A 205,000-nucleotide genomic window follows, 5' to 3' on the forward strand; every position below is an offset into this window, starting at 1 on the left:
CTGCCCTTACACTGGGTTGTTCTTTTTTTTTTTTTTTTTTTTTTTAGTTGTTGATAGACCTTTATTTTATTTATTTATACGTGGTGTTGAGAATCAAACCCAGTGCCTCACACATGCCAGGCCAATGCGCTACCACTGAGCCACAGCCTTAGCCCTGGGTTGTTCTTAAAAAAAAAAATGTTTTCATAACTATTTCAATATAATTGGTCATTTTGTAATCCGATGTATTTTGTTAATTTAAAACCTTTCCCTGGGGCTGAGGTTGTGGCTCAGTGGTAGAGCCATTGCCTAGCATATGTGCATATGTGAGGTACTGGGTTTGATTCTCAGCACCACATATAAGCAAATAAATAAAGGTCTATTGACAACCAAAAAAATAATAAAATAAAATCTTTTCCTAAGCAAAGGTTCATGTGCCATGGGAGTCTCTAGCACAAACAAGTTTAATCCTCCTGCTTGAGGGCTATTAAAGTTCTCTGAGAACCCAAAGAGAGCAGTGGCCATCAGCATTTAGTCCTGATTGGACTAAATCAATTGGTAATCTCCAATCTTCCAGCAACTGGCCTGGGGGAAAAGAACAACCTTTCTCTGGCTGAGTACAGTTTGGAACCACCACAGCTCGATTGGACTATGGCAAGTGCCTCTGAACCCTCCAGCCTGGGGTGAGTTTATTGCACCAGTGATCCAAGGGTCTCAGAGGAGTTACAGCCCTATTACCCTCGAACTGGCCTCTCTACTTAGGAAAGGGAGAGCAGACCACAGGGTCGGGCCCAGGAGGACAAATGGAACCCACACAGGGAACTTCAGGATAATTCCCTCTGGCCTTTACTGGGACAGACCTAGGTTCCCCCACTCCCAGTATCCAACCTCTGTCCCCTTAGAAGCTAATATCACTAGCTAGGTTTCTGGCTAGAGAAAAGACTACACAGGACACTCCCCAGGACCTCTCCCAGCCAGGTGAGATCGTGGGACTATGTTCTGGCCAAAGAAATTGGCGCAAAAGGGGCTTGGCTGTAACTCAGTGGTAGAGGCTTGGATAGCACATGTGAGGAACTAGGCATTGTGTCCACCCACTACTAAAGAAAAAGAAATTGGAAAGTTCACATACTCTTGAGTTAATGAAAAACTGGAACTAGGTCTTTTGTTGCATATAGGAAACTTGAGAATGGCCTTTGGTGATGGTTACAATGGATTTCATTAACTCAAGAGTATGTGAACTTTCCAATTTCTAGTTCCAGTTTTAAAAAAATACTACAACCCCAGTCGCCAACTATGCTTTATTCTTCGGCCACAGTGGACACACACGAGCTGATCACAAGCCACGGTTAAAGACAGAACAAGTAAATGTCCATTAATTCCCCACCCACAAGAGTTACAGATATATTGGACCACACATAAAAGAAAAAAAGAAACCCTCAACCCACAAAGAGAAAAAACACGGAAAGCACGAATTACCGCACGTCTAATTTTAGGACACACGACAGTAGCCCTGCATAAAGCAAGGCCTCAAAAAATTGGTTTAAGACTCAGAGTTGTTCCTCTCCACGGAAATCTTTAGTAAAAGGCGAAAGATTTATACGATCTGAAGAGAAACCAGAGTATGACTACTCCCCTCTGCAAACAGTGCTCGGGTAACTGTTATGCCTAGTTTCCTAAGGGTGATTATTTAATCAAAGGCGCTAGTATCATCATCTTTTTCTCCGACAAATGATGAAACATAAATATACCTTTTGAGAAAATCTGTTCATGGCAAAAGGAAAATCTAACGAATTTAAAATAGAGAAAAATTACTCGGTGCGCAATGCATTATGGGTATGGAAATGATCCTCCGGCTGTGGTTTCCGGAAATCCCTTAAACGTTTGGGGCGTTTTTTGCGCCGGGACACCACTAGGGAGCAGGCAAAGGGAGTCCCGCGGACCGTCTGTGGACTGCAACCTCGAGCAACCGGGAAAGCCTGACTGTGTTTGTGGGTTTTGTGTTTTTGTTTTTTTGCGGTGGGGGAGAGTGGACTGGGGCTGAACCCAGGGGCGCTCGACCACTGAGCCAACTTTTTATTCTTTATTTTGAGACAGGGTCTCGTTAAGTTGCTTAGGCCTCGCAATGTTATGGAGGCTTTGGCTTTGTTTTATAACTGGCACTCTGCGCTCTAAATAAATAATTTCTTTTTAGCTTAAAAAAAAAAAATTGAGCCCGGTAGTGGCACACGCCTGTAATCCCAGCGACTGGGGAGACTGAGGCAGGAGGATCCCGAGTTGGAGGCCAGCCTTAGCAACTTAGGGAGACCCTCTCCAGGCAGAGAGAGGGACAGCATGCCTCTCCTGCCCCCAGTTCTGTTGGGGTCCCAAGGAAGTTTCCAGAGAGTCTCGCCCAGGTCCACCTCTTGATTTTTTAACTCACTGCAGAACAACAGCAGATTTTCAAGTCCCCACTGCTGTGACCAGGCTGGGTTGCTATGGCCCATGCTGACCAGTTTTTTTTTTTTTTTTTTTTAAGTATTTATTTATTTATTTTAGTTTTTCGGCGGACACAACATCTTTGTTTGTATGTGGTGCTGAGGATCGAACCGGGGCTGCACGCATGCAAGGCGAGTGTGCTACCAATTGAGCCACATCCCAGCCCCCATGCTGACCAGTTCTAATTGGAACCCTTCCTTACTGATTTTATGGTTGGGGGAATTATCCTTGTCTCTCTGAGTTCTGGGATCCGGTCTGTGTAAGCGTCACAGAAGTCCCCTGCTGCAGGATAACTTGTATGGTTCATTTCTCCTGCGAATAGCAGTTTGCTGTGGAATGTAACCTACCTGGTGACCTGAGCCAGGCAGGGCTGCAGGTAAATCACCCCATTTTGTATTTTATTTAGAGACCAGGTCTCGCTGAGTTGCTTAGCACCTCACTTTTGCTGAGGCTGGCTTTGAACTCGCAATCCTCCTGCCTCAGCCTCCTGAACCACTGGGATTACAGGCGTGTGCCACCACCCCCAGTGGTAAATTGCTTTATAAAAGTGAAAGTGTTGGGCCGGGGGTTGTGGTTCAGTGGTAGAGCGCTCACCTTGCACGTGTGAGGCACTGGGTTCAATTCTCAGCACCACATAAAAATAAATAAAATAAAGGTATCGTATCCATCTACAAAAAAAAAAAAGTGAAAGGGTTGGGGGGTCCTGCAGAGGTGGCCCCAGTTTATAGACTTATTGGCTGACCCCATGCTGCCACCACTGGCAACTGTCTGTCCCCTATCAACCGGATCAGTTGAAAGCAGTGGTTCTCTGCAGGTGGTCCATGGACCTTCAGAGTCACCTGGGCACCTGTTGGGAGCCCAGCAGGTGGGGCCCACCATCTCTGGGTTCACTGACCTCCAGGTGACGGGGACGCTGACAATCACGGCTGCTACCCACTGGCTGCAGGGTGTTGGCAGGAAGCTTGGGAGAGAAATTAGGAAGCTGAGCAGTTAAGCCCCACGCCCGGCCTGGCAAGGAGGGAGGGAGGCCTGGGGAAGTGCCCGGGGTGGCATAAAGCAGGGTGACTCTCAGGTCCTTTGGGAGTCACAGCAGGGCAGTCACCTGGACCAGTGACATCTCCTTGGAAGGTGGGGCTGCAGGGAGCTAAAGAGGGCGGTAGAGGATGGGGCTGTCTGCCACCTGGTGGGTGGCAGATTTCGGCCACTCTTTCTCCTGGTGTGTTGGCCGTTGGGCGGGAGGAGGTGGTGCAGAGGCCAGGGAGAAGGTCCAGGAGGGAGAAGATGGGCTGGTGGCAGCAGAGGTGGTGGTCGCTGGTGTCAGAGTGAGGACCTTAACTCCAGGGTGACAGAGGGAAGGGGACAGGTCCTTCCACTCTGTGGTCATCACCTCTGGAGCCCCCGTCTTCCCGACCAGCTCCTGCCCTGAGAACCCGGCTGGCCCTGGGCACACACCTTGCACTCCTGATGTGGCTCCCGGTGGCTCCATTTCTCACCCCAAGACGCTGCTTTCAAACCCTTTCCCCTCCCCTGCACTCCCAGCTCACCAGCCCTGACTCCAGGGGATTTCACGGGGACAGCAGACTCTCCCACCCCAAGTCCACAAGCCCCCCAAGGAGACATAGGAAGAGGTGGAGCCTTGGGTGGGCTTGAGCAGGTGAGTTTGTCCCCTTCCTCCTGCCTGCAGGTGAGAACACAGAGAAGCACCATGGAATGGGCCTCGCCAGACGCTGAGTCCACACTGCCTTACCCTGGGCCTCCAGCCTCCAGAGCCGTGGGCAGTCAGTGTCTGGCGTCTACAAATTATCCAGTCTAGGGAATTTTGTTATAGCATCAGGAAAGGACTGAGACCCTCCCAGTTGTCTCCTCCCGCCTGGCTGGACAAGTAGACTAATTTCCCAAACTGAGTGGGGGTCAGGGGACTTTCCTTATAGACTATAAAAATCAGCTTCAACACAGGAAGCAATTTTTACTTTGCATTTCTGTTTTGGAAAAAAATAGTTGACAGAGTTGGGTGCAGTGGCCTATACCTGCAGTCTCAGCTGCTTGGGAGATTGAGGCAGGAGGATGGCAAGTTGGAGGCTAGTCTCAGCAACTTAATGAGGCCCCAAGCAACTTACTGAGGCCCTGCCTCAAAATAAACTATAACGCTGGTGGTGTATGCCTGTGATCCCAGAGGCTCGGGAGGCTGAGACAGGAGGAGCAGGAGTTTGAAGCCAGCCTCAGCAAAGGCGAAATGCTAAGCAACTCAGTGAGGCCCTGTCTCTAATAAAAAAGTACAAAATTGGGCTGGGGATGTGGTTCAGTGGTTGAGTGCCCCTGAGTTCAATTCCCGGTACCAAAATAAATAAATAAAATATAAATAGGACTGGGGATATAGCTCAGTGCTAAGCTCCGCTGGGTTCAATCCCCAGTATCAAAAAACAAAACAAAACAAAAAAATAATGTATATATAAATAAATAAATAAAAAGAAATGCAGGCCACTCCATTCCCCCTGGGATGGCTACCACAAACCAAACCCCAAAATCTCCAGCGTTGGGAGGGTGTGGAGAAGTGGGAAGGGGAAAGGGCGTAGCTGCTGCAGAAAACCAATGGGTAGCTCTCAGGAAGTGAGCTCAATGGGTCACTGGGGTCACTAGGCCCCCCATGCCTAAGGGTATATCTGAAAATGGGACACAGGGACACACAGACGCTGGAATGTGAAGTCCATAGCAGCATCACTCATGCCAAAGGGCACAGACTCCCGTGCCCACTGCCTGCTGGACCAAAGCGATGGGGTCTGTCCCTGCAAAGGATCACATTCTGCCTTAAAGAGGAGGGACATTCTGGCTCTGGCTCTAGTACTTCATGGTGGACTTGGAGGACCGTGCCCAGGGACAGTCCAGTCCACTTACACCGGCTGTCCAGGACATGCACATTCATAGACAGTCAGTGGGAGGTCATCGGGGCCGGGTGAGGAGGGCTTACCGGCTGATGGGCAGCCGTTTCTGACGGGGAGAACGGGACTTTGGGAAGAGGCAGTGGCCTTGGTTGTACAACACAGTGCAGTTATTTTTCTTCTTGCAGCTCTGGGGATCAAACCCAGGGTCTCCTGTGCCAGGCAAGCACTGTGCCACTGAGCTCAGCCCTAGTCCCGTGAATTGTACAATTAATTACAGATTGTTAAAGGGCGGTGGGTACAGCTCAGTGGTACAGCAGTTGCCTGGCCTGTGCCTGGCCCAGGGTTCCATCCCCAGCACCCCATTGCCCAGCCCGGTTGTTGGTGACTAATTTGAAGGCAGGGGCGGGAGGGAGGGAGGGGACCGAGCCCTCCAGGATACAGGGGGTGGGAGGCGGGAGTTCTGGAGCCCTGCTGAGGGTCAGTCTCCTAAAAGCGGGGTGCTGAGAGGAGGGCAGAGCGTGTCCATCAACAGGGGTGATCCTGATGACAACGGGGCGGACTGTGGGACAATATTATGCGACAGAAGGGAAGACTGCTCACCCAGCCAGGGACTGAAGGAAAGAAAGGTTGGGCGCCCTGCGCCTGTCTGAGCCCTTGAACCTGCACAGGGCTTCCCTGGGAGCCAGCCGAGGCCAGCCCGGCACCCAGGGCGCGCCCCGTTTCAGCACCGCGGACAGGGCCGGCCTCGTGTCCAGGGCTCTGCGGGTCCCGGGACCATACCCAGCCTCGGCTCCCTTGGTAGCCTGCCTGGGTCGGGTGCGCCCGCTTCCTGCCCCGTTGCCCTCCCTGCCCGGCAGGGCGCATGAGGATCCCCGGGGGCGTCCTTCCTTGTCCCTGCGGGACCCTCGGCTGCCAGCAAGGCCCGTGCCTGTGACCCCGCGAGGGGGGAAGGGTTCCAGAAAGGCCGGCTCCGCCCGACGGCGCGGTCCAGGCAGAGCCGAGCCCAGGCCCGGTGCCTGGTGGGGACCAGCGGCCAAGAGGGGCCCCCGCTGTCCGGGGCTGGAGAGGAAAAGTCACCTCCCCGCGCTGCTGGGCTCATCCCGAGGGGGAGGCGCGAGGAGGGAAAGGCTGAGGCGAGAGGAGGGCGCAGGGCACCTCCTGGGAAGTCGGGCCAGAGCAGGGGAGGACTGTATCCCTCAGCCCAGAGTGCACTGTCCTTCCAGGAGCTGTCCCCTGTCCCAAGTGCAGCCTGGATCACCTTCCACGCACCTCAAAGCTTCTGTTGCCCCACAGCGTTCTGAGCCAGAATCTGGACCAGGGAGGCCAGACCCCGAGGTGGGCCTTCCCACGCACATGATGATAATCACAGTTATAATTATATCGAATAAATACATAATAATGTTTATTACTAGTCGTATTGGGGCTTGAACCCAGAGGTGCTTTATCACTGAGCCACATCCCAGCCCTTTTTTATTTTTTATTTGGGACAGGGTCTCACTTAGTTGCTTAGGGCCTCACTAAATTGCTGAAGCTGGTCTCGAACTTGTGATCCTCCGGCCTCAACCTCCTAGCTGCTGGGATGGCAGGTGTGCGCCACCTCGCCCAGCGGATGCAGATGATTAGATGCAGCTCCTAAATCACGTCAGAATTCAAATCTTGGGCCCTATGAGGCTGTTCTGGGGGTTGCAGGAGGGATGCCCAGAGCGGGTGGGCGGGGTGCTCCTACCAGCACTCCTTCTGAGTTCCTCCTAGCGCTCCCCCTTCACCAGCCCTGCCCAGGCTGAGGCGACCTGGTGTCCTGGAGAGTGCAGCTTAGTCCTCCAGGGCAGATGACCTATTGCCTGTCTGCAGGCTGGTTCCCACCGCTAACCCAGTTACCCTCCATCATCCATGTGGATAAGTGGGTGAAACAAGAAGCCTCAGGGGTTGGAGTCCTTTCCCCTTGGCTTGGGAGTGTAGAGGGGGCTCTGCAATAGACCTGCTTTCTGTACCGCTCAGAACGTGCCTCAGCAGGGGCAAAAGCCAGGCCCCATGAGATTATAGTAGCCACCCCCAGGTGGCGCTGTCCGGCCTTGGGTAGTCGTGGGACACACGGTGGGATTCCGTGGAACCTCCACTTCCGTCCAAGCCGTGGATCCAGAAACCACCAGGGACACAGCAGGACAGAACAAGTGTAGCTCACTTCTGTGGCAGAGAGGGAGAGAGTACCCGCTGGGAGAGGAAGCTGCGAGAGGGGGCTGGGTGTGGTGGGGAAGCAGGCCAATGCAGCCCTTGGGCATCTCGAGAGATTTTACATACAGGGAGGGAAACCAAACCAAGGCTAGGGCTATAATTGGTTAAAAAAAGAAAATAGCCATCACTTATTAGCCCAGAGAGGTGGTGTCTGGGGTTCTGTGGCTTGGACTGTGGGGGTGTTTTGTCTGTATTCAGGCATGACTTTGGAGAGGTCCTGTTTTTGTCTTCATCCATCACAGTCCCAGAGTGGCCTTGTGCGATGTTGATGCTCTGTGTAACTGTTCCTTAGCTCCAGGGCTCAGCTGTGAGTGCCAGCCAGCTCTTAGTGGAACTGGTCCTTCCGGACCACAGGACCAGATCGGACAGCCCCCAGACGTCCTGGGCTGCAGCTACAATGATTTTCTTTTCTTTTTTCTTTCCCCTCCCTCCCTCCCTCCCTCCCTCCCTTCCATTTTTCCTCTCTTTTCCTTTCTCCCTCTCTCTCACTTTCTTTCACAGTGCTGGGGAAGAAACCCAGGGCCTGGAGCGTGTTAGGCAAGTGCTGTACCACTGGGCTGTGTGTACCCCCAGCCTCAGTCACAGTTATTTTTTATATGATTTTTTTTTATACAATCAACCCACATTGGCAAAGGTTCTGTCCCTACAAAACCCAGTGAGGGTCTCTGAGAGAGCCATGTTGGACTCATAACAGAAGAGAGGGGCATTCGGGTAGATCATTGATGGCACATAGAATAACGTCTTTTCCAGAAAAATATCTTTTTTTCTTTTTTAAAGAGAGAGAGAGAGAGAGAGAGAGAATTTTAATATTTATTTTTTAGTTCTCGGCGGACACAACATCTTTGTACGTGATGCTGAGGATCGAACCCCGGCCGCATGCATGCCAGGCGAGCATTATTATTTTAATAAATATTAAAATTCTTTCTCTCTCTCTTTATTTTTTTATTTTATTTTTTAAAATATATTCAGGATCTTTTTTTTTTAAAGAGAGAGTGAGAGAGGGAGAGAGAGAGAGAGAGAGAATTTTTTTTAATATTTTATTTTTTAGTTTTTGGCAGACACAACATCTTTGTTTGTATGTGGTGCTGAGGATCGAACCCGGGCCGCATGCATGCCAGGCGAGCGCGCTACCGCTTGAGCCACATCCCCAGCCCCCCTCTCTCTCTCTTTAGAAAAAAAAAAATCTCAAAGGCTCTTGGGTTGCGGTGGTCCTGGATCATCCTGCACCACTGCCACTCCACCTTACCTGCTGACATGTCCACGGGAGCTTGCTATCTCCCCTCCTGCCAGCAAGCGTTGTCAACAGTGCACAGGTGATTCTTTCTGATTTACACATAGAGACTAACTTCTTCACCGATGGGGTCAAAATTTTCTCCCAGGGTGGGCTCACCTGGGCCCTGGACAGTAGCCGGGGGACCCTTCAGAGAGCCCTGTGATCTTGACAGAAAGGGTCCAAGAAAGACCTGGGTCATTTTAGCTGATTGGACAAAGGAGTTAATGAACATTGCTGAAGTGAAGTGTGTTCTCGGCAGTGACCCTTCTGAAGATCTGTCAAATTCACACTTATGTTTGTCTCAAAAAGCATTTATTTATTTATTCACCTATTTATTATTTTCGGTCCTGGGGATCGAACTCAGGGGCTTTTATCACTGAGCTACACCTCCAGTCCTTTCATTTTAAAATAGGATCTTGCTAAGGTGCTTAGGCCCTCACTAAGTTGCTGAGGCTGGGCTTGAACTTGCAATCCTCCTGGCTTCAGTCTCCCGAGCTGCTGGGATTGCAGGCATGTGCCACCATGCCCAGCTCATATTTAATACTTTTTATAGCAAAAATATGTTTGCTGGGGCTGGGGTTGTGGCTTAGTGGTAGAGCACTTGCCTAGTGTGTGCAATGCCCTGGGTTCGATCCTCAGCACCACATAAAAATAAATAAACAAAACAGGGGTATTGTGTCCAACTACAACTAAAAAATAAGTATTAAAAAACAATGTTTGCTGCAAAAAACATGTGGCCTAGATGCCAGTCAGTGGTGACACTGGCTGTCCCTCTGCCTGTACCAACTAAAGAGCCGTGAGGCATGGATCAGCGCTGTTCCAGTGCTCACACCAGAGGTGGGGAGACTGGGGCTCAGAGGGGGCTAAGGAACTTCTTCAAGGCTGGGAGAGTGGCACACCTATAATCCCAGTGACTGGGGAGGCTGAGGCAGGAGAATCACAAGTTCAAAGTCAGCCTCAGAAACTTATCGAGGCCTTAGGTAACTTCGTGAAACACTGTCTCAAAATGAAAAAGAGCTGGGAATGTGGCTCACTGATAAAGTGCCCCTGGTTCAATCCTGGTATCAAAAAAAGGAACTTGTTCAGGATCACAGTGCTGATCTGTGAGCACCAGGTGCTGTAGTTTGTATCTTCCCTGAAGTCTCGTGTGTCGGAGGCTTGGCCCTGACCCCTGTGCTACTGGAGGTGGTGGAACTTTTAGGTGGAGCGAGGGGGGGGAAGTTAGGCCATTGGGGGTGTGCTCTTGAAGGAGGAATTGAGACCCAGCTCCTCCTTTCTCTCTCTCTCTCTTCCTGGCTGCCACGAGGAGAGCAGCTCTGCTCTGCACACACTCCTGCCATGCTGTGCTGCCTCTCCACAGACCTGAGTAATGCCAATAGCCCACCGTGGACTGAAGCCGTGGGCCCAAATAGACCTTTTCTCCTTTTAAGTTGGTTACCTCAGGCATTCTGTCACAGTGACGGAAAGGTGGACAAACACCCACCAGGACAGGCCCTCTGGCTCTAGAGATGGCTTCCACAATCAGCCTGGGATGCCACTTTGTCTTAAGCAGCAGGAGGTGATCCACAGGACTGGATCCTGGGGACCAGGGACATTGATGCTTTTCTCTGGGTCTGAACCTCTCTCCTTGCTCCCTCAAGGTCACAGGGAGAACTCGTGTGTCGTGGCCTGGGCCACATAGGACCACATAGGACACACGTGATAGGTGTTAGCGATGGGGACTGCCCTGGGCCCCCCTTTTCCTCCCCAGGGCTGAGCTGCCTGCTTTTCCCAGGTTCCTGAGTCCGTGTCTTCTCACTCCCACGTTAATGGGAGCTGCGTTGGGGAGCCAGCCAGCCCTGGGAGAGCAAAGATGGGGGAGATTGGAAGTCACAGTGGCCCTGGCTCACAAATAGGGTTGTTAGGAAAATTGGGGGCTCACCAGAAATAGGGATGACACGGCCCCAGCTGGCCCTCTGGTCTTCTCTGGACTCGTGTCCAGCTTATGGCAGTCAGCCAGCCTTCCTCCTGGCCTGGCCCTCAGTGGAGCCTCCATCCAGGCCTCCCTGCATGCAGCCACCTGGCCACCCACCCACCACCCCTACACGGTCAGGCTCCTGCTTTGAGCCTTCCAGCTGACGCTCTCCGAGGTTCCAGTGGGAAGAAGGGTCAGACGGGTTCACAGGGTCAAGGGTAAGCGCTAACCTGAGAGGCTCCCCTCCCTGCCCTTGGTCTGTAGGAGGCTGTTACAGATCTGCAGCAGGTGGCGCTAAAGGCCCTCTCCTCACCAGGGTGACCCGCCCACTACCTCCTTGCTGCTGGCCAGAACTGGAAAGATAGGTCAGCCCTAGCCTGAGGCCACCTGAGTCCTTCCCCACCCAGCCCCAGGTTAGTAGGCAAGGCAGAGGAGCGCTCCCAAGAAATCCTGCCCCGACAGCCGCACTAACAGCTCGTTTAGGGACACCACTGCCGGTTCTAGTGACTCACAGTGGGGATGAGGGGAAATTCCAGGTTACTTCAAGAACAGTCACTTCTTTTAGAAAAAGCTGGACAAGATAAGCACCACAACGTTAATGTGAGGTCAGTGACTTTCTTTTTGTGGTGCTGGGGATTGAACCCAGGGTCTCATGCTCAAGAGGCAAGCGCTCTACCCACTGAGCTATAGCCCCAGCCCCTTGGTGACCTTTTTAAAGAATAGCAAAACCCAGTCTTGGGGTCCCTGGGAAAGGCCAGGTGTGGCTCCCCTGGCAAAGCTGTGCCTGGGGCACCTGGTTCTGAAATGGGCAGCAGAATATCATAGGCTACCGACAGGTGGACCCAAGTCCAAGGTACAGTGAGTGACCAAGTCAGACGAGTGGGCAGGAGCAGAACCAGGAGTCTGGGTGCTTCCAAAGCGTGTCTGTGGCCTGGGAAAGAAGACACCAAGTCTGGGCTGGAGGCACAGCTCAGGAGCAGAGCACAGGCCTCGTGCGCAGCAAGGCCTTGGGACAGGTGGGCAGAGCCGGTGGGGGGGGCTGTCTTTGGTCCCACGTAGCTTCTCTGGGCCTCCTTTAGGGGACCAGGTGGTCAACAGGTTGACAGCAAACTGATGGAAGGACCCCAGTGGGAGGCCTTAGGTTCCCTTCCCCTATGGGGGTCTCAGTTCTCAGGGTCCCCAGAGGTGGACAAGCCACAGTGCTATGAGGGCACTTTGGAGATTATGAGTTAGGGCAGGGGAGATGCAGGGGCGTGTGGGTGGGCAGGGTGGCCTCGTGGGGTGGGGCAGGTCTCAGATGGAGACTCCCGGGGTTGACACTGGAATCTGTCCGTCACCAACGCCTGGCTGACCCTTCTTTGCTGCATTCCGAGAGTGCCCTGTTGAGGGCCAGAGCCGTCTTTGGAGCTGCACAAATCTCTGTGTCACATGCCCCATCAGCACCTCCGCAACGTCCTCTCCGCCTCAGCTTTCCTCAGGGTCTAGAGCAGGGAGCTGGAGTCCAGGTGACAGGGGTGGGTCAACCCTTCTGAGATCTGTGGCTCCCAGTCCTGACTGTCCCACCCCCTCCCTCGTCCCCCAGCCTTGACACAGCAGCGTGGAACCAGAGACCCCAGTTGCTGCTGGACACTAGCAAAGCACTTCTCTGGTCTGGGCCTTAGGTTTCCTTGTCCATCAGATGGGTACAGCTGACCTGCCCAGTCTGCCTCCAGGGCTGGGGTGACTGTGGGACCACACAGTGTGCCTTGTAAACAAGGGAAACAGCACGTCAGCCACTGCTGCCTCTCCGTGCCTCTCCCCAGCTCGATGCAGTCGGCAGACATGTTTTGTTTGAAAAACTCAGCAGTAAAATATTTTTAATTAAAAAAATTTTTACTGACATTAAAAATATCAGATTCTTCCATAGGATTTTAAAGAATTTACTTCCTTGTCTGACTGTACAGAAATATTCCCACAAGGTAGCCCTCAGGCTCTTCACGCTGCTTCAGTCCCCAGAGCACCCTCCATGTCCTGTCATGTCTCCAGCCAGGCTGAGGGTCAGGCGCTGTGTGTCACCTATTGCACCACTCACCTGGCCCCCGTCTGAGTCTGCAGCCTTTGCATTATTTAAATTGGAGGCACTGGGTGGCGGTCACTCCCTCTGGTCATTTTCAGGCTGGGCAGCCCCTGCCTTCCTAGGCTCTCTCTGGCCCTGTGCATGGACAGAGCACATGGGACAGACAGGGCTGTTGGGGACAGGGCTGCTGGCTGTGCCTTCCCAGGACGTGATGCCCCTCCTTGGCTGTTTCCTGAAAGCACCTTCTTTGCCAGGTGTGGCCTGCAACATGACCTTCTCGCAGAGCCGTCACCTCTGAGCCGGGCTCCAGTTCCTCCCTGGAATCCCACCTGGGGCTTGGACCTTCGGAGCAGTGTTTTCATCATCACTAGTTTGCTGTGTGACCTCAGGCAACCTAGACAGAACCTCTGGTCTGCTTGGTAGAAGAACTGAGTGGAGGGCCGAGACAAAGGCAAAGGGAGAGGCCATCGCAGGGATCAAAGAGCATTCAGGGAGGAGAACCACATGCACCACGAGGCAAGAGCTGGGAGCCGCATTTCCTGAGTTCAAATTCCTGTTCCACCTTTTGGCACTTGGGGACAATTATAGTACCCACCTCACAAGGTAGTTGAGGGAGTCAAATGAAACCATCCACGAGAAGCACCTGGCACCCACAGCAAGTCCCCAGAAAACACTTAGCAATTGTCATTGTTGGGACAAGAGGGTGCAGAACCCAGAAGGGAAAGGAGGCTCCCCTGGGCCGAGCTACCTGCTCACCCTGGGCCCCACAGGTGGGGCTGGGTGAGTTGGCACCTTGGTTCTCAGGGGGTGGAACCTGGATGGGGTCATATGAATCCATGATGTCCCTGAGGAAGGCAGATGGACAAGGAAGAGTGGTGAGCACTGACCGCACCCTGCCCAGCGTCGCTGCCAGCGTGGGGGCTGTGAGCTGCGCTGGCCAGAGGTGGGTCCTCTGGGTCCAGCGTCACAAACACACCACGGAGACCCATACAAGGCCTTGGGCTTGAGCGGACCAACTTGGATCACGGGGACGCAGGGGGTTCACCTTCTCCAAGGAGGGGGCAGGAACACAGGGGAAAACAGGGAGCTATTTCGAGAGGTGTCGAAGGCCGGAACTCTAAAATTAGAGCCTTGGTTCCTAAAAAGACATTGGCGCCAACCAAGGCCTTGGAGAGGGGCTCTTCAGCACGGAATGTGACCCCAGGAAGCACTCCCGCGGGCCTGGGCAATGAGGTCAGCCTGCGAGGCCAATGGCACGGCCCAATGGCTGGTGGTCCCGGGCACCTCTCCCCTGGCACCTCTCCCCTGGCCAGCCCCGCCCGCACACCCTGGAGCTGCTTCAGCCGCTTCCCGGCTGCGCCAGGCCAGCGGGAGGGCAGAGCCGCCCGTTCCTGCCGTGGCTTTCCTTTTTTGACCGTCCTTTTTGCTTTCTGCTCTACTCTGGGGGTGCTGGTGGTAGGGGGATGCCCCGGTAGCCATCTAGCGGCCTGGTGCTCAGCCCGTGAGCCCTGAGGGCCTGGGTTCCCAGCCCAGCCGGCCTCGGGTCAGGAAGCTCAAAACTTCCTCCCCCCCTTGGTCTCCACCCTCAGGGACACGGCCGCGGGGGCAGCAGGAGAAGTCCCATGAAGCCAGCCTCTGGATGGGGCCCCGCTGCACAGAGACGACTCCTCTCCGACTCTCCAGGGCCTGGCCTGCCATCCAGGCATGTCCTTGACCTTTCCTTTTATCCTAAGGTTTTTTCCAAGGCAGGAAGGGTAGCAAATGGGACCTGCTGGCCTATTTCTGTTCAGTTTAGTGGCTGCCCCTGGCCCCTGGTGAAACCTGACTCCCACAGTCAAGGAGGGCCCACAGAGCTCAGCCCTGCTCACCCCTCACCCCAGGCCCAGGCCCACGGTCATGGCTCCTGTCCACCAACACACCGAGTCCCTTTCACAGGGCCTCCCACAGCTCTCCCTCTCCTTCCTCTTAGATGCCACCTCTTCAGAAAAGCCCTCCCAGGCCCTCTGGAGAGGCTCATTCTCTTTCCGTTTCCGCAGGACCCTTCTCTCCTTTGGTGATACATCAGCTCCACACAGAGCGCTGGGGGCTCCCCACTGTGACTCCAGGACTCGGGGCTCAGTAGCTGCTTGAAAACACAAATTGAGACAGAGCCCAAGAGGGCAGTGCCTCCGTCACACTTGGACAGAGGGGCCCAGAGTGCAGGGAAGTGGCTGGGCCCCATTGGAGATGCGCCCCCCGGGCAAAGGAAACGTACAACATATCCGCCAAGGAGGCAGCCAGATGATACGGTGGGGGCTCAGCTGAACCAGGGCCTGGGGACAGTCTGCATGCTCACCACACGGGTGACTGGTGGCTCGCTGGCTGCCTGTCCCTGGCAGCCTGGTTCCATGAGACTCAGGCAGAAGTGGACAAGCAGGTGGGCGTGGAGTCAAGGCTGGGAAGCACCCAGAGCATCGGGGCAGAAGTGGGGGGGCACCGAGGAAGACAACAGGCACATCTCCCCCCAGCCTGGCCCCTCGTTCTCCCTGAGTCCCCAGACAGTCTCCCCAGGAGCTTCCCGGATGTGAACAGAGTTGGCGCAGAGCCTGCCCGAGGTGCCACTCACCCCAGGCCCCTGAGCTGTTAGGTCTGTTAAGTCTTAGGGTGTTCAGGTGAGTGCATGAGGTTCCACTTGGCTCAGCTCTCTTTCTCCCAGCTCCTCCTTCGACATACTTGTCTAGGGCCACCCTGGTTGACACCCTCCACTTGGCTTAATGTATCCCATGTCATTCTTTTTTTTTTTTGGGGGGGGGGACCAGGGATTAAACTCAGGGACACTCAGCCACTGAGCCCCATCCCCAGCCCTATATTGTATTTGATTTAGAGACAGGGTCTCACTGGGCTGCTTAGCACCTCGCTTTGCTGAGGCTGGCTTTGAACTCACGTTCCTCCTGCCTCAGCCTCCCCAGCTGCTGGGATTACAGGGGTGAGCCACCAGGCCTGGCTCCCTTGTCATTCTTGAAAGCATCTGGGTTTGGATTTTATGCACAAGCCTGTTATTAGGATTCAACATGTTCATGTGGAATTGTCTCTAAGCTGATTCAGGAATTGAATAGCTTAATAATTTACGCAAAAAAAAAAAAAAGGAAAAAAGTAGAAATATGCCAGCAAAGCTGGAGTGGAACCAAGGCATGGATGGGAGGGAGAGTCACCTTTAAAGGTGGACTTTTTAAAAAGTTGATTTTATTTTTTGTTGCTGTGAACATATTTTTTAAAAAAGTTCTCTGAGGCCCACGGCCCACCCCAGGCCCCCAGTCTGAACTTCCAGGTTTCCATGCCATGCTTGGGGGCTTTGCATTATTTTTCTACCACTGACTTCTGAGTTTGGGTGGGTCCCGGTGAGACCTGGCCTTTGTAATTAATGAAATAGCAAAATAGCAACAACTACAGTTGGTCTTTCTCTGTTTCTTGACTCGCACATTTCTGGAGGACAGGGAGGGGCATTTGGGGTATTTGCAGAGTGCATGGTGGGTGTTGGCTGGGCCCCTATCACCCAGGGAGTGGGGCAGGGCAGGACGGGTCAGTCTCAGAAGCAGGAGGCCTCTGCACCTCCATGGTCACTGTCTTGAGCCAACTTCCGCTTCTCTCCCGGCTTTTCTATCCCCCGGGGGATACCTGTCACCCCCAGGAACCCTGAAGCTGAAGCCCCAGAGACCAGCCCGCAGTGGTGCAGGCGGGAGTTGATCTTGGCTTATCATTCAGACCCCCAGAGCCGGATTCCATTCCTGGGAACTCACCTACCAGCTCCCCTGGCCACGGGGCCCCAAGGCGTTCTCCATCAGAACAGGAAACTCCCAGCCACACGAGCTCAGGGCGCTGGCGCCCACAGATTACCTGTGTCATCCGGTTGCAGTCTGAGGTGCTGAAGGAAGGTCCCCATCTGTGAGTGGCAACCTTGGCAGGGAGCCAAAGCCTTACTGAACACCGGGGCTTCTGCTGCAGGAACAGGGGAGGAAGCTGGTGGGAGCCTGGACTCCAGGAGGGTCAGGTTCTGCGGAGCCCCCCTGGTGGCCGTGCAACCCTACCGTTGCCTCGGGTTGTCATGACAAAGTCCCACAGATTAGGTGATTTAAACACCAGGAATTCCTTGTCTCCCAGTTCTAGTGGCTGAAGTCAGAGACCAAGGCCTGGGACCTGTCCCCTCCCCCTCAGCTGCTGGTCTTTGTGTTCCTGGACTCCTGGGTCTCTAATCTCAGCCTTCACCCCCACATGGGGGTCCCCTGTGTGGTATGTCCTCTATGTCCTCTTTTATAATGACATGCCAGCTATACTGGATTAGGGTGCAATCTAATGAGTTCATTTATGTACTTTTACTTTTTTGCAGTGCCGGGAATCGAACCCAGGTCCTGCAACCGCTATGTAAGCTCTCTACCACTGAGCTACATCCCCAGCCCTTTTTATTTTTTATTTTGAGAAAGAGTCTTGCTAAGTTGCCCAGGCTGGCCTCAAACTTGCCGTCCTCCTGCCTCAGCCTCCAGAGTAGTTGTAATGACAGGCATGTGCCCATGCCCAGCGGTCTCATTCTACCTTGATTACCTCTGAAAAGACCCTTTCTTCAAATAAGATCACCTTCTGTGGTACTGGGGCTTTGGGGTTCAACATAGCTTTTCTAGGGGACATAATTTAACCCATAAAGAGGACTTCAGGTAAGTTGGGCAAATGCTCTGAGCCTCACTTCACTTACCTGTAAAATGGGGTTAGTAATCATTCCTCCTCCTCACCCAGAGCTGCCACCTGCAGGAGCATCACCTGCAGGAACCGTAGCACCCAGCTCATTGTTGGCACCCTGGAAACAACGGCTGTAACTCCCATGTTGTTCCTAGAATGAACTTGGCCTAAGGCATGGAGTACCTGCATGGACACCTGAAGAGCGGGGAAGTGCCAGCACTGGGGCCATGCGGGCTCGTCTGGTCTTCTGGGAGGCATTTGACAGGCGACCCTGGTCCTTGTCCAGGCTCCAGCAGGCCTTGGACTGGCCTTAGCCCCTCTGGGCCAGGCCCTTGGAGGCCCCCTTCCAGGCTTGCTCCCGTGTTCGGCTCGGGGCTTCTCAACTCCGGCACTAACGACGCCTGGGCTGGGTTGTGTTTTGCAGTGGGTGCTCCTGAGCGTGATGGGGTGTTGAGCTGCCCCTGGGCCTCTACCCCTGGGATGTAGGTAGCCCCCCTCCCTGGTGGCGACAGGGGATAACACATTGGACATCGCCAAATGTGTCTGGAGGGACAAAACCACTCTCTGGGGTTGCAGGGTGCCTTGGGAAGGTTCCCCAGGATGCTGAGCGTTCCCGACAATCACGGTTGAATTCTATCTGCTCCCTGCTGGCTTCTCTCTGGCCATCCACACACCGATCCCTCAGAGAACAGAAGAAACCATCTGGAAATGAGGGCCCTGGACGGCATTTGAGGCAGGAGAACATCACCATGGTGGACTTGCCCCGTGGACTTGCCCCGCGTGCGGCCAACTCTCCGCCCCTCTCCTGCTTCTGCAAGCCTGGCTCCCTAGGGTCACCTCAAGGTGGCCTGGGCTTGGCTGTAAACAGGCGGCAGGAAGCTCCGAGTGTGTGGGGCGGAGGCCCCGGGCTCCTGGCTTGCGGCAGCTGCAGACCCGGCGCTGACAGCCCCAACTTATCAGGGCTGGAGGCCCGGGCTCCAGATCGGCAGCTTGTGGGGTTTATCAGCTGCTAGAGTGACAGAGCTTGCAGCAATCCTGTTGCCACTGGGGGTGCTGACAGCCAGGAGCTGGGTGGCAGAAGCAGCTTCCCATGGCCTCCAGAGCCCAGGCACAAGGCGAGGCAGGAGGGGTTTAAAGGAAGTCACCCTGTGGGGGCGAGAGAGAAAGAGAGGAGCAGAGGGCTTGCTCTCTCTCCACCCAGGGACACCATCACTGAGCCACCCCCCCAGCCCTTTTTACTTTTTGAGACAGGGTCTTGCTGAGTTGCTTAGGACTTCACTCAATTTGCTGAGGCTGGCCCTGAACTTGCAACCTCCTGTCTCAGCCTCCCAAGCCGCAGCGGTTACAGGCATGAGCCACCACGTCCTGCTTATAACAGTCAGATGTATTTCTTCCTTCCTCTATCTGTCCCCTACCCTCTGCCTTTCTTTCTTTCCTTCTGTCTCTGCAGCACTAGAGATTGGACGCAGGCTGGCACGTGCCGACCAGCGCTCTACCACTGAGCTACATCCCCAGCCTCGAATCACCTTAAAAGGGGTGAGGATTTTTCCCACTGCCTGACCTGTCTGGGTAACCATCCTCCTTGTCCCTTGTGGCTAACACATTTTCAAACATTTTGTGGCTTAAAAACAATACAAAATTATCTTATAGTTCCAGACTAGATGTGTGGGTCGGCACCACTGGACACAATCAGACAGGAAGGGCCTTGCTCCCTCCCGGGGCTCCAGGGGAGTGTCCTTTCTGTCTCTTCCAGCGTCTGGGGCTGCAGGTGGCCTTGGCTGGTGGCTGCGTCACGTCCATTCCTGCCTCGGTTGCTTCCCACTGCCCTTTGGCTGCTCTGTGTAGGGCTAGCTCCTCTGCCTCCTCTTGTGGGAACGCTTTTGCATGAGGGGTTCCCCTGGATGATCCAGGACAATCGCCCCATCTTGAATCCTTCATGAAGGATCTTGGTGAAGCATCTTAATTCTGCCACCTTATCTGGCAAACACCTTTTGTTCCTCAGGTACGGTGACATTCACAGGCTGCAGGGATTCGGGTGGGGCATCTTCTGGGGCCTTTAATCCGCCCACTCTGCACCCCATCTCGGCGCCCTGGCCTTCCAAGGCTCCTCAGCCTGCCCTTTGCCCTGGCTCCTTCTCCCTCCTTGGGACTCAATTAAAATGTCACCTCTGTGGAAAGAGCTTCTGGCCCATTCCAACGCGAGGTGGCCTTTCCTGTTCCCGCCTGGGCCTGGCCGGCAGCAGTTGCACAACACCCCGCGTTGGTGAAAGAGGATTAGAAGTCCCGGCTGAACGCCGATGGCCGGGGGGGACGGAGGGGACGCTGGGATTCCCACACCTGGAACATTCCCTGAGCCCTTCCCTGCCTTTGTTCTCTGCATCTGGACAGAGGTAGCCCCGGGCCCTGAGATTCGGACAAGGACTGTCCAGGCTGGACAGAGCCTGTGGTGTGTCTGCGCTGGCCTCTAGGCCTTTCCCCCACCAAAGCCTGGGCAGGGGTGTGGGCGGCTGCACTTATGTCCACTGCAGGCCAGGGACAGGAGAGACCACCGAAGGGCCCTGCCTGGCAGCAGCCGCCAGCAGAAGGCCACCTTCCGACACATTCGGGAACCCCTTGGGGACAGAGTGGTGGGTGAGAGCAGAGACTGGCATTGGCCTGACTGGCCACCACCACCTCCTGGGGGGTGTTGGGGGGCACCCAGTGTCATTAAATAATAGCCTCTGTCAGGGCACTGATGGGCCCAGGCTCTGCTCCCGAGGTCACAGGAAGCAGGACGGCCAACCCCGTGTGCTCCCTGCAGGCACCTTGGGGTGTTTTCCGGGCCTGGGGGGGGCTCTGGGTGTCCGTGTGACACAGGAAGGGAGGAGTGTTCCTGGGCCTCAGGGTTCCTTTTATGAATGAATCTTAAAGTCCCCTTCATGGTTGTTTGTTTGCTTTTGAGACCAAGAATAGCTGAGGTGCTGGGTGACAGGGGTCACCCCAGGGGACATAAAACTGAAAACTTGCCCAGGCAGAAACTGACAGAGCCTGGGCGCTGGCCCTCGGGACTGGTGAAGTCGGCCAGGGGACCATGTGGCTGGGTGGGGACAGTGAGCATGAGCCTCACCCCAGGGTCAGAAGAGCCAAAGAGACTGATGGGGTCCCAAGAGCAGCCGCCATCTGTCACTGCTGGTGAATGACAGAATTTTAAATTATCCTTCAAAAGCCTGGAATTCTGTCCAAAGCCATTTTATATCAAGCAAAAAAAAAAAAAAATCCTACCACAGGGGCTTCAGAATCACCAACGGGGGGCGACCAAGCTGTGGGTCAGCTTTATTCTCATAAGTGGTCCCACCCAGGGACATTCTGCCACTCGCTTAATTTAATTCTTTTTTTTTTTTTTAACGTACTGAGGATTGAACCTGGGGTGCTTAGCCACTGGGCCACATCCCCAGCCCTTTTATAAAAAAAATATTTATTTTTCAGTTGTAGTTGGACACAATACCTTTTCACCTATTTACTTTTATGTGGTGCTGAGGATCAAATCCAGGGCCTCGCACGTGCTAGGCGAGTGCTCTACCACTGAACCACAACTCCAGCTCCTCCCTAAACCTTTTTATTTTTTATGTTGAGTTAAGATCTTGCTAAATTGCTTAGGGCCTCACTGTTTCTGAGGCTGACCTCAAACTTGTGATCCTCCTGCCTCAGCCTCCTGAGTTGCTGGGATTATAGGCGTTCGATTCCTCGCCTGACCTGCCACTCTTTTCTCACCCTACAATTCCTCTGGGAGCCCAGGTACCTGTCCCACCCTCAGCAATGAGGGGTAAGGTCTCTCTCTCTCTCTCCTGACCTCACTGAGGGGAAGAGGAGGAGGTGAATGATGAGCATTTCAGCCTCAGAGCAATTACTCCATGAGATGAGAACCCTGCGTCTTAGGATCAAAGAGTTGGACATGGACAGACTGACGTTCAGCCATTATGAAGTGCCTCTGGGTCTCTAGGTCCACGCATGGAGGGTCTTGTAGTCCTTGTTTCCTGTTGTGGTCCCTTGTTTAGACGGTGCTTGACATATTGCAAGCGCCCAATAAATGGTTGTTGAATGGATGAAGGAGTGCAACAGAGAGTAGTGGTACCTACCTGCGTTAGTCATCCATGCTGTGTAACAAGTTAGCCCAACACTCGGTGGCTTAAAACTATAGCAGTCAATTTTCTTTGAGAGAGAGAGAGAGAGAGAGAGAGAGAATTTTTTTAATATTTATTTTTCAGTTCTCGGCGGACACAACATCTTTGTTTGTATGTGGTGCTGAGGATCGAACCCGGGCCGCATGCATGCCAGGCGAGCGCGCTACCGCTTGAGCCACATCCCCAGCCCTATAGCAGTCAATTTTATACCTGCCTGTGGTTTCTATGGGTTAGGACTTGGGGAAGAGCTCATGTGGTTCTGACTCAGGGTCCTTCAGGGCGTTGCAGCCAGATGCTGGCCAGGGTCGGGCCAGCAGGAGCTGCCCAGGCATTTCTCTTGCTTCCTGTGGTCTCAGGACACCTCCCAGTGCACTAGTTTGGTCTCCTGAAGGATCCAGCCTCGGGCTCCTGCGCAGGTGTTCTGGTGAGGAAGGCAGGAGTTGCTTCCACTTGTACTTCTGGCCTGACACGCCACCGAGTGTCATCCTGCCTGTCCCAAGCCCATTTAGATTCAGAAGGGGAAAATATGGAGGGGGGGGGGTGGAGAGAGAGAGAGAGAGAGAGAGAGAGAGAGAGAATATGGAACACAAGCAGCACTTTTTGATGGAAGGAGTTTCAAAATCTCACAGTCAAGGTCCCAAGAGCTTGGGAAGGAAGCACCTATGGCTGACTTGGGATTCACTCTGCCACAGCGAGCAAGATGTGGTCTCCAGGCCCCTGTCACTGCACGATGTCACGGTCCCTGCAGCGTACACCTGAGGGGCGCAGTGAGGCCCAGACCAAGGAGCCCCACCAACACAAGAGGCCTGTGCTCTTCCCCAATAGCGGAGCTTCACAAACTGAGGGACTGGAAACAACAGAGATCCACCCTCTTAACCTGTGGCGGTTGGAAGTCTGAGGGCGCAGTGTGGGCGTCTTAGGGGAGCGTCCCCACCTCTTCTAGCTTCTGGGGCTGCTGGGGATTGAATCCAGGGGCTTATTACTACAGAGCTGCCTCCCCAGCCCTTTTCAATTTTTATTTTGAGACGGGGTCTTACTAAGTTTCCCAGGCTGGCCTCAAACTTGTGATCCTCCTGCCTCAGCCTCCCGAGTTGCTGGGATTACAGGTGTGCACCAACAATAGGATCTCATTTTAACAAATGACATCTGCAAAGATCCTATTTCCCAACAAAGCCACATCCTAAGGTTCTGGGTGCACATGAATTTGAGGGGCGTTATTGAATTAGTGCCGTGTCCCTGTCCGATTTTCTCGACATGCCCTGCCTGTTCTCCCAGTCCCTTGCGTTGCTCTGTGTGATCCTTTAAGTGGGGGCAGGAGGTGACTTCAGGTCACCAACCCTGGGTAGGAAGACACAGGCAGCCTCGGAGCCTGTGGTGCCGGCCACCTTCCCTGGGGAGAAAGTCCTGGGCAGAAAGCCAGCCAGAGGTGCTGGGGCCCCTCCCCAACCCCCAGCGTGGGGCAGTCACAGGGCTCCTTCTGGCTCGGGCCCTGTTCCTGTGTCGTCCCCCCCCCCCCAGCACAGTGTGTCCTCCCTCCAACAGCTCTATTAATAACCCTCCTTACGTTCCAGACTGCCATTCATGCTCTGTCCCCACGTGCGCGCTCCACCCCAGGCCATCTGTGAGACCCCCCTCACCCCGCTGGCTCCCTCCCTCTCTCCATTCTCAAAGTGACTGCAGGACACACCCACGTGCCTCTTCACGGTCACCCCACGAGGGAAGGGCCACAGCGCCTACATCAGGGTCTAAAGGAACAGTGCCTGGCTGGGGGTGCCCGCGGGTTCTCCTGGGACAGTGGCAGCGGCGGCCCCCATGGGTCCAAAGGATCCCTGATTCTACTCCTCTGACCCTGGTGACAAAGACCCCACGGACCCCAGTCCTCAGCACTGAGACCCATGAGCACCTTAAGGCTTTGCAGTGAGTAAGCCTCGTTCCTGGGCCTTTGTCCTGGGTAAACTATTTAACAGGGTCCTTTTCAGTGAGGTACAGTTTTGTCCCCCAGGGGACATTTAGCAGTGTCTGGAGGCAGATTTAGTCGTCACAGTTTAGGTGAAGGAGTCGCTGTATAATGGGTAGAGGCCAGGGAGGCTGTGAGCCCTCCGGCAGCACCCAGGAGAGCCCCACCTCTACACCAGCACAGGATGACCTGGAGCCGTGTCCGGGGAGCCGGGACTGAGGAGGCCACCTCCTCACCTGGAGACATGTAAAGGTACTTATAGTAGCACTACTTAATTAAGAAAAAAATCTAGACACTATTTAAGCCCCAGTTTAAAAATAGCTGATTATACTAAGAATATTAAACTCAGTGGACTGTTAAGCAGCCACTTAGAAGAATGAAAGTGGCGGTTCTTTCGTAGCAGGAAGTACGTTAAAGTTGCACTTGACCATCTGTGGGTTGAAACACGGTTTCCAATGACCCACCAATTCCACCCCTAGAGAAAGAGGAGAACCTGTGTCACATGCAGACTCGGGTGTGAATGTTCCCCGCCACTTGATTCATTTTAGCCTAAAGATGGGAACCACCCAAAGGCTCTTCAGGGGTGAGTGGAGATAAAGCGTGGTGGGTCCACATAGAGAAGCTTATGCCACCAGCAGGACGAGGTGTGTCCCGGAGGGCCAGCCCAGCACCGCAGCTGAGCCGCCAGGCCAGGGGGGACAGGGAGGGAGAGAGGCACGTGTGAGTCACCCCTGGCCCTCTCCAGCATGTCCTGGGACCCTTGTGGGAGATAGTGGCTAAGAATGTGTGACAGGCCAAAGGGCGGCCTTAAAATAAGTCCCCAGTAGGCCATGTGACATCCTGGCTCTGTCCTGTCCCATTTTTGAGTCTGGAGGGCCCAGGTCAGCTATCCCACCCTGGACATACCAGAACTGCCCGAGAACCGGAGCAGGGGCAATGACAAGGACAACGAGCACCCAAGTTCAAGGCTGGTGCTGAGGTGACGGAGCAGGTCGGGGAGGTCCTCCCGGAAAGCAGACAGCCCTCCCTGTGGTCATTCAAGGAAATCTAACAAGAGGGGCTGTGGACAAGGTGTGGCGTGGAGTGTCTACGGCATCCCTCTGCTCCCCAATTCATCATGGCAGCTGGAGGTGGCCTCGGGAGGCTGAGGCAGAGCCCTCAGGAGTGGAGTGACCGTCCACCCATGAGCGGATGAGTGTGTCATTACAGAGTGGCTGCGGGATCCAGCAGGCTCTCTCCAGCTCGCTTGCTCGTCTTGCTCTCTGCCCTGTGGTGACACAGCAAGACCTTTGTCACGTGTTGGTGTCATGCTCTGATGCTCCCCAGCCTCCAGAATGTGAGCTCAAGAAACCCCGTATTGGTTACAAAGTCAGCCTGTGGCGGTCAGTCACTAAGTCAGCCTGTGGCGGTCAGTCACAAAGTCAGCCTGTGGCAGTCCATCACAAGGTCAGCCTGTGGCGGTCCGTCACTAGGTCAGCCTGTGGCAGTCTGTCCCAGCAGCGGAAGGCAGGGCAGGCAAGCACGAGGGCGGGCATGGGGAGAACCCAGCAGACCCTGTACCCAGGGAGGGCAGCGGCAGCCCTATCGCCACCCCTGAGTCGGAGGCAGGCAGGGCTGGGGAAGAGTAAAGGCCAGTCGGGGGAAGGCAGGGCTGGCAGAACAATCCCCTCCCTTACTTCTCTTCCTCCCTCTGAAAATTTGCAGCCTCTGCCATCAGTGAATCTAACATGGAGCCAGAGGGCACATCAGTGGGTCCTCAGAAGCCATACAAGTCAGCCTCACGGGTGCTGAGGGTGGGGAAGGGTGGAGGTTCAAGGTTTTCAGTCCAAGCTGGGCGCAGTGGTGCACGCCCACAATCCCAGGGACTCAGGAGGCTGAGGCAGGAGGATCATGAGTTCAAATCCAGCCTCGGCGAGACCCTGTGTCTAAACAAAATACAAAACAGAGCTGAAGATGGGGCTCAGGGGGTGAGCACCCCAGGGCTCCATCCCGGGCTCGGAAGCTCAGTGGAAAGGCTGAGGAGGTGGCGGGGCAGTGCGCTAGCCTGGCACGTGCGAGGCTGGGGGCTCGATCCTGGGCGCTGAAAAGGAATTAAAAACAGAAAAGCTCAGTGAGGAGGGAGAGGAGAAGGGAGCTCAGGTCATAGACAAGGAGGAGAGGAAACCACCCTCGGAAGAGAAAGCCCGTCCGAGTGGCCGACATGGAACGCAGGTGTGGGATGTGGCGGGTCAGCGGAGCCTCGGGAAGGGGCTTGAAGCGAGTGGGTCGCGGGGACTGTCTCATTAGGCACTGCGCCTGGGAGGGAATCTGGGGAACCCCCGGACACGTGGGATCCCCTCTGTCCGTGGACTTGCTGGGGCGGGGCGGGGGCTGCTTTAACCAGTGGACGATGAGGAGGAGGCTCCCCTAGGAGGACTGGCAGCTTCCCTTTCGGACCCTCGCTAGGGGACGATCCACCACCACTGACAGCTCACGCTGGCCGCCGGTAGAGGCTGCGTGGACACCTAGGCCCTTCATCAACCAGGCCAGGCCTGTTCGGCTGCCCCAACCCAGATATTAGGCAGTGAATGAGGACGTCTCCAAGTGACTCCCGTCAGCCACCAGCTGATGACACCCCTAAGGGGGACCCAGGGGGCCAGGCAGCTGAGGCCAATGATCTCTAAGATTATGAGATATAATGAAATATAATGTAATGGTCGTCACTTGAAGTCACTAGGTTTCAGGTGGCTTGTTATATAGCAGATCACCAAAATGATAGAATGCCTGTTGGTGGCCCTGGGAGAGGTGGCCAGAAGGGGAGGAGGTGAGGGGACCTTAGGGGTTGAAATTGTGTCTCCCTGAAATTCACACGCTGAAGTCCTCATCCCAGGACCTCAGAGAGGGATGGCATTTGGAGACAGGGTCTCTCAAGACGACAGTAAGTTAAGTGAGGTCACTGACCCAATAGGACTGATGTCCTTCTCGGGAGACTGGGGCCCAGACAGAGGGACCACCTCTGGGGACACGGGGAGAAGAGGCCATGGAGAGAGGCTTCGGGGTGAAACCCGCCCTGCTGGCCCCTCAGCTCCAACCTCCAGCCTGCAGGACCCAGAGAGGTAAATCTGTTGGTGGGACACCAGTCTGAGGCGCTGGGCCGGGCGGTCCTCAAAAATTAATCCCAAGTTACGGATCCAGTTTCTGCAGGAAAGTTTAAAGAGAAACCAGATGGACCTCCTCCCACCCCCTGCAACCTTATCCAAGTAAACAAGGTACTGTCACAACAGGAAGGGCTGTTTGGGACCAAGAGTCAGACCCCCAGAATGCTCCAGAACAGGTGAAATCAAGTCTGTTTCAATTGCGTGACATTTTTTCAAAAGTCCTAGAGTCCGAAACTCAAATCCTAAAGGAAAAAATGCACAGGATAGGAAGAGGCGCAGGGAGAGCTGCTGAGATGGAAGAAAGAAAGGGACAGAGGCTGAGCCGAACAGACGAGAGCTGTGTTCTAAAAGCATGTGAAAGAAAGAGAGGAGGAGGCAAGAGTGAGGGGATTCAACCTTCAGAACGACGCTGTGGGGACTGGGGCTTCTGCCCTCAGCACCACATAAAAATAAATAGAATAAATAAAGACACTGTGTCCATCTCAAAAAAAATCCTATGGAAAACTATGCTGTGACAAGCACATATAAATCTTTATAAACATATCTAATTATTTTCTGGATGTACAATTCTATAGATGGAATTTTGGGGGTGAGGGGTATGTTTATTATGCTTGGTTAAGTTTAAAAAATATTATCCTCTGTAAAGCAAAGATAGATCTTGATTTAAATACAATTTATGCCGGGTGTGGTCGTGCACATCTGCAATCCCAGTGACTCAGGGGGCTGAGCAAAAGGATCACAAGTTCAAATCCAGCCTCAGAAACTTAGCAAAAAAATTAAAAAAAAGAAAGTTCTGGGGATGTGGCCCAGTGGTTTAGCAACCCTGGGTTCAATCCCCAGGACCAAAATAATAATAATAATAATAATAATAATAATAATAATTATTATTATTATTATTATTATTATTATAACTTATGCTTCTTTAAATGAGAATAAAAATTCTCTTCTTTCCCAATGATCAATAAGCATAAATAAGCTAATGTATGAAAATGCTACTTGAGAGGTTATCATGGAACTTTTTCTATCGTTTTGATTTTCACTTAGTTCTGGGAGAGACTTCTTAGGAAAGTGAACAAGGCCTGGTCCCTGGACATGTCAGTCTCAGTGACTGAAGCTGCAGATGGCCCAACTCAAAGCTAGAACTGTCTCATTAGATACCATTGCATAACAGTGGAAATATATATACTATGCTTTCTTATGTCACTAGTGTGAATATTTAGTTTTGAAGACCTTGACATGCAAAAAGAATAACAATGTAACATGATTGATATTGTAAAATATCCAAGAAAACCTTTCCAAAATAAAAGAAAATGTATTCTCAGAAAACTGTGAGGTTGACCATGAATTATCAACTCCAAGACATGCTGATAAAATTATTGGGAAAAAACTATTCCAATTTATTACCCAATTTGTTTATTATCTAATGTATATGTGTATTGAATTGTATACTGTACCTTGTGAGAATATGCAATTATTATGTGTCAGTAAAAATTATCATGGTATCCAGGATAAATAGTAAATCAAATTATTTATAAGATCAGTGAAATGAGTCTCGGATCAGACATCTCAAGAGCAACATACAAAGCAAGACCACAGTGGAGCAATATTTCCAAAAGATTCAAGAAATAAAGTGTGAGTCAAGAAATTTATGTCAACTTAATTGTTCTTCCAGTATGGAGGGTGTGGAAGAACAGGCTTGAGCAGAGTAAATACTGTGTACAGCCGCCTTTTTTTTTTGGTACTGGGGATTGAACTCAGGGGCATTTAACCTCAGAGCCACATCCCCAGCCCTTTTTTTTCCCTCTATATATACATTTATTTGCAACTGAAAATTAAAACAGCACATCAAAATTTCCTTTTACTGCAACTCAAATTTTTGAAAACCAGAAAATCTAATTATCTACTCTGATCATTACACTCTAATCAAACTATCCAATATTCTCTTTACATCTCTTCCAGTTCCTGAGTTTTATTTCAGATTTCAGTCTTTTAAAATCCACAGGAAGATTTGAGACCTATTGGTACTTCTTTGAGTCAAACAGAAAAGTAAAACTAAAGTATATTGAAATCACTTATGCACATTTTAACTGCTCAGATTCCTTATAAAATACTGGTATTAAGGCATGAAAGGATCCTGAACACCAAAAAAAAAAAAAAAAAGACGCCAAAGAATAATCATAGAACTCATACATAAGCTATTCAAAATCATTGGTATGCAGTCTAAGCATAGAAAAGTGTGCCTAAAATTACCGTCATGAAGAGCAAGTACAATTTACACCTATATTGACTCTGGGTCATAATCATACCCTATTCTAGCATTCTCAGAAGGATCCCATCCATGATATACGCAAAAACTGCAGGTACATTTGAATGGTACACTTTGTGATTTACCCTGAACTTCCTTAAGATTGTTGTCTGTTTCCTGTTCTTCTGGAAGAACTTAGGAGATATCTCTATCTTGCCACACGGTATTTCCATGCAGATAACAAAGTCCGGACTCCTTGCCACCTGTTGGGAAAGCCTTTTCTGACCTCCTGTAAGGCCCTCTCACTCCTGTCCAGTGGTTGGGGTGGACCTTCTGGCAGAGGAGACAGGCATTTAGTACAAGGATTCAGAGTCAAGTCATGAAGTTGCTTTACTAGCATTTCTGAATTGACCGGATGAGAGTCCACTGAATTTTCTTCATTTTCAGACATCGGAAAAGACTCCTGAGTCGAGGTTGGGTTAAATTTTTGCAATGGGTCCATTGGGAGGTAAGCAGAACCCTCAAAAAAGTTGCTCCCACTGTTGCTTGGGAGGAAAAAAAACCCTGTAGCCCTGAGACAAACTTCAACAGCTGGAGAGACAAGTGGAGCCAATCTCTACATCCCCAGCCCTTTTTTGTATTTTATCTTGAGAAAGTCTTGCTAAGTTGCTTAGGGCTTTGCTAAATTGCTGAGGCTGGCTTTGAACTTGTGATCCTCCTGCCTCAGCCTCCAGAGCCTCTGGGATTACAGGTGTGTGTCACCACACCTGGCCTACAGGTGCCTATTTTGAGAAATCTAGTAGGTGTGTTGGTCAGCTTTCTGTTACTATAACAAAATCCCAGGGAGCGTAATCTTTACTTTAGTTTACTGGAGTTTCCAGCCCTAGTCAGTTGGCCCCATTGCTTTTGGGCCTATAGCAAGGCAGGGAGCTCCTGGTGGAGCAAGCTGCTTACCTCATGGTGACTGGGAAGCAAAAGAGAGACAGAGAAAAAGATGGGCTTCTCGTAATTCCCTTACAGGGCACACCCCAGTGACCTACCATCTCCTGCTAGGCCTCACCTCTTAAGGTCCTCACCACATTCCAGCCGCCGACATGAGACTTTGGGGAACATTCTGAATTCAACCTGGACCAGTAGGTGAGCTTAAGCAAGCAGGATTGGGAAAACATAGGGAAAAATTCAATAGTCAACACTTTATATATTTTTTTCTTTTTTCTTGGTACTGGGGATTGAACCCAGGGGCACTTTGTCCTTGAGCTATATCCTCAGTCCTGTTTATTTTTTATTTTGGGACAGGGCCTTGTTATGTTTTCGAGGCTGGCCTGGAATTTGCCATCCTTCTGCCTCAGACTCCCCAGTAGCTGGGATTACAAGTCTGCACCCACGGCTGCTCCTGGTAATAAGAGTTCTTGTCTATTCTGGAGCCTTACAAAAGACAAAGCTTGCACATGTTTTCAAATGTGGGATGCCTTTTCATTTTTTTAAAATACATATATACTTTTAGTTGTCGGTGGACCTTTATTTCATTTATTTATACATGGTGCTGAGAAACGAACCCCATGCCTCAAACAGGCTCGACAAGTGCTCTGCCACTGAGCTGCAACCCCAGCCCTGTTTTCATTTTTTTAAATGTACCTTTATTTTATTTATTCATTTATATGTGGTGCTGAGAATCAAACCCAGTGTCTCACACATGGTAGGCAAGTGGTAAACACTGAGCCACAATCCCAGCTCCCTCTTTTCATTTTTTGATGGTGTCCTTTGATGCAAAAAAAATTTTTTAAATTTTGCTGCAGTCTGATTTATCTGTTTTTTTTTTTTTACCCCTGAAATTGCTTGTTTTAGGTGCCATATCTTGCCTAATCCAAGAGAGAAAAATAAAGGTGGCAAAATATTTTAAAACGTTTATCTGGGTAAGGAACATATGGGAGTCCTCTGGATTATCCTTGCAAGGTTTCTACAAATCGAAAAGTGTTTCAAAATAAACCATGACTGGCATCTGGAAAGCCTTCGGCCCGGGAAGCGTGCCTGTCACGTCAGGTAATGTGTGCTTTGCGTGGCCTGGGCTGTGTAGATGACACAGCTGCCCTGGGTGGTGGGGCCGGCTTTCCTCCATGTCACAGTTGGACCACTTGAGACACAGCCTTCATGGGTGATCCTGGACAGAGACCCTCGTCTCTCCTGGCCTGTTTTCCCAGCTGTAACAGAGAGGGACCAAGGGGTGCATTTTCCAGGGTGAGGCCAAGAAGCCCTGGGGAGAAGGGGGGGAACAGAACTCAGGGGCCAGTGGCCATCCTCCAGAGCAGCTGCCTTAGCCTTTGTTATGTTACAGATTCTGCTGCTAAAACAAACAAAGCAAAACCAGTGTGAACTAGCCTCTAAGAGCTCTTCCATCTGTCCCCAAAACCCTGGTTCTTAGGACCCGAGCTGGCCAGGTGGATGCTTAGGAGGGGTGAGCTTAGACTCCATCCCGATCTTCATACAGAGCTCACCACCTCCTTCCTCCTCCTGGAAGGAGTGGAACTGGGTCCTCAGCAAGAAGGTGACTTCATGGGACAGTACAACACCTTCCAGGAGCTGAGCACCTGCAGGACATGGGCACCACCCTGACCCGAGGCCAGAGCAGAAGGGGTGGCCACGGGCACAGAGGAGACGAAGTCGCTTGGTGGTCACACCTCGGGAAGCCACCGAGGACCAGGCCAGCCACAGCACGCTGCTCTTTCCTGTCGGAGTGGAGAGGCGAGTCCAGTGAGAAAGAGCTCCAGAGACCGCACAGGCCTCGTGCCCCAAGAACAGGATGAAGTTCCAAGTCACTCGTCCAAGAATTCACTGCCAGAAACTTGGCCCAAAGAGATAAGCAAGAGGGATGTTAGGAAGAACAGCCAGGACTTCTGAGCATTTTGTACCTGCCAGGTGCTGTCCCAGCTGCTGTGTGGGTTAGTTTCTTTGTCTCCAAAAGATCCCATTGTTCCCATTTTTGATATGGGGAACAGTGGCACAGAGAGGTTGCATGACTCGTCCGAGGTGGCACAGCTGGTAGCTGGTAGCCATGAGGGAGGTTTGGAGCTGGAAACCTCACCCCTTGGTCCCAGCTTGGGCTGGGTGGCAGATGGAGGCCCTGCAGGGGGCAACTTCCATAGAGCAGAGGCTTGTGACCGAGGCAGGGCTGGGGCCTGAAGGTGGGCCAGAGCCTGTGGGTGGGGGGACTGGGGAGGGGTGGGAAACGGATGCAGGGAGCTCAGGCTGCTGAGGGGGGCGGCTGGCCTGGCTACAGATGCAGCTGTTCCTTAACCAGCCTCCCATGCTGGGCGACACTCCACCTGCGTGACCCTGCTGAGGTCTTCAGACACGCAGGGTCAGCACCCACAACGGCAGGCAGTGGCCTGGCCTGGTGCGACCAAGGCAGGTGGCAGGTAATGGGGGAGGCACCAACGAAAGCTGGAAAACGGCTCCCCAGGCTGGTCCTGCCTCCAATGTCCACGGGGAAAGGATGTACGAGGGGCATTGAGCACAGGCTGTGCCCACTGTCACCTCCTGCTCGATCTAGCTCACAAGACAGGACGTCCAGGTAAGTATGGATTTCAGACAGGCAAGACTGATTTTTAATATAAGTGAGCTCCAGCTCTCCCCCCTGGGAACTGCGGTGCCCTGGGCAGAGCCTGTGGCCCGACCCCAGTGGGGCTGGGTAATGCTCTCTCCGACCTAGGTGGGAGAGGCCTTCAACAGGGCAGCCGCAGCCTGAAAATAGGCCCTGTGAGCTAAGGACCTGGGGAGTCACGGGGTCAGCTCCTCCAGCTGAAACTGGCCTGGGCAGCGAGCACCCTTCAGGACTCCCCTACCTGACTCTTTCACCTGGAGCCCAAGCTAGCCACACCGGACATGCCAGTCAAGCCAATGCTGGACTCGAGGCCCGTGGAGGTGAAGTTTGATGTGCTGGGGTCTCATCCGACCTGGGGCACTGGCGCAGACCCCACCTCTCTCCCAGACTAGCAGGGCCAGGGAAGAAATGTCTCAGACTAGTGACTGGGAGCTGAGATATGTCTTGCCCTCTCCTCCTGCAGGAAGGGGACGAGGTTCCTGGACAATGAGGGTCTTGGGAGGAATCTGCCTCCAAAGGTGGTGTGATAGTAGGAGCAAATGTGACTCCATTTTGTTTCATGACTTCATCCTGTAAAACAACCATGCCAAGTAGAAGAGTCATGACTGGAGCAAGATGTTCTTTTCCTTTTGCTATAGAAACCTTTAAGAACACAGAACTACCTAATGGGGTATTGTTTTTGTAACTAGGGTAACGGAGCTCTGTTTCTGTAACTGGGGTGACTGGGCTAACTGTGATTGGTTAGGCTTCCCTCCGCTTGACTGCACTGTCCCGCTTCTGTCACCTGGCTTGCTTGCATTGGTTAGACCCCCTTGAACATCCCTTTTTCGGTTTTCAGGCTTATAAGGAGTGCCCTTGCAATTGTTCAGGGCTGATCAGGGGAACAGCTTTATGTTCTGGTCAGCCACCACCGGTGTGCTTCAATAAAGGCTTGATTCGATGATACGTGAGTGGTCTAGAAGTCAGTTTATGAAACCCTGGGACAAAGCTTTAACTATAACAGTGGAAGGACCCCTTTCTCCTGGTGGGTGGGGCCTCGGGTGCTGTCCTTTGCCCTGCCTCTTAAGGAGCCCTCTTCAGCCTGATGGGCGGATGTCTGTGTGTCCAATACCACTTGAAGGCAGGCTCTCTAGTTCCTGCAGCTGTCCCCACCATGCCAGGACAGAGCCCAGGTGTGTGTGTCACTCTGCCCCCTGATTCCTCCCATCTGCTGATTCATGCCCACTATTTAGATTAGGAGGGAAACCCCAAACTCAAAAAACAAAGACAAAACAAAACCCAACAAAAATAAAGTCTGGAAAACTAAACAGGCTTCCGATTTCCTCTGAAAGTGCAGGTCCTGCCTCGATTTCCCACCTTTTGTCTGACCACAGGGGATTGACTCACATGGCGAGAGGAGATAATTCATCAGACGATGATCAGAACATTTGTCTGCAAAGCTCTGAGCCTGGAGCTTTACCAAGGGTGTGGTGTCTTGCTCTCAAGAAGGCTATCTAAGAACGAAGGCAGGCAGTTTCTTTTGGTGACTATGTCAGTTAAGAATTTGGAGATGGGGGCTGGGGATGTGGCTCAAGCGGTAGCACGCTCACCTGACATGCGCAAGGCACTGGGTTCGATCCTCAGCACCACTTAAAAACAAAATAAAGAAAACTAAAAAAATATTTATTTAAAAAAAGAATTTGGAGATGGAAGTGACAAAAATCTAATCTGAGCTGGTTTAGGCAAACAGGAAAAGGCAGATTTGTTGGCTCACATACTGAAAAGTCCAAGGTGGATTGAGTTCAGGCACTGCTGGATCCAGGGCCTCCAGAATGTCACCAGAACGTTAGCTACAGGGACAATATTGGTAGAGAGAGACAGGACCCTCAGATGCCCCGACTCTGCTGGTGAGGCTGAGCACGGCAGAGGGAGGGGTGGTGGCAGTTAATAGCTGCTTTCCCCATGTTGCCACGCTCGGCTCTTCCCTTACAGCCACCAGTCTAGAGAATCCTTCAAGGGCAGGGAAGGACTCTACACCAGCTGGTTTCCAAACCACCCCCAACACTCTCTCTTTGTCTCTGACACTGTCTGTCTCGGTCTCTCTCTCTCTCTCTCTCTCTCTCTCTCTCACACACACACACACACACACACCCCTCTGCATTCTGCCACACCTCTGAAGGATCTGGAAGCCCCTCTGCGGGTGGTTTCTGGCCTTGGGGAAGGCCTGAGGGTCCTGGAAGACAGACGTACCTCTGTGGGGTGGGAGCTGGCAAGCAGATGTGACCATGAACTAGGGACACTGTCTTACACAGTTCGGGTTTTGTGCCTGAGGGAAGTCCCAGCCTAACTCCTTCCTTTTACCAGGGGAGACAGAGACCCAGGCAGAGCTGCACCTTGCAGAGAGCCATGTTCAGTGGCCAGAAATGTGCCCACCTCTGCCCTGCCTGCTCAGTGGTCCTCTCGTTTTCCCTTGCCTGTCCCCAGGTGCCCAGGGCTCTCATGCCACCGGCTATGGCTACTCATGACTGGGCTGGAGATTGGGAAGCTACAGAAAATCCTTGCAGAGGGGACCACGCTCCCCGGCCATCGGGCCTCTCCTTCCCTGCACCCCCCTCCTCCTGTCCAAAGCCTTGGAGGCAGAGGACCCATGAACCAGCCCTTGGCTTTTGCTTTCGCTTTCGCTGACTGCTGGGCCCAGAGCTCTCCCACCCTCGCTCTCACGGCCACTCCTGGTCCCTCAAAGCCTCCGTCCAGCCTTTCCAGGAAGCTCCCTCCTCCACCTCCACCCTGCGGTGCTTGCAGAGCACCCAGGACTGCACCACCCGCTGTCCCTCACCTCACCCCTGTGGCTCACCTCACCCCTGTCCCTCACCTCACCCCGTGCCTGCCTTTCCCCTGCACCAGGAGCTCCTCAGAGGTGGGACTGTCTGGTCCTAGGTGCCTGCAGGAACAAAGCCTCATTGTCTCCACAGCATTGTGAGCAGGTGTGAGAGGACAGAGGGACAGCGACCTGGCAAGACCACACAGAGAGCAAGAGGATGATGAGGTGGGAGGAACCTAGGAAATCGGCTCCAGAGTCAGGCTCTGGACTCCTGTGCCCCAGGTTCGCTATGAAAGTTTGTTGGGTGGATTAAGGGTCTTCTTTCTGTCTCTGTGGCCAGCACCTTGCACGTAGGGTTTGGCCCTGGTGAGAACCAATTTTGCCACCGCAGATTTTCCTGGGGCTTCCCTGGGGCCAGCGCCATGCTCAGGGTCACACATCCCGCATTACTCTCATGGCTGCTGAAACAGATGCCACTGGTGTGCTGGCTTAGGTGACTTTGTTTTCTTTTTGGAGATCGGAGTCTGAAATCTGCTTCACTGGGCCAAATCAAGGTGGGCAAACAGTAGGGCTCAACTCTGCCCCTTGGCTGGGGCCCCTCCTCCATCCCCTCGCCTCTCCGCCTCTCTCTCTCTGACCCTCCTCCTCCTGCCTCTGTCTTCTGAGCGCCCTTGTGGCCGTCTTGAGTCCTCCTGGATAATCCGTGAGAATTCACCTCCAGGTCCTTAACCTAGCCACACCTGTGGAGGCCTTTTCACCATGTAAAATAGCATTTTCTCAGGATCTGGGATAAGGACACTCTGAGGGGATATCATTCCACCTACCACGGGCACCATCTAACAAAGTCCCTGTGCAGAAGGCTGCGACAGAGACCGCAGGATTAGCCATTGAAGGAACGAACAAGGCTCCTTGTGGAGAAAATGCTTGTTTATTGAGGAACAGCTCTGCTTATTTATAGAGCCGGGGGTGGTTTGACAGTTATGACAGTTTAAGGGTTTAATGGTTTGACAGTTAGCACGGGGTGCTTTCTGATTGGTGGGTAAGGGTCATGTGAGTCAGCAGGGCTAGTCTGATTGGTGGGTAAGGATCATGTGAGCCAGCAGGGCTAGTCTGATTGGTGGGTAAGGATCATGTGAGCCAGCAGGGCTTACCATTGGATGGCTCTTCTCTGGGGGGATGGGGAAGTTAGTCTTTGGAGCTGGGGCGACTCCCAACAGCCATGTTGAAGAGATGTGGAGAGTGCATGGTGTACAGTAGGCGCTCAATGTGTGTTCATGATCCGGTGTGCGAGCCGGTTGGTGTCCCGTTGTTCTTCCTGGAGAGAAGCCTGGAGGATGCACTCAGTCCTGTCATCCCTGTCCCCTCCTCTGTGAGCAGAGACGCTCTGGACTTTTGTTTGGTACTCAACTTCTCTGTCTCCTTGGCAAGCTCACAGTCCCCTTCGGTGCAAGGACCAACTCTCTGGGTGTATTTCTGATCCTTGCTCCCCACAGCACAGGTCCCCAAGTCTTCATAGATGACAATAGATCTATCTAAATTTTCTTTGAGCAAAAACATCTTGCAAGCATCCCAGCAGCAAGTAAGAGTTTCAGGTCTGGAATCAGACGGCCTGGTGTGCAGATTGTGTGACCTTTGGAAAGCAGTTTAATTCAGCTGAGCTCAGTTTTCTCATCTGAAAAATCAGGACTAATAAGAACACTTTTCTCACTCAGTACCTGAAAAGATGCTGTTTTGGTTTGTTTTGGTTTGGGTTTTGGTACCAGGGATTGGACCCAAGGGCACTTTACCACTGAACCACATCCCCAGCCCTTTTTGTTTTTTACTTTGAGACAGGGTCTTGCTGAGGCTGGCCTTGAACTTGCAATCCTCCTGTCTCAGCCTCCTAAGTCGTTGGAATTACAGGCATGCACCACCACACTCAGAAAGAAGTGATTATGCTGGAATTTGCTAAGTGGTCCCAGGGTTGTTTTGCTGTTGTTGTTTTGGGTACTGGAGATTTAACCCAGAAGGACTTTACCACTGAGTTATATCCCTAGTCCCCTTTTTTATTTTCAGACTTGGTCTTACTAAGCTGCTGAGGGTCTTGTTAAGTTGCAGAGGCTGGCCTTGAACTTGTGATCCTCCCGTCTCAGCCTCCTTCATTGCTGGGATTACAGGCATGCACCACCATGCCTAGCAGTTCCCATTTTCTTGCTGTCCCTTCCCCCGTCTCTGCCAGATCCTGTCTCCTATTCTAGACACCCCTCCCCCTACCCGCTGCCTATTAACACAGATTCTCTGGAAGGAACACACCTTGGATGTCCTACCACATAGATAGCCATCTTTCCACTGGCCTTTTCCCATCACGAATTGTCTAGGTGGGGCAGAGGTGACGTTTGCACCTGGAGGAGATGTCATAGAAGGCATTCCTGCATGACTTCATCTCTGGGCTGTGCTCTCAAAATTCCAACCGAATCAGCTCTACCCTTTAAGGGGTGGAAGAAGGGCCGGCATTCCAGAAGTTCCTTGTCATACTCAGGCTTTTAATCAGTTGACATTGGAGAGTTCGCATCCCAGTGCTGAAAGGCTCCCGGGGTTGGGGTGTGAGTCGGGAGAGGGGTCAGAGCTGTCCTGCACCCTGCCCCCCCACAGGTCTGTCTGGTCTGGGAATCTGGCTGGAGAGCCAATCTTGAGAGTCTGCACAGAGTTCCCTTGGGGTGGTCAGCACCACGGACAGCGGCCCCGGGGACGGCCGGGTGTGAGGAGCCCCGGCGGGTGCTGGGTTTCGGCTGCAGGCGAGGGAACTGCGGGAGGAAGACGCTGCTGGTGGCGGTGGGCGTCGGCTGGGTCTCTTCTCTGAGTCACCGTGCGCCCCACGCTGGCGCGGGCCTTGGAACGCTGGGGTTCTCCCTGATGCTTCCAGCAGTGGCTGGGTGGGGAGGGAAGGGGAAAGAGCCATGTTCAAGGCCCCAGATTTTTGCGAAGGAAGAAGCTGTCCCCCGCATGCTCCCGCCCTGGCCCGGCCCATTTCTATACAAGGCCTGCTTCCCCACCTCCACCCCCAGTGAGTATTCCTCACAGGCGCAGAGCATTCCCAGGTCCTGAGCTCAGAGGGCCGGAATGTGGCTGATAAATCAGAGATAACCCCCACACAGGGGGGAAGGGCTGGCCGGACACTCAACGCCAGGATAAAAGGCCACGGTTGCTGGAGGGGCCAGGAGAGCCTCAGTGGGCCTGGAGGAGGTGGCCGTGAACTTGGTCGGAAGCAGCAGCAGCCCCAGCCCACCACCCAAGCGACATGGACCCCCAGATGGTGCTGTCCCGGGGAAGTCTGCTTGTGCTTTTCCTGAGCCTGTTTCTGCCAGGAGGTCGCCCCCACCCGCTGGGCAGCCCTGGCCAGGCTTCGGAGGAGCTCGCCGGGATACAGGTGAGGCTGAGGCTGGAGGCTGGGCTGTCGGAAGGGCTCGGCAGCAGCACTTAATGGGCTCCCACCTGTCATCCCAAGGGTCTGCCCTTCATTGGGGAATGAGTGACAGGTGAGGTGCATGGTCCTGAGCTCAGGCTCCCCACCTACAGGAGCTGCTGGGTCACCTGCAGGACGAGGGGTCAGAGCCACCAGCAAAGCAGACGGCCCTGGAGCCGCTCCAGCAGGACCAAGGCCCCACAGCAGCCTCGGAGACTTCGAAGGCTGCCCCCAAGGGTGTCCCTGGGCCCAGAGACAATGTCCTCCAGGCTCTGCGGGGACTTCGCATGGCCAAGATAATGCGAGACTCGGGTTGCTTCGGACGGAAGTTGGACCGGATCGGCTCCTACAGCCGCCTGGGCTGCAATGGTGAGCCCCCACCTCACCACCCCGCTGGCCAGCTGCACTCTCACCCACATCCCTGTGCAGGCCACCTTTAGCGGCACTGTGGGTTTGTTGTCTAGGACACCCGGACATCTCCTCTGACAGTCTCCAGGGCCAAGGGGTGCCTTTCTGGAAATGTGAAATGGGGACATCATTCATTAGGTGCTCAATGAATCCCCACCCTCCTCCTGGACACTCCCTGCCTCTGATCCAACGGGAGCGGACTCTCCAGAGGGTGGAGTTTGTTCACTGCCCAGCAGCCCCTCCTGGGAGCAGGCAGGGTCCTAAGCCAGGAGCCCCCGGGCTTCTCGGAATTGCATGGAGCCTTGAAGGCAGAGGACAGGATCGCCAGGGTCACCCCACTTTCCAGAGGAGGAAACTGAGACCCAGAGAGGAGGATTGTTCCAAAGCCTCAAACATCAAGATCAGTGGAGGGACCGGAGGGTGGGGGTGGCGCACAGCGGGGGAAGCTCAGCTCCTGCCTCCATTTCCCCTCAAGGTCATGGTCACCCTGTCTTCTCCCCACAGTGCTGAGGCGGCATTAGGAGGAAGTCCTGCTGCGGACATCAGCTTCCGATTCCACAGGGGGCTCGTTCCCCAGCCCCACGGCTCCCTTTGAAGTGACTGCTATTTATTCTACTTATTTATTTATTTATTTATTTAGCTGTTTTCTATAAGATGTTTCTTACCTCTGAGCACAAATTTCCTCAGTGAAATAAAGTCAACATTGTACCTCTTTTGAAATAGATTTGTCTCCATGTGTCCACAGCAATCCCTTGTTTGGGGAAAAAAAAATCACAACACCCTGCGTTTTCTGCAGGTCCCAGAGGGGTCCTAATGGTGGGTTGGAGGCGCAGCCTGAGGGCTGGTCCAGTGGGCGGTGGGGCTTGCTTTCCCTCCAGGGTTGTTAATGCTCTGAAATGTCTGTGCACACGTCATCCATGCAAGACACTTTGCAGAAGCTGCTTTTCAGAGTGGATACTCCCTTCCTGGGAGCCGGGTGACCGCAGGGCGTGAGTCACTGCCTTTGTCTCCCTGCTTCTGTGCCTGGAATTCCACCAACCAGTAAAGCTGTCTCCCTGATGATGGCTCCTTCCAGAAGCTCTAACCAAAGTGTCAGGGACTGGTGGCAGAGTGTGTGTGTGTGGGGGGGGCAGGCTGCTCACTTGCACCCAGTGGGGTGAGGCTCCATCCTGCCCCAGACCTCAGCTTCCTGATGTCACCCAGGAAAGGAGCCTTCAAAAACCCTAACCAGTTGGGCACCACAGAGCCCGCCTGTCATCCCGGAGACTCAGGAGGCGGGGATCTCAAGTTTGAGGCCAGCCTTGGCAACAAAGCCACACTGTCTCAAAAGAAAACATAAAAAGGGGCTGGGGATGTGGCTCTGTGGTAAAGCACCCTTGGGTTCAATCCCCAGTACAAACAAATAAACAAGACCCCAAGTCACAAGTCAACAAGGTTCTGGACCAGAAGCCGAGCTCTTTAGGTGCCCTTCCCCTGGGGCTGCCATCTCACTTCCTCTGACCCCAGAGAGAGACAAGGAGACAGCCTGCAGAATCCCGTTGTGTGTCTTTCACAGGGTCCCCTCCCACACCCTGCATTGCCAGGATCCCAGGCCCCACGGCTAAACCCTGTCCTCCTCCTCCATAGCGTCATTTACGGTCTGAGCTCAGCTGCGGGATGAGGCCCATTTGCTGGGTGAGAAAACTGAGACTCAGAAAAAAACAAAGCACTCTACCTGAGAGCCTGCAGCCACCAAGGGCTGGTGCTGGGGGGCGGCCAGCTCCGTGCGCTCCGACGCCCTCACTCCGGGCCCTGCCTGAGCTCCCACAGGTCCTTCCCACGTGCTCATCCAGGTTTCTTTGAGTGAGAGGGAACCAGGAGGCTGGCTCTTCATGTTATTTCTCATTTTAACCCAGAGTGCACCAGAGCTTATGGGTGTCTGATGAGGTCAATTAACATTTTTGTGTTTTAAACTGGGGATTGAACCCCGGGGTGCTTTGCCAATCAGCCACATCCCCAGCCCTTTCTACTTTTTTTTTTTTTTTTTTGACACAGGATCTTGCTAAGTTGCTTAGGGCCTTACTAAGTTGCTGAGGCTGGCCTCAAGCTTGCGATCCTCCTGCTTCAGCCTCCAGAGTCACTGGGATTGCAGGTGTGCGTCACCACACCTGGATTTATTAAGATTTTTTTTTTTAATGAAGTTTTAGGAGCAGCTTATTTTCCAAGAGACTGTTGAGTCGTCTTTGTTTATACTTCTGACCCAGGAGGGCAATGAGTGGTTAGAACATGTATGAAGGTCTTATCAGTGGAGCAGGCAGAGTCCTATCAGCTGTGACTGTCCTTACAACTCCACAAAGAACTCCTACCACCCCTTGTTCTACAGACAGGCAACCAGGCCACAGAGAAGTCGTGTACCCTGCTTAGGACTCTGCAGTTAGTAAGTGGCTCTGCCAGGACTCAACCTGGCTCCTAACCACTGTCCTGCCCAGCCTTTCCCGAGCCAGTGGATTGGGCTTACTGGTGGGAGGGAGTTTCCTCCTACTGGCATTGCTACTTCAGCACTTGGGGACAGGGCCTGCTGGCAGCCTGTCCCTCTGCTCAGTGATGAAGACACACCCCTCCCAGAACACTCACTCCCCAAACAGCCGGAGCTTCAGAATCTTCAAGGGGAGACCAGCTCATCCATAAGGAGGGCTCGGTTGGTGGAACCCGCACACATACTAGATCCTGTTACTGGGTCTTTTCCCCAAGTAAAGGTCCATGTCATCCGGGAGGGCCCTGAAGAAGGGTTAATCACTCGGGGGCGTCTTAGCTTAGGTCTCCTGAACTTGAGACAAGGATTCAAACACAAATGGCTTATTTTGGAGGCAATCCCTGGAAATGCCAGCAGGAGAGCAGAGAAGTGGCACAGGAAAGTGGAACTTCAATAACCACATGAGCTGCCCCTCCCTTCGGACAGCACTGAGCCTGGGGAAGACGAGAGTCACCTGTGAGCTACGGGAGCTGGGCCTTCAAATGCCAAGTCTAGCCCGAGGTTTATGGAGGCCGCTCTGGCTAGGTCAGCTCCCCAGCATTTCCTGTCTGCTTCAGGGAAGCCGGGTGTGCCCCGTGCCAGAGACGGCCCTCAGGCAGAAGAGAGCAGGACTGCTGTTGGAAGCCGGGCCGGTGGCACAGAAGTGGCCAGGTCAGGCCATGTCAGGGGCAGGAGAGCAGAAGCCAGTGTCCAGGGCAGACAGAGACAGAGCGTGTTTTTAGGTCACCCAGCTGTGTGGGGTGACTCCTGACCCCGTGGGGGAAACGGGTCACTTAGTGGAATAGGACTGATTCTTCCAGATAGGCAGTGGGTGACAAGTCCCAGAGAGGACAGAATACAGTCACAGCAGGAGCCAGACAACGGCTCCTGATATCCTGAGCCTCCCAGCGGTCTCAATCACAGTGGAAGCAGACACAGGTCATGGAGATCAGAAGTGGCCCTTTCCCTGTGATGGTCAGAGAGGGGAGAGCCACCAAGTGCACAGCTACAGCCGCAGGGCAGGGGAAGGTGGGAGCTGCTCATGGCACCCGAGAGGTGTCTCGTTGGGGAATTCACCCGCAGGGCAGAGAGGCAGCAGTGTGCACGAAATGGCTTGAGAATGTGAGCACTGTGTCACCCCTGGGCTTCCACCCTGGGATTTGTCCCTCTGAAAATGGGACACTAGCACCCACCTCCTAGGGGTTGAAATGAGATGGTCACATATGGCCGTCAACACAGGGCCTAGCACAACCTGAGTGACCAATAAGGGTGACCATCACGATCACCCCACTGTTCCAGAGCGGCTCCTCTGAGCTCCAACACTGCTCTGAGAGGTGGGTGGGGGTGGCTTTTGTATTTTTTTCTACTTCACAGATGAAAAAAAAAATAAGGCCCCAAAGATGTAGGGGACTGGTTTGTTGGAGGCCAAGATACAGGCCTCTCAACCCTTCAAATTCACCTCCCTCTGCCATGCACGCCCTGTTGAGCGGGTCCAGTGTGGTGTTCAGCAACTGGAGGCCACTCTCTTAAGGTGGGCGCCTCACTGCCAGTCCTTTCTCCTGTGGGGCTCAGGGAATTGAGCCTCTGTGGCATGGTCACTGGCCTGGCCTCCGAGAGGAACGGCTTGAAGGGGAACGGCATAGGCCACTTGCCAACTCGCCCTGGCTGCTCTCCTGGAGTGGTGAAGGCGATCCCCCACTCACTGTCTTGCAGGGTCACAGTGAGAAAAAGTGCCGGCCAAGCCACGCTGGTTGGTGGGAAACCAAGACCATGAGACCCTTTTTTATGTAATTGGGACTTTTCATTTTCATGCTCATGTTCCTGACAGGAGTCATGAGCATGTTAAATGCCAAACAAATGAAATTTCAGATGGTTGAAAAATAATAGGTAGCTCATGCCTTGGAGGCTGTTCTGCTACCCCTCAGCATATCAAGGACAAAATAGAGGCTGTTCTTCTATCTCATCACATTGAGGACAAATCTGATAATGGACAACAATCATCCTCTGAAAGGTCACGAGAATTTTAGGCACCACATCGATTATATCAACTAGAACCCAAGCCCGTATTTCCGGCCTCTTAGAAAACCTAATCATTATGCTTATTTTACAAAGTTCACCCCATGTGGTCTCATTTTTGATTAAGGAAAGTTATATTATACACTTAGGAAAGTTAAAACATATAAAGATATATTCTTCTCTTTTTATAAACCCTTTTTTACTTTACATAGGGATATATGATGAGCATAGTTAATATTGGTGGAAAGTGGACTGATGTTTAGAACTTATTTTCTATTGAGAAAGATTATAAAGATTTGAGAACTAGTGCACCTTGACTGAGAAACAAAGAAACTCTTTTTTTTTTTTTTTTTTACAAAGAAACTCTTTGAGAAAGCAGCTCAACCAGTTTTATGAGAATAAATTTAGAAATTAATTAAAATAGCTTTATAAGACACAGTTTTAGAATAATGTTAGAAATATTATTTTATTTAGATTCTTAAGTTTAGAAATTCTTAAGTTTTTAGTTGTATGAGTTTCTGATGTTTTAAGAATGATTTATAGGGGCTGGGGATGTGGCTCAAGCGGTAGTGCGCTCGTCTGGCATGCGTGCGACCCGGGTTCGATCCTCAGCACCACATACCAACAAAGATGTTGTGTCCGCCGAGAACTAAAAAATAAATATTAAAAATTCTCTCTCTCTCTCTCTCTCCTCTCTCACTCTCTCTTTAAAAAAAAAAAGAATGATTTATAAACTTTAGGATGTTTTAAATATAAGATTTAAGGGGACTTTTTTAGATGGGAATTTTAGATTAGAAATAAAGTACAAGTGTACTTTAAACTTAAAGGTTAATGATTGGTTAGGAGACTTAGAGTCTGGTTAAGTAGTTTGGCATTAGTTAATAAGAAAATAGCATATCTTGGGGAAAATAGTAAATCTTGGGAAAATCTGAAAAATGTAAATTAGTGACGTATTTTATTAATGATTCTGAACTTTTATTTTTCATTTTTATTTTTTAAAATATTTTATTTTTTAGTTGTAGTTGGACACAATACTTTTATTTTATTTATTTTTATGTGGTGGTGAGGATCGAACCCAGGGTCTCACACGTGCTAGGCAAGTGCTCTACCACTGAGCCACATCCCAGCCCCCCATTCTGTACTTTTAATAATTAAATAACTAAAGGACATATACTGGAAAAATGTAAATTAATGTTACATTTTCTGTACCCCCAATCATGGTTAAGGGAATGTCATGTCTTGGCAAAGTTTTAAATTGTATAATCAATGATGTATTCTGAATTTCTAATGATGAGAAAAATTGCAATAAAAGATGACCCAGAGAAAGCTGCATTAGAGCCTCTCTCTGGAGATTGCTCCAACGGAACAATCCTGTCTCATCTTTTCGCCACTCACCCTTCAGGACTCCCTGGACCCCGCTAGGGCAGGACCCGGCACTGGAGAGGATGGGGCCGCCGCAAGCTCCCAGCAGTCCACAAGCAGCAAGGTGGGGAGATGAAGAGGCGCCTCCTCCAGGCCTGTCCCCTGCACACCTAGGGCGGGGGCGCCCGGGGGATGTGAAGGAGGAGCAGCTCTGGAGAGGACGAGCGCGTCCCCCCACTCCTCTGCCAGTGGAATTCTTGGAACCTTCATCGCATTTGTTCCCAGCTGACCTAATACTCTAAAAAACGACTCCCTTTCACCTGACCGCTGAGAAGGACGCCCAGGGGTGAGGGCACCGGTCTGCAGCCAGAGGTCCGCCCCCAGCCATGAATCAGGTGTGAAGGCAGCCGAGCACCCGCCTGCACTTCCTGGGCCCGAGCCCCTGGCCGCCTGCCATCCCCTCCTCTCCCACCCTTATTTGGAGCCCCTGACACTGAGCCACCAGCACACAGGGGCAGTTGGGCCCCGGCCAGCGGCCACCCTCTGCTTCCCGCGTGGGTCCCCGTTGCTGAGGAGAAAGAATCCCGGGGCGCGGCGGGGAGATAACCAAGGACTCTTTTTTGCTCTTCTCACACCTTTGAAGTGGGGGCCTCTTGAGGCAAATCAGCAAGAATGTGGCTCGTGCAGCGGAGGATCTGGGGGGCTGCAGGAGCGGCTCGAGGTGCAGGGGCCGTGACAGCGCTGCTGGCTGATAACTTTAAAAGGGCATCTTCGGCGGGCTCCTCACTCTGCCGCTTTATCGCTGCAAGTGACAGAATGGGGAGGTTCTGGCCCTGCTGCATGCTCAGACGGCAGGGGCTATAAAAACGGGAGGCACTGGGCAGCGGAGACAGTGACGGATGCAGGCCAAGGAAGGGCAGCCAGAGAGGAGGGAGAAGAGCCAGCAAGCACCCCACCGCCCCTCGACCGCCGCCAGCATGGGCTCCTTCTCTGCCGTCGCCGTGAGCCTCCTCCTCTTCCTGCTGTTCCAGCTTCCAGGCCAAGCCGGAGCCAAGCCCGTGTACAGCGCCGTGTCCAGCGCAGACCTGGCGGATTTCAAGGTAGGGCCAGGAAGGAGGTACAGCCTGGCACCAGGGGGCTTTCCAGTGCTGGGCTGGTTCTTTTCCATTCTCTCCAAGTCAACGAGACCCCTCCCTTCCCCCTGTATTTTCCTTTTGTGAAGAATTTGCTAGACCGTTTGGAGGAGAAGATGCCTTTAGAAAATGAGGTTCCCTCACGAGTCCGAGTCGAGCAGAATGAAGAAGCAGGGCCAGATGTCCCTGACGAGGCTTCCTGGACTGGGGAGGTCAGCCCAGACCAGGGAGATGGGGCTGGCCCCGGGCCGGACCCCTGGGACTCTGCTGATCGCTCTGCCCTCTTGAGAAACAAGCCGACGGCCCCTCGGAGCCTGCCGAGATCCAGCTGTTTCGGGGGAAGGATGGACAGGATTGGAGCCCACAGTGGCCTGGGCTGTAACAGCTTCCGGGTAAGAGGATCTGGAGTTGGGAACAGGATGGGAAGAAGATGGGGTCGCATTGCCATAGCAGTACTAGCAGGGGACTCCTACAGGAAGGGGACCAGTGTAGAAGATAACTCCTTCTGAGTTTCTACCCCGACTTGGGGGGTGCCCCACAAGTCTCAGAACAATGTCATCACACTCAGCTGTAGCCTGCTGGAAAAATGCTTTAAAAAAAAAGTTACTACCACAGCATTGAACAATTAAAATACAGGGTCAAGTCCCCTTTGCTCTGCTAATTAGCAATTCGTGTTCTTTCCAGAACTGCAAGATCCTGCGGGAGCTAGGTGACATTGACAAGGATTGCTCCTCTGAGCTCAAAGGAACTCAGAGATCACTAAGCTGGAGGGAGCACGGGGGCGGGGGAGTAGCTTCCCGAAGGTCCAGTAAAAGGTTTGACACTGTCCTATGATGCTGACCCTCCAGTAGAGCCAGATCGCCAAGCCGAATGTCTTTCTCTTTGTAGTATGGAAGATAACAGCCTGGCCGGGCAGACTGCAGGAGACCCTTGACCGGGGTCTCACCAAGTTTGGTCTCATCGCATTGCCACTGAGTCGGGATGAGCACACTGTTGGAGCTTCAACTTCCTGTCAACATTTCTCACATCTGATGCTAAATGTAGATCAAGTGGCTTAGCTGTGGCTCCTCTGCCGCTCCCACCCCACGCCTCACTGTCAACCCCACCTACTACTGAAAGCCTTGCAAAACCAATAAACTTCAGCACCACGGACAGAAGCTGAGCCCCGGGTGTAGTTTTTTTTTCTTCCAGTTTCCAAGGGAGAACAATGGAGCCCAGTAGACTGTTGTCTGAGATGAGAATGCTGTTTCTTTCTTCCTCTTTCACCCCCCACCTTTATTTTTGGTGGGAGGTGGGGACCTCAAATTGCAGCCTCCAACCTGCTCCGCCTCCTCAACAGCCTCAGCCCCAGAACCCAGAAAGGCCCTGAGACTGAAAGGGCACTTCCTTTACTCTTCTCCAGACTTGCTCACATTCAGGGCATTGTTGATTGAAAATAGAACTCACAAACCTCTCTATTTCATCTCCTGGTTACAGCTACCGCAGCCGCACTCAACAGACAACACTTGCATCCTTACTGCTTACGGGTTACCAGTATTTGTTTTGTTTAGGGCACATTTAGAAAATGAGGCTATTAGCTACGTTTCATCTGATTCATTTAAGAGAGTTCACTGCGGCAGCCAAGCCAATCACACTTCTAGCTTGGTTCAGAGCTGGCTGTGCACTGGGTTCAACGGCTGAGCAAAGTGAAGAAAGGTTTGCTGTGCCGAGGGGCCGCGAGGGGCCACCAGGGCCCATGAGGGGTCACCAGGGGCGAGAGTTCCCGTGCCTTTTGTGAACTACCTACCAGAGAATAGTCTTTTCTCTTCAGGCCCAAGGTGCCTGGACTTGTGGATGGCACCAGGTGCAAGCTGCTGGGGAGGAGGCAGTGTTTTTGTGTCTACATCTGGAAAGGGTCTTATCCTAAGCAGGAAACTCCACCTTAACCAGGGCGCGGTATTCCACCAGCCCTCCTCTGCAGGTTCTGGTACTCCAGCAAGCCCCTTACCCACACACCCGCCCCATGGGGCCTTATTTCTGCTGCTCCCTCCAGCCAAGGCCTGCTACCTGGGCCCCCCAAAGACATGTTCCTCACCCCGAGGCTCGTTGAGATGCCACTTCTTCCCTGACACCATGTGCCCAGTAGCCCCAAGTCTTTTTACAGAAAACCTTTTGTGCCTATTACGCCGGGGTTTGGCGTGTGACGGTGAGTGCCAGGAGGGGGAACACTCTGCAGTCCTCGCATCTTGGACTCTCATGACTGCTGGCCACGTTGTCTTGGTCTTGTACAAACTGGGAAGAGGAAACCAAGTAAATGTGCCCCTGCCAGAAGGAAGGGGAGGCCCAGAGTGAACAGTGGTAAGAGGTGGGGGTGAGGGAAGAGCTCAAATCATGTCCCAGATGCTCCTTATTTGGCCTTCAAATACAGGAGGGCAGAGAACCAAGCAGCACAGAGTGACTCAGGAGGACAAGCATAGAGCGGCACAGTATCGCTCCATGCCTGGCTCTGAGGCCGGGCACCAGGAGTCGGGTTGCTAGGAGGGAAAGGGAGGGAGTCGGGCACCCTCCAGAGGTGTCGCCTGGCGAGGGAGCGCTGGCTGACTGGAACTGACCCAAAATGGCAAACACACAAGCAGAAAGTCCTTGAACTTGGAGAAGGCAGGGGTGAGGGGTGGGTGCAGGAGCCAGACTGGGCTGTCATTGGTGGCAGGGCGACTTGGGGCAGGACGTGGAGACAGTTCTTGCAAAACAAAAAGCAAGTGAACCAAGAGTAGTGACAGATGGCACTGCCAGATGCCGCCCGGGGTGGTGACATCCACAGATGCTGAGCTGGCTTGGTTCTTCTGGGCAGAGTTCTGAGGAATCCTTCTGCGGCAAGTCCCTAAACACAACACTGGCAGGAAAAGATGAGCACCTGGGGTGGACTGGCATTCCTGTGAGTGAAGGACCAGAGGTGACCTGGTGACGTATGCAGGACCTAGGTGCTTACTGAGGCAGTGGGTGGCCTGATCCAGCTGAGCCCACCGTGTGGGTGAAGAGGCGGCCGGGCAGCCACAGGAGCTGAGGCTGAGACACCTCCCAGCACCCAAACACTGGCCTTTTAGAAAGAGAGGGAAACAAGCTAAAAGCCAGCACCCTCGAAAGAAAGAGAGCGGGAGTCAGGCTACCGGAGACAGGCAGACATTTTACTCTGACATGTTACAGTTACCATGAGAACTTCCAAGTTCCAAAAATTCAAATAAAAATAGAATTTTACAAATTAAAAAAAATACGATTTATATACACAGTGGAATTAGCTCACGTTACCTTGTAAACAAACAGTGCAAACAGAAAGGAGGCGGCTGCGGAGGAGGGACGCCCAAGGTCAGCAGGGCTGAGGGCGGCACTGCATGTCAATACTGAGGGCCAAGTGGCCTTTCCTGAAGCCTCCTTGTTACCAGGGGCCCAGTCAGCACACAATCCTGCATCAGAACTGTCACGTGGTTGTCTGGGCCAAGCAAGATTCCATTCCCACCAGGGCAAACAAGGTCATGCGTGAGCAGAGATCCCCCAAAGGGCCAAATTCCGCCAGGGCTGGACACCTGTCACCCACTGCCTCGGCTAGAGGTGGAGCAAAGAAGAGCCCCTCTGGTGACCTGACTCCCCCCTGCAGATGCCTTATCCAGGTGCCAGCTCCGGGCGAGGCGGCTGCAGGGCTGTTAACAAGTGAGACTCTGCGGGCACTGGTTTCTACTGCACAGAAATCCAAGGAGCAAGGCTTATGATTTCTGGTCACAAGTGGAGAAGTTGTCATCTTTGGGCTTTTCTGAGAGGGGCAGGTGCAGACAGGAGGAGTCCAGGAATCCACACACCTTTAGGGGGCCTGGGCTGGGGGCCTCCTCGGTGGCCAGTGACTGGCTCAGGGCGAGGGAGGCGTCTGCACTGTACTATCTATTTCTGGGTTAAACTGATCAACAGAACAACTGGATGTGCTCAAGGGATGAAGTCCAACAGTGGCATCCAGACAGCCTCAGTGAGGCAGGTGGCTGGCGGCCCAGCCCTTGAGGCCTAGGGTCCCCACACTGGGTGGGGCGAGGGGTGAGGGTCCTCTGACAGATGGTGACTTGGTTCTCCTGCCTTGGGCAACTGGCTTACTAAAACCAGTTCTCAGTAAAAGGAAAAAACAGGGTCAAGCTCTGAGCAGCACAGTACAAAGCTGCAACCAGATGAACGCACCCCCTGAAAAGGGCTCTGAGCTCCTGAACTAGTCACTGGGAGTGTTACCTCAATGCACAAGCCTGCATCCAGAGATGCTGCAAACGGAGAAGTCAACATCATTTCGGTCAAAAGGATAAACAAATGGGCGACTGGAGGGCCACAGGCCTTGGTCAGTTGGAAAAAGGCCCTGAAGGCCACCTGCACACATAGAATGATTCTCTAGAATGGGCGGGGCATGAGGCCGGCCAAGCCGGGAGTGACACCATGCCCAGGCTGCAAGAAGCCAGGCCCAGGGCACGGATGCGATGGGGCAATTTCATGGTTTAAAAAACACTAAATGCAAATGAACGCCATCTTGAGTCCCAAAGAACGGCTGCGAGAGGGACACCTGATGGGACCAAGATGCCAAAAGACATGTAGAAGTTGGAGGAAGATGGGTGCCATCCAGATCTTCACTCTGGGTCCTGGAAGAGCAGGCAGGGTGCTTCCTCTGGTCACCACTAAAGCCTTCAGGCACCTGCAGGCAGGAAGCACCTCCCCCGCCCCACCCCTGCAGCGCAGCAGGCCCTGCTGAGCCCGTCCCTAAGCCCCTCAGGAGGATGGGGAGGTTGGCAGCAGGGGAGTGAGATGACCGTGAAGGGGAGACACCTCCTCCTGCAAGCAGCCTCTGCTTCCTCCTACAGGAGCCTCTGAGGGACTGCCCACTCAGGTGGACTTCTTGCCAGCTCCAGGAACAACCTACTCCCCGGGGCTCCAGGAAGAGGGTTAGTCCGGGGGGCTCTGGTTTTGATTAACTTTGAGGGTGAGTCAAGACTGAGATGGGGCCCTCTCATCAGAGAGACGGAGATAAAAACTTAGAAAATCCAATAAATGGTGGAGATGAAAGGATAGGAGACTGTTAGGGGACAAATGTGGCCTGGAAGACCTGGAGCAATCTGCAAATGGAGAGACAGGGTGGGGTCAATCTGACCCTGTGACTGGACTCCTCATCTCCAGCTGCAGTGCTCCCAGAGGGCAGGTTCTAAGGAGAGAGCAGAGCACCTGCGCATTCCCGAGGAGCACACAGGTTCCCTTAGATGAACCAGAAGACATCAAGTGAACAGTCCCAAGGGAGGAGGATCGAGTGAAGAGTCCCAACAAAGTGGCCCCTGAACACGGGGAATCTTCCGGGTGCCCGATTCCTAAACTTAGAAATGAACCTGATTTTGCAAATGGCATCCCCCGGGTACGCCTCAACCCACGCTCCTCCCAGAGGACTAAGGCAGCAGCTGGGCTGTCCAGGAAAGCAATGTGGGGCAAGAAACTGCTCCACGCATCCCCTGGGGATCCAACCTGACTTCCCCCTCCAGTCCTGATCTCTTGGGGCCGAGGCAGGCCTGTGCCAACACGGGCAGGAACACAGGGAGCAGAAAGAGGAAGGTACTTGCTGAGGAAGTCGGGAAAGTCCACACTCTGATGGTTCAATGTCATCCCCAGGACCTCTGACCAGCAAAGTGTTCCGTGAGACCCGGTTCTGAGCAGGTGGGTGGTCGGGAACCCCGTGCCCTAGAACAGCCCCAGCCGGCTGCAGCAGCCGGAGTGCGAGTGGGGGGCTGGCGGTGGCAGCGAGGCAGGCTGTCAGAGGGTTTGGTAGTGCTGCCGCAGGCGGGCCTGCAGGAACTCGGACGTCAGGTTGTGCCGCGTGATGATGCCAACAATCTAGGACAAGGGGAAAAGACCCAGGTCACCTGCAGAAGAAAACCCACGGCAAGGACAGCTGGCCCAGTGTGTCTGTCACCAGATGTGGAAGGAGACAGAATCGGGGCCTGATCAGTGAAGGGCCAGGCATGAGAGGAACGGAACAGCCATTTCACAGGCTTCCTACGTAAGAGAACTACAGCAGGTAACTAGGGCTCACAGACTCAGGGGGCAAAAGTAGCTCTATTTAAAAAGGGTCTCAGTTGGGCAGCCGATACCTGAATCAGCCTGTCTTCATTTCCTGTATTTGTTTCTTTTGGGGCTGGGGTTTAAACCCAGGGCCTCTGCCATCTTTACAATCAAGCGACAGCCCCAGCCCTGGCATGTCCTAAACAGGGCCTGTGCTGTAGCGCTGTCCCTTCCCGCCATGCCTGCCTGCTTCACTGGTGTGTGCAAGAGCCAGGGACCCAGAGGCTCCTGAGCCCAAGGCCCCTGCTACATCCACCTGTAACCACCACCTTGCAGAGCCACCGACAAGAGCCATTTGTTCACAATTCCTTAGAGTGGTTCCCGATGTCACTGATGGTGGGTGCCCCAAAGTCACACTGCAAACTGTATTTGAACTGGTTAATGGAGTTAGCAGTTACCTTTCAAGAAACACAGTTCATCCTCTGTAAATAAACTCACATAAGAATGTGCCTCCGGACTGCTCAGAGGACGCTTCCTCTAGCATCATTCTCCAGAGGGCAGCTGGCCACATGTACTGAAAGCCTCCAAAAGGGAGGTCTGCTGTAGGGTGCCTTAACTGAATATCCAGCAGAGAGGACGTGGAATGGGACAGCCATGCTACAGTGCCATCAAGACACCATGGAAGGGCTGGGGATGTGGCTCAAGCAGTAGCACGCTCGCCTGGTATGCGTGCGGCCCGGGTTCGATCCTCAGCACCACATACAAACAAAAGATGTTGTGCCCGCCGAAAACTAAAAAATAAATATTAAAAAATTCTCTCTCTCTTTAGAAAAAAAAAAAAAAGACACCATGGAAGCTGTACTCGCAGTGACCCAGGAGGCCTAGGTGGGAGAATCACAAGTTCAAGGCCAGCCTGGATAATTTAGTGAGACCCTGTCTCAAGCAAAATAAAGAAGGCTGGGGATGTGGCCCAGTGATAGAGTGCTTGCCTAGCATGTGTGGGGCCCTGGGTTTGATCCTCAGTTTTGCCAAACAAAGTAACACCATACACAGGTGGATACTAGGTGAAAAATCAGGCTACTGTACAGAATGAACAGCAATTCTCTTTCACCAAAACTTAACATATGGTCAATCTCTGGTCTTGCAAAAAGACTGAAGGGCGGGATGTTGCCATGGTGATGCTGCAGCAGGGATGAGGGCTTGGTTTTGTTTGATCACCTGTTTTTCTTATTCTTCTAAAAGGAAATAACAATAATTGTGTAACAATAATAATAATAAAAGAACTTCTAAAAAGAAATAATGGAAAAACTGGAAAGCCTCTCATTTAATGCTACACAGGGCCATCCCGGGTGGGGACTTGAGGAGCACAAATGGGGTCAGGATTGAAGAGAAACTGGAATGAAGAGGCACCCCCTCTCAGGGGTCTGGCCAGCAGAGACAGGCTACAGCATGTTGGCGCCACCTGCTGGCCACACGGGGCCGAGGCTCATCTGCACTAGAGGGAGGGGAAAGGGTTCCCAGGCCACAGCCTTCCGCCAGCCCTCCCCTCTGCCAGCCTTTCCCTCCACTGGAGCCTGAGGCAGGAGGCTGTGGCAAGTTCAAGGCCAGCCTGGACAACCTAGGGAGCCCATGTCTCAAAAATAAAATAAAGAGGGCTGGAAATGTGGCTGAGCAGTAGAGCACTTGCCTAGCACATGTGAGGCTCTAGGTTCAATCCTCAGTTAAAAAAAAAAAAAAAAAAAAAAAGTACCACAGACAGGGGAACGTTTTATCTTCCTATGGATTGAACAAAAACCTATGGCTTTCCTTTTGGGTTCTTTGGGGTCCCCGGGAGAGCTGCTGAGGTTTGAGAAACCTCCCTGTGATTGGCCACCAGCCTTCAGGGCCACAGAGGCAGGGCCCCCGGGTCCCCTCACCAGGACTCACCTCTCCCACGGCATTCACCACTGGTAAGTGGCGCAGCCCCATTGTCCTGAACAGGTTGAAGACTTGGGAGACGTGGGTGTTGGGGGACACGGTGAAGGGCGAAGGGTTCATGTATGGAGTGACATCCTGCAGAAGAGAACGCAAAAGTCACCCACAGCCTGGACAAAGAGTCACCCTACACAGGGCAGGCCCAGAGGGACAGTCCCCTCACCACGATCATCCGGGGGTTCAGCAGTGTCAGGTCCAGGTCATGGATGTCGGGGTACCGCGGGTAGTCCTCGGCCATCTCGGCATAGGAGAGGCGTGGCTGGCTGGCACTCTGCAATTCCAACCAGGACAGTATCCTTGCACCAGAGTTGGCAGGTAACATTACAGCCCCTCCCCCTTCACATCCACATGGACAGCCAGGCCCCCTGCCCAGGGGAGGAGTGCAGAGCCCAGGCAGCAGCGGGCACTCTGGAGGGACACAGTCTGATCCAGAGTCAGTTCTCGCTGGCCCTGACTGAGTCACCCTGGGCAAGGCCCCTAACCTCTCTGGATATCCTTTTCTTTAGCTACAAGATACAAATGGGTTATTTTGAAGTTTAATTGAAAAAGGTGCTAATAAGTAGCAGTTGTGGATTAAACTATGGCCCCTCAAAAGATGTGGGCAAGTTCTAAGCCCTAGGTCTATGAAGTAACCTTACTGTAAACAGGGTCTCTGCAGATGTAATCAAGTTAAGGTGAGGTCATTTTGGCCAGGCATGGTTGTGCACACCTGCAATCCCAGCGACTCAGAAGGCTGAGGCAGGAGATTCTAAGTTCAAATCCAGCCTCTGCAATTTAGCGAGACCCTGTCTCAAAATAAACAATAAAAAGACCTGGGGACATGGCTCAGTGGTTAAGCACCCCTGGTTCAATCACTGGTACAAAAAAAAAAAAAAAATAGACGTCATTCTGTCATTTTGGATTAGGGTGAGCCCTAAATCCAAAAGGTGTCCTCACAAACTGGGAGAGGACAGACAAAGGATGCCATGTGACTACAGAGGTAGGACCAGAGCAATATGTCCACAGCCAAGCCACACCAAGGATGGCTGGCAGCCATCAGGAGCTGGGAAGGGCAAGGACAGGTCCTCTCCTGGACTTCAGAGACAGCACGGGCTGACTAGACCTGGATTTTGTACTTCTGGCCTCGTCCTCTGAAAGAATAAACCTGCTGTTTTCAGGAACTGGGTTTATGGCAGTTTGACACCACAGCCACAAGATAGTGACACAGGCCATCTGTTCCCTCCAGGCCTTCCCTTAATTCTCAGTCACTGCACAGGGGCCACAAGCCTTGGTCACTGCTCTCCCCAGCTGTGATCCTGCTCCCCTGAACCCTCTCTGAGCAACTGCACCTTGCACAGCTGTCCCCACAGAGCGGTCGGCTGCCCTCTGGGCACCACTGATCCCTCTGGGCACCTCTGATCCTGCACTTTCTCCAGCTGGGCCAGACCAGGCCCCGCGGGACGCAGTGTGTGCCGCCCTGCCATCTTCCTTACCAGGCTGGTCCTCAACTCCACCAGGGCCCTTGCTGCTCTGCCCCACAGGAAAGAGAGCCACAGTCTGGCCCCTCGTGGCCAAAGCCCACCCAGGAGAGTCACCCTGGAAACCAGGTCTCTCGGCGACTTTCTCGGTCTTTTCCACAAAGAAAGTGTGCGATGGGGTGGCCTCAGGTGGCACAGGGGCCACATCAAACAATATAGCTCCCCCCCAAAAAATGAAAAGAAAACAGCAGATGAGCAGTGAGAATGGTGTTTCTTCTGATGATACACGTAAGAGAGTGCCCTCCCGCTGGGCGTGTGGCGCACACCTGCAATCCCAGCAACTCAGGAACCTGAGGCAGGAGGATCACAATTTCGAGGCCAGCCTTAGCAACTTCGTGAGGCCCTCAGAAACTAAAGGAAACCCCATCTCAAAATAAAAAGGGCTGGGGACATGGCCAGTGGTAGAGCACCCTGGGTTCAGCATTAGCAGCCTCCGCGCTGACAGGAAGGCGCTGGATGAGCATTTGGCCGGAGGGCAGTGGAGGGCGGTGGGCAGTGGAGGATGGAAGGCAGCAGAGGGTGGGTGTCTTGACCCAGGAGGCAGCTGCGGGGGCCTGGGCTCAGCTGCTCAGGGGGTGAAGGCGCAACTCAGCCTTGCTCTCCCCAGCTGAGGCCCGTGCTCCTCCCGGCCGGCCTCCAAATCCCGGGGCTAAGCCGACACCTACCGACTGACTCTCAGAGTAACACACTCCTCGGACAAGCAAGGTGACGAGCTGGGAGCGCAGGATGAGGCCGTGGAAGGTGAGTGGGCGGAAGCGCTCCTCCATGGTCCAGTCTTCGCTCGGGGACTGGTCAGGGTATAGGTTGGGGTAGGGGGTGTATCTGTTACACAAAAACCAGACGCTGCCTAGCACACCCTCAGCAAGGCCGCTCCTCCCGAGCGCTGCGGCGGGCACGGCGGGCCTCACCTCCGCTCCAGCATCTGCTGCAGGAGGTCCTCCTTCTCGCTGGGCTCCTCGGAGGCCACGTGCTCGTCACACATGTTGCGCAGCTCACTGGACGGGTAAGACTTCATGGACTGGCTGCGCTTGCGCTGCTCGCCGGCCCGGGTGAGGATGCTGGATTTCTGTGGATGGGGAGCAGGGACAATGACAGGCTCACACAGGGAGGCCACCACATAGCAGCACTCAGAGGCCAAGCACCTGGGAACAACGAGGGTCAAGACATATCCTGACGTGGGACCGAAGGGGCCTCGCAAGACCACAGGGGACTCGCTGACTTGTGGGCTTGATTCTCGGGCCAGAGTCCCAGGACTGGGCCGTGGACCCCGCAGCTGGTTTTCGGTTTTCCTTTGTGGTGCTGGGCACCGCACCTGGGCACTGGGCTAGGCGTGCTGGCGAGTGCTCTACCACTGAGCCACACCCCAGTCCCTGACCCGTGATTTCTGCTGCCCCGACATTCCTACCCTTTGAGTCAGGAAGAACACCTCAGTTTTCCAGAGGGGACCAACCCCCTCCCACGTCCTGTCTTGGTGGGACTGTTAATATCTGTGCTACCCTCCTGAAATCACCAAAGCCAAGGAGGGGCACACAGATCAAGTGAAGCAGTGGGACTTGCCCTCATCTTGGAGTCTGGGTCAGGAAGAACCCACAGGGAGAGCAGCAGCACCCATTCCTCCTGGGGCCGCGAAGGGCATCGTGAGGCTCAGTGCTTCTGTCCCCAGAGCACACGGCTGTTCAGCCCTCCCGTCAGTCCTGATGCTTCCATGAGATTCCCTTCTCTGCTTTAGGCAGGTCAAAGTCCCTTCTGGCTGGGCACGGTGGCACAAGCCTGTAATCTCAGTGATTCAAGAGGCTGAGGCAGGTGGACCACAAGTTCAAGGCTAGTCTCAGCAACCTAGCAAGACCCTAAGTAACTCAGTGAGACCCTGTCTCAATGTAAAAAATAAAAAAGGGCTGGGGATGTGGCTCTGTGGTAAAGTGCCCCTGAGCTTAATCCCCAGCACCAAAAAAAAAAGGAAGAATGGACACACACCTGTGGTCTGGTGGGTGCACCCGTGCGGCCCAGCCTCCTCTCTGCCGCAGAGTAAAGACCGTCAGGTTGTCCCTCAAGTCCATCCCAGCTGGGAGGTGGCAGCACCATAGTGTGGACACCAAGCACCCTTCTCCTCTTGGCCCTTTCCCTTACCTTGAACTTGATGTTGTTGCTGATGAGCTGGTTGCCCTTCATGAACTCCTTCTCGTTGCCCCTGTTCTCTGTGACCACAGGGAAGGCGTGGTGGACCGTGGTACGCAGGATGCTAACCAGAGACTGGATGCGGGTGTGCGGGTAGACGTAGGTCAGGTTGGGCTCCATGATGTCACTGGCTCGCAACCTGGGGGGGAGGAGCAGTCCAGCCTGATGAGAGCCCATGGTCCCCTGGAGCACGCAGTGACGGGCTGCACTGTTCTCCATGGCTGCCTGGGTCACTCGGAGCCCCTCTCCTGAGCCATCCCCAGCAGCTCCTTGAACCCAACCCATTCTGCCCGTTACACACATCCCCATGCCTGGAATGAACTCTGGCTTTGTCATATGGGTGAGCCTTTGTTCAACCCTTGCTTCAATTTTTAATGTCCCCTTAACACAAACCTGCTAGCTCACCCCGGGACTGGCCATCCCTGCCTGGCACTCCACGGCATATTCCACATGTTGCCAGTGAGTTGCTAACTGCTAGTACTGGAACTTGAAAAGCCATCTTTGGGCCAGGCACAATGACTCATGCCTACGATCCCAGCTACTCGGGAGGCTCAGTGGTAGAACACCCCTGGTCTCCCTAGATTCAATCCTCGGGATGGGGTGAGGGAGGAGCTACCCTTGATAGCCTTTAGATCAGGGATGGTCTAAAGGTCAGATCAGCCCACAGCTCAAATCCAGTCTTGCTCACTCATTTACATGGTATCTGCAGCGTTTCCTGCTGTAACAGAAGAGCTGGGGGTTGTGACAGAGATGCATAAAGCTGAAAGCATCTACTACATGGCCTGTTACAGAAATGGCCTGCAGACCCCTGCATTAGCCCATCAGGTCCTTGCCTGTTATTCAGACAGGAGGCCCAAAGTATCTGTGGGTCAACAGGTGGGCTCTGGACTGACTATGCCCAAGACAATGTCTGCTGACCATACATTCTGCTGGGTGCACGCAGAGCCCTGCTGGAGCGAGCTCTACCTTCATGTGAACGTCCAACCACACGGCATACTCCATCCAGAGACCCCACTTCAAATGTAACCAGGTGCTGCAGGAGTCAAACGAGCAGGAACGGCCCTGCCTCCACGACTCCACTGTTCCTGGCCCCTGCCCTGTCCCCTGGGCTCTGCCGCCCCAAGCTGTTCAACATTCCCAAACATGCTGGGAGAACAAATGTGCTCATTCTTCCAACCCAAGAAACCTGTTACTACTTCCCACCCGCAGACCAGCCTTCCCTAGGCCCGGGAGGTGGAAGTTCTGCTGCGAGGCTGGGAGAGGAACCATGGCCTTACTTGTCCATCTCCACCTCTGTCTCCCACTCCAGAAGTGGCACACCTCGCAGGCCCACGTGGATGTCATAAATGCCCTTATTGAAAAAGTCTCCTGTCCATTTAGCCACCTGAAACACAAAGTAGAGACCTAAATATGGGCCCTTCAGGGTGAACTTGGCCCTGACCTGAAAGGGGCCTGGAAGGGACGTGCTCACCATCAGAGTGATCATAATGGGAAGTCCGTAAGTGATCTCGTTGGTGGACTCTATCAGGATGACCGTGAGACTGATGGTCATCCGGACGACCCCACCCAAGAAAGCCGAGGCACCAATCAGGGCAAAGGTCCCTGAATATATGTGGCCCAATCCGATGTAGCTGGTGAAGAAGGAAACCGAGAACATGGCTTAGAATGCCGCCAGTGTGGGAGGGCGGTGTGGGGCCAGCCTCCACACCCTGCACGAGGACCTCCGTGCACGCGCACACTCACACCGTACCTTTTCAAGACATTGGCGACTAAACGTCCAAAAGCAGCTCCACACAGCAGAGAAGGCACAAACAGGCCACTTGGCACAGAAATGCCGTAAGTCCAACACGCAAGCAGGAAGTAGAGGATGAAGAACAAGCCCAGGGTGATGGGGCTGAAAGTCCCTGTGATGCAGGAACCATCTGAGTCCCGCAGCCAGGCGCCTGCTGAGGCCCAGCGACAGCCCCGGCTTCTGCCAACCCCTCAGCCCCCACCCCAAGCACGTGCCAGCGCTGGAGGCAGAACTCTTACCTGGTTGCCATTTTTTACAAAGGAAAAGCCCTGTCCTTGCTCCGAATGAAGGGCAAGGCTGCATCGCAGGGAAGGGGCAGCGGACACTCACCGTCCTGGTGGAAAAGCTGGAGGATGGCAGACTCTTGGGGATTGAAGAAGAGGGTAGCCATGTCATTGTAGGTATCATTGGGACAAAAAAATGTCTTGATACTTGAATTCACATCTTCTGATGTGACCTACAAAGAAGGAACCCAAGAGTCACCACCAGGGCACCACAGGGCACCCCTAATAGGTCAGTCTGGGAACAGCTTTGTCTCCAGGTGAAACAGCAGCAAAACCTGACAGACATCCAAAAGCCACTGACTGCCATGTTGAATCCTCTGGGTTCTGCAAGGGTCAGGATGAGGGCCTTCATCCAACCATGCTCCAAACCAGCAACCATGGCTCACCGTGGGCTCAGCCCTGCTTCCTCCCTGGAGCTGATCTTGTGACAGCACTAGAAGCCAGGCTAAGAGCCTCAAGGACTGTGGGAAGATGAGGCTGGTGAGAAGCAAGTGGCTGGGAGCTGACGGGTCAGGGGAGTCACCCGACCAAAAGTCCCAACTTGGGTTCTGAATGAAAAAAGCCTTTGTGCTGGATTTTCTGCAAAAGAAACCCAGCTTGACACCAGGGTGGACAGCAGAAACCGTGCTCCTGGCTGCCTCTCCCCCGACCCCTCCTGGAGAACAGAACCCAATGGGAAAAGGGTTGTTTCTCTGCATTCAAGCCTCTTGTGCTCATCTTCATTCTGTGTGGGAAGATGAAATTCTGGCACCACCTGATTTACTGGGGGGGGGGGGATCTGTAGAACAATGTTTTGGTTTTTTAACTGATGACTACAGGGGATGTGCCTCACCCCATCGCTGTCCACCTGACAGGGCCCTGTCACAAGGATTGACAAGAATACAGGTTCTCCTGGATTCAGTTCTATCAATGAGGCTACCCAGAGGCCCTTGTGCAGAAGTCAACACAATGCTAGAGACAGTCTGTACCATCCCACCAGGTGCAAGCACCGCTGGAGGCAGGCTGCAGGAGGAAGAGCACAGCGCCTCCTACTGGCAGATCCTGGCATAGGAGAAATGCCTGCAGAGCCCACCATGGCAGCAGAGCACAGCACACAGTGGACAAGCCGACAGCTTACAAGTGACACATGCAGGGCTTCCCAAGTTGTGTCTGGAGGAACATGGGTCCTGAAGGCTTTCCGGAGAAAGTTCTGTGATCAACTGCACTGAGAAGCACCACAGCACTTCTTAGAAACCAGCGCGCCTGCTAAGCAGGGCAGACTCCAAACCAGACGCCTCTGAGTAACTCTGCCACTCCAGTGACCTTAGGAAGGTATTTCATTTTGTGAAACTTCACCTTCCTCATCCATAGCAAGGGAATGTTAACTACTCTCATGTTACGTGTTACTAGCCAAAGTCAAAACCTCATATGGCCTCAGTTTTCCCGTCTGTGAAATGGGGAGGATATTATCAGCATGGTAGTGGTGAGGACGTGATCAGGCTTAGAAAATGGTGTAGAACATCTGGCACACAGTTACAGTGCTGAGCTTCCACAACACTTGTTAGAATGCCACAGGCCCTAAGAAGTCCTGTATGTCCTATGATGTCCCATCATCTTACACATACGACCTATGAAAACCTGTAGATTTTAATAAGACACCTATACAATTGCTCAATTTAAGTTTTTATAGGTGCCCTATATATAGGATGATGGGACATAATGGCTTAAAGAAACTTATTTAATTCTGGTTAGCCCATTTGATTACTATGCTCTCTTATTTTTGAATCATATATCAATGTTACAGAACCACATTTTGGAAACCACTGTCGGGAAATGAGGCAGCCCTGGGGTTAACTAGTGACAGGAGCCAGCCAGTGTCTCCATAAGGTCCAGCGTTTTACACTCTGCAGGTCACATGCAGTCTCTGTGGCACCTTCTTCTTTTCTTACCCTTAACCTGGGGCTGCACAGACAAGCAGTTCCAAGGGTCAGTTGTGGCCCAGGGGCCTTGGTTTGTTGGCCTTCATGGACTGTTCCAGGGGAAACTCCCAGGCACCCCCATCTGAAACCAGGGACCTGAGGGGCTCTGAGAGATCTCTGAGTGGCTGCTTGGGAGCAACGAGAAGGTGGAGTGAAGAGCAGGCTCACCAGGGTCCAGCACAGAGGCCAGACACGTGGCTGCTCCCAGACCCACTAGAGTGGACCAAAAGCAGGGGAAGAGTACAGGCCCCGCCCAACTCCTCAGGGAAGGGTTCTGGAAAACACCATCCCTCAAGGAGGGAAAAGGGAAACACAGGAAGGGACATGCCAGTGAGTGAACCCAACCCAGCAGGACCCGAGGAGCTAGAAGAGCTGGGATCGCACAAGCCTCCAGAGGCTTGAGAGGCTCCAGAGGCTGAGGCAGGAGGACTGCAAGTTCAAAGCCAGCCTCTGCAAAAGTGAAGTGCTAAGCAACTCAGTGAGACCCTGTCTCTAAATAAAACACAAAATAGGGCTGGGGATGGAGCTCAGTGATTGAGTGCCCCTGAGTTCAATCCCTAGTACCACCCCCTCAAAAAGAGTTAGGATCATGGTTCACTCTGACAGACACCCCTCTGTCCCTATGCCAGAAGGACTCATAACCATGAGAGTGAGGTAGTGGGGAGGAGGCCCTGGATGGGGTCCCTGCAGGCATGGAGAGGAGCAGTGTGTGGGGGGCTCTGGAGGCTGCACAGCCAGCCTCCTGCCCTTGTGTCCTAGAGAGCAGCTCCCTCTGTGGCCTCCAGGGTCACTGGCGCAGGTGAGGACAGAGGCGTCTGGCGCACAACCTCTCTCAGGTAAGACGACATTCCCATGTCTCCCAGAGACCTGCCACAGGTATCGAGCGGCCAGCCTCCACACCGTGAGCTCTGAACAGGCATGTTTCTCCGTTCTCCTCTGTGTACACAGGACCAAGGCAGCAGGAGCACTGGTTACCTGGAGCTGGAATGAGCCGTTACCCACTTGACTCGAAGAGGACATCTGTCGGCATTCTCCTAACACCATCGAGGCCACAAACACCACCACGGTGGTCACCAGGGACACCAAGAGGCTCTCCAAGACCCTAGGAGGCAGAGCACTGCTGTCACAATACAGTAAACAGCCTGGCCTGCAGAGCCCACCCTACACCCGCCCACCCTCCCCGCTGTCTCCAGAGGAAATGCACAGCAGCCCTGGACCATCCACACATGCATGCGAGCGCACACACGCGCATGTCAAGTTTATTCCAGACACGCGAGCAAATTGTACACAAAAAGTGGGTGTTCGAGACAGTGGGTTGTCGACCATCCCCTCTCTTTGAAGAACTAAACAGTTTTCCATGCTAAGTCCTGAGGCAAGAGCATCTCGTGACAACCAGCCCCTCAGCAGGGCCACACTGACCCTGCTGACTTGTGTCCTGTGTGCTAGTGATGGGTCAGGAGAGGGTGGAGTCAGTGAGCACCCTGGAAATAACTAAGCCCAGACACAGCCGTCTGGCCTGAGGAGAGGGTAGGTTCACGACCTTGTTCACATTCTCGGTCTTAGCTGAGGAACCAAAGCTGCTGCGGGAGCAGGGTGTGGGCATGTGACGTTCCCCTAGGACAGTGCCCGGCCCACAAGAGCTCAGGGAGCCGTGACGGGGTGGCAACTGCAGATACCTGACCAGCTTGGGTTTTGGGTGCACATTTCGCATGCGGTACTTGGCAAGCCTCTTGTTCAGGCAGTTGAACGTGGCCCCCAGAAGGCCCCCGATGACCCCCATCACGACGAAGAAACCCAGGTCCATAGCTGTCCAGAGATGACATTTTTTATCAGAGTCAGAGCACTGAGAGAAGGGGAGAGGGAGGGAGAGAGAAAGCAGAGCAGCCATGAGAACAGGAGGGGAGAGGAGGAGACAGAGCAGAGCCAGCCGCCGGCCTCCTAACAGCAGAGCCAGCTGAAGCATATGCGCGGCGGGCACAAGTGTGCCCAGAGGCTCAGGGGCGAGGTGGCCCTGCTAAAGCCGTCCTTCTCTCTGGTCCTTTACTTAAGAGCATGTTTCATGGGTCCAGTAAGAAACCCTGGGAGCAAGGACAAGACCTACCTTAAACTCGCCAAAGTTCAGCAATCCAGGAAGCTGGAAGGAACCCCAACTTCCAAACTGAATCCCAGAACGAAAGAAGTTGAGGGTGAAGGTGGCAGACATGGAACAGAAGAGCTAGGGAACAGGGACAAAAACCAGGAACTCAATGGCGCCAGGTCCTGCTTTCTCCCCGATGGTTCCTCCTGAAACCCAGGGTGCTAACAGGGACCTCAAAACCTGGGCTGCACCCAGGGAGCTGCAAACCACTGTCCACTTCAAGGCGGAACAATCAAAATTGGGTTCTAAGACCTTGTCACTCGGCCAGCCTATTGTGGGAGACCATGTGTTTAGAGCCTCCTGGGAGCAGGTCCTGGGCCAACAGGGAAGGTAGACACGGGGGACGAACACTCTACCTGCAGCAGGAGATGGGCTCAAGTGATGCCCGAGACCTCCAGCTTCATGTAACCACCATTTCCCCTGCAGGGTCAGGGGCTCGTGAGGAGGGTTAGCAGCATCTGATGTGGGCTGTTCGGGGGTGGGAAGTACTGACAAGGGAGGTGCAAGAGCCCAGTTTGGAGGTCATGGCTGCTGCAACAGACGACGCTCAGCCCATCCAAAGCCGGTACTGAGGCCCAGCGTGATGGGGCGTGCTTGGGCCTGGGTGGGGATTTCAGGGACAGCCTCCTCACCACTTTCCATGTGAGCCCCTGGTTCCAGAAGGACGAGCCCTCCTCCAGGCTGAACAAGGTGCCCCCAATCGGGGCCCCGAAAGCTGCAGCGACCCCAGCAGCCGCCCCTGCTGACACAAAGTCTCGCTTGTCTCTGAGGAGAGAAGAGAGAGAGATGTTTTATTCAAGAAAGAGCCCACAGGCCCAAAGCACTCTTCCTGCCCATCTGTGAACGCTTCCTCTCATTTCCCTCATGTCCACCTTCCTTGGCCACCACCAGCCAGGACTGTGGGAAGGGCAGGTCTCTGGCTGCAGTTCACCTGTGAGACGAGCACTCCCTGCGTCAGACTTCCCTCAGGGCAGCGCCCCTCCACCTGGGAACAGGAGCTGCCGACATCTGTGTGTTCCACAAACTCGAGTCGCAGCCCAGTTCAGGGAGCAAAGGCTGCCAGCGCTGAGCCACCTTCCCCCCAAAGCTTCATTCCAGAAAACCACAGCACCACAGAATAGCCCAGCCTCGCGGGCCACGTGTGCGGAGCAGGTGGACGACTGGATGTACCATGAGGAGAAGGTGGTCTGTGTGCGGAGCACGGGCTCCTGATTCCAAGGCCCTCCGAGGTGTGCAGGTGGGTGGCACGATCCACAGCAGGACAGTCTCCCCAGAAGGACAGCTTACAACTCAGGAAGGCAGCAGAAGCTTAATTTCACCTCTTCTTTCCTGTGTTGCCTATGCGGGCCTTGAAATCCTGGGCTCAAGCAATCCTCCTGCCTCAACCCCCTGACAAACTGGGACTACAGGCATGTGCCATCATGCCTGGTCAGTAACTCACTGGGAATATGTGACATCTTGAATACATGCCCGCCTGTGCCCTTCCTTGGTTGGGTTTTCAATCGTGAACCATCTTCATTGGCTGAGATGCCTCTAGGCCGGGTGGCATGGCAGACCAAACCCACAATACTAGTTCAGTCCTTTTGTTTCTTATTTTCAGAAAAAAATGCAAAGCCCCCTGGTCTATTCTGACAGTTGGGTTTCACGTGCAGCCTGCCTGGCACAAGTAACCGAGCCAGGCTACAGCAGGCGTTGAGTTGGGTCTGACGGGCAGGTCATTAACATGAACTCCCACGTAGGCCTCCATGTGCCAAGCCCAAGTTCCACCCCTGCCCCCAACAATTTTGTTCTTTCATAAAAAGGATTCTGAGGCTGGAGCTGGAGCTCACCTAGCATGCACAGTGCCCTGGCTCAACCCCAGGGTGGTGAACAACAAAACAAAACAAATGAATTCCTGCCATCTCCATACCTGTCGCTTCGGAAATAGGGGAAGTTAAACTGGATCTTCCGTAAGGAGATGCTCTGAAACTAAAACAAGAGAAGGTGAGTCAGAGAGGGACCCACGGGCACCGTCGCTGCAGGGATCCAGGAGGCCCTTGGCCTGAGCACACCTGGGCAGGTGTGTTCCAAGAAGGAAGTGTCCAAAGAAGGAAGTTACCTCACTTGGGAGCAGCTTAGTTTTCCTGCCTCAAAGTTTCTAGGCCCTTCAGAAAGCCCCCTGTGCGGAGTCAGAAAGTCAAAAAGCTGAGCTAAAAGACTGGGAGGAACCGAAAGTGCCCTGAGAAGAAGTGAGTCCTGCACAGGACGCCAGCAAGGGAAGGCCGAGGGCCCATCCCTAGTCGCTCCACAATCCTCACACCAGCGCCCGCGCCCCCTGGCCTCCTCCTCAGCTCATTTCTAGGGACCCGGCTCTCGAGGCAGGAGCGAGAGAGATGAAAAGATGAGCCTGAGAGAGAATCTTCCCTCTTTTGCCTCAAAGATTCACCCACAGGGCCCTGAGCTCTCAGAGCAGGGAGGGCGAGGTCCCGAGGCGCAGCCCCCAGGAATCGAGACTTCTCAGCCGCAGCCCAGGAATGTGGAGCTGCCCTTGAGAATGGCGAGTCTGAGTCCTGAGCTGGCCCCTCGGCCTAAGCCCGTGTTTCCTCTAAGGGCGGGAATAACAAGGAAATACGCAGTGGCTGGAGGCACAGGGGGGCTGGTGCACAGGGGTCCAGCACATGCCACACGTCGCTGGCAGCCACCCCTGTGCTGCACTAGTGGACTCCTCAGAGCTGGGCCCGAGGCCACCACGGCCGACACGCCCAGCCCCTCTTGCGGGGACACAGAGGCAAGCTGCCGGGCTGCCCTCAAGTAGGCGCTTGGCACTGGCCCGGAGGGGCCAGGTGGCTTGCAGTTGCCTCTCCTAGTTTCCCTCCAGGTCCCGGCTCTCTCCTAGGAGGCGGCAGGGCACCGTCCAAACTCTGAGGTCTAAGTCACATGCTCTGCTGGGAGACGGGACACCTCGTTTTTCTTAACCCCAAATGGCACCAGGTTCCAGGTCACATTAGGGTGATTCCAATGGCTTTTTCCAAAGCCAACCAGAGGCACGGCGCTGAGCCTATCCAGGAAGCCCACCGACCCTTACCTGAGGGAGGCCAGCTCCCACCACGGCCCCGCTGTGGATCATAGGGCCTTCCTTCCCCACAAAGAGCCCTGGGAACAGTGACAAAGAAGATCATTAGTCAGCACAGAGGAGACCTCTGCTACATAACCCTTTCTCTCTCTTACTAGAAAGGGGAAATGAGCATTCCCACGGGGATCACACCCAGGGCCTTGCACATACTAGGCCAGCACCACCAGAGCCACTCCCTGGGCCCAAGCTCCGTTCAAAGTCTTGCTCTTTACATTCCAAATATGGGTTCAGCAAACCGTGGCCTGTGGGCCCAGACCTACTCTCTGCCTCCCTGCACAATTTGAAAGCTGAGAATGGCTTTTATATTCTTTTTTTTTTTAAATATTTGTTTTAGTTGTGGGTGGACACAATAACCTTTATTTTATTTTTCTATGGTGCTGAGGATGGAACCCAGCATGCCGGCAAGCACTCTGTCACTGAGCCCCAGCCCCAGCCCCTTTATATTCTTAAATGGAGACATTCTCATCAGTTACACAAGTACTTACACTATATCCTCAATTTTGCCTCACAGCTCACAAAACCTATCTGTACATTTACACAAAAAGCTTGCTGATTTTTATAAAAACAACTCCACATACAACTAGATGGTCATTCTTTTTCAAAACAGAATGGTGCATCTGTCAGATAAGGCTGAAAGGTCGCAGACCTAACAGTGTCCACACTTAACCATCCACAGAAAGCGCAGACATCTTGATTAGGAACAGGCCCTTCAGTCCAAACCAAATGAATTTACGAGTCTAGTCATCTTTGCCAATTACACTTGAAGAGGAAAGCAGAAATGCCCTCCTCACCTCCAGCCACACTGAACAGCACTCCAAAGACTTTACAGAGCAGAGTTCGGAGCCGGACGATTCCTGGCACCTTCACGCCATTCAAGTAGCATTTGATCTCAGGTATCCCAGAACCCGCTGCCACTGGCTGGTGGGGGACAAGAGGCACACCCATAATTTTTTTTTTTTTAAAGAGAGAGTGAGAGAGAGAGAGAGAGAGAGAGAGAGAGAGAATTTTTTTTAATATTTATTTTTTTTTTAGTTTTCGGCAGGCACAACATCTTTGTATGTGGTGCTGAGGATCGAACCCGGGCCGCACGCATGCCAGGCGAGCGCACTACCGCTTGAGCCACATCCCCAGCCCACACACCCATAAATTTAAAATCCACTGCTTCTTCAGCTAACCAGTAGCAACAGGCTTCTCAACCATCAGTGCTCACCTCGCCTAGATTCCCAACTCCGTAGGTCTTAAGGAGAACAGGAGCATTTGCTTTTTTTTTTTTTTTTTTTTTTTTGTTACCGGGGATTAAACCCAGGGATTCTTAACCACTAAGCCACATCCCCAGCCCTTTTTATTTTTTATTTTGAGACGGGGTCTTACTATGTTGCTCAGAGCCTTGCTAAGTTGCCGATGCTGGCTTTGAACTTGAGATCCTCCTGCCTAAGCCTCCCCAGTCACTGGGATCACAGGCACCCAAATGAGCATCTGCATTTATGACAAGTTCCCTTAAGTCCCGTGAGTCTGCAGCACCTGGGAGTCTTTCAACAACCAAAGCAGAGCCCACTTCCAGAGGTTCTGATGTATGCATTTTTAAAAAGCTCTCCCATTGATGCCAATGTGCCGCCAAGGTTGGAACTGTCATCTTATCTAGATTTTTCCTCTTTTCTCACCAGAGACTTAAGCCCTAACTTCCTGCATAAGTGACCAAGAGGACCCTTGTGCAGGGACCTACCAGCTATGCTGTGCAGTGTCCCGATGTGCTGGGAACGGAGATGAAGCAAACAGGCTCAGAACTGAACACCTCGAGGACAAAGGGGCCATTCCCAAAGCAGCTCACCTCGATGAGGACAAGGAGGCTCGCCAAGAAGACGAAGGTCAGGTTAAAGCCCAGGAGCTCCAGGAGGGACAGGGCGAGGTAGCCCTTCTGGCTGTACTCCTCCACCGCTGCAGGGGCCAGTCAAGGAGCACGCATTCTGGCACACACCTTCCTGTCCTCCAGGGGTGACATTTGGGAACACCACCTGGGTCATTGTGTTAACTTCTGCATGAGGTGACATCCTGTGAACACACTGCTGTCTTCCATGCTCACACCTGGTGACCCCCTTCCTATTGTCGCACAGCAGCAGACCACCCTGGACATGTCCAGGTGCTGGTCTAGGAGAGGAACTTCTGAGGCAGGAGACTGGGCACCTTCCTGTCTATTCCTTGGGCTCACCAGCCATCTAGGTTTCCTCCTCTGACAACGGTCGCTCCTCATTCCCCGCCCAGTTTCTACTGCACCTTGGGGTTTTTCTTAGTAAGCTGCTGGTGGTCTGTCTAGTCTAGAGACTATCTGCCCCTTCGATGCCTAGAAAATGTCTTCCAGGCTTGGACTTTCTTACTGTATTTATAGGGTTTCATTGCTGTTTCTGGGTTTTAGGTCTGTCTTTTTATCAAACCCAGGGCCTCACACGTGCTAGGTGAGTGCTCTACCGCTGAGCCACAGCCCCCGCCCAGGAATTTTACTCTGATAGGAAAAGATCAGTAAACTTGACCCTAACAGCCTGTGCCTTCTAGAGTTTTAAGAAATTATTCCCTCTTGACATCATCTTGTCTCTTACACAGTTTTGTTTTGCTTATTTACATCTTCAATCCATCTGGAATTGAGCTTTATTTACGGTATGAGGAGGAATCTAATTTTATACTTTTCCATAGGGACAGCTAAAGTCCTAGCATCTTTTATTAAATAATCCCTCACTCTCTCACTGATTGCTAAATTAACCGTCATTCATCAGATTTCTCAATGAATGGGCCAGTTCCTGCTCCTCTATTATTTTCCCCATTGGTCTAACTGGGTATTACTGCGTCAATATGACACTGTTTCAATTACTACATCTTAAATTTTCTAAGTCTTGACATCTAGTAGGGCAAACCCACCAGTCTGTTGTTCAAAACCATCTCAATTACTTTTGGCCCTTTATTCTTCTATTCAACTTTAGAAAGAGAGTTTTTGAGTTCCATAATAGATTCTGTTGGAATTTTTTAAAGTATTTTTTTAGTTGTTGATGAACACAATATATATTCACTGATTTTTTATGTGGTGCTGAGGATCAAACCCAGTGCCTCACACATGCTAGGCAAGCACTCTACCACTGGAATTTTGATGGAAACACTGAATTTACAAACTGGGGAGAACAGCCATATTTGTGACACTGGTGTTTAACTAATCACAAATATGTAGTATATCTACTGAAGTCTTTTTCCCCTTTGGTCCCTTGATGACACTTAAAACCTTAGAGCTGAATGGCTGGTAAGGGCCCTTCAAATGTTGTGTTTACTGTCTGGCCCATTTCTAGGTAAGGAGGCAGCTGGGGGACCACTGAAGTCTGGAAGAATCAGGAACCACGTAAAGGATACACGTCTGAACCACTCCGAACTTGAGCTGGGTGAAGAGTCGGACAAAAAAGTCCACAAGGAGACCCACCTGCAGAGAGCAGTGACACGGTCAGACTCTTCCTGGGGTAGCGCCTTCCCTCACTGCATGGATGTGGCTGATCAAGTCAGCACCAGCAAGGTACAACTGCACTTGGTCAGTCACTCTGGCTCTGAGGACAGCTCTGCCCCAGCCTGGCCCCACTGCCCCAGCAGAGAATAGAGAAGGGGTGCAGCTAAGTGGAGAGAAGCAGAGCAAAACAAAGTGGAGAAAGGACACAGAAAAAGATGGGAGAGCCAGGAAGACACCCCAAGGTTAATGAGTAGTAACACTGAGCTGTGTGGGGACCCCTCAGCTCTTTCCAAAGGCAGTTTCAAAAGAGGAATGGCCAAAATGTCTGGGGCTGCTTGGCTGGGTAGGCAGGAGGCTGAGAATGCTACTTTAAAAGAAAACATTTTCTTGGGCATATAAAGTTTCTGCAAGTTTGTTATCAGCATTTTCTCTTTCTTTGGCCATTCTTTTGACTGAGAACTATCCTACAGCCCCTGGTTACCTGAGTAGAGGAAACAACCTCAGCTCCATTATTCTACTCGCATTGCTTAAAGGAGACTCAGAAAGCCTGATGGTGTGGAGACAGGATCAAAGGCTCCGCGCCTGCAACTCTGGCCTTCCCTAAAGTCAATGCCTGGAAGCTTATGAATACTGGAGTAGGAAGCGGTGACAGATCAAAGGAGAAGAGCCAGAGCCACAACTGCTGGGTGCTACTTTATAAAGTCTGCCTTCCCAGCATCTAAGAGTGTGAGGAGAAGCTGCCAGTAGTGACAACTGAAAGTTCAAAGGAGTTTGTATTAAAGGAGCAGAAAGAAGAGTAACTCTATGGCTAATGACTGAGCTTATTACTGGGAGATCTAGACCCAGAAATGCATACAGCAAAACAGACACTTGGACCTCAATAAGACCAATCAACCCGCGTTTCCCCCATGATGGTGTCCAGCAGAATGTTAGCAAAGAGGGTTCTGAATACCATTAGTCTTACCTAGATGTTCCCTGCGAATTTACTACAGTAAAAATCTGATGAGTGTCATGAAAATAGAAACTGTGGTAGTCCTTGGAGCTGTATTCTATTCAATACAGGTTTACGCTTCACAGGTCTATCATGGAGAGTTAGGCACGAGACTTGTGGCCAATTCTAGAGAAAGGAGATAAACAGGCTGCTGCTCAGGCCCAGGCACACCCCTGCTCACACTGCACTCATGAAAAACCAAGATCTGACGTGTGTCTTTTTGGCTGGCTGCTGACATTTCTGACTTCTCTTTTCCAGATTTGCCAACGTTAAGTCAGCAGTTCCGGTCCCAGACCTTTGGCGGGTCTGCAGTCTTTGGCAAGGCTTCCCACTGTCCTTGTCTGGTCTGCCTGTGAACATGCGGAGCCCAGGAACCAAGTTCACTGAGGAGTACCTCCACCCACAACTGCCAGCTCTACTCTCCAGACCAGATCATCCATGTGCGGGGAGAAGCGCAGGGCAGCATGACCTCAGCACCCACAGCGTGGTGCTGGCTCCACCTGCTAGGTCACCTACTACCCACCACAGGTATGCCGTCCAGCTTATCAAGTAGACTAGAGGCTAGGCCCTGTAATCATATCATAAAAGGGATGTTTTGGCCAAACCTTTGAGTGCTTAAAGAGCCCTGAGTTGTGTAAGTTTCACTTTCATTTCACAATGCAATAGCAAGCGAAGCAGGAAAACCTGGGCAACATTATTATTTAAAAAAAAAAAAAAAAAAAAAGCAGGCTTGGTTATCATGACAACCGCTACAGTAACAAATGAAAGAAGTCAGTAGCCAGGCCAGGCCTTTCCTGTGACCCGCCCACCCCTCTGCCCATCACCTGCCCCCGGCCTGCTGCTTACCAGACCAGTGCAGACTCCAATGGCGAACACCATCATCCACTTCACTGCTTCGTACCTTCGGCCTTTCTGTTTACGTGGAAAAAGAATGATTCCCTGTTACAGGATCACACTGCCAGCGGGAAAGGAACACACCTTGACCAACCAGTTCCGGACTCAACTCCAGGGATACAGCGAGCATGTGAGGGGAGGCCTGGCATCTCAGCTGCTTCATGATGCAAGACTGACGGCCCCTAGGGGCTGGGCCAGGTGCCCTGGCTGTGAGTACGCTAGCTGGCACCAGGAAGGTTAGAGAATCAAATGCCAATATCTCATGAAAAAGTCAAAAGACTAGGGGTAAAGACGTTTCCTGGAGCATTTGGAAGAAAAAGCAAATTGTCCAAAGACCCACTTGGTCCCAAGAGACCAAGAACCATGGGACTCACCTTATTATCCATCGTCTCCAAAACCTCCAAGTAAGGGTCATTGATGCAACGGTCATAGTCCAAACTCTGGAAGAAGGACATGCGAACAAGAAAGTCACATCCAAGTAGGAAGAATTACCAAGACCTAAAGAGGGATAAAACTTCAGGTTCCCATTATGTGACCCAAGGGTGGGCAGGAGGGCTGTCCTGTGGCAACACAGGACCTCAGACCCCAGACTTGTGCTCAACCTGTGCTTTCAGGAGCTCTGCAGGTGCAGGAGGATTGGGCAGCGCTGCTCCAGGTTAACGCTTCACGCTCTGGAGGAATCCGGAGGCACGTTCTTCTTCTTTTTTTTTAACTTTTTTTTTTTTTTTAGTTTTCGTGAACAACAGTACATTTATTTTACTTACTTATTTTTATGTGGTGCTGAGGATCGAACCCAGTGCCTCACACATGTGAGGCAAGCGCTCTGCCACTGAGCCACAATCCCAGCCCTGGAGTCACGTACTTCTAATCTTTCAGTTTCTATGAAATAAGGACCTCAGCACTCACCAGCCTTGCCCCATTGTCTCCATGTGATGTGAACAAAAGCTTCAATTAACCAGAATCAAGTTACTCCAAAAAGTCAATCCTTTTTAATCATATTTTACAAGTAGTTTCTATGAAAATGAGGTTGGTCATAAGACAAATTGACAGGGAGACTATTTTTAGAAGGAAATTCCAGTTCATGTTCAGAAGAGGCACAGATTCAGGCCAGCTACAGCTTCTACATCCAAGGCAGTGTTCCTGAAGCCACGCTCTACAGACACGATCTGCAGGTGAGCCTCGAACATTCCAAGAAACAATTCAGAAGAAATTATTTTGTTTTTATGTCTTATAAAAGTGGCAGCAGTTTGTCAACAAAGAAAAATAGTCTGCCATGTGCTCTCTCCTGCCCATTACCTGTTCCTGCAGCCACATCAGCAAATGAACAAGCTGGATACTGGCCTAGTGGCCACAGTACCAGGCAATACTCTTTTTTTTTTTTTTTTTTAGATGGATGCAATATCTTTGTTATTCATTTTTATGTGGTGCTGATGATCAAACCCAGTGCCTCACATGTGCAAGGCAAGCGCTCTGCCACTGAGCCACAACCCCAGCCCTTAATTCTTTATTTTTATTTTTTTAGTTGCTGATAGACTTTTATTTTATTTATTTATATGTGATGCTGAGAATCAGTGCCTCACACGTTCTAGGCAAGGGCACTACTGCTGAGCCCCAGCCACAGCCCCCAGGCAATACTCTTGAGTCAGCCAAACGCAGGTATGATGTGTGATGATTTATTCCATGTATATGACTATCTGGAGTAAGTCCAAATTCCTTTTTTATAAGAGCTCTGGAGTAGCAACAGGTGACTGGTTAATTAATTATCATACATCTAAATGAAGAAAACTATATAACAATTAAATACTTATAGTAACTCCATAAGACAGATATGGGAAATATCCAAAACTTATTAAGCAAATAAAGCAAGCAGCAATAAAAAATAAAAATAAAGCAAGAGGTAGAAGAAAATGTATAATATAATCCCATTTTGATAGACAAAATTAGGATTTATATGTCAGCATAAATAATGCAAAACATCTTGGAAAACATCTGTAAGATGACATTTTAAATATTCACATTTCGGTATCATTTGGAATTCTCACATCTCATATGGTGTTCTTTTATATTTAAAAAAAAAAACACAACTTTTTCTTCTTCTTTCTACAAATCAACCATGTGACATCACATTTTAGGAACAAACAGAAAACTTATAATGGGAACATCCTTCCGTGACACCGTCAAGTAAATATGTGGTCTTCGTTCTGTTACTAGCATCCAGGACCTAAAACCCCTGGCATCTCCGAGTGCAAAGTGTCTTTTGCATGTTGATGAAAGGGTGGCTGCGGCCCTAGGTGGCTTTAGGACGAGGCCGAGCACTGGAAAGGGTGAGCTGTGATTAAAAGGTAGGAACTGCGACCCCCCCCCACCAGTCTCCAGGGAGCTGAGGGACTGGAGGTTATGCTGGTCACCAGCGGCCACTGATGTGGTCAGTCCGCCTGCGTGATGCAGCCTCCACTGGGCCCAGGGAGCTTCCTGACTGCTGCGGCTCACCCAGAGCACAGGAGCCCCACCGCCCTTCCCCCCCGGCCTTACGCTGCACATCTTCTCCATCTGCTGTTCATCTGGACCCTTTGTTATATCCTTTATTAATAAGCTGGTGAGTAGCAAATAAACAGTGTTTCCCTGACTTTTGTGAGCAGTTCTGGCAAATTAATCAAACTCAAGGAAGGAGTGGCGAGACTTACTACTTAACACCAGCATCTGGAGGAGGTAGTCTTTGGGCGCCTCCAGCCTGTGTCTGGTGCCATCTCTATCCAGGGAGACAGAGCCAGAACAGACTTAGAGGACACCCTGGAGCAGGTGTCTGCTGGACAATTTTTACTCGCTTGGTGTGCGGGGAAACAACCCACACGCATATGGTGTCAGAAATGTGTGCTGAAGTCTGGTACTTACATCCCAGCCAGGCAGGAGTCTGAGACACGACAATCACAAATTCAAGGCCAGCCTGGGCAACTTAGCAAGGCCCTGTCTCAAATAAAATGAAAAGCGCTGGGGTAATGCCCAGTGATGGAGCACTTGCCTAGCATGCCTCAACAGCTGGCTTCAATCCTCAGCACAATAAACAAACAAACAAATGTATGTGTTGAGTTGGGTCTGAGTAAAGGGAAGAGCACTATGTTTTTTAAAATCTCATCTTTATACCCAAATTTAGAATTGATTGGTCAATTAATTATTTGCTTAATAGGTTTATCTAAGAATGTGTTGGGGCCACTTTGGACTTTGACCGACCGGAGAGCGTTTGTGGAGTGGAATGAGCAGCAGTGCTGAAAAGCACCTCCTCTGAACTCTCCCTTAGCTACCTAAAGGCTAGATTCTCTGGGTGACTGTCAAACGCTGTCAGTTCCTTCTGGATATCTCACCAGTGGGGGAGACTGCTGAAGTCTCACTCACACGACAGGAAGAAGACCAGAGTGGACACCGCACAGAGCCCAGACAAACTCTGTCCCAGGCTACTGCCTCATCTTTGGGCTCATACACCTCCCCTAAAAACCACTGGCTTTTTCTCTGAAACATCTACACCCCCTCTCCTCTCCCGGACTCACAGGGTAACTGACACTCACTCTCCTGCGATGCCCGGACACTTAATACATCTGCACACCTGGTCTCCCACTCATTGTCTACCACCAGTATATTTCTCAGACTCGGGATATCAAACCTCCAGCAGGAAAAGAGCAGGGTCTTCCGCTGCTACACTAAGACTCCATGAGCATTTACAAGGGCTTTCTTTGTTCAGAATAGGCCACCCTTTTACGACAGAAAGTGGATTAGTGATTGGAGAGTTGGAAGCAAGGAGAATAGGCCCCAACCAATAAATGGATCCAGGGTTTCTTTCTGGAGTGATGAAAACACTCTAAAATAGACTGTGGGGATAGCTGCCCAACTCCGAAAATACTGAGAAAAAACAATGGAATTACATATTTTAAATGGATGTATTGTACATAGTGTATTATAGCCCAATGCCGAAAAGAGCATTTAGAAGCAACTGTAGCCCAGAACACCAGTATCTTTTCTCTTTTAAAAATAAATTAGTTGCGTGTGACACTGTAAATATGTATCAGTGGAATATATGATCTAGTAAAACCAGATCTTCCTTCTCCTTTGCTACAAGTAACATCCTTTTATTTCTGCTATATGTGTTGTTCATTGGTTTGAGAAACTAACAACTTTTATTAATAAAATTTTTGTAGGTATCCTGTAGGGCTACTGCTGATGGCTATGAGCAAAACAATACCCAACCACAGGAACAAGTGGGGCTGAGATGCAGCCCAAATCCAATCGGGAAGGGCTACTTTCGTCTCACACAAAAGCACCTTCAGCAGGCCTGAGCGAGGGCCATGGCCATGTCTGAGAGGAGGAGGCAGTGACATCCAAACCTGCTCTGAAAAGAGCCTTTTTCTAACTCAGAAGAGCAAGACAGACTCAATGACCTGCATGAAAACAGAAAATAGCACCATTCATGACAGGAAATTATTATCAAACCACCCATGAGAATGGATGTCAAGGGCTGGGGATGTGGCTCAAGAGGTAGCGCGCTCGCCTGGCGTGCGTGCGGCCCGGGTGCGATCCTCAGCACCACATACAAACAAAGATGTTGTGTCCGCCAAATACTAAAAAATAAATATCAAAATTCTCTCTCTCTCTCTCTCACTCTCTCTTTAAAAAAAAAAAAAAAGAATGGATGTCAAAATGGGATTTTTTTTTTAAAGAGGGGGGGGAGAGAGAGAGAGAGAGAGAGAGAGAGAGAGAATTTTTAATATTTATTTTTTAGTTCTCGGCGGACACAACATCTTTGTTGGTATGTAGTGCTGAGGATCGAACCCAGGCCGCACACATGCCAGGCGAGCGCTACCGCTTGGGCCACATCCCCAGCCCCAAAATGGGATTCTTAACATCTTATAAGACACCCAATTTACAAACAAAAGAGTCAAGTACACATTACAAGCTCCCCCAAAGCAGAAGGGAAAAGAGTACACTCTAGAAAGACCTTGAACACAAGGTTTCTAGTTGACCCTGAAGTAAAATCTGAGCACTTTCCTGATTAAGTGTCTAAGTGAATTTGCTCTTACACAAAGCAAATGCTCTCAGGAAGCTCATGTACAGAGACAGCTAACTGGGAAACACTAATAATCCACACAAAAGAACATCTACCCATGGCATTCGCATGCTGGCACCTCCACTCAGGGCGAGCGCATCACAAACACAAGTGCAGTCTAGTGGAAAGAGAGATAGAGCCTCAGAAAAGGCAGGGTGGGTGGAGGAGGTTGGCCCGGCTCCCAGATGTGGGAGAAGGCAGTAAGACGTCTTCGATGTTTGAGGGGCTCAGCAAGAGGGCAAGGTGACAGCACAACATGGAGCGTCTTCTGGTGATTTCTCAAAAATCTCAACTACATACAAGGAACTAAATACTTAAGAAGTATGAGGAAATACACCAGTGGATACAGTGCTTTTGGATTCATTAAAAATTGTCCTATCAGAGTTGAGTATTAAACTGTACCATGGTGGCACAACAGGCAAAATCTAGAGGGCAGAAAATTCCAGAGTCCTAATGATATTGTAAAACAAATTTCAAGGGGGAAAAAATGTAAAGGAAGAAAGCATAAATGAAAAGAGACTTAAGAGGGCTGGGGATATAGCTCAGAGGTAGAGGGCTTGCCTAGGATGCACAAGGCCCTGGCCTTGATCTCCTGCATGTGTGCCCCTTTCCCAGAAGGACATCATACGTGTGCCCCTTTCCCAGAAGGACATCATTTCTTACCCACTCACTCCCTAGGACAGAAGGTCAAAGAGCATCTCACACAAAAAAAGAAAAAAAAAAAAGAAGAAAGAAAGGGACTTAAAAGATTTCAAACAAATGTAATTTGAGAACCTTATTTGGAACCTGTTTCAAACAGAAAAATACATATAACTATCATATGAAAACTGGGAAATTCATATACTGGATATTTGATACCATCTTTTAGATGGAATAATTGCATTATGCTTTTTTAAAAAAGTCCTTATCCTCTGGAGATACACAAATTATTTTCAGGTGATGTGATATGATGTATAGAATTTCCTTCAAAATAATATGGGAAGGGAGAAGTGGAGAAAACAGAGATCAAACAAGGTTAAGCTTGAGCTGATGGCTGTTGAAGCTGTGTGCGAGGACAGGGTCTTCGATACACAGTCCTGGCCATTTTTGTGCATGTTTGAAATTCTCTATAATAAATGTTTACAAAATTCTGTGCCATACTACAAATCCTAATGTTTACACTCTATAGCAAATGTGCAGTATTTAAAGTAGTCAAGTATGTTATTGTCCTCACATATGGGATCTTTAGTCTACATGACATTTTAAAAAGTGCTGAAAACACACATGATTAATTTCATTTCTCAGAAGTGATCCCTAGGGAGCAGCTAAGGATGGGCAAGAAAAGACAGACGTTCCCCACCATGCAGTTCATTATAGAGAAGGTGGGAAAACCAAAGATGGATTAAATAAATCACGGCAATAAAAAATTGTTTCCCTATTTAAAAAGATATTATAGAAAAGCAGCAGTACAAAAACTGTTATCAAGTTGGGCTGGGGAGAACAGGCTAAGATAGCATATTATTAGAATTAGGATTTTATCTTCTTTTTGTAAATTGTTTAAGGATTTTCTACACAATCATAGTTTGCTTTTGTCATTTCAAAATTCATATGAAAACTCATCATGAACTGATTAAATGATAAAAAGTCAATTTCACTCTAGCTGCATGACCTTACAAAAAATACATACTCATAAGAATCCCATACATGAAACTGGAAACTATAATCAAGAACATTTCAGAGAGAAACTGCTTGGGCAAGAAACTATCATTTGAAAACTAAGTTCTCTCAGAAGAGAAGCAAGGATTCCTTAACAGGGTATGAACACAAGCCTGTTATGAGTGTACATTGCAAGAAGCTTTGGCTATGGGTCTCTGTAGGTTGTAAAGGCAGTTTAAAGGCAAATGCATACTCTGGGTAAAGGTACTATAGGTCCACAAAAGCACAGACACAAGATATTGGGGGTTAAGGTGAAAAAAGGCATTGTTAAATAGCCCCTTTCCCAGAAGGACATCATTTCTTACCCACTCACTCCCTAAGACAGAAGGTCAAAAAGCATCTCAGGTTAGAATCATCACTTTGGTCTGAAGTAAGCAGCCCACTCACTACTTTAGTTACCCAACACAGAATCTAAGAATCTCACCTCATAGTCTTTCCTTGGAAGGATCTCATCCTCCTCTTCCTGTGTCTCTCCAAGGATGGTCTAGAAAAACAGATCCACATTAGGGAGACCTTTTTAGTGGTTAAGAGTGGAAGGAAGCAAGCTGGGCACCATGGCGCACCTGTAATCCCAGAGGTTTGGGAGGCTGAGATAGGAGGATCGGGAGTTCAACACCAGCCTCAGTAACAGCGAGGAGCTAAGCAACTCAGCGAGACCCTGTCTCTAAATAAAATACAAAAAAAGGGCTGGGGATGTGGCTCAGTGGGGGAGTGCCCCTGAGTTCAATCTCTGGTACAAAAAAAAAAAAAAAAAAAAAAAAAGAGAGGAGGAGGAGGAGGAGGAGGAGGCAGAAATATTTACTGAAATCTGATCGGTTGCTAGTTCTAAATCAGCTGGAGCCACCATTAAAGTGGAACAAGAACTCAAAAAAACCTTTTAGGATGAGGAGTCATGTGGGTGGAGATCTAGTCATCCAGCTGAGTTCTTCATTTCTATTGATACATTCTCCAAATAACCACTGGCATTTTTAGGACACCTCAAAGATGTCCACTGCCAGTTTAGAGGTGGGGGCGGAGGATTCAGGGTCCATCTGACAATGCGCTGAACCTGAAATCAGAAGGACCTCTCCAAGTAGCCAGGATACTACAATTGGAAAAATGTTAAAAGTAATCTGTCAACTCTGGGGACACAACAACTCAAGTTTCACCTGGTTGTTTTGCAGGGGGAATCTGGATCTACAGTGACCCAGAAAGGGTGAGATAGAATAAAAAAGGGCTGGAGAAACTAAACCGGCTGTATGATGCGCACAAAGTCCTGTGGAAGGGGCTCATTCTGAACAGGCCTGTTTCATTAAAAAATACTTTCAGATGACAATAAAAGAAAATACACATGAGATAATTGGAGTTGGCCTGGATTCTCCTTCAGATTCCAAAGAGGGGTTATGAGAAAAGCTCTGCACGTTAAGCAGGGCAGATGCTTCCCGAGCCCAGGCTGCGGTCCCTAGGCCCCACCCGCTGCCACCTGCGGGCCCATTTCGGCTCGGCCCCACCCCCGGCAACGCCTCTCGCCATCCCTTAGCAACCGCCCCCTCCCCAGCCCGGCCCCGTCCGCTTCTTACCAGCTCCTCGGGAGTGCGGGTCTCACGCTCTCCGCAGCAGCAGCACCACCTGCAGCAGCAGCACAGGGACCCCCTGCACCCCGCCATCTTCCTCCTTCGCTGCCACTCCGGACCACTCTGCCAATCCCCCTCCCACCCAGGATCCACGCCTCACGTGACTGGCCCCGGGAGGGTCACGTGGCCTCCTCGAGCTTGGGGACGGAGACTGGGAGTGGCTGCAGACGGGTGGGGCGAGAGCCCGCGTCACATGACGGTAAAGGGACAGCTTCCAGCAAGACCTCTAGGCGCGGCCATCTTGGAGGCGGAGCTTCCGGTCGCCGGCGCCCGCGGTTCCGCCCTCGCGTCCCTCCTCCTTGGCAACCGACGCCCGCGCCCCGCCCCCTCCACGAGCAGCGCCGCGGCTGCCAAGCTGCTGCGGACCGACATTCCAAGACACCAGAGACCGGCGGGTGAGTGACGGCGCGGCCGGGCTCGCCCGGGAGGGGAGGCCCCGGAGCCCGAGACACCCCCGGGACCTGCGTGGAGGCAAGGAGCGCTGGAGGCCGCCCGTCCCTTCCGCGCGCCCTCTCCGCGGGACTCGTGGGATCCCCGGTGGCTCCCAGCGCAGCGACCCCAGCTCTGAGGCGAAGACTTGCTTTCAGGGGGGACCCTGGGATGGAGGGACCCGGACCAGGAGAGATCCAGGTTCCTGGGACCGGCCTGGCCCCGCACCCTCGCCAGTGACCCGGTGACTCTATTCCCGTCACTCAGGCCACTCGGCACCTAGGCGGCTTCCAGTCCTGCGAACACCTGCAGAAGCGAGGGACTAGCGCCGCAGTCTGGGGCCCACTGCGTCCTGCTGCGCAGGGACGTCCACCGCCACCCTCTGGAGTAGTGGATTTCATATCCTGCTGCTGGGCACATTCTGAATGCTCAGTAAGTGGCAGAGGGGTGTTTTAAGAATGGAGTGAGGACCTGGTCCGTTGGTGTGGCTTGTGACTACTGTGCGCCAGTCCCTGGGGATGCCATAGGCAAGATACCTGGTCCTGATCTCAGGGAGCTAAGAGTGTGTCAGTGATACCGCAGGTTATTGGTGACGAGTCCTGCTCCCCCACATGTTGAAGTTTGAACATCAGAGAAGAAGGCCGAGGCAAGCACAGAAGCAGGGTTTACTTAAAAAGGGGTAACATAGGCTTCTCCCGGGAGGGAGAAGGGGGCCAAAGCTGGTAGCCGAAGAAGTGAAGTGTTCTGCCCTTTTTATATGTCCTAGGATTCCTTTGTTCTCCTGCCTTTTCCCCCCTTATCTTGACTGTGACTAGGCCCAGGAACTGTTTGTGGGATGGCCAAAAGGTGGGAAATAGGAGGGATGAAGGGGGAAGGGCAGGATGGAGTAGACAACAGCCTTGTAGCTCCCTGTAGGGAGGGGAAATTCTTGGGACAGGTTACTTGGCAACTGGTTGGAGCAGGGGCAGGTTCTTGATAAGATCCCTCAGGGGACAGTCTCCAACTTCCCAGACTCAAAATTGGCCTCCTAGATCTACCTGACTCGATTTACCTATCTACACTGACTGCCTGTCTAATTCTGGCTTCAATCAGCTTTTTCACTGTTGTGACTGAAAGACCTGACAAGAACAATTAGGGGAATTTTGGCCTCACAGTTTCAGAGGTCTCAGTCCAAAGTCAGCTGGCTTCATTCCTCCGGGCTCCAGGTGAGGCAGAACAATGTAGTGGAACAGAACAGAACAGAAGGGTGTGGTGACGAAAAGCCACCCAGGACGTGATCAGGAAGCAGAGACTCCACTCAATGTATATAAAATACATACCACAAATGCAGGCCCCCAGTGGCCCACCTCTTCCCGCCACACCCCTACCTGCCTTCCTAACCCCCCAGTTATCCCTATCAGGGGCTTAATGCACTAATTGGGTTAAGGTTCTCATGACCCAATTGTTTCACCTCTAAGCCTACTTGCTTGTCTCACACATGAGCTCTTGGGGGATACCTAGTACCCAAGCATAACAAGGATGAAGGACGGAGACAAACCTGTTACCTAGGTGCTACAGTGGGAGTTGGCTGAAGGAGAGCATCCCATGACATGTGCCTGGCATATACCAGGAATGCAGTTAGTGTAAAGAGCAGATCATTTGCAAATACTCCAGCTTCCTCCCTCCTCTCCAGGTTGGGTTCCAGCAGCAGTAGATAAGGCCCTCGTGACTGCCAGCCAGCTCCTCTGCCATCCCCCCTTCCTCACTCCCCACTGAGAATCTGGAGATTCAGGTCGGAATCAGAATGAGCATGTCATCAGAATGAGCATGTTGGTGGGGGGACGGGACAACGTTCCCTAGTGTGACCTGTGTGTCTGTGTGTCCCATACTCATGTGTCTCAGGAGAGGAGCAGTGATTTCACCAGGTTCTCCAGTCCAGATCCAAAATGGTTGAGTACACCGGCTTAGGGGTGGGCATTCCTGAAACCTGATCATTCGTGTCGCTCCATGTCACAACATACCAGTGTCACCATTGGGTGTTTATCGATTGCTATGCAAGAGTAATGTTTTGTTTCATTTTAAAATATTTGTCTCATTTCCCCCATTCACCTGCCATATGGCACGGTGCCCTGTTGGCCTGCCTGTGGTTGCCCTGGCCGTGGCTTTGAATGTGGTGGCTCTGCAGTCACCGATTGCTTGGACTTCAGTAGTGTGCAGGCAGGCATACAGCCTTTGTTCTGAGTTGGAAATAAATTCGTGTCCTTATTGAACCTGGGTCAGGCTCCTTTTAGAATAAAGCCGATGTCAGGTTCTAACCCACAACATAGTTTTGAAGTAGCATGAACTCAGGGGAAATCCAGCTGCCTCAGCCCCGGCTCCTTCCTTCTTGCCCACAAACTGAAACTGTAACAGGAGATGTTCCAGGCAGGGCCAGCCCAGCCAGCCAGCCAAGCTGTTCCTTCTTTGGAGGGGGATCCTGTGACCCTGAAGGTCTGGGGCCTCAACGCCGCCACCCCCAGCCTTCTCCAGCCTGTGCACTCTCCTTCCAAGGTCCCCCTCCTCCATCCGCCTTCTCACTGGCGCCTCAACTCTCCCTGGAGCCTGGAAACCTTGCCCCCGCCCCTTGAAGGCCCCAGCTTAGCGCAGGGCTCTTCCTTTGTCACAGCTCCGCCCAGTTGGGCATACCCACTAAGGGAAGGTTCCTCTGTTCCTGTCCCTCCTCACTCTGGGTCTAAGCTGACAGAAATGAAACATTGAAAAGCCAGAGTCCTCCCAGCTCGGCTCCGCTGCCGCTCGCTAGAAATGTGGGCATCAGAGGCTGGCAGCATGAGGTGGTCTGTGCCACCCTCCATCAGGTAGCTGTCACCAAGGGTTTCAGTGTGGGGTGGGGGTTGTCATGCCGGGAGCCAGGCAGCAGCAGAGAGCAGAGCTCTGAGTGGGGCCGCGCAGACAGTGGCTGTGGAGCCTGGAGCCACGGGGCAGGGGCAGCGGCAGCCTTACCTGCTTTCCCTCCTCCCTCGCTTGAACCTGCACTCAGGTGCCTGGATGTGCCTGGCGCTGGGCTGCCCGCCTTCTGAGGCCCCCTGTCCCACCCTGTGCAGCAGGAGACGGGCCATGGAGACCCGAGGACTTGGCGGCCCCACCCCCCACTCAGAGGGCAGCAGCAGTGGCGGCGAGAGCTCCAGAGATGGTTCGAGGTGCTCCACCCCCAGCCTGGATCCCGAGCGGCTTGAGAGACTCCGGGAGAAGATGAGGCGGAGGATGGAATCTGGTGACAAGTGGTTCTCCCTGGAATTCTTCCCTCCTCGAACAGCCGAGGGAGCTGCCAACCTCATCGCCAGGTGAGCTGCTGGGAGGCTGGGCTGAGGGGAGCTGTCAGCCCCGCTGTCTGGGCTGCACTTTAACCCGGCAGGAAAAGGCAGCCAGAGGGGGCAGAAGAGAGCAGCGGCCAGAGAGGCTGTTTGATCTGTGATTTCTCAGTTGTCTGAATGTCCCTCCCCAGCCTCAGATAATTTTAGACACACTCCCCAATGGGTTAAAAAAGTTGATTCTCTCAGACTACATGTTTTGGCAGATCTTGGGGCTGGATCATGAGTGCTTTAGGAAGTCACAAAGCAGCAATTTAGAGAATGTTTTCAACAAATTGGAAATTGGGATTATGCTTCTCAAGCTAGCAATGCCAATTTAATTAATTATGCTAGCACTTTATGAATTCAGTTCCTTTTGTAAATGTGTGGCTTTTACTGTTTGCACTTCACATGTGTCGTTCCAAGGTTATGAGGTTTAGAGATACAAAGATGTTTAATTACACTGTCGTAGGTTGTGACACGGGTGCCCGTGCAGGCTTCTAGTCTGCTTTGGGCACTCGGCCTTGCTCTCCAGGACTGCTGGCTGCTGTCCTGTGGCCAGAGAGGCAGCACAAAAGCATCTTGTGCCTGCTGACCCTCTTTTTCCTGTTCCTAGAATGAGGCTTTGCCTGCCACTGAGAGCCTCCTTACTCCTGACCATCCAAATGCCTAGAGTCCCCGAGATGCCTAGGGTGGCTGCATGGCATACAGCACTGGCGCTTGCTGAGGGCTTGCTGTGCGCTCCAGGCTCCCACTGAGAGCTATGGAGCTGTTTGCCATGTTTCTTAGGGGGCTGTTATGAGTAGGTAATGTCACCTGCAACATCTAATAAGTGAGGAAACTGAGGCTCAGAGAGATCATGTCATTTGCCCAGGATCATATGGCTATAAGTGACTAAGAGGGAGGTGAATGCAGGCTGCTCTGACTCCCAACTTGCATGCTGTGCCTCCTCAGCTCCCAGGCCCCATGGGGAGGTGGTAAAGGGTGTGCTTCCCCAGGAACACCTTTTTAGAAAGAAATCCCCTACAGGTTTGACCAGATGGCAGCAGGTGGTCCCCTCTTCATTGATGTGACCTGGCACCCAGCAGGGGACCCTGGATCAGACAAGGAGACCTCCTCCATGATGATTGCCAGTACCGCTGTGAACTACTGTGGCCTGGAAACCATTCTGCACATGACCTGCTGCCGGCAGCGCCGGGAGGAGATCACGGGCCATCTGCACAAAGCCAAGCAGCTGGGCCTGAAGAACATCTTGGCGCTGAGGGGAGGTGTGGAGCCAGCACTCCCCTCCTCTCTGGGTTCTTGCTTTCCCAAAGGCCTCACCTGTCCCTGGAGCAATCCTTTATTTTCCCTGGGGCCCATCCTGAGCATCTCAGGGCTCCTCCTTGCCCACAGCCTCTGGGCATTGTGGGCAGTGAGTTTACATGGGCACTGCACAGACATGGCTGCCTCTTGCATCTCCCAGCTGGTTATAGGAATCCAGGCGGGAGAGCCGCTGGTGCCTGATAACCCCCTGTGTCCTGCTGCACAGTTCTGTCAATCGCTGGCTGCACCTGGTCCAGTCACAGAATACAGTCCTGGCATTTGGCCAGGAGCACCTACTGTCATCAGGTCACCCAAAAACAGGAGGAGGGACCCTGATGGTTGGGAGGAATCTTGTGGCCTCATGCTCCCCATCACAGGACCACTTCTCACTTGAGATAGACAGGAAACAGAGCTTCAAGAGAGCAGGAGGCACAGGAGAGGATGCTCATGCACACTGGGCAGCGGGGCCAGGCAAGGGACCACTGTCCTCTGTGCTCAGTGGAGAGCGGCATGTAAGACTCACAGGAAGTCGGCACTTGGCAGACATTGACAGCTGGCTGCTTTCCTCCACCACGCGCCAGGAGCTAGGCTAGGAAGAGGAGACCCAGAGCTAGGCACTGTGCAGCCTCTGCCTTTGAGAGCTCACAGCCCTGGGTATCAGGGTAGTTAGAGGGAGTAAAAGGCTCTTTGGAAGTCAGGCAAGAGCTGCTGACCATGACCTCTACCAACCCTGCAGACCCCATAGGTGACCAGTGGGAAACTGAGGAGGGGGGCTTCAGCTATGCTGCAGACCTCGTGAAGCACATCCGAAGTGAGTTTGGGGACTACTTTGACATCTGTGTGGCAGGTGAGTGGCATGAGCATCCAGGTGGGTGGGGAAAGAGAGGGAGGCTAGAGAGCCCAGGTTCAGGACGGCGCTGGTTGAAGGACATGCAGAGGTGAATTTCATGCTGTACTTAGCTTATCCTGTTACCTGCTGCCCTCCCAGGCCTGCCACTACCCCTGAGCTTTTGTCCCTCTACTTTGCATGCTCCCAGCCTGCTCCCCAGCCCTCTACTCTACAGTGAAAGAGATTTATTATGAAGACTCCAGGGGGACAAGGACTCCTAGAACCCAAGTTGAAGTGGCGCCAGAATTCACAAGGCACTGGAACCGGGTCAGGAACCAGCTCTCCGGGGGAAGCTGCAGGGTCCCCATCTCTGCTTCCTCCCGTAGATCTGGGGGTTATGCATAAGACCTGATCTGAATGTATGAGGTGTCATTTCCAACCAGTGTCCCAGACTGATTCGCAGGTCTCAGGGTCGATTCCAAAATCCCAGGAGAGGGAGTGGGATTGGTTCAACACTAGCTCTGTTGTCTACGGCCAGGAGGACAAATACCATGGCCTCCCCTCCACCCCTACTTGCTGGAATTGGGCCTTCAGCTTCTCAAACAGGGATCAGGTATGGTGAGGCCATTTTGGCCAGGGACACAAGAGGTCCCTGGATTGATTTGGGATGTCTCAAATTTTTTTTGTAAAATAATGCTTTTTTTGTGGGGGAGGGGTGTACTGAGGATTGAACACAGGGGTGCTCTACCACTGAGCTCCATCCCCAGCCCTTTTTATTTTTGGAGACAGGATCTTCCCAAGTTTCTGAGGGTGGCCTCGGACTTTTAATCCTCCTGTCTCAACCTTCCAAATTGCTAGGTTTACAGGCATGAGCCACCACACCTGGCTAAATCAAACCATACTTATATTAACCTAAGCACGGCTGTGCTATGGAGTAACATCTCAAATAATCTGAATTTTTTAAAAATAAGCTATGTGGCTTTAAGAAAATTATTTGTTGCAGGTGACTTGGGCTTTTCTCTGGTCGCCCACATGAGTCCCTAGGGGGTCCCTAGGCAGGCATGACTGGGAAGCCCTGATAAGGAGTTGAGAAGAGGCATCTCCAGCTATTCCTGGTGTCACCGCTCCCCAGCTCTAATGCTGACAGTGACTGGGCCCGCGCTTGCGCACTGTCGCTCTGTCGTGGGTGCTGGCTGATCACGGTGGAACTGCAAAGCTGCAAGTGTACAGCCGCCGAGTGGTTTTGTGCTTTGCTGATCATCAAGCGGGTGACAGGAAGATCACTGGGTCAAACAGCCCCAAGCTGCTCACAGTAGAGAGAGAATGTGGTAAAGTGAGCAAAATCCCAGTGCCCCCAAGTGCTGGGTTTGGTTGGTGATACACTGCTTTATAGCCATGTGGTTTTTCCTACTGGAAAAGTAGCTTTGCTATTGAAAGTATCCCCTTGCCCCTTTACTCCTTAAGACAACAATTTTTATTTGGCTTTTTCCTTTGGTTTTGTGTTTTTCAGTCCTGAGGGTTGAACAGGCATGCTCTGCCCCTGAGCCACATCCCCAGCCCTTCCTATTTTTTATTTTGAGGCAGGGCCTTACTAGGTTGTAGGGGCTGGCTTCAAACTTGTGATCCTCCTGCCTCAGCCTTCCAAGTAGCCGGGATTACAGATGTGCACCACCGTGCCCGTGTTTTATGTCCATTTTTGATGACTCTGGGTTGCTTCAGAAACAGGACTGCTTATCACAGCAGAGCAGTGTGGCTTCCCAACAGCCCAGGTCCCCGATCTGCTCCCGGCTTGGCTCAGAGTCCTGCCTTCTGGTTGTAGGCTGCTAGCCATGTGGGGAAGTCATGTGGGGAAGGGGTCAGTTCGCAGAACTAATAGGGATCCCAGAAGGCATCTGGTCCCACCTCACAGGCAATTCAGAACCCCACCTTTTGCACACTCAGCATGTGGCCTTCCTGCTGTCCCAATGTGTTCAGACTCAGGAGCTAGTTGCAGGGCTGACAGGGGTACTGGTTCTGCCATCAGAAGCAAACAGGATGATACAGAGCTCCACTCAGGTGAATCCTTTTCCCCACAATGGACTTTAGACATGTGAAAGTCACTACTGTGTTCTCTGTTCACTTCCTAAAGTGAAACTGCTCTACTTTTTAAAAATTCTTCATGTAATGTTAGGTTTTCGTTGCTGTGACCAAAATACCTGACAATAACAGTTTGGAGAAGGAACAGTTTACTTGGGCTCATGGTTTTAGACGTTGCTCTGGCTCAAGGTCATGGCAGAACATTATTTAGAGACAGGGTCTCACTGAGTTGCTTAGCGCCTCTCTTTTTGCTGAGGCTGGCATTGAACTTTCAATCCTCCTGCCTCAGCCTCCCAAGCTGCTGGGATTTTAGGCGTATGCCACCCTGCCTGGCAAAAACAATGTTTTTTACAAAAGTCAAGCCCAGAACCCCAGAAGCTGCTCAGCCAGTGCTGAATGTGATACCCATGGCCACAGTGCAGGCTGATTTGCTTGGCTGGTTGAGGCATCCGGAGCAATCCACCCCACGCCTTGGACACAGTGACTGCAGGCTGCCTCCCATGAGAGTCATCTCCAGGGTCGGGGGCACATCAGTCGTGACCCAGCTGCCCACGTCACCTGTCCACACTGTGCTGTTGGAAGGTGCCAGTGCAGAACCAGGCCAGGGACTCTGCTCCCAGGGGCTCTGGTGTCTCCACCATGCACCTTGAGCAGGTACAGGCCAGTCCCTTCCTACACTCGTCCCCTTTGGCAGGTTACCCCAAAGGCCACCCAGACGCAGAGAGCTTTGAGGATGACCTGAAGCACTTGAAGGAGAAGGTCTCGGCAGGCGCCGACTTCATCATCACCCAGCTCTTCTTCAAGGCCGACACCTTCTTCCACTTTGTCAAGGCCTGCGCTGCAACAGGCATCACCTGCCCCATCCTCCCCGGGATCTTCCCCATTCAGGTGAGGGTCCAGGGAGCTGTCATACTCTCCTGGCACCCACCGTCCCAGCACAGGCCAGGGCTCTGGGGAGGGCGCTGGCTTCATGCTGTAATTTCTCCTTGCTGCTCCTGGGCTTCCCATCAGACACCTGCCTGCCTTGCCCAGAGGTGTCTGGCTTCCTGGTTTTGGTTGCCTCTGACCCCACGCCCCCTGCAACAGTGCCTGTCAAGGGTCCTGCTGTGTTGTGACCTACTGACAAAAGGGATTATAAGTCATAAATTTTGCTAAAGTCTGTGTTCCCCAGAGTCGGCTGTCATCAGATCCATTGGATAAGCTTTTCCCACAGCCTGGTCCTAGGCCCGCTCAGGAGTTCTGATGTCACAAACCTGGTGTGGGCCTGGGAATCTGCCCTTTACTTCTTGGGAGTGGCTGGGTTTGATGGCCACTGTGTTATCACATCTTGGGCTCAAGGGCTGGCCAGGCTGGTGGCAGGAATGCTGTGGGCAGCTGCTGAACTCTGCAGAGAGTGGAGGAAGCAGGACAGACCCGGGCACACCCTGCCATCCCTCAGCATGACGCTGCAGTTGTGGGAGGCCTGGTGGGGGCTAGGAAAGGGGAGAGGGGTGTCGGAGGGGTGGGCTGGGAACTGACCCCACAGCCCCGTGTCTTGGACAGGGCTACTCCTCCCTCCGGCAGCTCATGAAGCTGTCCAAGCTGGAGGTGCCGCAGGAGATCAAGGATGTGATCGAGCCCATCAAAGACAACGATGCTGCCATCCGCAACTATGGTATCGAGCTGGCCGTGAGCCTGTGCCGGGAGCTTCTGGCCAGTGGCCTGGTGCCTGGCCTCCACTTCTACACTCTCAACCGCGAGGTGGCCACCACAGAGGTGCTAAAGCGCCTGGGCCTGTGGACTGAGGACCCCAGGTGAGGGTGGAGGCTTGGGGAGACCCAGGGAGAATCAGAGCGGTATCGGGGCAGTGCGGCCCGTGGTGGCACAGAAGCCTTCCTGCACCACGGCTGCCCTGGCTCTCACTCTCCTCAGAGAGCACCCTGTGTAGCTCAAGGTTCATTTTCTTATATTTTTGTGGTACTGGGGACTGAACCAGGGGTGCTCTACCGCTGAGTTAGACCCCTAGCCCTTTTTATTTTTGTTTTGAGACAGGGTCTCACTAAGTTGCCCAGGCTGGCCTGGAACTTGTGATCCTCCTGAGTCAGCCTCCCGAGTAGCTGGGATTACAGGTGTGTACCACCATGCCTGGCCTCACTTTTAGTTTCTAATACAGTAAATGTGGATAGATAGAAAAGAGCCACATAACCACAGGCTCTTCAAATCTTCAAGAATTTTTGAGTACAGGGTGATAACACCACAACAATTTGGTAACTCTGACCCATTGGTTGCAGAAATCCAACTACATTCCTCAAAGGGGTTATTTGACTCTCCATGCCTGGTACAAATGGTTTTTTTGATTTGAGACCAGGTCTCACTATTGCTGTTGCCCAGACTGGCCTCAGAACTCCTGGGCTCAAATGAGCCTCCTGCCTCAGCCTCTGAGTGCTGGGACGCCTGGAGCTGCCCTGGCTGGAGGTCTAGAGCCAGGTCTGAGAAGCCAGGTTCAGTGCTGCGCCACCTCCTCCTCCTCCTTACGCCAGTTCCTTGTCCTGTCCGTCTCTGTCCTCACCAGGCGTCCCCTGCCCTGGGCTATCAGCGCCCACCCCAAGCGCCGGGAAGAAGATGTGCGTCCCATCTTTTGGGCTTCCAGACCAAAGAGCTACATCTACCGCACCCAGGACTGGGATGAGTTTCCCAATGGCCGCTGGTGAGCCCCTGCAGACGCTCCTGCGGGAGATCCTGTGCCCGGGAGGAGCCGGGCAGGACTCACAGGAGTGTCCTCCTGGGCACGCGGTGGCACCTTCCCTGCCAGGAGCCCGGGGCAGGGGGGTGCCCTGACCTTGGGGCACCTCCCTGCCAGGGGCAACTCCTCCTCGCCAGCCTTCGGGGAGCTGAGGGACTACTACCTCTTCTACCTGAAAAGCAAGTCCCCCCGAGAGGAGCTGCTGAAGATGTGGGGGGAGGAGCTGTGCAGCGAGGAGAGCGTCTTCGAGGTCTTCGCACACTACCTCTCCGGGGAGCCAAACCGGCATGGCCACAAGGTGAGCAGAGGTGGGGGGGGGGGGCCCTGTCCCCAGCCGTAGGCCAGATCATGGACTTGGACTGCTCCGACCTATGCCAGCCCCTGTCCACATGGTGGACACGGAGCCTCAGCAGGGGGAGGAGGGCGAGTTGGGAAGGGGCTGCCAGCCCAGCTCACCCTCCCTGCCAGGTGACCTGCCTGCCCTGGAACGATGAGCCCCTGGCCGCTGAGACCAGCCTGATGAGGGAGGAGCTGCTGCGCGTGAACCAGCGGGGCGTCCTCACCATCAACTCCCAGCCCAACATCAATGGGAAGCCGTCCTCTGACCCCGTCGTGGGCTGGGGCCCCAGCGGGGGCTATGTCTTCCAAAAGGTACGGTGGAGATGCCCAGGCTGCCCCACTCTGCCAGCACCCCCAGGTTCTCGGGAGGTTGGGCACAGCTCTGGTCTTTCTCTCCTGGGCCTTTCGTTTTGAAAGACAGTGGACAGAGTGGCCAGGTGCTGACACTTCCAATCAGCCAGCCCTGGGCAGCCGGACCCCTGGCCTCTCAGCCTTTACTTCTGTCTTCTGTAATGGGATGTATTTCATGTTTTGAGTCAGAACTCGATAAGCATGGAAAGGCTCCGCCCCTGGAAGGAACATGGGAGTGGCCACTCACAGGGAGCTGCTGCCCCGAGGCTGGGTGGGCAGCTGCTGGAGTTAAACTGCATTCTGAGCTGCAGCCCGTGGGCCCTGGCCCTGGGCACCAGCTCTGCTGTTCGCTGTCAGTGTAGGCAGCCAACTTCCCCAACACTAGCTCCTTGGGGTGAAGTGCCCACCTGACAGTGTTACGAACTTTTTAGCTCAGTGACTGGGAAGGGCGGGATGGATCAGGCCTCTGCCACCCCTTAGCTTGGTAGTGGGTAAACCTCTGATCATCTCCAGATATGCTTCTCCCCAGTGGCTGGAAAGGTGGCAGATGACCCTGGATCTGCCCCAACTAAAGCCTCATGTGCTAGTCCCCTCCACCTCTGGCTTTACCAGCTCCGCATTTCACACTCAGTTACAGGGCCACCTCCAGCCCTGATGCCCTCAGAGTCTTGTGCACATGTTGTGGGGCCCCTCTCCAGATGGGCAGGGCAGGCTGGAGACACGGAGCATGCCTAGCAGCACCGGCCATGGGTGCCTGGCGAGAAGGGGTTTGCATGATGGGCGCCCACCTCCCACAGGCCTACCTGGAGTTCTTCACTTCCCGTGAGACCATGGAGGCCCTTCTGCAGGTGCTGAAGAAGTACGAGCTCCGGGTCCACTACCATATCGTGGACGTGAAGGTAGGCCTGCCCACCTGCCCACCTGGAGCAGTGCGCATCACTAGCGTGGCCAGGCACCCTGCGCAGGGCAAGACACGGGCAGACCTTGGCACAGGGCACCCATCCTGGGAGGGAGACGGACACATGGTGATGACAACTCAGTGCAAGGGAGAGAGTGAAGCTCTGTAGGAGGCTGAGGGCAGAGGAGGACGTCAGAGCTAGGAGGCCAGGCGAGGACTTGGCCAACAGGGAGTAAGTGTCCAGGGAAAGTGCAGAGGATGTCAGAGGTCAAGCTGCACCATCTTGGGAGACGCTGGGCACAGAGCAAGGAGGTGCAGCAGAGTCAAGTAATCCCAGGGGTACTGATGGTCCTGCCTGGAATCTGGGGTCCCCTAAAGGCAGGTGGGGGTCTTCCTCCAGTGGTGGAGTGGCTTGGCTGAGCTCCCCGTACCACTTCAGGCAGGTCACGGTGGACAGCTGTGTGGCTAACGGGCAGGAGGCCAGAGCCAGGGGTGCTCACCAAGGCCTCTGTGGTGGTCCCAGGTGGGAAACAGACCACGTGTCATTCAGAGGCGGCAGACAGCGCAAGTGGTCAGGCAGCTGGGCACAGAGGCTGCCTGGAGCAGCGAGGAGAGGAAACTGCCCAGAACAACTCTGGGTTTTGGGTTGGCAGGGACAGCAGTGCCACTCAGCTGCGGGCAGGAGGAGCAGGTGGAGGCACAGTGGGGTGCTAAGCCCAGAGCAGTCCCAGGAGCTCGAAAGCCTCGGGCAATAAAGGGCTGCAGATGCCCAGACCTGCCTCCCTGACTCAGTGCCCCTTTAGGGTGAGAATGTCACCAATGCCCCTGAACTTCGGCCCAACGCGGTCACATGGGGCATCTTCCCTGGGCGGGAGATCATCCAGCCTACGGTGGTGGATCCTGTCAGCTTCATGTTCTGGAAGGTAAAGGAGTGAGGGGTGGGGGCGGGCCTGCCTTGACCTTCTTGAGGACCCTGGGCAGGTGGTATGCCCTATCCCAACTGAGGGGCTAAAGGCCACACCCCCAGGGCCAGCAGACTTGGCCTTCAAGGCCACATGCTCACACGTTTACTTCTGAGCCAGGCGGGAAGGATGTTGGGAGGGGCCTTGTTCTGCTCCTAGACATGTTCAGAAGGGCAGAAGCCCTTGGAGTGCTGCGCAGGGGTCCCTGACCGGAGGGCAGCCCTGTTGACCTTGCCTGTGTGTGCGTGTACGTGTGTGCGCGCGCGCGCGTGCACCCACACATGCATGTGTAGGATGAGGCCTTCGCCCTGTGGATCGAGAGGTGGGGCAAGCTATATGACGAGGAGTCCCCGTCCCGCATGATCATCCAGTACATCCACGACAACTACTTCCTGGTCAACCTGGTGGACAATGAGTTCCCGCTGGACAACTGCCTGTGGCAGGTGGTAGAAGACACATTCGAGCTGCTCAACAGGCCTGCGCAGAGTGAGAGGGAGTCAGAAGGTCTATGACCTTGCGTCCTGACAGCCATGGCTTGGCCACTGGTATCCAGCCATCCCCCCCCCCGCATCCTGGCTCTCCCCAAAACCTGGGCCTCTTCACCCCCCTGATGATGGCGACTAGGCTGATGTGAGGCTTCCAGGCTCTGGCTGGACCTGAGGCAGTGGCACAGGGGAGCCTGGTGCTCCCTGGTCTAGCCAGGGTTGGGGTCAGTCTCTCTGGTGAGAGCACTGCCACCCTATAGGGGAGCACGGTGGTGCACACCACCTCCCTGAGGAAGCGGGAGACTGGTGGTTGCATCTGAGCCCTCACACCAGGGAGCCTATGGATCCGGCTGGGACTCCAGTGAACTTGTACTTGGGCCTGTGTAAGATGGGCAGAGAGACCACGGGTGACAGGCACTGTGGCATTGAGGACACTTGGCTAAGTGAAGGGGCTGCACCCTTGCACCTCTAGATGCTGGCAGCAGCCCCACCTGTGATAATAGGGGAAGACCTCGCACATGGCAGGCCACGCCAGGCCCTGGACAGCCTTGGCCGACCCCTGACGACCAGGCACTGCTGCTCTTGACCTCCTACTGTTTGAAACCCTCGTCTGTGTTCTGAGGGCTTGAGAAACAGTGCCCTTGAAGGGTTCGCGTCTGTCCTAACCCTTGTGCTTTCTGGGCCCGTTGCCTTCTCTCCTGTCCCACTGTCAGAGGCAAAGATGAGACGCCTGAGCAGGCCCCGGTCTCCCTGGCTTATTTTTAGGCAAGTGTTTCTCCTGACAGCTGCCCGCCCTCTGCTCACCCTGGCCCAGAAGCCACTCTGGCACTCCTGCCCAGCAGCCAGCCCTGGGGCCACGTTCCCTGGGGCAGTGACTGGCAGGCGCAGATGGGCTGCCCCCCCATCCTGGGCTTCCAGGCTCAGCAGGGGGATCCCTGCACCCAGTGGTGGTGTCTGCAGAGCAGCTGAGGGCAGAGGAGGGGCTTCCCCTTCCTGCTCAGCCCAGCTGACGGGAATGAGGGGGGACAGCCTTTTAGAAAGACTGAGCAAGAGAAGCATCGGAGACCACGGAGGCCTTTATTGTACTTCAGAGCTCCCTGAGCTGTCGACATTGGGGGGGGGCACTGCCCCTCCCTGGGAAGGCCGGGCTCTCCTCTGCTTTTTATTCTGTGGGAATGCCTCGCAGCAGGTTGGACCCCTGTTCTGGTCCAAGCCCGCCACACCAGGGACGGGGCAGCTTCCAGCATGCTCTCAAGGCCCTGGTGCCTGGCCTGTCAGGGGACTCAGGCTGCTGGTGGCGTCCCTCCTTTGGCGTCTGGCCACCAAGCACTGATGCCACTTCTCAAAGGCCTGGAATCAGAGTAGAGGAAGGACTATTTGTCTCAGACTCCCTCTGGGGCCTGTGCTATGCCTGCCAAAGTGACACCTGTACTGGCTCTTTCTGTCCCCATCCATGTCCCCTGCATCTGCCTCAGGCAGCCAGCCCATCCTGCCCCAGGCCAAATGCACAGGCTCAGAATAGACTGGACAATGACCTGGAAGCCCTCAGACAGCAGCAAGTGAGGAGGCGGGTGCCCCAGACCCAGACCCAACCGACTGATAGGAGCGGCCAGAGTGCCACAGGCCAAGCCTCACTGTTCCCAAGTGAGTGACCTCAACACAGCTGAGCTTGTGGCCACTAGTCCAATCTCGGGCTCTAGCCTCTAGGCTGTATGTTCTACACTCAGCCCCACCCCTCTTCCCTGCAAATGAAGGGGCCCCCGGGCGTGGCAAGCAGGGAAGACCCTCAGCCCAGCCATGACCAGAGCTGGTACTGGTTTGGGGAGGGCTGGCTGGGTGAAGTGTGGTGGCCCTGGCTGGTACCTGGGAGAGGACCCAGCCACCTTCTTGCTGCTGTAGCCTCACAGCTACCTGCAGCTGCAGGACCCGCCGCCGCCATATCCTCCAGGCCTGTCCCAGGTGCCACTGCCTGAGCTGTGGGGAGAGGTAACTGGGAAGCCCCGCCCTTCTGCCCCCCCCCCCCCCCCCCCGCCAATTCCCACACCCCAGTGAAAGGCATGTGCCAAGGGCTGTCATCTTAGGCCTGTTAGTAACTGCAGCTTCTTTGTCCCAAGTCCCATGCTTTCAAACTCTGAGGGTCCAGAGCCCAGCCCTGGGGGGCATTGCTTCTAGGCTTAGCTGAGGGCGGAGTGGGCAGAAAGGTGTGCCCCGGGGCCCAGGAGGAGCCTACAGTGTGAGGTGGGGCCGGGGGAGCAGGGACAACCACTCACCAGGGCCTGAGACAGCTGCTGCCCCCTTCGAGCATCTGCCCAGCTCCTCCAAATCACTCCCAGGCGCCTGGCATTCTGGGAAGCCTGGAACCTGTGAAGCCGAGCCTTGAGGCGCCAGCACCGCAGGTACTTCCTCCTTATGACCAGGAGCATCAGCACCTCTCCATAACCAGGGAGGAGCGCAGAGCCATGGGCCTGGGGCTGCTCTTCCGGGATCCTACAGGAATGAGCACTGGCCAGAGTGCCCAGCTGAGCTGGGGTGCAGGCTGGCCCCTTCTCCCACGTGCACAGCTGTTCATACCCCGGCCTCCTGGGAGGGGCCTTCCCTTGACTTTGGAGGGCTCTGAGCCCCCCACCTCTCAGTCCCGAAGGCAGCCAGCTAGAGGCCCAGCTGCTTTGTCCGGGCCACGGCAACCAGAACCGAGAGGTGGGGCAGAGGGGATGCTCTCTGTCACCTGGAAAAGGAAGTTGGGCAGAGAAGACACTGGCTCAGACTGGTAGGTGCTCCCTCTGTGCCACCTGCAAGTGGAGAGTACTGCAGAGGGCCAGGGGGCGCTGAGTGAGCACGGCCCTCCTACCCCATGTCTCCAGGCTCAGGGAAAGAACAGGGGTGAGGCAGGACAAGGGGACTGTTTTCTCAAACTGGCTGAGACATTTGGGAAGAGGAAGAGAGTGGGAAAACACAAGAGGGATTGGCCAAGGAGGTCATTTCCAGGTCCCTGAGGACTGGTGACCACCCAGGGGCAGGATCTCCTTACTCTGAGCCCAGGTGGTTTCTTTCTGTGTCCTCTCTGCACTGTGGCCATGCTCCCATGTTGGCCGGGGCAGCACAGGCCCTGTGGCCCATGTCCAGCAGCTGCGGGTCTACAGGAGCAGCCAGAGAAGAAAACCTGAATCCAGGGGGCTTTGAGTTCTTGGGGCAGCTGACCAGGTGGGAGTCCCTGCCCTCAGCATCAGGGCCAGGGCCTCTCGCATGTTTACAAATAGATCACTCACCTCACATTCTCCCATAAGCCCCGAGGCCCCTGGAGGAGATAAGTTTCCCAAGAGCAGAGTGGCTGTCAGCACAGGTCGCTGCCTCTCCCTCCGCCCAGCCTCCCACTTGGCCAAAGACATCCTAGCAGAGGGTGGGCCAGTAATAGCTACCTCTTGGTGAGTCCCCATGCCAGGCCCAGCCCCGAGGGTGCCAAGGGGAGCCACTTGTCTGCAGTGGTCCAGCCAGCAGCCCCAGGTGGTACAGCAGACAGACCAGGGGCTCCACAGGACTGCACCACACGAGGTGGCTCACCGCTGTGTGTGTCATGGGGCAAGGGCTGCACCAGTGTGTGCTCCCATGGGGGAGGGGGAGGGGAGGGACTGGGATGGAGCGCCTGGTGCTGAGTCTGCCAGCATTGACTTTGTTCTTCGTTTTTCTTTTTTTTTTTCTTTTTGCTATCAGGGATTGAACCCAGGGGTGCTTAATCACTGAGCCACATTCCAACCCTTTATATTCTTTATCTGAGACAGGTTCTCACTAAGTTATTTAGGGCCTCTCTTAGTTGCTGACGCTGGCCTTGTGTTCCTCCTGCCTCAGCCTCCTGAAATAATGGGATCACAGGCGTGCGCCACTGCACCTAGCTTCTACTTTGTTCTCTAAGCCCAAGTTTCTCCGTCAGTGATGGGAGGTCTTACCTTGCTGACAGGAAAGCAGTGAAGGTATAAATACTCTGAATAAAAATTTGTGCTGTAACACATCCAGAAATACCCTGAGACGCCAGATCTGCTATTGCTGTAGTCTCATGTGTGCAAACTACCAAAGTCAGTCATTTAAAAATACATTTACGTTACATTTAAAAATATATATTTTTGTAGTTATAGGTGGACAGAATGCCTTTATTTTTATGCAGTACTGAGAATCGAACCCAGTGCCTCACACATGCTAGGCAAGCGCTCTGCCACTGAGCCACAACCCCAGTCCCCTCAATTACATTTTAAAAAGCAAAAAACGGGGTTGGGGTTGGGGTTGTGGCCCAGTGGTAGAGCTCTCGCCTAGCACATGCGAGGCCCTGGGTTCAATCCTGAGCACCACATAAAAATAAGTTACTGTGTCCAACTACAACTAAAAAATATTTTAAAAAAGCAAAAAACACTTTAACGTTTTTCTTAGAATCTCTAAAATTGGTCATGTTCTTCCTGGAATTTTGACTCCTGGTGATGGTCAGAGATCTTCAGAAACACCAGTTGACCTACCAGTATATCTGGGCTGTGTCCCTCAAGGACATGTCCCCAGACTGCTATGCAGTGTCACATCTTGTGTTTTGTAGTGGCCCCTGCCCTCCTGCTAGGCCATCAGCCTCTTATCACCATTTGCCGTGTCAGAACTAATGGCTTCTGGTCTGGAGAAAATTTGACAGTTCCCTTCGGGTGGTAAAAATTAGGACAGAACTTTTTTTTACTGTGTTTTCCAGTTTTTCTGTAATGGGCATATTTATTTTTTCCAATAAAAAAAAAAACTTCACAAAAATTACTACTGTCCCCATGTACCTTCTTGATCCTAAGCTGCACATGATACATAATTTAAGTGTCCGCCTCCCTGACAGACGGAGATCCCAGCAGGTTCGACTCTATAACCAGGTCTGCACTGAGCAGATCCAGAGGTGCTCAGTGAATGTCTGCAGAGTTGCCTGCCACCCTGAGCCTGGAGGGCACCTAGGAATCAGGTAGGAGAGCTGTCCATCAGGGTGTTGGGCCTTTAGAGGAGCATCTAGCCAGCTGTCACCATGGACTGGTGATTCTAAAATCAATGGTCAGAGGGTCACTTCTACACCTCCCACCCTGCCTGCACCCCACCCGACCTGCTTCCAAGGGGCTGGAGTGTCCATCAGCACGAGGCACCCTCTGCTGGCCAGCCTGGGCCAGTGCTCAAGGTCCATCCTCTGGGCCTGGGTCCATGGTTTCAGCCGCACTCTGAGCAGCGCCATCTGCCACTGGGCCCAGTGGGTCCAAAGGAGCCGCCTGAGCCCAGCCTGCTGAAGCTGGGTGATGGCAGCTTGCTGGACGTGGCCCTGGGCCGCTAACTGAGCCCAGGCCTTTAGGACCCTGGAGGAGAAAGACGGGGGGCTATACCAGAGGCCGCGGGGCCAGGATTCTAAGGCAGGTGGGGCAGGAGCCCTCTCCAGTGTCCTCCGGGAAGGGCCTCCAGGGAAGGCCCCCGGCCCTGTCCTCCCCCACGCCTTTTGTGACGAATTGGGTTAAAATGAGTGTGGAGAGGGCCCTGGACAGGGACTAGCTTCCTGTTTATGTGGCAGAGAGGATGGTCCTGTCAGCTTTCCTCTGCTGCATCTGGCCCATGCTGAGCGCCTGCACTCTGGCCAGGCTGCAGGAACTGTCAGGCACTTCCCCAAGGAAGGTCCCCTGCTAGAGTGGCAGATCTGTGCTTTTGCCCCTGGGCTTGGCCCTGTGGTGGCCAAGATGGCCTCCCCCCATCATTCTCCTCACCCCATTCCTGCCCAATATGCCTTGCTGCTGGGAAAAACAAGCCCCCGGCCTGAGCCGGAGCTTGCTGGGGGCTGCCCTTGGGCTGCACCACTCCCAGGCACTCGTCCGGCACTCAGCTTCCAGGCCGTGTGGACCTGTGTACCCACGGGGTCCTGCCCTGAGCCGCCTGGCCTGGGGCCTGGGCCTGTGCTCTCACTTCTATCTGCTGCTGGGCCTCACAGCACCATCCAAGGTCACTTGCCATGCCACCAAGGCCTGCTGGGCCTGGGCCCTCTGCTGCCTGTGCCCAGCCTTGCTCCACATGGCCTCTCCAGCAACGGTGCAGGCCTAGGCAACGTGCTGCTCCTGTGCCCAGGCGGCCACTCCGGGCCTCCTGCCAGTGGCAAATGAGGCCCCACTGCCCTTCTTCTCTGGCTAGACTCTGAGCCCAGGCCACCCCTGCCTCTCACAGGCTCACCCCAGTGCCAGGCCTGGAGGTAACTGCAGAGCAGGAGTGGAGAGGGGCCCAGCTGGCTCAGAGTCAAAAGTCACATTTACTTAAAATGACACCTGCTCGTCACCCACAATGTCATATAGGTTCACATGACTTGGCGTACATAGCCCTGTGCCTTAAAAACGTCTTGGCTAACAAACAGCAGAGAAAGCACTGCTTTCCTTCAGGGACCTTGACGCACATGGACCCCATCTTTGAATCTTGGCCTTGGGGGGCAGATGCCACCCTGGGAGGGGGCTGACCCAGCAGTGTGGGTTCATGGCCACTGCCAGCTTGCCCTCGCCTGCCCCGGCAGCTGGCAAGAGGAAGGGGAAAGATGATCCCCCACTCCAAGTGTCCAAGAGCCAGCCCAGGCTGCTCAGAGGTGAGAGCAGAGACAGCAGTCGCTGAGTGGCCAGCCCACTGGGACCCTGGAGACCACTGCAAATCAGGGCCGAACAGGGGAGGAGACATTGTCCTTGCGGCTTAATTTCAGGGTATCGAGTCCCCCAAAACGTTTCTTTTTACGATTTTTGTGAGGTCTTTTGTTCCATGCCCAGCACCGAAAAGAAAAAAATCATGGTCTCCCTCTCTGGCAATCGTGGGTTTGATCAGGGCTGCGGCTGCCCACCCTGCCCCCCCTTATGGTGGACGTCCGAGGCATTCATCTTCCATCCAATGGCACCTCTGAAACCTCAGCACCGACCTGGCCCAGTGGACTGCTGGGTGTGTCGGGCCGTGGGGAGCGCAGGGGCTTGCCACCCCCCCCCAAACACAAAACAAGAGGTTGGTGGTAGCAGCCTCGTGTCCGGGGTGCCCTCTTCATTCTCCAGCCTGGGCCACCCGAGCATCCCAGCCCCCGGCTCGATCCCTGCTTCCCCTGGGGTAGGATGAGCAGCGTCCCTGCCCCAGGCCCACCCACCTCTGCTTGTGCCTCCTTCGAGCTGCTGCCTGCCACCAGCCCTGGAACATGGCCCTCCGCAGGCCCCGGAGGTGGCCCTGCACCCACCTCTGGTACTTCTCACGCAGGACCTGCTGCCCTGGGACAGAGAGAGGCTGCAGTGCCCCTGAGCTCATCCGGCCCCTCCCTGGCCCAGCCCTCTGCCCTCCACCCACAAGGGAGCCGAGGCGGCCGCCCGGACTGACTGGGTTAGAGCGCTTCTGCGGCAGCTGACCATCCTCTGGTCACTAGGCCAACCTGACTCAGGGTGCCGTGGGGTGGTTCTGGTCTTAATTCCAGTACTGGGAATGGAACCCGGGGCGGCACCTCACTAAGCACACACTCGGCCACTGAGCTGCGCCCCCAGCCCCTGCCTTTCCAAAAAAGTTTTTGACAATGTTCAGGCATTGTTAGAATTCAGATTTTAAATCCAGATTTCTAGTTTTTCTTTAAGACCAAGGAGGTCCTGCGTCAACATCGGTCAGCATTCCGGATGGGCAGGAATTGGGCTGGAGAAGCAGCTGTCTCCAGAGAGACAGATCAGGCGCTTCTCTGCCCATCAGCCTATTCATATAAGTCAGCCCCAAGATCCCTCCTGCTGTCCATGTCCTGTGCAATGCCCCCTCCCACACCTGAAGTGCAGCCTGGACCAACTGACCTGCTTCCAACCAATAGCATTCAGCAGAGGTGCAGGGGTGCTGACCAGGTCATAAACGACCAGCTTCTGGCGGGCACCCTCCCTGCCTCTTAGATCACTCACCTGCAGGGTGGGGGCAGCTGCCACTCATGCAGGGACCCTGCTGAGAGGCCCACCTTCAGATGACACTACATCCCCACCTTCAGATGGCACTGCAGCCTCAGTGCCTGGCCAAGCCACCCTGGACCCAGCACATGGACTCTGAGATACTAAGTGTCTGTGGCTCATGACTGGTCAACAGGGCGGGGTGCAGCGGGGTACAGCCCTTGCCTGGCACGCCTGAGGCCCTGTGCTCCATCCCTGCCACTAAACACTTACTAAAAACTAGTTCTGGGGTCATTTGTTACACAGCGGGGATCATGGAGGCTCTAGCAGCCCTGATGATGGCTGGGCTCAGACAGGGCAGAGGAAACAGCCCCTCCCTCCAAGGAGCCAGTCTGTCTTGGGACCACGCCCTTCCTTCCCTGGCCACACCCCCGTCCCACCCCCTGCCCTGGCATGTGCAGACCAACCCCCTGCCTCCACTGCTGAGCCACCCACCCACCCCGTTGGGGACCTGCCACCTGGGAGCTCCCACCAGTGACTCTGGGAGGCCAGGCTGGGGTGACAGGAGGAAGATGAAGGTGATCACAGTGGAACCGGGTAGGAACTGGGCTGTGGGCCAAGCTGTGTGGGGGGTCCCTAGGTCCCCACGATCACCCCATGAGCTGGGTGCTGCATCATACCCCTTTTACAGATGAGTAAGCTGAGGCTCAGGGGCCAAGTGGCTCCGTCAAGGTCCCTCCAGACAGGGGAGGGAAGGCAGGGCCCCAGCCATGACTAGAGTCCCAACGCCCATCCTGCTCCGCCACCCGGTCTGTCCTGGGTGTGCCCTGCCGCAGGTGTGGAACCCTGGGCCTCAGTGATGACGCAGGCCCACGCCCGACTCACTCTGCCAGCAGGAGTGCCAGCAGCGCAGCGCCTCCCGAGCCAGTCCCCGGCCCCGCTCCTGGTTCCGATGCTCGGCCTCCTGCCACTGCGCCAGCCGCTGCCGCCACAGCCCCAGCGCAGTCCTGCAGCTCCGCTCCCAGGCCCGGTGGGCAGCCAACTCCCTCCGGAAACCTTGGGCTGTGGTCCAGTGGCTCCAGCTGAGGAGGACACTGGGAAGGTGCATGTCCACCCAGGGGCAGTCACTGTTACTGCCACCCTGGGCCAGGAGTCCCCTCTCTCCTCCCTTCAGCAGCAGGGAGGGCTTGGGTGACCCTCCCTGCTTCCATCAAGGGGTGGGTGAGCTGCTGGGGACTGGAGGGGGTCATGTGGCAGATGATAGCGATAGGAAGGGCCCCCCCCCTCAGTACCAAGTCCCAAGCTCAGGCAGAATCAAACACAGCTGTGGCCCGAGCGCCCTCCTGTGCCCGGATGGACGCGCCCACTGGAGTGGGCACTACCACCGCCCCATCTTACGGAGCGTTTCAGCCACTCGCCCAGGTCACGCAGCCCGTGAAGTGCAAGTCTGGGCTATGCCCTGGGTAGACCACTTCTGGGCACTGTGCTACGAATGGATGGATGAATGCGCCTCAGCTGTGACTTCTGAGAGACACGAGGACCCTGCAGAGTGCCCACCCTCTCGGGAGGCAGGGCAGGAGGACGGGCATGGGAGGACCTGAATCAGGGGCCAAGCTGACGGGACATGAGAGAGGCCCCAAGGGAAGGCTGCCATGAGGCCCAGGACTGCGGGGAGAAGGGCCAGGGAACAGCCAGTCTCCCGCGTGGTGGGCAGCACAGCCCTGATGGGGGGAGGGGCCCTACCGCCTCTGCAGGCTGTGCTGGCACCACCTCGCTGCGCCCCGGGACTGCTGGGCCCGTGCCCACCAGAGCAGAAGGCTTTGCCTCTGCCGTCGCCGCCCAGCTGCCCACAGGAAGCTCACCCGGAGAGGCTCCAGGAGGACAGGGGTCCTGGGAGCCTGGGGAGGGACCCAGGCACTGAGTCCTGGGTGCCCCTCCCCCCACTCCTCCCCTTGCCCATCCCCACCCTGCCCTCACCTGCTCCAGGGAACCTGGGGGTCACTGCAGCCCAGCCAGGCCTCTGCTCTCAGGCCACTGCCCCATGGCCCCAGGGCCGAAGTGGTCTGGCTGCCGCCTGACAGGGTGCCTTGAGCCCATGCCCTCAAGCGCCACCAGCTCAGGATGTGCCACAGGGTCCTCTCCCGCAGGCCCTGAAAGAAGGAGCTGCAAAGAGGTGGCAGGGTCAGGGTCTCTGGCCAGAGCAGGGTGACATCCCGGCTGCAGAGAGGCCGGCAGGAAGGGGACTCACCATGGGCAGACACGGGGCTAGAGCCCTGCCCCAGCCTCCAACCTGGCCGCACGCTAGGGTCATTAGGGGCTTCAAGAAACAGCAGTGCCCAGTGGGGTCCCACCCCTACATCCACCTAATGGCCAGGGTTTCCAGACCTTTCCACATCTCCCCTGGCACTCTGCTTGCATCACCGACTCCCAGGGGAGGGTGGGGATCGTGGCACTGGTCAGGGGTGAGCTAGGCCCCAGGCCCAGTGACCCGACTCCAGAGCCCGCACACGGCCACAGGATGTCTGCCCGCGCCTGGCCACAGAAACAGGAAAACCAAGGCCGGGGGTCATTTCCCAGCTGCAAGAACAGCAAGCCTGGGACGAACTGCAGGCAGCAGGGCAGCACCGGATGTTCTGAGAGTCATGAGGACTGAGTCCCAGGGAGGCACTGAGACAGACTCAGGGAGGCAGGTGCAGGCCAGGAGGAGAGCACGGCCCAGCATGCCCTGCCTGGTTCCATCCCCAGCACCACACACACCAAAAGTGGATTTTTGAATTGGGGCACTATAATTATACATTTAGGCTTATTTTGACAAAATCATTTGATTTCAATCTCTATCTCCCTTTTCCCCCCCTCCTCCCCCTGCCCCCTTCTCCACTCGGCTAGACTCCCTTTCTATCTTCTGTATACACACAAAGATGGAATTCCCTGTGGTACTTTTTATATGAATATAACATGATTTTGTCAAATTCATTCCATTTATCTCCTCCCTCCCTCCCTCCCCCACTCCAGTTCCTCTCCTCTGATCTTTTCTGGAGCTTTATGAAACCTGATCCCCCCCTTCCCTTTGTTTTGCTCTAGTTTTTGCAGGAGAGAAAACATTCCACCTTGATTTTCAATCTGATTTGTTTCACTAGCATGATTTTTCCCATTTCCATTTCATCCCTAGCACAAAAAAAATTAAATTAAAAAAAGACTGAGGGTCCAAATGGGCCAAGTGTATGGGGGGATCATTGATACCAGGTGTGGCTTTCAAGAACAGATTTTTTTGTTGTTGTTATTTATTTTTTAGTTCTCGACGGACACAATATCTTTGTTGGTATGTGGTGCTGAGGATCGAACCCGGGCCGCACGCATGCCAGGCGAGCGCGCTACCGCTGAGCCACATCTCCAGCCCAGATTTTTTTTTTTTTTTTTGAGATGGGGTCTCTAAAGTTGCCCAGTTCATGATTCTCTTGCCTCAACTTCCTGAATAGTTGGGATCATGGGCAGGTGCCACTGTGCCCAGTTAAACTGGGCATATAGCCCAGGGCCTTGCATAGACCAGGAGAGAGCTCCAGCTGAGCTGCACCCCCATGCCAGGGAGGGAATTCTTGATCCTGCAGTTCTGGGTTTATCTTCTCTGACATCCCTGCGGGCAGCACGGTCCTCCTGATCACCTTCCCCTCACTCTCAAATGTCAGTCTGGGACCTGAACCCTGGCCCCTGCTGTCCTGGGAAGGCATCTCCACCATCCTGGCAGCTCCCTGCTCAGGGCCACCTGGCCACCTCCCAGGGCCTAGGACCCCCTGTGCCCACCCCTTGATGGGGCCACAGGGAGGAGCCATGTGGCTTGTGGGACACTGCGCTCCTATGCCCACCCTGTGCCCAGGCCAACCTTAGGCCCCGCTCCTGGGCACCTACGTAGCCTGCTGGTGCTGACAGAGCCGTGTCCTCCACAGCCGCAGTGCCTGGGTCAGGGTCAGTCTCCGGCAGGCCTCCTGGAGGGAGCCCTGGCCTGGCCCCTGGGGTGGCCCCTGGGCCTGGGCCACTATCTGAAGGCCTCGGGCTGTGGTGGCTCCAGGGCTTGAGCTACCTGAGAGGCAGGGAGCTGGGTGAGTCCCTCCCGCTCTGCCTCAAGGCCCAGGGCCTCTCCCTCAGGGTCATGGCCCTCCCACTGCCTCCCCGTCCTCCCCTCCAGGGCACCTCCAAGGCCAGGAGCTTCCTGACACCAGGCACCAGTCCCTTCCAGGCAGGACGTGGGACAGCCTGGCACTAAGTGAGTTGTGGGAGGAAGTGGGAGAAAGTCCCTCTCACACCAGCTCAGCTCATGTAGGGGACCAGGAATGTGGCCCACCCGGGGGACACCCCCACCCAGAGCACCCCCAGGCCAGCAGGTTGCGCCCCCAGAAGCCCCCACTTGTATCACCTCCCGTCGTAAGAGTTCCCACATCCCACTGGGGCCCACAGAGAGGGAGATGGCGTGACAGAGTGGCCAGGGGACCCTGGCTCTTGTCTGTCACTCGCTCACCCGCCTTCTTCAGGCAGAGGGACAGCCGGGTCACCTTGGTGCCCTCTGAGGCTCGGAGTTGCTTCATCTGCACCCACCGTCCCAGGCACACTCTCAGGGTCTCCAGCCTGGGGTCAGCCGGGTGGTTCTGGACCTGGGCTCCTCTTGGTGCCAGCTGTTGCCAGGCCCCCGAGCACCTACAAGAGCCAGGACAGTGGTCAGCCCCTGCCCCACGGAGACATGCCCCTGAGTGTGGGGGGTGGAGGGCCAGCACCTTGGCCCTTCCGAGCTTCTGCTTTCTCATCTATGAAACAGGACTTGAGTTATCCCAAAAGAAAAGGGGGGCAGTAGAACACCGTGTCCCTGAATGCCCCTTTCTCTTCCCCAAACACCCAGCCACACTGAGGGAACGGACAGGGCAGGTGGGAAGTCCAGACCCAGGGACCAGGCCATCTTGAAGGATGCTGGCTTCTCTGAGGCACCTGGGAGCCAGGCGAGTTGGGTCATCTGCAGAAGCCGCTTCCTTGCTCGTGCACAGGGACAGCTCCCTGGGTGCTGGTCAGGCCAGCCAACAAGCCCGCTCAGGGTGACCACGTCACTGCCTCTGTGGCCTGAGGTACAAACACCTCCTGGGACAGACGTGGAACTGAAAGGTGTCATTCACTCAGCCACCGCTGGACAGGAGGTGGCCCAGGGAGAGGAGGCGCTGCTCAGGCAAACAAGGTGGGGCTGGAGGTGCCGTCCCTCGGCCTGTCACCAGCCTGTCACTATGGACGGGGCAGCCGCACACCTCCTGTGAGCTCTCCCAGGAACTCGCGGTTCCCGCTATCTCCAGCCCTTTCTTTGGCTCTCTGGCCACCTGCCCACTGTCCCTGACAACTGCTGTGAGGACCGGAGCCTGCCCTGCTCAGCCACAGCACTGTCACCTCTGGGAGCCCAAGTGGCTGCTTCCGCCTGCGCCAGTCAGTTCTCCAGTCTCTCCCTCCAGTGGCCACCACCTTGCCCTTAGGGTAAAATGTCAATTTCTTCCTGTGGCCGACCTGCCCCACAGGCCTTTCCAACCTCTTCTCCACACCCCGGGTCCCACCCGCCAAGGCCCGGGAGACGCTGTTCTTGAGCCTCCTGAGCCTCCTGAGCCTCCGCGCCTGGGAGGCTCTGCGCACTCACTTCTCTTTGCCTGGCCAAGGCCCTGCTCTCTCTTTTCTACCTTCACAGCCCTGCTGGACCCCGGTTTAGGTCACTTCCTGTGTTAAAAGTTCTCAGGGAAGTCCCCACGGGGGAATCACACAGATTCAAACGACTGCAACAGCGCAGCCGTTCCCCAGATCAGAGGCACACAACGTGTGTCGACTTCAAACTGAGCATCGGGAGCCCAGCACCCACCAGGGTTTGTTAGTGATGGGTCATTGCTCCTGTTTTTACGTGGGGGATGGTATTGTGAGATGCCCCACAGGCTGGGGGCGGTGGTGGCACCTGCAGTCCCAGCTATTCAGGAGGCTGAGGCAGGAGGATTGCTTGAGCCCAGGAGTTCAAGACCAGCCTGGGCAACAGAGCAGATGTTCCCCACCAAAAAGAAACGCACAGCTCTGTGATCCGCCTCCTCAACCTGGTGGTGTTCACATTCACCTTCGACGGCTCAGTCCCCATCTTCCCCAGCAGCAGGGGTCCTGCTGGGGTGTGGGTGCAGTGGGGCCAGGAGCGCCCTGGCTGGGCTGGCCCGTCTCAGGCCTGCTGGTCAGTGGCGGCTGTTTTCATTTTGGATGCGCTTCCTGTCTCAGTGTCAGGAGTTGACTTAGAGGCAAGTGTCCCCACTCCCACCCTCCTCCACGTCCCCTACCTGGGCAGCCAAGCTCTCTGCGGCTGGGAGGTCACTGAGGCACCTGCAGCACTTGGGTGCCAGGCCTGTGGGGGGCTGGCCATCCTCCGAGTCCTCTGTGGGGCTCCAGGTGCCTCCTCCAGGACCGCCCGCTCCTGCCTGGTCCTGTCCTCCAGGTGGTACTGCAGGAGGGAGACTGGGAAGAGGAGGAAGAGAGTGATCGAGGGAGGATCTGGCCAGGAGGGGCCGCTGACATCTAGACTGCAGCTGTCCGGGCCTTCCCAGCTCTGGGGCCATGAGTAAGTGAGGAACAGTCCCTCGTTCAGGCCTCCAGCCTTGGCCTCCATCAGCATCAGAAACACAAAAAGCAGTTTGTGCCTCACCTGCTGTGTGCCCTCAGACTCATTACTTCACGTCTCTGGGCCTCAGTTCTCCAAGAATAAAATGGGCCCAATGAATTCCCCAAGGGAGCTCACAGTGAGGACCAAATGAGATCGTCAGAGAAGTTGCCAAAACAAATACTCTGTCAACTCATTCACCCAGGACCCACGGCCTGCAGGCCTGCCCGGGCACTCTGTCCCCAACACCCCTTTTCCAGCGGCCCCCACCTCACCTGCCAGTTGCTGCAAGGCCTGCAGGACCTGGACTCGCCCGTCTCCGTCATCTGCTCTCTGCCCAGGCTGCAGTGGACGAGGCCGGGCTCCCTCCTCCTGCCTCTGTCTCCCTGGACTGAGAAACAGACGACCCAGTGGAGGGAGCGCACGGGTCCCCACTGTCCCCTCCAGCTGGCGGCAGGGGCTGGGAGCTGGGGGAGCCGAGCACCCCACCCCAGACAACGCATTTATTCCTGATTACAGAAGCTGTCTGGGAGCGGCGGGTTCTGCTTTTGCTTTCTTCTTCTTCTTTTTTAATTTTTTTTAGTTGTTGATGGACTTTTAGTTTATTTATTTATATGCGGTGCCGAGAATCGAACCCAGGGCCTCCCTCGTGCTCGGCAAGCGCCCCACCACTGAGCCTGGCCCAGCCCTTGCTTTATTCTTTCTTTATGGAGAACTTCCCCCTGCGCTGGGCTGGGAGCCAGGGCCTGCCCCAGACCCAGCCTGGGTTCTTTTTAGATCAAGCATGCTTGCTGTCACCATCGGAAACGGCACCAGTAAAGGGACAGAAAGGAGGAAACAGGGAGAAAGAGGGGAGATGTTTCTAAAGTCCTCATGAACAGCACCCGGGGGTCGCCCGACCTTGCACCCCGCGGTCCTGCTTCCCAGGCTGCAGGGCCAGAGTGATGCTCCAAGACAGCTTGTGCCCAGGTCTCTGTCCACACCTGCTCCTCCGTCCTCCTCTTGTTGGGAGGAGGAACAGAGGACAGCAAGGCAGGGGGCAGGGTGGGGGTGCCAGCCGCCTGGGCCACACGGACCAACCTGGGGGTTCCAGCCGACCTGCACCTCTGGGCAGGGTCCACCACTGCCACTCTTCCCAAGGAAGGGCCGTGACAAGGGGGTCTGGACACAGACTGGACATGGGGGTGACCTTGCTCCTGCCGCAGAGCCAGGCATCTCCACTGGATCAAGAGAGAAGGGACAGGGGGCGTCGGTCATGGCCTTGAACGAACCTCCCCAGGAGACACCAGGACCTCGTCACCTCCCCCTGCCCAACTTGGAGACCCCTGACCTCTCGGAAGCTCCGGGCTAGCAGGGCCTTGGTGTGTCGCCCCCAGGCCGCCTCCAGCTGTGCCTCCCGGAGCCACAGGGCCCATTGCAAGGCCTGAAGGCCCTTTCGTAGCAGGCGCCTGCGGCTCAGAGCCACTGCCGCGGTCACTGCCCACCGCCTCCAGGCCAAGCGTCTCCAGGCTCTGAAACATCTGGACAGCCGCTGCCAGCTGAGGACAGACCAGGCTGATTGGGGAAGGACCTGGCCCTCCCACCCCAGGGGCAGCGGCATCTGGGCCCTTCCTGTGGGGCCTTTCCAGCAGTCGCAAGGGGCTGGCCCTGGCCACGCAGGACAACCTCCCCCTCGCTGACAGTTGGACCAGAAGTCCCAGCAAGAGAGCTCCGGGGACCAGGGACCAATGACACCCTTTGGCTTCCTGGAAGACATTTCCTCTCCTGTGGCTCTGCCATCGCCCGGCCTGCCTCTCCCACCCACCACAGCCATGGCCTCACCGGGCTGCCTGGGGCTCCAGGGTCACACCGTTAAGGGCCTCGCTCTGGGGGAAGCAAGAGGACACAACACCGTGCTCAGGCCGGGGAGCAGGAGGCCCTGCCTGCTGGGAGCCCCACCCTGGCCCAGCCTCCACCTGCCGGCCGCTCCTCCTCACAGAGGTGGCATCTGAGGGACAGGAAGCCGTCCTCTTGGCCTCCCTGTCTGCCTGCTCCCGCAGGGGCTGCTCTCCTCCTTCCTGCTCGAGGAGGGCGTCCCCAGTGGCGCTGGAGGAGGCTGAAGAAGTGAGTCTGGCCTCCGAGCTGCCCTTCCCTCCAGCGAGACTGGGGATCCCCATGGCCTCCCAGCCACGTGGAGGCTCTGGGGGACACTTGTCTCCTCGTCCTGGGGGCTGGGCGGGAAGGACCTCCTGCTCAGAGTCAAAGAAGTTCCCTGTGAACGTCCCCAGAGCGGTGGTGAACGACTCCGGCTGGCTGAGCGCTCCAGGGTCTGTGGGGGCCTGGACCCCCCAAGTCTCTAGGAGGCCGCGGGGGCGTCTCTTCTCATCCCGGGAAGCGTGAACAGGCTGGCTGGGCTGGGGGCAAGCAGGGAATGCCTGGCCACGGTGGGTGCTGGGGCCCCACGGTGCATGGCCAGGGGGCTTCCAGGACACCCTGCACCTGAGGCCAGCGGCCTCTTGCTCCAAGCGCTTCACGGAGGCCAACAGCAGGCAGGTGGCGATGTGGGGCGGGGCCCAAGCCTGGCTCTGGGCAGGGACAGCTAAGTCCTCCAGGGTGAGGGGCTCCCCCACCAGCCTGCCAGTCCGGCTCTCCAGGTCACGCCAGGCTCTGGGACCTGGCCGTGGGCATCCATCCAGTGGACCGAAGCCTGTGGCCGGCCTGAAGTTGGGGCAGGGGGCCAGTGTGGCCCCAGGGACCTGCCTCATGCAGAGGGGCAGGTGAGCCCGCGGCCTGTGGCTTTCCCGGAGGGAGCTGCTGCCTGTCCCCCCCACACGCAAGTTCTTCTGCTGAACAGGGGACTCTCGCACCTTCCCCTGGGGCCTCCCAGCCAGTGACCACAAGTTGCTTTGTTGCTGGAAACCTGAAGTGTCCAGCCAGCAAGTAGTGTCCTTCAGGGGCAGGCCCAGGCGGGGATGAGGACTGGCCAGGTTGCTCTGTACTCGGCAGGGATCCTGGGGCAGAACCGTTCCTGGAGAGGGTGTGGTAGGCGGCCCTTCCCTTGTGACCTGGCATATGGGCACCGACTGGCCATTTCCATGGCTCAGGTCACTTTCCAGGCCCCTCAGAAATCTTCGTTGCTCTGCAGAGAGGAGAGACAGTCATGGGAGAACTCAGGTGGTCAGTGGTCAGGTGGGCCAGGCCTCAGCTGGGACGGGGCAGGGTCCCAGCTCTGTCTCCTGGGTGGACAGTGGGATCTTAGAGCCAAGAAGTGACGTGGTCTGACATGAAACCTGACGGCATGGAGCATGGACAGGGGAGGGGACAGAAGGACAGACACACAATGAGGAGGCTGTTGAGAGGTAACAACGGCGGGGACGGAGGTGGGTACCGGGAAGACTCAGATACACTGGGAGGGTAGCTTAGAAGAGGGGGCAAAGGGAAGAAAATAATGGAGGGTCCCCCCCTCAATGTTGGGCTCAAGTGGAGACAATGGGTGCCCCAGGCAGGGGTCACAGGCAGGGACCACAGGCAGGGGTCACAGGCAGGGGCCACAGGCAGGGGCCACAGGCAGGGGCCACAGGCTGGGGTCACAGGCTGGGGTCACAGGCAGGGGTCACAGGCAGGGGTCACAGGCTGGGGGAAGGCAGCTGGAGGCCAACTCGGGGGGATGTGCAGTGGGGTTCGGAGCCCTTCCTCAGTCCCCAAGGCCCCTCTTCAGTGTGCAGAGTGTCCCCACTGACTCACAGCCCCTGAGCCAGAGCAGGGAGGGCCCCTGCCCACCAACCCTGGCATCTCAGCCAGGGGCACCAGCCGGGCCCACTCCTGGTCCTGCCTGCGATGCCTCCCAGGCCCCAGGCTGGGGAGACTTTGTCAGAGGCCCAGCCGACCCTGGGAAACCCACCCTCAGGCCTGCCCGGGGAAGGGGCTGAGTCTGTCCCTAGAGGGGACCCTGCCCAGGCCCACTGAAGTCTCTTGCCTGGCCTCCAGGGGGTTTCAGGCCCTGGGGGCACATTCTCCTTATAGCTGGTGACAAGTCTTGGCTCCATGGACTGTGGGGACAGCGGTGTCCTCAGTTCACACCACAATGGATGGTCTGGCCTGTTCAATCAGATGGGCTGCGTGGGGGCTCCACGGTGGGCTCCGCGGTGGAGCACATGCCTGGCACGCACGAGGCCCTGGGTTCCCCAGCACCCCAACAAGCACAGACAAATCCCATGGGCTCTGCAGGGACAGGACAAGGTAGTGTGGCCGTGAGTGCCCTGTTCCCCACCTCCACCCGCAGCAGCTCCCCCAGCCTGGCCATGGCCACTCACTGCTTGAGCCCCAGGTCTCCTCTCCTGCCCTTCAGTCCCCGCCTCTCCCCACAGTTGCCTCTGGCCCAGCGCTCCTCACACTGACCACATATCCCCTAGGGACTCTCATTCCAGGCAGCCCCCTCAGCTTCCTGGTGCCTCCTCCAAACCACTCCCCTCCCTCCTCTGAAACACCCTGGCTCCGAGCTGAGTGGCCAGGGAAGGACGTCAGGTCTCACCCTGAGGCTTCAGAGTTCAGCTCTTGCTTGGTTCACCTTCCCAGCACACGCCTGTCTGAATTCTTGGTGAGTCATCATCCACCCAGAGTCCCTGACCTTCTCCTCTCCCAACATCCTGTCCTTCACCTGATCTCAGCCACCTGCCCCCAGGTCCCCCGTCCTTTCCCCGTCTTTCCAGCTCACTCCCTCCAGCGTCCCAAGCCCAACAGTCCTTCCTGTCACAAGAACCAACCCTCTGACCCAACCGCCCTGGCCCTCAGACATTCCCTCATCCCTTTGACGTCCTTCCCTCCTTCACAGCTAGTGATCAAGCATGTAATCCCCCCAGCCCCTCCCTCCTACTGTCCCAGTCTTTTGGCAAAATTAAGAGACTGGGTAAAGGCAGCCACCTGTGCCCTGGGCTGCACCTGAGCAGGTGAAAGTGGACAAAGCCCTGATGGCCTTGCTCAGAGTCCTGTCCTCTGGCCTCCAGCCTCCAGACCCTGCCGGAGGATCAGACTCCAGTCCTCTCCCTCCAGGACCTGCTCCTCACTCCTCCTTGTCCCTTGCACCCCCTTCAGCACATGGCTGCAGCCTGGCTCTCCTGCAAGGACCAGCCCGACCGCCACACCTTGCACTCATGGTGTCTTCCCACCACCTCCAGGGGCCTCTCTGTGAGTCGGGAAAAGCACCAGGGGCAACCATGGGCCCCTGGCAGACTCAGCCCAGCACCTGGGCACAGAGCTGGGGGGCTGGGTGGGAATTATATGCTTGATCACTAACTGTGAAGGCTGCAATGTCAGCCCCTACTGCTCAGAAGTCCCCTCCCCGCCCTCTAGCACTGCCCCCTGCCTTACTGAATCATTTCACATGTAGGTGGTTAACTTCTATATTAAAAAAAAAAAAAAAACACTAAAATAGTGCAAGGTCCTGGGTTCAATCCTCAGCACCAAAGAAACAAGTCCAAATAAATAAAACACACACACACACACACACACACACACACACACAGGTCCTGGGCCATCTATCTTCTCACCTGGCCATCACACCCACACCCCAGTCCGCCCCGCCCACCACGTTGACCTCACTTCCATCTGACCTGCCCCAGCTCCCGGCCAAGCTGTACTCCTCCAGGTGAACACCAAGACCTCAGCTCTCAGCACTTGGGGTTTTTGAGGCCTCGGGGGCACAGAGCAGGTGGTCCTTTCTGGAGGCCTCCCTGAGCTGACCCCAGGATGCTCCTCTCTGGTCCCCTTCCCCCTCCCTGCACGCTCTTCCCAGGCTCCTCTGCTGATGCCTCCTTGGTGGCAAGGCCAGGGCTGAGCCCTACCCTGTGGTCTCAGCCTCAGGTATGCATGGCCTCGCCTAGCCCCAGACCTTCCACTGGCCAGGAGACCAACCAGGGAGACCCACACCTTCTCCACACCTCTGCCAGATGTTTAATGGCCATCTCCTCCTCAGGAGGTTCAAATCCCAATTCCTGCATACCTCCAAACAAGCTCTCTCCCAGAGCCACCTGGCTTCCCCCCTCTCTCACGCCCTCAGTCATCCAATTCAGTCCACCTTCCATAAGTATCCAAAACATGAGCCTGGGCATGGCCTCCACCTGCACCTCCCTGGGTAAGCCTCCACCACCTTCTGCCTCCCAACTGGGCCCCCTGCCTCTACTCTGTGCCCTCCCTTGACATCTAACTCCCCACACAGCAGCCTGAGTGATCCTGGAACACTCAGATCAGATCTACCCTGCCTCAACTCAGACATCCCATGGCTCCTAGCCCTCTCTATGCACTGCCAAGGCTTTCCAGGCCCTGTGGCAGGAGCTGGCACACTGTGACCAGGGCATGACTTGTATTACACATAACAAAGCCATATCCATCTGCTTATGGATGGTCAGCTTTGAGGCTGTAATGGTGGAATTGAACAGTCACCACAGACACCTTCAGGCCAACAAAGCCTTAAAACATTTACTCTCTTAGCTGGCTGCAGCAGTGCACACCTGTAATCCCAGCAGCTAGGAGGCTGAGGCAGGAGGATTCCAAGTTCAAAGCCAGCCTCAGCAACTTAGTGAGGCCTTAAGCAACTCAGGGAGACCTTGTCTCAAAAAAATAATATAGAAAAGGGCAGGGGCTGTGGCTCAGTGGTTAAGCGCCCTTGGGTTCAATCCCTAGAACCAAAAAACCCCAAACAAAATATTTACTGACTGACATTCAGGAGGTGTGCTGGCCTCTGCTGGCTGACTCTGTTACCTTCCTGACCTCAGCCCTGCTCCTCGCTCACTCTGCTCCAAACTCATCGGCTTGGCTGTTTCGCCAACATGCCACGCATGCTCCCAGCACAGGGCCTTTGCACTGGCGGTTCCCTCTTTCTGGAACTCTCTTTCCCTCATGCTTTCAAGTCCTTCTCAAACGTCCAGCAAGCCTTTCCTCCACGGCTCTCTCCCCAACTGCAGCACCCTATCAGCTCCTATTCTCTTTGCCTGGCATTATCTTCCTCCATGGCAGGTGCCACCACCCACAGTACTGAAGGAATCACCGTTTCTTCCTTTAGTGCACGGAGCCACATGAGAAGGGACCACTGTCTTGTCCCCCTGCTGTACTGGCAGGACTAATGAGAGCTGGGCGACGAGAGCAGGGCTTATAAACGCGCCTTCAATGACTGAACCACGCTAAGCACTGCACAGCCTTCAGCAGGCCCTGAAGCCCTAACACTTAGGTTCCGGGTTTTAGAAATGATCATACTGGAACTTGGCAGGCCTGCCTGTCCAGCGCCAGGCTACAGCTAGCTGGTCAGCCGCTGCAGAGGGGCCAAACCAGGGCTGACTTCTAACCAGGTCCGCCCCTCCCCCGCCGTCTGCCAAAGTTGACTGGAGACTGCTCAGTCCACAGGATCCCCTCCTACCCGCCCGGCCTGGGTCCATCTACCATCTCTGCTCCCCTCACCGAGTTGCCCCATCTCTCTCCACTCCAGGACACTCAGAGCCTCCTCTTCCCACCAAGAGACAGCAGGTGGTTTCCTGCCCTCACGTGCAGCAATCTTCCTTCCTCGCTCAGTACGGTTTGAACCTGAAGGGGACCCCAGCAGCTGGCCGCTAACGACCAAGACAGGTGGTGCGCAGACTCCGTGAGCAAGCCCGCGGGCCCCGCCCGCCACTCCCCACGGAGACACACCCCCACCGAGACACACCCACCGAGACACGCCCCACAGAGCCACCCCCCCAGAGCCACAACCCCACCGAGACACACCCCCACCGAGCCATCCCCACCAAGACACACACCCACCGAGACACACCCACCGAGACACACCCCCACTTAGCCACCCCCACGGAGCCACACCCCCACCGAGCCACACCCCACCGAGCCACACCCCCACTGAGCCACGCCCACCTAGCCACACCCCCACCGAGCCACACCCCCACTGAGCCACCCCCACGGAGCCACTCCCCCACTGAGCCACCCCCACGGAGCCACTCCCCCACTGAGCCACACCCACTGAGCCACACCCCACCGAGCCACACCCCCACTGAGCCACGCCCACCTAGCCACACCCTCACGGAAGGCCTTTTTTATAAAAGGTACCCGCCCCAGGCCCCACCCACAAGGCCCCGCCCACGCGCACCTCGGGAGCCACACCCCCAGCCCTTTTTTTTTTGCATTTTATAAAAGGTACCCGCCCCAGGCACCGCCGCAGGTCTGCGCTCGCGTGGGCCCGGGTTCACTGGGGCACGGCTTCTGCGCAGTGTCTGCCCCCGAGTACCCGCCCAGGCCCTGTGCGTACCGTTGCGAGGCCCCTGACCCGGAACAACCTTCTTGCTTCCTGCGTGAGTTCCCTCCAAAACAGACTGGAATCCACCCTGTCCCACCTCCTCTGCGGTGAGTGTGGCACAGTCACTTCCCTCCAGCCTCCAAACCTTCCTCCTGCATTTTCCACCTTCCAAGCCTTTGCCCACTCTGTTGCCCACTGCGCTCTGCCATGCCTTTCTTCCCTCCGTGCAGATTGGATGCTCTCCACTTTAAAACACCCGCAGGGAGAGGAAAGAACACTGGGATCCGAGTCTTAAGACTTGTGCTCCAGAGTATTGGGCTGCTGGGTGACTTTAGGCAAGTCCTTAACCTCTCTGAACTGAAGGCTCCTCATCTGTGAAAGGGTGGTGGTAATGCCTACCTCACCAGCCTTCTTGGTATCATCTGGGAGTCAGTGTTCAACAAATAAGTGCCAAAGAACCTTTATACTCTAAGGCAAGTTTTGAAGGAAGGATAATTACTGCTTTCTTCTTTTAAACTTATATTTCATTTTTTTTTTCAGCACTGGGGATTGAAACCAGGGGATTGCACAAGCTTTGTGTCAGATCTCTCTTCCTAAACCTGGTGGGTGGGACCTTTTGTTCCTTAGATTTTTGTCCCTCTTTTACTTCCACCGGTGCTTTTTGCCTTAAAGTCAAGTTTGTCTGATGTTACTTTAGCTACACCAGCTCTATCTTGATCTTTATTTGCTTGGTATAACTTTTCATACTTGTGGCCATCCTGGGTTCATATATTGTAGATGTGTCAGTTGTAAACACAATATATCTGGAATTGTTTTAAAAATCTGAGCTGACATTACTGTTTTTTTTTTTTTTTGGTTTTAAACTGCACTTTATTTGTCACTATAACATTCTCTCTTTTTAACTGATCAACCAGAAGCATGCAAAAAGTTCTCCTGTGAATGGAACTGTTTCCACGGTTCCTTGTATATAGATAGGTAAATTAGAAATTTCGTTCCACCTGGGATTCTCTCCTTTTTAGCACTTTTAAAAGCAGCGTGTGTGACACATACCACAGAGGTAGGAAAGACCATCTTTAATAAATTATTTTCTTAATTGTAGAGAATCTTGAAAATTAAAACTGTCCAAATGCTAAACCATGCCTTTGATGAGTCCCAAAGAACCATAGATCCAGCGACTCCTATCTGAAGAATTAGTTCCCTGGAGTGTTCTAGCCTTCACTGGGCACTTGACAGCAAATCTACCAGGGCTGGGAACAGCTGCACCAAGAAAGCCTTCTACCGCTCTCACTTGCCGATTCTTTGGACCACCCAGTCCTGCTGGCAGAGAGGGCAGCGATTGTTCTGTTTCACCCACAGGGACATGCAGCAATTGTGGAAGGAATGATTACACTCTCCCCAAACCACAACACAATCTTCTTGTTTTCAGCTTGACATCTAAGACGGGCATCCATCACCTGGACCCTGCAGATGGCGCATGTATTGCACTCCACGTCCCAGCTCCACATGGCCACCGCGTTCCACTTCTTGAGCGAGAACATTTTGTCGCTTCCCGACTTGGAGCCTGCGTTCCCGGAGTGGGATGACGAGGCGCAGGGGTCTTCGCTGTCTTCCACATCGGCCATGGCGGAGGCGCGGAGCCGGCGGCGAGGACGTTGGGTTAAAGGAAGCGGGCGGCTTGGCGGCTCTGTGGGGCCGCCCGACGGGCCATGGCGCGGCCCGCGATTGGCTCGACATTACTGTGTTTTAAGCAGAAAGTTTAATACACATACAAATGTATGATTAGGACTTATTAATTTATTTGGTGCTGGGGTTGAACCTAAGGGATGCTTTACCACTGAGTCACATCTCCAGCCCTTTTTATTATTTTAAGCCAGGGGCTAAATTGCTGAGGTTGACCTTGAACTTGCAACCGCCTACCTCAGCCTCCTGAGTCACTAGGATCACAGGCATGCACCACCCAGGGCAGATTTGACTCTTTTATTTTATTGTGCTTGCCAGTGGTCAAATTTCTTTCTTTTTTTTTTTTTTTTTTTTTTTTTTTTGCATTTTTAAGAAGTGATCAAGGTTTTCTTTTTTCTTCTGTTTCCCCCACCACCACTACTGGGCTTGGAAACTGTGAGTTGAGAGAAAACCTGAATAAACTTTCTAGATGTCACCTGCTCTAAGTTACTTGCTTTGATGACGACAGATGTGTGGGTCAGGTTGGTGACAGTTGATCCCCTCTAGCTGCTTTACCTGCTCTTGATTAACCTCAAGTCACTTTCCCCATGCTTCAGCCCGTGAAGATCCCCCGCCCCAGCCTTGGGCAGCCAGAGTGAGATCCCGTCCTTGTCTCCACATGCTTGGCTGCCTCCCGACTCTGCTTTTCCACAAAACTCCTGGCTTCAGGGATTGGCATCCTGCGTGGCGCAGAGTGAGCCTGGTTTGGCAACAACCGCACCTCCCCCAACCCTGCACCCCACAGCTCCTACAAAGCCTTCCTCAGGTCCCTTCATCAGTGTGTTGGCGTTCCAGCGGGGAAGGAACCGCGTCCGTATGAACAGCGTCCCTTGCCGATGGCTGTAAATGGGGGTTTTTCTTCTCATTCTCTTTGGAGGTTTTTTGGCTCCCTGAATCTTGAGCTTTGCCCTCTCCCCTTCTCTCTGAACGCTGCTCCCCTCCCTCAACTCCTCAGGAACCAGCACCGCGTCTCTGTGTCTCTCCCTCCGTCCGCCCTTTCTTGACCTCTCTTTCATTCCTTCCGTATCTGTGTGGAGTCCTCACGTCTTCCAGGCCCCGATTCTCTCCTCAGGTGTCGTCTGTTCTATGAAGGAACCTAGCCATTGAGTTTCTGATTTCGATCATTTTCCATTTTTAAAATTCTGTTCCCTTCTTTTAAAATTCCATCGGCTTCCCAAGCTCCATATCCCCACCGTCCAGCTCTGGCAGCAAGGCTCCTCTTTCTGGGCCTGTCCCCACCCAGCAAAGACCTCGGAGATGAGTTTCCATGTTGTGGGCCGGGGAGCCACAGGTCCCCTGGTAGCAAGGAGGGTGCTGTCATATTGGCTCTTTTACATTCTGGATAATAGGTATTCTTCTGAAGAAAGTTGGAAATAAAACAGATTTTAAAGAAATTTAAATTATTTTTTAGTTGTTGATAAACTTTGTATGTGGTACTGAGACTCAAACCCAGTGCCTCACACATGCTGGGCAAATGCTCCACCACTGAGCCACAACCCCAGCCCTATAAAATATTTTTAAAATCACTGATCTCAGAGCTCTAAGCTCTCCTCAAGCTCAAACCTGTGATTCTGAGTTTTGATTTGGGTGTTTTATGACAACCCATAGATTCTGCAGAGTCTCTGGACTACGGCTGTGCCCACAGCACCAAGCACCTGGAGACCTGGACCTCAGAGCTCTGCACTAGCCAGTGAGGATAACCTGTTTTGCTTCCTGAAAATACCCCTCTCTTCTGAAAGCTTGTAGAAAACCCTCAATAAATGTTTGTAAACTCATAATAAATGAATAAATGTTTGGATAAGCAGACAGACTGGTCACCCCCTTCCTCACTCTGAATAATTACATGGTCATACAGGCAATGAGATGGACATTTATTAAACATTTATTCACCACTTTCAAGCCTCCCTAATCCCTGAGTTATGCATTTTTTTCTATCAGGAAACTAAGGCACAGTGAGGTTCAGAGACTGTCATCTCTTATGTAGCTGGTCCCAGGGTTCATTTGGGATTTAAATCAAGGCTACAAGCTCTAGAGCCAGTTTGGAGACAGGCTTCGAGAGCTGGGACTTCTGAGCCATTCTGGAGACTCTGGAGATAGGCCCGTGGTGAGGCCTGTCCAACAGGGACCTGCTCCGAAGCAGTTTCTCTGGCTTCATCCTGTGGTCGGCTCCACTTTATGAAAACAAGATGATGTCCAAACCAGACAAGTGACTTCAGCTCTCCAGGAGTGCATGTCACCTCTGTGTTGCTGTGACCAAAGTGCTTGATGGGAGCAACCCAGAGGAGGAAGTCTGTTTTGTGCCCAGGGTCTAGGTCCTTGGTTGGCTGACTCCACTGCTCTGGGCCCAAGGTAAGGCAGAACATCCGGGTGGGGGGAAGGGATGGCAGCTGGGAAGCAGAGGGAGGGGGGGAGGAGCCAGAGGCAAGCTATATCCCCAAGGCATGCCCCAGTGACTCGGCCTGCAGGTACCTCGCAGCATGCATCCTAACCATTCCTCCATCGCAGGGGTCAAGCTACAGCTCTCATGACCTAACCATCTCGCCCTGACCGTGCCTGCAGTGCAAGCGCTTTCAGGAGACCTCTTAGAGCCAGAAGACCGGCGAGAGGTGACCAGAGGCTCGAGGAGTTTCCTTCCAGTGGCTGATGCTGCTAGAATGGCAGACACTGGGCTGGGGTTGTGGTTCATGAGACAGCCCGGCCTCGTAGGCAGAAAGCCTGGGTTCCACCCCAGCAGCTGAACAAACAAAAATTCCAGAGTTGCCCCCGCCCCCAGGGCTGCCCTTGGCATGACTGAGAGCCCAGCTCCTGGCCCTTACCTCGGTTGGCTTCTGGGGAACCCCTCCTGAGACAGCAGGCCTCCTCGGGCCCTTCCCCCAGAGTGGGTCAAACTTGGGGGATGGGGACAAGGAACTGTGGTCTGTCCCCTCTGCTGCACACAGGCTCTGCATGGGCTGCTCCTGCTGCCCAGCCAGGCCGTGCCTCCCTCTCATTCCCATGAAAGCCTGACCCACTGCTGTCAGAGAGCATGGACACTGCAGGCCTTCCTGGTCCAGGGACCCACGAGAGAAGAGGAAAGGACTGGCCTCTGAGTCCCATTCCTCTGGGTCACAGCACCCTCCCCCAGGCCACTGCAGTCATTAAGTTGACATGTCTTCTAGTTCATCTTTTTACCCCTTTCTGCGTGCACACCCAAGAGCAAAACGGGCGTGCCGTGGTGTTTCAGGGGTACACTAGCGCTCTCCTGTTGCACCCGCCTTCTGCAGCCTGTTCCCATCTGGGAGCAGCGTTGGCACGTGGTCAGGTTCGTTCACTGTAACTGCCAGGTGGCGTCCCAGGCGGTGAGTGGACCATGGCCAATCCGCTGTCTCCTGACACGCTCTTTCCAGGCTTTCATAACCGTGGCCACCCTTTGTCCCCGGGCCCCAGAGCAGCCTCCCCCATCTCCCCAGAGGGCTCTTCCTTTCAGGGCTCTTGCCTCAGCCTGGATCCTCCTGATGACTCTAAGCATGTCTTCCCTGGAGAGCAGGCACCAGGGCCCCACTATGGGCCCAAGCTCTTACCGTGTAGGGCTGCGCCCCGCAGAAGCCCAGGAACCTGGGCCCAGGGGACAGAAGAGCAAGCTCTTAATGGCCTGTCAGTCAAGTGAGGTGAGCCCTGGCCCTGGGATCCAAGGAGCTCTTGGACATGAGTCCGCTCTGTGGCCAGGACACAGGGGCTGCAGGACAAAGCCACCCCTTGCCTCCAGACCCAACAGGGAGCAGCTCACTGTGGACAGCGTGCTGTCACTCAGGCGTCCTGCCTGGGCCGCTCACTTTACCTGAACATCACAGTTGACTCTGGACAGGCAAGATCAGCCCTTCCTGGGAGACACTGAAGGTACTAAGTGGCAGAGGAGGGTTTGAGCCAACGCCAGGTCCTCTGATCCAGGTCCCATGCACTGCCCAGCGCCTTCTCAGCTGTGGCCTTGGCCGGGCCAAGCCGGGCTCTACCAGGTGCCCAAGGAGAAACCGCCCAGCACAGCCAGGAGGTTAAGCGTGGCCCAAGATACAGCCTGGCCACGGAGTCCTCAGATTTCCATGCCTCGCTCTGCAGGCTGTGGTGGCTGCTGGGCACTGCAGACACCTCCTGCCTCTAGGCCCGGGGCCCCACATCAAGTGACCTGAATACAGGACCTCAGTGCCACGCTGAATGAGTTCCGGAGCTGGGAGCGACCTGAAGTGCTCAGCATTCTGCAGAAGGATGACACAGACTTGAGGAGGCCTGGGGAGGTGGCCATCACCAGCCACACCCAGGAGTGACGTGCCCCAGGGTCTGCGTGGCACAGTGGGAGGCAAAGAAAGCCAGGGTTCCAGCCTAGGGACGAGGGAGACTTGAGGGGAGGGGAGGCCTTGGAGGTTAGGACAGGTGTGTTCATGGGCTGGAAGCCACAGGGGCTCCTGGCCTCTCAGGGCACTTGATTCCAGCAGCCCCTGGGACAGGGACCAGGAGACACATTCCATGTGAGGTCCAAGGAAGGGAGGATGGGGACCAGGATGTCCCGGGCACCAGGAAGGTGATGCAGCAGGGCTGTCACGGGGGCTGCTTCAGTATCCTCGGGTGGCTTGACCTCTGCCTTCTGGGACTGCAAAGGGGTCCGCAGGTGGCTCTGGGGAATCAATTGTCTGGTAGGCACTATGTTCCTGAGAATGTCCAAGGAAATCTGTGGGCGGGGGGTGGTGGCAGGAAAGAAAAAAACAAGAGTGAGAAATTGGGAGACGTTCTGTTGAGCCCAAACCAAGATCCATCCCCCATCCAAGGCCAGGGCTGGGCATCCTGATGCCAGGGAGAGTGGACAGTGGCAGCACCTATGAGCCTCTAGCATGCCCCGGAGCAGGTGTGTTCATGGCCTCACTTTGCCAAGGAAGCAGAGTCAAAGAGGTGACAGACTTGCCTGAAGTCATTCAGCTCCACATCCCCTACGCTGGGCCCTGGGGCCAGCGCTGGGTCTCCAGGCCACAGGCTTCCCAGAGCAGCACATGCTCAGGAATCTGAGGGACACCCAGCCTGGGCCCGTGGACTTCTTTCCAGTTCCCCTCCCAGGCACAGGGACACCACATCCCCGTACCCCAGCGGCTCTGGAACTGGCGCTATTGCCACACCCAGAAAACCAGAGCTGGAGGCGCCAGGCAGGGCAGCAGCCTCCAAGAGCCCCACACGCCTCAGTCCCACCCCCTCTGCACGTCTGTCCTGGGCGTTCAAGCACGTCCTAAAGGCTGGGGGCCTTGGTCTCCTTGTCTGTCCCCTGGGGCAGGGCTGGGCGGTGCTGAGGTCAGTGAGGACCATTCCTACACTTGCCCAGCGCTCCCCAGGCCACCTGCACCTCTTCCCAAAGCAAAGATGGAAGCCCCCGCCCCTCCTCCACCAGAGTGCAAGGAGGTGTCAGAGGGGACAAGAAAATGGCTCGGCCCCCATGGAAGACAGGGGTACAGGGTTTCTGGGGGGTGAGGCCGGGCAGGAGGCAAGATGGCTGCCCACAAGGAAGTGACTGCCATTTGGCGCTGGCTTCCCCCAGGTCCCCAGGCCCCAGCAACCCTAGCTCTCCCCGGACACCTTGCACTGTCCATCAAAGAGACCCGCATGGCAGGACAGCAGGGCTGGTGGACGCAGGGGAGGGGCTCTGGAAACTGGCCCACACCCTGCCTCGCCCGTGCTCTGCACCAAGGGAAGGCCAGCCTGAGGCTGCTGCCCCGACCCTGTGACAGCCCGACAGCGAGGAGACCACCCCAGACTGTGATGGCCGTGGCCCAGGAGCAGCGACCAGGGGAGTGCACACCCAGCCTGGTGGGGAGCCACACCACACGCCTGCCTGCGCTGGAGCTCCAGGCCCATGGGCAGGGGCCACAGCAGGGGGAGGGGGGCGGCTGGAGGCAGGCTCACCGTGGGACAGGAGGTCGCCCCCGCGCTCCCGGTACATGTGGTAGACCAGGAAGCAGGAGAAGGGCTTGAGCAGCAGGCTGAGGATGGCCATGCCGGCGCTGAAGCGGCCTCTGTCCGAGGTGGTGACCAGTGGGTAGAAGACACTGATGTGGATGATGTCCAGTAAGATGGTGGCCAGCAAGCCCCCCAGGAACTGCAAGACACACAGCCACAGGTTTGGGGGAACTGCCCGGCTCCTTAGACACGCGGCTCCTCCTCTGCATACACCTGCCCAGAAGCCTGGCTCCTGCCCTCTGCTCCTCGGGCTTTGCTGCAGCCATGTGAGGCCAGCAGGCAGGGCCTGGAGGGGAGCAGAGCCGCCCGCCTGCAGCCTGCAGGGCTTCGGAGAGGACACTGGGGAGGCGCCAGCAGAGCCACTCCACCTCCCCAGGCCGCGACGGGGTCAAAGACTTGGTCTAAACCTTCAAGTTGGAAGATCCCTCGGAGCTCCTGGACACTTGGCCGCCACAAAGGAACCCTTCTCTACCACTGAGAGGCTGCGGCCCGCGGGAAGAGCTGGGGCGGGGCTGGTGGGGGCTGGGAAGCACCCTGGGCTGGGTCAATTCTAACTTCAGTACAGAAGTGGGGCGCCCTCCAGGCCAGGTCTCCCAGCCACCTTCCCTCTCCCCCCCAAGGCTCCTGCATGAGGCGATGCAAGAAGGTTTAGAAGTGCCGTGACTGGGTCAGGAGGCCCTCACCGAATCAGGGCGCTAGCCCCTAGAGTGGTAACTGGAGGCCGTGGAGTGTGGCGGCAGGGGGTGGGCATTGGGGGCGTGGCTCTGGGGTATTTATTTTGTCCCTGGTGAGTGGAGTCCCTCTGCTTCCCTCCACCACACCCTTCTCCATGTCCTGCCTCACCTCCAGCCCCAGAGATGGACTGAGGCCTCTGAAACCGGGAGCCCCCCAATACTTCTCCTCTAATTGTTCTTGTAGGTCTATCGATCACAGTGATGAAAAAGCTGTCAGAGGTCAGCCCACCTGGGGGAGTGGTCCGTCTGGGGCACTGCTGGGCCCCTCCCTGGGTCTGTCTTGGGAAAAGCAATACAGACATGGGCTCCCCAGGGCACCCAGCAGGGAGCAGGCCAGGTGGCAGGCAGGTGGACAGGCAGCCTGAAGGCTGAAAATGGGGGACCAAGGAAGAGAGGGTAGGTGAGAGGCGGCAGAGCCTGAGCCCACCCCACGCCCCTCCCGGCTCACCATGCTTATGGCGTCCACCGAGTCCCGCTGAGCCACGGCCCACACACCCAGGGCCAGGATGGTGAAGTTGGCCCAGGCATAGGAGCCCGAGAACCCGATGCAGCCCCTGAGGGAGAGACCTCTGTCCGTCAGGTGGCCACCGCCCTGCGGCTGCCCGCCCTTCCACAGGTCACCTCCCTCTTGCTCCAGAGTCCCAGGCCTCCTCAGAGCACAGGCCCCAGCCTGCAAGGCCAGCTGGCTACACTTCAAACATCAGCAAGTCACCTCACCCCACCTGACTCGGCACGGCCTCCCCCCAGGGTCTCCATGCGGCCACTCTTGGCCCCGCAGACCACTCTCGAAAATGCAGTCGGCGTGTGAATCCGATGGTCACTCCTCTGCTAAAAACACCGTTTTCTCTCCCATTGAAATAAAATAGACCCTTCACAGGGCCTGCGGGGTTGGGCGAGTGCCCCAGGGGATCTGGCCAGTACCGCCACCTTCACCTCCCTAGCCCAGCCCTGTGCAGCTCCCCAGACACTCAGCCCTGGTGGTTTAGTCCCAGCTCAGATGTCAACTCTGAGACCCCGTCCCTTACTGCCCAGCGTTAAGTATGAGTTCCCTAAAGCGACATCCGCTCTACCCTACAGTGCACTGCCGCTGTCTGACAGGGTGTTTACTGGTTTGCTTGTTAATCCAATGGAAACCTGCTAACCCAGGGCCCTCCGTGGGACCCTGAGTGGTTCTGCGCCTTCCATTCCGTCCTGGGGAAGGCATGTTATTATCCTAGCCTCTCAGAGACTGACCTCCCGAGGTCACTCCGCGGCTAAGAGGTGGAGCTGGGATGTGAGCAGCCTGGCTGCAGAGGCCCTGCTCATCCTGCCTCCCTGGAGGACAGGCTGTTGACGGCCTCAGTCTGCCTCCCGGGGCCTCCATGACCAGCAAGCTGTGGGCGCTTCATAGATTTAAATGATGTTCACAGAGTGTCACATGCAGGAAACCTGTGCAGAGAAGCTGGGGCGCAGGCAGCTGGGCTCCATAAGCGGTTGACTAAATCATCTCGTCACAGGGTGTCAGGAAAGCAGGTGCCCGGCTTCCGCCCAGGCTTGCCGGCTCAGAGGCTCCAGGAGAGTGACAGGGAAACCTGCACCTGAGCTGTTCTCGCTGTGTATGTCCCTCACAGCCGTCTGCATGTGCACTGCACTTGGAGTTTGCAAAATGCACACGTGAGCTCTAGGGTTTCCTGTCTTGGTTTGGCAGAGACGCCCCAGGAAACTCCACAGACACAAAAGAGGCGACAGTGAGTGCCAAGTTGGCCCATTGGAGCCTTGTGTCTCTGCAGGCCCTGGGGGTGCCCGAGGAGCTGCATTCTCCCTCCCGCTCCTGCGGGGCCCTGTCCTTACCCCACTGCACAGATGGAAAGCAGGCTTCATGGGGAACTGCGGCTTGCCCTAAGTAGCCTGACCAAAAGACAGCAGACAGACCTGCCCAGGCTGACACGGACCTGGGGACACGCGGACACAGCCCCTAGGAGATGCCAAGGGCACACACCCACAGACACAGCACAGCAGGGAGCCCCTGCATGCAGGCAGACTCCCGCAGTTACTCACCAGGTTGTCAGCAGCCAGTGGACCAGGAGAATCACCTGCGGCACAAGAGGGGCAGGGAGCGGGTCTGTGAATGGGGTGTGACCACCACAGGGGAAAGGAAGCTTCCGGAGCCGGAGAACAGGAGCCCCTGCCTGGTACCCACGAGGGCTGGTCATCATCTCAAAGGAACAGCAGCAGCCCGGGTGGAGGAGGGGCATGGTGGACACCCACACCCTCCTGCTTCTAAGGGAATGGGCTCTGGAATCAGAAGAGCTTTCGGTGGAAATGGTGGGGATGGGGGGACGCGGGGGGAGGCAACTTCTGGGGACATGGAGGGCAGAGGGGAAGGTCACCACTGTGATCGGGAGGAAGAGCAAGTGGGGAGGAGGCCTGAGGGCCTCTGGAAGGAGCCTGGATTTCAAGCCCAGGACAGTGAAGGGAGCCCTGGGGACACAAGGCAGGGAGACATCGCGGCATCACTTGTGACAAAGAAAACAAAATCCCTCTGGCTTTTTTTTGGCTTGATGCGCAGCACCAGGGATTAAACCCAGGGTGCTCTACCACTGAACTACAGCCGGCCCTTTCTAGTTATTCTTTTTGAGACAGGGGGTTGCTAAGTTGTCCAGGCTGGCCTTGAACTTGTGATCCTCCTGCCCTGGCCTCCCAAGTCACTGGGATCGCAGGCATGCACCCCTGCACCCAGAAATCCCACCCTTTCCTCTACTCCTGATCATCCAAAAGGCCTTTCCTGGATGGTATGTGAGGAAAGGAGGGGCGGGTGTGATGGGAGGGCGGGGGCCGGCGGCCACAGTGTCCGCAGAGGGCGGCTCCCAGGCCGAGGGCCGAGTGGACAGCAAGCAGGATGGGCCAGGCCCCAGCTGCAGGGAGGGTGTGGCCGTGCTGAGATGGGGTGGGATGGCACAGGACTTTAGGAGGACAGAAGCCCCAGGTTGGGAGGGTCACTGGGGGCACAGGGTCAGGCTGGAGGGGAGGCGCTGCGGGGTCCCTCTTACTGCATACCTCACATGCCTCAGCTGGACTCAACAGCCTCAGAACACTACAGTTATCATTCCCAGTTCACAGGCGGAAAACTGGGCCCAGAGGCAAATTAAGCTGATCAAGTTGCCTCAGATACTGAGGTCAAACCAGAGGCCAAACCAGAAAGTCAAATCTGGCTCCTACTGACCAGTGCTGCTGACCTCCACACTGGAGGCCCAGGCCTTCAGCCAAGAGGGGGTGTCTGGGCCTTTGAGAAATGTGGACGTCCTCTACCCACAGGGGGCAGGGGGCGCAGATGACATCCAGAGCAGAGGCGTACCCCAGAGGGGAGGCTCCAGGGGAATCGTCCTGTCCTCCACCTTCTTTATAACTGAGCACGTCCCTTCTAAGCACGTCTGGACGGGAGCCCCTTGAGCCTGCCCATCCTTGAGGCACTCTCATCCCTGATTCACAGCTGAGAAAACTGAGGCTCAGAGTCACACAGCGTCCAGTGCAGAACCAGCATCACACCGGGCCACAAGGCCTCTCCCTGCACCAAGTGGGAAACTGAGGCAGGGGAGGCTAAGCCCCATGGGTTTCTCTTCCCAGGGGCTTAAGAAGAGTGAGCACATGGTACTGCGTTTCCCCAACATTTACCATTTTACTTGGTGTCACTGGTACCTGCTCTGTGTCTACCTGGGGTGGGAAGGAATGTGGACGTGGATATTAGCCGAGGACCGACATCCAGCAGAGCACACTCCCTAATCAGCAGTGGGCCCTGGGTGTGTGGGGTCCACTGAGACCCCTGCTCTGTGAGAGAAGAAACCTCCCTTGACCACAGTGCTGGGTGACAGGGAGTGGGGAGTCACAGGAGGCTTCTCCATGGAAGTGACCTTTAAGCCAAATGAAGGAGGTGACAGGCATGGATAACCAGGGCAGAGGGCAAAGGATGTGTGGACAGGGCAGCTCCTGCAAAGGCTGAGGCGGAGGGAGCATCGAGCTTTCTGAAAACTACATAAGGCCCTGCTGCCAGAGGAGGGCAGGGCAGGAGGCTGGGAGCAGGGAGGATTCTGATCCTTATCTTAAAGCTACCCATAGTCCCTTCAGTCCCATAGGAAACTGACCCAGAGGGAGGGACCCTGCCCAAGGCCACACGGCCGGCCTTATGGTTGGGCTTGAACTGTGAGAAGACACCAAGGGAGGGGGTCCCAGTGGCAGCTCACTCCACACTCTCCTCCCAGACGACCACCTGGCCCTTCTCAGTCTGACTTCTGACCTCCGTGTCTAGGTCTCTGGCTCCCACACCAGTCTGCACACCGTGAGGTCTGGAGAAATGGTGTTTCTTGGCCCTGCAAGTCCTGAAGGGGACGCAGCACATGGCCTCACCCATGCTAAGTACACGCCCTGCCTCCGACTTCCACCCGCAGCTGGCCAGCCCTGGCTTACTAGGGAGCATGGCAATGGGACCAGAGGCCGAGGCAGGGGCAGCTGCAGGGGCCACAGGCAGGTCACCGAATGACCTGTGGGAGACTCTGCCTCCAGCTGAGGGCTGTGGGCAGGAGTGGCCAGCTAAAGCAAGCCTCTGCAGTGGAGGAAGAAAACAGAACCCCAAAGACTGCGGACCCTCAGAGGACACACGGCCCCCTGCACGGCATCGCTGTTGTGTCCTTAGTATGGAAGGAACTCAGCGCTGTCACTTCTCTCAAGCCCCCGAGAAGACAAGCCCATGGAGACTGAGCCTCTGCTGCCTCCGTTTCTTATTGTTGTGCTGGGAGGTCACCGCCCCCCCCAGAGACCTAACACCCAGGACCGCTCCCGGGAACCCAGCCAAACCAGGCCTGCCCTTCCTGGCACCCTGCAGCAGGAGAGGCCTGTGACTCACTGTGGACACCGGCTGGCTCTAGGGAGGTTTCTGGTAACCAACGTGATCCCGAGGCTTCTGAGAAAGAAGCAGGAAATGTGGGAGGGTTCTGAGCTACATGAACCAGGACAGGCCCTGAGGTCAGCAGGACAGGGGAAGGCAGGGCCTGAGCCCTGGACTCTCACTGCAGTGCTCAGCCAGGGGGCTGTCCCCAGACAGAGGCCAACCGACCAGGGCACCGGGGGTCACAGGCTGCTGGGGGGACAGGAGTCAGGGTGTGAGATGGAGGCAGCCTGTGTCTGGTAGGACCCATCTGTCCAACTGCCAGGGAAGCGGCCCTACCCTCTTAATACCCATGGGTCCCTGTGCAGCCCAGTGTCCTGTGCAGCAGTGACAGGAGCGATTCCCACTACTGACCTGCACCTGCCTGCTAAGGTGCTCTGTGTCCCTCCTGCCCAAACACCTGCCCCAGGTCATCCCAGGAACTAACCCTATGGGCAGAGCTGAGGTATGAGAGATAGGTAAACTGCCCCAGAGGTAAAGCTCACCCACCTCAGAGCCCAGACGCACATCTCGGGATCAGCGCATCCGGCCTGAGTCAACCTAAGGCTCCCTCCTGGACCCAGGCTCCTCCCTGTTCACCCTGAAAGGCAGGAGCTACTTTATCCTCTTATGTGAGGAAATGGATACTCGAGTCAAGAAACCCACTCAACTCATACAGCTAATAAGTGGCAAGGCCTAGCCTTGAATGTCTGTCTGTCTGTCCACAGGCCCGTGCCCAGCCAATGTGCTGCAATCTCAGGAAGAGCAAGGCAGGGTGGGTCGAGGAGGAGGTCTGACCCAGAGAAGGGAAGGCCAAGAAGAAACCAAGGAGCTCAAACCTCTACCACCAGTGGACCCGTGGGAGGAGGCAGGTGGGACTTCCCAGGGAGGCCTCAGATGAGCATGCCACTGGGAACACTGAATGTGTTCCTACCCTGAGGCTAAGGGACACGTCAGGGCTGTCCTGAGGGAGGTGAGGCCATGGAGTGGCTAACTGCTGGGTTCCTGGAGTTCCATGTGTGGCTGTGATCCTGGTGGGTGACTTCAGAGGCAATATGGCCTTGGAAAGTCACCTGACCACCCAAAACTGCTGAGCCTACACCCAAGGAATGAAAGAGGGAGGGACTGAGGGGGCTCAGGCCCAGGGTACAGTCCCCAGCTCCCGAGGGATTTCCTACTTAAGTGCCTAAGAGCTGCCCTCCATAGGCTGGTCAGATGTGGCAAACAAAACCACAGAACACCTAGCTAATCCTGAATTTCAGACCATGAATAATTTAATCTGCCCCCAATACTAAGATGTACTCATAATAAAAACCTGTTGCTCTGAAACCCAAATTCAACTGGATGTCCCATATGTTACCTGGTAACCTGGCCCCTCAGGATCCCCCAGCACTCACTTATCTCGGTAGCAGCTGAGACCCCGGGAGACAGGTTCTTGTTGCCCAGTCAAGGGAAGCCCAGCCAGCAGAGCTCACACCTGTGGATGCTCTTGGCCTATCAGGCCCATAAAACTGACATCAGCAGTCAAGGCCAAAGTCAGCCTTGACTGAAGTGGTACCCAGGAAATGCCACAGCACTAGGGTCAAATCCTGACCCGGCCACTCAGTCCCTGGGGGACCCTGACACTTCACTTCCTTGATCTGAGTTGAAGTCCACTCCTTAATAAAAAGATGGCAACGTTCCTCAGAAGTGGACTGTGATGGAGGTTACAACCTGCCCTTCCCTCTCAGTTTCCCCCCAAGGAAACATTCCATTCCCTTGTTCCAGCCCTCTCTCCCCAGGCTGCTGGCTGGAAGCTCCAGGAAAGCTGGCTCAAGCAGCACTGCATGATTAAGAAGGGAAATCTGCCCAGGGCAAGTCCCCACTCAGACCACGTGTAATGATCCAAATACAGATTACACTGCAGCTGTGTAGCCATCTCTCAGATTCCTTTAGTCCCAGACACCAACAGTGCTAAATGCTTTGTCACTCAAGCACTCAAGAGTAAGGGACGGATGGAGTCTCCGAGGAAACTGCACCAAGACCCAAAATGGCCGGTTTAGTCCAAGGTCCACACCTTCCTGACCAAAGCTAAGTCGCCAGTCCCTCTGTTGCAAACGAAACTCAGGCACCAGACGCTGGGGGTGGGCGGCGAGAAAAGGAACAGCGCCAGGCTCAGGAAATGAAGACACCCCTGGAGGCCCCGCAGCGTTGGCCCTAGGGCCCCGGGTTGGGGTTTTCTGCTTTTAAGTAACTTCTGCAGCTTGTGCTTCTTAATTATGCAATAAGGACGCTGCACTGGTAAACTCTGGAAAGCCCAAGGCTTGGGAACGTCGGATTTTCTTAATCTGACTTTGCACACAAAGGCGGCCACCAGAGCTGGACAGGGGCTCGGGAGAAACGTCTGGCCCCCTCGGGCCGGAGGGGCGGTGTCCCTCGGCTGCCCCTCCCCCTACTCCAGGGGCATTCTGGGCGCGAAGGCGGGCGCAGTCCTGGGGACCCGTCGCTGCCACCCCGAGGGGCAGGGGACGGCCCCCTCCCTCGCCGGCCGCCCCACGCCCCCCGGGTCTTGCCTGCGGGCTCTTGGGGGTCCCTGCCGGCCCCTGCCTGCCGCGGCCCGCGCGCACCTCCTCCTAAGTGGGGTCTGTGCGATCCCCTGGTCCCTGCTACTCCTCCTTCCCCGGACTCGGTCCTCCCACCCTCCTTCAAAACCCAGGTGCCAGCACCCTCCCGCACAGGAGGCCCGCTCCGCCCCGCAGCGGCCACCTTCAAGTTCACGACCGGCAGCTCCATCCCGGCCCAGGCGGTGGGCACGACGCGACGGCCGCGGGGGCTCCTGGGCTCCTAACTCGAAAAACTAACTTGCCCGGTCCCGCCCCACCCGTTGCGCCCGAGCCAATCCCGGCTCGGCTCCCGGTCACGTGAGGCACTCGGGGGCGGGGCATATGACTGCTGCCGGGTTGCCAGGAGACGGCGTCCTGCAGCTCGCGTCTCCCGCTAGGCTGCAGCCCCCACCGGGTTTGTAGCCTAGAAGCTGGGCTGGTGTAGGCTGCAGCCCCCACCGGGTTTGTAGCCTAGAAGCTGGGCTGGTGGGCCCACCTGCGGCTGGGTGCAAGCTGCTGACGTGGCACCAGTGATTTTATCTTGCTAAGGTCAGTTCCTGGTCAAAAGCTATGGAGACCCCTACCATTTTGGAGGCTGAGGCAGGAGGATTCTCTGCACCCTGGAATTCAAACCAGCCTAGGCAGCCTAGTGAGACCTTGTCTCCAAGAACAAACAAAAACAGAGGTGGGCATGTAGCAAAGAAAGAAAAACAAAACAACACCCAGGGCTCGGTGCAGCCCAGCTAAAGCTTAGTCTAGAAGAGAGTGCCTGGCACCTTATAAATGGGCATCAGTACACAAGGAGCCAACTGGTTGGAACCCATTTAAGTCAACATGCCAAAAGTTTTAGGAAGCTGTATCCAGAAAACCAGCAGAAATTCTTCCCTACATAAACCCTCAATTGTGCTGGGAGGAAATGAGGAGAATGGGATTGTCTCCCTGCCGTCTTGGGTGTGGCCACTCTCAGTGTTCTTGCTCTGTTTCCAGGAGGGTAAAAACCAGGTGGGAACCCACAAAACTGCCTGGACAGGTCCTCTGATAATATCCAGACCCAAGGTCTCCCTGCATACAAAGAAAGGATTCTCTGCCTAGGTGAAGAGAGTTCTGCAGCCTCAGAGGCAAAGCCCCTCTGGCCTTCCCCTGCCCTCCTGTCTCCTTCCCTTTCCTGTCTCCCTGAAGTGCATCATAGAAACCCTCACTGAAACCCAAACTCCTTTCCCCCAGGTGCATCCTGGAAACTAGAATCCCTGTCCCCCAAAGCAAGCCATAAAGCCTAGAAAGGTCTCCCTTTTCCGTTCTCCCTGGAGGACATTCATTCCAGAGGGGGCCCTAAAATGTACCCTATTTTTAAGGGCTAAGGATGTAGCTTAGTGGTAGTGTAAAGGTAAAATTTCTAAGCTGATTCTAAGCTGCAAAAGTCTGAGTTAAAGTGTAAAAGACTGGGCATTGTAAAGTCTCTAAATTGCAAGGCCTGGGCTAAAGAGTAAAAGACCAGGTATTGTTAAAATTCCTCTGCTACCCCCGGAACCTGTAATCCCTGTAGCTGTTAGGACAATACCTGAACTGCCCAGTAAATATCTCCATTGATTCCCTGGCTGTTTAATAGCTAAGGGCTCCAAGTAGCTTGGCACGTAAGCATCTAGGCTCCAAAACCAATCAGTTTAAATGTGTACCCCGCTTAGGAATGACCAATCACCCCTGCCCAGACTGTTCCCGCCAATTAATGTACTAATCCTGTCTCAGAGTTGTTGTTCAATTTTCCCATGCCTCATGATGATTTGTTCTGGTGTATGCAAAGCCCACCACCCTCTCCAAAAAGTGTACTTAAGCTCTGCTTGACCTCTGCTCTGGGCTCTATCTTCCTGAGTGAGCCTGGAACCTCAGCATGCTGAATCAATAAGTCCCCTTTTGCCAATTGCATGGAGCCAGTCTCTTGTGTGGTCTCTTTCTCTGACGCTCCGCCGGACCCTTACAGTAGAGCATTTGGTTACCATGTCTGAGGCCATGGATTTCATCCCCAGTACAAGGGGGAAAAAAGAGTACCTAAGAGTACCTAAGGAGTCCTGCCCCAGACCAGGAGGAAGAATGACACAGAGGCTGAAAAGAATTTGAATGGGGCTGGGGACATAGCTCAGTTGGTAGAGTATTTGCCTTGCATGCACAAGGCCCTGGGCTCAATCCCCAGCACCACAAAAAGAAAAGAGAGAGAGAGAGAGAGAGAGAGAGAGAGAGAGAGAGAGAGAGAGAGAGAATGAGAATTTAAATGTACAGGCCTTGCTGGTCCCACTTATCTGTCACCCTCAGATCCCATTTCTGCACAGTTCTCTGTTCTTCATCACACTGAAGCATAAAAGCAGCCAGTTTTCCTTAGGATTTGGGTCTTTATTGCTGAAGGCTCCCGTGTCTCATAGAATCTTGATTAAATAAATCTGCTATGATTTTATCTTGCTAAACTATATTTTGTGTTACAGGCTGTGCCCTTTATGGAAGGGGAGGAAAAGAATTCCACCTTCCCCCACCCACGTGTGCAATAAACCGTGGTCACTTTGTAAGGAGAAGGTCAGGATTAGTTAGAAGGGACATTAAGTACTTCTTTTGTAGCAGACACAAACAACCCTAGCTAGGGTAGGCACATTTCTTACTCCTGTTCACAAGTTAAGAGAAGTTCCACTGCTTGGCTCAAAGACCCATGTACTTGTTGGCACTGAAGCTGAGTTGGGCGCCCAGGAGTGCGGGCTCCAGGACCCTGACATCTAATCACTGAGCTCCACAGCCTATGGAGCAGGCAATACCAGCCAGGCCGGGATGAAGAGGACAGAGCCAGGCAAGGAGGGCCTACAAAGCACAAGGCAGGTCTGTGGAGTGTCCCTGCCACTCACACACTGATGCTGTGTTCCTCCCAAGCAGCTGGCATAGGAGGGAGGCAGGGGAGAGTGCACGGAGAACTCCAGCTGGCCGGTGGGCCTGGGGGAGGCAGCCAAAGCACTGAGGAACAAAGGAACCCTAAACTGTGTTCTTAGAGGAGTCCTCCTCACCGTGACTCATTGTTGGCTCTGGAAGGACAAATGACCTCCACATTCCACAAGGCTTCTGCTCACATCTTTAGTGAGCACCCTTTTGGAATTCAGGTGTAAATGTTTAATGTCCCCCGCCCATCCTGTATGTTTCTGTCTCTTCAACAAAGAAATTGACATGTGGAATGCTGGAATTGAACCCAGAGGCACTTTACCACTGAGCTCCATCCCCAGTCCTTTTTTTTAAATTTTCAAATCTTGAGAAAGGGTCTTGATAAATTGCTGCTGCTGGCCTTGAACTTGAGATCCTCCTGCCTCAGTCTTCTGTGTCTCTGGTATTATAGGTATGTATCACTGTGCCTGGCTTGCACAACTTCTTGGATAAATACCTAGAAGTGAAATGGCTGATCATATGGCAGTATATGTTTAACTTATCTTTTGGGGAGTTGTACCAGGGATTGAAGTCAGGGGCCACATCCCCAGCCCTATTTTGAATTTTATTTTGAGACAGGGTTTCACTGCGTTGTTTAGCACCTTGCTGTTGCTGAGGCTGGCTTTGAACTCACAGTCCTCCTGCCACAGCCTCCTGAGCTGCTGGGATCACAGGCGTGCACCACAGTGCCCAGCATATGTTTAACTTTTTAAGACCTGCAACACGGTTCTGGAAGACACTTGTACCATCCTATTTTATTGTTTCCATAGCACTTCTCAGGATCTGAAAAGATTACCTGACCTATTTATTTGTACCCACCACCACCTAGACTATAAGCCCTGGGAAGGTTTCGCCTCTTGAGTGCCTTGTCCTGAGCCTGGCACACAGTAGGTGCTCAGGGAGTGAACTGAATCACATGTGTGCCACTTCCTCCTATCACAAGCACCTGCCACCAAACTTGCTGCTTGTCCTCAAGTTGCTTCTGAGCCCAAGCTCTGCCCAGAAACTCTCTCCATCAGCTGGTGGTGAAGCCCGCGGCTGATAAGGGCCAACACAGCCGTTTCTTTCTCATGGTTTCTTGTGTCTTTCAGATAAAGTGTGTTTTGGACTCCTGCCCAGCCTCCTCTTGTCAGAGTGATCTTGGGCGAGTTATTTAGCCACTTTGAAGCTCACGATGTGGTGGGGATCACATTGAGGGAGGAGACAAGAAGCAAAAGATAGGCAGAAAGGAGATGAAGGGAAAGGAGGCTGTGACTTTAACCCCAAAGCTTGTGCCGAGGTTGCTGGCCCCTTCATCCCTCCCCAGGCCTGGCCCTCTGGACTTTCTGGAAAATCTACAGATCTTCATTCACAAACTCACCTGCCTATGGAAACCGCCCTGCGCACTGTTAATTAGTCTGTGTGTTTTAGAACAGCCTGAGCAAAGAGCAATTCAAATCCTATCCCACAGGGGACTTGGCCACATTGTCTACTGATCAGACAGTGGAGAAGACTTCAACCTGAGGATACGGAGTCACGGACCACCACAAACCCTCTGGGATCGTGAGGCTGATGTCGTCCCCGCCCACCTTCCCATGCTCGCCCACCATAAGGGTTCTTTTAAAAGAAGAGCCCCAGACCCCAAAAGTATGTCTCCCGCTGGAGATGGCCCACATTCTCCCTTGAACGTGAGCTCCTGGATTTCCTGATAAATCTCTGCTTCCGCCTCTGTATGAAATTTCATGAAACCCTTTTTTATGACATTTGTCAAGGATCCATTGTCCTGTGATGAGTCCTCTCTGGGACCTCCTCAGATCCCCTCCAGGGATGATGTGGGGTCACTTATGTAGGGTGCCTGGCACAGCTCCTGGGTGGCACCTGATAAGCAGGGGCTGTCCCGCTGCTGCACTAAAAACACGGTGTCTTCAGCATCTCTTGTCTTTCCCTGGCCTGCGGGCACACCGTGAATGGATAGGGCCTGTTGGACAGAGAGATGAGGCCCAGACATTTTCCTGCTGGCGAAGCCCAGGAGACAGACCTCAGCACACTGTGGAGATTCCTGCTGATTTCCCAGTGTCTTCCCAGCACTCTACAGCTGGGTGCCTGTGACCTTGGGTGAGTCACTGACTCAGATTTTTTTTTTTTCTGCTTGTAGAATATGGGGCAGTGAGGTATTGAATAAGAAAAGACTTTGCATGGATTTCCAATTGTCCTTTGATCCACAAGGTAGTGAACACCAATTCTGATGCAGATTCCAGCCACTTCCTTTTCAAAGTGGGCAAATAAAACCAGAAGAAACAGAACAGAGAAACTCAACCCTGTGGGACAGTCTCACTCCCCTGTGAGCAAGCAGGGCCCATCAGGAGACACCCAAGGAGGAGGGCCTGGCAGGGAGTCCTGGCCCCTTGTGGCTGGGCTTTTTCTGGGGTTCCGTCTGGAGCCCTTCCCCGTGATGTTCACAGGCGCGCTCCGTGTCTTGGCCTGGGTCTGGCAGGGCCGGGAGGGCTGGGCTGTCGCTGGGTCAGCGCCGACCTTGGTGTCTGTGCACATGGGCTTCTCACCCTTGCAGCGGCCAGTTGCCGTGAGCAGCAAGACAGTGGCAAACGGGGGCAGGAGAAGGTGAAAGAAGCCCACGAACCATGGAGGCTTGGAGCCCGTGGCTGGACTCTCCGGGGCTCCCAGGCCTCATCCCTGTCCTTGTGTCCGGGCCCCTGGTGAGTCCTCTATCCTGCCATGAGGACTTGCAGTGCCCACACTACGGCTCACAGCCAGGAAGATGTCCTCCTGCGCGGTGGCTCTTCTGCTTTCCTCTTCCAGTGCGTCTGGGGAACCTGACGCTGTGCAGGGGTGTGAGAGCCCCCTGTCCAGGGAGGGGCTCCTGTTTCTGTGACTATTCAAAAGCAAGGGGAGGGGGCGTGATTCTGAAATATTTGTTCCAAAGGCACAGAATTCGAACTTACGGTAGCTTCTGAGGCTGACTTGTCTTTCTTTCTTTTTTGTGCTGCTGGGGATGGAGCCCAGGGCCTTGGGCAAGCACTCTACCAACCGAGCTGTGTCCCAGCCCACAGCTGGCTTTTAGAGACTGGCCAGGTTCTGGGATGTCCTCCTGGAGCTGTAAAGCACCAGAAATAATTCCTAATGTCCCCTTTGCTTTGCCATCTCATCCGGGTCCTATAAAATGAACCGCTGGGTGAGGCTCGTCCTGGCAAAGCCTCCCCACTTAGAAATGTTGCCCTGACCCTCCAGAGACCTGTGTGCTCCCGTCGGGCCTCAGTGGGCCCATCAGAGTGCCCCGTGGAACCCTTGATGCTCATAGAAAAGGCAGGAGAAGCAATTGTCTGCGCCCTGCTGGATCCCAGGAAGCCAGCTGCACAGAGGGTGGGACAGTATCGCCCAGGAGGAAGCCGGTCCGCGGCTCTGCTCACTGCAATTCTCTGCTCTCCGGCATTTCTTTCAACCATTTATCCACGGAGCAATGCTCCTCTTTTTTTTTTTTTTTTTTTAGAGAGAGAGAGCGCAAGAGAGGGAGAGAATTTTAATATTTATTTTTTGGTTATCGGCGGACACAACATCTTTGTTGGTATGTGGTGCTGAGGATCGAACCCAGGCCGCACGCAGGCCAGGCAAGCGTGCTACCGCTTGAGCCACATCCCAGCCCAATGCTCCTCTTTATTTCATTATGTGTGTGCATGTATGAGCGCGTGTGAATGTCTATGCATGTGAACACACGCATGTGTGCACGTGCTCCCACAGACGCTGAGAATCTGGTTCGGAGCTTCTCTGCAGCCCCGGGACCTGGCGCAGCCTAGAGCTGGCCTTCCCCAAGTGCACGCTGCTCCCGCCTCCCCACCTGGATGGTGCTGGAGTTTCAGGGGAGGCGTCTGAGGACTGTGGCTGTGCCGGAGCAGAGGATCAATCAGAAGCACAAACAAGCCCTGCCATGGCTGCTGGCCCTCCCTGTGGCCCTCGGTGCCTGTCCTGCTGTGGCTTACCTGCTGTGGTGTGTCTTTCATGTCTGCCCCTAGGGCAGGCTCTGGGAGGCCTCACCATCCTTTCAGGAGGTGCCCGGGGAGCCTGAGACTGTGCCCCTGCGCCAGGAGATAATGAGGTCAGGGCAGGATGGCAGGGGCCTCCACTGGCTCTGCTAGTCGGAAAGCCCTGGGAGGAATCCCCACCCGCTGCTCCCTGAGAGGCAGCCTGAAGGTGAAGGTGAAGGTGAAGGTCTGGCAGCACCCCTGACTCTGGGGGGCTGGGGAGTGGGGCAGGGGCATCAGTGACATAGTAGGTGCTCAGTAAACTTGTACCATGGGTCATGGATATATATTCAGGTTTGGTAGTCAGACAGACTTTGGCAGGGCCTCTGGCTCTGCTGCCAACTAGCTTAGCACCACTGGGCAGGTGGCCTCACTTCTCTGTGCCTTCCTTTTCCTCCTCTGCAAAAGTCAGCCTAACAGTTTCCATTTCATAAGAGGATGGGGGCCTCACGCAGTCAACAGAGGCCAGGGCTGGATGTGCCCTCATGTTTCCCCTCTCTGAACATGTGCTGCTCCGTGCCAGCCACTGACCCGAGGTCAAGGTGGAGGGCACAGAGACGGTTCAGGACCACAGGGTACAGAGCTGCACTGACCAGTCACCAGGACGAAGGAGCTGGGTCCCCTACCTCTGGTCTCCTGGACACACACCTGGGTGTTTCATGATAGGCCAGAGTGTGGCATCTCCTGGCATATCCTGGGGGTGGGCTGTGAAGAAGGGCAGGGGGAACCTCTATTTAGCCATCTGCCTACTCAGTCACCCTCGCCCTTCCATCCCATCCTGACCCAGATTGATACTGGGTGGACATTTGCTGGATATTTGTACCCAAGACCCAGGTAGTTGGTGCTGGTCATGTTGTCACCTAAAGTTCAAGATGACCAATGGAGATTCTGTCCAGAGTTCCATAGCCCACAAAGACCATTCTGCTGCGGGCCTTGGTTCTGTGATCCAGGGTTTAGGGCACTGTGCCCCTGAAGCCTCCGGATGGCCAGTTTTCTGTGTTGAAGGCCTTAAGAACAAAAATGGCGCCTGTAATTCCAGCAGCTCAGGAGGCTGAGGCAGGAGGATCCCGAGGTCAAAGCCAGCCTCAGCAACTCTATGAGGTCCCAAGCAACTCAGTCAGACCCTGTCTCTAAATAAAATACAACAAAGGGCTGGGGATGTGGCTCAGTGGCTAACCCCCCCCCCCCCCCCGGGTTCAAACCCCAGTACCAAAAAAAAAAAAAAAAAACCAGGGCTGGGGATGTGGCTCAAGCGGTAGCGCGCTCGTCTGGCATGCGTGCGACCCGGGTTCGATCCTCAGCACCACATACCAACAAAGATGTTGTGTCCGCCGAAAACTAAAAAATAAATATTAAAAATTCTCTCTCTCTCTCTCTCTCCTCTCTCTCTATTTAAAAACAACAACAACAAAAAAAAAAAAAACAAGGACTTGAAAATGAGATCTGGCCTCAAATCTGCAATATCAACTCTGCCTGAGTCTCTGGCCCGCCAGCTTGCTCTACAGACTACAGACTTGCTAGCCCCTACAATCATGGAGCCAGTTCCTTAAAATAAATCCACCATATAGTGTGTATATCACACGTTAACATATTTATATGTATGTGCATATCTACATAGTTATTTTAAGATACATAAATATAAATTTCCTATTGGCCTTTTCCTCTGAAGAACCATGACTGATCCACCCCAGTGTAGCCATCTGACCCCCGAAGGCGGCGGGCAGGCTGCCAGCACAGCGCTGACATCCGTGTGGCCTTGCGTTTGACAGGACTTGACCCTTTATATCTCAGCACTCTCTAACCTGTATTAGCAGAAATGGGTTCAAGTTCACAGCCCAGGACAGAAGGGGCTTTCAAAGCCCAGTGTGCCTTTCTGCAGCTGTTGACCCAGGTCAGCAGTATAGGTGAGGGGTCAGCAAATTACAACCGAAGGGCCAAGTCCGGCCTGCGGCCCCTCTGTGTAGATAAGGTTTCCTGAGCTGCGTTCCTGCGTTGGTAGTCCTGCATTTGTGTGTTACCTCTGCCCTGAGATGGGGGTCAGGGCAGGAAGGGTGTGATTTGGAAGACCCCCAGGAAGGAGGAATTCTGGTCTTGATCCTTCAGAAGCATCCTTGGCAGCAGCTTGTTAGGCCACCTGGGGCCTGAGCAGCCACCTGGGGACAGTGAGTTCTCAGGAAGGTCTGGGGTGGCAGTCCTCAGCCTGGAGTTACTCAATAGGCAGAGTCCTGAGCCCATCAGGTCCAGGTGGGGCTCAGAAGCCTGGGTCTGCTCCCCAGAGGACGCTCCTCCTGCCTAGCTGAGGCTCCATCTTTAGAGAACGCCGATTCGAGGAGACCTGCTTTCCCATCTAGGCTGGGTTCGGAGATCTCTGTAGGTCCCTAGGTGGATGGTCCCTGTCCAGGGTTAACCAGCCATAGGCGTGTCTGGGGAGGCAGGGACACGGTGCCACCAGGAGCCGTCACACAGCCTCCTCTGATGAGCTAGGCCTCTGACAGCCTGGTCTGCACAGTGTCCTCCCTGGTACTGAGCCAGGGCTCCCGCTGGCCAGTTCACACACTTCCCCCAGATGGCACCTGAGCCCACGCGGACCTGGCCTTGAGACTGTGCTCTTCTTCCTCACCCTGCTGACCCTGCACTGGCCACCCAGGCCCAGAACGGAGCCTCTGGAGGCCTTGCCGCTGTGGCCAGCCTTGTAAACTGTTTGGGGCCTCAGCAGCCCCAACCCTACGATGGAGGTCCAGATAAGGGGCTATGCCGAGGCCCAGGGGAAGGGTTCGCCTTGCTTGCTGCCTGGCTCAGAGCCCATGCTCAGTCAAATGTGTGGAGTGAGGGACGGGAAGTGGCAGGGGAAACACTGGGCTTCGGGTCCCTTCAAGGGCCCTGGTGATGCTCTGTCATCCCAGACAGACCATCTGCTGGAGGAACAGAAGGAGGCAAGGCAGCTCAGCCACCATCTCTTTATTTACAGCTCACAGTACACATGCAACATGAGTCCTAGGTCTGCAAGAGTGCAGCCCCCCCACTGCTCCCACACCTTCAAGAGGAGCCACCACCCCTCCCCGGGAAATTCCCTAAGTCAGAAAACCCTATGACTGAGGGTCCCAAGCCCAGGTGCCCCACCCATTTTCCTCTAAACACAGGACCAGTGCCAGCCCCGGAGGCAGGGCCTCAGAGCTGCAGAGGCTGAGCGGCATAGCAAGCCGGATCTCAGTTTGCTAGTACACGTTTGAATACCAATGCCCTGAGTCATCCCAATGTCCCCCACCATCCCACATCTCTGTTTTCCATCCTGCATTCCAGACCTGGGACTCTCAAACTTCATGGCGCACAAGAATGACCTGGAGAACTGACCCAGGTGGCTGGGTCACCCTCCCCTCCCGGACACACATACCAAGATTCGGGTTCAGTAGGTAGAAGGGGTGGGGCTTGAGGTTCTGTGCTTCCACCAGGCTCCTGGGCGATACTGCAGGCCTAGGCCACACGGTGAGGGGTGAGGACTAGACAGCCTCTCGCAGCCGGAAGTGGCCCCAGGAATCCTGCATCAGATCACCTGTTCCGCCTTAGAATCCAGAAAACGGACTCCGTGAAATAGAAACCCCTGGTTCTGTAACAGCCCACCCCTGCCTGCAGCCTCCTGGGCACAGGCACACACTGGCTACTGCATGACTGTGAGCATGACTTGATCTTGGAGGGATGGTGCCCAGCCCGGCCCTGGGAAGTCCTCCGTGGCTCACTTTCTGGGCTGCACCAGTTGTTTCTAAACGTGTTCCTTGCAGGTGACCTCAATGTCTAGTGTATCCAGCTGCAAAGTTGAACCTCATCGTGAGGCCACGGCCCCACTGACTCCCTGTCCGTGGGTTCTGGCTTCTTGGAAGGATCCACCTGCTGGCATCTCAGTGGTAGAAGGGGTTGTGGCTTTGGGATTTTACTTGTGACTCAGTCACTTTTCGAGGAGCAAATGAAACGGTCATTTTCCCAGGAGGATTGTCTCTCATGTCATCAGACCCTCAGCTCACTCCCGGCAGGCACAGAAACCACCCTTGGAGTCACCAGACCAAGCACAGAAAGGCAGCCCCTGGTCACGGAGGGGATCTTGGTCTCTGGGAACAGTGTCTGTCGAGGTTTCGGCTGGAGGATCCGCAGGTGGGCTCAGGTGGTGGTCCCAGAAGCTATCGGCTTCTTCCTGGCCCCTGCTCAGCTCTCCCCACGGCACAGTTTTACACTTGGGAAAAGTCACTTGCTCCTCCAGCTCTGTTGCAGCTCCTGGAATCTCGCCTGTTGTTCAGGGTTGTGTCTGGAACAGTCTTCCACACTTTGATCCTGGAACCCCACCCCTTTTTTCTAACAGAGCATCTCATGGCTCAGCATTCTATGAATGCACTTTGAAGTCTGCATGGTGGCAGGAATCACCTCTGAGTATGTGATGAGTCACTGAGACCAGAAGGACTACCAACAGTCTCCCAGAACTATGATTAGGAATGATGTTCCCCCACCCTCCCTTCTGCCCCCAGGATTCCCATACCATCAACCTTGAAGAGGGAGAGGAGAACAGGCATATTTGATTTCTTCTAGATATGCCTGCTCTCCTTGGTGCCTAACCCTTGACCTCAACTGATTTTTCCTAAAGTGGTAAACAGCCTTGGCACCCTAGGGCCATGGTCCAGGCCAGGGAAGGGTTTGAATGGCCAACAGTGTTGTCATGTGCAACCTGATTTGCCCTGAGCCAGACAGTTGGCCAGGGGTGACATGCCAGGTGGCCCTGTGGGTTTGTCCTGTGTCCGCACAATTCCAAATCCCCCATAAGAATTATGCATTTATTCTTCACAATAGCTGTATGAAGGGAAAGTTATTATCCCTGTTGTATTTTATTTCTATTTTTGTATTGCCGGGCATTGAACCCAGGGCCTCACACATGCTAGGCAAATGTTCTACCATGGAGCCACACCTGTAGCCCCAGGCCCCATTTTACAGATGAAAAAGCAAGGTACAGAAACCTTAAGTAACTTTCCAAAGGTCAGCAGGGTGGTAAGAGGTGGAATAGGCTATATTCATCACATGGACTGCAAGAGATGGGAGCCCAGAGAAGAGGTGCCCCAGAGCACCGGGGGAGCTTTAGAAAAATATGAAGCCCAGACCACGACTCCGACCAGGTAGGGTGGAGCAGTGACCCAGTATATGCACGTCCCTGGGTCCGATCCCTAGCACTGCAAAAAAACAAAACAAACAAAAATCCATATCAAAACAGCCTTGTCACCTGGACCTCAGGTCTTTGGAAGTTCCCCAGATTATTCCAATGTTTGCTAAGAAGTGACAGATTGGAGCAAGGACTGACCAAAGATGGACAAGTCTGACCCAAGGCCTGTTTTGGGGTAGTCTGCAAGGGAAATATATATATATATATATATATATATATATATATATATATATATATTTTACATTTTAAGTGCTTTTAGAAAATCTAAAAGAGGAATAATATTTTGTGACACAGAAAATTACAAGGCTCTCAAGTCTGTGTCTGTGAATAGTTCCCCTGCCACATGGCCAAGTGGCTTCATCTGCATGTTGTCCACAGCCGCTTTGAGCTATGGCCGTGTGTAGTTCGGCAGAGATTGTATGGTCTGCAAAGTCTGAAATATTTATTCGGCCTTTCACGGTTAACGTTTGCTGAGTTCTGGATTAGAGGAAACTGGCTACTGTACCAGCAAAAGAAAGGTAGACTCAAGGAAGAACTTTCCTGGAAGAGAGGTAGATGAAACACTTGAGGGGCTTTGGGATCCCCAACTCGGGAGTTAAACGGATTCCACCTTCCTACCCTCTCCCCCACCCAGTGAAAAATGGAGGTATCTAGGGCAAAGATGAGGGCCTGGGATTTCCAGCTGTGGACTGTGGAGGAGGCAGCGATGATTCTGCAGCCTTTCAGCTTTGTCCTGACCGTCTGTGTTTTCCACTGCTGATGTCTTGGGCCTTCCTAACCCTGGCTCCAGCCATAGCACTGCTGGATTCTCTGCCAGAAGCCGCCCCTTGGGATCTTGCCCCAGAGAGCCAGCACAATCCAGAATCAGCCTCGCTGTGTGAGGCGCCCAGCGTGGGGCTTGTCGGGTCTTGGACACAAAACTGTTGGCAGATTCACTTTCTAACCAGCAGCTTTGATCCCTGTCAGCTCCCTGCCCTCCCTTCTGCCCCCAGGATTCCCATGCCTATCAACCTTGAAAAGGGAGAGGAGAACAGGCATATTTGATTTCTTCTAGATCTGCCTGCTTTCCTTGGTGCCTAACCCTTCACCTCAACTGATTTTCCCAAAGCGGTAAACAGCCCTGGCACCCTAGGGCCATCCAGGCCAGGGAGGGGTTTGAATGGCCAACAGTGTGGTCATGTGCAACCTGATTTGCCCTGGGCCAGACAGTTGGCCAGGAGTGACATGCCAGGTGGGGGGATTTAAATGGTTGTCTCCATCTTAGAGGCAGATCTGCTGGTGGGTATCATGGGCCTCGCCTGTTGGGGTCCTTTGGGGAGCACCCCAATCTCAGAGGTACCTTCACTTTCCAATGGGGTCTGCTGCAGAAGTATGGGGTGGGGCCCAGGGATGGTCTCCAGGGTGACTTGGGGATCACTAAACAGTGTGCAGGGTGGGTGTACACAGATGACCAGTGCCCGTGTGTCTCCATGCTTGCTTCAGAACCGCTGGGGTAGAGGCTCTCAGGACACCTTAGAAGTGCGTGCCACATGCTGAGGAGTAAGACCATAGGGACATCAGAGCAACGTGATTGTCCCCATGCACACTTCATGTCTCAGAACATCAACACCAGATGTGGGACCAATTTGCCCAGAGCCGTCCTCACACACAGACCGATGCTTACTGTCCATGTCATCTTGCTTTTAAAGGTAATCCACCTGTGTCCCGGGAAGGTGGAGAACAGACAAGTTGTTCCAGCCACAGAGAAAGGAATTCCCAGGGAGCACATCTCTCTTGCAGAAAGCTGGGGAGAACCTGGACTAAGTTCTAGGTTGTGAAGGGGCAAGAACTTGGGCCTTGGAGCTTGATAGCCCAGGCCCAGTTCAGAGCCTTCCCTCCCAGCGCCATCTCCTGAACTGGAATGTGCATTTCAACTAGACCCCGCGGCTCTTACCTATGTTAAGGCTTGAGGATCATTGATCTGAGACCCTGGACAAGCCGAGTAACTTGAGCGAGCCTAGGAGTCCTCACCTGCAGGATGCTGACCGTGCAGGCTTCACAAGGTCATGGTGATAATTCCAAGAGATAACGCATACGGAGCCCTTAGCACCGTGCCTGGTACGGAAGAGGGTTCCAGATTCATCTCCTGCCTGGGGAGTCCTAGGTCTGTTTCACTCTCCAAAACCTCGGTATGAACTCGAGGCGCCTGCAGTGCTGCTGACGGACAGTAGAGGGCACTCTCGACGTGGCCATCGCGGAGAGCCGGATGCGCGCGGGCTGCGCGGCCGCGTGGGTGGGCTGGGCAGGTGCAGGTCGCGTGGGTGGGCTGGGCAGGTGCAGATGGCCCGCGGTTTGTCTCCTGGGAGGAGGCAGCTAGGGGGCCCAGCGGTCCCCTCTGGGGCTGAGTGTCCTGAGCCTGCAACTGCAGCCTTCGCCATCTGGTCGCACTGCTAGTTACAAATTGCCCGGCTTCTCCAAACCTCCGGACTCCGTCCCCTGGCCACTGGGGAGGCGCCTCCCTCAGGCCGCTAGACGTTGATGAAGGATCCCTGGTCGCCGTTGGCGGTCTCGGGCTCCACGCAGCGCCCCTTCCTCCGTGTGACCTTGCGGTTCCGGTGGAATTTGGCGTAGCAGCGCAGCCCTGGGCGGAGAGAGGCAAAGGTCAGACCCACCTGTCCCCTCCCCTGCCTAGCCCTGCACCCCTGATCTCTCCTTCCTTCTTCTTCGGCCCTGCAGCCCATCCGCCTGCATGAACTTCAAAGAGAGACTTGGGAGCAGGGCAGCAGCTCAGGAGGCTGAGGCAGGAGGATGGCGAGTTCAAGGCCAGCCTCAGCAAACGCGAGGCGCAAAGCAACTCGGTGAGACCCTGTCTCTAAATAAAAAAATACAGAATAGGGCTGGAGATGTGGCCCAGTGGTCAAATGCCCTGAGTTCAGTCCCTGGTACACCCCCCCACCCCCCTGGGGCTGGAGGTGTAGATGAGTGACAGAGCACTGCGGCCCCTGGGTTCCCTCCCCAGCACAGCAGAAAACAGAACAGAACAAAACAAAAGAGGGAGACCCAGCTTCAGCGGGGTGGGAGTGTGGGTGGGGGATTAACAGATGATGGAGCACAGGGGATGATGAAGGTGGTGAATATATTCGCAGGACACCGTAATGGTGGATACATGTCATGCGTTGGGCAAAGCCCACAGATTGTACCATACAATGGCCCTCAAGTAAACTGTGGGCTCTAATAATAACCTACGCATCCTGGTTTATCCACTGTAAGAAATGTACCACGCTGCACAAAATGCTGTTAGGGAAAATTGCATGCAGGGGAGAAAAGGGTTTAGGAGAACAGTTACACACCCTGCGATTTTTCTGTAAATCTACAACTGCTCTAAAAATAAAGGTGACAATTTAAAAATTGGGAGAAAAATTTTATTTAAAAATATATACTTAAAAAAATCTATACACACACACACAGTCTAGGGATTGAACCCAGGGCCTCTCACATGCTAAGTCTGCACTGTACTTGCCTATAAATTCTCCCGTGGCTTCCACTGTACCTAAAATGAAATCTAGGCTTCATATGTTGGCTTATAAGGTCCTCCAGGACCTGGGCCCTGCCCACCTGTGGGATACCTTCACTTCCCACCCTCCTGGCCCAGGTGTGGTTACCTACACCTGTAATCCCAGTGGCTTAGAAGGCTGAAGCAGAAGACTGCAAGTCCAAAGCCAGCCTCAATAATTTAGCAAGGCCCTAAGCAATTCAGTGAGACCATTTCTAAATAAAAAAAATAACAAGGGCTGGGGATGTGGCTCAGTGGTTAAGTGCCCCTGGGTTCAATCCTCAGTAAAAAACAACAACAACAAACCCACCGCGCACCCAGCACCCAAGGCCGGAGCCCTGGCTGGACCCTAAGGCATCACTGACCTTGGTCGCTGGTCTAGCCCAGCCCTGGTGAGGGGCCCTGAGTGCTCAGATTAATCTCAATCTCAGAGGTCAGACCAGCATACACCCCGAGCTAAAACCTGCCCATAACTTCCAAATTACAAACAAAACAAGATCCAAACAAGGTCAAGGTCCTGGGTGATCCTTCTGGAAGCTTCTCTCCCCTCCCTTTGCCACCTTCGCCAGGGTCACCATGTGACACACCAAGCTGTTCCTTTCCTTACGCTCTGACCCTTGCCTGGAACCGTCCTCCCGCTCCCCCACTTTTGGGCAGCTGGCTGCACTACCTGGCGCCGCTCCAGGACTGAGCACACGGGGCTCTGGGAACCTCTTCTCTGGGCCCTTTTCTCCACACCCTCTGACTTTCCAAAGACGTCTTATCTGTGGATTGGCTTTCTGTCTGCGAGCTAATCTGTGGGCACAGACTCTGCGGGTTCTTTCCCTGCCAGATCTGCAGGGTCCAGCATCCGACACCCAGGAGGTGCTCAAATCAACTTCTCACCTGTCCACATGAATGGTCAGAACCCAATAGCTTTATCGCTTCCCCAGCAGATAATTTTTTGAAGATAACGTGAGTAAAATTGGGCTCAGGTATCTCAGGTACATTGAGGGACTGAGTCCAAATTCTCCCACATAAGAGGGGGCAATGCAGATTGGATGTTAAATGGTATTGGGAAATTATTGTTCAATTGTGGTATTTTGGTTTTAAGAGGGTATTTTTTTAATATTTATTTATTTATTTTAGTTCTCGGCGGACACATCATCTTTGTTGGTATGTGGTGCTGAGAATCGAACCCAGGCCGCACGCATGCCAGGCGAGCGTGCTACCGCGTCAGCCATATCCCCAGCCCTTAAGAGGGTATTTATCTCCTGCCCCTGCCCTCTGGTACTGCGAATTGAACCACTGAGTTACATCCCCATCCATTTATTTATTTATTTATTTATTTACTTTTGAGACAGGGTCTCCCTAAGTTGCTTAGAGCCTCATTAAGTTGCTGAGGCTTGCCTCAAAATTGTAATCCTCCTGCCTCAGCCTCCCAAATGGCAGGAATTACAGGTGTGCACACAGCACTGGGCACGAGGGTTTTTATCCTTTTGGGATGTGTACTAAAATATTTCTGAAATATCTGTATGCTTTCATGAGTTGCTTCAAAATCATATTGGACCAGGGAAGTAGGTTGGGGAGAGACAGCACAGATCGCTGTAAGTTAGTAATTATTGAAGCCCAGAGAAGGGAAATGGGGGTTCATGCTAAGGTTCTGGCTACTTTAGTATATATTTGAAAAAATTTCAGAATAACAAATTGGAAGTACTGGTTTTTCCTTCTTTTTGCTTTCAGCTGTGCTGGAGATGCAAGCCAGGGCTTTGCACATGCTGGGCAAATGCTGTAGCTGGGCCGCACCCCCAGCCCTCCCCTACTCTTCGAAATGTGTAAGTTTGGAGAAGGGCTTTTTTTGTGAAGTGGGGAACGTGACAGCTGCTCCCTTCTGGGGCTGGTTGTGAGGATCTCCTGGGTGTGTGTGCACAGCAGGGCACGTCGGTCACACAGGAGAGTGGAGGGATGAGCCTGGAGGGATGAACCCGGCATCCTTCCCGGGACAGGTGCAGGGAAACCCACCCAACCTGGTTATCTATGGGGAGGCCTCCCCGTGAGAGGACTGTTGGGTCTTCTCCTCTTCCAGCCCCTGATGTGGACAGCAGCCGGCAGTTTCAGGAGGTGAGGAAGCAGACCTGGGAACAACTCCCCCCCCCAACCCAGACTCAGTGAGTTCGCAGACAGGTGGCTCCGCAAGGCTGCTCTCACTCACGTCTGCAGCTCACGTCTGCTCTCGCTCCTGCCTGCCGTGGCCAGGACATCTTGCCCGCTCACTGCAGACCAGCCTTGGGAAGGAGGCCCATGGGAGGATGGGACTCACCTTCCACACACATGCAGTCATCGAAGCATTTGTTGTTGAGGCCACGGTTGTGGGGGGTGCAGAGATGCTCCCGCAGGTCACAGCAGGTCCCTGCCACACAGCAAGAGCACGCGGTCAGCCGGGCCGAGCAGCCCCTCCCTGCTGCCCGGCTCACAGTCCCCCCTGGACGGGACATCCATCATCGCGGTGGCAGACCGTGCCCCGGCAGTGTGGGCCATCTGGTGTGCAGGGCTGCCCGGCCGGAACCGCCGATGGACGTCAAGGCTGACGTCCCTGGGGGCGGAGGGCAGAGACCCCAGCTGCCCCCATGGACGACTGATTGATTGTGGGAAGCGGGAAGGTGGTGTGGGGTCACCTCCCCAGGAAAGCGGGAGGAACAGCTGGGGGCTGCCGGTGTGGAGTCAGCTCTGAGCAGCGAGGGGCCTCGGGGACCAGTGACAACCAGACCGGGAGACTGAAGCCCCGGGTGGCTGGAGGATCGCCCCAGACAGGCCAAGACCTGGCCTGCAGCCGGCTGCCCAGGACTGCCCAGGGGACAGGCACAAGCTGGGGCCTGTCTTTGTGCCCAGGAGCAAACAGTAGCTTGGGGAGGAAGCGGGCTGTGAGGGCATTGGCCTGGAACCATGCCCAGCGGCTGGTTTGGTCGCTGTTTTGCAGAATACCCTGGGCACTGGTGGAACTGTCCAGAGGACATTGGTGGCTGCCGTTGACATTATTTATTGTCTGCAAAGGGACAGGGAGCCTCTGACCTTGCTCATGTGCCCGGGAACCCTGGACCACCTGGTTTCCTCCCAGCCCAGAGCCTGGACCCCGGAGTACCTGGCAGGCAGTCCTGGTGATGGCCACACGGCTGCCCTTGGGCTGGCGATGTTCCATTGCTGTCTCTGGACAGACCCCAGTGCTTCTCTGGGAACACAGAGGCAGGGTGGCAGAAGCCGAGGCCCCAAAAGAGCAGAAAGGGCAGGAGTCACCGTGCTGTGCCGCTGCCCCCGCGGGGTGGCTCGGACAAGAACCATCCTCTCTGTGCCTCGGTGTTTCTTCTCTAAACTGGGCCAACAGTAGTTCGGACCCCACAGGTCACCCTCTCCTCCCACTGACACCCGGGCAGCGTTTGGCACGTAGGGACACTTACCGGAATTCTCCATCTCGGTCAGCTCCGGCTTAGGCGGATCCACCCACCACCCACCACCCACCTTGCACATCAGCAGATCAGACAGGGCTCACTGACCCAGCAGGTGGCGGTGGAGGGGAGCCCAGGCCTGACGCAGGGTGCGGAAGGCGACCGTACCTTTTTTCTTGGTAGAGGGCCAGACTTCGGGTTTTAAGTCTTCATAATCCGTCCAGTCGAACAAGGCCATGTCCAGCGTGGGCATCACCTCCCCGTCAGACCTGGGCTGTGACTATAGAAGATGGATGGAGGGGACCCTAAAGCTCCCCACAGATAGGGCAGGAATGTGGGGTCCCGAGGCCAGAGGACAAAGGAGAGGCTACGCAGAGGCCACTTCTGCTGGGCAGCTGGGCAGCCCGACTCCCAGCTGAGGACACCAGGGCAGCTGTCCGAGGCTCCTGCTCAGCAGCTGGGTGAGCTGCCCACGGGGCCCTTTGAGCAGGGCGCTGACCCCGGCTGGGCTGAAGGAGCTCCTGCTTGCTCAGGGGTCTTTCTTTCTTTCTTTTGGGGGTACTAGGGATTGAACTCCGGGGCACTCGACCACTTAGTTTTGTATTTTATTTAGAGACGGGGTCTCACTGAGTTGCTTAGCCTCTCACTTTTGCTGAGGCTGGCTTTAAACTTGTGATCCTCCTGCCTCCCGAGCCGCTGGGATTACAGGCGTGTGCCCCTGTGCCCGGTGGGAAGAAGTCCAGCCGCTCCCTTCTCTGTCCTTTCCTCTCCTCAGCTCTCTGAGGCACTGTGGTGGCCAGGGACGAGGACTCTGTCCCACTCAAGGCTCCCATGACTGGCCTCAAAACTACTGAAGACCAGAGACTATGACTGACTCTGCACAGGGTCACTGCACACAGTAGGACTCAGGCAATAGCTATATTTCCAGAGCTGGGTTCTCAACTGGTGGCCTTCAAGGGACCTCCAATGACATAGCTCACCATGGACTCCCTAGCTTTCTTCAGAATATCAGAAGGGTACAGGACCCAACAAGAGGACAAGAAAAATCTAAGTCCCTCTTCATTCATAGCAGACCCATTCCAAGGCCACCCTGGTAATGCTGAAGCCTGCACACAGAGCTCTTCCTGTGCCTACATGCCAGTGGTGGACTGTGATTTGTAGACTGGGCACAGGTGGACATTAACGACATTTCATTATTAATGAAACAATCATAGAGATATGCTATAATGAAATTACGTGAATATGGCTTTTCTCTCTCAGAATCTCCTACTGCATGGCACACTCTTCCTTTCTGTGACAGGCAGAGGATACGTGAAAGAAGTGCCTTACAGCTTGTATTCATCGTCTCTGAATTGCCAGCAGCCCTGTTCTTGTGCTTTGGGGCCATTATTAAGTAAACTAAGAGTAACTCGAACACAGGCACTGCTGTACCACTACATCAATCTAATGCTAACTAGTAGACAGCTGTAGAGAGACTAACGGGTAAATAGCATATACAGCATGGACACGGTATATCTGATAAGGGAACAAATTCATGTCTCGGATGAGACTAAGTGGGATTTCACCTTGCTACTCCAGACAGCAAAACCTATGAATTGAGTTGGGCACAGTGGTGCACACCTGTAATCCCAGAGACTCAGAGGGTAAGGCAGGAGGATCACAAGTTCAAGGCCAGCCTTAGCAATTTAGCAAGATCCTTAGCAATTAGGGAGACCCTAACTAAAATAAATAAATAAATAAAGTCTAGGGATGTAGTTCAGTGGTAAAGCACCCCTGGGGTCAATCCCCAGACCCCCCCCCCAAAAAAAAACCCTATGAATTATTTATTTCTGGAATTTTCTATTAATGTTCTTGGACTATGATGGATTGAAATTGTAGAAAGTAGACTACAACAAGGGGGGAAACAACTGTACTGACAAAATATCTATTTTTATTTACTATTTCTTATACAATATATAAAATAAATTATGTATATTATGGCTCCTTTCAAATAGTTTTATTTAAAAAAAAAACTCAAAGCCACCATAGAGGACAAGAGTGGCTGGGTTCATTCCTACATGCCCTCCTGGTACTGCCACTGGGTGGCACTTTTACTATGTTTTCTGGTTTGGTTTCCTGTCTTTCTCAAGAATCAGAAAGAGCCGGGCGCGGTGGCGCACACCTGTCATCCCAGCAGCTCAGGAGGCTGAGGCTGGAGGATTGCGAGTTCAAAGGCAGCCTCAGCAACAGTGAGGCACTAAGCAACTCAGTGAGACCCCGTCTCTAAATAAAATACAAAATAGGGCTGGGGATGGGGCTCTGTGGTCGAGTGCCCCTGAGTTTAATCCCTGGTTTGAAACCAAACCAAACCAAACAAAAACCCAACCAAACAAACAACAATAACTACAAAAAACACAAAGAGTCGGGAAGAGGTGGGTGGAACTGCTGCCTTGCTAGTTGGTCCCGGTCAGAGGACATGGTGTTCACAGCTATTGTGACTGTTCTCTGTCCTCTTCTGGACTCTAAAGCTCTTTCCCAAGGGCCTGGCCACTCTGTGCACAGAGGCCAGTGTGCTAGGCTGCACTGCTTCTTTGGCAGTCCCCAGAGTGGCCCCAAGCCCACCTTCCCCTGGCAGGGATGCCCTTCCCCAGGAGGGAGGGGCGGCTGGGCGGGGGCTGGACTGCACTGGCATCTGGAGACCAGGTGTCCACCTGGGCCTGGGCCCCCCAGCACCCTCCTGCCAGGCCTCGGTCCCCTTCGTGTACTGAGAGGGGTTCCCCGTGACAAGGTCTGAAGTTCCAGCTCTGGGGTCTTGGGCACCTTACCTGGGGCCTCAGCGAGGTGACAGGCAGGATGAGGGACTCTTCGGTGGCAGGTGCTGCCTCCAGGGTGGTTAGGAAGAGCATGGTGGGCGCCAGGCTGGTGGAGGACTCCTCGGAGGCAGCAGCCAGGAAGGGGTCTTCAGGGAGCTCTGCCCTCCTCCTCAGGGAGCTGGGGCCTGGGACCAAGGCGCGGCCTGGGACCCGGGGCAGAGGCAGAGGGCTTTACCTGCCGCCGCCTGGGTCAGCAGAGGATCCGACCTACCTCTTCTGCTGCCAACCAGGGGCGGCAGGGACCCAGGGACAGCCCTGGTTCAGCCACCATCAGGCAGCATGCCCCCTGGGGAGCTCAGTGGGGGGCACAGGCGAGGGCGGGGCGGGACTGGTGGGATTCACCATGGAGGCCTTTGGGAAGGCTGGGAGGTGAGCACGCAGCCTGCCACACACCTTGGTGCTTCCTATGTGCTGACATTAGTAACCACCCTATTTATTGAGCACCTACTCTCCTGGATCCCAGAGGAGTCACTTCACAAGTATTAGTTCATGGCAGCAGCTCTGGGAAGTGGGCGCCCTATTTATAGAGGTGGAAACTTAAGAGATGTTAGGTAACTTGCCTTAGGACTCACAGCTCATTAGTAGCCTTGAACCCAGGCTCATCTGAGTGCAAAGCCAATGTATTTAACACTGGTATCACCTGCCAAGCCCCACGGATGTGGAGTGGTTTGAGGGGGAGGGCGAGAGTGCAGGGCCCCAGGGGGCTTATGAATGGTGGGACTTGGACTTGGAGGCTGGAGGACCGGGCTTTGTCCTTGCCTCTTTTGCTGTGAGTTCAGCTGGGTCCATTGGGGTCCCCCCACCCTGAAGAAATGAATCTCGGGAGGAGACAGGGTCTTGGGAACCATTCACTTTTGCAGCCTCACGCAGGTGACCGCTGGGGAAGGGGGCGGAAAGTCAGGCTGGGGCCCTTGTTTGGTTCTGGGTTCTGGGGGGCTCAGGAGGCCTGGCAGGGCAGAGAGCCCCGCCGGCTGCAGCAGAGCCCTGGCTCCCCACCTTCCTCCCTAAGACCTCCCACCCCTTCCCATCTGTGGCACTCAGAGGCAGTGTCCCCTAGAGACAGTCTGTCACATAGAGACCTGGAAGCTGAGCTTGCCTGTGGGGGCCCAGGGCTGGGGAGAGGGGGGCCTCCTGGTCTGTCAGCCAGGTTGTCCAGAGATGGATGCACCCAACGGGGAGGCTGGGCCCAGGGCCCGGGGCTGAAGCTCCCGTGTGTAGGGAATGTGGGGAAGTCAAGGAAGGTGAGGGGGAGGAGGCCCTGCCACACTCAGGGCAGACGCAGGAGGGACAAGGATGGGCCATTCCCCTGCCTCAGCGTCCTGAGTAGCTGGGGTCCCAGGGGTGCACCTCTGTGCCGCTAAACCTTCTGCCTTCATCTTTTCACAGTGCCAGGAAGCTACTTGTGTCCAGGTTGGAGGACACAGGTTAAGGGACCTGAAGGTTGACTAGCAGTGACTGCTGGTGGCTCCCAACACCTGCGTTTTAGGCACTCTTAGAGCAGAGCTCTGGATCTATCTGGATCTACCCCGGGGTGAAGGGGCCGCCCTCCTCACTGTGCAGAGAGGAAACTGAGGCACAGACCAGGAACCTGGCCAGGGCCACAGACTAGTGAGGGTGGAGCCAGGACCTGATCCCGGACAGACCTGGGGTCAGAGCCTGTGCTCTATTCCAGAGTGGATTAAAGGTGTGATTGGAGGGTGCCGAACTATTCCATCTCTACTCAGGACTTAGAGTAATAGATTTAGGTCAGATAAAAGGTAGAACTTCCTGACTTAAGAAGATGCTCTATGGAGGAGACTGAGCTTCTATTGCTACCCATCCCCCTCGGCCTCCCGTGTCCCCCCCCCCCGCCCCGTTCTCTCCCTTCCTCCTCTTCTTTCTGGACCCTCTGACTTTAGTGGGCCTCTCTCCTCTCTTCTGGGTACCACTGCCTGCCTGCTTTGGGGCTTCTGGCTCATCTCCCAGGAGCCTCCTGCAGTGTCGCCCCTCTGGCTTCCCTCTCCTGGCCTGGCCTGGGCCTTCGGATCTGAGCCCTGGCCCTGCCCCTCCCCGGGTCCCCGGGCCCCTTCCCCCGCACAGGTCTCGGCTACCTCGGTGCAGCTCCGGCCTGTCCCTGCGTCTCTTGTGCTTCCTGCTGCGTTTCTTCACCCTCTCCCACCCCAGAGACCTGGGCTCCTTGTCCGAGGAGGGCACGGCCAGCCCCAAGACCAGGTCCTTGTCCAGCAGCAGCCCCCCAGCCCCTGGCAGCCTAGAGGCCTGCCTGGAGGTGGTGCCCCCCGCCCCCTCCTGGGCCCGGCCAGGCGTGCCGGGGCCCCGCTCCTTCTTGCCCGGGCCCCGGCGGCGGTGGTGGCTGGCCTGCGGTGTCCACGGGGCAGGGAGGTCCAGGAGGTTCTCGGGCAGGCTCCGGGCAGGTGTTCTGGGTGCGAGGGACTCTGCCAGGCTGGGCTGCAGGAGCACGGGGAGGACGAGGAACAGCAGGGGGGCGCTGCGGAGGGCGGGCCCTGCCATGGCTCCTCCCTGCAAGAAAAGCAGCTTGCTCTCTGGGTGGTTCCTCCTGGGGCCCATCCCAGGTCCCCGCAACCTGCACCCGGCTTTCCAGGTTGGCCAAGCCTGGAGATGCTTTGAGTTGTCAAAGCTGGGGATGCTCATGGCGCCCGGGGTGGGCCAGGGACGCTATAAACTGCCTCCAGCACATGAGGTGGCATTAGAGGGTCCCAGAAAGACAGAGGTGCCAAGGTCACAGATTGGATCACTGAAGCCGTGTCCAGGTTCCAGACTGGACCAGATGCCTTTCTTGGCCCTTTGCCGAATCCCCTGGAGCAGCGCCAGCCCCTCGGGGCTCAGAAGCACACCTCTGGTCCCTGAGACTTGACCGGAGCCTACCTACGTCCAAAGGGACCCATGGAGAGCGCAGGGGCCCGCGGGGTTGCCCTGGGGCTCTGTGTGGACCAGTGTGGCCCCGTCCTCCCAGCTGCTCTCTGAAATGGCTCCTGTTATTCCCCCCATTTTTCCGAAGCAGCAATTAAGGCACAGAGAGGGTAGGGGACCCTTCGTAAGTGGCCTTTCTCCTGTGCTCCTGAGCCTCTGTGGCTGTCCCGGGTCAGCTCAGCTCTGCCCTGGCCCCTGTACTTTGCCTTCCACCTTGAGCTCTGAGGTCCCTGGGGGTTCTGACCCTGGGGGATTTGGGATGGCTTCGTAGACTTGGCTCTGACCCCTGCAGTGCGGAGTGACTGACCCCACCTGTGCGCCCCCTCCCCCCAGAAGCAGAGCCGCCTGGGGTCTCAGGACCCTCCCTCCATGCTGAGGAGGAGCTGACCCCCCTGGTGGGTCCCAGGACATCCTGGCTAAGGCGAGGAGGCCTGCAGCAGGGGGGCCGTGGGGTGTCTGTGGGCTCCGGAGACGCCCCACCTCCCCCCATCTGGCCGGGCTCTGCAGATCAGCAGCTGCCTCCATGAGGCTCCCACAGGTGCTGACGCTGCGGCTTCCTTGTGATTTGAAGCCACATAATGGCCCAGGGCTGAGGGAAGGCCGGTGGCCTGTCATGATCCTGTCCCCAGAATCCCTCCTCCAGCGGGCTCAGCGCCTGTGGCCCCCAACCCCACCCAGGCCAGCTCCTGCCCACCTGAGGGAGGGCAGCGCCTGGGACTGCCCCCGCCCCCAAGCCCTGACCAGGCTGCCCACTCCCGGGCTGGCACCTCCTCCCAGACTCACGCTGTGTGCTCTCTGCCATCCCTGCCCAACGTGTCCTGGTCCCTAGGGAGACTAGGAACCCGGCCTCCACTGCCTGAGGGTCTGCTGTTCCAGAGCCATGAGCCAAACACGGAGTGGTCCCATCAATTTCCGTCTTGTCCCCTACCCTGGCTGGGAGGGGGGCTTCCACCGGGGGCCAGGCTATGTCAAGGTCTCTCATCACGTGTCACTCTGTGCCTGAGGTCAGACGCCAGAGAGCTCACCCGCTGTCCTGGCCACCGTGCCCTTGCCCCACCTCCCACCCTTCCCTAATGAGAGCCCCGAGGCCAGCCTCCTGAAGCCCCAGGCAGGACCAGGCTGCTCTAAGGCCTGTCAGTCAAGCGCTGCTGGGCTCAGGGGACTCTCAGCCCTGCCTCAGGGCCCCGGCGGATCCAGGGCTAGGTCCAGACGGCCACTGAGCCTGACAGAGCCAGGCCTGGAGCTCTGCTCTCCCTGCGGTGGGAGACTTGGAGTCTGTGTTGGGTCCATGCAGGTCCAAGAGCCTGGCTGCCCTTCAGTCCTGCGGGGACACTGAGAGCCTGGGCGAAGCCTGCAGGACACCCCGCCCACAGGGAGCCTGAGGGGTATTTTCCAATGAATGGACTCACCGCCCTCCCCTTCCAGAGGGGTCCAGGAAGGAGGCAAGAGGAGGCTTGGTGGAGGGGGGATGGGGAGGGCAGTCCCGGGGCGCTTAGAGCAGTTTGCTGTCCCTGTGGACACACATGAGGCCAGGAGACCGATCTCTGGGCATGGTGACCAGCCTGGGCGTTGGTCTTGGGGGTCAGCTCCTCCCCAGGAGATGAAGCCATCCCTGCCCCAGCATCAGCACCCCAAACTTGCCATCCTTCCTGTTCCCCCCAATTCCCTTGCCCAGCCCCTGTCTGGCTGTGGGCTCCCTCATGGTACCAGGAGTCTCCACCTCAGTGCCATCTTTGTTCCCAACTGTCCTTTGTACCCCACGAGTCACACCGAGTCTGGGCACAAGCGGGATTTCAGGGCGGGGGCCTGGCCTCTCCCAGACCTCCTCAGCACATGCTGCTGCTGGCCCCCCCACTGCCGTCCCACTCAACGACTCTGTCACTCAAGACCTGGTAGAACGTGGCCCTAAACTCGTCCGCAGCCCTGCTTTCCACTTCCTCCCCTTCACAGCCGACAAGGACTGCTTCCTGGGCCCCAAACGCACCGCCCCGCTCCCGTCTCTCGCACCCTCTGCCAGGACAACCTGTCGCCTCCACCCCCAGCTGTCTCTGCCCAGCCCTGCCCCTCCTTTGGGACCCATTCCAGATGTCCCTTCCTCCAGGAAGCCTGTCCAGGCCCCTCCTCAGCGTGCTCCACGGTGCTCCCGTGGCTCTGCCCAGCTCCCGAGGACCCCCGTGCCTTCTGGGCTGGGATTATGGCGCCTCTCGAAGCCCCCGACTAGACTGGCAGCTCCCCTGGTGCACGGGGACCCTCCAGGTCCAGGCGCCCGTGAGCTGGGACCGGGATGGAAGTGGATTCCCCAGGATGTGTGCAGGCCCGGGGCCGAGGGTGTGGGAAGCCTGGCGGCCCCTCTCCTCAGCTCACGGGACTCGTACGAAGATCTTGGCGCAGCCCAGCCGCCGCGATGCCAGCCTGGCAGAGAGCCACCCAGGAGCCGTGCCAAGGATCCCCGGTGACGGTGGCGCCAATCCATTTCTGTCACTCTGGAAGCCAGCTGGAGGCTCTGCCACAAGCACCAAGCACCAGACGAGGAGGGGAGGCAGGTGCTCCCCCATCCCCACCCCCACCCCCCATGGTTCTGCTGCTACTGGCTCACAAAGCGCCCCGTGGGCCTGGGTCTGATCTCCCCCTGACTGGGGACAGTCAACAGCCAGGGTGCGCCCTGAGGATGTCAGGACTGTCCCCAACCCAGAGGTGGCTCTAATAGTGAATCATTAAAAAACAAAATGGAACAAGTCACCCGGTTACTTGGGGAGGCCCCGGCTCTACGGGCTTCACTGGCCTCCCAACTGCCCTGTCTCAGGTCATTTCCCACATTTATTTTTGTACCAGGAATTGAACCCAGGGACACTCGACCCCTGAGCCCCATCCCAGCCCTTTAATATTCTGTTTAGAGACAGAGTCTGACTGACGGGCTTAGTGCCTTGATTTGCTGAGGCTGGCTTTGAACTCGCGATCCTCCTGCCTCAGCCTCCCGAGCCGCTGGGATGACGGGCGTGTGCCCCTGCACCAGGCTAGTTTTCCACGGTTTTACAATGGGGAAAACTGAGGCTCCAGGAGGGCACGTCACAAATCCAAGATGACACCACCGAGGCCTGGGCGGGCACACAGGGAACCTGGTCCTCGCACCCATGGCTGTGCCCAGAGCTCTACCAGGGCCACGTGCCTCTCCCTCTCGGTGCCTGTCATCCTGTCACTGCTGTGACAGCATCTTTGTGGCTGAATGCTGGCAAGACCCTGGCAGCTGGGAAAAGGAAACTAGCAGGAGGGAGAGGGGTTTCTCTCCCAGCCCAGCCTGCCCCCTCCCTGCTGCGGGGTGGGGAGGGGTCTCATCCTAGAGGCTCCAGGGAGACTGTCATATGCAAATGAAGGTGATTAATCAAGCTTTGAGCCCAGTTTGATTCCTGAGCCCCTCCCTCCCCTCAGTCTTTCCTTTGGGGGCCACCAGACCAGGGAGACTCCTGCGCCACCTGCCTGGAAGACAACTGTGGAGCTTGCCGCCTGGCGCCCAGAGAGCGTGGCCAGCATTCCCGCCCTGCTCCTCTGCCCACTGGTTGCCTGGTGGGCTGCGGTGGAGACACGGGCAGAAGAGTTCCAGTGGGAATGCTGGGTCAGGGACATCAGAGATGCTCCGCTGGATCCCAGGGATGGCGCCTGTCCACGCTCCCAGCAGGACAGGCCCTGACTAGAACTTGCACCCACCCACCTCCTCCCTGAGCCCAATCTCCTCCTCGCGTTGGAGCCTCCTTATTTGGCACAGATGTTTCGGGGGTTCTGAAGCATGAGTCTAATTCATTTTAAAATATATATATTTTAGGGGAGGTGTAACTCAGTGCTTGCCTGGTGTGTGTCAGGTCCTGGATTCAATCCCAGAACCACACACGCAAAAAGAAAATTAAAAATACACGTATTTTAATACTATTTTGAAGCTTAGCAAAAATAAGCACTCTGATAACAAACACTCTCAAATGTCTACTCTTCCTGTAAGGGTAAAATTTCTAAGCTGTTTCTAAACTGCAAAGCCTGAGTTAAAGTGTAAAAGACCAGGCACTGTAAAGTTTCTAAGCTGTAAGGCCTGAGTTAAAAAGTGAAGGACCAGGTATTGTTAAAATCCTCTGTTAGGACAATACCCGAACTGCCCAGTAAATATTTCCACTGACTCCCTGGTTGTCTAATAACCTGGGACTCTGTGTAGTTTGTCACGTAGTTATTTAGGCCCTAAAACCAATCAGTTTGAATGTGTACCCCGCTTAGGAGTGACCAATCACCCCTGCCCAATCTGTTCCCGCCAATGAATGTACTAATCATGTCTCAGAGTTGTTGTTCAATTTTCCCGCGCCTCATGATGATTTGTTCTGATGTATGCAAAGCCCCCCCCCCCTTGCCCTCCTCAAAAAGTGTACTTAAGCACTGCTTGACCTCTGCTCGGGGCTCTGGGCTGCTCTCGCTTTTTGAGCGAGCCTGCCTGGGGTCTCAGCGCGCTGAATTGGATCCTCAATAAACCCCTCCTGCTTATTGCATGAAGCCAGTCTCTTGTGGTCTCTTCCTCTGACGCTTCGCAGGACCCTTACATACCCATTTTTTTTTTTTTAAATAGGGTCTTGCTATGTTGCTCAGCCTGGCCTTGAACTTGCAATCCCCTGCCTTAACCTCCCGGGATTACAGGAGTGCACACCACGCCCAGCTTCTTTACCCAACTTTTACATAGGCCCAGCCCTATCATAACCCGGACTTCTTCTATTCCCTGAGGAGAATCCAGGGATGGAAGGTGACTTGTTGAAGAGGAAAACCTGCTGCAGTTTGGTGGCCCACGCCTGTCATCCCAGAGGCTCGGGAGGCTGAGGCAGGAGGATCTCGAGTTCAAAGCCAGCCTCAGCCAAAGTGAGGCCCTAAGCACCTCAGTGAGACCCTGTCCCTAAATAAAATACAAAATAGGGCTGGGATGGGGCACAATGGTTAAGCGCCCTTGGGTTCAATCCCCAGTACCAAAAAAGAAAACAAGAAAAAGGAGAAAACCGTTGTGGTGTCTGTCAAACTGCTTCAGGGCCTGCTCCAGGATTTCTGGACGTGAACCACCAAAGCGAGTTGGAGGTTCAGCTTTGCAATGGGTGGGACCCACATGGATGGCATTGTTTTAGATTCCTGAGGAAAACTCCCCTTCCCCCCCTTTCTGGATCTATTTTAAATAAGCAAATATTATAAATGGGGACATAAATTAGAGAAGATTTTAATTCGGGGAGAGGAATTCCTGGTGTGGGTGCTACACTGCTCATAAAAGACTGCTTTTATTGGTTTCCTGGATAGTATGGGGATCGTGGATTAGATTTAACTTGGGAAAGATTAATATTGCTTAATATGTGTTTTTGGTGGGGAGCAGGGGAGGGGGGTTAGACGATCCCAATGGCCCTGTCTGTAAGGGAGCCTGGGAATTTATCATCTGTCCTGACAAGTCTCCTCCATCTGTCCGTCCAACTGCCAGAGGAGCTCTCGGGCCTCATGGGGAGGGGTGACAGATCATTTGCCCCAGGACCTGAATGAGCCTCCAGGGGCTAAGGACATGTACTGAGCCAGCGTGTGTTCAGAGGACACATCTATGAATGTTAAAAGACAGAGCACAACACGGGAATCAGGAGACACTCCCAGGCCAGCCTCGGGGAGTGCGCCTAGCTCTCGCCCCCCCCCCCACTGTGGCTGACCCTGGGCACAGCAGAGACCCTTAGCGGCTTGGCTGCTGAGCTAGGCACGCTGAGACCAGCACGGGGCCTCTTTTTAGTGGGTGCTGCTATCTTTCGGGGGCTCTTTGGAAAGGAATACAAGTTGGGGAGCAGAGGGCTGAAATGGGTGGGTACCAAATCTGGCTGCAGCTCCAGGGCGGAAGCGCCCCTCCCCATGGGACAGTTCAACCCTCTCTGCTCCCGGGGAAACTTGAAGGCAGCCATCCTCTGCCACCTGTGAGCAGGGAGGGACCTCGACCTCTCAGAGGCCAAGAAAAGTCTCCCAGCCAGGGGAGGACATGCAGAGCTCACCTTCACACAGGGCCTCCCCCTGGGGCCCTCTGGGAGGCCAGGGCCCGGGTGAGGAGCTCTCAGGGCTCATGGGAAATGGGTCTCTAGGCCTGCAGACCCCAGCGGGCATTCCTCGACTTCTCCCACAGGGACCCTGGGACTAAAGGCTGAATTTTGTCCTCAGATCAGCAGCCATAGACCAGGGGGGTCCCGGCCCCTCACCGCTGTCCCCGCTGTGTCTCAAGTTGGTGAATGCACTGCTCTGTGCCTTGCCTTTGACTTCTGTTAGAGTATTCTCTGCTTCATGACACCCCCAGTCTGGGATCCCTGGGGGTAGCATTAGTGTCCCCAACCAGGACTCATTGGTGCTTAAGGACAAATCTTGTCACATGCGGGGAAACTCCCACTTTATTTCCATACTTCTATGGAGACGCTAAGAGTGTTTTGCCTGGAGCTGCCCTGCCTGCTCCCCTCCCATACCCTCCCCACCTGTCCTCCCCGCCCTCCCTCTCCTCCCCCACCCTCTCCTGCCTGCCTTGCACCTCCTCATCAGGGGGTTGGAGGTGGCCACTTCCTGGAATAGCTGGTGACAGGATGAAGATGGCCACCCCCCAACTCCCTGCCTGCTCCCAGGGCAGTGTGGCCACCTTGAGGTCACTCTGCAAACATGGGGTGCCCTCTAGGGACTCCTAGGGCTCTGGACTTAGGCTTCATGTGTTCATTAGAGGCAGCTGACTCCCCCAGGACCGGCCATGAGTGGTTTTGATTCTTTAATAAGAGTATTTACATTCTGCCTGAGGTGGATGAGGGGGTGACCACTCAAAGAGCTGCCTTTCTAAAAGGAAGGGCCTCCCAGCTCCCCAGGGGCTCAGAGCAGCCAGAGCCCCACCTACTGCTCCTCAGGCCTTCCTCAGGAAGCCGTGGAGCCCCTGGGTGCAGACCCCGATGCCACGCCAGGGAATCTGCTCCAGTCTGAAGCGGCAGCCCTGGTCCCTGGTCCTAAAAATGGCCAGTGTGGTGGGGAACACAGAGCCCAGGCCCCCTGTGACAGGGGAGGTCCCTGGAGGAGGCTGGGAGTGACAGAGGCACAGCTCCCACGGGCCTCAGGGTTCTCCCGGGGTGAGCAGGAAGAGAGCCCCTTCCCTCAGAAAGCTTGCAGGCTGGGGGGCCACCCTGTGCTGCCCTCAGGGGCTCCCCAGTCTGATGGGAGAGGTTCTGACCTTGGGAAATTTCCAGAACACAGAGTTTCTAATCCTCCAGCAAAGACACAGTCCCCGCCTCCAGGGTTTCCCTGACAGTCCCAGCGAAGGGCTGGGGCCAGCGAAAGGTGGAGGCCTGGGGACAGGATGGAGATGGCCATGCCCGAGCCCGGCCTGCTCTTCCCCACCACAGATTAGAACACACAGCTCTCACAGAACCCACCAAGCCGGGTCAAGGGGAGCTCCGCTGGGCACGGAGGAGGGAGCCCTGTGACTCTCTCAAAAATGCCGATCGTCGTGGGTTGGGGAAGGTAAAGGTGTCTTAGCCAAAGGGACCCAGGGCCAGGACTAGACAAAGTGGCTGCTGTTCCTATGGGAATGGGAGGGACAGGGAGGAAGGTGGCCAGGGCTGGGGTGGGGGCGGGCCTGAGAGCATCGTGCCCAGGGGGCAGGGGGCAGGTGCAGGTGGCCCCTCCTCTGTCCTCTGTAGGGTGATGGACGGCAGGGCACCAAGGCCTAGGCCAGCCTGGAGGGGGCCATTGTCTTGGAAAATGAGGTTCAGGGCCCCTGCGGGGCTCCATTTGCTTTTATTGTTCCCAAGGCAGCCCTGGGACCCCCCAGGCCAGGCCTCACACCTCAGGAAACCTGTGTGGGACTTGGGGGCTTCTCTCGGAGGCCTTGGACGCCCCCCTCCCGGGGCTTCCCACTTTGTGCTCCTCATGCTCTGTCCTCCCCACCTCCTGAGTGTGGGTCTCAGCTCCTGCTAGACTGGGGTACTCAACACCCGCTGAGCAGCTTGTGCGTGTGTTGGCGGGGAAACCCAGCTTCCCGTAGTCCCCAAACTTCACTGTTGCGGTGCCCAGACAATTTAACATCATTTGCCATTTGGTCAGACTAATCACTTAATCTTCAAGTGAGAAAATGCCTGCTGTCTGGGTTCTGGCAGAGGCCCGTATGGAGTGGTAAAATACCTGGGGCCCAACAAGCCTGGCTCCAGATGTGAATCCTGGCTCCAACACCTAATAGCTGTGGGACCTCAGACAAGCCAATTAACCTCTCTGGGCTTCAGTTCCGTGTCTGAACAATGACTATGTTTGTCTGGGCATCCTAGTCTGGGCCTAGAGCTTTACAGATGTCCTAATTTAGTCTATTGAAGTTGACAGCATTTTTCAGATATCACCACAATGGTGACTTGGTGATATCAGGATGAAGACTTTGAGGGACTAGCCCGAGATCACATGGTAGAGCTTCGATTCAAACCCACAGCACCCATCTCCTCCCACTTTGACCACTCCTCATGCCACCATGCAGTAACCAGTCCCAGCACAGCTGCTGTGATTCTCGGGGACTGGTGACATGTGCTCGGGGCTTCACCCAGAGCCTGGCACACAGAGGACACTTAAAAACCTTAGATCCTACAGTGAGGCCATCCCACTGCTTCGGATTCCAGCAGGAGCCTCATGTCCACTCCCCTGTCCCCCACCCCATCAAAGAGGTTGTACCAGATAGTCAATGCCAGCGTGGGATTGCCAAACTGCAACCTGAGTGGGGGACCCCTGGAGGCAAGCATTCAGCCATGTCCATGACCTCCCCAGGGAGAGCCTGTTGCCCTGTTGGCCTCAGAGCTCCGCCCCCTGAGGAAGGGCTGGAGGGGGACGGGCAGGGAGGGCCAGGAGCAGGAAGGGGGAGACAGGTCTCAACCCATGGGCAGAGTAGATGTTCCGATGACGGGTTCCTGGAGAACATGCCTAGGAGTCCTCTCTGGAGGGAGCCCCTGCTCTTCCCAAGCTTTGGAGTCAGGGAGGCTGGGGTGCATATACCTGTTCCAGCACATCCCTGGCAGAGATAAGTGACAGACCTCACTGGAGGTCACATAGCTGCTAAGTGACCAGCTGGGATGCAAACCCAGTCTGCATGGTGAGTCACTTGCCTGGTCCTCTTTGCCTCCTGCTCACCAGGCGTAGAGATCATCCTCATCTTCCAAAATGAAGTAGAGTCCAGAAACACAAAAGATTTTCCCGTAGTTGGCTCCCTGGCCAGCCTGCTCAGCCAGAGTCCCAGTAGTACTCCCTGACCTGGCCAGCAGGGCCCAGAAGAGCCCAGGAAGAAGGTGCAGCTTGCAGTATTCTATTCCTTCCTGCCCCTTGACCGAGGATAGCATGTAAGATAACAAATGTGGGCCGACATGGGCCACAGTGGGGGAGACCCTGCCCCACCCAGGGAAGGGCAGACAGTTTCCAGATCAGATCAACGGGAGCAGGCCACGCAGAGCCAGGGAGGCAAGGAGAGCAACGGTTCTCCACAGGAGGGGCCATCTGCCCGTGGCATGCAAGGTTGGGCAGGCTTGGGCTGAACACAGGGATAGAGATGGTTCAGACAGAGGGAAGAGCCCTTGCAGGATCGAAGAGGAAGTGGGGGGGGGGATGATCTGTCCCAAGTGCTGAACCCAGGATGCAGATGGGGGCATGGGGGAGGCAGGCAGGATAGAGGGAGTCTAGTTAATCCAGTGGCCACAGGGGGCCACTGAAGGGTTTGGGTAGTGGAGAGGGATGGATTCCATGTGAGTGAGAGTCCTGGAGGGTCCCCACGAGCTTCCTCTGGGTTGCAGGAGCAGCTTGCCTGAGAACGCAGGGACAGGGATGACCTGAAGGACCAACTTTGCTAAAGCTGGATCACGAGCAGGAACCTGGACGGGCGTGTGGATGCCTGTGTGAGCGGGTGTGTGGGGTGTCCCCAGCCCCTTCTTGCCCCTCTAGAAGGAAAGCTCCAGGTGGCAGCCTGGCTGAGGTTGAAACAAAAACTCAGCCAGGGCAGCCACAAACCTGCCAGGGGGACGTCCCCCTCTTCCAAAGCCACCCTCTTTGGACTACTTGTCCCCTGTCACTGGAGAACTCAGGGTGGTGTGTCACTTGTTCTGATAACACAGATGACAGTCAGGGGGTTTGAGCAATTAAAAAGCAGGTCCAGGATCCAGCAAGACAATCCCCCCAGGGGAAAAGAAATGGCTTGTGAATTGCATCATTAAAAAAGAAATCGGTGCTAGACAGAGGCTGGGAATCGGACTGAGTCACATGGACGCCTCCTGATGGACCGCCAGCTGCCAGCAACACCGATGCAGCCACAGTGACCTCATTTGGAAAGCAGAGACCCCACTTCACCTTAATATTTTAAACTCTGATTTTTAGGAAAGCAGAGAGGAGGAGGTAAAGATGGTAAGAGTGTAATTGCCCATTTGGGCAGGAGGTGGTGTGACTGGCAGGGTAAGGGGGAGGGTGCTGAGGTCAGGGTTTCTCTGAAGCTGTCTCAGCCTCGAATCTGTGATCAGTTTCTATGGAGTCCATACCCCTGCCCCACCCAAGGGCTGTAGCCTCCCTCCCCCCTCCCCCACCAGCACCATGTGGGCATGTGACAGGCTTTTCTCTGTTTCTGCACACCATCCCTATAGGTAGGTCCTGTTATCCCCTTTGATGTCGGGGACACTGAGGCTCAGAGAGATGCATTCCTTTGTCCAAGATCACTTCCAGAGTCCCTGATTGCCCAATCCCAGAGGGATGATACTGAACGGGCTCCGGACACCTGTCTCGCCAGACTGGGAGGTGGGCAGCGTGAAGGAGTGCGGTGGGCAAGGGCGACCACCGAGGAGGTGAAGGCTGAGGGAGCACCCAGCAGGGCATGGGAGACTTGGCGGGAAACCGCGCTCACACGTCTCTAACCAGCTTCCGAAGGCAGCTGAGGCCCCGGAGACCAGGCGGCGGAGGGGAGGGAGAGGGAGAGAGTCACCCCAGAGGAGGGAGCCCAGCGCCGTCGGGTGGCTGGGGTGCAGCGCTGGCCCCGGCTGGACTGGGAGAGCGCGGCTCCCTCACACACCCCAGTCCCCTGGGCGGCCTCGAAAGGGACAGGAGGGCACTGCCGCCACCTCTGCCGCGACTCGGGGAGTTTCGAGCCTTCTTCCCATGGTAGCGGTGGGGTCCCCAGCCTGGGAGACCACCCAGAGATTCAGAGACAGAGAGACAAAGAGATACTGGGTCGCAGCGGGAGAAGGCTAGCGCCGCGGAGGCGGGTGGGCGACAGGCAGGACCCCGAGAGGGCGGCGAGGCAGTGTCAGAGCGCGGGAAAGTGAGCGTCCAGTGGAAAGTGGGCGGACGAGGGGTCAGGAGCAAAGCCAAGAACCGAGGGGACACGCGAGGCGAGGAGCAGAGGCGGCAGCCAGAGTGGCTGTGGGACCGACGGTCAGGTCCGAGGGCCGGGGAGGAAGCGGCACCCTCACCTCCAACCTCCGCGCCCTGCGCCCCGCCCCTGGGCGCGCCAGGTAGCCCACCTTTGTCCGGGCGCGCAGCCAGGTGAGGCGGGAGGGCGGGGCCAGGGGCGGGCCGAGGCCGTGCCTTACCTGTCCGGCCAGCGGGGAGGGGGCCGAGGGGCGCGAGGCCGAGCGCCTGCGGGAGCCGAGCGCAGCCGAGGGCCGAGCGGCGGAGCCAGGACGGCGCGGAGAGGTGCGCGGGCGGCGGGAGGCTGTGCCCAGGCGGAGCAGGGCTGGGAGGAAGGGGGCGGGGGCGGGCGCGCGGGGAGGGGCCAAGGGAGGGGCCGGGGAGGGGCGCCGGCCGCGGGCTCGCTGCCCCCAGCCGAGGGGCAGCCCTGGCCCGGCCTGTCCCCGCGCGCTCCCGGCCGGCGCGCCCTCGCCAGCTGCGCTCGGCGTTCGGGGCCCGCTCCCCAGAGGCCCAGCCGCCGCCGCCGCGAGGGCGCGGGGCAGACAAAGGAGGCAGACAAAGGCGGGCGCAGCCCGGCGGTCGTTCGGGCACCGGGCGAGGCGGGCCCGCTCCTCCGGTGCGTAAGAGCCGCCTCGGCGGGGCCCCGGGGCGCGTGGGACGGGAGGGGCGCCGGCAGTGGTGGCGCCTCTGTAGCGGCTCCGCGGGGAGCGGGCGACAAAGGGCCACGACGGGGGGTCCCTGGCGGACCCCAACAATGGATCGAGGTTGCGCGCTCAGCTGCGGCCGCGTCTGGCCAGGCAGGGGCCGGCGGGTCCCCAAAAGGATTATTCCGCCCAGGCTGTCAAATGGGACGGAAGAAATGCCCCGGGCGGGGGAGGCGGGACGGGGAGTGGCGGGGCCTTTGTGGCCTCGGAAAGTGCGCGTAGTGGGGGTGGCTCTCGGAGAAGTCTCCTTCTGGGGTGCACGGAGGGTCTTCCGAGTGCTGCCACCTCACCTGGGGAGCCGACGGCGCACCTGCGGCACCCGCTCCCGCCCCAGCAGGGAAGGAAGAAATACGCTCCACACACACACACACGCACACACACGCGCACACACACGCACAAACACATGCGGTCCGCCTCTCGCCACGCCTGGTCCAAAGCCTTCCTGAAGCGCCTCAGTTCGGCCCAATCAATCGGGACAAAGCCAGGGCTTGGAGCCGGCTCATCTATCACCGCGCGGGGCGCCAAGTCCTGACGACCCTGGGAGTGCGGGAATGCCGGATTATGGGTCCCACGGCCCCCATAACTCACAGCGGGGTCAGCGGGGGCCTCCGGCACTGCAAAGATCAAAGAGCAGTGGGGCGGGACCCTGGCACGTGGAAAGCGGCGGCCTCGCTGGGCGCCCAGAGCTTGCCGAGCGGCTTCCATTTCTCCAGAGCGTGACAAATCACAGTTTAGAGGTTTAAGAACTCGGCTCTGCGGTCAGGCTAGATGCCTGGGTGCCTCTTCTCAGCCATCCTGGGCAAGTTGCCTAACTTCTCTGAGCTCATCAATTTGCCCCTCTGGGGGTTCAGGACTAGAGGTAGTGGCCTGTATAAGAAGATAATATTCCTAAGGCCCTGACCCCTAGGAAACTTCCAGAAAAATGAGTTGCCATTGTTATTGAAAGATTAATATCATCATGGGCACTAGAGGGTTTGGTGAGAATACTGTTTATTCACTGCAAGGCTTGAATCATTCATTCCCTAAGAATCTATTGAACACCTACTACGGTGCTGGCCAGCACAAAAATGCAGGGGTAAATGACCTGGACAAGAATCAATCCTTGCTCTGTGGAGCTCAAGTTCTAGTGAAGGAGACAGAACATAAACAAGTTAGCAAATAATCAGGTGGTGGTTAGTGCTAGGAAGACAAAGCACATTTAGGAAAGAAAGCATAAGAGGTTTCCAAGAGGTGTGATTTTACATCAAATTGTCAGGAAAGCCATCTTTGGCAGTTGGGTTTGTTTATTTCGTAAAGAAAATGAAACGTGACTGAAGGAGAATGCAGTTCAAAGGAACAGCCAGTGCTAAGGTCCTGAGGCAGGAGAATGCTTCATCTGTTCAAGGAAGGGATCTTGTGCAATAAAGTCAGACAGGAAGCACCGGATCAGATGAGTCTGTGAAGGCTATGGGTTTTTTTAGTCTGAGTTGGAGGGCTGTGAGCACAACAGAGACATGCTCCTACTTGGGTTTTAACTGATTGACTGATTTCTAAGCTTGAGACTCGATTTCAGTGGGGTAAAGGCAAGGGCGGCAGGATTCTTCTCTTCAAGGAGAAAGTTGTGTACCAGATGATAAACCCTGGAGACTCGGGTTCCAGGGCTGCTGTAGCTGTTTGGTGATCTTTTGATAAGCTTGAACTCTGTTCTCTGGGTTCTTCCAAAGCGATACGTGGGGAGATGGTGGATGTTAGGAGAGACCCAGACTCCTTTCCCAGCCAGGTTATGGTGACTTTGGCCCTCAGTTTCCCCATCTATAAGTTGGGGTAGTCAAATGGCCAAAGATCCATCAACTGAGGAGAGGGTAAGGAAAAATGTGGTGTAGGGGCTGGGGATGTGGCTCAAGCCGTAGCGCGCTCGCCTGGCATGCGTGCGGCCTGGGTTCGATCCTCAACACCACATACCAACAAAGATGTTGTGTCCGCCGAGAACTAAAAAATAAATATTAAAAATTCTCTCTCTCTCTCTCTCCTCTCTCACTCTCTCTTTAAAAAAAAAAATGTGGTGTATTCATGAGGGAATAGTATTCTGCCATAAAAAGGAACAAAGTATAATACCTGACACAACCTAGATGAACCTGTGACCTTGTGCTAAGACCTAAAAGGCCACAAATTCTATGATTACACTTATAAGAACTATTCAGAACAGGAAAGTCTACAGAAGCAGCAGGTGGATTGGTGGTGGCCAGGGGTCAAGGGAAGGGAAGGCAGGGCCGGCTGCTGGTGGGGAAGGGGAATTTGGTTTTCGGGTGATGAATTAGGTGGTGGTGATGGATGCACGACTCTGCCTGTACTAAAAACAGCTGAATCACCCACAGAAAAGTCTGAACTCGGGCTTGTGAATTATATCTCAACAAAGATAGTATTTTTTTTTAAAGTGGTAGTTGAGCTGAATCAGTCATTCTTGTGGTCCAGGATGGCTTCAGAGGATCCGAAAACTCCGAAAATCGTGTAAGATATTTAGCGTCCTGGTGCATTTCTTTGAGAAGAGAGCAAAGTTTAAGAAGAGATGCTCTTAAGGTCCCCCTGACCAACGAGGGGTCAACACCACTGGGAAGTCAGCAGAACCCCTAAGAGGGCCCGGCGTGGGTGGGCTTTGGTCTGGCTGAGGTGTTGGAAGCTGTCCAGTGTTACTGGAACAAGATCAGGGTTCTGGTCATCAGTGGACCCCAAGATCAGGCACAGCTGTGCAGGCCCAGCCTCACTCCAGGCCAGGTGAGGGAGGAGAGGAGTGTCTGTGGGTCCCCGCCCTCATCTTTAGGCTTCTCATGCCACAGGGATGTGTGTGCTTCCCTAGGTCACCGCGGGTGCTGCCGCCTTGGGAAGTGGAAACCGGGAGGTGGTGTAGCTATGAATGGTTAGGACATTGGCTCGTACAAGTGGTTCTGGGGACTTCAATAGTGAGCGTGGGTCTTAATATCATTGTCATCATGGCCATCAAATGAGCATTTATACACCAGGCACTGTGCATTTTATGTTTTAACAAAGAGTATCCCATTAACTCATCCCTATGGAATTGACCCATTATCCCATTTTTCAGACGAGCAAACTGAGGTTCAGAGAGAGAAGGGCCTTGCAGTTGGTCACGGAGCAGTGCTGGGGAGAGAAGCAGGCCTGGTGGGCATAGGGGGCGCTGTGGGGAACATGGCAAAACCCTGCTTTGTTTTTGAAAACAGCTCTTCTCTCCACATCGCCACCTACAGCCCAGGCTCTGAAATCAGAGCTGTTTGCTCCTTACCCAGACCACACAGGGACTGAGTTAGGCAAGTGCTGATGAGCTGCGTCTACCACGATTCCCTTCCTCCAGCAGGCTTTTTTTTTTTTTTTGGTGGGGGTACTGGGGATTGAACTCAGGGGCACTCGACCACTGAGCCACACCCCCGCCCTATTCTGTATTTTACTTAGAGACAGGGTCTCAGTGAGTTGCTTAGGACCTCACTTTTGCTGAGGCTGGCTTTGAACTCGCCATCCTCTTGCCTCAGCCTCCTGAGTCGCTGGGATCCTTCCTCCATGATTCTTTGGTCCACGCATTTAACACACTCCCTGGGCACCTGAATTTGGCCAGGCCCTGGGTGAGGTGCTGAAAGACTGAGTGAGGCTGGGTCCCTGTTCAGGAGATATTCCAACTGCCTAGGCCTTGAGCATCAGTGGGATTGTCACCAGGCTGTGTGCCTCACTCACTATGTCTGTCCCCTTCTCCTGGTGTCCTGGGAACCTCAGGCAGGATAGGATAGCAAATCCATCCTGGGACCAGCTTCGGGGCATGGGAGTGAGCTCAGAGCATCTTGGGGTCTGGAGACTTCACTGGGTCTTGTTTTACCAGTGGGTTATGCTGTGATTGCTCAGCGACCCCAGCACCCGCGCCGCCTGGGTGGGTCCCAGTCCTGGCTGGCTGCTGCTCAGCCTGTCTTGTGCTCACCTGCTCTGTTTCCATGTAGATGTATCTTGGGAGTGTTTCCCCTTCATCCCATTGCGGAGCCCTCAGGGGCCTGCTCCAGGCGGCAGATAAGCTCTTTCTCCCCCTTCACCCCACTCTTCCCTCCCAGCTGCCCTCCTCTGTATTGTCATTATGGTGGAAAACATGCAAATAACTTTGAAAAACAGTCTTCCGGCAAAGGGGTATTCAAAAATGTAATAAACTAACCCCGTAATGTAATCTGGGTCCCATGGCCATCCATCATGCTGATACAATTAAGATATGAAGGACCAGATGGCCCAGAGACCCATGCACACGTCCCCTGATGGTCCCATGCTACATCGGACCCCTGCCCCGTCCCCAAGGAATTGCTCCCCTAAGACTGTCACGGCCTGTCACCAATAAAAAAGCTGCCAGGAGCAGCCTCCAGAGAGGGGTAAAGAAGGACCCTCTCGCTTTCCACATTCAAATATCTGAAATCAGAAGGAGCCCAGGTTTGTAAGCCCCAGAGCGGCTCAGCCAGTTCTGTGTGGAAACGGCCCTCTCCTACGTGGTGTGATATGGCAGAGTCCCCAAGCATTGCTGTGCCGAAAATGTGCTGCCAAGTGTATCAGTTCCTGAAGCAAAATCATCTATCCTTTGGGTTAAACACTGATATTTTACAAAATGCAAACTACAGTAGCAATTTCCATACTTCCTAGGGCATCCAGGCCCCTGGGGAGCTTGTTAAAGGGCCAGTGCCCTGCTGTGTGCCCTGATCAGGTAGGTCAGGGGGGCTGGATGGCCTTGTGTTTAATAGGCTCCCTGGGGATTTGGATGCAGATTTCCTAAGTCTGCATTTTGAGAATGCTCTGCTGCCATCCCTGGCTTAATCAGCCAGGTCACTGATCCCCTTCCCACTAGAAGTAAGTAGTTGCAGGTTTGAAGGCACCTGGGCGGAGCCATCCAGTAATGAGCTGCACAGGGTCAAACCTCCTGCCTAGATCTGTGTGCCAACAGATGGGACTCCCAATAATCTCTTACATCCCTGAGGTCAAGACAAAGTCCTCTTGGCTTCTGGTCCTGACCTGTTGTTGCGCATGACTCCACAGCAGCTTCTCTTCTCTTAGATTTCCTATCTGTAAATTAAAGGGGTATATTACTAGTCAGCTTTTGCATCCCTGGGACCAAAATACCCAACAAGAACAACTTAGAGGAGGAAAAGTTTATTTTGGGTCAGTCCATGGTAGGCTGAGTCCATTGCTCTTCCAAGGGGAGGCAGAGCATCCTGGCTGAATGGCAGGAGGCTGAAGGGTGGAGGAAAGCTGTGCAGGCCCTGGGCAGCCAAGAAGCAGAGCAGGGGACAAGGGAAGATGAACCCTTCCAGGGCAAGCCGCGCCTGCCTACTGTCACCATCCAGTCACTCAGTCCATCCAAACTTGGACAGACTGATTAGGTTATAATGCCCACAATCTAATCATTTCACCCCGGAATATTCCTGTATTCACAAAGGAGCTTTTGGAGGACAGGTCATGTCCAGATCCTAAGAGGGGAGACGTGAATTGGTTGAAGCTCTCATGTCCAAATAGGCATCAGAGCTGTGTTTGTATCCCACCTGTGTGATTTTGGTGAATGGAAAGAACATCTCTGGGCCTCTTTGCCATTCACAAAATGGGACTGTAAAATGGATACTTAGCTCCTAGGACTAATGAGGGAATTAAAGAAATCAGGGGTGCTCAATCCATGATGGTGATTATTTTAATGTTATCACCTCCGAGGGCCTTTTCCGTTCTTCCAGACTTTGTCCATGCCTCTAGGGGACTCCAGAGCAGTAAAGTGTAAAGGCAGAAGGCACCTCTGCCTTCCTCCTGCAAGCTGTGTGATGGACAGCTTTTTTCACCCCTAACCCCAACCTCATTTGGCTCATCTGCAGAAAGGGGACAATCCTAGCAGGCCACATGGAGTTATTCTGAGGACTTTCTGAGACAGTCCAGGAATCCAGTGCCTAGCACTAGGCTGGGACTTTACAGGGGCCAGCTACTGTTAACAAGTAGGAAGTTTTTCCCTCTTGGGCGGTCAAGCCAGGGTGCACTTAGGTCCAGGGTAGTAAGTGGTGGGGCGGGGCTTCCGGTGCTCCCTCTTCCCCGCCCCCCAAGCCGGCCGATTCTCAGTTGGGTGGCTGAAGGTCTTGGGGATGGTAACTCTGAGGTTAGCAGCAGATGTCGCTGTCCTCAGTCTCCACCTATGTCCCGTACCTGGCTCTCACCAGAAACTCCTACTTTCTTTCTGCTCTTCCCAAAGCAAGACACACCCTGGAGGGAAAATACCTAGCGACCAGAAGTGGGGACCACAGTTATCTTTAGTCACACCCACCTGAAGTCGAAGGCGGGTCTCCACTTCCCGGCTGGTAGCAGCGCGGCCACCCAAGTTGGGTCCCGCCCCTTTCCTTTCAAGCCCCTCCCACGAAGGCTCCGCCCCCTGCGGTCGGACCCGCCCAGCGAGGCCCGGGTTGGCCAGCGCCGGGGGTGGGCGTGGCCGGAGGCTCCCGAGCGCCGTGTACGTCACCCAGCGGCGCCGAGGCCGCGGGCTGAGCCGGAGGCGGTAGCTGCCGGGCGGTTGGCTCCCGCATTGGGGCCCGGACCCGAGCCGCGGCGGGAAGCGAGGCCGCAGCCGGTACTGGGGAGGGGCGGGGAGCGGGATCCTCGGCGCGGGCGCTCCTGGTTTCGACCCGGCTCCGCCTTCCGCGTGCTGCGCTGTGCGCCCGGCCCTGCACGGCGAGCAGGTTCCCTCCGTGTGTGCGGCCCTGTCCACCTGCGGGCGCCGCTCGGGCTTCCCTGTCCCCGGAGACAGCCGGCCTGGTTCCTTGGTTTACCCCCTGCGCCCCGCCCCCTCAGGCCGCGGAAGATGACCACACTCACGCGACAGGACCTCAACTTTGGCCAAGGTAGGGAGGCCAGACCGGCAGACCCAGAGGGAGGGATCTGGGCTTCGGGCTTCCCCGGAGCACCGGCGAGTGTCCCCTTTTACAGTGGTGGCCGACGTGCTCTGCGAGTTCCTGGAGGTGGCCGTGCACCTTATCCTCTACGTGCGCGAGGTCTACCCCGTGGGCATCTTCCAGAAACGCAAGAAGTACAACGTTCCGGTCCAGGTGAGCGCACACCGCAGGGTTGGGCCCCTGGTGGCCCCAGAATCTTAGATAGAGCTTTCCCTCGCCTTCCCTTAGCCAGAATTTAGAGAACCTCAAATTAGAGTTGTCCTGGGGGCATAGTGGTATTCTAAAAGAGCTCCTGCAACCAGCATGGTGACATACAGCTACTCTGGAGGCTGAGGCAGGAGGATTGCACATCCAAGGCCAGCCTGGACAGCTTAGTGAGACCCTGTCTCAAAATAAAAAAGGGCTGGGGATGCAGCTTAGTGGTAGAGTGCTTGCCTAGTATGTGCAAGGCCCTGGGTTCCATCCCGAGTAGGGGGATAGGGAACTAGCTAGCTCCTCAGCCAACCAGCCAGCCAGAGGGGAGCCTTAGTTTGGGGAGAGGATTCCCAGAAGTTTCCAGCTCTTTCTTCCCCATTCGTTGGCTCTTTAATGGGTGTTTAAGGTTAAAAGGCAGATAAAGCAGTAAACATGCTGTGCTATATCCAATCTCTAAAGTGCCTGTTCCATAGAAGGCACATTAGAATACATGACCACTAGATATTGGAAGTGGTACAAACTTAAAGGTTGTACAGGGAAAAGGAAAAGCCAAATAGCAACTAATGTGTCCTAGGTATGTACTTAAGACTTAAGAGATGAAATAATTGAAGCTCAGAAAAGTTAAGTAATTTTCCCAAAGCCACACAGCTCCTTAGTGCTTAATTTTCAAACTCTGATTAAGTTTGTTGAGATTCTCTGAGAAAATTGCCATGGGCACAAATATAACTTGGTAGGGACTTTTCAGACTCTGAAAATCCCATTCCTAATGTTCCATTAAATGCTAGTGTTGAGACTGAATTATTCTTTGAACTTTTCTTTACCATGGATAAACTCATAATTTTTAGCCCCATGAAGGGAAGCCAGATTTCTTGGGCAGGGAGCCCTAGGTGGCTGCTGGGTTTCTGTTCAAAGGCAAGCGGTCGGGTGGCGTGTCAGTTTTCCCCCGTGCTTCTGGCCTCAGCAGCCGTGTGGGGTTGTATGCAGATGTCCTGCCACCCGGAGCTGAACCAGTACATCCAGGACACACTGCACTGTGTCAAGCCACTTCTGGAGAAGGTGAGGGGCCCCCATGGCTCTAATACCCAGAATCCTGATCCCTGTACTCCAGAGACCACTCCCTACCAATCGACAGGCCTCAGGGCATGTGGGCCACATTTGGGGAGCCTTCTGCGGGGGGCTGGAGCCTGGGCTAGCTGGGCTGGCCGAATGGGGGCTGCCCCAGAGGGTCTGAGTTCCTGCCATGTCTGTCCCCCACCATAAGTTCTGTCTGGCCGGGGCCCCAGGCTTGCCTTTCCTTCCTGTCCTGGTCTTGGGCTTCCTGGGCCTCCACGGCGCCACCCTCTCCTCCCAGCTGCACCTCTCGTGTCCTGGGGTGCCACTCTCTGGGCTTTCAGGGAGCCTTGGGCTAATGGTGGAGGTGGCCAGGGAGTACCCTTTGCTACCTTCCTTGGGCAGGGAGGGGCAGGGGGGCAGGGTAGAGTGCCCGGCTCTGGAGCTCTGGTGCCTGTCCTTGCAGAACGACGTGGAGAAGGTGGTGGTGGTGATCTTGGACAAGGAGCACCGCCCGGTGGAGAAGTTCGTCTTTGAGATCACTCAGCCTCCGCTGCTGTCCATCAGGTGGGCTGCTGTCCCTGCCACCTGCTGGCTGGCTGTGACCTGGAGCGGTGACCCCTCTACCCCACTGAAGGCAGCCTCTGACCACCTGAGAGGAGAAATTGGCAAGATGTGCCATTTCTTGAGACATGTGTGGCTGCATCTTTGTGGACAGTACACAGTTGTCATGGACATCCTCCTGTGTTGCACTTAAAAATCCTAGCATTGATGACTGCCAGCCCTGACCTCACTCTGTGGAGACACCAAGGTCCAGAGAGGTGACACAGCTGCCCCGGAGTGCCCCAGTTTCCCAACTTAGCATCAGTCCATAGTGAACTAGAAGTTGGCCCTGGGCACGCGCATGCTTCCTATGGGAGGTCGGCACTGGACCTGGCACCAAGCTGTTCCCACTGGCCGCATGGCCCCAGACAAGCCCTTCCCCTTCTGGCCTGGTGTGCAGAGTCCTGTCTGCGTCCTGGCTCTCCTGCCTGACTCCACACTGGAACCGCCTGGGAGGTCCCCATGCTCTTCCTCCACTGTGTCGGGGGAGGGGGGCTGGGCTGGCATCCTCAGGGGCACTGCAGGGGCTCTGGGCCTGGAGGAGGGATGCCTGCATGACTGGAGACCTCCTCTCACTCTCAGCTCTGACTCTCTGCTGTCCCACGTGGAGCAGCTGCTCCGAGCCTTCATCCTGAAGATCAGTGTGTGTGATGCTGTCCTGGACCACAACCCCCCAGGTCGGTGACCTCCCCCTAGTGTGTCCCTGGCTGTCTTGGGTTGCTCTGTATTCCCTGTTTGGCTGTACCCACCCTGGTCTTGACCTTCGTGCCCACCTCCTGGGAAGCTTCCCTGATTGACTCCACCTGGCTTCAGCCTTCTAGCAACTGTGCCCCCTCTTAGCCCTCAGCGCACACTCTGCACCATGGGGTTTCTGAGCCAGCTGGGGAGGTGGGACCGGGCTGGGCCCAGGGCAGGCTCCTGGTGGCTCAGTCTTGGTCAGACTCTCGCCTCTCCAGGCTGCACCTTCACAGTTCTGGTGCACACGAGAGAAGCTGCCACCCGCAATATGGAGAAGATCCAGGTCATTAAGGTGAGATGAGACCAGTCTAGCGGGGACAGGATGGCCACTGGGGGGCTCTGAAGCACGATGCCACAGCTGCAGGCATGAGTGTGTTGTGGCTGGTGTCCTCGGGTGCTGGCAGCAGTGCCTGGCACCCGGCAGGTTCCCATGAGTGTTAATTGTGTGGCCGTGTGCCTGGTCCTGCTCCATCTGGGCACCCAGAGCGGAGAGGAGCCCAGATGGAGCCACATGCCGGGGCTGCCAGCTCATCTTGCCTCTTCTGAAGTGGGGGTTCTCAAGGGAGGGGTCCTTACCCACCCATTTCAGATTCAGTGCTTGAGGCTTGGAAATCACAGGAGGTTCCAGCCTTCCTGGTGGGGAAGCCCATGAATCTACATTGCTAGCAGCTCTCCAGGGATTCTGAGGACCCCAGCTCTGGGGGGGAGGGTTTGCAAAGGGAGGGCTGGCCAGGGTCCCACTGTCCCACCCCTCTTTGTGGGTCACCTTCCTAGGACTTCCCCTGGATCCTGGCAGATGAGCAGGATGTCCACATGCATGACCCCCGGCTGATCCCCTTGAAGACCATGACATCAGACATCTTAAAGGTGAGCTGGCTGAGGAGGTCCAGCCCAGAGCCCAGGCTTGGAAGAGGACTAGGGAGGCTCCGCCCCTTCCCCCTCCCTCCACCTTGGGCAGAGACCACCTGCCACCTGTGAGCTCCCCAGGGGGTGGCAGTGGCCCTCACTGAGGCTGCCTGCTTCTTCTCATTAGATGCAGCTCTACGTGGAAGAACGAGCTCACAAAAGCAGCTGAAGTGCACCTGCCACCCTGATGAGGGGGTCCCCAGCCCAGGCCGGCGCTGCAGGGCCACCCAGACTCCAAGTGCTCTTACTGCCTCTGTGTACAGATGCCACCTCCAGCCCAGGGCTGCTCAGGCTGGTGGCCTTCATGGACAAGTCCTCCCTAGGAGGGCAGTCGGGACACTGGGACCGTGATGTCTTCGTCTCTTGGCTTCGGCTGGCCAACACTGTCTCAAATACTGTGCTGTGAGTTACTTCAATAAAAGGGCCCCAAGGGCTGACTGGGCTGTCACTAACTAGAGCAGGGACAAGTGCAGCGAGCCAGCCTGGGCTGCTTCTCTGTTGGGGTGCCAGCACCCCACCCCACCTGTAAACTCAAGCCCAGGCTGGTTTTACTGGAAACATTTATTTTGACAAAACATCAGCACTGTGTGACCGTCTGCCCAAGGCTGGAACTGGGGCTGGAGCTCCGGGGCAGGGACCTCACTGCGCACTACAGGCTCAGCTCTTGCCTGGAGGGACCCTCCCTTTGTCCTGGACAGAAGATGGACGGATGGCTGCAGATGACCACAGGCTGTCCTCTGGCCCATGGAGATGAAATGGGAAGGGCCACTAGGAAGTCTCCCCCTGTCCCTGCAGTGTCTCAGGCAGAGCCCCGGAGGGAGCCGGGCTCCTGCTGGTCTTGGGGCTGATGATGATGCTGCTGTTGGTGACACGAGGCCCATACCAGCCTGCCCAGAACTGGGTGTCCTTGCCCCCGTGCTGGAACAGGATGTGGCGGACGCCTGGAGGGTAGTCGGAGAAGGTGTGGGTGACCTGGGGAGAGGAGGTAGCCACGGTTACTGGGGACAGGGATGAAGAGGGGTGACCCTCTTCCAGCCAGGTCCCGCCCCTGTTTGCTGCCATCCTGGTGCTGGGAGAAGGGTGGGCAGCAGGTGAGGCCTCACCTCTGTCCACGTAGCGTCGTTCCACTGATGGACAGTCACGGGTGGGGGCTCGAAGGAGGCCAAGACGATGTAGTCGGCGGAGGCCAGCTGCACCCGGATGTGGTAGGAGCAGCCACAGTCGGCCCTGGCAGCGAACCTGGGTGGGGTGGGGTTTCCATCAAGAGCCACCGAAGGCTGCCCTGGGGGGCGGGGGCAGGCCAAGCCCAGGACCTGAGCTTGCTCCCTCTGCCAGCTGCTCTGCCCAGGAGGCCCAGCTGGCCTTGGCACTCCCTGTGCCCTGGGGTGCAGTCTATCCATGGGGAGCCTTAGTTACCCCATTTGAGAAAACGGGCAACCTTTGAGCATTCTACTAAAGATCTGACCCCAAAACAAAAAGGTCCTCTACAGAGACCAAGGCCCCATCTGTCTAAGCTGTGTCACCTATGTCACAGTGGCCCAGAACATTCAAGTTGGGGACCTGTGTGGTGGGGGCTGGCAGAGCTCACCTCTCCTCAGTTCAGCCACCCTTCAAACATCACCCCTTCTCTCTCAGAGGTGGCCCTGGGACTTGCTGGGCCTGGTGCATGGCCCAAGCCAGTGCCAGTGCCTCACAGTTCTGTGTGGGCAGGAGCCGGGCAAGTGCTGTGGGATGGGCAGGTGCAGCCGGTGGCAGAGCAGGTGCAGAGCATGCCTGAGGCCGAGCCCTGTCCCCAAAGCCGTAAATTCAGAGAGCTGTGGGTGACCAGGGAGAAAGTGTGTGGAGGTGCCCACAGAATCCTGCTGTTCCCAGGCCTTAGTGACTATTTTCATCCATAGGCCTCAGTCTCCCATCTGCAAACGGGCCAACGTGTCCTGCTGACTACATCGTGGAGAGGGAGGGGGACTGGGTGCTGGGTCCCTAGCCAGCAGCCCTAGCCCCCAGGATGCTGCTGGGACGGCAGGGGCGCTCACCATAGGCTCTCTGACCCAGTGACTATGGCGGGAGGGAGGGAGAGGGTGCACAGCGGGGACACTGGCCGTGGGCCCCACTCACCAGTCCTTCACCACGATTTCAGGCCGGAATGTGTCCAGCAGCTCTTCCCAGTAGCCCTCAGCCTTGAGGTCCACCAGCTGCGACTTGAGGCACATGCTGAGGGGCAAAGGGCAAGGCTGTCACACCCAGATGTGCTATGAAGGACTCTGTGGGCCCAGTGAGGTGGCCCAGGAACCCAGCTCTCAACTGCTGCAGGACTCCAGCATCCACTCGGGGGCAGACTCATGGGAAACAACATGTAGGTGATGTGACCCGCTTGGGCCTAGGCAGCATCTGATCCCAGTTGAAAGGCCCAGTCTCCTGGTGGCTGTGGAGGGCCTTCTGTGACTCCACTCCTAGATCAGGACCGCCCGCAGACACCCTGCCTTACCCTACTGCCCCGCGAACTCCTGGCGGCCTGAAACTCCTCTCCCCCTGCCTGGACATGAAGCTTACTGGCTCCAGGAAGCTGTGGGCTCTGAATGTGTCTGGGAGCTGCCTCCCCCAAGCTTCCCGAGGCCCTCAGGTAGGCCTGAGGTTTGCAAAGGTGTCCTGGTCCTCAGCCCTCAACCCAAGCCTGCTGGCTTCAGCCCATCTTACCCGTAGGAGGTGACGAAGTACTTCTTGACTTGGGGGTCAGGAAAATCTGTGCCATGCTCTCCAGGGAGGCTCTCCACCTTCCAGTGGTCCCCCCCATTGGAGTCGATTCGCCAAGACCCCATATCCTCTAGGAGAAATGGAACTGAGGTGAGATCCCTGCGGAAAGCTGAGGCCCACCTTCCCCAGCTGGCTGGCTTTCAGGCCAGTGACACTGCAGCCAGGGTCAGTTCCCCACCAGCTGAAGAGCATCTCACCTGTGCCTCGGGGCCCCCAGTACATTCCCACCTGGGTCCCCGTGCTGGGCTCTGACCTGGACTCATTCCCTCCCGCTCTGTTCTGATCTGGCTTGGCTCCTAAGGTGCAGTTCAGTTCTTAAAATTAAATCTCAAAAGAGCCTGTGAGAGTGCTTGGTCCCTAGGACTGATGTGAGTTCCATCAATGCACACCACTCACTTGACCACTGGCCTCCCCTGACGTCCAGGAGGAAGAGGACGTCAATTAACTGCATAACCACAATCCGGGAGGACTGGCTGGAGGGTTTCAGGGAACCTGTTATTCCAATATGACTCTACCCGTGGCAAGAGTGGCCAGTGGGGACAGGCACCCTGGGCTGGTGGCTGCAGGAACCCTGTGTTCAAGGACCTCCATCGGGTGGGCTCAGCAGGTGCAGGGCGCCTCCTCCTCACACTGAGCTCAGAGGAGCTGAGCAGGCAACAGTGCCCCAAGCAGAGAACCAAGAGTAATGCAGAACCACGGGGGCTATGCTGGTCTGAGCTTAGGCTCAGGGAAGATCCAGCCAAGCCTGGGGTGACTGCTGCCAGACGCAGGCCCAGCCCCAGGCTCTGGGAGGCCCCATTGGCGAGTGGGCAGCTCGACTGGGCAGCTTATGGACAGAATCTGGAGCAGGCAGGAAGAAGGCTGGGCACTGGCAGTGGGCCTCTGAGAGGGCCTGAGCCTTTGTTAGTCAGGACTGGACCTCAAGACTGCCAGTTCCAGATCTCAGGGTAAGTCATCTCAGGGCCCACAGCACCCGCCTAGCAAATGGAGCTGCCCTCAAGGTCAATGAGGACGAAGAGAAAACCAGTGGAAAATGACCTAAGTGCCCAGATGAGGCCTCTTAATCGCCACTGTGTCCTGAAAGGAGCCTGGTGCTCTGGGCATGGTAGGTGCTAAGTGAAGGAAGGAGGAAACAGACACAAGAAACCCCCCTGGAAAACACAAATGTACTACAGGCGACACGACGGTCCCAAACTATGACTGGAGTCACCTCTGGATCCTCACTCTTTGCAGAGGACGGTTACCACGTCTGGAATATCCTCAGACAAGTGCCGGGTACAGAGAAGGCCCTGGAGAGCAAGGCAGCTTGTGCTGAGCTAAGGGGACAGGCAGATCTGCAGCGTGTTCATCCAGCGAACACCTCTGGGCACCTGCCACACGACGGCATCTTTGTGGGCACTGTACAGTGGCTCATTAGGGAGAAAACTGTAGCGTGGTGAACAGTACTGCTACGGGGCGGTAAACGGTAGGCAATAGGTGGGAGGCACTGTGTTTAGATGGGAGGTCAGGGCAGGTCTCTGAACTGAGACCTGAAGAATGGAGAGGAGCCAAGGTGTTAGGGGACTGGAATAGCAAGTGCAAGGGCCCTGAGGTTCAGAAAAGCCAAGGAGCCAGCGCCGTGGTAGCCCCAGCCCACCTTCAGCACACGGGTTGCGTAGGAGGTTCCTGCGGAGGCTGCACAGAAAGTAGAAGATCTTCCAGTCGGCCACGGGCTGGTCCCAGTCCTCTGTGACAAAGCCCTCGCGCAGGCATTTGCGCTTCCAGAGGGTCACGAGGTCGATGAGGTCTCGCCAGAGGCTGCAGACGGGCCGGCAGTGCAGCAGCAGCTGGCGGGCAGGCACGTGTGTGAACAGCTCCAACAGGATGTTCTCGGGCAGCTCGTTGATGCTGACCAGGGCCATGGCGGTGGAGGGTAGTGTGCACACAAGGGCCTGCGGGGGACAGTGGTGATGAGCCCAGAGCAGCCAGGTGGACCCCGAGATCCAAAGGACTGGCTCTTCTCCACTCCTGTTTCCTCTTTTGTGAAAACAAGGCGTTAGGGAGCATTCCCAGGGTCTTCCCAGTGCACAGGGGTGGTCCCATTTACACACATTTGGAAGAGTAAATAAAAGTAATTAAGATTTTAGGCACAGAGCAGGGCACAGCAGCCCACCCGGATGGCCCCAGCTACTTGGCTTCAAAGGCTGAGGCAGGAGGACAACAACCCCAGGAGTTCAAGATCAGCCTGGGCCAGGTAGTGACTTGTAGCTCAAAAAAAAAAAAAAAAGATTATTTTCAAACCCCAACTAAAAAATAATTGTTCAATTCTGAAGCCAGGTGCCTGGGTGACCTGTCCTAAGAGTTTGCTGGGGCCACCTGTTGTATGCAGGTTCTGCGAGGGTTTCGTGATGGTTCTGCACTCCTGTGAATTCAGAATATAGAAATCCAGCTTCCAGCCGCTGACTAATGTTCCTTGGGGAGGGACTGCTGCTGCAAACAGCTTCCCTTTCCCAAACCGCTCCCTTTGGCCTGGAATTCAGATGAGGAAACACACCCGGAGCGACCCTGCAGCGGTGGCTGGGCTGCCTTGGTGTGTCTGGCCAGGCCACTGGGAAATCTGTAGCCTGGGGGCGCCGGTGGGTGGGGGTAGGCTCTGCACTGTCACTCTGATGAGCCTGGTCTGCTGACATCTGGGGACAGAGTTCTCCGACCACGGATCAGAAGAGAAACTCGCTGGCCTCTTCTGATTGGGCACAGACGTGGCCAAAAGAGCTGCCTGGTCTTGTGAAACTCCCATCCCAGATTGCGGAGGGATGCGCACCCTGGCTCCTGGGGGAGCAGCATTTCAGTGGGCGGGGAACAAACTACAGCAGACAAGGTGCCGGTGCCTTGTGCGAAAAGCCCTGGCGGAAAATCGCCACCAGGCCGGCACGGTGGCCAGCTCTTCCCACCCCGGGCTTGAAACTGCGCAACGTCAACTTCAAAATGCCCCCAACTTCTAAAAGCACCAAATGAGCGCCAGGCGGGGGCGCCCTGGAGCGCTCGGCGCCGGGTCGGTCTCGGGCTTCGGTGGCGCTCTGCCCCGCCTCCGAGTCCCCCTCCAAGTCCCCGGCCACCCGCCCCGCGGGGCGGTTCCGAGGTCGCCGCGGCGTTTCCCGTGCGCACTCGCGCCGGCCAGGACGCCGCCTCCGGGGCGGGCTCCCAGGTGCCCGCAGCGCCCGCGCTCCCCGCGCCCCTCTCCCGCGGCGCCGGGCGGGGAGGGCCGGGCGCGGTGGGTCCAGTTGCCGTCCGCGCGCGGGGGCGCCGCCGAGGGACCCGCCCCGCCCGCGCCCCCTCCCCGGCCGGCGTCCGCCCGGTGCCCTCCCGCGCGCGCCGCCCCTTCCCGACCCGTTCCCTGGGCCGCGACCTGGGCGCGGGGCCGCCCGGCGGCGGCAGCTCCGGTCAGCCTGGGGCCTGCGCCTCGCCGGCGCCGTCCGCTCTCGCCCCGCCCCGTCCGCCCGCGTCACGCGCCGCGCAGGGGCCGCCGCCGCGCCCCCACCCCCGCCCGCCAGCCCGAAGAGGAGCCGGGGGTCCCCGGGGCCCGCCGCGCCACCCGGAGGCGCTCCGCGAAGACCATCTTGGCGTCTCGCGGTCGGGGTGGGCGCCGCGCCTCCCGGGATCTCGCGGCTGCCGGCGTTTCCCGAGCCTGAGTCTCCCTCTCCCGGCGGTGGGCAGCTCGGCAGCCGGCACCCACCTCTTCCCCGCTTCCTCCTTCTGCAGGGGAAGCCCAGTCGGCTGGGTCTCGGTCCTGTCCCGCGCTGGCCACGCCTTAGACTTCTTTTCACCTGTTTACCGCACACGGTTGGAGGTGGGGCCAGTTCTAAGCCCTGGATTCGTGGCCCCCTCCCCGGAGGGCCAGAGCTGACATTTTGGGTTTGGGCTGGGCTTTTCGTAGGCCTCAGCTGATGCAAAGATAAAAACCTCTTGTGTGTGTGGTTGTTGTTGTTGTTTTTTCCTTCGTTGTTAATTCACAACAATTTATCAAGCACCCATTTCAGACGGCGGCTGAGAGGGTTGCGCAGGCTGAGCACTGCACGAGGGCTGGCCCAGCAGCATTGCTCCAGTCAGGGCTGCGCCTTCTCCATGGAAGGTGTCTTTTTCCGCTTTGGTCCCACCTAGCATCGCCCCAATTAACTCATAATTGAGTGTCATAAATTTAACAAGTACTTACTAAGCACCTCCCTGTATGCCAAGCACAACTTCAAATGCTCTGGCCTCATCCAATGTCAACAGTGGCACTGCTCCCACCAGCAGGTGTGTGAGGGCTGGGCAGCCCATCCACGGGCCCAGCCCTGTGGACGCTGTGGTGCCCGAGGCTGCGGGAGTGCAGTCTGTTGAGGGGTCTGCCCCACGACTGGCCTGTGATGAGCTGATTCCAGAAACGTCAACCCCTCTCTACTTTGGACGGAAGCCACACTAGAGCCTCTGCAGGTCCAGGCAGGGCACCCAAGAAGTTTGTCTTTCCCTCCAGAAGCCACAGGGCACAGGCTGGCTGGAACACTTTTATTCGGCAGCATGCGGCAGGCAAGGTCAGGAGGACACTGCTGTCCTTGGTGGGGCACTGCTGTGGTGGGTTTTACTTTGGGGGGGTAGTGCTGGGCTGGAATAATTTCCAAGCTGTAGGGAGTGTAGCCAGGGCTGGAGGTGGACAGCTGGTCCCTGAAAACCATCTACCCTACTCATCCAAGGTTCGCATGTCCCAGCCTTGCCCCCACCTAGCCTGAGTCACCCTGTCCCCCAGGACCCACCTGGCTGCGGGGCTTCGGTGATGGTAAGGGCAGCCCACACCCGCCTGCAGCCACCCTACCTGGGGCCTGGCTTGTCACCTCAGACCAGGTCAGAGCCTGGGGCCAAGCCACCTCTGGTGAGCAGGCAGAGTGAGGGTCAGGGGTGGCCACAGGGCAGAAGTGGCTGGCAGAGCCTGCCTCTGCTTCTCAGACCTGTCATCTTTCAGATCTGTCATTGTGAACGGCTGTCACAAATGTGACAGGTGTCTTGCCTGCTCCTGCTCCAAAGACCCCCAAAGGACCCAGGGAGAAAGGGCCAGGGAGAGGTACAGGCAGACGTGGCCCAGCGTCCCCGCTGGAGACCCCTGTCCAGGAAGCCTGGGGATCCCTGCTCCCTGCCCTCAGGGCTCCATCTCCCGGAGGGGCCCAGTTAGGCCGCCCCTGCAATTGTTCAGGTTGGGACCTCAGCGGGGAGCGGGCCCCCAGCATGGGACAGCTGCCCAAATCCAGAGGCTCCACAGAGAAGAGGTGAGTGGGGGCAGGGACACACTGAAAGGCTGGGGACACCTGGCTTCCGCCTCCCCTTCCCAAACTCAGCCCTCCTCTGACAGCAGTTTACCAGTCAGGGTTCAGTTGATGGGGGGCCAGGGGGCGTCAGGGCAGCGGGGGCCCGATGGTGATGCTGCTGTTGGTGACCCTCGGGCCGTACCAGCCGGCCCAGTAGTGGGTGTCCACGCCGCCGTGCTGAAACCAGATGTAGCGGACGCCGGGAGGGTAGTTGGAGAAGGTGTGGGAGACCTGGGGTGGGGCAGGCAGAGGGAGGCCAGAGGTCAGGGCCACCCCCAGTGGCACTGCCGGGTGGGGGCTGGGGAGCCGCGGTCCAGTCTCCAGGATGGACAAGGAGCTCCAGTCCCTGCTCTGTACCTGGGGCAGACGGCCTCTCTCTGTGACTTGCCTTCCTTATCTGTCAAACAGCAAAATCCCGCCCAGGCCACTGGGCCCAAAGGACCTGACAGTGTGGGCGCATGGCCAGGCTAAAAAGCACACGATACTGGGGCTGGGCCCGGGGCTCAGGGCAGAGCGCTCGTCTAGTGTGTGTGAGGCGCTGGGTTCGATCCTCAGCACCAGTAAAATAAAAAAGTAAAGTGATAAAAACAGTAAGAATTAACACTGCAGCCCCTCAGCCGCCCAGGAGCGGCTCCTCCTAGGGGCCAGCGTCCTGTGCGGCCCCTGGCTAGCGCACGGGCGGTGCGGACAGCATTCCTAGTACTGCAGCAAGCTCCCGGGACCCAGCAACAGCCTGTAGGACCATGGCCCGTCTCTGTCCATCACGTGACTGGAACAGCCGTGCCCGGTCACATGGTGACAGCAGGGTGGAAGGCTGAGTGGCAGTGACAGACAGAGGCTGGTGAAGCCTAAGGACTCTGTACCTGGCTGCTTCAGAGGGCCTAGGCTTGTCTAGGTGACCCAGGTGCCCGTCTAGGCCCAGGTGCTGCTCAGCTCACCACGGGACTGTGTCCAGGTAAACGCACGCAAGCCGAGCAGGACGGGGGACCCTCAGGACCCTGAGTGGAGACCTGCACTCTTGGACGTAAAACGGGGTCAGAGCCCGAGGAATCAAGAAGGCCCGGGTTACGCTGCTGTAAGCGGGACCCTCTGCGGTCACAGCTGAGAGCGGTCATCTGTGGCAGCCCTTCTGGACAGTTTGATCTCGTGTCTTTCTTTCTCTCCCCAGTGCCAGCCAGTCCTGCCCAACTTGCTGTCTGAGGGCGTCCCTGGTCACTGACTTCCTCCTTTTCTGAGGGAAGACTAGTCCAGGCAGCAGAGGGGCCCAGGCGGGAGGCAGCTGGCTCTGAGCCCCGAAGTGGGAGCCCTGGGCCCGCCCCTGACGGCCAGGCCACGCACCTCCCTCCATCGGGCGTCGCTCTTCTGCTGGATCATCACTGGGTCTGGCTGGAAGGTCCCCAGAGGGGCGTGCGCGGAGGACAGGAGCTGGACGCACAGCTGGTACTTGGACCCGCAGTCTGGTCTGGCTGCGAACCTGTGGGCAGAGGGAGGCCCATGAGGGCCTGGGAGAGTGGGGGCAGGGTGGGGGTGGGGCGCCGGAGTGGCAGGCCCCACCCAGACCCTCGCCCCGGGCACTCACCAGTCCTTGACCTGGATGTCCGGTCGGGTGGTGTCCATCAGCTCCTCCCAATACCCTTCAGCCTTGAGGTCCACCACCTGGGACTTGAGGCAGGTGCTGGGGGCGGCGGAGGGTGGGACGGGGCTGGGACTATCCCTCCCAGGGGCAGGAGAGACCCCAGGGTGAAGTGACTTGGGCTCCCCCCCCACCCCGAGACCCCCGATCTTACTAATAAGAAGTCACGAAGTATTTCTTGACCTGGTCATTGGGGAACTCCTTCCGCTGGTCTTTGGAAAGGTCCTCCACCTTCCACTCATCGCCTCCGTTCACATCCAGGCTCCAGAACTCAAAGCCCTCTGTGGGAAAGCTGAATTCACCACGCGGGAAAGACAGTGGCCACCTGCTCCCAAGGCCCTTCCTCCCCACTCTTCTCCTTGGGTCTCAGCAGCCCCTCCAGCCCCGTGCTGTGGGTCACTGCAGATCAATATTGTCCACCACAGGTGCTTCCTGTGTCCGAGTCTAGGTAAGTGATTTCCGTTGAGAGTCCTGGGCAAAACCCACCAGACCCCTTCTGTGTCAAGGGCCACACAGACCCTGGTCTCAGACAAGCTCTAACAATACTAGGCTGTGTGATCTCAGACAAGTTACTTTCACTCTCTGAGCTTTAGTCATCTCTGTAAACTGCAGTCAAGAATGCGAAGACACTGGGTACAGTGGCACACGCCTGTAATCCCAGTGGTTCAGGAGGCTGAGGCAGGAGGATTATGAGTTCAAAGCCAGCCTCAGCAACTTAGTGAGGCCCTAAGCAACTCAGCAAGACCCTGTCTCTAAATAAAATAGAAAAAAGAGCTGGGATGTTGCTCAGTGGGTGAGTGTCCCTGGGTTCAACTCAGGTACCCCCCCCCAAAAAAAAAGTGGGGATGGGACAAGAAGCGTCTCCTGCAGAGTGGCACATATTTAGCTTTTGGGGCCCTGTGCTATTTCTGTCACACAGGGTTTTTTTTCTTGCTTCCTTTTTTTTTTTTTAAATAATCTTTGTAAAATGTAAGGTTTCTCTTCACTCCTTGGCCACATCTGGTTCGCAGGCCATGTTTTGCCAAACACTGGTCAAGAAGAACGTGCTGGGAGGGCAGGAGCACAGCTGGCAGCAGCTGTTTTGTCAACACTTGACACTAGAATTTGACCATGGAACAGAGCACAAGGTCGCCATCCCACCCGGGTCCGCACGACAAGTTAAAAGGTGACGAAGGAAGGAGGGGGTGGCTGTGGAAGCCTTGTTTTGCCTGTGGGGGCACCACGCTGGGAAGACTGGGTATCCCCTCTTCTATAAGCAGAAGCCCATGTCCTCTAGGGCAGTCCTAGGAGTCCCAGGCTAGAGTCTGAAAATGAGGTCCAAAAAATGTGCCTCCAACTTATGTCTTGGGCACAATCAGTCCCCACTGGACAACAGTTCCTTTCCTAGGGAAGGTCACTGGAGAAATAATTGTGAGAGTCGAATAAGAAACAGCATCCTTGGCCTCAGTCTGTCCACCTGAAAAATGGGTGCATGGACAGTGCCCACCTCTAAGGGTTATCGTGAGAACATAAAAGGACTTAGCTACAGGAAGTGGTCGGTATGTGTCAGCTGCCTCCATGTGTGTTGGGGCACGCAGACCCCTCTCACCCACCTTCAGCACACGGGTTGTGCAGGAGGTTCCTGTGGAGGCTACGGAGGAAGTAGAAGATCTTCCAGTCGGCCACAGGCTGGTCCCAGTCCTCGGTGATGAAGCCCTCGCGCAGGCACTTGCGCTTCCAGAGGGTCACCAGGTCGATGAGGTCTCGCCAGAGGCTGCAGACCAGGCGGCAGCGCAGCAGCAGCTGGCGGGCAGGCACATGGGTGAACAGCTCCAGCAGGATGTTCTCGGGCAGTTCGTTGATGTTGCCCACGGCCATGGCGGTAGCTTCTGGACACCCCCTGTGGTTATTGAAAAGCCGCACTACAGACCTGGCCCTCTCCCCAGAACCCACTATTTGCAGCACCCAGTAGTGGTGGAGGTTCCCATCCCAGCTGTCATTGACTGTGTCAGGAAAGTCACTGTGCCTGTCTGAACTTCAGTCTCCTCCTCTAAATTTGGCCAAGAACAGTCCTTCCTTCCAGGGGTCATGGGCAGTCTAAGAAGCATGGGACACAGCAGGTGCTCAACACAAGGTGGGCTGTTTTTTTTCACTGACACCTCAGAACCACCTCTAGGGAGACTAGGGAGGTCCAGAGAGGTTGAAGGAACTGCCCAAGGTCACGCAGACAGGGGCAGAGGGGAGAAGGAGCCCGGTCCTTTCTGATTCTAGGGCTGGCCTTTTTCAATAGGCCGGTCTTTAGAGGAGGAATAACAGTGCCCAGCGCAGGGCACCTGAGCCTGTCCAGGTCTTCTTCATCCTCTCCCTCTCCAGAGGAGAGGAGGGGGCAACGCTGGAGGGCGCTGGGGATATAAATCACTGTCCTCACAAGGTCCAATGGGCTCGGCGACTTTCCCAAGATCACAGAGAAATGCCCTGCCTAGCTGGGACTGGAGAGGGTGGGCCAAGGGCCAGGGCCCTGCCTACCTCCCCGCCCCCACCCCATGGCTAGGCTCAGCCCCAGCCCCCCAGCGTGACTGTGGCGCCCCATTCCCACCAAAGTCGGGACCGGACCTCAGCGCGTCGATGGCGACCTCAGCTCGCGCTCCTGGCCCTGTCGCGGTGGGCAGCCGCCCTGCGGCGCAGGGACAAACCCCGCGGCCTGGGCCTGGTCCGCGCCGAGCCTCCCCGGGCGCACTGCGGCGCGGCGAGAGCCACGGAACCCACAGCCTGGCGCCCACGGCCGCGCCCCCTCCCCACGGCGCTCCGCGTCCCCACCGCGGGTCACCTGCGCTCGTCGGCCGCTACGCGAACCCGCTCGGCCTCCGCGGCTGCGCAGCCTGGGCCTGCGGTCGCCGAGGATGCGGCCCCGCCCCGCCCGCAGGCCCCGCCCCGCCCGCAGGCCCCGCCCCGCCCGCAGGCCCCGCCCCGCCCGCAGGCCCCGCCCCGCCCGCAGGCCCCGCCCCGCCCGCAGGCCCCGCCCGCATGCCCCGCCCACCCAAGTACCGCCTCCACAGGCCCCGCCCCGTCCCCGCCAGACCACGCCCCGCTCCCGCCAGGCCACGCCCCGCCCCTGCTCCCCTTCTCTCCGTGCTCCTCTCCCCTCCCCTCCCCGCGCCGCTCCAGCCCGGGACGCGCCCCGCCGCCGCGTAGGAAAATTACCTGCGCGGGGCGGAAGGAGCCTCCCACCCCCAACTCCGCCCGGGCCGCGCGCCCCGCGGACCAGTCTCGCCCTGCCCCCTCGCCGCCTCGTCCCGCTGCCACTGCAGGGGCGAGCTGCGCGACACCCCACCTCGGACCCCCATCCCCCAATCAAAAAACCGACTCTGACCTTTGCCGGCCTCCCGGGTCCACCGAGGAACCCGCAGCCTCAGGCCTCCGGCCCGACGCGGGGACTGCGGGGCGGCTGGGCGCCCGGCCAAAGGCGGGGCGGGGCGAGCGCGGGGACCTTTAAGAGGCGCTGCCGCCCGGGCGCCCCGGTCTCGAGCGCGGCTGGACTCCTCGCCGCCGCCGCGAGACTCGGCACCCGCAGCGCTCCGGCTCCTCCTCCCGCGACCGCGCTCCGCAGCGATGGACGGAGACGGAGACCCAGGTAGCCGCCGCCTGGACCCGCTCGCTCCAGCCCGGGAGGGGAGACAGGGCAGGCGAGTGCCCCCGAGGGTCCTCGGAGAGCGCGGGGTCCCCGAGAGCCGGCGGGCAAAGTTTCACGCAAGCAAAGCCCTTGGAACAGCTCGAGGCGGGAGGCCTTGAGGAGCGATAGGCAGGGAGGGAGGACTGCTGGGTTCCCAAACTGGCATTGGACCCCCCCCGTTCAGCCTGCTTCCTGAGGGTTTGTGGGGCTGGGGGCTTCTGGGCGGAGGAGCCCCCAAGCCTTTTTCTTCCATCAACTTCTTCCGTTTGTCCGCTCTGGCCCGACAGCTGCCTGGACCCTACGGGTTTCTTGGGGTTTCTAGCCTCTCCCCACCCATTTCAGTCTTCCCCTGGGGCTCCCTCTGGGTGGCAGGAGGAACTGAGGGACCGCTCCCCAACCTAAGGTCCTTCAGATTGCCCAGTCATCTTTGCTGGCACCAAAGACCCTCCCCCATTCCTCAGCTTCCTGTTGGGCCTGTAGGGGTCGCCTGCTGAGTCAGGGTGGGGACAAGACCTCCCTGCAGTTTGCCCTCACCCAATTCCTCACCTTGCGGGTGGCTTTGGCAGGCCATGAACCCATGCACACTCAGGTTGCCAGGCCCCCTCTCCTGGCTCTGAAATTCCAGCTCCTGCATCCTCCTCCCAATCTGTGGCCCCCCCATGTCACACTCTTTACCAGGCCTGGGCCTGGTTTTTCCCAGGGCCCAGTTATTCCTGTGGACTCCAGGGCCCCATCCAGGTGAGTGAATCAGCCTGGAAGCAGCTTCCAGGCCCAGATAACTTTCCTCCAGCAACAATGTGAGGAGTTGTGTGAGCGAGAGTGGGGGTAGGGGGCTGTAATCAGATCCGGGGCCTCAGTGCCAGGCCAGGGGGCCAGGAGAGGACTGGGCAAGGTGCACCTTTCGGGGGAGCATCAGGTGTCCACTGGGGCCAGGGCAGGGCAGGTGTGTGTGTGGAGAGGTGAGGACACTGGGCCCAGCTTCCCAGAGAGCTGCGGGCAGCAGAATGGCCAGGCATTTTCCTTTTTGCAGTGTGACCTGGAGAAGCTGCTCAGCCTCTCTGGGCCTCAGTTTTCTCTTTGCCAAAGGGAAGGGGTGAACCCATATATCATTAAAATGTGACCTCAAAATGCTAATCACGAAGAAGAGAAAGGGCAGCACTTAGTAAGGTTCACTGAGTTCCTGAGGCCTCACTGTGCGCACTGAGCTCTGAAAAAGAGGTCAACCCGAGCTGGAGGTGCTGGTGACATCAGACTTGGGTCTAGGCTCTGCTACCTGTCCCTTCCCCCACCGCCACCTTGGCTTTCCAGGGCCCAACCTTCAGGAACTCCCCATCTTAGTTCTGAGAGTGGTGGCCTCCCCGCAACTAGCTGTCCCTCCTCCAGAGCTCCTGGGCACTGCATCTGCTTCCTCGAGGCTCCCGTGGCCCAGCAGAGGTGGGCTGGGATCCAAGAGATGGTCCAGCCGGCCACTGCTGACATCTGCCCTCTGTCTCCAGTTCACAATGTCCTCCCCTACTCCTTGGGGGATTTGAACATCAGCACCATCAGGATGGCCGTTTCCAGATGAGAAAACTGAGGGTCAGGGATGGAAAAAGAACGGGTGACAAAAACTTCCTTTCCCAAGCCCCTAGAACATTTTCTTGTATGATATACTATTTCCCACCCCCAAGTCACTCAGCAGTGGCTGGTTGGGGGCAGTGGGTCTCCAGCCCCTAATCTTCAGGTCTAATATTTCCTATCCTAATATTACCTTTAGCAGGTCACTTCGCATCTCTGAGCCTGATCGTTTTCACTTGGAAAATCAAAAGCACAACTGTGCCTAAAAAATAACCCAACACATTATTTTGTTGGAACAGTGTGGTCAAAGGTGGCTCTAGAGCCAGAGTGGGCTCCAATACAGGTCCAGCTACTCATTAGCTGTGGATCACTGCTCTGTGCCTCAGTTTCCTCATCAATGAAATAGGGGCAGCCATAGGCTCAAGATTCTGCTGATTCTAGAATAATTGAAATGTTTAAAAACAGCACTTGACGTTTGCTAAGTGCCTGATAAACACAAGCTCCTGAGAGCACCAGGCAGGAACCTGTCTCCCAGAACTGATTCAGGTGAAGTCAGTCTAGTGCAGAAAAAGTTCATCAACTCATCATACCCCAAGCAAAAGCTAGGAAGCCCTGGGAGGCCTCTGAACTTGGGCTGTGAGAGAATGTACTAAGGGGAAGTTCGGAAGGCTTCCAGGAGGAGGGGAGGGGAGCAGGGGTCCTGGAGGGTGTTTAGGAGGACTGAAGGGATTGCTCTGGGACAATGCTATCCATGGCAGCCATTAATTATGGTAGGATGGCTGCGGTCGTTTGTTCAAGGGTGGAGTTTCCCGCCAAGCAGGGGAAAAAGACCAATGTGGCAATTATTCAGACCTAGGGGACCCATCTTAGTTCTGCACCCTTAGGCTTCCTCCCTGTGCCCCGGTCTGGAGTCCCAGAAACTCTGTCCCCAGCTGTGGTTGCCCCAGGGTGGGTGGAGGGCCCATCTGGGGCGCGGAGGGGGGACAATCTGGAGGTCACAGCCGCCTCTCCCCTGGTCACAGAGAGCGTGGGCCAGCCGGAGGAGCAGCCGGAGGAGGCGTGTGCGGAGGCCGAGGAGGAGCAGCCCGGGGAGGAAGAGGCATCAGGCGAGGAGGAGGCGGCGGCGTACCTGGCGGAGCTGCCCGAGCCGCTGCTCCTGCGCGTGCTGGCCGCTCTGCCGGCCGCCGAGCTGGTGCAGGCCTGCCGCCTGGTGTGCCTGCGCTGGAAGGAGCTGGTGGACGGCGCCCCCCTGTGGCTGCTCAAGTGCCAGCAGGAGGGGCTGGTGCCCGAGGGCGGCGACGACGAGCGAGACCACTGGCAGCAGTTCTACTTTCTGAGCAAGCGGCGGCGCAACCTGCTGTGCAACCCGTGCGGGGAAGGTGAGGGTGATGTCCCTGGCCCCGCGCCTGGGGAACGGGCAATCAGTGCCAGCCCCTCCTGCTGGCGCAGTGTCACATGAGATGAAGAGCTTGGCTTAGGGCCTAGCACCCAGCAGCCCCTGTTAGCATTATTACTGACAGCTCCCTGGCCACCTGCTCCTGGGGGGCCTCTTTCCCAGGGTGGGTGGGTGGGTGGGACTGGCCCTGTGGGCAGCCATCCCAGGGGAGAATCAGGAAGTGCCCACCATGCCACCCCCCATCATTTGCACACTCCTGATTCCGTGAAAGTACCACGTTCACCCTGTCCCCCACTGTAGTGGTCAGAGCCAGCCCTGCTGCAGCTTCAGCAGGCACTGGGTGACCAGGGTGGGGCTATCGTGTTCCTACAGAAGACTTGGAGGGCTGGTGCGATGTGGAGCATGGTGGGGACGGCTGGCGGGTGGAGGAGCTGCCTGGAGACAGTGGGGTGGAATTCAGCCACGATGAGAGCGTCAAGAAGTACTTCGCCTCCTCCTTTGAGTAAGAAGATGGTATGGGGGAGGGCGGGTGTGGGGGGCTCCTCTGTGTCCTAACTCCAGTTCTTCCAGGTGGTGTCGCAAAGCACAAGTCATTGACCTGCAAGCTGAGGGCTACTGGGAGGAGCTGCTGGACACCACCCAGCCGGCCATCGTGGTGAAGGACTGGTGAGAGTCAGTGGGGACCTCTGGATTGGGATGGGGAGGGGAAAGCCGAGGGGACACCACCTCTAGTGTTGTGATCCCGGGGGCCACAAGTCTGCAAGCGTTGACAGCTTCCAAGTTCTTAGGAAAGGGTGGAAAGCCATCTCGGCCTGAGTTTCAAATGTTGGCACAGGCAGGTTGATAGTCACCGTCTGAACAAAGTGACTCTGTGAGCTGGCTTTGGCCGAACTGGGGTTTAGTCCTTGTTTTGGATCTTGGGCCAGTTCCTTTCTCTGTTTGGCCTCGGTTTCCTCATCTGTGAAGTGGGTCGCTGGTTGCGGGGTAGGGACCCTGGGTGCACAGGAGACCTCTGGGAGAAGGCGGGTCCCCAGCCACGCCCAGCAGGCCCGGCGCTCTGTCTGGCAGGTACTCGGGCCGCACGGACGCGGGCTGCTTGTACGAGCTCACGGTGAGGCTGCTGTCGGAGCACGAGGACGTGCTAGCGGAGTTCAACAGCGGCCAGGTGGCGGTTCCCCCGGACAGTGAGGACGGCTGGATGGAGGTGAACCGGGCGGGGGCGCCTGGGCGGGCGCGGGCTGGCGCAGGGGCGCACTCCTGCAACCGAGCTACGGCTGCAGGCGGGTCGCCGCGCGGGACCAGCCCTCGAGGCTGACGCCCTGCGTCCTCCCTAGATCTCCCACACCTTCACCGACTACGGACCAGGAGTCCGCTACGTCCGCTTCGAACACGGGGGACAGGACTCCGTCTATTGGAAGGGCTGGTTCGGGGCGCGAGTGACCAACAGCAGCGTGTGGGTGGAGCCCTGAGAGCCCCCTGCTGCTCCCAAGCCGCCCTGCCCCGCGGAGCGGAGGCCGGGGTGGACAAGCCTTAACTTAGTCGCCAGCACCTCGCCCAGCCGTGCCCACCTCGCCCCGCCGTGCGCGCCCCTCCGCTCTCCCAGCCCCACGCGGCGCCTTCGCTGGCTCACATTCGCTTCTGTCGCTGGCCGCTTCTAGGGTGTAAGATCCGAGGGGCGCGGGCCTGCTGCTGAACCCGCACCCAGCACCGTGCCTGCCACAAAGGAGGTGCAGAATAAATATTGTTTGTCCAAGGAGGGAATGAATGAACAGCGGATGAATGGGCGCCTCTCCCTGCCCTCCTTCTCCGTCTCCCGAGGCCCCCCCGGCCCAGCTTGGAAAAATACTTGGTGGGGCTCCAGCTGCTCCGGTTTCCAGGGCTGCTATGGAGCCTGGGCAGAATTGGGCGGACAAAGGTGGAATTGTGAGGCTCAGGAGGTGGCAAGCTGGGCCTGGCGCCTGACTGACACCCGAGCTGCCCAGAGGCCAGAAGGGGGGGGGGCTGCCCTCCAGGCCTCTGTGGGCAAAGCGATCATTCCTGGCCTTGCTGCACCCGCCCCTACGCCCTTTTGGAAGACAGGGTGGGCTCCCCTGGGCCCAGGGACAGAGGAGAGTGGCTGGGGGTGGGGAGGGTAGCCTGGCCTCCCTGCCCCTTCATGGCCTCTTCAAGCTGTCCTTTCTGGCCCAGTGTGGGATTGGACAGGAGTCATTAGTCTCTGGTCTCGTGGTCATTTTCCCAGTCCTGTCCTGGGGCTGGCCCCTGTCTCCCAATTGGGGGAGGAGCCGTATGAAAGGTGTGCTAGGCTGTGGATCCTGGCCCAGCCTCTGGATCCAGCCTCCCAGCAGCTCTTGAACCCAGTGACATCCAAGGGCAGTGGGTGACTGGCTGGGGCCAGTGCAGCCAGTAGCACCTTCTAGACCCCAAAGGTGGATGGGAGTTTCAGCTCCCTACTTGGGTGGGGGGCTGTGGTTCAGCTCTGCCTTGACCCTGAGCCTAGCGCCACCTGCTGGTCGGGGCATGCAGGGCTCCGGTTGGCTGGCAGCCATTGGCCTTGGGCTCAACTCACTGTCCCAATCCTGGAGCCCCAGCCTGGGCTAGGCCCTGAAGGGCTAGGCCCTGAAGTTCAGACGTTCTGTTCCAGGAAGAACCAGCAACCTGGCAACATGGAAGATGGGCACTTGGGCAGGGATGTCAGCCTCAGGCTGAGAGGGGAGAAGGGCCTTGACCTCAGGGTCCAGGGGGAAGCGGAGCCCTTGGCCAAGAGAACCGCCATCCTGCCATCCTCGCTGGAGGATCCCCCCAGGATGATAGGGAAGGCCCAGTCCACACCCTCCCGAGTTGCCAGTCACAAGGGCCAGGTCCTTGCCTGGGGCCCAGTGTGATGCAGGCGGGTGAAGGGAGACACCCTGTGGTTAAATACACAGCAGCAGGCGAGAGGCACTTTGGGCGCCGGATGGGCTGCGAGAGCCCACGGGCCCTGGAGGAAGCTGTGCAGGCATGAGTGGGGGGGGGGGCGGGGGTAGGGGCAGGTACGGGGGGGACGGGGTATCAGGGCAGGAGTGTGGGAGGAGCTGCAGAGGGAGCCCCCTGAGCTGAGGGGGGCTGAGGGACCAGAGGGGCTGGGGGGGGCGGGAGGGGCAGGCCCCACAAGGCCACCTCCAGCCAACTGCCTGGTCTTAGAGGAAGGAGTCAGAAGCCCACAGGAGCCTGAGGGGCATGGAGGACGGGCTGTCGACCCCTGTCCATGAGTGGCGGTCATTGGAGGGACAGTTGGGTTCGACAGTGGCATTTAGTTCAGGGAGACCAGAGGTCTCAGGTGGCCTCTATGCTGTCCAGAGATTGGTGCTGCAGGGGATGGTGGCCTGCCCAGCTCACAGTGCATGGGGCACTTCCTGTCACGCCTCCGTCTGTCCAGAGATGGGGGCAGGAGAGGGTGTCACCACTCCTTCTATACCTGAGGAGACGGAGCACCAGATAACTGACCCCCGAGTCCAGCACAAGCCCAACCCAGCTGCACCAGGTTCCAAGTGCTCAATTGTACTGTCCCCACCCTAGAGGGCAGAGCCGGCCCTATGTGTGACTGTCACAGGAAGTCAGATCAGCCTGCTGTGAGAAAAACATTGTGTTGTCCAGCGGGGACATCCCAGGGCTCTCTCTGGCCAGTGGGGTCAGTTGAAGCCAGAGACGGCAGACAGGGGCTGCATATTCCATTGAGCACTTACTATGTATTGGGCAACGACTCTGCTTTCCTGGAATATGTCATGTAGGTGGAGGAACTAGATGAAGAATCAGACAATCACCAGCATGCTGTCACAGGTACACAACAGGCGCTACATAGATTTATCATATTCTTATGAAATGGAAACTGTTATTTCCATTTTTATTAACAGATGAAACAAATTTAAACAGAGAAGTTCAGCAACTTGCCTGAGGCTATGCAGCTAATGAATGGTATCTCCTTAGCCACCAGGCACTTGACCTCTAAAGTAAACAAAGAGTGAGCACAGGAGAGTGCTCCTCTGACCAAGGTAATCAGGAAGGACCTTTCTGAAAAACTGGCTTTGGAATTGAATGGAGAAGAGGATCAATCCATTTCCCTGGGGGAGTACCTTATAGGAGCGTCAAGTTCAAAGGCCCTGGGGTGGGAATGAGCCTATTTACAGATCAGAAAGGCAGCCAGCATGGCTGGAGCAGCGAGCAGGGAAGTGACTTGACACGAGCTGGGAGAGGCAGACAGGTAACCCTGCTTCTCCTGAGGTCCTACTGTGTGCTCTGCCCAATATGCTGTAGATGCTGGGGAGCAGGTGTGATGTCAGTTTCCTTTAGGAAACTGCTCTTTCCATCAAAAGCTGGATGGGGTGGGAGTCAGGCACCAGTAGCTGAGGTTATGAAGCCAGACTTCCTGAGAGTGGCTGGGTGAACAGGGTGGTGACCATGTGCTGTGGACAGTGACGGTGGCAATGACGATGGGTGTTTTCTGGGGCCTCATGGCTGCCAGCTCTCGAGCTGAGAGCACAGGCCCCTCTTGCCTGGGCAGTGGCCTCTTTGGTGGGTATGACGTCCCCACTTCATGGAGAACAGAGCAGGTCTTCAGAGGTGGGGAGCTGCCTGGGTCAGTTGACCAGGAGGCGGGCAAGGCTGGGCTTCAGGCTCGGCCTGAACCAGGTCGCCGTGGGCAGGATCGAAGACAGTGCCTGCTGCAGACAGAGCAGGGGAGGAGCCAGGGGCTCCCAGGGGTGGGAGGTGACCAGGACAGAGGCCCCAGGACTTCTGTCAGTGGCTCTACCCCCAGGCAGCGGGAAGGGGTGCTGGAGTCTCTGGGCCGCTTTGGTTAAGGGATCAGAGGAGGTTAAGTGAATTTCCTCTTAGATTTCGTGGTGGCCACCTCCACTTGACCTTCTGTGGCATTGTGGGACATGCTGTGCTCCTCTTTTGTGATTCATGGCTGCGCCAGTCGAGGCTGGATGTTTGTGTGAAGTCAGGGGAAGGAGGCCGAGGCAGTTCCTCCGAGCACCACTGGGTGGCAGCATTGTCAAGGCGGTCCCCAGGCTGGGCGCCTCCGCCGGGTTGGTCGGGATTTGAAACCCAAGACTCTCTCTCTCAGTTGCTTGGGGGCTGAGGCTGGTCCTCAGGGGCTGGTTTTGGAGGCTCTGGTAACACAGGGACTGCAGAAAAAACTTAGGAGCTGGGTCCTCTAGGACTAGGAAGGGCTGGTGGCCTTTGGGGTCCAGGAGCTAGACCCCGTCCCTCTCTGCCTCAGCGGGGGACCCTGGGCCTTCCCTGAGGCCCCCCTCCCCCCCTCCAGTGAGCACAGCACACTCAGGCAGATCCCATCCTGATCTCCTGGTGAGTAATGACTTGGCCATTTTTTTTCTCCCTAAATTAAACCTGATCTTGTGTTGACGCTGAGCCAGGAGAATAATGAAGAAGATTAAGATGAGACGTATTCATTCTCCTCCAACAAAAGCCAATTAATTGTCAGCAGGATTACTGCCCTGAGCCAGAGCTACTATCAGCTCTGCAGACAGGGTCGGGTAGGGCTGGGGATGCTTATTGTGCTTCAGCTAGGGTCAGGAGGTGATGCAGCAGGAAAGATTTCAGTTAGATATAAGGAAGAACTGCCTGGTTGGGGATGGGGGCTGGAGCCAAGGAAGGGGATGTGAAGAGCGTGGAGTCATCCACGCAGAGGATGCTCATAGGTCACGGAGGGAGCCTCCACGGAGCCAGAGTCCTGCATGTACAAACCCCAGGTTTGCTTCCTGAGGCCCTGGACCCCCTGGCCATGTCATTGCAGGCCACTTGGGACCCTTTCTGGCCTTTCTGGGGTCACTTTTGACCAATGAAACTGTCTGCAGTGGTCGCCAGCCCCCTCCCTGCTCTGCTTTCCCTTTTCTCTTCCTCTCCCAGGAATCAGGGAGGCTGAACCGCCGCGGCCTCCCTGGGAGGCTCCACTTTGCCATCCCAGTTGATGGAGGGGGAGGCGGAGGCCCAGAGGGGCAGGGCTCAAACGAGAACCTGCAGCTCTTGCTGGGGGCCTCACCAGGGCTCTGGCCTTTCGTGCCCTGGAGGGTGCTGGGTGCTGGCGGTGACCGAGGGAAGCCGCGCAGCCCTTGCTCATTTCCCGGGCTCCACACGGTCCCGTTATTTCTCTGAGCGCAGCAGAGGTATCCCCAAAGTGCAGCTCGACAGGCTCTGAGGGCCACAGCGAGGGCTCGGTGTTCAGAGCCCCGATCTGGGTGGGGACCTGCCATTCCCCTCCCAGAGGCTGAGGTGAACTGAAGCTCAGAGAGGTGCGACCTTGACCTGGACCACACAGTAGGGCTCGCCCAGCTGGATCCAGCCGTCATCCTGGGCCTCTTCCCAGCAGGGGCTGCCCCGGGGTGAGACTCCCGGTGGACCGCAGCCCTGGAGGAGCTTGGAGGAGGTGCCTTGGAGCTGTGGGTTTTCTGTGTCCCACAATCATCCCATCTTGGCCTCGGGACGGACCTCTAGTCATTTATTCCAGCATGTCTTGAGCACCTTCTGTGTGCTGGGCCCCTTGTTGTGGGCTGAGGGTACATCAGGGAACCGGGAGGCCCCCCCTTCCAAGGGAGCTCACAGGCTGAAGCGGAGGCCGGGTTCCCCGTTTTGAGCTGAGCCAAGTCACTCGGCCGTGGGTGTCCTGTTCCCTCATCCAGAGACGTGGACGGCCCTGGTTCCCACCTCCCAGGCTCGAGCCACGTGGATAACGAGTCAGGCTGCACATCCAATGGGGGACCCGAGTCTGCTCAGTCAGTAGAAGGAAGAGAGACACCTGCGTGACAGTTCAGGATGGCAGGCGGCAGGCAGGAGGGACCCTAACCTGGGCCTTGGTCAGGGAAGGCTTCCTGGAGGAGGTGGCCTGTGGACTTGGGCCTGAGGCTGACCACAGCCTGCTCAGGCCTCCCGGGCCGTCACAGGAGGGGTGGCCCCACCTGGCCTTTTCCCGTGGTGGCCTGAGCAGAAGTCTCTGTCCGCAGGGACCCTGGGTGGGGGTGGGAGAGGAGGGCCCTGCCTGGGAGAGCAGGCGCTGGCTGTGGTGGGAGGCCCCAGAGCTGCAGGGAGACAAAGACGCCTTTGAAATAAAGAAAGAGGGGAGAGGAAGAAGGGGTCCGGAGGAGGAGCGCGATTCCTGGCCGGCGTTTCTGGGGGATTCAATGTCGCCTTCGTCCCCACCGAGTGGGATAATCCAATATATTAAGGCAGGAGCCCCCTCCTGATTATCGCTGCCTCTGACCCGCAGTCGGGCTGCGTTTGAGATTGTCCCAGGGAGGGAGAGGCGGCGGGGGAGCCTCAGCCCCCAGATCAATTACTCTCCTCTCCGACACCAGAAAAATGAATTATTCCCTGAAAAGCAGGCTCCACCGACGGATTCTGCACTGCGGAGCTGGCGCAGAGATACCAAATTGAATTTGGTCTTTGAGAGGCGTTCAAGACCAGGTGGAGCGGGTGTCGGGGGTGTCTGGTGGCCTCGGAGCTTCGGCTGGTCTGGCTGGGGAAGCCGGGCTCAGAGAGGAGGGGTGGGGGGCAAGAGGTCGCCCTGCTGCCCGCCCCAGGGGTCCCCGTGCTCTGCAGAGAGGGGATGGTTGGGTCCCAGCCGGAGACTCAGAGAGGTGAGGCTGCTTCTCTGAAGCCACACTGTGAGCTGGTAACCATGGCAATCTGTCACCCACATGTCCCTGTCTTTTGGGTCCTGCTGAAAATGTCCCTGCATCCTTCCACCCTCCCAGGGAACCCCACATTGAACAAGGGATTGGAGATTTTCTGCTCTGGTGCTGCCTATCCATAGCTGGGT

General features: G+C 55.5%; 11 protein-coding genes and 1 pseudogene across 38 annotated transcripts; 5 read left to right on the forward strand and 7 right to left on the reverse strand.

Moving 5' to 3' along the window:
• Window positions 1–38,729: 38,729 nt before the first annotated feature.
• Window positions 38,730–39,823, forward strand: NPPB (natriuretic peptide B; the record flags this gene model as incomplete). Its single annotated transcript, XM_081305651.1, has 3 exons — window positions 38,730–38,858; window positions 39,008–39,263; window positions 39,807–39,823. The coding sequence occupies 3 exons, from the start codon at window positions 38,730–38,732 to the stop codon at window positions 39,821–39,823; spliced, it is 402 nt and encodes a 133-aa protein (XP_081161777.1).
• A 6,310-nt stretch (window positions 39,824–46,133) lies between these two features.
• NPPA (natriuretic peptide A) lies at window positions 46,134–47,138 on the forward strand (the record flags this gene model as incomplete). Its single annotated transcript, XM_081305652.1, has 3 exons — window positions 46,134–46,271; window positions 46,394–46,696; window positions 46,989–47,138. The coding sequence occupies exons 1-3, from the start codon at window positions 46,149–46,151 to the stop codon at window positions 47,136–47,138; spliced, it is 576 nt and encodes a 191-aa protein (XP_081161778.1). The 5' UTR covers window positions 46,134–46,148.
• Window positions 47,139–49,453: 2,315 nt separating this feature from the next.
• On the reverse strand, window positions 49,454–81,132 carry CLCN6 (chloride voltage-gated channel 6). Of its 5 annotated transcripts, XM_081309004.1 has the most exons (25): window positions 81,002–81,123; window positions 80,317–80,490; window positions 80,006–80,106; window positions 79,867–79,926; window positions 73,030–73,095; window positions 72,608–72,673; window positions 70,683–70,749; window positions 69,124–69,230; window positions 68,087–68,213; window positions 67,248–67,315; window positions 66,093–66,151; window positions 64,816–64,948; window positions 64,148–64,261; window positions 63,723–63,889; window positions 63,022–63,148; window positions 60,135–60,261; window positions 59,763–59,916; window positions 59,484–59,643; window positions 59,290–59,396; window positions 57,965–58,151; window positions 56,746–56,903; window positions 56,503–56,659; window positions 54,484–54,591; window positions 54,273–54,398; window positions 49,454–52,178 (listed from the first exon to the last, which is right to left on the reverse strand). In XM_081309004.1, the coding sequence occupies exons 5-25, from the start codon at window positions 73,039–73,041 to the stop codon at window positions 52,098–52,100; spliced, it is 2,412 nt and encodes an 803-aa protein (XP_081165130.1). In that variant the 5' UTR covers window positions 73,042–73,095; window positions 79,867–79,926; window positions 80,006–80,106; window positions 80,317–80,490; window positions 81,002–81,123; the 3' UTR covers window positions 49,454–52,097. The 5 variants fall into 5 exon arrangements, with proteins under 5 accessions (XP_081165130.1, XP_081165131.1, XP_081165129.1 ...); XM_081309005.1 differs by lacking the exon at window positions 80,317–80,490 and having other exon boundaries at window positions 81,002–81,121; XM_081309003.1 differs by lacking the exons at window positions 80,006–80,106; window positions 80,317–80,490 and having other exon boundaries at window positions 81,002–81,132.
• Window positions 81,133–81,320: 188 nt separating this feature from the next.
• Window positions 81,321–95,428, forward strand: MTHFR (methylenetetrahydrofolate reductase). 8 transcript variants are annotated; one of them, XM_081309014.1, is made up of 13 exons: window positions 81,774–81,916; window positions 83,157–83,255; window positions 84,565–84,804; window positions 85,840–86,078; window positions 86,852–86,962; window positions 89,715–89,908; window positions 90,563–90,813; window positions 91,572–91,706; window positions 91,860–92,040; window positions 92,211–92,393; window positions 93,230–93,331; window positions 94,134–94,253; window positions 94,586–95,428. In XM_081309014.1, the coding sequence occupies exons 3-13, from the start codon at window positions 84,578–84,580 to the stop codon at window positions 94,802–94,804; spliced, it is 1,962 nt and encodes a 653-aa protein (XP_081165140.1). In that variant the 5' UTR covers window positions 81,774–81,916; window positions 83,157–83,255; window positions 84,565–84,577; the 3' UTR covers window positions 94,805–95,428. The 8 variants fall into 8 exon arrangements, with proteins under 8 accessions (XP_081165141.1, XP_081165139.1, XP_081165140.1 ...); XM_081309015.1 differs by lacking the exons at window positions 81,774–81,916; window positions 83,157–83,255 and adding an exon at window positions 81,321–81,450; XM_081309013.1 differs by lacking the exon at window positions 83,157–83,255 and having other exon boundaries at window positions 81,771–81,916.
• A 409-nt stretch (window positions 95,429–95,837) lies between these two features.
• LOC308657369 (uncharacterized protein C1orf167) lies at window positions 95,838–116,902 on the reverse strand. Of its 10 annotated transcripts, none has more exons than XM_081308995.1 (17): window positions 116,750–116,902; window positions 113,277–113,521; window positions 111,143–112,439; window positions 110,652–110,859; window positions 110,402–110,541; window positions 109,597–109,712; window positions 109,005–109,179; window positions 107,189–107,364; window positions 106,582–106,753; window positions 104,656–104,841; window positions 104,422–104,568; window positions 103,564–103,772; window positions 101,919–102,036; window positions 99,882–100,125; window positions 97,806–97,911; window positions 97,048–97,502; window positions 95,838–96,751 (listed from the first exon to the last, which is right to left on the reverse strand). In XM_081308995.1, exons 2-17 carry the CDS (start codon window positions 113,344–113,346, stop codon window positions 96,323–96,325), a joined length of 4,248 nt encoding a protein of 1,415 aa, XP_081165121.1. In that variant the 5' UTR covers window positions 113,347–113,521; window positions 116,750–116,902; the 3' UTR covers window positions 95,838–96,322. The 10 variants fall into 10 exon arrangements, with proteins under 10 accessions (XP_081165121.1, XP_081165123.1, XP_081165122.1 ...); XM_081308997.1 differs by having other exon boundaries at window positions 116,834–116,877; XM_081308996.1 differs by lacking the exon at window positions 116,750–116,902 and adding an exon at window positions 113,832–114,629.
• Window positions 116,903–118,411: 1,509 nt separating this feature from the next.
• Window positions 118,412–121,223, reverse strand: LOC308655242 (RING-box protein 2-like; annotated as a pseudogene). Its single transcript has one exon. The product of its transcript is annotated as an RING-box protein 2-like (transcript).
• On the reverse strand, window positions 121,215–133,762 carry AGTRAP (angiotensin II receptor associated protein). Of its 3 annotated transcripts, XM_081305189.1 has the most exons (5): window positions 133,638–133,762; window positions 128,033–128,067; window positions 126,444–126,549; window positions 125,208–125,400; window positions 123,748–123,990 (listed from the first exon to the last, which is right to left on the reverse strand). In XM_081305189.1, exons 1-5 carry the CDS (start codon window positions 133,662–133,664, stop codon window positions 123,875–123,877), a joined length of 477 nt encoding a protein of 158 aa, XP_081161315.1. In that variant the 5' UTR covers window positions 133,665–133,762; the 3' UTR covers window positions 123,748–123,874. The 3 variants fall into 3 exon arrangements, with proteins under 3 accessions (XP_081161314.1, XP_081161315.1, XP_081161313.1); XM_081305188.1 differs by lacking the exon at window positions 126,444–126,549 and having other exon boundaries at window positions 121,215–123,990; window positions 133,638–133,738; XM_081305187.1 differs by lacking the exons at window positions 123,748–123,990; window positions 125,208–125,400 and adding an exon at window positions 125,410–126,363.
• Window positions 133,763–147,918: 14,156 nt separating this feature from the next.
• On the reverse strand, window positions 147,919–157,938 carry DRAXIN (dorsal inhibitory axon guidance protein; the record flags this gene model as incomplete). The annotated part of the gene is made up of 6 exons (XM_081308805.1): window positions 147,919–148,247; window positions 151,459–151,548; window positions 152,278–152,364; window positions 152,747–152,858; window positions 155,383–155,573; window positions 157,521–157,938. The coding sequence occupies 6 exons, from the start codon at window positions 157,936–157,938 to the stop codon at window positions 148,135–148,137; spliced, it is 1,011 nt and encodes a 336-aa protein (XP_081164931.1). The 3' UTR covers window positions 147,919–148,134.
• An 18,999-nt stretch (window positions 157,939–176,937) lies between these two features.
• Window positions 176,938–181,323, forward strand: MAD2L2 (mitotic arrest deficient 2 like 2). Of its 3 annotated transcripts, XM_081308460.1 has the most exons (9): window positions 176,938–177,075; window positions 177,297–177,346; window positions 177,432–177,550; window positions 178,505–178,648; window positions 179,109–179,209; window positions 179,828–179,922; window positions 180,202–180,275; window positions 180,758–180,850; window positions 181,017–181,323. In XM_081308460.1, the coding sequence occupies exons 2-9, from the start codon at window positions 177,307–177,309 to the stop codon at window positions 181,056–181,058; spliced, it is 708 nt and encodes a 235-aa protein (XP_081164586.1). In that variant the 5' UTR covers window positions 176,938–177,075; window positions 177,297–177,306; the 3' UTR covers window positions 181,059–181,323. The 3 variants fall into 3 exon arrangements, 2 of the variants coding, with proteins under 2 accessions (XP_081164586.1, XP_081164587.1); XM_081308461.1 differs by lacking the exon at window positions 176,938–177,075 and having other exon boundaries at window positions 177,169–177,346; window positions 178,577–178,648; XR_014023833.1 differs by lacking the exons at window positions 176,938–177,075; window positions 180,202–180,275 and having other exon boundaries at window positions 177,169–177,346.
• A 109-nt stretch (window positions 181,324–181,432) lies between these two features.
• On the reverse strand, window positions 181,433–187,468 carry FBXO6 (F-box protein 6). Its single transcript, XM_081308455.1, has 6 exons — window positions 187,026–187,468; window positions 185,277–185,571; window positions 183,584–183,710; window positions 183,005–183,100; window positions 181,993–182,128; window positions 181,433–181,861 (listed from the first exon to the last, which is right to left on the reverse strand). Exons 2-6 carry the CDS (start codon window positions 185,539–185,541, stop codon window positions 181,658–181,660), a joined length of 828 nt encoding a protein of 275 aa, XP_081164581.1. The 5' UTR covers window positions 185,542–185,571; window positions 187,026–187,468; the 3' UTR covers window positions 181,433–181,657.
• Window positions 187,469–188,147: 679 nt separating this feature from the next.
• Window positions 188,148–193,495, reverse strand: FBXO44 (F-box protein 44). Of its 3 annotated transcripts, none has more exons than XM_081308456.1 (6): window positions 193,392–193,495; window positions 192,178–192,464; window positions 190,740–190,866; window positions 190,532–190,627; window positions 190,291–190,426; window positions 188,148–189,183 (listed from the first exon to the last, which is right to left on the reverse strand). In XM_081308456.1, the coding sequence occupies exons 2-6, from the start codon at window positions 192,440–192,442 to the stop codon at window positions 189,040–189,042; spliced, it is 768 nt and encodes a 255-aa protein (XP_081164582.1). In that variant the 5' UTR covers window positions 192,443–192,464; window positions 193,392–193,495; the 3' UTR covers window positions 188,148–189,039. The 3 variants fall into 3 exon arrangements, with proteins under 3 accessions (XP_081164582.1, XP_081164584.1, XP_081164583.1); XM_081308458.1 differs by lacking the exon at window positions 193,392–193,495 and adding an exon at window positions 193,178–193,366; XM_081308457.1 differs by lacking the exon at window positions 190,532–190,627 and having other exon boundaries at window positions 190,769–190,866.
• Window positions 193,496–193,719: 224 nt separating this feature from the next.
• Window positions 193,720–198,816, forward strand: FBXO2 (F-box protein 2). Its single transcript, XM_081307825.1, has 6 exons — window positions 193,720–194,195; window positions 196,814–197,170; window positions 197,560–197,689; window positions 197,758–197,853; window positions 198,256–198,391; window positions 198,522–198,816. Exons 1-6 carry the CDS (start codon window positions 194,174–194,176, stop codon window positions 198,654–198,656), a joined length of 876 nt encoding a protein of 291 aa, XP_081163951.1. The 5' UTR covers window positions 193,720–194,173; the 3' UTR covers window positions 198,657–198,816.
• The last annotated feature ends 6,184 nt before the right edge of the window (window positions 198,817–205,000 follow it).

This window comes from Spermophilus citellus (assembly GCF_964194105.1).
Source record: "Spermophilus citellus genome assembly, chromosome: 9".
Lineage (NCBI taxonomy): Eukaryota > Metazoa > Chordata > Mammalia > Rodentia > Sciuridae > Spermophilus > Spermophilus citellus.

Coding starts and splice junctions, on each gene's coding strand:
- FBXO2 (XM_081307825.1), top strand. CDS start 194,174: ATGGACGGAGACGGAGACCCAG. Junction 197,690..197,757: donor TACTTCGCCTCCTCCTTTGA/GTAAGAAGATGG, acceptor CAGTTCTTCCAG/GTGGTGTCGCAAAGCACAAG. Junction 198,392..198,521: donor GTGAGGACGGCTGGATGGAG/GTGAACCGGGCG, acceptor CGTCCTCCCTAG/ATCTCCCACACCTTCACCGA.
- MTHFR (XM_081309008.1), top strand. Junction 86,963..89,714: donor CTTTGACATCTGTGTGGCAG/GTGAGTGGCATG, acceptor CCCCTTTGGCAG/GTTACCCCAAAGGCCACCCA. Junction 92,394..93,229: donor GGGGCTATGTCTTCCAAAAG/GTACGGTGGAGA, acceptor CACCTCCCACAG/GCCTACCTGGAGTTCTTCAC.
- FBXO44 (XM_081308456.1), bottom strand. CDS start 192,442: ATGGCCGTGGGCAACATCAACGAACTGCCCGAGAACATCCTGCTGGAG. Junction 190,427..190,531: donor GACATCCAGGTCAAGGACTG/GTGAGTGCCCGG, acceptor CTCTGCCCACAG/GTTCGCAGCCAGACCAGACT. Junction 189,184..190,290: donor GCGACGCCCGATGGAGGGAG/GTGCGTGGCCTG, acceptor GCCCCACCCCAG/GTCTCCCACACCTTCTCCAA.
- CLCN6 (XM_081309003.1), bottom strand. CDS start 81,088: ATGGCGGGGTGCAGGGGGTCCCTGTGCTGCTGCTGCAGGTGGTGCTGC. Junction 69,231..70,682: donor GTTCGGAGTGGTTCAGACGT/GTATCCTTTACG, acceptor TGGCCCCTGCAG/CGGTGGAGGAGTACAGCCAG. Junction 52,179..54,272: donor TGGTGAATGCCGTGGGAGAG/GTGAGTCCTGGT, acceptor CCCTTGTCCTAG/ATTGTTGGCATCATCACGCG.
- MAD2L2 (XM_081308460.1), top strand. CDS start 177,307: ATGACCACACTCACGCGACAGGACCTCAACTTTGGCCAAG. Junction 177,347..177,431: donor GGACCTCAACTTTGGCCAAG/GTAGGGAGGCCA, acceptor CCCCTTTTACAG/TGGTGGCCGACGTGCTCTGC. Junction 180,851..181,016: donor TGACATCAGACATCTTAAAG/GTGAGCTGGCTG, acceptor TCTTCTCATTAG/ATGCAGCTCTACGTGGAAGA.
- AGTRAP (XM_081305187.1), bottom strand. CDS start 133,664: ATGGAGCTGCCGGTCGTGAACTTGAAG. Junction 126,550..128,032: donor CACTGGCTGCTGACAACCTG/GTGAGTAACTGC, acceptor TCTCTCCCTCAG/GGGCTGCATCGGGTTCTCGG. Junction 126,364..126,443: donor CGGTGGACGCCATAAGCATG/GTGAGCCGGGAG, acceptor CCCCATTTTCAG/CCTTCAGGCTGCCTGTCCAC.
- LOC308657369 (XM_081308995.1), bottom strand. CDS start 113,346: ATGGAGCCAAGACTTGTCACCAGCTATAAGGAGAATGTGCCCCCAGGG. Junction 104,569..104,655: donor CCCCAGGTTCCCTGGAGCAG/GTGAGGGCAGGG, acceptor CCAGGCTCCCAG/GACCCCTGTCCTCCTGGAGC. Junction 103,773..104,421: donor CAGCACAGCCTGCAGAGGCG/GTAGGGCCCCTC, acceptor GCACCTTCCCAG/TGTCCTCCTCAGCTGGAGCC.
- FBXO6 (XM_081308455.1), bottom strand. CDS start 185,541: ATGGCCCTGGTCAGCATCAACGAGCTGCCCGAGAACATCCTGTTGGAG. Junction 183,101..183,583: donor TACTTCGTCACCTCCTACGG/GTAAGATGGGCT, acceptor TTTGCCCCTCAG/CATGTGCCTCAAGTCGCAGC. Junction 181,862..181,992: donor ACGACGCTACGTGGACAGAG/GTGAGGCCTCAC, acceptor TCCTCTCCCCAG/GTCACCCACACCTTCTCCGA.